At 41.4% G+C, this 265,768-nt stretch overlaps 10 protein-coding genes across 20 annotated transcripts; 6 read left to right on the forward strand and 4 right to left on the reverse strand.

Moving 5' to 3' along the window:
• Positions 1–1,254: 1,254 nt before the first annotated feature.
• WDR47 (WD repeat domain 47) lies at positions 1,255–21,716 on the forward strand. Of its 4 annotated transcripts, none has more exons than XM_009957124.2 (14): positions 1,255–1,412; positions 2,992–3,075; positions 3,608–3,692; positions 5,323–6,125; positions 8,491–8,617; positions 11,156–11,334; positions 11,438–11,695; positions 12,413–12,488; positions 13,727–13,884; positions 17,161–17,330; positions 18,243–18,413; positions 18,820–18,951; positions 19,637–19,855; positions 20,566–21,716. In XM_009957124.2, the coding sequence occupies exons 1-14, from the start codon at positions 1,255–1,257 to the stop codon at positions 20,706–20,708; spliced, it is 2,763 nt and encodes a 920-aa protein (XP_009955426.1). In that variant the 3' UTR covers positions 20,709–21,716. The 4 variants fall into 4 exon arrangements, with proteins under 4 accessions (XP_009955426.1, XP_086318716.1, XP_086318718.1 ...); XM_086462590.1 differs by having other exon boundaries at positions 11,438–11,686; XM_086462592.1 differs by having other exon boundaries at positions 8,494–8,620.
• A 1,883-nt stretch (positions 21,717–23,599) lies between these two features.
• On the forward strand, positions 23,600–38,285 carry CLCC1 (chloride channel CLIC like 1). Its single transcript, XM_086463484.1, has 12 exons — positions 23,600–23,724; positions 24,413–24,553; positions 26,369–26,452; positions 27,360–27,467; positions 28,411–28,632; positions 29,731–29,871; positions 31,088–31,181; positions 32,291–32,388; positions 32,471–32,617; positions 33,152–33,442; positions 33,971–34,220; positions 38,248–38,285. The coding sequence occupies exons 2-11, from the start codon at positions 24,422–24,424 to the stop codon at positions 34,187–34,189; spliced, it is 1,536 nt and encodes a 511-aa protein (XP_086319610.1). The 5' UTR covers positions 23,600–23,724; positions 24,413–24,421; the 3' UTR covers positions 34,190–34,220; positions 38,248–38,285.
• On the reverse strand, positions 35,642–54,250 carry GPSM2 (G protein signaling modulator 2). 2 transcript variants are annotated; one of them, XM_009951824.2, is made up of 14 exons: positions 54,078–54,250; positions 47,566–47,787; positions 46,349–46,484; positions 45,728–45,870; positions 45,067–45,190; positions 44,685–44,800; positions 43,502–43,657; positions 42,623–42,731; positions 42,086–42,215; positions 41,428–41,498; positions 39,170–39,346; positions 38,230–38,392; positions 37,886–38,103; positions 35,642–36,245 (listed from the first exon to the last, which is right to left on the reverse strand). In XM_009951824.2, exons 1-14 carry the CDS (start codon positions 54,137–54,139, stop codon positions 36,081–36,083), a joined length of 1,992 nt encoding a protein of 663 aa, XP_009950126.1. In that variant the 5' UTR covers positions 54,140–54,250; the 3' UTR covers positions 35,642–36,080. The 2 variants fall into 2 exon arrangements, with proteins under 2 accessions (XP_009950126.1, XP_086319609.1); XM_086463483.1 differs by lacking the exon at positions 39,170–39,346.
• Positions 54,251–68,331: 14,081 nt separating this feature from the next.
• Positions 68,332–80,451, forward strand: AKNAD1 (AKNA domain containing 1). 2 transcript variants are annotated; one of them, XM_086462889.1, is made up of 16 exons: positions 68,332–69,384; positions 70,057–70,116; positions 70,452–70,575; positions 70,668–70,810; positions 70,917–70,976; positions 71,469–71,602; positions 71,954–72,089; positions 72,827–72,912; positions 73,448–73,541; positions 74,090–74,193; positions 75,535–75,620; positions 77,141–77,263; positions 78,375–78,456; positions 79,259–79,406; positions 79,504–79,506; positions 80,034–80,451. In XM_086462889.1, exons 1-16 carry the CDS (start codon positions 68,335–68,337, stop codon positions 80,151–80,153), a joined length of 2,553 nt encoding a protein of 850 aa, XP_086319015.1. In that variant the 5' UTR covers positions 68,332–68,334; the 3' UTR covers positions 80,154–80,451. The 2 variants fall into 2 exon arrangements, with proteins under 2 accessions (XP_086319015.1, XP_086319014.1); XM_086462888.1 differs by lacking the exon at positions 79,504–79,506 and adding an exon at positions 77,370–77,480 and having other exon boundaries at positions 68,347–69,384; positions 72,749–72,912; positions 73,448–73,543; positions 74,080–74,193.
• A 4,139-nt stretch (positions 80,452–84,590) lies between these two features.
• On the reverse strand, positions 84,591–109,907 carry STXBP3 (syntaxin binding protein 3). The gene is made up of 19 exons (XM_086462597.1): positions 109,865–109,907; positions 105,139–105,188; positions 104,307–104,388; positions 101,963–102,039; positions 101,251–101,329; positions 99,751–99,851; positions 97,630–97,784; positions 96,689–96,779; positions 95,596–95,720; positions 94,071–94,175; positions 93,493–93,550; positions 93,206–93,271; positions 92,692–92,772; positions 90,964–91,102; positions 90,258–90,364; positions 89,698–89,796; positions 88,801–88,886; positions 87,044–87,192; positions 84,591–84,682 (listed from the first exon to the last, which is right to left on the reverse strand). Exons 1-19 carry the CDS (start codon positions 109,905–109,907, stop codon positions 84,591–84,593), a joined length of 1,785 nt encoding a protein of 594 aa, XP_086318723.1.
• A 1,158-nt stretch (positions 109,908–111,065) lies between these two features.
• On the forward strand, positions 111,066–121,683 carry FNDC7 (fibronectin type III domain containing 7). The gene is given in 15 exon segments (XM_086463053.1): positions 111,066–111,070; positions 112,213–112,334; positions 114,080–114,146; positions 114,148–114,356; positions 115,088–115,102; positions 115,105–115,271; positions 115,274–115,349; positions 115,861–115,914; positions 115,917–116,121; positions 117,536–117,594; positions 117,597–117,782; positions 118,692–118,970; positions 119,906–120,160; positions 120,747–120,998; positions 121,580–121,683. Coding segments are annotated over 15 exon segments (2,055 nt in total).
• Positions 121,684–128,350: 6,667 nt separating this feature from the next.
• Positions 128,351–136,872, reverse strand: PRPF38B (pre-mRNA processing factor 38B). Of its 2 annotated transcripts, none has more exons than XM_009955049.2 (6): positions 136,588–136,872; positions 133,205–133,273; positions 132,765–132,916; positions 132,621–132,681; positions 129,837–130,060; positions 128,351–129,572 (listed from the first exon to the last, which is right to left on the reverse strand). In XM_009955049.2, the coding sequence occupies exons 1-6, from the start codon at positions 136,870–136,872 to the stop codon at positions 128,720–128,722; spliced, it is 1,644 nt and encodes a 547-aa protein (XP_009953351.2). In that variant the 3' UTR covers positions 128,351–128,719. The 2 variants fall into 2 exon arrangements, with proteins under 2 accessions (XP_009953351.2, XP_086319615.1); XM_086463489.1 differs by lacking the exon at positions 136,588–136,872 and adding an exon at positions 135,021–135,039.
• Positions 136,873–143,462: 6,590 nt separating this feature from the next.
• HENMT1 (HEN methyltransferase 1) lies at positions 143,463–151,194 on the forward strand. The gene is made up of 6 exons (XM_009957735.1): positions 143,463–143,579; positions 145,155–145,267; positions 146,319–146,453; positions 146,860–147,042; positions 148,661–148,838; positions 150,748–151,194. The coding sequence occupies exons 1-6, from the start codon at positions 143,463–143,465 to the stop codon at positions 151,192–151,194; spliced, it is 1,173 nt and encodes a 390-aa protein (XP_009956037.1).
• A 5,096-nt stretch (positions 151,195–156,290) lies between these two features.
• EEIG2 (EEIG family member 2) lies at positions 156,291–185,007 on the reverse strand. 3 transcript variants are annotated; one of them, XM_086463490.1, is made up of 11 exons: positions 184,769–185,007; positions 169,446–169,566; positions 168,795–168,824; positions 168,177–168,293; positions 166,917–166,963; positions 162,820–162,926; positions 161,760–161,855; positions 161,008–161,194; positions 160,790–160,917; positions 160,321–160,390; positions 156,291–158,825 (listed from the first exon to the last, which is right to left on the reverse strand). In XM_086463490.1, exons 1-11 carry the CDS (start codon positions 185,005–185,007, stop codon positions 158,783–158,785), a joined length of 1,185 nt encoding a protein of 394 aa, XP_086319616.1. In that variant the 3' UTR covers positions 156,291–158,782. The 3 variants fall into 3 exon arrangements, with proteins under 3 accessions (XP_086319616.1, XP_086319617.1, XP_086319618.1); XM_086463491.1 differs by having other exon boundaries at positions 161,757–161,855; XM_086463492.1 differs by having other exon boundaries at positions 158,760–158,820.
• Positions 185,008–192,477: 7,470 nt separating this feature from the next.
• SLC25A24 (solute carrier family 25 member 24) lies at positions 192,478–215,424 on the forward strand. 3 transcript variants are annotated; one of them, XR_015183436.1, is made up of 11 exons: positions 192,478–192,700; positions 203,524–203,650; positions 204,161–204,248; positions 204,760–204,871; positions 207,094–207,252; positions 207,598–207,750; positions 208,923–209,030; positions 210,736–210,903; positions 212,056–212,206; positions 212,868–213,511; positions 214,745–215,424. XR_015183436.1 is itself a non-coding variant. In XM_086463494.1 (11 exons), the coding sequence occupies exons 1-10, from the start codon at positions 192,515–192,517 to the stop codon at positions 213,044–213,046; spliced, it is 1,431 nt and encodes a 476-aa protein (XP_086319620.1). In that variant the 5' UTR covers positions 192,478–192,514; the 3' UTR covers positions 213,047–213,060; positions 214,745–215,424. The 3 variants fall into 3 exon arrangements, 2 of the variants coding, with proteins under 2 accessions (XP_086319620.1, XP_086319619.1); XM_086463494.1 differs by having other exon boundaries at positions 212,868–213,060; XM_086463493.1 differs by lacking the exon at positions 214,745–215,424 and having other exon boundaries at positions 212,868–213,060; positions 213,403–214,397.
• The last annotated feature ends 50,344 nt before the right edge of the window (positions 215,425–265,768 follow it).

Raw genomic sequence — 265,768 nt, forward strand, 5'->3', positions numbered from 1 at the left:
CCCTTGTGGGTGCCTTGAAGTGGCAGGGAACGCGTGGCTGGGTGCAGAGGTGAGAAGAGGGACAGCCCCTTTCTGCAGTAACACTGGCTTAAATTGAATTTTTCCTCATGTGAAATGGCGCTCTTGTAGCCGCTAGCTTTTTTTGAAGACCTCCTGATGAAGCAAGGCTACGTGGCTTGGCTGTGCTGTAGGGTTTCTCCCCACATCCCCAGACAGTTTTCAACAGATCAACTTGGGAGCTGCGGCTGTAAAGTCTTTTTAAGGTTCTAAAAAAAAAGTTGAACAGCCTCTACTTTAAGGCAGACTTAAGGAACCATGCAAGACTTAGCCAGAAGCAGAATTTATTTTAGGTTTCTGAAGAGAAGTACATGCTACAACTCTCTTATCTGTGGAGGAGTTGTGTTGCAAAGGAGCTTGGACGTTATATGCGTGGGAGCTTTAAACAAGCTGACTGCTGGCAGCTGGGGCCTTGGCCTGTCACTGCCCCAGCTGCATCTTCCCCCTTTTCCTTTCTGCTGGCTGGAGAGCTCCTTAGACCTTTGAGCCACTTCGACACAGGAGTTGGTGGAAAAGCTACCCCAGTGACAAAAGTGCAGAGGAAGGGCCGGGAACACGCAGCTGGAGGCGGGTAAGTGAATGGGCCTCTGGCAGTCAGCGATCAGACTGGCTCAGGTCACCCTGGGTTGCAGCTTTAGATTCTTCATAAAGCATATAGACAGAAATAGGTGTCCTGACGAAGGAAGAATGAAAACCCCTGGCCTAACTGTCATACACTACTTCAAAGGTGGGGTAGGGGGAGGCTGCGTTTTTAGTGCGCTGTGCGTTTTGCACGTGTTGGGGACATTTAAGCTTGTATGTAAGATCTCTAGCCATAGTAACTGGCTCATTTTTATGCTCTTTGAACTTTACTGTTTGCATTTCAGAAAGGAAAACTTTCCATGTTGCAGACTTGGTAAGCACGATATTTTCACATGCAGGAGGACTGATTTCTTGGTAGATTTGTTTATCTGGGCCCCTATATACACATAGGACAGAAAAAAGATGCAGATGCATTGTTAAGTCTTAATTGTGACTTCATAATCAACCTCTTCAAATCAATTTCCTAATCTTGTTTATTTAACTGCTGTAATGTTATAACATTCTGTCCTATAAAACTGTATTTTTACTTTTTTTAGTAGTAAATATTTGGTAACCAAGCATAAAATAAGATACTGATCATAGCTAAAATTCTCTTTTCCCTTTTAGGCTGCCATCATGACGGCTGAAGAAACAGTGAATGTTAAAGAAGCTGAGATAATTAAACTAATACTAGATTTTCTGAACTCAAGGAAACTTCATATCAGTATGCTGGCACTTGAGAAAGAAAGTGGGGTCATTAATGGCTTGTTTTCAGATGACATGCTTTTTCTAAGGTAGGACCTCTTTCTCTGGTGCTTAAATACCACGTGTATGAAAACATACAGTTGGACTGTGATTCAGCGGGCAGGCCCGTGCCACTAAACAGGAGGTGTTATGCCCCCACCTTCTGCTTCTTCCTGGTCCCAATTCTGTGGCCCAGCCCTGCATCACATTCCAGCTCTGAAGTTAATGGCATCCTTCTATGAGCTGACTAGGCATCATCAACATAGGTTGAGTTAGATTTTTTTTTTTTGGCTTGTTCTTTCATTTTAACTTGGTTATTTTTCTGGCACACTAATGAATTGAAGTGGGAAGGAGTCTTAACAAGTGGCAGTGTCAGGGCAGGGTAAGTCAGGGAAAGCTCGTGAGCAGGAATAGGGTGGGAGAGCCAGATCTGTTGACATCAGTGATCTGTTATCTGCTTACTGTGTCACGTGGAACTGAATGTGTAGTTGATTGACTTCTAAAGTAAATAAAGTATTCTTACAATATTTTAGTGCCAAGATCTAGGATGAATGGAGTGGTTACCAAAGCTTTTTCCCAAAAATATCTGCATTTCAAAATAATACCTAGAATTTCTTTTAAATTTAACGATATGAAAGGGGTCTCTGCTATCATCAAGGCATGTGATTTACCATTTGGGATACTGCCCTCGCAGTTATTAAAAGGAGTCACTGTATAGATGCACGCTAGTTTTTTAGCATTGCTGTTCTCTATTTCATGCCAAAGGTACTTAAGAATTTTGTAGAAGGCAGAAGCATGAGAAAATCATTTATCCTGCTGTTCTCAAAATATTAACAAATATATTTTAACAATGAACAATATTTCTCACCTGGTTTCCCTTTTGATTAGAATTATGGATATTGGAATAAAATGAAATGAAAGAAGAACTAGAGAAAGGTTAAAGTTATTAATCCTATTTGTTTGTTTCATTCTAAGCTTAGTGGAGTATGCATCTAATGAGAGACTCACCCCTTCCTTGTAGATCTGGGCCTTTTATGGAGAGCTCTGTGTGTGATATGAGAGTATGAAAAAATTGAACTAACCCACCTGTGTGGTCTGGCCGCTGGTCTTGGAGTTGGGACTCTTGTGCTGGCATAGTTCCTGCCAAACTGTTCCTCTACTTTTCTTAATGTGGGAGCTGTGTGTTTTCCCACCCCCCTTATAAAAGAGGCCCAGTAGTATTTATACAACTAAAATTAACTAATTTTTAAGTTCTCTTTCATTCTTCAAGACGTATTCATTGACTCAATGTATTTATTGATACTCTTCAAGTAAGACTTTTTTTTTTTTAATAATTTCAGGTAAGGCAGGTGATGGAGGACCATTTTGTCCTTTTGGATGTGCCTTTAAAAGTAATTAAAATTTGTCCTTCCAGTATGCAGTTATTTTTCCAAAATATTGAGAAAGGACATGGATTTTGCTCTTATTACTACTTGTATCAGTCAGTTGTCTTGGCATCTATGTAAAGCATTAACTTTTCAAAGCAGGTTGTGTATTTAAATGAATGTTGTGTGTTTAAATGAGCTGCTTACTTAGAAAGAAGGATGATTTTGTCCAATGAAAGTAAAAAGTTACTCTTTCTTTTGCTAGGCAATTGATTCTTGATGGTCAGTGGGATGAGGTTCTTCAGTTTATTCAGCCTCTTGAATGCATGGAAAAATTCGACAAGAAAAGGTAAAATAGAATGTATGTCAGAGTTCAATTTTTTGAGTTGTGGAAAATACATTAATTTCTGAGTATTGTGTATGAAAGCAGTAGTTCTAAGTTTTTCACCTTTTTGGTTTTTTCTGTATACAGTTCCTAAAGCGTGTGCGTGTGTTTAACTTAAACTGAAAAATACGTGAGCACGATCTGTAATGAGTTTTCATTGGCCATACACTTCAGGAATATGGTGCATGCTGTACTATCTTTTTATGGTTGGCTGCTCTGTCATGTTTCTTCTATTCAAGAAATGAGTATGGTTGCTGTATTTTTTTTTCTATTTGCTTTTTAGTATTTTTAATGTAATATTTATGAAAGCAATAATTGAGAAAGACATTTCCTATTAAAAATAATTTTGTGGTTACCAGTTTATTAAAATTCGAGATTTCCTCGTGATGGCAATTTCTATGCCTAACTCAAAGAATTGCTGTAAAATACCCTGTTGTCTCTAAAAGAATGGAAAATACTGGATCAAGATGTATAGTATTTCACTTCTTGTCTGCAGATTTCGTTACATTATAATGAAGCAGAAGTTCTTGGAGGCCTTGTGTGTAAACAATGCGATGTCAGCAGAAGACGAGCCTCAGCATGTAAGGATTGTCTCTGGTTTGTGAATTTTTTTGTTGTCAGGAAGCCTCTTGAGATATTCAGATTAAAGGCAAAGCGGAAGCTCCCAGCACTGAATACACAAATTGTAGCTATTGCCAAATGGTTTCATAAACAATGGGAAAAATAATTGGTGTCCTTTGGAAATGAATGTGGCTCCCAGGTCTCAAATACAATTGTATATACAAGGGTTGCTTGAAACTTAGCAGTGTAGCTCAGTGACCGTATGCTGTGTTTGTGGTCCTGATCCTGAGATTTACTTCAGGCCATTGTGCTAAAGTACAAGGCGCTTTTTCAACAGTATTCTGAACAAGCCTCAGAATCACAGAAGTATATTGTCCTAATTGGGACCAGGTGAAAGATTCTGATTTGAATTAATCTTAAACTTAATTTCTGTTGCTTTTGGAGAGAAGAGACATAATTGTTTCTTTGGAGGGAACACATGTTCACAAAGGACTGATTCAGTTAAATGTGTAAACAGCAGGAGCTGTGAACTTAGGCTTTCGATATGGAAAGAAACATCAACTCAAACTGGCAAAGAAGGTGTGCAGGTTGTGAAATTGATTATAGTTTTTCATTTATGTTGATAATACAGAAATACCAAGTTTCTAACACAAAAAATGTTATGAAATTAAATAAAAATAATAAATAAAATAAAAGAATGCCAGTAGTTTTAAGACAATTGATTTTGTTTTCCAAACTGAATTGATTTTAATTCTCTGTTCCATTACACATACATTGTACTGCAGGGTTTTCTACTGGTAATGTAGAGAAAGCTAAAAGTAAGTCTGTATTTATAATTGTAAAGGGAAGATGTACTATTTCTCTAGTCAATCTGTATGCTGTTATGAGATAGCAGTAGAAGAAAAAAAAATGCAGATTTTTCCTTTATTTTTTGTTTTGAATGTTTAGAAATGTGTTGGCATGTTGTGGATCAGATCATCTGCTGTATTGAGCAGATGCTAGGTAACATGAGTAAATGGACGGTTTAGTATTTTATAAATCTTTGTAACTAAAGATGCCAAGTTACGTGTATTTAATGTGGTTCTTGGCTTTTAGCTATCAACAAGCTTTGTACTAAAGCCTTCTATTAATTTGGAGGTCTTACCTTCCGAGAACTTTTTGAACATTTTGAAAAACAGAAAATCTAATATAAAAGCCAACTCAAAGTTGCTAATCACTGGAAGCTAGAGAAATCTAGAAGCCTTCTATAACTTATGCCAATAGCTTTTTCTAGAAATAAAAAATAAGTCAGTTTGCTTTGAGAATGGACATAACGTGTGCTATAATAGAATTGAAGCTGTTTAGTTACAGACTTCAAATGTTAAGCCTGTCAAACCTGCAGTGGCATGAAAAAGTTCCATAGATCTGTAAAAAATGAGACTGGGCAGGGGATTTTAGGAAGTCAAAGCATCCAGGAATTTGGCTGTGTTGTAACTACACTTGCATCAGCAATTTTAGACTCTATATTGTATGCTGGTTTAACTGAATTGTGAACAGTAATAGTAATAAAAGAATGATAGCAGAGAAATTCTGCTACTGCCTCTTCTTTGTCAACCAACTTTTATTGTAGAAACATATATACTGCAAACTACTCTGTTCATATTTCTGTAGCTGGAATTTACAATGCGAGAAGCTGTACAGTGCCTACATGCGTTGGAAGAATATTGTCCCTCTAAGGAAGACTACAGTAAACTCTGCTTGCTGCTGACGCTGCCTCGCTTGACCAACCACGCAGAATTCAAGGACTGGAATCCCAGCACTGCACGGGTTCACTGTTTTGAAGAAGCCTGCGTCATGGTGGCAGAGTTTATTCCTGCCGATAGGAAACTGAGTGAGGCTGGCTTCAAAGCAAGCAACAATCGCTTATTTCAGCTCGTAATGAAGGGATTGCTTTACGAATGTTGTGTGGAATTCTGTCAGAGTAAAGCAACAGGAGAAGAAATCACAGAAAGTGAAGTATTGCTGGGCATTGATCTCTTGTGTGGCAATGGGTGTGATGACTTGGACCTTAGCTTATTATCATGGCTGCAGAATCTGCCAGCTACTGTTTTTTCTTGTGCTTTTGAACAAAAGATGCTTAATATCCACGTTGATAAACTCCTCAAGCCTACAAAAGCTGCGTATGCTGATCTTTTGACACCTCTTATCAGCAAACTTTCTCCTTATCCATCATCCCCTATGAGACGGCCTCAGTCAGCAGATGCTTACATGACCCGCTCCTTAAACCCTGCCTTAGACGGGCTGTCGTGTGGATTAACCAACCATGATAAGCGAGTCACAGACCTCGGGACCAAAACTTCTCCAATGTCTCACTCCTTTGCCAATTTCCATTACCCAGGGGTACAGAACCTCAGCCGAAGTCTCATGCTTGAGAATACCGAGTGTCACAGCATTTTTGAAGAGTCACCTGAGCGGTAAGTGCAACTGTATTTTTACCTTTGTTTATGTTGCACTTCATCTTACAGGGTTCTTACCTGCATTGTAACTTTGAACATACATCTTACAGGGTTCTTACCTGCATTGTAACTTTGAACATAATTGTAACACTGAAACATAATTTCATTGTTTACATTCTGTTGTAATTAAAACTCTTGTATACATGGTGTTTTCTTCCTTATGCTTTTATGATCAAAGTAGATATTCATATTTGGTCTTGAGCCTTATGGATTCAATCTGGACTTTCTTAAAGTTATCTTAATCCTAGTGCAGAGCACAAATGTGCTCTGATTATGTAATAGAGTCTAGCTAAGACTTGTACTGAATTCTTTCATTCCAGATAAATAAATGGAGACAGTGGAATAGCTGTAACTCTGTCTTCTCTTCCCATGCCATTCTGTCCTCAGGTGTCTCTAAATGTTGGTCCTTTCACTGTAAATGAATAAGTATGCTTCAAAAATTTACATCTAGAAATAGTCTGAATTAAGGCAGTGGAAACGACTATATGCCGTCATTGTAGCATTCCTCTATCACTTAAGTGTTACATTAGTAGTTCAGCTTAAATATTTACTTAACCGTTTTCCAAACCAAATCTGAATAAGCTGGCTGAATTTATAATGTTTTCTCCGTTGGACTTGAAGGCAGTTGGGTTATGACAGTGGTGAATGCTATTAACAAGTTCTTTTAATGCAATGCAGACTGCTAAACTGCCTTCTCTCCTCCCTTAAGATCTAAAGCCTCTATCAAAACTTGCTGCTTTTTACCTTCTGAGAGAAATGTCCTGGTAACCAGGAGAAATGGTCCTTGTCAGTCAAAAGCTTATCATCATGTTTTTGCTTGACCTTTATTTTGAGCAGCAGTTCTGCCCCTTTCTAAATATTAGATCCATGCTCCTCTAGAAAGCAGCTGCCAGCTTTTTTGGCTCTTGGAGAACCACTTGGGTGCACTGGCTAGCAGAGGACACTTATAGAGCTGTGGTGTTCAATCCTGGCCGCAGTCAGTGACCTTGTCTATTAGTTTTGCCTTCCAGCAACATTCTGTGTCTTGTGTTAAGATAAAGAGCAGCTGTGTAACGAAGTAAAAAGGAAACAAACACCATCATACCGATGTCAGATCAACAATGATAATGGAATTTTTTAGTCATGTATGTTTTACTACATCATCTTAATGCTTATCTTGAAAGGAGCTATTTTGTTTGATTCTAGATGATCCCCTTTAAGTCTTTGGTTCTAGCAGCCTCTTCACAACCAGAGGTTTTGTGGAGAGCTTAAATCTTGTGGAAGTATCCCTTGTGTTACATTTTTTTAAATTGTACCTCCTGAAAATACCAATGAGTTGTGAATCCTTTAATTTTACTGATCTGTATGCACAAACGTTAACAGTTGTGTGTGTAGCCCAGGGTCCAATGTTAAAACTGATTCTCAAATGCTTTTTGTTTCCCTTTTCAGTATTAGTCTACTAGAATAAATCTGCACAGAGTTATCTTGAGGGCTAAATAAAGTGGTAAATTGCTGCAGTTCTTTGTGTAGGTATTTTCGTGTGAAATTAAGTGAAGTTTATAGATCTTAACGTGTTTTTTTCATTAATTAGTACATCTCTTAAAGATCAGAATTAGGTTAAGGGGCCAGAGCCATAGTTTTCAAGAAGGCACTACATTTTTCAGAAGAAAATCTGACTTCAGATGAGATGTCCAACCTAAATGGCAATATTTGCAAGGGTGGAATCTGGAAGTGGGAATCCAAGGCTTTTAATGTGTTCTGCACACTTTGCAGTTCACTTCGGAAAGAGTTGCCTGCAGAAATACTTGCATAATACAAGAACAGCAAAACAGATACAAATGTTTCCCTATGTAGCGCTTTCGAGAATGTTCAAGCTGCTGGATGTTAAACATAGTTTAAATTTAGATTGGTAGGTAATTAAACTTATACACTATGTGACTAATGTCTTCTATAAGATATCTGATACATTCCATGCACATAATTGCTTTGAAAATAGGAGATCTTGAATAATTTGTTAGTTAAAGGATATATAATTCAAGTGTAGGGATAGAAAACAGGGAACTTGGATATCCTGTGGTGGTAAGGCTTTTTGGAAAATGTGGGAACAAAGCACACTGACTGGCTGTGCTTTTTGTTTGTTAGGGCGCTTATTTTGTTCAGTATAACCCATTGCAAGTGGCATTTTTTCCCTAAGCAGTATCTCCAGTTTTATGTGACTTAGGAGGCTTACATACTTCTGTTATCAGATTTTACTCTAGAATGTTATCTTTCTTGTCTTACCAGAGGATTTTCTACTCTTAGTTTTTCTCAATTAAGCTTCTCTTCTTTTCCATGTTGCTGCAAGAAGTGATACTCCCGTGGAGCCACAGCATCCCATCAGCAGTGAGACTTTGTGCCAGAGTTCAGTTCCAGAAAATGAACAGCTTAATGCAGCCCAGAGTCAGGGATCAGCCAAACAAGAGAAAAATGAGGTAGTGGTTGTTTGTTTAAAAATAATGAGGCTTTTGAGCTGTATTCTGATCACTTCATAATGATTTGCCTTTGTGCTGAGAGCGTCATGCATGACAATGGGTTGCTTTGAATCTTGTTTTTACTATAGTGAAAATACCATATTGCATCTTGTATAAGAAACTACTGTGGATTTTTTCCATCAGCACTGTCTAGACTGTTATGTATATCTTTAAAAACTTTTAAAAAATGCTTTGCAGTACTCAAAGCCAGCAATGTTAGATTAAACAATGTTTAAGAATCCTTTTAGCGTTTTAGAAAGTAATCTGGCATGTAGCCTGCAATTTTTGGTGTTAACACCAAGTTTCATAAGTAATCTTACATCCTTCTCTGTCTAGAACACAGAGAAATTAAAATGGGATAATTCCCTAGTTAATAGATCTTTGCTATTCAGAAACCAGTAGCATAACCTTTTTTTTTGATTCATCTTTGAAGGCTTGTGCCTTGACTGTCCTTTTTTACCTTTCTCATTAACAGCAATATGAGGAAAGTGAAATAATAGTTCAGTAGGAAACAATGAAAAGTTACTATTCTATTCTTTTACCTGGTCTGTTCTTTTCCCACAGTTTTAAATATCTGTCTTTCAATTCAGTAATCATGAACAACATTGAGTATGTGGTCTGTTTTGTTCGCAGACTCCAGTTTGATTTTCTTAAGTAAACTTTGTCTTGGCTTATGACATCTATACGGTACTGAAAACCAGTCTAGTCTTGACAGGGCTGTATTCTTGTAGACTCTGGATACTTGAGTGAGGCAATGGGGCCTACTGGAGGATTAGCAAAGCCCTCCAAACTTGAGGACTTCACCCCCCTTCAAGGACTCTGAGTAACTTCTCTGCTGCAACAGTGTTGTGTATGCACATTGGGAATAAGGGGAGGGAGGAAAGAGCTTAGCTAGGTGTGTAACACAGCAGGCTTCAAAAGGCAAAAACCAGATGCAGAATTCATGGGAAAGAATGAAGACAGGAGATGCTGTGCTGTAGGTGAAGAAGTTGGCCAGACTGTTACCCGCTAGTAGAACAGAATGCAGTCCCCGGTGCAATTTCACCTTGTTTTGTTTTCCACATTGTAATGGTATATGTGTTTACTTGTTGACTAAGAAATTCATTTAAGTTTCTTTTCATAGCTTTATTTTTGCATTGTTCTGGGAGGGACTGAGGTAGAAGCCAGAGTTTATAGAATAGAGCATCTGGGAACATATTTTAGGTTTGGGTAGTAATGACACAGAATCCAAAGGATCAAAGGATTAAATTCCAACAAATAAGTATCAGTCATGGAAAGAAATGTAGACAAGAATATGCCTGTTGCTTAGAAGGATTACAACCCAGTGACTGGGGAACAGCTCATGTACTTGAAATACGGAGAATGTTTGGAGTTTCTAAATTGCAAGTGTTCATCTCAGGAAACCTATGGCGGTAGACTTTTTGCAAATGCAACAGTGCTAGGAAAATCCATTATAAACCAAAAAAATTGTTGTGTCAGAGAACATGAAATCCTGATGCAAATATTTCTATTTGGAAGAAATGCAAAGGCTCATCGTTATGAAGAAAGATACTCTGCATGTGTTGTCTGATCTAATGCAAAGTTATCAGAACGTCCTTATACAGATTAGAATCACTAGATGACAATCACTTTCAAAAACAAACAGAAAAACCCACCAGGGTTTGTTTTTTTCTTTTACTACTTTTTTTCCCTACTAATTGGTAAATATGTGGTTAAGATTATTTTTTTTTTTCTTTAGAAAATGCATGGCACTTCGGTGTTGATATTTTGGCCTTGGACTGAAGTGCTTTTGGTTTTCTGTAGGATTTGTTTCCTCATTTTTAACTTGTTCTCAACTGTTTTATGGTGGTAACATTTCGAACTAGGGGCACAGAGAAAGCAAGTATCGGGGAATGCCGAAGGCAGTGAGTCCTGGGGAGCTGGCAGTGTGAGAAGCTAAAGAGAGTATGTAAAGGGGAAGAGGCTACAAGGAAGGAAGCTCGAGTATTTTGTGTTTGGTCCAGAAAGTAAGGAATTTTAAAGTTGGAACAGGGCCCCAGTTTCAAAAGTAGGATGTAACATTTGGATAGACTGCTTCAAGGTTGGCTGCTGGGAAAGATAAACCACCTCTGCAGGCTGATGGCAGGGAGGTGTCAATGTGGAGGAAAATACTAAATTTGTAGTAGCTTCCATTGGTTTCTGATTTCTATTTTCAGTTTCCAATCACCTATTTGTTTTGTTCTTCAGTAATACTTTGGAAGTTTTGTAGGAAAGTCGCCTTCTGAATTATGGCAGAACTACTTCAACAGTGAATAGGACAGGCTGACAGTGATTTCCTTTTTTTAGTATGTAAATTGTATCTGGTATCTATTTGAGGAAGAATGAAAGTATTGCTCCTCAGAGGAGAATCTGCTGGCCTTTTGATGCCTATATTGAAGTAACGAACCAGAAAGTGAATATGTAGGTTAAATACTGCAATTAACTATTTAGTTTTCATCAGTAATTCTCATTCCTTTTTAGCTTCGTGATTCCACAGAGCAGTTTCAGGAATATTACAGACAAAGACTACGTTACCAGCAGCACTTGGAACAGAAAGAGCAACAACGACAGTTGTACCAGCAAATGCTGTTGGAAGGAGGTGTAAATCAAGAAGATGGAGCTGATCAGCAGCAGAATCTCACTGAACAGTTTCTTAACAGGTTGGGGGTGTTTGCTGATTCTCCCTACACCCACTCCTATACCTCCTCAAGTTCTCATAATAACCTGGTTTGGTCTCCCCCCCCCCTTTTCATTTGTTGTTAGATCGATCCAGAAACTAGGAGAATTAAATATAGGTATGGACAGTCTTGGAAATGATGTACAAACACTTAGCCAGCAATGTAACGGGAGCAAAGGGAGCGCATCTACCAATCCAGCAAGTAACTTTACATCACTGCCTTCAGACGCTAGTCAGAGGATAGTGCCTGACAGCCAAAATGTTAACACAAGCACTCCTCGAAAGCGTGGATCAGCTAATCAGATACCCTTTCCTGAAGAGTCACCTGTACAGGGGCATCAAACGTAAGTTATTTGAGACTGTTCAGGACTGGAACTATCCTTGTGTTAGCACTGTGGGAGTAGCTGTGTGTATGTATTTTTAGTTATCGAATGCACTTGACTAGGGGTATTTAGCTCCTGATCAGTGCTTTCTACATATCTTTATAGGGATTAGGAAATCTTTTTTTTTTTTTTTTTTTTTTTGGTGACAGCACACATGAGAAATAGTGGCTATTTTGTGCTTATTTTTAATTTCATTTTTAATTTCAGACTTTTTATTCCATCTTATATGTATAATTCGTGTTTATTTTTGTATTCTACTAAGTTTCTGAAAGCTTTTTTTATGAAATACAAACTAGATGGAGAGAGAGGGCAGAGTGGGAAGTGGGTTTCTTCTGTTAACTAAAGGTAGTGCTGACCTGAAAGCAACAGCCATTTTTCCACATATTTGTGTATATATGTGTATATGTATGTATGTTATGGAATGAAAACAAGTGTGTTTAACTTGCATTCGCTTGTTCAGTGCCTGGAGTTGCTGCAAAAATGGAAACCCCTTTTAAAAGTAATAGTTTAATGGTGAAGAATCAGACACACATAACATTAGACATACAAATTAGTTCTGAGAATGACTGAAACTGTAACTTTAGTCCAAAAAATACTTATAAACAAATCTGTCCCTGCTCTCTTTTTTTTTTTTTTTCGTCTTGTTGTGAATTTAAACTCTTCACTGATTCAAAACAGTGTGTCAGAACATGCTGTCACTCAGTCACAGTTGGAAGACTCTTCGGGGAATTTAAGTAGGACAAGAGGCGATGAGGTGAGTTTTCTTGTTGTCCTTCACAATTTGTGTTTTCACAAGTTTCAATTTTTAATCCTGAGTATGTGACGTCCTCTCATTGTTAATACGTATTTAAAATGAACTTTAGTTGATGCAGTACCTACAGAAACACAGAACCATTGAGATGGGAAGGGACATCTGGAAACTGAGTCCAAACCCCACTGCTCAAAGAAGGGTCAGCCATGAGCAGGTTGCTTGGGGCTGGGTCCAGTTTGGTTTTGAGTATCCCCTAGGATGGAAACTCCACAGCCTCTGCGGACAACCTGTTCCCGTGTCTGACCACCCTCATAGTGTTTTTAAAACAACAAAAAAGTTTAAATGAAATTTCCAATATGCCAATTTGTGTCCATTGGCTCCTGTCCTTTCACTGGGTACCACTGAGAAGAGTCTCCTTCCATCCCATTTGCTCCTCCTGTCAGGTATTTATATAAACTGTTGAGATTTACACACACACCCTGAAAAGCCCTTCGGATCTTTTAGGTCAAAGGCCGAACAGTCCCAGCTCTCTGTTTCTCCTTGTACACCAGAGGTTCCAATGAGATGTTTCTTGCAGCCATTGTTTTATGTTTTCCAGGTTGAAACGTTGATTGTTGGACTCCAGTCAGTATGGTCTGACTTTAGGGAATGCAATACATACATCCCAAAGTTTCTGCATCAGATAAATAAAAGTAAAAACTTTAGAAAGGTGATGATGAAGTCATCAGGAGGGTGACATAATAAAGCTTAGCCTAATTTAGTGATAACTTTGTGTTATCTAGAGGGTAAAAAGCTGATTCTTATGTTTAGTGTTATATTTTGTTTATAAACTGTGTTTATACTTGAACAGTTTTCAGTAAAAATGCAGCGTTGCTGCCCTTGCAAGTTTCACACAGATCAAATGTGTTTACATGAAAATAAACTATAACATCATGTGTATGAGATGGGCTGCTTAGAAGAACAAAAGTTGTTGGAACCCTGGAGGGAGAGTGAGAAATGTTAATCTAATGTTAGCTGCAAAAGTAAGTTAAAGAAAAGAACTTTTTGAAGTATGCTGTTCCTTGGCCTGGAGTAGACATTGTTTTACGAGTCTGTAATTTCAATAGTTTAGCCTGGTGCTGCTACTTATCAATACTTTGGTACAATAGTTCTACATTATTCTGCAAAACGGCCACGTCCCCTTTTTTAAATGTCCAGTTTTATGCTGAAGAACCTAATTTGACTGTTATCCTTCTACACAGGATGACAAATCAAAAAAGCAGTTCATTTGCATTAATACTCTAGAAGACACACAAGCTGTCAGAGCTGTAGCCTTTCATCCCAGTGGGAGTTTGTATGCTGTTGGCTCCAACTCTAAAACTTTGAGAGTTTGTGCCTATCCAGAAGTAATTGACCCAAGGTAAGAAAGCTTGTATAATAATTTCTTTTTCTGTATCATAGCACTTGTTTCTCATGTAGCTGCTGATGCTGTACATTTCATACCTTTATTTCATTGTCGTAAGTCATGCAGTGCTCTCCTTAGAAACCTGAACTGCCAAACAAAAATAAGATCTGATATTTGTGGGCGACTTTTTTGCTCTGTTCCATTACTGGGAAGATGCATTGCCACAATACCACACCTGTCCTTATAAAAGTGTTATTTTTGTCTCAGAAGGTGGGTTTTTCTGTTTGTACTGGGATGGCTTCTGGTTTTGGTATTCCAGCTGTAAAAGTGGGAGAAAGCATGTGTCAGTTCCCAAGCCAGCACCAGTTGGGCTTCTTGAGATGTCGTTTCTGGCAGGAGGACACTTAACAGTAGAGAAAGCAGTATCTTCAACTTCTACAGCAAAATTTGCTAGAGCGTGTCTGTTGGCCCATTGTTACTATAAACATTGTCTTCCTGATACTTTGGTTCCTTGACAGGAAAAGAGCGATTTGTGGTTATTGTGCACCTACTCTTTTCTGTTTTCTTTTCACCCACTTTTTTAATAGGAGAGGTAATAATATTTTTTCAGCTGGAAATCAATATTGCTGTCTCAGTAACCGTCTCCTTCTCTCTGCTCCAGTTACATTGTTTTTTTGGAGTAGGGGGAAGTGCAGGCATCTAAAGCTTCACAATTTCAGGAGTTACGAGTATACACAGTGACTTTCTCTGGGACCTTGTTGCAGTTTAGGATGGCTGTTTGGGTTTCCAGAGTGTTCAAAAAATAGTCTGGGTTTTGTGGGTTTTTTTTCCTTTTCCTCCTTAAATATCATCAGTAAGGTAGCCTTTGAAGTTTAATTCCAGAATTTGTATTGGCAATATATGAAACAAAACAAAAAAAAAAATTGATTTCTCTGATACGCAATGCAAGCTGACTTGCTGGGCTTGAAGCCCAGCCAACCTCCTCTTGATTGGTGAACAGTACAAAACTTTTTCAGTGGAATGGACGCTTCTTTGTTGCCTGGCTGTGGTCTGCTCTCACACAGCTTGTTATTGTAACCAGTGGGAGAGGCTTGGGTTGACTCTGCAGCCTCAGTCTCTAATTACGATGCAGGATCTGATGTGACAAGTGACATAGTGCATCTGGGTATGAAAGTTAATTCTGAACTTGTACTTCTTACTGGTTTTCTCACTATGCTTACAGTCTGCCAAAAACATTTCATCGTGGAATTTACAAGTCAGCACAGAGATTACATTATCTTAAAGATACTCTAATCTTTGTAACAACCTGAGTCTAGACGTTTTTCGTGTTTTTCAAACAGCTATAAATGTGTAGAATATCTGGTAAGTAGCAGTTGTTTAATCATACCTCAAAGCTTTGTTGGACTTCTCTTACGTTTTTAAAATTGTCCTTTGAACTGATGTATGATGCAGGACAGGTTGGTTTTAGCGTGGGTTTTTTTTTCTTTCTCTGAAGGTATAACAGTAGTGTGCTTTTTTCACATGTTTGAGATTCAACACTGATAGATACCCGTTACAATTCTGTAGATGGTGCTCGAATAATCACAGTACTTCCACGCAGCTGATGGGCAGCATGTGGTCTCTGTGCTGGGCAGGTGCTCCCACCTCCTGACAAAGTCAGTGGTTCTCAGCTGCTGCCTCCACTTCTTAACAAAACGTTGTGAACCTGAACTCTCAGTGGGATGTAAGGCATTAGGCCATGTAGGAAGCTCTGTAGTGTGTGTTGAATGGTGATCCTGATTTAGGCTAATCTCTCATGGATTTCCTTTCTGGCCACAAAATACAATTAGCTTCTGTGTAGATTTATTTTAGTATTCTTTACTAAAGCCATGTTTGTGTCAAAAGTTTTTAAACAGACTTAGATGATTGTCTTCTGGTTTTTCTCTCTGTCTCTTTTGTTTAAGTATTTACAGTATGGTTTCTGAATTTTTCAATAGCATTTTAATTTGTTGAATTTCTGTTGTTGATGTTACTGGAGTGAATGTTGATGGAGTTGGATACAGCAGTTCTTTATCTTAAGTGCTTGACTACTTCCTGCTATAACATTGTAGGGAATCAATCAATTGAAATAGAGGAAATGTGCATCAGTGGGACTGTTCCTTTTATTTGCTGATCTGGTTTCAGAAAAAAGAACATATGGTATATTTAGGTGCTGTGAAGATTCCTGCATTAACGTATAATGGTGAATGTGTCTGTCTTGCACAGACTGCTGTATTGGTTTTTCTAGTAGATCAGTGAAGCTTTGAGAGTCACTTTATTCAGCAAGTAATATCCAATGCACAGCTCAAGTATGAACATGTAGGAGTTTTTTTCTTTTATTGCATGTTTTTGTTGTTTATTTTTATTTAATGGCCAAAGAGGAGACAGTGCTTGACTTAAGGCAGCATTTTGATGTTTCTTCCCAGGTAGGGTTAACACAGAAGCATTTTTCTTGATCCTTTAACCACTTTAAGTGCGTGATAAGTCCCACTCATTCTGACAGCAAGGATGGCGTAGACCACAGCTTTTTGGATAGAACAGCAGGTCTCAATTTTTGTTGTTACAGTACTGCTAGGCACAACAGCAGCCCCAAACCCAAGCATAATCAGCCCAGTCATATAGTTATGCTGTCACACCAAACACAATTGCCAGTTAGGGATTATGTCTGGTGGGTGGGAAACTGGAAGAGGAACACCTTCCTGCACTCATCCACAGAGGTTACGCAGGCTTCTGCTTTCTTCTTCCAGGAACCTGCGTTTTCCTGGCAGTTTAGTCCCAGACCCAGCCTTTAGCCATGCCAGCTGCGCTGGGTGCTGCCATAGATAGTGTGTGCCTCACGAGCTTTCTTGGCCTACTGTTGCTTAATTCAACTCAAGCATGTTCGAAAGTGGCCACAGGATCAAGATGCTGAAGTATGGAGGACATAGAGGAAAAATCCCACCAATTTAGGACTCGAGGGATAAAGTTTCATTATATGTAGCTAGTAATTACTGTATTCTATCTGTATCAACCCTTTGTAGATGAAGGGACTGTGTAAGTTCTTTTTGCATGTGCAGTTACAAATACAGCAGGAAGATGAGGAAAAACTGAGAAAATGGGATGGAGAAGATCCTTTTGTTTTGTCTTGGATCACATGTATATGTTTCAATGCAAAGCCATATGTATTTCCTATTACCCAAAATAATAGAAAACCAGTATTTTTGTTTTAGAATACGTTGTTTTCCTTACAAATAAAAGGAAATTGGATATTTTTCTTATTTTTTTTTCCTGCAGTGCTTATAATGCTCCTAAACAACCGGTAGTTCGCTTCAAAAGGAACAAGCATCATAAAGGATCAATCTACTGTGTAGCCTGGAGTCCCTGTGGACAGCTGTTAGCTACTGGTTCTAATGATAAATATGTGAAAGTGCTGCCCTTCAATGCAGAAACTTGTAATGCAACAGGTAGTGTGTGTGTTTAGTTTAAAGAATTTCTTTTCAATTATTTGTCCAATATTTGGCAAAACGATTCAAATTACTGATTATATAGTTAATAGGTTTTGTTATTTTTATTCTAATATTTTATTATCTTAGTCTCTTTTCCCTTTCACCATCACTGTAGTCTCTGTCCAGCAAAGAGCCACTGAGGGGCTGGAGATTATCTCTGGGGTTTTGTTTCATCTGTGTTTTTTGTTTGCATTTACGTTTTGTTTTGCAAGACTCCTTGGTACTGTGCTGTCTTTTAGTAATTGCCCCCCAGATATGGTAAAACAACCAGATGTCCTTACCCAACTCCAGTTCTTGATTGTCAGTAGGAATTTATTTCCGGTTCCCCTTTTTTTTCTTGCCTAGTTCTGTCATCTTCTCCATCTTAGAAGACTAAGGCTTCTCTCCCAGCAAATACTATTTTCCATGCTCAGCCCTCCTAATCAATACACTGAATACAGCTCTTGGCTTTTCTCTTTTGAACTTGGGCTGCCTTGTCCTGTGTGGTTTAGTGTTCTCAGTGATCCTTCCCTCCTGGCAGAGAAAGCCTCTTGAGTTTACTATAGTTTACAAAAAGAAATAAATGTAGTCGATAAACCTTGGCTGGAATTGTCTGTGGAGATGGTCTATGTACACTTTGCAAAGCATTAGGAACAGTAGGAAGCTCAAGCAACAGTCAAAACTAAGATTCGTAGAGACTTTATTTGAACTCTAGTAGCTGAAATAGCATGTTCTATGGAAAATGCACAACAGTGTGTGTACTCGGCAGTATACCCACCCTTGCGTAAAATACTCTGCATTATCACCGTAGCTGCTTTATGGATTGCAGCACCAACAGGGATAGACAAAGTACACCTCACTTTGTTCCTCGACTTTTTGAATTATTTTTAGGACCAGATTTGGAGTTCAGCATGCACGATGGGACAATCAGAGACCTTGCTTTTATGGAAGGCCCAGAAAGTGGTGGTGCTATTTTAATAAGTGCTGGAGCAGGGGACTGTAATATTTACACAACAGATTGTCAGCGAGGACAAGGCCTGCATGCTCTAAGTGGTCACACTGGTATGTACATTGGTGCTTCTCTCTCACCCTTTTCCAGTCTGTGTTCCATTCTAATAAAGTTGTTCAGTTGTTAGTTGGTTTTTTTCCAATGTCTTTGTGTTTTTTCTTTCTAGCAAGACTTACTTTTTTTTTCTCTCCAGATTGCTCTTGAAGTATTTTGGGGGGAGGTGGGGAGTGTTTGTTTTTAAATATGTTGGCTGTTAATTTAATGAAGAGAGTGCGTGCTGCATTCCCGAGAATATGCAGAGATGGGTACTGCCTTACGCCGTTGGCATTTTAGATCGTGCAATGTGCAGGTTTTCCGTAGGACTGTTAAATCTCTGAATGCGAGAATATGATCTGAACTGTAGTATTTCATTATTTGATTGGTGATGTTTAGTCAAATAAAGAACCTTCTTGTTCGAAGGTCATATTTTAGCACTTTATACATGGAGCGGCTGGATGATTGCGTCTGGATCCCAGGACAAGACTGTAAGATTCTGGGATCTGAGAGTGCCAAGCTGTGTTCGTGTTGTGGGAACAACGTTTCACGGAACAGGTAGGACTTGCTCTCGTGATTCTGATCACTCTTGCATAAAAAAATACATGTCAAAGATGTTTAAGCAGCATAGACTGAATGTGAGGGGGTTTTGTGTTAAGAGTGGAGGCTTGGCTTTAAAAGAAAAAAGTTTTGGAAATACCCACCTGTGGGGGGGGGGGGTTGGGAGGTTTTAAAGTAACATTTCCTTTCAGAAGTGGGCTAGTTTTTTGCCTCCTTGACTTTCAAACAGACCCTTCCAAGTACATTAAAATAAGCCAAGAATCAAAGCAAAGGGTGGGCGGGAGCAGCCATTTTTGCAGGTCATCAATATGCTCTATAGAAGTCTGCATAGAAATTCTTGAGAACCACTTGGGTTGGGATTTGTTTCTTGAAACCTATGGGGGAAGGTGGAATCCTGTTTGTTATTCTGCATTGTTTCATGAAGAGTGACTTGCTTGCCTGTGAAGAAACAGATACTTCTTCTCATGCAGCTTTAGTAGCGGCTTTGCTACCCTTTCAGTGTGACCTATGCCTTCAGAGTTTTAAGGGCCAGAACATAAAAATTTTCTTGAGACAGCAGTGGCTAGGAATGCTTACCTTACATTTAAGGCCAGCATTCCATATTCTTACACAATGTATATTCTTGGCTATTTGCACAAAGGTGCAGAGGTGTAACGTGTGTTGGGGTGTCTTTCTCCTGCAGGAAGTGCTGTAGCCTCAGTAGCGGTTGATCCTAGCGGTCGTCTCCTGGCTACAGGACAAGAGGACTCCAGCTGTATGTTGTACGACATCCGAGGAGGCCGAATGGTGCAGAGCTATCATCCTCATGCCAGTGACGTTCGTTCTGTTCGCTTCTCGCCGGGGGCACACTACTTGCTCACGGGATCGTACGATATGAAAATAAAGGTGACAGACTTGCAAGGTAACGTAGTACAAAGGACGCTAGGTTAACTTCCAGTGTAGTGCTTTTAATGTTGACGTTGTAAGAGAACTTCATTCAAAGACCAGGTTTTAGTTTAAAAGGGGAAAATATAGTAGAGCTTTGAAGGGTCTGAATTGTGTATGAATTTGACTGTGTCTCTTCACAGTTGGCTAGTTAAGAATGTAGGCTATGAACTAAATCTTGGTTTCGGGAGGAGGGTCTGATGATAAAAGAACTAATTAACATTGTTGCCTGATGAGATGGCCATTGCTTTCAGGCAGCATTCATAAAATTGACCCTTTAAAAAAAAAAAAAAAAAAGATGATGATAATAATAATAATGCCTATTTTTATTGGGAAGAGTTAAGAGGAGAAAAGATATATGGGTATATCTAATTGACTTGGTATTTTGGACTGTTAAATTTTAATCCCATTTTGCAAAAACTGAATACCTGTATTTTAAAGTTGTGTCCAGTAATGCCTAAAAACCAAAACACTGGGGGCTTGTGTGTGTGTCAGAGAGAGAGAGGTCAAGTATGCTTCATAAGGTGAAATATGTATGTAAACGTCACTAAACAAATAGAAAAAAACAAAACCAAAACAAAAAAACAAAAAACCAAACCAGAAAACCAACAACCCCCACCCCAAGAAACCAAAGAGCTGGGATATAAATTCATGAAGTGACTGATGATTTCTGTTCCTCTGCCACAGGGGACCTCACAAAGCAGCTTCCACTCATGGTGGTGGGAGAGCACAAGGACAAAGTTATTCAGTGCAGATGGCACACGCAGGATCTCTCCTTCTTGTCGTCGTCTGCAGACAGAACTGTAACCCTTTGGACTTACAACGGCTAAAGCGCAAACAACGGCAACCTATGCAGCTGAAGCACAGAGACCTGAGACTACGGACCTGTACAGACCAAGTAGTAATAATTAGGCATTGAGAGAGCAGCAGTTGAGCAGGAGAGTGGCTTACCAGGAGGAAGGGCACTTGTCACAGATTTTTCTGGTTTCTAGGAGGTCTTGGTGTTCTTAGTATATTCTTTTGCAGTGCTTTCAGTCTTCCATGTGAACTCATGCTGCTGTGACCTATTGTAGTCTTGTTGCCAAAGTCTAGGAGGAGAACTCTTCTGTTGTTGATGTGCACTCAGAGTAACATGAATGACGTGTTTACAGTTTGGTATTAATTGCATTCCTTGGTCTTTGCCTCAATGAGAATTTTATATAGAAACTGAACAACACTTTAAGTCTATGTAACTAGTTACACACACACACACAGAGAAGATAAATTATTTCCACTGTTTTTTCAGACTTACTATATTCATCACTTTTCAATAAGAGGTCAAACTTTGTAACATCTCCACAGTTTCAGCTCTTTTAGTAATACATTCTGAACTTTACAGGTGAATAGGCAGTAACCACATCTTGATTATAGTCCATTATATAGTGTGGGTATTTTTTCTTTCTTTTCATCTAAACTGGGGAAATGTTGCTGTTTTTACTACATGACATTGTTTTGAACAAGCTAATAGGTTGGAGGGGGGAAAAAGTAAAATATTGATTTTTGTTTGGTTTTGGTTTTTTTCTGTAGAAACATACAATATTTTACTTTTTGAATGCAACAGAATACCTCTGTGTATAATGTACTGTAGGAAAGAGTGGATTGGCAGCAGTTGTCACAGTGAGTTTAATGGCTATCAGTTTTTTCAAGTAAAAGGGATACCATTAATGCTATAATAGAAACCAGCATGGCTTAAAATGCTGTGTCTGCATGGTAATTTAAGACTTGTTTAAATTCCCAGTTCAGAAGCTTGTCTGAATTTTATTTCTTGCACTGTTTATGTATGGGAAATTGCGGTTTTATTTCTACAAAACTTTAGATTCTAATGTTTATGTATTGTTATATTTTCATATTGTACAGTTCCTTTTACTTTATAATTATAAACCTTAACCATTAGGTTATTTATTTATTTGAACTGCAGTTAAGTTTTGGATTCTCTTGGTTACTAAATTATATGTGCACTGTAGCAAGCATTTTTAACTATCGTATAAAAGTGGAAAGGTAACTATAGAAGTGTGTCTGTGCTATAATCTCAATAAAGACCTCCAACACCTGCAGCTGTCTCATCTGTGATTTGGGATTCTTAGTTTGTAATTCCTCTGTGCAAGTCTGATATTTAAACCGTATGTCAAATTCTGTTTATAGTTCTAGGCATAAAGGACTCTAGATCTTTGCTACTCCTTGCAAGTGTCTGACTTTCATGGCGGTAAGTAATAGTACAGCAGTACAGAGCTGAAAATGTGTTTGTTTTTCTATATTGGACACAGAGGTTATGGTGCTAATGCAGTCAGTCTTGTAACGCTTCCGTTCCTCCCGTTGTCCAGCTGTGGTCAAAGCTGGCAGCCTGTTTTTAATTTGCACTACAGCTGTTTGAATACTCCTTTCCTTATGCGAATTTTATTGCAACTTGTGCCTTTACAGCGAGGATCTAGTTCTAGATCTGCCTCTTGAGGTCCCAGGCTCCTCTTGAGCTTCTGCCGCTGTTAGCTGGACCTCCCAGCGCTCGCTTGGATTTACTGAAGGGCAGTCGTCTTTCCGCGGACAAAAATAAAACAAGTCGATGTGCAGGACGAGACAGGGGAGGGGAGTACGCTGGGAGGGGGGGGGGGGGGGGGGCGGTGCTGCTGCGCCTGCTCCACGGCCGCGTTCCCCGGCCCGGTGCCGCCGCTGCTCGGCCCTCCCGCCCCCTTGCCGACCGACCGCCCGGCCGTGCCGCCTCACCCCGCCCGCCCTGGCCGCGCTGCTTTGCGGCTTGCGGAGCCGCTGCCCGCCCAGCCCGCCAGCGCCTCCCGCCGCCTGAGGGCCGCAGCGGAGACTCCGCTGCTCCGCGGGCCCTGCGCGGCCGGCGCGGCTTCCCCCGGGGCGGGGCGGGGCCGAGCCCGGGCAGCGAGCGGCGGCCGCGGGAACGCAGGCGTGAGGGGCAGGAGTAGTGCGGGACCCGCCCCGGCTGCGAGGGGCCCGGCCGTGCGGGGCGGCTCCGGGCCGCGCAAGGCGCCGAGGCTGCCCGCGGCGCTTCAGGTACCGGCGGCACCGCGGGCTGGGAGCTGGAGGGTGAGCGGCGGCTGCGGGGCCTGCCGGTGGGCGGTGGCGGGGGTGCCGCTGGCTGGAGCCGCCTCCTCCGGGCCCAGCCTGCGCGTTGTCCAGGCCCCGGCGCGCCTGTGGCGGTGGGCGGGCGGGGAGGAGCGTTGGGAGCGAGGAAGGGGCTGGGAGGCCGCCGGTCTCTGCCAGCCGCGGGGTTCGTGCCCGAGGTAAACAAAGCGGGAGCGGAGCCGGCGGGCGCCTGCGAGGTTTGCCGTTTTACGGCCGTTCCGGCGCTTACAGCGGGGTGCGGCCTCCCGCGTCGCCGGGCGGGCGGGCGCGGGGCTGCGGGCGGACGGACGGACAGAGCGGGGCTGCGGCCTTGGGGCCGGCGGAGCGGCGCTGGGCGACAGCACCGAAGTGACGGGGCCGCGGCTGCCGCCCGGGCAGGGCCGGAACGGCCGCCCCGTCCTCTACAGGACGTGCCCGGGGATCTCTGGAGCGGGGACGGGGCTGGACCCTCGTCTCAGGCCGGGGGAGTTCCGCGCTGCTTCACCGGTTCCAGCAGGGCTGAATTCCGCGCTGCACCTGCCGATGGCTGCAGCCGGTTGTACTGACCCAGTCACGTCATACGGTTTGTTGCTGTGTGTTCTTCACAGTGTTTTCTTCGGGAAAAAAATTATGTAAGTTTAACCTGCTGGATGGAGAACTGAGTTTTTAAACAACACCAGAGGATACTTTTTTCATGCCGTTGATCTGTGAAAGAACTCCGCAAAGTTGGTTGTGAGGCAGGTATGTTTATTACAGCTCTGCAGCGCTGGGTGCAGCGAGGGTCAGGTGCCCTAAGGATGCTTTGCACCCCGAGCCGCGGTAATTGCGTCCTATTTAAAGCAGCAAAACTTACATATTCACAAGATTGCTTCATTGCCTGGTACATTTTCATCGCTCTGTCCCGCTTCGGATGTAAATTAGATCTCCTCCCCTTGCACAGGCGCAGTCTTCCCCTTCGGGGGTCTCTTGGTGATCTTGGGGAGGAAGTAAGAGTTCTTCGATAGTCTTCATCATGATTGTCCTTTTGAACCCATCCTCCAGAGCATGCACAGTTCAGGGACAGCTGGGCAGTGTCTCCCCCATGACCACAGCTCAAGGCCAGTTGGGCAACATCCCCCTCCGTAGTCACGGTTTGTGGGCAAAGACAATTCCTCCTTCATCCTTATCTTACCTCAAACAATGAAGCAGGCCTTCAAGTGATAAAGACCCTACTTAAGCCCTGTCAAGGGCAGGGGGTTACACTCTTGTTCCTCCTGATTAGGCAATACCAAAGACAAGGCTAGCTAGCTAATATTGAAGAGACTAAAGCATATCACACATTTAAAAAAGAATATTTTCAGATATTTTCTACTTTCCCATCTCACCATAAGATTGTTTCCATTTTTTTGTACATCCTGAACTAAATACCTGAATTTCTTGTTGCATTTAGCGATACAGGATGCTGTTTCCTGTGGTGTTATGTGCAGTTGTGCTAACGGGGAGTGGTAAAGTTCAAGACGATGAATGGATTGACCCCACGGACATGCTCAATTACGATGCAGCGTCAGGAACAATGCGAAGGCCTTACAAGGTAGAAAAGGAAAGGGTGCACGAGTACGTGTCTCTCCCAAACAGTCCTTCAGCCATGCACTGTTGAAAGATTGCTCTTAAATTGTGACATTAGAGAACAACAGAGTTAGCATCTTCTTAAGGTCTTAGAAGGTTACATCTGAACCTATACACAGAAGTGTGTGCTGAAATTGCAGGGGAAACATTGGTGATCTGTGTTACTGTAGATAATCAGCTTGGGGCCTTTTGCTGGCGAGTTCCTGTTATGCACTGGCCGAGTCACAAGAACCGTGCTTTTCGTCTGGTCACGGGTGGTGGTTGATTCCTGCAGGTTGTGGCTCCACAGGTTACTTACCTGAGAAGTACTGCATTAAGCAGCTCTTGCTAGTTTCTCTAGTGTTAAATATCTTGAAAATTAAGTTCCTTGCTGATAAAAGTTGGGGGAATTCGGGTTGCTGATTATAAGTGAATTACCCAGTTCCCCAGCAATATGGGAATAAACCCCCTTTATTCTGAGAGCATTATGAAACTCAGTGGTGTTTTGTAACGCTGGGCAGCAGTTTTCAGGAGGAGGATCAGGACAGGGATTGAGCGCTTTGCTGTTGGTATTTCATGAACATTGAGGAGAAGGTGAAGTACAAAAAGCTAGTTTTAATGGGGTGGATCATCTCGGTTGCCCTGGATGAGGGGCGGGCTCTGCGTACGTGATGAGATGTGTATTGTCTATGCAGGGCGCACGTGCACGCTTGGCACTGTAAACTGTCGTTGGTTGTAGGGCACCCTTGGGTTTTGCCATCCTTCAGCTTTCAGCTTTGGTTTTGCAGTCTTGAATAATGCCATTCTGATGCTTCAGAACGTAATTTTCTGAAACTTAAAAAACGCACACTGCGTTATTTCTCTCCGCAGGGTTCCTCCTCAGCCTCCACCTGCCCCAAGCCCACCTGGTAGTCATTAGCAACCCTCAGGTTCAGCTGCAAGCTGTGGAGTCTTTCAACTTGGTGCCAAATTGCTTTGGCTTTCATAAAAAAAAAAAACATTAGGAGTTTTACCACTGCTCCCCTGAAAATAGAACTGCATCTTAAAGGAGAAAATTGACTGCTTTGTGTCAATCCATCTTTTCAGGATTTCTTTTGTGCTCTGCAGTGAGAGATTTTAGGCAGGCAGGCCAGCCATGTGAGCCACTCTAGTCCTCAAAACCAAACGTCGTATCAGCAGGAGTTCACTGATTCCTGTGATGTTGCACTTCCTTGTGGAGGCTTTTGCCCACCTGGTTGTGTAGGAGGAGCACTGTGAAGTCTGAGCAATGAACAGAAAAAATAGAAAAGAGGTTCCCGAGTGAAGAGGGGAGATGACAGGAGAGGCGGGTAACCTGGAATGGGGTTCAGTGCTTACATTCAGGCCGGCTGGCTGCGTGGCCAGCTGCAGGGAATTGTTCTAGCTGAAAACTGCCCCTTTCCTTGCTGAGTCGGGTTTTAGCCAGTCCGATTACCTCATCTGACACACTGGGTGGCTCAGCAGCACTCAGGGGGCGAAAGGGCAGGTGGGGGAGGAGCAGCACCCAGGAGGGGAAAGGGCAGGTGGGGGAGGACAGGGCAAGACCTCGCCTTTTGAAGGCAGTGTGCATTTACACGGACCTAAAGCAGTTGTCCGTTTGGAGCCTAAAATAACAGCAGGGAGGCAGCTGGAGTTATTGTTGGGAGAGTACTGACAGCAAAGACCAACACTCAGGTTTTAGCTCCTTTGCTCGTTTTAAAGTGATCTGACTATAAAGTGTAACATGGCACATCGATCAAATTCTTTGATTCTAAAAATACGTGGTTTTCTTCTGTAATTTTAGGCAAACTATCATGACTCTGCGGATGCAGTCAGTACTGAAGTCTTATCGAGTTGTTCCAGAGAAGTAGATTCCTTGCAACAGAAGGTTTGTTACGGAACTTTGGGATGTTTTCCAGCCTTTCATAGTTTGTGCTTTCTGGTGATGCTTTTGGATAGTGTAGGACAGGGGAATTGCTGGCATCATTTGCGAGAAACCGTGTGGTACGCAGGGAGGGCCTCGTTGCTCAGAGGAGAGACTGGAAGTAGTTGGAACTCGACTCCAGATTGCTGCTTTGCCAACCAAGGTCTGTTTCCTAAAATGTTCGGTAGCGTGACAGAAGTTGACAGGAGCCAGTGTCAGCAGTTGAAACACGTGGTGTTGGCGTTACACCCGCTGCCGAAAGCTAAACCGGACCTTTCACGCCCGAGTTGTTCGGTTCTGTTGCATTCTGAGGGGTGGGGTGTGGGCGCAGGGAGCACGGCGGTGGCTGGCTGTAACGTGCAGCGCTGCAGCCCACGGAAGCCGCGGCGAGACCCCCGCGCTGCTGCTTCCCCCGAGGTGGGGAGGATGCAGCGATCCCTGCGTAGCTGCCGGGGCTCTCGCTTCCCGCAGCCCTTTGGAGACCCGGTGGGGTTTGTCATTCTAACGTTGCTTTAGTTAGCCAGGGTTTTTTACAGTTCTGTCATTTTATTTTTTTTTTTCCCCTGGTGTAAACTTTAAATTTAAGGAGATCTAGATCTCTAGGTTTTTCTAGTCTTACCGAGGTTAGTACTGAAACTGTATTACCGGCAGATCGGAATCCTCCAGCACTGGCCAGTCCCGTGGGAAGTGTCGCCAGCAGCCACACACACCTCTTACCTGCTGTGCTAGTCAGGGGCTTATTGCTGGACTAAAGAAATGTGCCTCTGTTGATCCTGAGTTTAATGGAAGCGGGGGGGGGGGGGGGGATGTGTTTTCCCCTGTGAACAGACTGGTTTGAGCAAGAAGTGAACGAGGTGTCTTTACCTTGCAGATTGCAGATTGTGAGAAGAGGAATGCCAAATCTCGTGAAAGCCGTAGCTTTTATATTTTTAAGCGATACTTGAAAAAGATTTTAAATGAGGCTGGAAAACTTGGCCTTGTAAGTATCTGAACAGTCATTAAAAATAATTAGAATTCATGTTACTACTGTGTGTTTTTCGCAGTTAGCAAATATTGGTGACTTATTCTGGCATACTTTAAATTAGAATGAAGGGAACTGAATGGCAGAGGAAAAAACGGTAGAAGAGTGTGGATGCAGTACTGCTGTTAGTGGTGTTTGCTCAGGAGAGGCAGTTGCTCCTGGTCTGTAAAGCCTCCAGAGGAAGACTGTGTGCGTTCAGAGTGTGTATCCACATACCTGTTGCTGGGACACAGCCGTAGTAATACCCTGTGCAGTTCCTGTTAACAGCTGTAAAACTTGAAGAGCCGGATTTTGTTCGTTTGCTGTAGACCTTTTAGACCTTTGTTTTACTCTGCCATGCACAGTAGCTTATCAGGGTTTGCATATGAGCATCACCTTATTACTTTTCTTTATTGACTTTGGAGACTGTTTTTCTATTCAGAGGTAGAGGGATAAATTTTTAGCAGTAGGCGAAATTAATATTTAACAAAGAACATTATACTTAGCAATGTAAAATTTCTCATTTTGGTATTTAATAGCTTCTATCTGTATTACCCAGCCAGGATAGGGGCACACATAGCGCATTTGTAATTATTACTTGTTAATGAGAAGTGGTTCTAAAATTGTAATAGCGGGTGAGATAACTCACTTCATTGTTTAGGGTTTTGCTGTAGAACTGAAAGAGGACAAACCAGCTGAACTCGTGTTTTATATCACAGAATCACCCTCTGTAGTTTAGAAGAATGAACAAAAAGTTTGTAGCATCACAGTGTGCTCCCTGTCCCATCCTGCAGTCTGGAAGGTGCTGGTATAGAAGGAGGGTACATGGTCAGGTTTTTGCCTAGGGATACAGGTTTTCGTATGTACTGCCATTTCCAAATAAGCAGCTTTTAACCACTGTTCTGCTTTGCTTTTCCTTCAGCCTGAGGAGGACGTGGGCCGCGTCCATTACGATGCTGAGATCATCCTTACAAAGCAGACGTACTTGGAGATCCTCCGGTTTCTCAATGAGGAAACTTGGCAGTCAGGTGCCGTGGATGATGCACTTAGTGATATTTTGGTCAATTTTAAGCACCATGATTACGAAGCTTGGCACTGGAGATTTGAAGACACTTTTGGAATAGATCTGTATAATGTGTTTCTGGTAAGAGAAGGAGAAGGGGTTTTGTTAGTTTTTAATTGCTGTTTTCTCCCGTTTCTTTGTGCAAGTCTGGTCAATGAGCGTTGCCATCTTAACTCCACACCTAAAGCAGCTCCTTCCGTCGTGCTCACAGCCAGTCACTCTTTTTGTTTCGTGGTTGCTGAAGGTAGAGGCGATGCATTCGCTTGGAGTAAGAATTCAAGTTTGTTATTCCTGTAGTCATCTTTTCCTATTGTAGCTCTGTGGTTTTTTTCTGGTACGCTTGCTTTTTTCTCTTCCTGTCTTTCATACCTGTGTTGGTGACTCATCAGACTGTAGTTCTTGCTTATCGCTGACACTGACAACTCGTGCGTTGTAAGTTTTCCAGTTTTGTCTCTTGTTCAAATAGCTGCTGAAGCTGTTGGCTTCTGCAGGAGTTGGGATGTATTTATATTGAGACGAGGATATATTTGAGGTCTCATAGGTCAGAGGTTTTTGTGAGTTTTGCTGAAAAAAATTGTATAGTGTTGGAGAGGAGGAGAGCACGACTGGGTGAAAATGTCATATTCCCTAAAATGGAATTGCACAGCGCTAAGCTGGAGCTCTCTGAATAAATCTTCACAATTCAGAACGTGGTAACAGTTTATGCTGACCTGATCTCCAGAGTCGCCTCTAGTTATGAGGGAGTCTGTGGAAGCCAGATGGAGAAAGGAAGCTGTCAGTAGCCTGGCCTCGCTGGTCGGGGTCCTCGGATGGCAAGAGACTGTGAAGTGCTTCCCTGAAGCGTTGCTGCTGTCGGCCAGGCAGTAGCCGTGCCTCCTCACCAAACTGCAGGAGCTGGCAGCAGCGGTTCTGTGGTTCACGGCAGCCGCGTACCGCTCAGGCACTGCATTACACCGGGTTTGTAATGCTGAAGTACGGCAGGTAGCGTGATACGTGTCGTAGGAAGAAATAACTGAATATCACGAGAGAGAAAGGGGCAGCTGCAGCGTGAGGCTGTGATGGGAATGCCCGCTAGTGACGCCAGGAAAAACAACAGTTGGAAGCTCCTTCACGTGTGCTGGCAGTAAGCTTGGAAAATTCCAAATCTGCATCATAATTTTTTCCCGTTTTCTTTTTCAGATACTCCTCTGCTTAGTGTGCGTTGTCATTGTAATAGCCACAGAGCTCTGGACACGTATTCATTGGTTTGTTCAGCTAAAACGTGTTTTGTTGATAAGTTTTCTCATCAGTTTTGCATGGAATTGGCTTTACTTGTATAAGGTAAGTTGTTCTGAAATCTTCATGGCTTTTAGGCTTAAAAGTTCTACAGTTACAGACTCGTAGAATCACGGAATAATTCAGGCTGGAAAAGACCTTTGAGATCAATGAGTCCCCCCGCAAACCTAGCGCTGCGTGAGGGAGGTGAGTTTAGTTCCCTTCGCTACTTTAGATAAAGCAGTAACTGACCACAAGAGAAATAAAGGGAGGAACGTTTTATTTCGCCCGTGGGCAGGTGCGTTAGTCTGAAAGATCAACAGCAGCTCTGTTAGCCTGCCGCAGAGGCGCACGCGCCTCGCTCTGGGGGCAAGGCAGACGTGAGCTCTGCCTAAAGCAGCTCGGCAGGAAAGTCTCGTGAAAATGAATCGGGGGGAGTTTTTTCTTTTCTGACGTTTCCCTCGTTGCAACTGTGCTTCCTGTGCGAGGGACCAGCGACAAATGCTTCGTTAACGGTGACGAAGTAGCTGACTGGGCAGTGGTGCTGGTTTTAACGAGGAGGAGTTTATGCTACTAGGTCATAGCTGAGCCACAAAGTCTGGCTCCTCGCATCTCGTCACCAGCACTGAACCGCAGCCTGTCGGAGCCAGGAGCAGCGGGGCGCCAGAGGGCAGGGCGGCTCCTGAGCGCGAGCGGGCTGCCGGGCGGAGGGCTTGGATTGGGGCAGTGAAGGATGTCAGGTTTTCACCAGATCCTTTGACTTAATTTGTTCTGTCTGATGGTCAGGTGCAAACTGTAGGGCAAAATTACAGGGAGTACGGGTATTTGTTAATGCGGGTATTTGTTAATGCGGGTATTTGTTAATGGCAATTACTTAAAACGTAAAAGAGAACGTCCTGATGTTTTGATTGACAGTTGCATGGCAGCCATCTCTGGTTTGAATCCAGAAACATTTTAAGGAAACACGATGTCACCAGATTACTTTTGCCCTTGTATCTTTGAATATGGAGTTTGCTCTTTTGGTAGTTCAGGCTCCATTTGGAGAACAACTCAGAGGTGGCCACCGTGGTAGTTTTTATCCATTCCCAGGAAGTACTTAGGATTTAACTCTGTTAAAATGTTTAGGCAGCAGGCTTCTGGTAACCCAGGTGTACCCGGCTCACTGTCCCAAACCGGCTAAGAGCAAACACCGCTGCCTCGGTGCGGTGCTGCGTGCGCGCAGGTGCTCTGCGCCCCGCGCCACCCCGTTCTGTGTTTCACAAGCGCTCCCCGTTCTCTGCAGCTGGCCTTCGCGCAGCATCAGGCAGAAATTGCGAAAATGGGGCAGTTTGATAACGTCTGTGCTGAGAAGTTGGACTGGGGGGGAAGTCTTATCGGTAAGTACTGGCTTCATTATTTGTTAATAGCGTCGAAGACCACAAAATACTCAGTATCCGAGAACACTCTATAATTTCTTCATGAGCAGTACGTGGCATTTTCTTCAGCAATACATGATTATGTGGTTTTTACCATTTTCCCATTCCACCAGACTTTCTTTTCTAGGCCTTTGGTCACAAAACTGTGCCTAGAGCATGTCGTGCTGTTACTTCTTTTCCTTGTAACCCACCCGGCCTGTGTTTCCCCAGCTCCCCTCCCCCAGTACCATTCAGTGCCATTTCTTGAAGGTAGGAGGGCAGAATTCAAGCAAAAGATTTATGTTTTTTCACCTGCCAGGCCTGCAGGTACAGGGGACTTCAGAAATGAGATCTGTAACTACTTGCTCTAGTGCTGCTATTCCACAGAGGAAGCTGAATTTTTTTATTAGCCGTTGTTTGTTACCCAGCGCTATAGCCGGTAGATCAGATTAATGATGGCAACTCCGAGCGAGTGCTTGGACTTCCCTTTAGAATTTATTGACTGTCATTGCTGTGTTTATGTCAAATTTCAGTGGTTTATGTTCTGACTCCAATAAAATCAAACTACAGAAGCACCGAGGTCATAAATTCCGTGTTTATAACTTAGAAGGTCCCTTAAGGAGTAACTTTCTGCTTAGAACTGAAATAGTCCCTTGAAATCTAGCAAGCAAAACACTCGTTTTGAATCTACTTGCAGCCTGGCAGATGAGTAACGACACTCAGCGTTACCTCTGTTTCAGTAGCTGTGGACAAAATGTGGTGGGTAATAGTTCTCACAGACCAGACTTGTTTTTCTTCTGAGGCTTCTAGGGACCAAGTCCATCTAACAAAGAACTTTCATGACTAAACATGGGAAAACCTCCGTTTTTTCTCTTTCTTTCTGGCCTTCCCTCTCCTCCCTGCATCCCCTTGACTGGATAGACTACACTGCCAAGCTAATCTCAGATTTCTAAAAATGAATCTGAACTTTGAACCGTACCTAGAAGGGTTCTCTCCCACCTGTAACGGAGGTGCTGCTTTCTGTATTGCTGCTGTGTCGTAAAACGCCTTGTCAAAAAGCAGCGAACAGCAGGTCTCTGCTTTGCCTGCAGAGTGGCTCAGAAGTAAATGGACGTTTCAGGACGACCCCTGTCAGAAGTACTATGAAACTCTGCTCGTAAACCCCGTCCTGCTGGTTCCACCGACCAAGGTACGTGCCGGGCCTAAAGAGACTGTTCGTGTTTATGTCTGTCATCAGTGACGTCACTGGTTTTCTGTTGGTGTTTTTCTAGGCATTGGCAATTACTTTCACCAACTTTGTGACTGAGCCTTTGAAGCACGTAGGACAAGGGATTGGCGAATTCATCAAAGCACTTATGAAGGAGATCCCGTTCATTCTGCAGGTTCCAGTGCTAGTTACGATGGCTCTGGCTGTCCTGGTTTGTATACGTTTGTCTTATATTTCAAAGCTCCGTTTTATTTCTTATCTATTAAACTTACTGATATTTAGGTATTATTATCTGTTACAGTATTTATTTCTTACTTGTACTGCTAACAGCTTTCTTAGCATGGATTAAATAATTTCTACAAGGGGATTTTTTTCTTGACAAAATCTTTCTAGCAGTTGGTTTAGCAATTAAACAACAGGTACGTTTATATTTAAACCACATCCCTCCCCAAGTGGGATAAAATAGCATTAAACCACTTAAAATCTTGGACTCTATGACGATTTATTGCAGCTTCGTTCCCATTTCTTTTTTGTGCCACTACACAGTGACACATATAATTGGCATTTTGTGCACGCAGGCATTGAGTTGGAGCCTTCAGCACCTTTACTGTAGCTCTTCTGATCACCTGAGCTTCTCTTTCCGCATTTTTCAGATATGTGACTTTGAATTCTGTGTGAAAACTGCAAGGTGAAAATATTTGGTGTTTTGTTCTTCTGCCCGCCCCCCCCCCCCCCCCGCCCCCAGGCTTTCTGCTACGGTGCAGGATCATCAGTGTCTATGTTGAGATACTTCTCTTTTCCGAAGAAAAGTCTTCCTCCACCTGACAGTCAACAGGAGAAAATAGACTTTGGGCAGTACGGTGGGAGTAAATCAGACGGCTGTGATCTGCAGAAGCTGCCGTACGTTTACAGAGGACATTACGACGGCGGAGATGCCCCTGTGAGACCAGGCGATGGCCGCAGAAGTGCTGACGTCGTGCGCACGAGCAGTGAGCCGGACACGCAAGTAGGAGAGTCTGACAGACCAGAGCCTGGTGTATGTTAGTCCTGGCGCTCTTTGAGCTGCGATTAAATTTAACAGATTTTAATGTCACCTGCCAGAACGTGTTTAAACAACAAGCTTAAAAGCCAGGTGCTGGGCAGAGAGGAGTTAAGGAAGTACCTGTTCCCCTCCAGAACAGTTCGGGAGAGGTGTCTTGGGCATGTTTTGTTCTGGAGAAATACCGTGCGATGGCTGACTGGCAGGAAACTCTTTATAGTAAAGACTTAAACAACTTGTGTTTTGAGAGATCAGCACTCAGGTCAGGCTGGGCAGTAATGCCTGCCCGCAGAAGAAAGGCTGGGGGGGGGAAGCAGTGCTGACTTTTCTGTAAGCTACAGAAAATTAAAACCAAACTTACACTCTAGATGTGTGTAATAAGATGTGTGTAAATAAGAATTATTTACATGTACTGTTTCCCCAGGAGAAGAGATACCTGTCATGCTCTGGGGGAGCTCTGCCCCTTGAGCAACGATGTCATCCCTTTGGATTGCTTGATTAATAGCTTATTATTAATTTTTACAGCATAGCTTACACACTGAGTGTGAAGTTTGTAGACTAGAAACTATCACAGCTGAAAACCTCACTGAAGAACGTGCACTTGAGCAGCAGAAACAGGAGACAGGCAAAGCAGAGCGAGAGAGTGGAGAAAATTGTGATCCTGATAAAAACCCAGAAGGGAAAAGTTCTGCAGTGGAACCGTGTGATGAGGAGCAGAAGAAGAGCAGTTCACGTGACTCGTAGGAATGAGACTAAGGAAACCCCAGGCTCTGCTGTAAGTCCTGTCTAATCTTCCACGTACTTGCTAGTTCTGCTCGAGTTGTCAAGTGTAGAAGAGAGAACATCGGTCCGGTGGTGGGAGCTGGGCTCTGGTCAGAGCACTAGGATGCAGAGCTATGAGGGGCGGTTTTAAACACCGGGACCCTGAGGATATCCTGAGGATATTCTGCAACTTGGAATAAACCCATTAAGTAAGGTAATACAACTTTAACTGGCCACGAAAACAGGCTTGTGGGTGTTGCAGCTTGTTTGGAGTCAAGTTTGTGTAATAAGCTTCAAGTAAAACTGCAACCATGAGCCTGATGGGGTAACTGTCACAGAGCCTGAAGAAAGTCGCTGATATTCATGTGATTAATTCACATAAACCTGTAACTGCAGCTCAGCTAGAAGTCTCAGGACTATCTTCTGGTTTATATTCTTTAAAATCAGTGTTAAGTAAGTAGAATTGCTGCTTGTCAGCTCGGTTCTACGACAGTTTAGAGGAGTGAGAAGCTGATGACCTTGTATCAGGTGTTGGTTTGGTTTTTTTTAGGGTGAGTCAAAGCTGAAGAGGGAACAGGAAGCACTAAGTGAAAGTGCTGCAGATCAGCCGATAAGCTGATGGTAACACAGCTTTGGAAGAATATTTTGTCATTTCTCCTTAAAAGCAGAAAGAAACAGTTTCCGTTTCAGTAGAAATCAGTTTTTCAGCGCTGAAAAAGCTGCAAGAGGCTGTTTGTGGACCTTTCATGAACTGTAAAATAGTTTGAATTATGTGGAGCCTGTTTAAGTAACCTTACGCTGCCGTTTGAAGCTACATTAACTGTAGGGTCTTCTCTAGGGGTATAACACTTCAGTTAAAAACGGGCATGCCCTCCCTTCCAAGTGCCTGAGGTGAGCCGTCTGCCACCTTTGCTGTGAAGATCAGTGGCGTCTGACTCGGGTGCCTCCACCTAGCGCACCGCGCAGCCCTCGGGGCTCCCCAGAGCCCCTCCGGACAGGTCTCTGCCGCGGGGGCGGCAGCAGTGACAGCTGGTGGTCCCCAGGACGACCCCGCGCAGCACGTCCTGGAGCAGCAGACGCACATTCACCGTTTGTAATGTTTTACGTTCACGTAGGGTGGGAGTTACCCCCCGACGGCCGGGGCCGTCTGTGCAGCGGGCCCCGGGCCGCCCCGTGCAGGGGCATGTGCCCCACAGGCTGCCCCACAGCGGCGGCAGCTGTTACCTAAAAACAAGCGTCACTTAAAAATTCTTTTGAGTGTAAAACTGCGCTGAGTAACGCAGGAAAAACACTTAACTACGTTATTACCAAAACCCCAGCATGTTTTGAAAAGACTGGGTTTGTGCTAAACAGAATTAAAACTGGGGTTTGATTTTTTTTTTTTTTTGGTAATAAAAATTACTGAAGAAACAAAGACAGACTAAGTACTGCAACTATTTCTCAGTTTTCTTTTATTTTTAAAAAAAGTACAAAAGAAAAGAGGACCTTTTTCCAGGGAGGTACAAATCAGAAAAAAAAAATTAAGTTTTCTTTAAAAAGAACGTACAAATGTAGGCCTTGCACTAGCTGGAGACAGTGGTAGAATCCTCACATCAGCAATGAGAATGCCTTGACAGGGAAAAAAATCTGTATTAATGTTCATAGGCTGGAGGGAGTTAAGAATCCGATTCAGTATCTCAGACACCGCTAAAGGCAGCAGCAACTCTCTAACTACTGGTCACGAGTGTGATGCTGCTGCTATTTATACAAAAAAATTATTAGAAAGGGGACAAAACTACTAATTGCAGTCTTCTGTAAAAAGGCATGTATGTTTTTCCAGCAAACAGAAATGATACCTAAGATGTTACTGCACAGTACGTGCCTCTTTCTTTCTTCAGCCAGAATTTGGTCCCTTTATAGTTGAGGGTAAATGGACTCTTTGCTCGTCCATTCTCTTCGCTTGCGATCGTAAAATCAGGCTGAAAAAATCCTCATCTGGTACAGTTGGGCCTTTTGCAGACGAGGGAGGAGCACACCTTTGATCGTCCAGTCTGGAACCCTGCAGACAGACCGAGCGATAAAGCTGCATATGTACAGGAACATAGATAATCAAATAAATGAACAATATAAGCGAAAAATTACTAAAAGCTTTTGTTTCCAGATTTAGAGCTATTACAAGGATTTAATTTGTAAGTTTTGTTTCAAGTTAAACTTCTCAAATAAAATTAGTTAAGAGTGGAAGTGTAGCCAGTGTGGTTCCTCCGAACCACTTGTCCACGTGTGTCTGAAAATACCCCCCACCCCCCCCCCCATTTAGTTCCTGTTTGTATTGCAAAGTGTCATTTGTCCCAAAGAAGAGTTTAGTGTCAGCACATGGTACTTCCAGTCTGACACAACAGAAAACACGGCTGTCTCCCTTTCCTTATACAAGGAGTCAAAACCAGCCGCACTCTGGCCAGGTTTGGAAGGGCAGTGCCGAGAGTTCTCCTCCAAACGGGAAGGACGGGTACGTTGGAATCACAGCTGGCCAGCGCCTCTGCGGGGGCATCCGTGCTCCTTTCCCACAGCCACCCCCCCGGCTGGATATCACAACCCTCGGCCTCTCGCCCTGGGCCTGCAGAAGCGCCCTCCTGGCTTCCCTGGGCCCGGCCGCTCCCCGCAGCAGGAGCTGTGGCCGAGCTCGCCGGAGGGGAACGCGGCCCCTTCAGGGAAGGGCAGCCCCAGCGCTGGCTGGGCCTGTGAGGGAGCCGCCTGGGAGAGGGTCCCCGAGCCAGCAGAACCCTCCGTGCTCTGCGTGAAGGGGCAGCACCGCTGCCGCCGGCGGGGACTGCGCTGCTCCGGCCCAGGCTCAGTACGCGCAGCCGGACATGGCGGTGCCTTTGCTACCTACAGGGCACGGGAGGAGACACCTCCACCGTGCTCATCTCCGGGTTGTTTGCTTGACTCGGAGAAGGAAACAGACGAGCTGCTACAGCAGGACACGGTGTTCCATCAGGCTGATGAACACTGGCAGTGTAGACTCAGCTCCAGGTGCTGCTTCCCACCAGCCAACCTACGTACTGACCTTCGGAGACCTCGGTATCTGAAGTTTTCACTTTGAGATCCTTAGTAACCCATCACGTAAAACACCAAGTCTTTTTAATTAAACTATTTTTGGTCTAATTGGCATGTACACCACGCTCTAACTGACAGGCGTTGCTGTGAACTGTGATTTAAACTTAACGTAGTCGGAATGATGCTCACTGTCACCACTGCCCTTTCACGGGGTACGTTAGGATTCCTGGAACATCAGGCGCCCTCCTAACAAGCCAGATCTAAACACTTTTTCTTAAAATCATTTTACATGCTCCTTTTAATAGCCTCCCTTGTTTTCTTTCACTTTCTCAGCACTCGTTACTTTAAACAGTTAACAGGGTATAAATACCAAAATCACACTTTCTAAGCACTGGATAATTTTGGGGAAAAAAAAAAAAAAAATTCAAAACAAGAAAGAGAAATTGTAAACACAAAAAACAAAGACACTGGAAAAAAAAAAATCCTGATTTTTTGTTCCGTATGTTCTTCCTTATCTGCCAAATCATTCTGTACCTTAAAGCACCCGATAAACAAGGTGGCTTAACTTGAAGCAACTAAATAGCAGGATGCACAAAGCAAATCCCCAAAGACTCAGAATCTGAAGAACTGTGGTAAAACTCCTACCTGGCATTTTATCAATATATCAAAGAAGTCGTCATCCAGTTCTCTGTTGTTGGTCGCCATGAGGTGCCCCAGGACTGACTGACTGTTGTGCTGGTTCAGGCGGAGCCCGGGCAGGTTACTGACGCTGGCGCGTTGGTCGTCCAGGCGGCGGCTCTGCGAGCTGGCGAGGAGGTCCAGAAATTCATCCGTGTGGGGTGAGACTACAGAAGTAGAGAAGGCTGGGGGGCAGGAGGAAAACAAGTTAGCCTCGAAATAAGTTCCTTGCCCTAGTAAGCAAATGCGTTTTTAAAATAGTATTTGGCAGGAACTAAGGTCAGATACGGATTTTACTTTTAAAAAATTACATTTTCTCATCGTTTTAGGTGGAGTAGAGGATGTTCCCACTGAAGCAGCTGAGAATCTGTTCTTCTCCTGGAAGTGGCACCTCTGATCATCCATCCTGTTGCTCTGGAATCGGCTCAGCAGATCAAAGAACCCTTCGTCTGCCACTGTCTCTCGACTGTTTTTCTGAAAAGGAGAGAAGAGTTAGGGGCATTTTGAACTCAAGAGTACCTACAGCTAGGAGAACTGCACCGCAGTTTCATTCCAGTGTTATGTTTGGTATTTGCATCTCTGAAATCCATTAAAAAAAAAATCATTTAGTCATCAATTTCTATAGACACAGATTTGTCATAAGAGAAAATGCTAATAATATGGCAAGTGGTTTTGGAAGGTAAAATATATTAGAAGAGTTTCATTCTCTGAAGCAGGAAGAAACAGGACTCTCGAGCAGTACAGCTGGAGTTACACTCCTCAGCCATGAATCCACCAAAAACTCAAAACGCCCACAGCGATGAACAGTTTCCATCGTCTCCTCAGGTCTGGTCAAAAGCACTCGTCTCTCATCCAGATCGAATACTCCGTTCTATTTATTTTTACCCAACTTCTGTCAAGAGTGCAATAACCTAAAAAATATGTCAAAAATATCTCCCACTGTCTGAAAAACTAGATTTTTATTTTAAGTTTGGAGCAGCAGAGTCTAGAAGAGACTAGAAATAAAATAACACGTGCAAGCTGAGCTGTAACTTTAGAAAATCCCCCAGGAAAAACATGCTGCAGTAGTAGGAAAAGCTTAAAGCTGGCACCACCCGTGAGACAGCTGTAGAACGGCCAGTGGTGCCTCGATGTACAGAGCCACGGAGCGTCAATCGAGTCCGACTGAAACGGGCAGCTGCAGGCGTGTGTTCTCTGTCCCCTGCTCACAGGTGAGCAGCGGCTGCGGCCTCCGCAGCTCGCCAGACCTACCCTCTGCGAGTTTGGAAGTCGGTGATCAATAGAATTACTGGCATCCTGCAAAACTTTGGAGGCGGTGCCGGTTTTGTACTTTTTGCCTTTTAGTCGGTTTACAAAATGCAGTTTTGCTGAAGGTTTGGCAACCAGAGGTTTCTGTTTAGCAAGAATCTCACTGTTCCAGTTCTGAACCTAAGAAAACAAAGAGTCGTCAAATTAAGCCTTCTGTACTGTTACCTCTTATTTGCTGCTGCTTTTCCTCCCCAAATGGAAGCTGCTTTTACATTAGTTAGTTGAGGACACGTGAGGATGTGAAAACTTTGGGTTTGGTTCTGTTACTTGACCGGTGAGTGCTGAGCTCGTGTTACCTGAAGCAGGTTAGTACTGTTACTGCTCAGCCTCGGAACTGAACTGTGATGTGACACCTGAGGGGTTAAAACGTGGTCAAATCGTGTATTTAATGAAACGTGCTGAGGTGTCCCTTGCTGGCTGCAGTGCAGGAGATGGAGTTAATGGGAGGGCTGAAATGCAGACACAGCTGGCTTTTTCCACCTGACATTCTTATAACTGGGAAAAAGAAAAATAAAAACATTAAAACCCCATACTTTTACAAAGCGTAAGAGCAAAACCAGACCCTTGTACTGGTCCAGATACTCAGCCAGCCTTCTGTGAAGTGCTTGATAGACACAAAATTCCCAGTAAAGACTGAAAATGAAGAGGGAGAAGAATGCCAGCACAAGGGCAAACAGGAATAACCATCTCATTTCACCGAAGAACAGAATGGACAGCTTTATCAACCTGACAGATTTTTCCCTAAGTTCTCTTCTAAAATAAACAGAATTATCCACAGAATGGACAGCTTTATCTACAACTGACAAACTGTTACAATACCTGAATAAAACCCAATTTTTTTTCTTGATTTGACATCAGAAACCGTGAACAGAGTCACAACTCTTTCAGCGACACTGCCTGCCCAAATGCATTGCCTTTTACAGGCTTGTTTAAGATCAGCAGATTCCAGCTCCGAGGAGACGGCAGCCTGTACCATCAAACCGTACTGCTAGCGTCAGATGTTGTTCTATGTACCAAAGACATTTATGGAATGAATTTTCAGAACCTACTAAATAGCTTGAAAAAAAAAGGCCTTTGTAAGAGCTAAGCTGCAATAGTAGGTTAATACTTTATTATAATAAAGAGCCACATGAAATATTTTGCTACATTTAGGGCACAGATACCAGAGGCCGTGCGTGTTAAAAGCTGTCACAGCTAAATAGATTCAGAGAGTTAAGAAAATACAGCTGGTGCTGGCCAAACGCTTAGAGGTTCCCTGCAGAGGATCTGCCCTGGACTAAACACACAATCTTTTTAACTCAGTCCTCAAAGAGGCTCTTGAGCATCGGTGCTGACTTGAGCTGCACCCACTGTCCCAACATGAGCCTTGAGATTTAACCTGCTCTTTCTTTGACAAACACGAGGGCAGGCTTTGCACCGCCTGAAGAGATGGGAATTGGACACCCCAGTATGGAGGGAAAACCAGCAATTTCAGTCTGCCACAGGAGTCGCTTACGTGGGACTGCCAGCCCGCTGTGTAAAGGCAGGCAGAATGTGCAGGGACCCTCTCAAAGACCAACACAAGGATTTTAATGGGGAACGCCCAGCTCCAAGAGACTTCTCTGAGCTCGGTGGGCAGTTACTTTACTGATCGGTTACTTCGCTGACTGTGACTCAGTTTCAGCGTTTCTGGAGCAGCATTCTTACTCAAGACGGATAGTGAAACGCATCATGGCTTGCAAGGCGGCTGAAATCCCAAAGTGGCAAACACAACGTGCATTTAAGTGCCAGTAACGTGACTGTAACCAAGGAAAATAATGTCCAGAACAGCCAAGCTAAAGCTTAGGAATTTTGCTCGGAATCACCTCCATGCTGCACCCTCCAGCCACTTTACAGGAGCCCTGTGATGCACACTACAGGAGCCCACTCGCTGACTGGCGAGGGCAGTAAAGCAAGCTTTCCACAAGCCGTTACAACCATTATGTGTGTGAGGTGCTGACTTCACCGACATGACAGCAGTACTGTTAGAATTGTTAGACCTGCTTTTCCCTAACTTTTAAGATCAACTGAACTAAAAAGGGGATGCAGATGACACACAACGTTCTGCTGAGCTCTTTCGAAGCTGTTAACTGTGAAACTTCTATTTGTAACTGTTGAAGTTCAACCCTTAGAGCATTTCACTGCGGTCTCACCAGCAGAGCAGAACGAAGGAAAGCACCAACCTTTTCTGGTGTTAATTTCATAAGTTCCATGTTCTCCATACTGTGGCGGCGTCCTACTCTCGGTCTGGTACCTTCAAGAAAGAATCAAGTTGATCTTTTCATCATTAGGAATTATGGTGTCACCCTCAGAGCTGTGGCTGTCCTCCCCTAAGGCCCAAGGTACAGCAATCCTGAGTTCCAGCATAGCGCCGTTCGATACCTCAGCAGAGGGTGAATAACCCCCTAGTAAGAGCAGCCTTCAGAACCACACCGGTCTGAGCTACCGAAGTTGCTTCCATGGGACACAGAGAAGGACCGTGGATCTTTGACCAAAGGAACATCAAATGAACCACGTTCTACTGTAACCCCCAGTGTCACTAAGATGGTAGGAAGAATAAAAGGAGACATAATTTGTCAGCAAATAGGTAAATCTCCCACATTAAAAAAAAGAGGAAGGAACAATTAGAAACATAGCGTGAAGAAAGTAAGCCATAACCTGTGATTCACCATGTAGATACTCCAGAAAAGAAGGGTCCAATACCGCAAAACCAACCATTGGGGGGGGGACGACACACCAACAACCCCCACATACTCAACCACCAGTAGTCAGAAAACAACACAAACAGCAGATGCTTTTTGAAGTTCCCTGATAGAAAGTGCTGCAGAAACAGGCACGTACCATTCAGACTGTTATCCACCACGTGGCTCTCTGACATCATGGAGTTGTTTGTGCTGTAACTTAATCCGAGAACCATTTGAAGATCTGAGAGATTAAGTCTGGCAGTGAGTTCCCCACTTCTATCTCCCACCTGCAACCAAACAAAACAAGCAGTTCTGCTACTGTAACAAAGAACACACGTGTAAATACAAAGCAAACCTTGTCCCCTAGATTTCTGGGAGATGAAGGCTGAAAAAGTTTTCCTGGTGGAAAACAGAGAATCCTCTTTTTAATGAGGTATGTAACAACTAAAAGGTACATAACCATTTGGTCTAAAATAACCTCTGCAAGGCTATTAACTTTCAGTTCAGTGTTGACGTTGCCGGAGGCGGCACAGGAACTAAGGAGCTAGCTGCAGGGAGACATGGCTGAAATAATTTGGCCTCAACTACCTCAGAAATCATGCAAAATCACAGGCATGGACACATCTCCACAATATCACTGCGTAAGCACGAGCAAAACCCAACAGCCAACATACGCAGAGTGTGAAAATCGTACCTCTCGTGAAATCTCCAGGTGTCTTTCTGCGAAATGCATAGCTTGGTCATGGTTCCCCAGAGCAGTATATGCGTTCCCTAAACTCCAGCATGCTCTTCCTTCACCAATTCTGCAAAAAATAAACGTTTTCAATTATACCTTTACTTGCTGAACACTAGGTGTCATAATACTGCCACGGTAAGATTGCTGTGCCAAGAAAAAGGCCATCCTCAGAGACCACTCCAACGCCAACACGCTAAGTATTGTATTTAAACGAGCATGATCTGGGTAGAACCATATATATGAGCAAATCTCATAAAAACTTTAATTTTTAAGCTCACAGCAAACTTGTCACTCAGTTTTGCAAGCACGGAACATTTTTGTAACCTACTTTGCTTTTCCTCATTCCTATTCTTCCTATATTCTGCTCACTGAGTTAGAAGGAAGGGCATTTAAAAGCTGTAAAAGTTGTAGTGGTACCCCACGTTATAAAAAAGGCCTCAGAAATCACAGCTATAAAATAAGCATTATTTGCTCCTGTATTATTCTCCTTTTCCACAAATTAAGAAGATGGAAAGGGATGGGGAAAGTAGATGTATTCTTGTGAAGGTATGCAAAATTATTATAATGAAGTCATGAAAAAGAGATCTGCTTTTCTTTTCCTTAATTTACAAAGATGATGTACAGACAATCATTCCTCAATTCCTCTTTCCTCTCAGGCTCATGAGCTGCAATACTCCCATGAGTAATTTTTCCCTCCCATACGGAAACTGGAGCCCAGCATTGCAGGGACTGCACATTTAATTCAGCGGTCACACACAGAGCGATGACAGCGGAGTCAGAGGCCACAGGATTTGGTTTAAGTGTCACACATACATCAAACCACCTCTGAGGCCTTACTTATCATGTAATTCCTGAGCGATCACGAGGTGTTTCAGGTGATAATCAATTGCTTTCTCGTAGTCTTGAAGCAAAGTGTACGTGTTCCCAAGGCTGTAGCAGGCCTGTGCTTCCACAGCTCTGTCTTTAAGCTGTCGAGCCAGCTGTAACGTCCTCCTGAAAGAAAGCGTTAGTCACCCCAAAAATCACCATAAGGAAACAATTTTAGAAGTGTACTTGGGCAACTAAAAATCAATTATACAAATTAAACAAATTAGGACACCAGGCTGGCAAATGAGCTGCTAATAAATTACTATCTTGTAAAGCTTCACAAGATTTTAAGTGCCTGTCTTCCACTCCCCTCCACTGCAACCTATTGCCCTTTATTGGAGAGCAGACTGATCCCTCAAACAGCATCTTCTAATTTTAATTTATTCCCTCATCAGCAATTTATAGCGGTTTTCCTCACAGTGTGCACTTGAAACGGTTCAGTACCAGCATTACGATAAATGCTGTACATTCTCCAGCACCACGAGCAAGACAGACGTACACCCACCAAGCCAGCCTGCCCCTGCTGGGTCAGAAGAGTCTGCGTGCCAAGAGGAATCTGCTCAGTACTGAGGCTCTTCTCCCTCTTTTCAGAAAGAACGGGTAAGCTCTGAAATCCACGTCAGATGCTAAGAACGCCTAGAGTGTATCTGTGCCGGGCTTGTGTTCTCCCAGGTTACAGCAGCAACTGCTTAGTGGTGCAGAGACCAAGAAAAAAAGTCTGGATTGGAAACAGAGACTTAAGTCCGTAAAACCACGCTGACGCGCAGCCCCTGCCTCGGCTGGTGAGTGTACCCGAGAGCTGCCCGTCGGTGTGTAAAGTGACCCGGGTCACGCCAGCGCTGCTAACACAGTAACGCCTGGCTCTGGAATAACGGGCAATAAATGCCTATCAACAGAAGGGTGGCTACAGCGCTGAGAAGAATCCGTTTAAAGTAACAAGTTAAAAAAATAAAGATTAATGCTGCCCCTGCCCTGAAAGAACTGGAATAGTTAAAACAACTAGGGGAAAATGTTATTTTTGCTAAAAAATGCAGCTCCTTTCTAAGTACATGTTGAAGAGCTGGCTGTTCTACAGTGAGCTAAAGAACCAGGCACAACAGAAGAAAACTGTGCAAGAAGAGGTGTAAGATATATTTATAAGCAGTCCACTAACTTGTAGTACTCGGAAGCGGTTTCAAATTCACCCAGGAATATGTAGGCATTTCCAAGATTGCTGTACGCTCTTCTTTCCGCTGATCTATCACCAAATTCTTTTGCAATGAGGAGACGCTTAAAATGAGAAATACTTGTGTTATTTACTCAGTCTTGTACTTTGTAACGTACATTTGCGTACAGAAACGCGTGCTCGTGGATCTGTGCTTTAGGCCAACAATGCTTGAAAAGAGCAGCCAGACTCGCAGCTGCGCCACCAAGATTTAACACTTGCACTAGGAACCTTGCAACAAGATCCACCACAATGCACGTACTTCAGAGCAGGAGCACCCGGCGACAGGCTGCTTCCTGGAACAGAATTCCTTACCAGCGCGTTGTGGTACCTGTTCGTGGGCTAAGACCGCGCTCCTGAAGTTGCCCAGAAGGTAGTGTGTGTTTCCCAGATTGCCGTAGGCACGTCCTTGTGCTGCTCTGTCACCCAGCTCTGTTACTATTGTCAGGTTTTCCCTGTTTGGGGGAAAGTGAGGAGGGGAAGAATAGTGACTTTTTCCTCACAGTCTTTTAAATAATAATTTTTTTAAAAAATATTCCATTTGTATAAAGGAAAAGGTAGAGGTATTCTACTTTGGCCTATTTTAATGGTTTTATGCAACCACAAATCTTCCACTAAGTAGGAAACATTTCCTGTGAGATGCTGAACTTCACTGCGTTCTCACTCAAGCCGGCGTGCTCGCTCCTCGTTACAGAGCGACCTTACGTACAAGTACACTGAGGTCCTGTGGTTGTCTCAGCCTGGTCTGAAGAGTAGTACGGGATTCTAAGATAAGGGAAGGACTCACCAGATAATAAGAGGTACACTACAAATGAGGGTGTAACAAAAAAAGTAGCGCACTCCCCAGTTTAAAAGGGACAAAATTCAGAGGTACCACAGTTCTGAACAGAAGTGTGCCACAGGTTGGCTCACGACACCACAAATCTCCCAATATCCTCATGAACTAGACGGTCATATCCCCTCAATCCCCAACATTCAAAGCTACTACTTACTCATAATAATTTGCAGCTTTTTGTAAAGCATTTTTCACGTCATCTGGAAGTTCCCCTGGATCATGAGTCCCACCGCTAGCTACGTTTTTCCCTTTAGAGTGATACACATTTCCCAGATTATACAGTGCTCTTGCTTCCCCAACCTAAACCAGAAGTAAAATAAGGCATTAAATTTTTATGCTTCAAAGTCTTGTGTCACAATAACTACTAGTACAATCCACAGATGGGAAAACAAGTTTGTTAACTATCTGTCAACATGTGCCCTGCCCATTCTGAACGTGTTCTTATCACCCACCTTACTCCCTCCCACCCAGTCACATCCCTTAAATCGTTTCACATACTACTTCCTTTTGAGGTGCAAGATACATAACAGTTCTTGAGGCCCATTATCACTAAAAATTAAATCCAAAACCCCAACAAAAACCAGGATACAATTTATTAATCTGGATCTATAGCCTTCCAGGTGCAAACAAATATCTTAACAACTAACAGATTCTGACTGTCTAGAAGAAATAATTCCATTATTTACTTCCCTCTGAAAGGTGGCACACTCATTACAATACAACAGGGTTCAGTAATATGCACGAGCAGTTTACTCCCAGATTCCCAAGCAATTCTTACCTTATCATTAAGCTCTCTGGAAATATCCAGATGCCTTTGACAACAAACAATCGCTTCTTCAAAATTCCCAAGTACCTTTAAGGTGTTGCCCAGATTCCCACTAGCTTTAGCTTCTCCCAGGAGATCTCCAATTGTCCTAAAATTGCAGAAATAAAGCACCCAGTAAATCGTGTCTAATTTGAAACCAAGCAGATGATCAATGTATGGCAGGCAATTAGAAGAATTTATGAAAAGAGATTACACCCATGTTAATGCACTTGTATTCAGCTCATTTTATATCTAAAATGCCCTCACATAAGCATTGTTCAATCTGTGGTTACAGACTAATTCTGTTGGTGCTGTCTGTACAACTGCTAGTATTCATGGTATTGATCATCTACTTAACATTGAAAATAAACCCCAAACCCTCACTTCTTTTAGGAAAAGAATAAAGAGAAAATTCTTAATGATTATAGAGAAAGACAGTCCCAGCATTAGCAAGAGAGGTTTAACCGTTTCTGCATTTTACTTGACTACCACAGTCCTGTATTATTTACGAGACATACTGGTCTCCCAGAAAGCTCAGAGGTAACTCTACATGTCCAGATTCCAAATGAGACTAAGGCCAAAGACTGCCACTGAACCACTCGGACTGGGGTACCTGGGGAATAACACAACAAACCAAGGTCCCACGAGGTTACAGCACTTGAGCGGGTTAAGGCAGGGGCAAGAACAGATTTGTGCCGAAAGTGAGGTTAAGTACATTAGGTGTCCGTGTCTTTTATTGGGTCTGTACCAAATAACTGAGAGTCAGATGCATAAATGGTGTATGAAATGCACAGGGGGTTTAGATTTCACAATATCTTGAGTTTTACACAGAGAAACATGAGTGAGTTCTGTCCAGGTGACAAGAGAGCCAGCTTAACATTCTGGAGAACCAGAAAGCCTGAGGTTTAGAAACAGGAAAGGATCAAGAAAGGGTGGATTTAAAGCAGTCCGTTAATCATCCACAAACCTGGTGGGGCCTCAGTCAGTACTAGGATTATGGTGCTAGACCGAATATTAGCTCCCAGGCTAAAGGGCAATCGAGCTACCTGCAGACCCCCTGGCCCTCTGCCATCACCTCATTCACTCATGATCCATACTAATAGCAGGGTGTGGTAGGAAAACGAAGGGTCAGCTGCTCATCTCTACAAGAACGGGATGGAGAACATGGTTAAAGGAAGACACAACATTACCTTGCAAGGGTTAAATCATGGTGATGGTATTCCAAGGCCTTTGCATATTCGTGCAGGTAGAAATAGGCATTGCCTAACTGGCTGTAAATAGCACTGAGTGTTTTTAAATCTTCCGTTCCAACCTGAACAGCTGCTTCAAAGAAAGACACGCCAGCTCGGCAATCCCCTGCTTTACACAGGCGCTCACCTTCCAAAGCCAGCTCTAGGCAGGAAGCCTCCATCCTGCACAATTGAAGTAAAAAGAACAAACGGTCACTCTAACGTGCGCTCTGCCCATCACCTGAGTTCTGAAGAGGTTCTTTTACTCAGAGGGTCTCTGTTTCGGACAGGGAGCTGGCACCCCAGTACAAGCAATGACCTTGGTACTATAAGGTTACAGAAATTAATGCTGAAATGGAAATTGCAACTTCAACAGTGATGAGCAAACACAACGTTGGAACAAATAGCTTCAACTTTTTTTTCTTTCTTTCTTTTTAAGTCTCAGGGAGGAACTCCAAACACTGCTTTGTCCATATATAGCACCTGCAGGATTCAAAAATCGCAGTTTTCACCATCCAGCTATTCTTAGCAAATCTGGTTTGGAAAAACGTAAGCACTTTAATTTTTAGGTTGATGCCATAGTTACCTGCAAATTGTCACATGGGAAAAAAAAATATTAAAATTCAGATATTCCTGTGTATCAAAGACCATGATTATTTCTCCCAAAGCTGTTTCTTACGTAATTCAATACCCCTTGGCACTTCATCGTTTCCTGTAGCGACACTGCTGTGAGAATTCTCAGAGTGTAAAAAAAAAAGATCTAGATTGAATTAACGACAAAATGTATGTTAATTCACGTTCCTTAACTGAGATGCCATCATTCCAGAAGCCACGGGAATATTTTTGGTTACTATGAGCAAATAATTGTGTAATTATACAGGTACAAAATTCTGCAAGCGGTAAAGAAGATACTCATGAATGAATTTATAGCAGAATTTGCAGAAGATTACGGTGTGAACAAGGAACGAAGCAGCTGTTGGAGAACTGCAGCTGCCAAAACCCATTCATATTGCTGCTGTGACTCAGGTGTACGAAAGGAACCATTTCAGTGTGCGTTACCCATTATACACAAACATGTTCTGCTTCCCAGTTCCGAGGCGTGAGGGAGGTAGGGGAGAGGGGGATGAGAAGGAAGACAACCTCAGGGTCTTGAACTTGAAGCAATATGGTTCTCTTATCTTTTTCAAGATAATGCATTTTAAAAAGCTCACAAAACAACCGTAATGCTACTTTCAAAAGATTTTTCAAAAAGAAAACTCACTAAGAGGCATTCTGTGTTTAAAAAGTGTCTGCTACTATTGCTAAAAAGTGGACATCAACTTCATAAACTTCTATATTGTTTTGAATTTTTCTTCAAGCTGGATTACACAGTAAGATAAGGGCTTGCATGCCAAACCACAATATTTTATGTAATTAAAGATATCCTCATTACATCATCATTTGATATTTACCTGCTTGTAAGAAAAAGTCATTTAGAAATTTACTCCTAAAACTGTTTCCCTTCATCTGTACAGATCAGTAACAGCAACAATCAAGCATCTGCCGTTCCAAAAGTTGTTTTAATGGCAACACCAGAAGACAGCTGTTTTGGCAGCGATGCAGTATCTAACGTACCTGCAACGTTTACATTTCTTCATTTTTCCTAAACCGGAAAAAAATAGGTTCTACAACATTCTACGTAAAGCTGAGCAAGAAGGAAGTATTTTTGAAAAATCCACTGACTTTCAAAAGAACTAGAAGAATTTGGACCATAAGAAAATACAGTGCCAACACAAAATAGTACCATACCTGCTGGTCTTCGACATTCCACAACTTAAGCACAACGAGATGACAGACATATTTAACTTTTGCAGTTAAAAACACCGTACGCTCGGTAGCCGGTAAAGATGCAGACAGCAAATGACAACTCGGGCAAGAAGTTCTTCCCAGGCCCAACTGCTCAGGTTGGCTATCCATAACACAAGCAGTACTCTTAGCTTTGGAAACTCTTCACCGGGAAGTTAGAGCATTCCTATTTGCTAGAACACACAACCTGGGTTTATGGCATGGTGCATGTGTGGAGTGCAAGACAGAAAAAGGCAGAAATGTTTAAGTACAGTTAAGTACAGGCAGAAATGATTACACCATCAGCAACTGAAGGTTTAAGACTTAAAACACTTCATTGGGTAATCTTAATCCTATCCAAAGAGGTTCTCTCCGGGCACCTCATGTTAACTGACATGCCCAATTAAAGTGACGGCTAGAAAATATGGTGCTCCTTAGCGCAAAGATTTAGACCATTACACAACCGCATTCATTTCTTGACATTTTTAGCTTGAACCGCTACGAAGGGTAGAGCTTTCAGCAAATCGCGTATGCGACACAGTAACGGACAAAATGCTACACTGGACTCCAGCTTTGTAAGTGAATTTATCCTGTTGAAAAAAAATCATGTTTTGATTTGCAAACATGACGTATCAGCTACCTAATGTATGAAGAAAAAGCACAGGTTAGAAAGGTACAAAGGCAGTATCGGAGAAGGCGATGGACCAGCAATTTTCCTGATACACACTGCATTCAATTAATTTCACACCATGCCAAAGACTGTCAAATGCCAAGGCAGCATTACCAGTTCATTAAGGAACCTGAAACATAATCTTTTGACTTTGCAACCCCAGACTTAATGTAACTTATAAAAATGAAAGATTTGGGGGTTTTCATACAGAATATAAATAACTATGAAGCTAAGGTTTATACCCAGCTATTACTACAGAGTGTTTCAATTCAACCAGAATAACAGCAAGTAAATGAGAACAGGAATTAGTAATTGTTTGAGTAAGAAAGAACCCCAAAATTAACACTACGCTCGAGTGCAACTCCAGAAAGGCTGTGTTAACAGGTTGCTAGAATCTGTACAGCAAATTAAAGCTATAATTCCACTTGGATCCATTCTTGCTGGCCTTCTACAATTTCAAACTCTAAATAAGCTATAAAAAGAAAAGAATAGAGAAGATGAAATATTTATTTCCACAGCTGCCTGTACCCAATATTAATATTTTATTCCAATTACATAAGAGCTATGAAATAATTTAGTTATTTTAAAAGTTTGCTAGGCTTATCCACAATGTTCCAAAACTGGACTCAGAGGAACTCTGGGTTTGATTTGGGTTTTGGTTTTTTCCCCCCTCCATTACTTAAGGACTTTTAGGAAAATTAACTTTTTTATATTTTTTAAAAAAAAAAGATTTACATAGGTGTTCTCCAGTCAAAAACCCATCACCTCTCAGGAATGTTCTCAAAGACTGTTTTAGCTGTCACTACTAATGGTTAAACAGCATGTCAGCAGAGTAGACGGGGCTAGGTTATCAATGTTTCAGGAAGTCATTAAATAGTTACAAGGAGAATATGAAATTACTTTCTCTGTTCCCAGGGCTGAATTGAATTACTTATTTATTCAACACCCAGTGGCTAAACAAAAGACACATTGAACCCGCAGAGGCAAGAAGAGAACAAGGCCCATTCATCTGTGCAGTTCTAATGAAACTCTGTTCCTGCTAAACAGGGTAACGTTCTTCCAGACACGACTGTGGAAATACTCGTACAGGGCTGCGTTCTGTTACTCTGTTCATAGCTGCCTGGGCCCGTTCGCCGAAAGGCTGGCTTCTCCTGAATAATTTCTCATCTGTAAAACTACCTCACCCTCATCTGTCCCTCTAAGCTTTTCATCTTGCCTGGCTCCCCTCCCCTGCCCCTTTTCTTCTTTTCCCTTGTTCTTCTCTGACCTTCTTCACATTCTCTTTCGAACCTTTACACTTACAAGAATATAAATCCTAGGCATATGCCTCCACCGTAGCCTCCCTGGGTTTTTCTCCCATTTTGGAGTCTCCTTTCCTTCAGCTGTTCTCATCTTACAATAAAGAACAGAAAACTGGTAAGAAGTAAGGCAACAGAGGAAGGCAAGAAGACTCATTGATTACTGTAATCTTTAAACACAATTAATTTAGTTTTACTTCATTCAGTTCTCACTAAGAGGATTTTTTTTGCTGTTGAGGGGGAACAGAGCTGCCGTGCAGTGTGCCGTGAACATGTTGACACACATAACATACCCAGACACAAAACAAAGAAAACCCTGTTCTGTCTCTTCAATTCAGACGCGCAGAATTACTAATGCCGCGGCGTCCTGTAACAAAGATCCCACCCTGCTGCTGCCTCCTGCCCTCACTCCTGGTTTCTGTACACACTGCAGAAGCGTACCACGCTGAGCGCTCCAAACTTAACTACACCTCCTCTGGAACGCTGTGCTTACTCAAACTAAATTTGATGGCAAACTTAACAGAACAACACACACACGTACACAAAGAAACCACGCATCTGAATTTTGGGTTCTTTTGTCCCAGACAAGATAAAAGCAGTTACAAGTTTTCGGTGTATGAATTTAGCAGGCAAGACAAGCTAGTTCTACTGGTATTTATAGATCATGTATTAGTCCCATTTATTAACCTTAGCATTTTATTTTCAGTCACTAAACAATACAAGACTAAAAAATAGTTTCCTTCCACCAGCATAAGCACTTTTATAGCTGCTGAAGTGATACTGGTCAGCTGCAGGGGGGAGAAAACAGCTTGCACAGTTAAGAAACAGACTCATAGTAAAGCCTTTCCTTCATAGTGCGACAACAGCTGCTTTTTAAAGTCAGTTCTACTGGAATAGCAGTGGGAAGCAAAAAGCACTCTGAGAGCCAAACCAGCCTGGAATAATACCTGCAAGTAAAAAATTTTAAAACCTGATAAATAACACACACACCCCTCCAGTAACTTATGGCCTATTTTTTCCTGCATTAAATTTGAAATTACAACCAGATAAAATGTTTCCAAATTCTAAGTATTAAATTAAAGCATCATATAATTCCAGTTCAATATAGCGAATTAATTTGCAGTTTCTCTAAGTTTTAGAAATGTTTAATATTTAAAAAAGAATAAAAGGATTATGCCTCGAGGTTTTTTAAATGTTCATTGGATTACAGTTCTTACAGAAGGGTTTAATAAGGCCCTTAATATTTTTATTGTTAATCAGTATCACTCAAGCCTGTACTGAAATACAGCATAAAGCAGAAAGACACTTTGCCCCGACTGAGCTCGCCAATATTTCGGAAGTTATTTTTGGCTTGTCGATTTAAACCAGACAATTGGCCGTGTTGCTTCCTTTGCCCATTCCCTGCTGTCACAGTACCCTGAACAGCTCCTGCCTTGTTACAGAGCGCGCAGGGATCTGCTCTCGGTGTCTGCGGAGGGCCAAGAGCATCGGCGACAACACGGGTAAACGTTACAGGAATGCTGGGAGTTGGACACACGCAGGAAACACTTGGCACAGAAGTAACGATGCTCACAAGCTTAGGGATTCCAGCTGTCAAAGCCACCATATAAAGATTTTAGCAAAATAAAGAGAGCAGGGAGTAAATTACAGTGTATTTGCTAATTTTCTCCTTACCGTCTACAAAAAAGCTCCTCCTGCTGACCGCACTGCCACCCAGAACTAACATTGTACTGCTATGGAACGGAAGAGGAGACCAATTTAACAGCACCCGAACACTGTCAGAATGTTTTCAGAATTAATGTTAGGCTGTAGCACATGCTGTCTTACAAATAAGGGTAGTGCTTTGTTCCTGCTAGCTAGCAAGGAAAAGGCCTCCAAAGCAAAGATGGCCAGGGCCGAGGGAGCACACAACAAGAATCACACTTTTTATTTGTTTATATAGCAAACATCCCTGTGTTCCAGTGTCCCTTCCTACTGAAGGAGCTGCAAGATTTGCCCTTCCAAACACCAGCCATCCAAACACCATGCACCACACGGTGCTTCTGTTCAGGTTCAGTAGAGTGAGTCTGCCGTGCTAACGTCTTGCCCCACCTCTGTAAAGGGGATTCCAGAAGAAAACGGATAAAAGTTCTCAGAAGGGAAACCACATAGCCTCGTGACTTGCAGTAACAGTACTTCTATAGTCCAAGGTATTAAAGCAGTTTCTATCAATCAAATCTCTTTATTTTAAGCAAGGAAAACACTGTCCTAGGTGACAATGCACCTAAAAATTCATCATTCTCGGAAGCAATAATGGGACAAGCACAGAGAACTTTAGCAGACAAAACCCAACAATTTGTACATGCAGCCCAAAAGGTAAAAGAAGAGAGAGCAGGTATTACCATGCAGGGATCATACTGCACATCATCCTATCAGGCACAGAAAGAAATACAGTCATGTACTGTTCTGCAGCTGCACACAGTTCCAATACTACACAATCACATAATTATACTAACACAATCTGCTTTATAACAGAAGTGAATTTTCATAGTTCAAAAAATCGAGAAAAGAAAAAAAAGCTGTTGTAGCTTTCAGTTTCAGTAACAGTAGTAACAGAGATTCCAAACTATTTGTTGCAACTTGTTTAGTTTTCTGTTATCAACAGCACTTACTCACCCACACTAAAACGAATACGGTCTTACCTGTATCGCACGTGAAAGGAACGATCTTCACGCATGCTTATCAAAACATTACTTTCCTCCATTGAGCTGCATTATCAGTAGCGAAAATAATACTGTTCTGTAGTAGGGTAAGTACTGTACTACGGAGAATTGTTGTCAGAACACCATTCCAGTTAGTATATTAATAAGTTGGAGTAAAGGTATCCTAAGCTGCTGTTGAAAAACTCTTCTTTTTTTACTAAGGTAAGGAGGTCACTGTCAGACACGTCTTAAACCTTCCGACACGTGTTCAAGTTCTTTCATCTGTGGCCCTTTAAGCTCCATTCAGCTGCGTTTCTGCAAAGGGAACACAAGATGCTTGGCTTGAAGTCTCACAGTCAGTTAATAACTCATAACCATTTGCAGCTGATGTCAGAGCATAACACTGCTCCCACCGAGCAGGAAGCGTCAATCAAGAACTTAAAGCCAGAGCCAAAGCCTTCTACATACACATGGCAATTCCTGCAGGCAAGCGAGAAAGCAAAGAAGGTTTAACAAAACCCAACGTTTTCTTTTCTGTTGGAAACTTTGCGTAATTTACCCTTGTTAGTATTCTTTGGCCTCATGAAGTTCCAAGCAAAAAGCTTAAAGGATGAAAGCTACAGAATGAAAGACCTAATATAAACCAGATCATCAACTGCTTTACACGTAAACAGTACTGCTGAAACCCTGACAAGTCCCACAGTAGTCAGGACTGGCTGGCCCAATCCCATCTGGAGATCATCCATTCTGGAGACCATCCCACCCACAACGTTCTGAGCACAGAAGACAGCAGAGGTTTAAGCTCTATTCCCCTTTCCACTCCGCGCTCCCAAAAGAAATGGGGGAGGTATGGGGGTTTGGGGTTTTGGTTGCGGGGTTTTTTGGTTTGGGTGGGGTTTTTTTAACACTGGCTTCACATTCCAAAATGCTGCAGCTTTGTCATATGAGCTCCAAACTCTGCTTCAAAGAGACTGCAGCAGCCAGCACTTCAACATCAGATGTGTTTAGGCTGGCAGGGAAAATATTAACAGAAAAGAAACTCTGTACTCAGAAGTCTACCCACTTTAAGCATATTTTTAGTAGAGGTGTTGACATATTTGTTGCTCAGTACTAATATTACCTTCCTTTCCAAGTAAACATATAGTTGTGTAATTCACAAATGCGTATTTCATCAAGAGACTACAGAGATGTCAAAGGACAAGAACAAAGCTCAGATTCAAAGCTGTCACCAGAAGACAACACAACCCTCTCTATTTTTAACTGCCAATGTAGGCCATGCCTTTTCCTCTCATAGTTTTATCAAGTACTAGCTGTGGAGCTTCAGGCTTTCTATCGTACTTTACCTTGACAGCACCCTCAAACAGACCATCCACGTTCTTCCACTTAAACAACTATTTTGCCCTTCCATGCTCATCATTAGAATTATTTGGCATCAACAAGTGGGTGTGGGTATATTTTGGCAATTACGAAGTGTGACACATACCGTTTACAATACCATTGCAACCCACGCACTGGGAAGACCGAGTTACAGGTGTTTACTCTCCGGAAGTTTGTCCGAACCTCGAATCGGGTAACTCACACAAGGAGATAGCTGTAAGCTGCCCAGTCTACAGCAACCACCCACGAGCGTTCCTGCTGCCCAGCAAATGCAAGGGAACTGAAAGTGCCCCTCCACAGACGGATACGCTCGTGCAAATTACTACATGCCACAAACTGAAAAGCGTGTACTTTGGCAACTGCCACGGATCATGAAATGACAACTCTGGTAATTTGTTTGTACGTTTATATTGTAATTGTAATTAACTGAATAATTTCTTTGAAGAAGGCTTTTTAAAAATAAAAAGCCAAATTTGATAAAAAACCAGAGCCATATTTAAAAGCACATCAAAATGACTTCATTTATTTAAATATCAATTATTTTTAGCAGTACATTTCACATCAGCTGTTTATAACTTCATTTTATCTGAGCTATGCTTCTGTCCTCATACTGAAGCTCATCCTCTGACTAATGCCACCATCTCCCACCAGCTGGAACCACTACTGCTCCTTTCTTCCCTCCTTACTGGCCATGCAGCACATTCCTGGTCTTGGGAGGGTGATCTGGACACACCCGAGTTGGCCAACACATCATGATCACAGCCCCAACAAAAATTACTGCGTCTGGTCCCCATTCCTCGCTTCCTTCCCCTGTAACTCATTAGGGTGTCAAGCTCTGCCTTCAGCCACGCCAACAGGCAATCAGTAAGCAAACGTAAAGCATGTTAATTAGAGTGGTGAATTCAAAATGCAGGAGGTGGCAATCGATGAACACTTCCACCAACGGTATCTCTCAGGCGATAACTGACCCCGGAGGATCACACTACAGCCAGCTAAACCTGCCTCTTTCAACTATTCAGATTATCTCTGTGTAACCCAGCCTTTCCTGAGCTGTGATCAACACAGAATTCGCCCAGAGGACACGGTACTTCAGCAGAGAAGCCTAGTGAACCAACAGAATGCAGAAGTCCTGCCCTATTGGCGTATCTAACAGTGAAACAGGCTTTCTCCTGAACTTGCATTTTTAATTAAAACTCGATGCAGCATGAAAAAAAAACACTTGGTGCTTACTAGGAAAAAAAATCTGTATTAATGCAAAGCAGATGCTTTCATTTTATTCTCTCCACACCTCTAACCAATGCAGAATCCATCTCCATGTTAAAAAGCTGCCTTTCAGGGAAGCATAAATAGAAAAGTGAAGTTGTATACACGACTTTAAAATGCACAATTTTATTACTGCAGCTATCACATGCAGAAAGTCCTAGCCTTTCTGTAATTTCAAAATAGTGCAAGAAAGCACACAGAAAAAAGATTTGGCCTCCTTCAGAAGCGGAAAATTAAACTGGTGTTACTAACTACACAGCGGTATGATACCAAAACTAACACCAACACACCCCAAAATCAAACAGAGCAAGGCAGAGGTTAGGCAATGAAACGTGTCAGCCAGTTTATACCCCTCAACAGACAAAACACGCACTTTATCAACACTTCATTAGGAGAAAATGGTGAGCCATAGTTGGGGCTTATCCACCCTGTCTATTAACAGCTAAAGGATCTTCAACTAAACCACCAGTAAAAAGCTAACATTGCCTCAATTCAATGCTTTATCTAAAAAACCACTTATCATTGTCAAAAAGTCACTTTCCATTCTTTTCTATTAAATCACAGATTTATATAGAAGCTGTATAGATACAGAAGCTTGGGGTTTGCATGGCACGAGGTTTTATGACTAAATTCCTTACTAAATTCTATGAAACTACTTTTAACTTGATTCTCTGAAATTGCATAAAATCTATTAAATTAATTTCTACAAATTTTACAATGAAATAAAAATGGTAAAATACTAATGTTACATACTGAAGAGAATCCCACACAAAATGCCCTGAGAAGTGAGAAATGCCATCATGCTTGCACTTATTCAGAATTTTTCATAAAATTATTATCAGTGTTCTCAAAAAAGGGAACAAAGGCCTAATGGCTGGCACTCAACGAAAGGACATCTCAACCTTCCATTAACACCACTGTGAGACACATACATAGATACGTACATATGCGCTAAGACTTGAATGAGGCTCGCTCACTCTCAAGAAAAATTACAGAAGAAACTGAGACTCCCCCATCTCCAATTCTGCTCAGTAGATTTCAAGTCCCTGATACAACAAAACAACAGCAATAATTTCTTTCTCAAAAGCCTGTTACACCGTCCAGACAAGCATTTCATGTTTTAAGGCCTTTTCCATGTCAGAAAAGCTTTGATTATGCACTATGAATTTTATCACACTGGCAGGCAATCGCTTTAATCAGTCTGCAATTCTCAGTTACACTGAATGTCTATGACGGATCCCATCATTTTAACTTCTGATGAAATACTGTATTTCCGCAAAGTGAAAACGAATTGGCAAGCAACAGAAAGCCGATGCTGCTATTTATTAGCAGCCTATAGAACCAATAAGCACAACATAGTCAGAAAGGGAGATGTTTTTTCCCCCTGCATTCCCTTAAAACAGTACATTTCTGCAGCTTCAATGGCTCCTTCCCTCAACCCATACCCTTCTGCAGTTGGTTGATGATCAAAATTATTGCTTTGCTTATCTATACTTGCACGGCTGACATATGCTGACTGGTCACTCGGGGGCTGACAAACAGAGCACCAACAATTAATTCTTTCTGCCTTTCCCTAAAGGAGGCAATCAAGTAATGCCTTCTCTACCCATCTGCTCCTTTTCAAAAAGCTATAGGAAAGAAGCATCTGCCAAATGAAGCCGTCACTGAATGAAGATTCAAAAGCTACCAGAGGAAAGTACAGATAGAGGTAGACCAATCGCACAAATTGTATTTCCTTAGAAAAAACAGCTACGGAGATTTGTTGTTTCAAGATGAAGGCAAATTTCCCAATGGTGAGCTAAGCTTGAATTTCCTTTCAGGAAGAGGCTATACCATGGGTAGGAAAAAAAAAAAGGAAAAGCAGCTTGAACTGGATTATCTAAAAAACAAAACAGAGCTTTGCATACCCTATGGAGAAAGAGACAGACTAAACAACAACAAAAATATACTGAAAATTCTATTACTGAAATACAGAGGTTAGCTTGGCTCCGGACTGTCAAACAGTAACACAGAATATATAAACACAAACAGTACAACAAGGAACACTCAGAACTAAACAAATCATAATTTAAGCCTTCAATGCTATCCAAGGACATTTTAAAAACTCATGTGAATTAACAAATAAGCCTAAAATAATAATAAAAAAAAATGTATCAAGTTTAATATTGTATTTACATAGTAAACAGAACCATCATTAGCATTTCAGTAGTAACGCATATTCCCCTGTGACATTAAAAAAAGTGTGTGCCATGTTGGGAAAAAGCTGTTCTTTCCAAACTTGAGCACAGTACAGTACAAGTGGCGAGTCACGAGAGTGGACCACGCAGATACAGGGAACACGGTGTTAAGACCAGTGTGGCTACTCTTGGAGGCTTAATTTTAAATTCCTCCCTGCACCACTTTTGACAGAAGTTCGGCAGCTGACCGCACACAGAAACCACCTTCACTGATGAAGTGAACTTGAGGTTTTATTCAGGGTCAGTGACGACATGGAACAAGACCTGCTCTGAAATACTGCCTTTTTCTCCCCACGGATTTGTATATGGAGCAGATACCCCCAGAATAAAGCACGGGGCTTCTTCCAAAGGACTGGGTTAGCAGCATACACCACAAGCAGCGCACAAGCATACTATCCAGTACACATCCAAGCACAGCTCACATCCAACATTAACGGGTTGCATCTGAAGGACAATGGGAAAGCTGAGCTTCACGAACAGCTACCTCAGACACTCCTCCTAGTGTCTGATCAAGAAGGTTCTGCAGAGCTCACTACGGAGCATGAGACAGTCCCAGCCTAACACATGCGGTTGGCCACCTGGGCTGCAAGCTCGCATTGTTGGCTCATATCCAGCTTTTCATCCATCAGCACCCCAAAGTCTTTCTCGGCAGGACTGCTCTCTATCACATCACCCCTCAGCTTGTATTGTTTACCCCATCCCAGGTGCAGGACCTTGCACTCAGCCTTGTTGAACCTCATGAGATTCACACAGGCCCACCTCTCCAGCTTGTCCAGGTCCCTCTGGATGGCATTCCATCCCTCAGGTGTGTCAACTGCACCACTCAGCTTGCTGTCATCTGTAAACTTGCTGAGAGTGCCCTCAATTACACTGTCTATGTCATTGATGAAGATATTAAATGGCACTGGTGCCAGCACAGACCCCTGAGGGACACCACTGGTCACCCGTCTCCATCTGGACATCGAGCCATTGACCACTACCCTCTGGATGCAACCATCCAGCCAATTCCTTACCCACCAAACAGTCCACCCATCAAATCCATCTCTCCAACTTAGAGAGAAGGATGAACTGTGTCAAAGGCCTTGCAGAAGTCCAGGTAGATAATATCCATAGCTCTTCCCTTGTGCACTGATGTAGTCACTCCATCATAGAAGGCCACTAGGTTGGTCAGGCAGGACTTGCCCTTGGTGAAGCCATGCTGGCTGCCCCGAATCACCTCCCTGCCCACCATGTGAAGTACGGAAAGTTGACTCCATTATCTATGAAACTGTTTCATCTCCCTTCTTAGCCAGTTAATGCCCAAGACTTATTTACTTCACTATAACCAGCAGTCAACAGAAGCGCAAAGGTTATAGAAGAGTAGAAAAAAATACCAGTAGGGGCTATGACCCTCATGACACCCCCCTTAAAAAATTAAAACAGCTGCTAAATGAAAAGTTACACAAATACTATCATTATCTGAGTGATCCAGCTGCTTCTATTCTTCACTTCTCTCCCCAATCTTTTTCTAGCACTGTATTTACCCAAATGGAAGAAAAGGCTTTTTTTCCAACTATTTTAATTTACTCATCAATTTACTTTAACTTAATAATCAATACGACTGCAGGAGGAGAAACCCCCTCGTGACAAAGGAGCACAAGTATGCCCACAACAGCCCAAAGTAGTCCAATGTAGGGCTCTAAAAGAATTTCACTGTAAATATTAGTAACTACAAGAAATGAAGTAATGAAAATACTGCATAAAACCCCATAACTACTTTACAAGATTAAATACATAATTATAAATCATACTAGTTTAATAAATTCTATTTATATTTTTTAAATAAGCTTTAAAAAGGCCCTAGCAGTAAGATCCTTCTAAATGTTGAGACTTTTTTTAAAAAAAACCAAACAACTAATTTCTGAGAGAGCTTTTGCTCACAACGAAGTGGGGATCTCACCGCATCCACAGCTGAAAATGGAAGCATGGACTTGCATCCGACACTAGAGGAAGACAGCTCCAGAGCAGAGTCCAACATTCACTACCTATTTGCTAACAAGGCCCTGCATCACGACAGACATGGTAACGGTGGAGATATTTATCACCCTATTTCAACGTTGTTTGTTTGCAGTTTCCTTTATTTCTTTGGTTACCTAAACCCAACGGACTCTGCTGCATGGTGGGTTCTACACAGAGGTAAGAGAAGGTTCGGTCCCTCTGTGCCCTTTCACGTTGGCCTACTCCCCTTGATCCTCCCTCACACCTCTCCCAGGCACAGCACAGATGCCCTGGCTCATACAACGTTCTGTCAAAGGCAAACAGAAGTCTCGGAGCATTTCTACGTGCCCTCTAGTATTGACCTGTATATACTTTCCACTTACTCGGTGGATTAGGAGGAGGTTTTTTTCCTTTCCTTTCTGTTTGCTGAGTAACTAGTTTAATAGAGTTTGGGCTTTCAAGTAATGTTAAAGGTCTGCAACATGGCAAGCCTTTGAAACTCCATGTATCCTTTTTGTTCATTTTTTCCCTCCATTGTTAAAGGGTTGTGCAAGCACCTCCTTTAACAAGTTAAGCCTCGCCTATCATTATTTTCAGTATTGCTCACAATTATCAACTTTAAAACACAAGCAGGCTTAATGACACAAGTTATTTCTGCCAGATCATAGAAACCCTATTCCAAATAATGATAACTGAATCCAGAATCATCTTCCTCCTCTGAGTCAGAAAGAAGCTCGCCTGCATTCTTAAGGGTTATTTTCTTTTCCTGTCACACAAAACACCCAAGCAGCAGATAAAAACGGCATATACACTGCGCAACAACAGAAACATATCACACCAAAAACTAAAGAAAAAGCTAAAACTTTCAGTTAAGGAACATTCAAATTTCTGGCCAGAATCTGGTCACCCTAAACACCCTATTTTCACCCAGCAATCAGACCGAAATGTAAATACATTCCTCAAAACAGAATAATTAAGGACCACGTAAGTGACAAATCCATACATCCTCATTGCTAGTACAGTCAGAGAACCGTCACAGTTCCAGGACAACTCTATTAACTCCAGTAAATGCGAAGGTGCCCTGTTGAGCATGGTGAAGGTATAGCATAGGTCTGTAAACAGAAGTATTTAAGGCAGCTGGCAATGATGCAGGTCACGTATAGCAACTTGCAGTCTCAGAATGACCGCAGACAACACCACACAGTGGCACACATACTTCCACGGAGTAAAGGAAAGAAGAAATGAATGCACCTATAGGACTGATCTCTGAGAGTATTAAATACCAGCGTCCAGTGATGCAAAGGCGGACCTCTCAGTGCCTCTGGCACACAGTAGCTTTCCAGAATAGAACACCCTTTTTCTGGGAAATCAGTATTTAGCTGAAAAGCAGCTTGCTACTTAATGGCCATAACTACTGTCTAGTGTGCAAGTTAAAGAACCGGGTGTAGCTAACACAAGTAACCACAAGCATTTTTATTATAAGGATATTCCTGCAGAACGTTTATGTAAGCCAGCTATTTAAATCCTGAAGTGAGGCAATCCCACACTATGACAAAATAAGAAAGGAAGAGAACATGAAGTGCCAGCAGAACATAACCAATATCCCCACAATAAAACTAATCAGGCAACTGAAAATCAGTTTTAAATGCAGCAAGATTATGATTTCAGACACAAGATAGTAGAATAACATCTTCTCTTTGCCTTAAAAAAGAGCAAAGTCAGACTAGCTGACAATTTTTCACATATTTGATACATCAAGGTATTAGAATTCCTTCTTTTATTCTTTTTTATCAGAACGAGATCCAAGTTTTTACATACCGTCACTCACAGACTGAAAACAAACACTGTGCTGCCTTCTTTCCAAGCATCCCGCAACCGGAGACGAGATTTGCAATTTTAAAGTGCTTAAATGCCACAATAGACTCAATGACAGTTCACAACAAAGTAGTAACTTGTGATCCTTTTATTCTTAGCCTAAGTTTAAACCATATTACCACAAAACCTGTAAGGTTTTTGTTACCAAGTTCTGAATGCAGATCTGAACATTGCTCCTTCTGCTTATTAGGGACAATCTCATGATGCAAATTAACATATACTAGATCTCTCTCCCAGCTAACAAGACATCTACTCGAGTACCTTCAGTTTGGGAAATGGAGCATGTTATACGACATGAAAGAACACCAGATGGGAAAGTTCAGCCCAAAATGTCAACTATGTGTACTTAAAGCTGATAGAGCAAGTTGATGACAAATCTCTCCAATAAAATGTTCCAATAAAATAGCTCGGCTCCTCCTTGGCCTGTAATGTCTCTTAAAAGAGATCCTAGTAAGTAAAAGAAAGAAGACAGATTGCGTAAGCATTTTGCAGCGAGACAGAAAAATGAATCTTCAGATTTCATAAATTAAAAAAAAAAAACAAACAACACTTTAAATCCTTAGAATCACAGGCAGTAAAATGCGACAGCAATTAAAGTGAAGCAATACAGCTGCTATATCAAATTTCCCGTTTCACACCGGGCTGCTCATTCGGAGAGTAGCAGGCATTCAGCACAAAGAACTCATGACCACTCCAGCAAGTTTTTATCCTGCAAGGAGTGGGTGTAGCTCTCAGGAAACCTGTATTACACAGCCAAAATGATCCATGACGGTTTCCTGCCAGCAGCATTGCTTGGTCCATCACCTGTGCCCCGCAATTCCCAAGTACTAACAGAAAGTATTAACTATCTTCTCTGCGACAGCTGACCAACACACAGCTGCCACCTGTAACAACTGCCAAAGCGCCAGGCGAACACATACTGTAGTGAGAAGGACATGGGCGGTCTTTTCTTACTGTTTGCTTCCTACAGACACGGGGACAGTTTATTTACGGTACACCACTTACACGGATTCAGGGGAAAAAAAAAAAAAAGAGTATTTCTTGAGGTGCCAAGTCGTAAACTGCTTTGCATGTTTATTCGAACATTCGGGATGCAGGTGCAAATCTATTCAGAAGCCAGTCAATGCTTTTTTTTTTTTTTTTAATCTGTGTGATAAATACTGAACTGGACCTCATCTTGCCCCTATCGCCCACACGTTTATCCACTATAGATACACGATGTCACAGAAACACGACAGGTCACAACAGCGTATCCTCTCCTCTAACCAACCAAGGATCGCTAGGTGAGGTACAGGCACCGAAGTGGTGCATGAAGGAACAAAATTCCTAACGGGATCCTAGCATGATGATGATAGGAAAAAATGCAGTAAACAGAAATAGTGAAGAAATAAAAAAGATTTAGAAAAGCTTCTCAGTAGACTATGTATGGCTTGTTTTCCCCGTAACTCAGCTGCATGGAAGTTTTTCCTTCATATTAGTAAAAAGTTTAAAACACACAAAAGTTTCTTTATATGAACAAGAACCATATTCTTCAAACATTGCCAAATTTGAGTCCCAAGAGGCAGCTTGACATTAATCATCTGTTTAATACTGCGTAAGTTTCAGACCATCTCTTACCAGCTTTTCCACTTCTGTTTTTCCTGTACTTTACATTCCTAATGTTGTGGTATTCCACAAAATAGTACTCTTTTGATATGATCATTTGTATAGCTGACTTGCTACTAAATGCCTAAATGAAAGTTAAAGGTTTTGTTTTGTTTTTTTTCCTTCACCTGATATCTCTCTACTTTTTCATTCCCAGGAATAGTAAGAGCAATAAAATAAATTTCAGAAAGTCATGAGATCAATACTTGTTTCTCAAATACAAACAATTTCATTAGATGTTAACCTTAAAGACTACTAGAACCAAGACCATAGTTACCACATCTGGGCAGGAATGACTAAGTTGTGGGAAGTAAAACCGACCGCACGACTGCTACAAAAAACTGAATGACAAAGAAAGTACAAATACCTTTGCTATTAAATTTTTAAAAAGTGGAAAACTAGGAGAAACTAAAAATCAGCCTGTTTTAAGCAAAACAAAAGAATCCAGATAAACTGCATAAACCAAGAAAAACTCCCCACACGTTCAAAAGTTAAAACTACAGACGTTTATCTTGAGAAAAACACACCCACTTTTTAATAAAACTTTTTCCTTCCTAACTAACGGGAAGGTAAGCTGCTCTCCAAATCATACTGCACATGGGCACCTGAAGAACATTGGTTTAGAAAACCGGTCTGCTGCCATTTGTTGACAAGAAAAGGCTGAGGACTGACATTAGAAACAGTTCTAGCAAAATAAGAATAAATTCCCACCCTCGCAAGGTGTAAGAGCTAAGACCCATTTTCAAAATCGTGCTGTTCAACATGCCAAAAGCAGGAGGTTTTCTATCTTTTTTGCAATGCTTTTACTCAACATTAATACCGGAAGAGACTGGCTTGCTGACTACCAAAAGAAAGACTAAGAGGAGAAAGAATTGGTTTACCTAACACCCCAAAAAAAAAAAAAAAAAAAAAAAATCAACAATTTCAGCCAGGTGACAATGAGAGCACATGAACAAAATGGTAAAATGCCTACCAACACCTCTTCAAAAATTACTTTAACCTAATCATCAAGTTCTGGGGAGACCTTCTAGCGGCCTTCCAGCACTAAAAGAGGGCCTAGAGGAAAGGAGGGGAGGGACTCTCTGTCAGGGAGTGCAGTGATAGGGCGAGGGGTAAGGGTTTCAAAGTGAAAGAGGGGAGATCTACATTAGATATTATGAGGAAATTCTTTCCTGTGAGGGCGGTGAGACACGAACATGTTGTCCAGAGAAGCTGTGGCTGCCCCCGCCCTGGCAGTGTCCAAGGCCAGGTTGGATGGGGCTTGGAGCAACCCGGTCTGGTGGAAGGTGTCACTGCCCATGGCAGGGGGTTGGAGCTAGATGGTCTTTAGGGTCCCTTCCAACCCGAACCATTCAGTGATTCTGAAGTAATTCTCCAGCAAGAATAGTAGCAATGTACAATCCGCAGTAGTTTTAAGCTGTTTGAAAGAGTTATAAGAGCATTTAAACAACAGCATTTTAAATAAATCAACAGACAAGACCCACATAGGCTTCTTCCAGTCCAATAAAGCTGTCTTAAGCTTCAGGTAAGTTTTGTCTCAGCTTTAGACGGAAGTAACTGAAAGTATAAAGTCCTTCCTGCCGAAAAGCAACCACAGTTCAGAAGTCTAGGTAAACATTAATGGAACCAGTAAGAAGGAACACTGGTACAGGCCTACAAATGAGTTGAAACATGCAATAAAAATACATAAGCAAAGAATTTAGAAGGACTGCATTATGAGGATGACTTTTTGCTGACATTTTCAGCTCCTGTAACATTATGACTTAAACAAAAGGCATAAAGTTTTCAGACAAAATTTAAGGAGGGACTGGAATCTCTTAGCTGATCTTTTTGAGATGCAAGACTCAGCGTGTTCTTCTAAATTCAGAGATGGTCGTGCAGCTCTCCATGGCAACCCAGGAAGCACACGCCCGGCAGCCTGCTGGCAAGAAGCTGACAGGAGCAGCACGTTAGGCTGAAAAGGCTTTTAAAGCAGAAGAAAGGCCACAGCTTCAAGGTGGGGTCAAATCCGCGTCTTTGCAATCAGGTCAATAAAAGGATAAAGAAGAATTCCTGATTAACTACGCTCCTCTGTTCAAAACCTGAGTAAGCAAGAGAAACGGAGGCACTAGACCAGCGAAGGCTACAGTCTAGTGGACAACTAGGTTTAGGTGTGTTATAATTTCAGTTTGGGTATGCCACAACATACTGCCTAACCCAAATTCTGAGAGAGTTTAAAACTTGTTCCCTGTATACTTCACCTCACACAGTATGTTTGCGGGTCCTTTGGGTCCTGTGCCGTTAACAGCCTGTCTAATTCCCTCTCCACTTTAAATTTTATTTGCTATTTATCAGCCCCATCTCTCTCTCGAAGCACAACGCAACTGGTTAAGGACACCTGGCGTGATGCCTTTCTGCCACCGACTCACTTCAGGGGCACAGGGGCGATCTCGGCGGCACACAGGGCTGGCTGCGCAGGGATGCCTTGCTCTGCTCCCAAAGCGCTCCGGGCGGCGACCGCCGGGATCACAACGCCGGGATCGCAGACGCAGACAGCGGCTTCTCAAAGCCGACCGCCCGGTCAGCCTGCTCGCCGCCGCCGCGTCAGGCCGCTCGGAGGCGGCTCTGCCATCAAGGCCGCTGCAGCCTTACGAAGCCGGGACCGGCAGGTGAATGGCGGGAGCCGGCGGGCCCTTTTGGGCCAAGCGGCCCCGCCGCGAAGCCTCTGCCTGCGCCCGCCCGTGCCTCCCGCCGCCCCTTCCCGCCCGAGGCCGCGCCTCACCTGGGTGCCGGGGGCCGCGGGCTGAGGGGGCGGGCTCGCGCCGCCGGTACCGGAGCAGCTCCCCGGCGCGATCGCCAGCGCGGGGAGGGCGGGGCGGAGCCCGCCCACGCGCAGCCGCTCTTCGAACCCACCAATCGCCGCGCGCCCGCCCCGCCCCGCCTTTTGCCCTCACAGGCGGGGCGGCTCAACGGCTCTCCGCCGCCGGCGGCGGCAGCAGCAGCAGCAGCGCTCTGCGCACGCTCCGCCCCGCCGCCGGAAGGCCGCATCATTCGTACGGACCAATGGGGAAGAAGGGAGGGGTGGGGCCAGCGCAGCCGCCTCAGCACCTGCGGCCCGGTCGTGCCGCCCCTCACCGCCCCGCCCGGGGCGGGGCGGTGAGGGGCGGCACGACCGGGCCGCAGGTGCTGAGGCCGGCCCCGTCCCGCCGCCCCCGGGGCCGCAGGGTAGAGGAGCTTCGTGCAGGGTGTTCTGCTAACGGCCCCTGCAGCCGCCCCGCTGTCCGATCGCCTGCGGGCAAGGGGGGGGGGGGGGGCTGGGAGTTCGTCGCTCTCTGCTCGTAACGAAGAAGGTGGAGCAACGGGACGACTGCACGTCACTGCAATAGCACAGTAATTAGTGCCATCTGATTAAACTGGGGGAGAAATAATTTTTTTTTTAAAGTTGGGTGATTTTTCTCTGGTGCAGAAGCTGAAGAAACGCTGTACAGGGGTGAGGTAAAGTGTGAGAAAGTGTGTTGTATTACTTTTTTTTTTTTTTTTTTTTTTTTTAAACAGCTTTTTGGTTGTAGTGCTAGAGCAGGATTAACAGGCAAGGGCAGTGAGCTCACTTTCCCCACTGGTTTGGTCATTTGTGTCTTATTTCCTCGAGTAGTTAACCCAGAGTGTCTCTAGTGTAAATACAAAAACGTCCCTCTGAGGGTGAGGGTTGTAAAAAAAAAAAAAAACCTATGTAAGTAGATCTTCCTCTCCCCTGTATTTAAATATAACATAACGATTACTCCTACATTACAGGTTTTGCTCCATGCAATAATAAAAGCTGTATCTAAACCTGGAGAAACAAGGGCATTCATACTTTACATAAACCAGATATAGAGACTACGAAAAAGTGCAAACCCTCAGCCTGGATGAAAACCCAAATGAATAGATCATTTTCAGATGAATTAGGCTGTATCACAGATGCAACTGCTGTGGAACAAGATGACTTACCTTATGATGGAGATGCAGGGATAACCTGTAAATACAATAATAATTCAGATAACTTAAATAACTGTACTTTTACAAAAGTTATTTCTGGTATTTTAAATTTAGCCTGTTCTGCAGAGCATACACCCATAAAAGCAACAGCAAATTATGAAAGTCATCCCCAGCCTGAAGAATTCTGCAGTCACCACAGATGCACCATAGGAACAAGGGGAATTTCAGCTGAAATGCCTGGAGGTGAAGCTTCCTTTAAGAAGGAATTACCTGTTGGCAGCTTTAGTAAACCAGATAGCAACGAACATCTAACCAACTCCAAAATGTCCAATGTCCTTTTGCGTCATTTTTCTAAGGGAGAGTTAATAAGCACATGCCAGTTAATTGAATGGGAGACAATACCCGAGACATCCTGTACTGAAAGTATCGATGACACTGCTAAGAAACCTGAGCCTTCGGAACGTGTCAAAGACCCTTTAGCACATGAACAATGGGCAACTAACTGTGAGGAACACCACTTAGAAAAGCACAAGGAAGTGAACACCGGTGACAAAACCCACAATGTGCTGCATGAAAACAGATGTGTTTCCAAGAAATCTGTTTCTTCCACCGGTAAGTGTGGGTGCAGACAAGAAAACTCACAATGGATTGATGAGAATGAAGATACACACATCTTTCAAAACATGGAAGAACACGCCCTATTTAAGAAAACAGTTTCACCTCATGAGCTCAAATATGGCCAAGGTCAAGCTCGCTATTGCCTTCCTGACTTCTCTAAAGTTGCCTCACAAGTCCAAGTACCAATAACAAGTGACAATGTTAACTCAGTTCCTACAACTGAAAGAACAAAATCCTCCCCCGTTGTGCTAAGTAAATCGCTAATTGTGAACAACATTCTAGAAAATAAGAACGACCTCAATTCTGCTGAAGTAGAGAATCAAGAAGTGGTGAGTGTTCCAGAACTGCTGCAACAGCTAGAGGTAATTTCAGATGCTTTAAGAAATTCTTAATACTCGATAGAGTGATGTTTACCATGAGAAGATACTCTGTGTCGAATCAAATCTAACATGACTGGTTCGCGCAGGCAGTCTATAGGTGTCAGCCAGTATATCACTTTGGTCAACAATTGCCTTCAAGAAAAGAAAATTTGGTGGGACTGAATTTATAGGGAACTTTCATTACCAACAATTTAATGATGCTCTGGAGTATTATTTGTGATTATATAGCATCCTATCAAATCATTAGGAAATTCACTATAAATTGTTTTTTCTAGTATTATATGTTCAAATTCACCAGAAGTACTAAATAGGAAGTTTTTCTTAAAAATATAGTTTCATCCTGTGCCTGTGTTTCTGTTAAAGACATCTTTGCCTTTTTCTGCATCTTAACACTCTTCAGCTATTTACGCTGGTGTTTATTGACAAGTCAATTCTTTTTAAAGGATTTGTTTGACAACAGTATTTCTCTTGCTGTGGTAAATTTCTTCTGAAGTTTTTTAGTAATTAGATAAACACTTTTCAGTTTCATTCCCTGCCATGGAGTTCACTCAGACAGCTGTACAGATGCTTAAATCCATTCCTAAGTTTCTATCTTTAGTAAATCGTTTGAGATATAACATTAGTTTTTCCTATTATTTCATGGCTGCAAACAAGATGCTGACACAGCAAGCTGAAACCCGGACTCCCATTGACCATCTGAGGTTGAATCCCAAGGTAAATCTCTCCAAAAATTTTTTTTTTTTTTTTAATTAATTCTCCTTTATTTCTAGGACTATGAATATTCCCCAAAACTATTTTGGTCACCTTCATATTGTACTTCCCATTTATACAAATCCTCTTTAGATTTTCACAACAACAAGTTGAAGTACTTAAGTATTTATGTAATGAGACACTATACATATACCAAACTATAAACACAGATAATTATATAGCACTCTTATAAACAATTTCATTAACAACTTGTCCAATGTATTGAGTTATTTCTAAAATTTTTATGTCCACAAGGGTTCTGTACGTTGTTTCTATAACCAAAGTTCTCATTTTAACAGATAGTTCCTCAGTCAGATTTTCCAAATGCCAGCGCTGCCATTTACCCAGGAGGCACTGGGACATCCTCTGAAGTCCTACACGCTCCTATCCCTATGCAACCTACACATGGTTTGTCTAAAGCAAGTAAATAAAATTACAGTAACTATGCAAATGACTTCTGTAATTTGATAGCACTTTTTGGCAGAAATTCCAATTGATTATCTTGTATTATGTAGGATTACAGCATGGAACACCACCACCAGCAGCTGGTATGGCAGAAGCATACTGTCTAAATCCTGCTGATTTACTGCCAGAACTAACACTAGGAGAAAAGATGTCTCAAATACTAAAGCATCAGACAGATCAACTGATAAAGAAAGTAAAGAGCTCTGGTTTAATATATATTTTGCACTGATGCGTGAATTCTATATTCTGCATATTTGTTTTTAAAATCCCAAATAAAAGTCTAATATTTTGTCTTGAAGGTGGAAGACTTCTCTAAGCATATGACCCAAGAGACATTCCTTTTACAAGACAACTACTTGGTAAATTAGTTTATGTATTTTCAGTTATCTGAAGTGCGCTTTCAATGGCTGTAGACTCACAATTTTCTGGCAAGATACTCCACGTTTTCCTCAAACAGATGTTTAAAAATACTCTTTTCTCAACCTCAGACTGAAATTCTGAGTTTAAGAGGCAAAAATGAAGGTGCTCAGTAGGTGGCTGAGTTCTTAAATCAATTTTAAAGATTACAACTCCAAATTATTAGTGAAAGGCCTTAAGTTGCCATACAAGTTATGAATTTTGACATGTAGAGTATCAGTTCAGAAGTTTTAGTATTATACTTGTGCATGACAGAGCAGCACAGAGTACTAGGTGGACATACAAGGTGCAGTCCTGTTACAATTCAGAGCAGTAGCAAAATTCTTCGCAACATCACTGCAAACAGCATCTGGCTTACACAGCGTAAGTAGCTATCACTGTGGCGTGCTGAATCATAACAACATTTGCTATTGGATTATTTCTTATTGGTGAAGGCATTAAATCAATTGAAGAGATACCTTGATGCCTTGGAAAGGAATTACTTAACAGCTAGAGAAGAGCACCGTAATTTACAGCTGCAGAACTACAAGGACGAGCCTATCAACGTTGGAGAGTTTGATCCTGAAAGGTTAGAAGATAACTGCTTAGTAGTACATCAGTACGTTTTCAATATCTTGAGTGTCTTACAACCATTACTTCATTTACCCATTACAATTTTTCTTTAGTGAAAACATTAAGATAATGTTGTATGTGGTAAGCTAGAACTGATTTGGCCAAAATTCATGTTGGGCTTTACATATCCCAGTTATAATTAGGATATCAAATTGATTAATTCATGTACTTAACAGGGACTCCGTGAACTTCATTAATTTTTTTTCCTATGGGAAGTGTACTGCAATGGCCAACGTGGTTATCATAGTAAGAAATAAACTACCAGTTTATACAGGTTTCATTAACTGTGTATGGCAATTGGGTTTAGACAGGTGGAAGGAGAAATATTTAGACTTGGAATGCTGCTTGAAGACCTCCAGGAACAAACTGATGACAGCAAATGCAACTTGCCTTCTTTGCTTACTTCCTATGAATCTGCCCATTCATCATATTCTCCTTGTGAGGTAACTGTTTTGTTATTTAAAGACTACAATTATTCTGTTTTACTGATGCAAATCTCAAGAACCTCAGTGTGGTTGTACTATTGTACATTCTCCTCCCATAAAAGCATGACGCTTTTAGATAGAATGTTACTTTAAAGAAAATGTTTGTGAAATATTAACTTCATAATATTTCATTAATTATAACAGAAACCTAGGTATAAAAACTGAGCTCCACTGAATATTCTTAATCCCAGCTTCAAAAGCATTTATTTCAGAGTAAGAAAATACAAGCAGCTACTTTAACTTTTACAAAGCTGTCTTTGTTTTAGGGAATTAATCACTATCATTGACTTGGAAGAAATAATTACTTCATTTGGCCAAGATTCTTAAACTGCAGAATTACTAGAAGACCAAACATTATTGTGCTACAGAAAATTGAGTTTACTGCTGAGAATGGTATATATACAAAATATTATTTTGTCCTGGATCTTAAATAAATAAAAAAAATAAAATCTTAGAGCCTTCTACAAATCTACAGATAAGTATCACCAAGTGCTTTCATAGTCAATATTTTAGAAAACATTTTTCTTGAATCCCAGAAAATGCTGGCTGGTAAGTCATGTACTTGCCACGCGGTGACTACATTTTACATCTACCTATGCTGTGGTTACTTTGTACAGAGCTCGATAGTTTCAAGCATCGCTGATCCTCCAGAAAGAAGAGGTATCGACACTGCATTTCTTCACAAGAACAGTGAGGGAAAAGAGAGTCAGACAACTGATGTAATCCCACAGACAAATCGATTTTCTTTAGACGGTGACAAGTGCAATGTTTGTCTTCACATGTAAGTGAAACCGTTGAAACAGCTATTGAAGTTTTAATAAAAATTTACCTTAAATTATTTGCTGCATATAGAACATTGGGATGTCTGGAATCTTTGAAAGCAACAGGAATATTTCCAGAATAAAACTTTTACAGAATTCTGTAACTACAAACCCCAGAATTCCTTTCAGCCTGGCATTCCTACCTTTCTGGGTTTTATGGACCTCAAAGTCTTTCCTGAAGTCAAAACACTACCATCGGTTTCACTAGGAGTTAAATCATACCTCTGTATAAAATTCATTGCCACCACACAAATTCAGGGTGTGAATGACTAGTCAAAGTACAGTGCCAGTAAGTAATTGTTTGCCAGTATTTGTGTGGTATTTTTAATTAAACAAAAAAAGGAAGGGATGCAGATGTTGACATAATTAGGCATCAAAACTTTGTGAAATAACTCTAGATACCATCTCTGCCCTCCTGGGGAGTATTTCATAGGTGTTAATCATCGCAATGAGAGTAGAAAAATAAAATAAATGGTTTCGCCTTAATCAATTAAGGTTACAAAAGACAGCTGAATCAACTTCCAGAAGAGAAACAGAGCCTCTGGGAAAAGGAGGTCTGCTAGCAAACAACCATTCTTCCAACATAACGGTATGAGATCTGCTTCCATACTCACTTTTTGGTTTTAGCTTAGATTATCTTATTCACCTTTGAGATCACAGAACAATTTCCAGTTTTTGCACAGCATGACAGTTCAGCTTTTGAGATACTGCAGCATATCGTAACATCGCTGAGCTGACTTCCAAAGGAGAAATTTAAGGACTCCCAAACATTTTTTGAAATCTGTAAAAGGTTTACTTCCCCTAGGAAGACTTAACTGTGTTTACTAGCCTGTTTGTTCAGAGAGGAAAAACCTACAAGCAATTTCTTGCCTACAAAAATATTTAATTTTAAGGCAGTGAGAGAAATATCTGTCTTGAATTCCAACTCCACAGATGAAAAGTGCTCATATTTTGTCCACGCTGCTCTACAGTTACAACAGATAAACTGTAGAGCTGATGGCAACTAAAAGCAATATAGAAGTGATACACAAATTATGTCCCTGTTTACACTATCCTGTCTGATATGTAATACAGTTACAGCTACCCAGTAATATCAACAATTTTATATAAATTTGTTTTGCCTTCTGGGTGCAACAGAGATTCCTTTCACCGGAGGGAAGATATGCTGCTGAAGATCTTGCATCCCACAGTCAGGGTACATCATGTCAGAAATGTAATGCTGATGAAGAAAGTATGAAAGGGTAAGCGTATTATGTATTCTGGCTAGTCAGAGGCGTGATTTTCTACAGCTAAGTGAGCAGATACATGCATGAACACTGATATATCTCTATACTGGACTCTGCATGAAACACTGAATAATGCCTTTAATGCCTTTAATATTTATAAATGAGAGGATGATCTGTTTTCAAGTTTATCACCAGTTAGTCACATCAGGTATGTGATATACCAGATGACTAGAGAAACAGCAAAACTCCCATCAATTTTATTGAAGAGAGGATTATATTCATATTACAAAGTAGCCCATCTCAGTGGACCAGTATAAGGTTTATGGTGCTTAAATGGCACAGAGTTATTTTAAGAGTGTATTAAGAGAAGAGGCTTTGTCTTTGTTCTCTATTCAGTGATGCATGTCAGCATCCTGAATTGGGATGACTGCAAAGTGGTCAGCAATGAAAAATATCTGAAATTTTCATTGTCACAAACTAATCTCCAGGCCTAGAAGGAGAACATATTGATACATCTGCATATATGTAAAGTTTCACTTACAGAAATGTCAGCATAATCAAATAATTCTACATGGGTTAGATTTTGAAATGTTGGCAAATTGAATCTCTATCCAAAGCAAGATCTTATAATAAATGCAGTGTAGAGCACAATAATATTATCTAAATATGCTCTCAATTATTTTACAGAGTAGATTTTAATATTTAGTAAAACTCACCTGCCTTCCACTTTTTGCTCTGTCATTTAAAGAAAGTTAGCCCAATCTTCTGATCTTTATTTTCATGAATGGGTGGAAAATTTTCCAAATAAATGTGATGATACTATACGTCCTAAGTTGAAAATACATGTCAAATAACACAAACAAGGAACTTTGTTCTTGTTCTGCCTGAAGGTACATCACATATATTCCTCTAATCATCTAAAGCCAGTAAAATTAAAGCCTTAATAGCTCAAAGTTACTAAGAAACCACATCATCCTTACCACTGATAATATTTTGATCCAACGTATTTTAACACATATATAAATACACAGCATGTCACAGTACTTTGCTATTCAAAGATGTGTTTATCAAGACCTCTACTTTTAAGCATTTTTAACAGCTCTGCTAAGTCAGGGTCCTTTTGTCACAATGTGTCCATTAATTAACGGGGTCATTATTTTGCAATTGGTTAATTTTTAATTTAAGTTGCTACTTACCACCTTTTCGGATAATTGATACAGGTAGAGTTCTTTCTGTGAGTAAATCTGATTTCTCCTCAAATAAGAAATGGTCAAACATTAATATAATATGCTCATAAGGCTCATCATAAAGGTATTAAGATACAATTAAAATATCATTCTGTTTTCATGCTCAAAGAAATACAAATATCCGGGAAAGGAAAACTGGAACATGTTCACTCTTCATTCACAGAACACCAACTGATTTATCAGATACCAACCTGAGTAAGTAGTGATGGCATACAAAGGTCAGAACTGTGCTTATACCTATTGAAGCTGCTAATACCTCCTGTTAAGAAATATATTCTGTCACATCTCAGCAGCACGGAAATTGTTTTGTAGTTTTAACAGATGTTACTGCTTAGCACAGCACAAGACACTAAGAATAAAAAGAGAGACTGAAGTGGACACCAAGTCAAATTCACTGTGGAAGTCTCAGTGACAAACCAAGAGGCAACAGACAAGCTGCAACAGAATTTCCAGTTAGATATGAGCAAACCAGTTTTAACTCAGGATCTAGTCAAACATTGAAACGGTTTGCCCTAGAGAGGCTGAGGCACCTCCATCCTCAGAGATACTCAGAACTGAGCTGGACAGGGTCCTAGGCAACTTCATCCAAGTTGGTCCTGCTTTGAGAGGGAAGGGGCCGGCCAATCTCCAGAAGTCCTATCCAACCTGAATTACTGTTTAATTCTAGTTCACCTTTTTAGATAAGTTTCCAAATATTACTAACACTTTCAAAAGCGTAACAGTGGTGTGCACACAATGCTTTGATTTTGCTTTTTCTCCTTATCATGTGCATTTATTTCATGTCCAGAAGGAGATTCCAAACTCGGCAACTAAAACATCATTTCACATCAGTTCTTACACTTTTAGTTTTTGAATTCAACTTTCTTGTTCCACATGAAAACAAAGGAAAAAAGTTTTCCTAAATCTCTGAATATTTCCAGTCTGTGTCAACCCTGAATGGATCACTTTCCTTAGTCCAGCTCCTAATATAATTTCACCAGATCCAAACTAGAGCCCACACAGGCTGCTATGAGCTAGTTAAGTCAGCTGTCAAGTCATCCAAGGCTCCACCTCTTGGAGGTTCACTAAGGATCTGTCAGCATTTGTTTCTCTTGGGGCGCCCCAACTTTATCTTTCCGCTGCAGAATACTCTGAAGCTGTTAGTACCCAACAACTAAAGAGAGAATAGCATGAACTGTCCTAGATTCAGTTTTAAGTCTGAATATGTAGGTTACTCTTACCTTTGGTCTATCTTTTGTCCTTAGCTTCTCTGTGATATCCTTGCACTTTAATACAATACACTGGGGCCATTATTGTTGGTAGTGGTTTGTGCAATAGCTAGAGCAGGGTCATACTAGAGCCTCCCAAATTCTCTTGTCCCACTCCTCTTAGGCTGCATTGTTTTTGCAACACTTCAGCTCGTAGGAATTTTAACCTTCAAAACAAGAAGCTGAGGACAGGGAGAGCTTAATTGTTTTAGTTCTGCAACTGGAAGCAGCCACCTCCAAAAAACCCCAGACAATACATCTGAGGATACAATCAGGGCTGAAAGCCAGTATTTAAAATTCAATCCCCACCTATAAAATGGAGGAAAAAGTACTTCTTCAAATTGCAGTAGTGTTAAAGGCAGCAAAAGACTCAGAAATTATGGTGCTATAAGCCAAATAATTACCTAGGTCCACAGGCCAACATGTCTAATATTTCAGACCTTTTTTTATGTATTTTTGGGATTTTAGGCAGTGATTCAGAAGACATCTCAGCCTGTGATTCTTGTAGTGATTCAGAAAGCAAGGATCTTGTAAGCTGTGAGACTGAAAGTTACAAAACATTCAGTACAAGATTATGTGGAGAGAGAAAAGGTATTATGATTGTAAAAATATTAAAATCTACACAAAAATATTGTTTATAGTGAGAGTTGTTTAGTTAGGTTTCTTTTTCCCCTAAGTAACATGTCTTTGTTTTCAGGACTTAGATGCAGATGCCCTAGAGGAAGCAGAGATCAGTTTAAACTCAGGAAATACAAGGAGTCTGTTCCGTCTTGTGCCCTATGTAGAAATAAGAGTTCTGGTTCATCCTGTAAGTATGGTGTGTTAGTGAAATAATTACCAATCGCAGGCTAGATTTTAAGGGGCAGAAAGCCACGCTGCACATATCAGGCCAAATTTAATTTTGTATAAGCGATGTGTAGCACTGTAGCTAAACAGTGGATGTTATAGATCTTGTAAAGCAAGATCAGCAAGTCCAACTTTTACACACCCAGCCAAGTTTAATCCCCATGCACGACAGCTTTAGCCTTCTCTGGTTCTTTATGAGAGAAGTCCCTTCCATATTTCATTTACAACAGGAATATCACATTTTACAGTGCCACACAGAAGAATATTAAAAAGCTGGCACAGTAATGCCCAATTTTAAGTGCTATCTGGTACATAATGTAGTGTAAACAAGTACTAAAGAAAATTCCAGCTCTACCCTCAAATTGTGTGACACGCAAAGTCAAGGAAAGCCTAATTTAAAAAATAAAAAGTGTAGATCATCTAGCTTTTAAAGTCACTTATCTCAGACTCCTCTCTATACTGTAGGAAGAAATTGCATGCAGAAAACCGACAAATTTTCATCAGTGGAAAGAAAGTAAAAATTAGCTACTTCTCTACAGAAATACTGTAAAACTATAAATCAAAGTAGTATTCATGTAATTATTAGTATTATAAGAATCTGATTATTCTACACTTTCCCCCTGCAGTCTTTCACTGTATGAAATGGAATATAAATCTGCATACCATTTGCCACAGAGCTAAATTCAAACCCAAAAAGGTTAATCTGTCCTCATTTGCAAAAAAAAAAAATCTTAAACATATCCAAGTTTTATTCAACAGTGGTAGTTACTAGATTTTTTTTATTTATGCTAAATAGAGAAAAATGTTAAATAGAGAAAATTACTTTTTGTTTATAACATGGCCTCAACAACTCCAGCTCATTCAGAGAAGAGAATCTCCACTCAAAAGCATCAAAAAAATAAACAGCCACATGAACTTGTAAAGAGGCTTTCCGAAAGGTAAGCTCTAGCAACAACTATACTTAATACAACAGAAAATGCCATTGTTGAAGATTCAGCATAGAAAAAACTCAGTGGTGTCATAAGCAGGAGGAACGTTTTATCTTTTGCGGTGCATGTGGTTACTCATTAGAGAAATATACCCTAAGACCAAGTGGAAATAATTCTTAGAGTCATTCTTCAATTTTTCTAATTTAATGAAGAGTAGACATTCGACTTCTTTAGCTGACACATTCAGTAGTTAAAAATTTAAAGTCTCACTTTAAGAGGGTGTTCCCATTCACAGATTCAAAAGTAAGTCTGTTAAATATTTAAGATGCAATTCTGTTTGCTACCAACTATTTCTTTATAAGCAACAGTCCTACTTTTAACTGGGAGTCCAAGAAGTAAAATGGATTCTTAACTGTAGCACAGACTGGACTGAAACTCAGACAAGTTTTGTTGTCATAGTTTCTGACAGCATTACTCAATAGTGGTGATTGCCTGGAAGTACAGCAGCTGCACTTGAGAATCAATAGCATAGAGCGCTCCATGAGAGAAAGTTACAGCACCAAGAGTGTGATGCTATTATGGGAGATTTCCTGACTCTGCATCCTGCAATGTTTTCTGTCTTACTGCAATACAGATGTAACACAAGTTACGAAGGACTGTGTTTTACAGTTAAATGAAAAATTCCACTCATTGTAAAGTTAACTTGCAACTGAGTATGCTATCAAGGTGTATGTATTTTATTCACAGCTTAGAGATTCTTTTGCTTACTAAAATTGTTTGTATTTTATTTTATGTATCTTCTTATCTTTAGGCAAAACCTTGAGGCTGCCAAAACCTGCTATTCAAGCACGTATGATAAAATTATCCTTTCACATCAACACCTACCCAGTAAGAAGTCTACCCAAAGCAAGTCTGCAATCAATGTCAGAAACAGAAATGCCAGTTATTCTAATGCAAATGTAAGACTTTAGAGTGAAAATTAAAAGCCACACAACTATCATGGGAGGAGTACATTCCCGTACATAGCGTCATGGCACTCAAACATCCCATTCTTAGCAAGTGGATTATTACAATCTAAGCATGTCTAGTCCATTTGAGGATAAGTTAGGAGGGAGTTAAAAACCCAAGTATTTTAGCTAATGTATTACTTCATATGAGTATGTTGCAGACTCTTATGCAAGTTAGTCCCTGTATAGAGGGTGAAAGGAACAGAAAAGGAGCACTGGATCTTACCTCTGGAATTATGTTTCATATACTGAAACAAAGAATGTCACCCTAGCCATACAACCCACTATCAAAGGCAAAAGAAAACTTTCTCAGTACCACAAGCGTGCACCACACTGGGGCTGCTACTTTAGAAAGGTGTAAGTATCTCTCAGTTCAAAGGATTACACAATCAAAGAGGGAAATAAATAACAGATACTTCCAACTTGAATCATGGAGCAGTCCATCACATGACCTGGAATTTTTACTTCTCAGCTTGTATTCAGAGTGAAAATGCTACACAGAACCTTAAACATCACTTTCTGTCCTATACTTATAGTTCCCTTCGGTATTAACAACGCTGTATTTTATTATTCCAACAGATTTTAAGTTCTGCTCTGGATCATGCCATACAAACAGCAAACAGTTTGAAGAAAGCTACAGAACGAATGGTACGAGCAGTTTCAGAAGATCTAGCTAACATTAAAAGAAACCAGCTTTAATTACCCAGTTTCAATACATTGTTTTGCTGGTTGATACTGAAGTGTCAGTATCTCTGCAAATATGAGATAGTAAATACGAAGATCTGAAAGTCAGCTAGCCGACTTCCCAGCTGTTCTGAAACTGTCAGTTCAAACTAAACCTGAGCACAGTGGCATCCCACATGTTTACACTCAGAAATCAAAAACAAATCACTAATTCTACTGAAAGTCTTCAGTATGTTGGCTCACCCCTTTTACTGTGTACAGCTACCTTCTCTAAGCATTCACTTAAGATAGCTTAATAAAAATTGCCTTAAACAAGCAAGGTTAACTTTTTGACTTTTGATTTCTCCCCACCTCCAAACAGGAGAATAAATCTCAGTCATTACCACATACATTTTCTTCCCACACTTTAACAGCAGCTGCTTAAGCACACCAACAAGGGGAAACAGCCTCTGCACCAGAGACACCTATAAGCATCACGGTAACAGACCAAGTCATAGTTAACATATGTAATTATTTTGTTTTTAGAGTGCCCTACATTGAGAGTTGTTTGTTTTTAAGATACCTCCTCGCCTGCCTCAGTAACTGAGCAATACCATTTGTTGTCCATGTACTCCTAACAGCTAAATTGTTTGTGTCTTTACCTTGTCAGATGTATCTGGCTTTGAGATTTTTAGCTGGTGGTAAGTAGGTTGGAAAATTTTTAAATACTGTAGAAATACAGTGGGCCAAGAAAAGTCATCTATTACTTTCCTTCTGAAATCCATTTAACTGCAGTGGTGAAAAACAAGCAGCAGCAACAGCCTTGTGTTACCAGAGATGCTACTCACCAAAGGAATTCCAAAGTATACAGGGACTGATGGAAATCATCACTTCAAGTCAGAAGGGACACTGCATTGCTTAAAAAGGACAGTCATGTTCAGGCAAACCTAAGTGGTTTCACCAGTTGATGGCTACGGAGATAATCCAGTCTCTGTGCAAGCAAGCAGCGATAGCTAGGCTTGCTGCTGGTACACTGATTTACTAGCCTGAGTTGGTGCCTTTTTTCAGGGCTTCTTCCACACTTGATAGCCAACAATACCATTAACCTTTCTTTTCTCCCTTAGACCTTACTGTACATCCTTATAACTCAATTTGCTTCTGCTTATTATCCATGTTTTTGCTTTATTTAGTTTAAGACGACAGCACAGGATAGCGAAAGGCTCACTCCTCTGTGCTAGATTAATGTTTGGACTGTCCCTGTTATTACTTTGCAAATGAACTTAATAGTTGAAGTAATTGCTGTAGGCTTCTAGATCAAATAAGATAGATTAATCTCTCTTCCACAGAAATCTTTCTACGCCACAAGAACAGCTAGACCTTTTGTTTATTCCTGGGTCTCCATCTGAACCTGCTGTCCCAGGCCCGACAGCAAATGCCCAAGAGAGAACGTTTTTAAGACGACAAGCACCTGCTGACATTTCCTCAGAACATCTCTGCCAAACTGAAAGCTGAGTCTTTCAAATGAGCAGTAATATTTTTATATTTAACAGCCAGATAAAGGCTTCTCTCTCATGTATGTCAAGGTTTTTCCCCCCTCATGTAACAACGTAGAGCATGTCATTACTGCATCATGTCTCAGGTGCTAAAGGCTTTTGTTTTGAATTTGACAACTGCAACTTTCATGTGTTACTTCCCACACTGACTAAGAAGGTAACCTGTCAGTCTCTTCAGTTTGCACACTAACACGATTTTTGCAAGGCTTCCATCACATACTCTATCACCATTCTTCCCCGTGATCAAGGATCCTATTCCAGTCCAGTCACTCTTGACATGGAAATTGTTCCATACCTTTCCTTTTCCTCTTGGCCACCTCTGAGTATTGTCCACTTTGAACCTCAGAAATAAACTGCACTTGGAAATACATATCTTTATTATCTAGGGTAATCAGACCAACATCTGTCCTTATGTGAACTGGAGCCCACGGGTACCAGCTAGGTATCTATTTTAAGATATATAATATGAAAACATTGTAAAACGATTTAGAATCATTATATAATGTGTCAAAATTATAAAACACTTTGTACATGTACTCTAAAATATTAGGGTGGGGGCAGGGGGAGGGGCAGAGACGTTTATCCTGGACCAACTCTTTCCCATTCTTGATCTTGGTAAAGCAATTCTTGCTCTAGCAAAAAGTAACCAAGCAAGTACTTGGAAAAAAAACCCCAAACCAAACATCTTTACAAGAATTTCCTGCCCGCCCACCCCTCCCCTTCACAAGCTCCTGTAAGAAACCAGGAGGTATTTGGGGCTACATATTGCTGTCAAGATTTCTTATCTTGAAGCACCTCTTTTAATCTACCTTTACAGTAGTCTTTGGCTTTGCCTTCTGGAAAGAGTGGGTGATGGATCCCAAAACTCTAAAGTCTTTGTCTTGCATTTATCAGCCATCAAATTTTGAGCTGGTGGTAGCACTTCAGCCTAAAGCAGACACTTGGAGAAAGTCTAACTGCTGAATATGCAAAAGTAATCCAACATTTCAGACTGGTATTTCTTCAACTTTATGCAACAAATAAACATCAATTCAATGTATTTTACATACTACTTAAATTATTTCAGTCCTTAAGTAGGACACTGATATCACTAATTTTATTCTGTATTTATTGCTTTGGGAATTGGAAGAAAATCTGCAACTACATATAGCTTTAACTTGGGTGCTTCTTGCCAAAGTGCAAGGACTACATACAATTTAAGTGTAATTGTTTAATACTGATTTCAAAGTGTGCATTTTCAGGAAGATAATGTTGAACACTGCATTGCTTAAATACATACTTTTACTCTGTGTTTTTATTGTGATATTTATAGTTAGAAACTAGAATTCAGAAAAACATCACACATTTCTACTAAAATATTTAAGACTTTTGATGCACGTGTTTGATGAACCCATTAAATTAAAAAGGTGTTGTGCCTGTCTTCCCATGGAAATAAAGTCAGCATACGTTAGATGCTTAGCTCACGTAGGTGCATTTGAAAGCTACAGCCACTTATATCCTCATCACACCCCACGTCCTGCAACATTTTAGAATCATTATATAATGTTCTCTCATTTCATTCCTCTCTGATGTAGGGGGGGAATTTGACCTTTTTCCACCTTCTAGTTAACTTTGACTGAACTTACCTAGCAAGATGTTCTCTTAAGCTACTAGTTAACCTGAGGGGAAAGTTACGGGAAAAGAAACAAAACCACCTTCCTGCAAAACAAAAAATACCCTTACAATTGGGAAAAATGTAAATAAAGAGTCATGAGTAATCTATTCTTTTTTCATTACGACATTTCTCTCAGATTCTACATACAACAAACTAATATTTCAAGGCACCTCAATACAACATCCCTTTAAAAGGTTAGTAATTTTAATTACTTAAGTAATTTTCTAAGACAAATCTAAACATTACCAGTATTACAGAATTAATACCATTTAGAATTTATTTGGTCCCCTTCAACACAAATTTATGTATTTTTTCCTTAGTACGTAACAAAGTAGCAGAAAACAGTAAATTCTCTTGAATGCACCAGGTTTTGCTGTGTGGTTTGCTTTTCGCTTTTCTTTTTTAAACTACCAAGCCATTTGAAAGATTCAACTACTTCCCTTCTTTTCCTCTCCTCTTCCCCTGCCCCGACTCCCTCAAAAAGAGAATTCATGCTTAAAATTTTGGAACTTCTGTATCACAGGTAATTCAACTTCTTAAACAGACTGACTATGTAGACACAATCACAAGGGAGTCTGTAAGGAATCAAGGGTTTTTTGAAAAGCTTTAGTAATAATCCCTATACATACTTAAATACAAAGTGTACTTCAGTGCACAGTTGACAGCATTTCTCCAAAGTGTTTATTGAAATTAGAACTGCTTAGTACTTCCATGATTAACTTTCTACTTTACCCACCACCATCTGAAAACAACCTTTTGATTTTTCACAATTACACATATTTAAAGATTTTTCAGTGAGTTATTTTACAGAAAATATTAGTTTAAAACCCTGCACTTGTGTGAAATATTTTTACCATAAACCCATATTTACAGATTTTCTTCCGAAGCTTCTAAGAACCTAGGCTCTTTCTAATGCAGTCATTTTTAGAAATAAACTATATCATAGAAAGGTTTCACAGTTCTCAAAGACAATTCCAGTGTATATATATATATATATAATTATGATCACTTTTAGTGTTAACATGCCCTTTTGAAAAGCACTTACAGTGTAACACTGTCTATACTAAATACAACCTAAGAAACACACATGTTGATTTTTTCCTCTGCCTTCTACTCTCCCAACAAAGCAGCAAATTTAAGTTATAAAGTGACATTCCATTAGTCAGAACCGTGTAGTGTCCTGGTACAGTACTTAGAAAAGTCAGTTCCATAAGGATATATACATACTATTTGTCTTTTCCTAACGCATCATAAACGTCAGCATTTCTATTCATCCTTAATGCAGACCATATCCTTTGGTTTACTAAGGCTCTTCACTTCATCCAGTAGTCTCTTAGGTGTCAAAATATGAGTAGAGCCTGAAAAAGAACATAAGTATTAACTGTATCAGTCTGAAATTCTGACTCTCAGACATTCCCTCTTAAGAAAAAAAAAAAAAAAAAAATCAGTCACATGCCAGTGTCTTTTACTGTACCTGGGAAACTGAAAAAGTACAGTTCAGAGTGTTTTTATGTGTTACCATATCAAGTGTCATCATATTCACCATTAGGTAGGCAATGTCCCTCTTCCACACACCGAGACATCCAGATCAGGACTTTTACTTCGGATACAAGTTTCAAGTCCCTGCCCTGGTTTGAAACATAGGCTTGAGCCTGGGCTACTTTGGCTGTATGCAATTGTCCCAGCCTGCAAGAAGTCTGCCCGTTCTGTGAAAGGCTGAGTTAATGACAGGCTTTATCCCAGAATCACGGAATGGCAGGAATTGGAAGGGACCTCTGGAGATCATCTGGTCCAACTCCTCCTGCCAAAGCAGGTTAGCCTAGAGCAGGTCACACAGGAACACGGTTGGATGGATTTTTAATATCTCCAGAGAAGGAGACTCCACAGCTTCCCCTGGGCAGAAACCATCTGGATTAGATATTACCACAAACTGCAGTCTTCCACAGAAATATCAGTTACAGAAAACTGGTTTTTACTGACTAACATTTCCTTGAAAAATTTGCAATAAATTCCAAGTCTGGAGCAGCAAAGAAAATTCTTATTATTCTTCAGGAGTGCACAACTACCTGTCGTTCTCATAGAGCATGATTACAATTTCTGCCGTGAAGGGCTGCCGTACAGTTATAATGTGAACTCTTAACTGTTTAAAAGATTAGGGCTGTCTTGAACCTTTAGTTTTACTACTGTAAATCTGAATGGGCTAATATTGCTTGAGTTCTGAATCAGGAATACAGGAGGATTTTCATCTTGCAGTAAGCTGCATGGAAATTTGGCAGTTACCACCTTCCCTCAGAAACCAGGATTACAAACAAAACTACAAGAATTACCTCTAAACAAAAGGGAAGACAGTGCTGTGGTTAGTGCCAGACATTACAGTGGAAGAGTGACCTACACTAAACATGGTGTTGTAACTCAGATGAAGAAACAGTCTGGTTAAACTACATTCCTGTTGTCCTGGCCTTTCCACTGCAACACTACACTAGGACCAGCACTAAGCCTACCTCAACCACCACCAATGAAATCAGCAAACAAAAAATAAACCAAAAAACAAACAAAAAAATCAACCACACATCCAAACACACCTACAACAACTCCCGCTATTTTGAGGTAACAGACTCCAGATCACAGAATCAAGGTTGTTATTGCTTTAGGGAAGAGTATTTATTTATTTAAAATTATGGTAGATAGATTTAATCCTTTTTGAAACTCAAGACTAAATTTAATTGCCAGTCAGAGGCATGTCAAGCAATTTATAATGTTTTACATGACCCTGCACCCAGACACCAGCTGCCGGGTGGATACAGGTCTCTGGCAAGGTTCTGTACCTAGGAGCTCTGTTTTGATATATTGTATATGCTGATGTTTTAGCACCTAAATTTAAACAGCATTACAGGAAATGATTATTTGAAACACCAGCTGATGGAACAAGCATTTTCTGCCTCTGAAGTATTAACTGAGAGATTACTACCCCAGCTGGTAATTCATGCATTTACTGCTGAATCTTAAGAGGATTAGGGAGATTACTTCAGTTTTCAGGGCAAAAGCTACAAACCATGGCATGGTTTGTCTGAAGTCTCTGAAGAATCCATGACAAGAACTAGCAAAGTCAACCAAGCTACCCTGGAAAAGCTTTTTGGAGTTGGCTGGTTTTGTTTGGGGTTTTGGTTTGGTTCCCCCCAACCCCCAAGGGGTTTGTTTTGTTAGTTTGTTGGCTTTTTTTTTTAATATTTATCTTCCCTTCCTCCCAAAGTGAGCAGTTTTGCACTAGTCTGCCAGCCTTCCTACTACTTCCAAAACCAATGAGAACAGTAAGTGTAGCTGAAGGTAAAGCACTGGCAGATACAAAAGTTTGTATGGAAACTGTAATGCAAGGAAATATAGGTCTGTTTAAATCCTTTTTGCTATACATCAGGCTACTTTAATATATTTCTCTGACATAATTCGTGGTGATTCTTCTGTAGAGCGTAACTTTTTAATAACCTTATTGCAAAAAAAACCAAAAAAACAACACAAACCCCAAACATCAAGCAATCTAGATAAACCGAAAAAAGATACTTTTAAGTGCACAGTTTTAAGATATACATTGACTATAGTATTAGTTTACTGAACCAACTTAGTGAACATTAAAAAAAAAAAAAAAAAAAAAAGAGATCCTCACATTTTCCAGCAACACATGTAGTAAACCCCTAGATACCGCCCTTTTCCCAAGACAAGCTTACCAATAACAACTTCACAGGACTTGTAGGCTTGAGAAACTTCATAAGCACTGCGCATCTCAGAATATGTAATTCCTCCAATCACAAATATAATCAGTCTTGCACTACTCTTTCGCTCCTCTTGATAACTAGCTTTAGGTTTCTGGCGCGCACTGTAAAAGATTTCATAAGATGACATTTACATAGATTTAGTGATTAATTTTGGTAAAAATCATACACTTAAGCAGTAACGATTTCAGTCATGTGGTTCATGGTTTGATTGTAATTTCAGCAAAAGAATTTAGACAAATTGATAATTAAAAGTATTTCAATGAAAACAAGTTAGCACATTACTCAAACTATTCTGTTATCACAAGGGGAAAATAAAAACAAAGCAAAAACCTTGTTGTACACACAGCTCACACAGAAAGGACTTATACCAAGCAGCTTAATTCTGCATGCTAGCAATTCCAGTGGCATTTTTCATGAGAGGTTCATTTGAAAAACTTAAGTCTTAGGTTTTTCAGTCTCCAAATGTGAACAGAATCTCTAAAAAAAAAAATGTGGCTGTTTTCAAATAAGATTCAGTCAGCTAGAAACAAGACAAATAAAGCTCTTAAAATATACTTTCTAACACACTTATAGTAATTGCAGATTCAGATTAAATCATCTGCAGTCCTGATCTCTCTTTGCTAGGGTGCCTAAAAGATTCCCAGATTTCACCAGCCTGTAAGAGATCCAGTTACAACGTACAGGGACTTGCCCTAGTGTTTCCTTGCATTGATCATCACAGTGCATATCCAGGAACAAAGCAACAGGCTGGTTAGCAGTGGAAGTAACAAAACTGTTTTCCTAAGGCTGTGTATCTGTACCTTTGTCTTTTATTTAGTAAGGTTCAAATTCCAGTTCAAGTGTCCCCTCCACATTTAGCGTATGTGTAATGTATCCCTCCCTATGAATTCCAGCATCTAATTACTACAATGAGCATTCCTGCAATAGAAACCCTCATCTCTATTCAGCTGTCTCACCATTTAAATAACACTACCAAAAGTGATACAGCTGTCAAATTGGCAGGTATTAGTCACAAGGTTCAATAGCTAATGGGATTAAAAAGGGAAAGAAGGGACAGTACAAGTTAGTGAGCTAAAAAAAATAATTCCAAAGTCACCTCTCAGTACTACTCAGTAAATATGCAAGTACACAGAACACCTCATTCCACATTCCCTAGCAGAGAACTCATTTCAAGACCTCACACTTTTCTGGGCTTCTCTAAACCATCCCCTGACAACACAGGTCAAATGTCTAACAGGCCCACATTCCCCAACGAGAGCGCCAATGAAGCTGCACTTAACTTACTCAAGTCATCAACTTGAAGAATGACACCACCACTACCACAGCAGAATTAACTTTCAGAAGAAATGAAAACATTCTTTTTGCCTAAGTCACAGTATACTGAGAATCCATTCCCGAAACTACTTTACAGTGAAAAGCTCAATGGTTTTAAACTTCTCAGTCTAGGAATATGGAAATGTTATTCCTAACTTTGAAGCAAAAGGAGATACTCCAAATAAAAAGCTATAAATGGCTAAGCAGAGTTATTAAACTAACCACCAAGTTCAGTATATTTTAGATTAAATAAAAATACAGGTTTTACACATTAACATTACGTTACATACATTATTTCACCACTTAGTAAGCGTACCTTTATAACGTTTTAGAATGGACATGACAAAAATACTGAGAAATGAGTAAATTATGTTTCAGGAAATTAAATAATTTACCTTACTGCTCCTGAACCATTCCAGGTAGGAGGACACTGGGAACAATAAGGCCAGTCTTTTGAATCTAGTTTGTTTTCTATAGCATCCTGAAGGGCAGAACAAAGACCCACTTTAAACAGCCATGTAGACCTAAAACCCACCAAGTTTCAACTTCCAGTAAGGATGCCTAACTGGAATTTAATGCCAGCACATGCAATTTCTTAGAACAATGAACTGCAAGCAGCATCTCACGAACAACCCTCCTATGCAGCAAAACACTAGACTGTGTAATGTTAACAATTACTACAAGGCTTCTGTGTATCACAAGGAATTGGGAGTACATATGCTTTCTTTATAAAGATAATATTCACTTAACTGTTCAGATTTCACTAGCAGCTTTTCATTTGTAACAACCCTAACATATGTAACTTCTCTATAGCAGTATATGAGAGAAGATAGGGTCCCCTGCAGACACAAATGAACATGTGGAAGTCACTAAGAATTTATGAATGACAGCACTGGGTCAGACTACAGGTCCAGTGAACTCTCTATTCTGTCTGACATCAGTCACTAACTGATGCTTAGGAAGAGATTTAAGAACAAAGCAACTCCACTTCTGGTGGGGCGCGGAAATCCAGATCTTTAAGTTACACCAAACACTGCCAATCAAGGACAAGCTGTTCATAAAGACTTTCTTTCATTTGCTTCACCTTTGAAACGACCTCCAATAAAGGGCATTGCTACCACACAGCAGTCTGATGTTCTGTATTACAGACAGACTAGAAGGGATCACTTTGCTCAACCCATGTACTTAAAGGTAACTCAAGATACTATGGAATTTCAAAAGATTGGCTGTAACAGCTCACTTGAGTAAATTTCTGCAATGCACCTACTAATTAACTAGTTAGTCAAATTTACCTCCATAACATCTTTGATAACAGGCGTCCACCTAGAAAGTTGAAAAGTTTCTTCTGTAGAACGGTCCCTTCTTGGGTGTTTATGCTGCTGAGCAGCAGACTGAAAAGATTTTCAAAACATGGTTGTTATCATACAGTGTATTTGGATTTTTGAAACTTATTCCCAGTTAGTAGCAGGGCGACAGGGAAAATCAGTAGGAAATTTTAAAGAAATAATAACAAAGAACAACAATTAATACGTGTAGAATTCAGGATACACTAGAAATACTGATTTCAGAGACAAGGAACTAAATAAGTTGGTGCTTTCCAAAACCAGCTAGCTCAAGTCACCATCTGATGATCGTAGAGGGAACGCTATAGGTATCTTTCTTCGAAAATTATTCATGTTAATTGTTTAAAGGATTTACCACTTAGACATATATAAAACCAAGAAATCCTAGCAATTGCCTGCTTCCAAAAAGAGATCAGGATAATACTGCTAAGAGTTGCTGAAAGAGCTGTAGACAAGTGCTTGGGTGGTAGGAAATTACAAAATAAATAAATAAATAAATAGATTCTTACTGAAGAGATAACAGGAACATCAAGGTATTTCCAATTTTTTATCATATCACTATCACTTTCAATTTGTACATTCTGGATCAGCTTGTCCAAGTTCTCCTGGGTAGTTCCTTCAACACAAGAAAAACATAAAACTTAATTACCACATGACTGAGTAAAACCAAATTTGTATCACACATTTTGGGCTGTTATTTAGTCCAAGATTTTTTTTTGGCCAGTCTAAGTTTAATGTAATACTACATTTTAGATAAGTTTTGTTTAACGGTCCATTTTTGAGACCAAAAGTCAATATTGTTATCAATTGCTCAGACCAACATTCTGCCAGTTTCCACCTCCTCTACTACAAATTCCTACAAATTCTTCCCCACTGACTTAATTTCAGGTTGCAATGGACACGGAGCTCCCCCTTTAACAGCTTCAATACTACAAGAAAAGGAAAAAGTGTAAGCTGTTGGACATATACAAGCACAAGAATGATGCTAAAACACTGTACAGATCTCCACTTGTATTGAATCCCTTAACTCCTTATCAATAGTATCTTTGCTACTAATTCGAGAGAAGAGAAGCTACAGAGGATGGACAGTATTTCTTTCAAACTTGGCCATCAACTCCAATACAGATGCTCAAGTTAACTAAAAATACTGGTTCATCCCAAAACTTGAAGTCCATAGCGCTGAAGAAAAAAAAACAATAGGGCAGCTTATCATACCATTTGTGCTAAAGATATACAGGAGAATAGCTCTAATTTTGTCATAGCTCTCATGACTTTTGTTGAGCAGAACTGGAAGGAGGACTCTCATTGAGTCTTTCACTTTTTGACCTTCTGCATCAGTTCCTAGAGCCAAATCCTAAATTTAAAAACAAACAAAGAAACATTGTTTTAGTGAGTAGTCACTAAAAAAGCATTGGTTTGTGTTTTGAAATGCATTTTTATGAAACCGTAGGTTTCAGGAAACAATCAAGCTGCATCAATTTAAACTCACTATGAAAAGTCTTTGACAATTTCAATAGTTACAGCACTATAACAACACTACATAACACTCTCAAACATTTAAAACTGTGATACCTAGAATCCATAGAATCATAGCATAGTTTGGGTTGGAAGAGACCTTAAAGATCACCTGGTTCCAACCCCCTGCCTTCCACTAGCGCAGGGACACCTTCCACTAGTCCATGTTGCTCAAAGCCCCATCTAGCCTGGCCTGGAACACTGCCAGGGAGGGGGCAGCCACAGCTTCTCTGGGCAACCAGTTCTGGTGTCCCACCACCCTCAAAGGAAAGAATTTCTTCCTTAACATCTAATGTAAATCTCCCCTCTTTCAGTTTTAAACTATTACCCTTCGTCCTGTCACTACCCGCCCTGACAAAGGGTCCCTTCCCACCTTTCCTACAGGCCCCCTTTAAGTACTGAAAGGCCACTGTAAGGTCTCCTCAGAGCCTTCTCTTCTCCAGGCTGAACAACCCCAACTCTCCCAGCCTGTCCTCACAGGGGAGGTGCTCCAGCCCCCTCATCATCTTCGTGACCCTCCTCTGGACCCACTCAAGCAGGTCCATGCCGTTCTTGTGCTGGGGCCCCCAGAGCTGGACACAGCACTGCAGGTGGGATCTCACCAGAGCAGAATAGAGGGAGAGAATCCCCTCCCTCGACCTGCTGGCCACACTTCTCTTGATGCAGCCCAGGATGCAGCTGGCTTTCTGGGCTGTGAGCGCACATTGCTGGGTCATGTTCAGTTTTTCATCTACCAGCACCCCAAGCCCTTCTCCCCAGGGCTGCTCTGGATCCATTCATCCCCCAGCCTGTGTCTGTGCTTGGGATCGCCCCGACCCAGGGGCAGGACCTTGCACTTGGCCTTGCTGCACTTCATGAGGTTTGCACAGGCCCACCTCTCCAGCCTGTCAGGGTCCCTCTGGATGGCTTCTCTTCCCTCCAGCGTGTTGACTGCACCACAGCTTGGAGTCATTGGCATATATATACATTTATATATTCATATAAATATAATGATGATGACACATTTATATAGTCATGTAAGTAAAAATTATAGTTTTTAACTTGAGATTAGTACTACAACATAGTGCCTCACTAACAAGTGCTGTTCCCAGACATTTTAAAAGGGCTTTCTTCTCCAGAACATAGTACGTCAACTTCAGAGGAGTTTTGAACAAAGAAAACAAAAGATGATCTTTATACAAGTCAGCCAGATTCAAAGACAGGAACCCAAAACTCTAGAAGCACTTCCTTTATTAGCAGAGTAAGAGCCTTGTATATCTCACTTGGCTTTAATACTACTACCTCAAAAAGTGATCACAAAAAGAAGGCAAGAGACAATACTTTTGTCAGCTAAAAAAAAAAAAGCATCTATTCCTGCAAACAAGAAAAGTCGCATTTGCAGTAAGTTGTTTGACTTGTGGTTTGTTTTTTTTTCTTTTTCCAACATACCTGTTCAGTTTTACAGAGCCTTTCTATGTTAGATTTGAACTTGCTCATGCAATCTTCTGCTAAGTTAAGATGAAGAACTTGCTAGAAGACAAAAAAAAAAGCCACCAGCTGCCATAACTTGCCTTTTTTTTTTTTTGACACACATCAAGCAATCATTTTTACTGGTTATAAGAGTCAATCCTTCAACTATCCTTCCATACCATCATGCTTTTTCTGTGTTTTACCCTTCACTTAGAGATTGACACCCATAATGCCTTTTAAAACATTAAACATACACTAGCTTCAGTCCTCAAAGCACACAAATCATTTAAGTGCTTTTTTACATATTAAAATGAAACACCTGGAAACAAGTTTTCTTCTCAAAATTTTACAGTAGGTGAACATAATAATTTGGAGAAAAGTAACATAGCACACAACAGGAAAATGACAGAATGAAACTTGACTTCAACAACGTAGAAAATTATAATGTACAAAATGATTTATTGTGAAGTTGTAGTTACAAAAGACCCCTTACCCTGCTAAGCTCTTTACGGTAGTGCGGCATCTTTTTCATTAACTGGGCCAGAGCAGATATTGATAACTGTGAAGAAATTATACAAGTTGAAAATTTTTTTTCCCCCCCAATATTTGACATTCTTGTTTCCCTTCCTGTTGCAACCTTGGTTTTGTTTTCCTCCCCTAAAATTGCCATTGAGATAAGCCTCTACTTCTGTAATAGATACATGAATTACATAGATCTGATCAGCTGAAAATAAATTACCAAGAAAAAAAAAAACAAACCCAATAATTTAAACAACTTACTTTTCCTTCTGTTGCTTTTCTTTTTGATGAAACTTCTTTCAAAAGTTTTGGTATTTCCCTGAAAAAAAAAAAAAAAGAGACAACGGAAGTAATAAAATGCAATAGTACCAGAGTTCTTAAATCTTTTCTTAAGATCTTTAAGAATAAAGAACTGTGCAAGATAAACTTCTGAATGGAAGTAAAAGCTTCAAACACAGGTCTTCTTCAGAGAAGAGAGTTTTTTGACAGGAAACTGAAGTTAAACATTCTGTTTACGGTATCTGCATAGTGGAAGTTACCACATCAACTGACTAGTACTTTATGCAAAATAATCCCTTCAGATTTAAAAGACTTCCCAGGAAACAATTTTATTTCCATTTTCCTCAAGAACTGTTACTAGTAAAATTGCATACCTCTGTACATACTATATTTTTTGAAAGTTTTTCTTCCTGACATCAGTTCTTTAACAGGATGCAGTCTATATGGCAAACGATCTTCACTACTGCCTGTATTCCTACTTAACAGCTCAAATATATTCCCTCCCAAAGAAACTTTTATAACTTGCATTTTAAACTAGTTTTTACTATTTATTCACATACTCTATCACATCTGCAATATGCTTGTGCCGAATCTTCACCCAGAGCTCATCATCCTCCTCCAGAATTGCCTCCCGTTCCTTCCCAGCAGGTCCTTCTGTTTTGTATCTTCCAAGACAAAATTCAGACAGTTGTTTGGTTTCGGTGTCCCCTCCCCCCGCATTTTCATAACTCATTATTAATTATTACGGTTTAATCAACATAGATGTAATAGCAGTAACATACACAGGTTTTAACTTATAAGCCAAGCTATTGCCTGACACAAAATAATTTACATAAGGGTTTTTCAGATTACATCTTTGAACATAGAAGCAGCAGATAAATTTTAGAATGATTCTTTGGGGCAATAGCTTCTGGACATTCTTTTAAACCAACAGTAACTAGAGTTTCAATCATACATTTACATGCATCTCAATTTCTCCTCAGCTTCCAATGCCAGCTCCCCTTTGGCTTCAAATGCAAATTGTGTGCAAAGCAATACACAGTGAGATTACAAAGCGCAGCTTTCTATATCTACTATAAGACACTTTGTAACTGAAGGAAAATGAAGTCCCATTCACCAACAAAATAGACTAAAGAGGACAAATTACTTCACATATACAAGACACATGCTTCACAGCATTACAGACCAGCTATTACTTTCCTACAAACACAAATAAACCCATAAAGCAAGGCAGCAATCACACTACATAACATTTTCATGTTTACAGAAACTCACACAGTGTATATGGCCAGAAAGCAGAGAAATATAAAAGAATTACAGGATTAATTGTGAAAGTCAGATCATGACTACCTAGAAAAAACTGAAAAAATTTCAGATTCATAGACTTCTACATTTTCTACGAAAACATTCACTCAAGTGTTTCTGACAAAAGATACACAATCCTGTTTGCTTAACTAAACAATGAGACCATCAGACCCACTACAGCAAATGAGACCATCAGAGAGCAAAGTCTTACCAAAATCCTTGGTATCAGAACAATCCAACAGCAAAGGACATATCTCATGCAAAACAATGTCCTGCTATCCCAAATAGTGATAAAATAATGCTTAGAAACTGAACACGGCTTACCTAAATGTGCAGTTAGGATGGAAATGTACATTTCAACAACTACACAAATTAAATGACTACAGCAATAAAAGTGAGCGTTATCGAGAAATAACAAAGCTTTTTCTCAGTATTCAATTACTGGTCTTGTTTGCTGCCTTAGGCCAAGAAGGTTGACAGTATGAAAGAAAACGCACTAAACATGCACTACCAAGATTTTGCTTCAAGTCTAGTACAAAGTTCTTTGTTTTTAAAACTGCAATTTGTTAAGACTCAAAACTTAGCAAAAATGCCAATTAGATGCTACCTAATCTCAACTAAATGAGGAAGCTGCAAATCCAAGAGGAAAGACTAATAAGTGAAGCAACCCTTACGTAACATAAGCAGCTAATATTGCTATGATGCAACTCAGCTAAACAATTCCATAGATATTATAAAGAATAAAGTGTTTAGATTTCTATTTTTTTTTAAAGTACTTGCTTGTAAGTATCATTTTCAATTGGTAGCAGATCATATGCCATTGCCTGGAAGGTGAGTTCATGAAGTACAGTTGATACTGGGTCAAAGCCACGATCGATTATTATTAGTTGGGAGTGGGTTTTAGCCTAGAAAGCCATCAAATAAATGTAAAGTTAAGACATACAGTACAGAGTTAATATAGGTTAAATCTATTTACAGTAAGTTACAGCACTGCAGACATTTTTTGAAAAATAACTGAAAAACCTAAGAAATGTGGTCCGAGTGTTTACCAACATAAACAAACATTTAAAAGACAACCAGAACGCAGCGGTTTTAAATACAAATTTTAAGGCAATGCTCTTAGCCCACTGCAATGCATTCAGTAACCTCACAGCATGAGAAAAAATTTTGTTAAAAAGCCCACAAAAAAAAAAAAAAAGGCCTCTTACTGGCTTTTCACAACTAAGCATATCGTTTGTGCTTCAGAGCAGATTATCTATACTGTGCTGCAATACAGAAAAAATGAACTCCAAACATGCAACTGAAAGTTTCATTTTGGGATTTAGTAACGTGGCAGCCGCTTCAGGTACGTGTATTTCTGTAGCACAGTGGAATGTTACCAAGTCAGAATGGTTCACTCTGTACTTCTGCATTTAGGCAGCTGCCCTAATCTGCCCCAGTCTGTGCCCACAGATCAAAAACATTACTTATGTAAAAAGCTGTATCTTTGTGGTCAACAAATCTCTTAATGGGAAACACTTCAATTCTGCGGTGAAGTCCTTTCTACACGTAGCCCTACGGAAGGTGATGTTAAAACAAAAGTTATCCACTTGTCTTCAGGGTTGTATCATCCCCTACATTATCATAGGGCAAGTTTTTCAACTACGATTAGTTTGATCACACAAATTATATTTGCTCACATACAGATTTATGTTATCAATTACTACCTCTAAGTTGCTTTCATGCACAAAAACAACTAAAAGGCAACTAGTTGCCTTCATTAATAAATAAAACTGGTTTTGTAGAACCTATCGTCAAAACATATTCCAAAGGTTATTTTTTTTCCCCCCCTAGACTTACAAAAGAGAAGCAAATATTTTAGTTCACTTTCTACCTTTATTTGGCTTTTCTCATCAGTTTTGTAGTAGTTTTCAAGATTTTTTTCAACAAGCTGTGCAAGTTTGCTGGCTTTATCAGATGGTCCGCTGGTAAAAAAGGAAGCATGCAAAAATAAGTTAAATGTCTTCATCAAAACACTAAAATGCTACCTTTAAAACAGAAAGAACTCCCTAGATTGATCCTCTGGTTTCACGAGCAGTTTCTGAACTCCATTCCAAGCACCTCAAATATATTTTCACTCTTACATTACGATTCCACTCTTTGAATGCTTCAGGTATTTCACACAGTACAAACAGCTTCAGCCAAAAGACTGACATTAGCTGGCACATGGTCCAGCACCTAGAAGTCTCACTCAGAAGTGGGAAACAAGAAAAAAAGAAAAGAACAAGAAAGAAAGAGGGAAAAAAAACAGTCAAGCAATTGTTTCTTTGTTACCTTTGCAGAGAATAAGGCACCACTTCTCATTACACCACAGAAAACAACTGTTGAGCATAATTTCAGATGCCTACTTCGACTTCCAAAGATACTACTCTGTACCTTGTATCAAAGCTCAGAAGAGGTATTCTCTTCAATAGCTCTGCTACAAAGAAATTCTGATCCCATCTGCCTCAACAATTTAATTCCTTGATGCCAAGCAGAGCTGCAAAACTACCAACAGCAGCAGTTCTGTTACAGGACTATGCATGTGGTGTACTAGAATGCAGCGTATTAGACTGTCATCGTACTGACCAAACATGAAATAAACAGTTCATAACAAAACAGAGTAAGTACTGTTACATGAATACACAGAGAAATAATTCACTGCTCTGCCTACACTTCACAAATTCCTATCATTCCGTATTTCAGAGCTGCAGATTAAAAACTATTAATCCACAATAAAAGAAACTATGCTGCAGCCTCACACAACTACACTAAACAGCACTATTTTTGACCCACCTTTTATATCGCACTCCTGGATTCTCATCTAGCGTGGCACATAAGGTAACAATTTGTTCAGCCATTACTTGCATTACAGCATCTCTATCTTTTGTCTTTTCCAGAGTTGGACTATAACAGCGGTAGAACGCATCTGGGACGTTGAGAGTAAATACCTGTGTAAGGCACAACAAAGAAAAAAAGGCTTAAATTGTGTATTTCTAAAACAGCTGGTAAAAGTATTGCTAATACTTTAAAATTATGTGCTGTAATTATAAAAAGTCATACATAATATACCTTAAAAAAAAACAAACCCACACTTCAGTCCTCACTCTGTCCTGTTCAGCTCATCTGCTTCTTGTTCTCACACTCTTTTCCTCTGTTACTCTCCTGTTACTCTCCTCCTGTATTTTTCAAATTGCTTACCATCTGTACAGATGGAGGGACCAGAGACAGGCAGAACTAAATACCATCCAGTGTCTCGTATAGAGCCATACGATGCAACATCAAAATGATCATGGAAGGTATCAAGTTAAATTTGTTTAAAATACAATTTTACATATTGTATCTGTTTATTATATGAAGACTTTAATTCCAAGAATTGAAATTGTTTAAATGCATTAAACCTTGACAGAACATGTTTAGTACTACACAGAAGAAAAACATTTTCAACAGTTTAGTAAATGGAATGCAAACATGAAAACAGCCCCATTGTTAGCAAATTGATTTTCTCCAGCTTCAGACGGACTCTAACTACAGAGCCAAAGAATATCCATCCAGATAATGATGTTTGTTTCATCCAAGTAGATAATCACTGGGACTTTGCCCAGAGCCAGTCTGATCATTCACTCTTATCACCCCAGAAAGCAGGCCCAGGGATTTTAAATTAGGAAAACCAGTTAACATTCTCTGTTCCTTTGCTAAGGATTCAAAGTGTTCTCACAACCCAAAATACTGAGAACACAAAACTAAACTAAAAACAAAAAGAGACTAAGTGCTGCTTATTTTCAACTTTAGTAAAGTAGTCCCAATTTCTGCTTTCATGGTAAGTCCTCCAGAGAACCAGGACAAAATTTTCATATGCCTTATATGGTAGGGGAAACTTTTTCTGAAGAGAACTCCCAAAACCAGTTTGAAACAAAGCTTGGGAACATCAACACCACTGGAAAACAAACCAAGCAACCACCACACTAATTATTCTCTGATAGCTTTTCAATATAAAGTATAAAACCCCTTTATTGTAAAGAAGAGTGTGTCTTCAAACTAGGAAACTGCACCACAATAAGATATGGATAGCAGCAACCTCTTCCTATATGCACCTGCCACTTGGTACACATAAGAGTTCTGACCCTTAGTATATTCATAAGGTTTGAGGAACACAGGAAGACTTGTGGGAAACATTCACGGTTAGTTCTACAACTCCCAAGAGTGCACAGGGTTTGTGGGCTTCACTGTACTGGTGGGTATCAGAACGCACTTCAGCTTTCTGTATCTGATGAATTGCACGAGCAACAAATTATTTCTCAACACAATACCCACTGTGTGGTTTCACAGGGAAACCACTGATTGGTTTCCATTCATGGTTTCAAATTTTTAATTGGGAAAATATGGATTTCGGTGTTTTCCTCTGAAAAAGTTTGCCAAGTTGTCATGGGTTTTGTTCCTCTCTTTTGTAAGGCTTTGGTTTTGTTCCCTTCCCCTTCACTGTCTTCATCCATTTGCTCTCCTTATTCTCACCAAGTAATTAGTTCTACTTATTCCTACTCCTACACACCAACCTACCTAGGTTGTCAAAATAACATCCCAGTAAATAACTAACTTTACTGCTTACTAAAACCAAGCCAGAATAGTTTCCTTGTGTTAAGGAAGACTTCTTCTCTAACCTCCTTACTGCAACTGACTCCAACTCTTGTAAAGAGATCAAATGCAAACAGTGAATGTTCAAGCACAAGAGCATTTGTTTGCATCTGAAAAATACAGGCAAGTGCTGGAAATATGTCAAAACAGCAGTATGTCTCCCATACAGTTTGTCAGTAAAAAAAAAAAGCTACATTCTATTTAATTGTTTTCTAGCAGGTCAACAACACTTGAAAATAGCCCTCCAGGCTATCTTCTGCTGTTGAGATAAAGAATGAAACTTACCTGAGACTCATATGGGAAGAAGGAAATGTTTATCTCCTTGCATCTCCTTATCGATTTTGCACAGGAAGACTTAATTTTATTGAAGAGGTTGTCAGGACAAACTAGGAAAAAAAAAAAAAAAAAGATTCTAAGTATAAATGATTTGTCCGCATTCCAGCTGTCAACTCACTCACAAGCTTACAGTACTCAGAACAGACAACTCTAAATTGAGAGCCAATTAACAATAAAACAAAAAAAAGTTGTCAAATCTTCCAAAAGTGAAAAAGAATCTATAATCAATATTTTGTGTTTGAGATCTTTTTCCAGAAACATCAGTAGTCATTTTTACTAGCTTTTGGCAAGTAAAGTTGTAGAATGCTCATTAGCAGTCTGCAGCAGTGAAGGATATTCATTTTATCAAAGTAAAAGTTTCTGTTCTTTCTTCTCATACAGGAGAGAGAAAACATTTCCCAAGCTACAAAAAGGTTAAAGGGGGAAATGATGTGTACATATCAAACAGCAAAACACAGAAATATGGAATTTAATTACAGATCTCAAATGTGTTCCACTACACTCACATTGGATCCCAGTCTAGAAATTGAATTTAAGGAGTATTTGGATGACAGGACTAATACACAGACTTGGAAGTGACAGAGCTATTTCTCCAACTCCTCTTAACATCAAAAGTTCTGGCAAGTATTCAAACTGAAAGCTAGCACACTTGCAACAAAGGAACACAGAGCAAGAAAGCAGTATCTTTCCAGAACAAGAATTGCTGCATCAGCATGAAATTAAACAAGAAACCAAAATGTTTTGATAGTAATTTGATAACTGCTTTGAGAAAATACAGTAGCAGATACACACCATCCACAGACATCCACAGAGACAGCCACAACCTCTGCCTTCAGCAGCACGTTTGGGTTTTTTTGTTTTCCCTTCTTTACACGCCATTTTAGTCACGCTGATTGACTGCAGAGGAACACGCAGTCACATTAACCTCATTTGCACTAATTGTCTCTGCTTTGCAATTTGTATCATGCATGCAAGGGCTAAGCGGGCACCGTCTTTCAGGCAATGGGAAAAAGCCAGCTTACAAGCCTGACTGAACTACCTAAAATAACCAATTACAAAACATTGTTCTTGCAGCAAATTCTCATGCATTTATATTTGAATACTATTTTGCTTATATGAGATACATACTTCTACTTGGAATTGTCTTCCTCCACACTCTCCTATGAGAGGACTGGAATACTTTAAAAATAAAAGTAGGTGACCTAAATTAAAAGCTGAGGTGGAGAACGATCCAACATTGTTTGGTACTTGTGGAAGAAATTACTTTTGCCACATGGCATAGTGACCACATCCTGGCAACTCAAATATGGTTAATGACTTGAGTCTCGAACGTTCCCTCAAGAAACAGGACCCAAAATTTTCACGTACTAAACTACAGGAAAGAAAGTTGAGAAGATCACTTATTTAAATACATAAAGGTATCAAACTACAACACAAAAGCTTACTTACAGTCAGTGAAATACACATATGCTGCTTTGTATCTGCTGGATGATTTAGTGATGAAGTCATCAATAAGTCCATCTACAGACTTATGGGGGTAGGAAAAAAAAAAAGTCATTACAATGTTCTGCCTTTCCTCACATACCAGACAAAGCTCCTCCCTCCTCTCCTCCTGCCCTGTTAATTACCCAGTCCCACTTAGGAATACTGCAAATGAACACAGAAGAAAAGAAAACACTTAAGTAAAAGATTTTTAATTCCAGATCAAGAATAATGAACAATTACAGAAGGTCAGCCATGCACCAAGATCACTGTAGGAAGCACACAAAGCAGGATACTTGCATCATTTTCTACCTGTAATAGTGCTGAGGTTTGTTCTCTCAAGAATTTTTAGGAAGTAACAGAAATCTCTTATTGGAGCCATTACTTTGAATTCTATTGTTCAATGTATTGCATCATTACTTGCTACAACATCTCTTTCAGTGAGGTTACTAACATCTAAGCAATGAAACAGTGCCTCCATTGATCAAAGGGTACATGTTTGCAACATACTCTGTGGGGACACTACATTGTCTTTTCATCATGGAAAACTAAGCACCACACAGGAGTATCACAGAAAATGCAAAAGTTAAGAACTGCACAGTTGTACACAGTACATCAATATTTTAAAATAAGACTGCTTTTTCAGTCTGAAAGATCTTGCTTTCTTTAAAATACTAACCTTTTTGGTGGGAGTTATGAGATATATTGCTTTCATGTGCGGGACAGGCTCACGGTTTTTATATACGTTCTCCACCACTATAAAGTAAGAAATATTACACTTTTATAATTAAGAGCTTTATGCATCCATAGGGAAAGCACCATACATATTTTAGTATAGAGGTGATAAAATAACACCAATCAAGTTATCCACAAAATGACACCAATCAAGTTATCCACAAAATTAGTGGCAAGGACCTATCTTCTGCTAAGAGTGCCTTGATTTTTTTATTATTTTAAATACAGCAAGTTACCACAAGACTTCTTCAATCCTCAGTCTAGTGTCAATTGAATTTGTACAACTAAATCTTTACTGGCTATTCTACACAAGCAGAGTTTTTGCCCTCAGACAGAAAAGTATGGCAATACAAACATGCTTAAACTATGGGGCCAAGTATGAACCATCTTGCAAGAGAACTGCCTCAGTAAGATTGTTCTGTTTCCAGTACACTGAAGGAGAGGGAGAATGAAACTACGCAGGGCGTCATTTTGGACTAGAGCCTCTTCTGTCCTTTGCCTATTTCCTGTGCACTTACTCTGTTTCAATATAATTGCAGGCACAAATTAGACATTTTCAGCAAATCAGCTTTACTCAACTGTTGGGTTTCTCTCTTTAATAAATTCATTACTATATACTGTTGCAGCACACTGGCTTGAGAATGCAGAGATTCATGTTGCTCAGTAATTTTGAGGGGTAGGAACAAGGAAGATAAATAATGTCAGACATCTGGACATGGAAAGACAGGTTCTTTTCAGTAGTGTACTCACTAAAAATAAAAGGTTTCTTATTGATGAAGAGGATACACACTCACTGAAAGTTTCTCACAAAGGATAAGTGGTACTTGCTATGATTAAAAATACACTCCAAAAAGTTAAATGTATACAGCTTTGCTATTATACTTCCAGAAGCACCATGTTATACTGAATAGTTGGAGTAAGAAGAGTCTTGCAATTAAATAATAGTCTATTACAAAGTGTTTCCGAAAATCTCAACCTACAGCTAATTAAAAACGACATAATTTACATTTTGCGTTCATTTCAATTTCAAAAACAGACAGGAAAAAAGTTTGGCAGGATGATACACTAACAAACATTACAGAAAAGTCAAGCATAAAAAAGCAGCTTTTAAAAGTTTTTTATGACAGGAAAAACATCGGGTTTTTAAGTTGTAGGGAAGAAAAGCCCATAAAATTTACTAGAGAAAATATACTTTTATAAAATACATGTAGAAAAACAAAGTTTTATCTAGATAAGCATATTGCATAACCGAGATCTAACACAATCCATCCATTATTCACTTTTGACAGTGGACATCATCAATGAACAGGAGAGACATTCCAGCAGATGAGAAACACCACTCCGCTGGAACCTACTCCCAAGTTGTTCAGAACAATTACAATCTAGTTACTGTTAATATTGCTTATGGGTTTATTCCAGTTAAAGTAATCATTGATATAATTTAGTTTCAAGATTTTGTTGTGTTGTTTTTTTTTTTAATTATGACAAGATCTCTTGTTTTGAGAAGAGGCCAAAATATATCTGCACAACATGGAATTCAAATTTAAATTCTTGCCTCTATCACATCCACTTGCTTGCAAACACCTCTCATCAGTTTGTCTACTACTGCCTCCTTATTTTGTCTAGAGTACTTAAGTTCCTCTGCTCTTATAGCCTAACTCTACTGTTCATGAGCATAAATGAATTCCAAGCAGCAGATATCACTGATTTACAGAACACATTACGAAAAAATGCAGAGTGCATTTGCCTATTCTTGTATGTTTTACTAACAGTCACTAAACTCCTTACCGAGCTGTTGTTTTCCCTTAACTTCAACTGACAGATAATACCCTTAAAATCACACTGTGACAGATAACTTTCTCATTTACCCCATCCTGGACGTTAGCAAACACACACTCACACCACACCTCCAAAAAATCCCCATAAAACTAACAAACAAAAAAAAAAACCCAAACCAATCAACCAGAAATAAATATAAGAGCAAAAAAAACAACAAAAAACCCACACCAAACAAAGTGTACAGCGATCTTCAGCAAAAAGATTTTAAAAAGGTGGTTTAGCTTCTAAGCAGAGAAATATTTGATTTTTTGTTAAAAAACATACCAAAAAAAAAAATCACAATTGGGTAGTTACTGTACAAGATAAAGTCTACTAGTCTAATATCCCACAGCTATTTGTCTTCATCAACCAAACTGAGACAATTTTTTGCAAGGGTACCATCAATTTTATTATTTCCCTTTTTCTTACCAGGATATAGCCATCTGTATATTAAAAAGAATTATGCTTACCTGTGATACCCTCTGCCAGTAGATCAGTCATTCTGCAGCACAGTGACAGTAATTTAGTAGTGTAGTCATCTAAAAGAATTACCTAAACATATTTAAAAAAACCAAACAAACAAGTATTTAGATAAATTAATCAGCTATAGTAAATCCATGTTCTTTCCTTAACAACTTGTCATGGAAATTTGAAACAGAAATCTATTTTATTACTTTGTATCTTTTCATGACCTGCATATAGCAACTTTGCAGTAGGAAATTTATCTCAAATAGCATCAGAAGGCAGATCTCTACGTACAAGATTTCAAAAGATGGCTCAATCTTAAATAAGTAGCTTGTCCCCACTATTCCTACTAGAAAGTATTTTAAAACTTCCTCTTTGACACAAGTCACGTGAATTCCCACTCATTTACCCCATGGCCTGCTTAACTATACCTGTGCTTATTCTAAAACTGTTTTACAGCTTAAGCAGCTCTAATAGGTATCATACTGCTGAATCCTGTTCCACGTGTAATGTGCAGCAGCATAATTTTTTAAATTAAAAAAGTGCAAGTCGTTCAAAAGAAAGGTGAAGATAAACAAACATTTTCTAATTTCTTTTCAAACCTTAAAAGAGAATCGAGATAACTAACCATTTGTTCTTCCTATACTAGCCCTTAGGTTTTTCATTATGTATTACAGATATCTGAGTTAATAGAATTAAAATCCACTACTTGGATAGAAAATAATTTTAAATGACAGTGCCAGCTGTTAAATGACACTTATTTGCGTATACTCAGTGACACAGATTACTTGAACAAGTGATTCTAACATTCTTACAAAAATTATTACAAAACTATACCTTCCATTCTTCTTCTTTCCTGCAGTCATCAAATACTGATGATTTTAGCTCTGTAAGAAGAAACAGAGACAAACAGTTCACCAGTCAGAGGAATCAAATTGTTATCAAAACAAAAATTCACCCATTTAGACTCCTATGTTTAGAGACCTAAAAAAGAATTCAAAAAACCCTGATATATACCTCTACAGAATTCTTGACCACAAACTGTCCCTGCCCATTTCAGAAAGATGCAGGTATATTTTTCATTTTTGCTAATAAATAGCTCCATAAAAATCAGTTTGAGTGATCACAGACCTGTAAATATTTCACTTGGTTTCTGTTTTTTCTTTAGCAAACTCTTCCACTAAATGGATTGTGCACATGCAAAAAAGCCCCTCGACCAACACATTCACAAACAGACCTATTTTAATACACATGCTAACTTCAGATGTCCTTGTTCTTTCTCTAGAATTCCAAGATAAGCCTAAGAAAATACCAGTTCTTTCAGGAATTGAAAGTTATTTTAAATAAGGTAGCCATTACCTTTTCCTGCTACGACAACGTTGGGACAAATGCCAATTAAAAAGCCCGTACAGGATTCAGCAATAGCAGTAGCATTGAGTTATGACTCACAGCTTTTAAAGATCACTAGGACTGAACTGCAACTTTCAGGAGTGGCGTCATCAGGCTGATGCACATTTGATCTCAAAGCAATGGTACGTATTAATTAAAGTCAGAAGATTTTGAGAACTGTTTAAAACCTGGTGTTTACAAACATAGGAAAAAAAAGAGGCCTGATTACTCTGTTCTCTCTTCCCAGGGAACAGAATTTCAGATTAAGCTGATGACTCCTGCTGTCCATTAAAAAAGCTAGACCTTTTTTTCCCCCCAAATGAAAACCTTAAATAGAAACAGAACCTTAAAATACAAATGAGCAAATGCAGCACGCATTTTGTGATTACTGCCAAGTGAAAGAACTGTAAGAAGTTTCAGAATAGTAGGTGTGCATACAACAAGAAGTACACCTATTTCTTCAGTGTTTATAAGTATTAATAAATTTGCTTATGTCCAAGCCCCTTTGGCGTGACACTATCACAAGATACTCCACCTCTACCCCCAATGCCCAGTGCCTCAAAACTCAGCAGTTTCTTCCAGCTGAGCACCCTACCTGCTCACCCAGCCTCCATTTCATTTCATTTCACCAACTCTAACACTGCATAGCACACAGCGCTCCCAAGATGTCTCACTTCATGCTTCTCATGGTTTTATTTTACAAAGATGTCCCACACAGGCTCCTTCATGCCAACACAAGTATATTTTGAAAGATGAGTATTTTATGCTTTAGCTTTTCAATGTGCTCAAGTTCCTTCTTGCAGCATTGACATTCTGCATAGCAACTTAAAAACCTTACATTCTGCTTCATCTAATAACTGACAAAAACACTGGTCTAAAAGGTATTTAAGCAAAAAGCACATTTCAAGAGCGATGCAATGGGCATATTTTGTTCATGCTGCTAAACAAGAGAACTCAAGCTCAGTTCTCCTGAACCTTTCTCTGCTTATACAACTCCAGAAATCCATTATCATTCCTCAAACTTGTCCTCTGGGTTGCTTCCAATTCAATATCCTTCCTGTTACACACAATCCACCATTTTCAACAAGTTCTAGGTCTGCTTAGCCCGGTATAGAGACTCCTATCACTTCTTTGGATATACTCTATAAATAAATTGCACAAGGCTCATCACTCCGTAGCTACTACCAAGATGAATTTGTCCGTAATAGCTGAATCCAGGATGCAATACAGGCATGTTTTTCCTGTCACTTTTATACTGTGTATTTGTTACTCACGTTTTTCTAGGTCTGTACACAAGGTGTAAAAACAAATCTTCAGCCTCATGAAAATGCCATTAACTTTCACATTTTATGAGAACACTCTTACCAAGGAATTAGTCCTTAGCATTACACAGAGTTCTTTTTAACAAAATGACTGCCCAAGAGCCTTGTCCAAAATCTCAAATATATTCTTCTACAATAATTTAACTTACTTGCCTATAATATAAACCAGAACATACAAATGCATAATCCAGTTGTGTCTTGAACTTCATTTCTGTAATTAAAAATAGCAGGCAGCTTTTTGCCATTATGAAAAGAAATTTTATTCGAAGCTATCAGTGTACCAGACACAGCGTACTTGTCCCTGCAACATTCCAACTGTTACCTGTTTTGACCTCAACCTGCAGCTGCTTTACCCAAATAACTGACCTACACTGCTTTACAGGCTCTCCAAACCATCTCATTTGTCTCCAGTATGCATTCTGAATGCACCAAAATCAATCACAAACCCAGGTATGAACAGTGCTGCATTTTTGTCTAAGCCTTCATTTCCTTCTCACAAATTTCATACCAACCATGCATCCTAACTACCTTCTCTAATTTTGTCTGCTTTGAATACATTCAATTAGTTAAGGCATTTTTCTTCTATTTTTACTTCCCGATTCAGATAAGAACTATACACAACCCTGACGGAACAGCAGACTGCCAAATCCCTGTCTGATAAAGAAACAAACAAAAAAAAAAAAAAAAAAAGCAAACCACACCTTGGCAAAGTTAATGGCCCATTTATAACATACTTCCTGAAGAAAGGACTAAAACAGCTTTCACTGTAAGCAAGCGTTCTGGAAAATAAAGTTGCAGAAACAACAAAATAATTAAAAAAACTAATATAGATACCTACGGCTAGGCTAGAATCTTATTATACAAGTCCAAATCACATCTTAAATTTGTATTAAAAAAGAAAAAAGACAGAATTTCTTGTGGAAATACCCTTATTTACAGATACACACTCAGAGATGCAATATACAGTTACTTTTATAATTTTATCAGTAGGAACTACTGCCTCCTAGAAACACGTAGCCTCCCCCACCCCCCTAACTGTGAGCTTGACTGACAACTAGCTTTGGTGAAGTATATTTTTCACACACTTCTGCTTAGATTCAGTCTAAAACTGCACCTTGCAGGAAGGGCCATCATGATGGAAAGAAGGGTTTCTAACAGCACCATACCGGAGCACAGGTAGAACACTCTCCACACACAACACAGCTACAAGTTCTTTGCCTATTCACAGAACAGGAGTAAGATAGAGACTGACAACAAGCTGCTACATGAAACATCAGCATCACTGAGGTATTTTCAGACAAACCAGGCTTAAAAAAAAAAAAAGTGTTTACTGAAACATTAGAAAGAAGCAATTTATGGCCTTGAATCATCTATAAACAAGGTGCCAGACATCGTCTGAAAGTTAGTTCATCAATTTTCATTACTGTTACAGTCTTGGAAAGACCAGAATAACTAGTTATCTAACAAAGCATTCTTTTCAGAACATCCCTTTTTTACGAAGTTTGCCATATAAACGTTTTATTATTCACAGTGCTTCACCATCACTCTAATCTTTCTTCCCGGTGTTGTCCGCACTGGCAGCACCATTTTCAAAAGTCCTTATACAGCCTGATGACACACTAGTGCTTTGATCAGGTTCCTTCCTTTTAAAATACAAGTCTTCTATAAAACATCTCAGGACAAATTAATCACTTTACAATTAAAGGCACAAATGACTTAACAGAGCAAGCAGCGAAAGCAGGGATTTCTGAAGGTGAAGTTTTAAACTGAGCCATCTAACTCATCCGAGCAGGGTACAGATGTCAGCAACTGACGACTGAACACCACAGGAACAGTCTGCTTTTCTCTTTCTCCCCTTTTTCTATTTTCTCATCCAGCAACACAAGCAAGCAGATTGAAGCTTGCAGGTGGAAGCAGAGGAGGCAACCGCAGACGAGAAGGCAGCAGGACCTTCCCGCTCTGGTGACAGTCAGTCACTAGGCTGGCTGAGCTGCTCACAGAGTCATAACCTCAGTACAATTAAGTCCAGCATGAGGTGGCTGCTCATGCCTTTCCCCAAAGGTCTCATGCTACCCAAAATACTATAAGCCCTTCTACTCTAGTGAAGCATGGCACAAGTAAAACTTCATTTTCTGTGACAGCAGAACCTGTTCCTAAACGTGCAGATAAAAACCTACAGTTCATTGACGAGAGTACTGGGGGACACCTCCACCTTTTTCTTCTGAAAAAAATGAAACCCAACGGGAAGAGGGCAGTGTCACTTCGGAACAGAAAGCCCCTGCTAAGGCCGGGAGTACTCTCCAAAACCGACATTTCGGAAGCAACAGGGAAGACCTTGAAAAGCTGACTTCAGTTTCCCCTCTTCCAGAGCAGGCACGGCTGGCTACCTCCCGTACAGTTCCCCCTTATCCCGGGATACGGCGATATCGTTTCTATCCAGGTGCTGTTACTGCAGCCTCCCGCGACACCGCCGCAAGCCGGGGCGGCCGCCTCCCCGACCAGAAACAGCCGAAGAGAAGTCACCACCTCCAGCCTCTGCCGCACACCGGGCCCCCCGCAGAGCCGACCGGGCCCGGCCCGGCCCAGCTCTCCCAGCGCCCGCGGCGGGCCCGGCCGCCCGCCTCAGCTCCGACACGCAGCGCGGCTCCTAACGCCCCTCCGGCCGCGCCAGGAGGGGCCCGTCCCCACCCTCGGCGGCCAGAAGACCCCCGACCCTAACACTCCGGGCTACCGGGGAGGCGGCGGCGCCGCAGCGGCGAGAGGTGGCGAGCACTCCCGGCCGGCGCGCCCGCGCCGCCGCCCACCGAGCGGCCGCGGGGGGAAGGGGGCGCGGAGCGGAACCCCGCACTCACTCTGCCACACCAGGCTCTTCAGCCCCCGCACCGCCGGCGCCATCTTGCTCACAGGCTCCACCTCGCGCCGCACCGTGCCGCTCCCTTCCGTTCCCCCGCCCAGCCCCGCCGCGCCCTCTGAAGAGGCGGTGGCGGGGGGCGTCGGCGGCTTGTGGGGAGGGACGGGGTTGGGCTGGGCTCCCGCCGTAGCCCTGGCGGCCCTTCAGGCGCCCCCTTTCTCTGCGATGATGGGGTCCGAGATTCCCGCTGGGTAAGCGCTCGGTGACCAGGGCTCGTCCCCGGAGGAAGGAGCCGCCTGTTGCTCGTCAGGTGAGCCCGGGACGCCGGGAGCCGCCTCCCGAGCCCGGAGGCCGGCTCCTTGTGCGGTGTGAGGAGCAGCCGAGGGGCCCGGAGACCGCCTGGCCGAGGGGGTCCTCCGCGAAACCTGCCGTGGTCCTGGGTCCCCTCGGGGTGTAACGCTCCCCTCGCCACCGTGGCTCCCTCGTAAAAACAGTTCCCAGGTTCCCTGTTATGTTGGTACAAGCCACCGAAGAAAACGCCGTCAGTTCATAGACAGATACCGTTCTTGCCGCCTAAAGTCGGCTGTCAGAAGTTACAGTTTGAAGACATAAAGGCGTGTTGTCGAAGGGGAACCAGCAGCTGGTGTGAATACAAAGAAATCAGAGAAAAAATTCTCTTTCCATAACGCGAAGCATGAAGAAGCTCAGTTCCCGCTCAGTGCGGCGGTGTGCTGTTGAAGGGGGAGCACGATGAGGGAACCATTCCTGACAGAAAAAAAAAAAAGTCCTTGTAAGTGGACAAAAATGGCAATGGATGAGCTGAACAGCAAATTTCGAATTTACATTGGGGTTATTTGCTTTATGAATCTTGTATAAGCAATACAGCAACTGCATCCTGTAACAGAAAGGAAAAAACCCACCACCAGCTGCCTAGAAGTTGAGTGCTGTGTCGGGCTCACTCCATCACGGTGTTGGTAACCGCTGGCAGGCTGCAGTCTGGCAGGGAGGAGGGCCTAACCCAACACGACCTCCTCTCGTCCCGGGGAGCAAACCTACAGTGACACAGCGCTGCTGCAAAATATTACAGGTCAGGGATCGGCCTGAGCTCGTCCCCATGTGAAGGCTGGAACAAAGTTCTGAAAAGATGAGCGGTGCAAAAAGTAAATCATTAATATTTATTGGACTGCTCTTCAACTGCCTAGATGTGGTGAGTGCAACTCGTTTACTTTGAAACTGTTTTCAAGAATGATACTGTACTCTTTGTAAAAGTAAACTAAAAGTTAGGGTAGAGACCGACACCCACTTCTGCATTCATAATTTGTTACTATTACACTTCTGCAGTGTCTACAAGTGACCGGGAAATAAAATAATGTGTTGGGACACAAGGTCTTTCAAAGTCTCTCGACAACTAAAAACTGGATCAATGGGCAGATTCAGAGAGGAAAATGAAGAAGTTACATGATCTGCATACCTGTACCAAATTGGTTGCATAAACTTTCCATGTTTAAAGAATCTGAGCAAATACACCATATCAGTAAAATGTGTTTAAAAATGTCGTATTATAAGTTGTTGTTGTTGTTACTAACATTATTACTTTTTTTTAAATTTTCCAAATACAGTATTTCACTTAGTATTTCTAATATTTTTACATCTTCCTTTTCAGATCTTTTCAACTAACACAGGTAAACCTTCAAAATGGTGTTTTGGTTTTGCCTGCTTATTTTTGAATGGGTCTGCAGAGAAAACACACGTGTGATTTGTAATAAAACATTCTGTAAGTTCTAGCAGCTTTATAAACAAAAATTGTTTTTAAGTTTGATTCAGCTTTAAAAAATCTGCGTTGATACCTTTATAAATTTCAAAGCTCGTTTTTAGGAGTCCCAATTCTGTCGGACACTTGCACAAAGATTCTGACAGACCACTTATGCCTTGAAACTAGTGTGAACCAGGCAGAACACTCAGCCTGACAAATTGTGCTGTTCATTGCCTACATAACTGTGCTACAAATAGGATTCAAACTGTCCCATGTTTGCACCCAATTAATTGTTGTATCTCTTAATTAAAAAAAAAAAAATACCCACACACCCAAAAAACCCCAAAACAAACCAGAAGAAGCATGATCTGCTAGGTGCAAATATTTCCAATGTTTTACAACATTTTATACTTTCTTCAATTTTGTATTTTGTGCCTACAGCTCCTATTGCCTTAAATGTGAATACAGACTAGTTTAAAATAGGAGGAATGCAAGATTACAAGAAATGCTCTCAGAATTCATTCATTCTGTGGTGATAGTAAATGTTCTGGCATATACTGCACTGTCAAGAGCTATTCATTACTGGCTCTTTTTAGCGATGTCACACTTAAAGGAATTCTAACTTTGTTAATTCCCAATACTATTTATGCTATACAAGCAGAAGCCATTGACAAGAATGGAATTATTCTTGCAGAAACACAGATTATTCAGTCAACAGGTTAGTAAGAGAAACTGTGTGAAGTATGATTTCGATTGACCTCGGTAGGACTGGGATTTTATCCTTGATGTTTTGATGTAGTGGCAGGGAATAGCTGCCATTCCTGTTGAAGGCTGTTGCTGGTTCTGTTGCCAAATTGAGTATTACCTCCTTTTCCCCTCTGCTTTTCTTTTAATGTATAAGTTTCCCTGACCTACCACGCACAGCTTGCTCAGACTCCAGCTTTCCAAGCCACCAACCCTTTCATTACAAATGCAGACGTGAAGCCATATACGTTTTTCAGTACTGGTGTTGATAAATGGTATTTTTGTTTCATTCACAAGAGGACTTGTAGCAGATAAGTCACTGATGGATTTTGAAGAAGAGTCTACATAAATAGAAGTGCTTTTTTATTTCATTGCTGAAATGGAATTGCAAAAATATTCTGTTGGAATTCTATTTTTCAAATAATTTAGCTGATAATTTTTAGAAATAGCCATTATTCTTCCCATAGAATTTGTTTCTTATAAAAGTAATTGTTACAATAATAATGACCCAAAAAACCAAAACAAACCAGTGTTTATGCTGTTAAGTATAGGAAAACCTCTATTGCTGGCTTAGTTATGGCGGAACAGATATTAATTATTAATGATCTGTAATTTATTTCTGATATAAATCATGTGCTATATATTCTCCACTTGACTGTTAGGCAAGCAACTCCCTTAGACTTGCATGAGGATTTCCTGCACAGAAATTTTTATGAATGGTTACTAAAGACAATATTTTAAAAGGAAACAAAAATCACGGAGCAGTAGCTTGCTCAAAGATCATGAAAGACGCACCTGCGAATTTTCTGCAGGCATGATCATATAGAATATATTTTTACAAATGGGGCAAAAAACGGTGTCTGACTATAGCTGAATAAGAAAATGCTTGGGACTAACAGAGCAGACCTAATGCTCAGGAGTTGTATAACCGTGTATAGTACTTGCTAGGCTCTCTGAAATCCCAAATTAGCTGTCTTGCTATAAAATAGTTTGCCTCAAGGCACATACTTTTGTCCCAAATACTTTTTCATTCCTTTTCTTAATCTTAGGTGAGATACATCTTCATTTTATTTTTTTTTCTCTTCTACTGAGTTTTTGCAGCCTTGCAATGTAGGGACTTGTTGATAATAGTCTGAAAATCCTGATTACTGAACATAAATTACTTGTGGTTAAGAAATACTTTTTGTGTGCTACAAGAGCTCTTTCTGAATGGCCTGCAGCATAGTGTAATAGAAAAGCATTTAATTCAATATTTGATGTGTCATGTTATTGTATATCTGCTCTGAGATAAGTTACCTTATCTGGATAAGATGACTTCCCATGGTCCCTTCTAAACTAAATTATTGTATGTTGTTCTGATACAAAATGCCTGCGATTCAGCATCCTATTTGAGACTGCTTTGTATAAACCTCCACTTCTTTGTATATTGCTTTCTGTAAACATCCAGCATAGTTAATTTGCTATAGAGCAGGACAAAAAAAAGACCTTGTGTTGCAACCTGGGTTAAATGATGGTCAAGAGTATTAGAATATTTTCATTGAAAGACGAAAGTTGCCCTAGAGTATCTCAAGACTGTTTGTTTTGTTAATGTTCATTTAAACTTAATTTAACTTAAATTTTAAACATTCATAGAAAGTGTAGGGCATTTGTCCTATGCTTTGTCTGTGTGAGATGTTCAGAGCACTTAGCGTTCCACAGGGCCCAGTTCCCCAACTTCAGTATGTCTCGTTATTTCTGGTTCAGCTCCAGCCATACCTGTCATTGACCGAACCTATTCAAAACTTAGCAAGTGTCACAGTGGAACGGAGAGCAGTACCTGGGGCTACTGGTTACCTGCTGGCTGCACAAGATGGAGATTCCTCCATGGAAACTGTAGTTACAAACTCTCCAGGCACAGTGACGGGGCTGAAACCTGCCACCTTGTACAGAATCGCTATCAGATCTATGGATTCATGAGGAAAAAGCCAGCCTTCACCTTTCAGAAAAGCAAAACCAGGTAGACTTTCAAATTCTTATTCTTATTTCAAATTATGGAGTGTTATGATAATATAAAGCATTCATGCAAGCATTCTTTTTTTAATTTTTTATTTGAACAGAAAACAAAACAGTGTAGCTCAGGCATGTACCAGTACTGATTTATTATAATCTTGTATTTTAAATTGTATTGATCGCATTCTCCTTTCAGTTTTTGAGGACTAGAATTTGGCCATCTAGCTTAATGATCAGGACAAGAGTCTGAATGAATGCTTTACTTTGTGACAGTACTGTCAGTCAAATGTTTAATAGGAAATTTTACTAGAATTTGTATGAATATATGTGTTTTATTTTTTAAAACATAAAGTTTTATTTTCTCAAAAGACATAACTGGAGGGAATGGAAGAAATGAAGAAACAACTAAAAGTATAAAATACTAAGACAATGTAAAACTTAGAGGACAGGAAATACAGTACCTTCCTGGTGATTTTCATTCTTACACACATGCAACCTTTTATACTTCGGGTATGAGTTATATTCACTTTACAAAACCTGTAATATCATAATGGATACACCAAATCAATTTCTATATTTATTCTGTCAGTCTTGCATTAGTTTGTTTTTCTGGTTTTGTTGTCATTGAATTTGTCTTTCAGTTTGGTGGTTGTTGTTTCTGTGTATTCGTTTCAAATTTGGTGCTTTCAGACAGTATTACCGAAAAACAAAAGCTTAATTTGTGTTCTTTCTCAACAGTCCTGGCTGCTCCAATTTTTCCGTTACTTCTCTGAGTTGTGACTCCATTGCGGTGAGCTAGAAAGCTGTGAATATGGCAGCTGGATTCTCTGTGTCCCTCATGAGATCAGATGGTTTGGGCAGAATGCTGAAGGAGAACACCACCAATACCTCCTTGACATTTACAAATCTAGATCCAGGAACCCTCTCTCTACTATCAAGACACATGCCTGGAATGTCAATGGGATACCTGGAAATGATTTGACATATAACCAAAGGACAACTAAGAAATTTGCTTTTCTGAAACCTTGTAAGCATTAAAAAACCCCAAAAACATATACCAGAAAGTATTTATGTGTATGTGTGATCATGTTATATTTGTCAAACATACATTGGGTGGATTTTCAGATCATGTAGTTTTTACCCCATCTCAAAGTCCGTGGAAGCTCAGATGACATGGCTATGTTTAATGAATATTACTGAGGCAAAGACACCATTAACTACCACTAAAGGTGCACCTAGGGCGGGCCCGGGTAAGGATTACACAAGCTTAGGCTGAGTTGAGGATTTTTCTAACTGAGAAATGAGTATTCAAATAAGGCGAGGTGTTTCAACAGAAAGCTTTGTGAGGGTATGCAGCTAGAACTATTTCTTTAAAAAATTGTCACTTTAATGTGAATGAGGGTAAGGTCTGCACCACAGAAATTGTGTTTAGTTTGCAAGTTCTGGAAAAGATCATGTCTGTGAGCCATATGCCAAGTTGTATTCATGTGTTCCAACCTGATATACCATAGGTCCTAATCCACCAGTGGATGTTCAAGTAGCTTCTCATAGTGGTGCTTTCAGAGCTGTTGTTCTTGGACACCAACAGAAGGAGCTCTAACTTAGAGTGTGACAGCCTCCAGTGGGCTCTTGAAACTGAAGCGTAACACATCTTTTGCCTCCTGCATGGTGCCATCGCTCCAGTGTGGCTCTGAATACTATGTTTCTGTCACAGCATATGATGATGCTGGATCCAGTAAACCTACTGATCCAGTAAGCTTAAAAACTAGGATGTGTCATTGATCCTTGTATAGCTTATGGCATTTTAATATGTATTTCTTTAATTTCAAATGTAAATTAGTCCACTACAATTCACAAGTGGTTCTCAGACGGTTACTTCTGCTTCTGAATTTCATGCGTGAACTGTGCCGTATACCTTTCTGGTTTTGGGGATAATAGCATAAACTTTCTTCATATTTCTGTGAGAAAAACCTGCAATATTTTTGACTGAACCAGTAAGCCTGCATTTTTCTCTTACCCAGAAGCACTTGTTCTAAAGTCAATTTTCTGAGTGTAAGACAAATGCAAAGAGTAAGGGATCTGTCCTGCTGTGTCAGGTCTGTCACAAACAGATTGGAAGAAGTAACATTAAGGACGGGCCCTAGGCTGAGAACTGTTCTAGGCTAGATCTAGTTGTAAATTAGAAAAGAGGTCAACAAAACCACATTCAGCTAAAGTAGCACCGCTAGACTAAATTAAGATACCGTCACAGACTATTCTCAGGTAGCACCTCAAGACAAAAGGTTGCTCATTTCAGCTCCTTAGTACCACGGCCATGTTGGGGGTTATTGCTTCCTGACCTGCTAGATGAACTGCCCATGTAAGCAAAACCTAAACCATTTTTGTTATTATGTGCTACCTTAAAGACACAACATTATTTACTTAATTATTTGATGTAACCTGCCTCATTTTGACTTCACATTGATATGAGTTAGAGATCATCCATGTGAGCAACTGAGAGGGGAATCTAAAGGGATGAGAGAGCCTTAAGCAAGAGATGTCTTCTAAGCTGTGGGCTGTTACCTTCTCGGGCAACTTTGCTTCAGCTAGATAATGTATATTCATTCTAACAGCAGCAAGCTAAACTTTTGAACTAGAAAGGAAGTGAATGTTATTTAAGCAAAAGCCATGGAGTTTGCAGTTTGATGTGACATTTTGGGATGCCACCAGAAAGGAAACCTGAGCAAAAGGCAGCTCTGTTCAGACACAGCCGGTGAGTTTCATACCAGTATATAAAGGGTTTTCACATAAAGGCTTCTGGATGCCAGCTGCTATTCAAGCTAGTATTCCCATTGTCATCCAAAACTATTTGGGAGCACAGACTGTCCTCTTCCTTTGGAGGTACTGCCTGGTGCCACTGTTTTTGTTCACAGGGGCTCCTTAAGCAGACTCTTTTCTGTAAAACATGAAGGTAGCATCTTTTTGTTCTGTAAAAATCATACTCACTTGTCTAAACGTGAGGAGCATCCTCTGTAGAGGCAGATAAGCTGCTGTTTCCTCAAACAAGACAGAGCAACCGTTCAAAGCTGAGTAGAATAGTTCTATATATTCCTGGTTTTCCTTTACTCCCCCAAAGTATAACTTCAATAAAAATATTCTGATTACAATTTTTTTTCTTTCTTTTATTTTTGATTTTTTTTTAATCAGGTCTTGTGCACCAGGAAATACATCAATTGAAGAAGATGAACCCAGCCACTTGTTGGTATCATGACCAATTTTGGTCATTATTATGTGGTTTTTGTGAAGAGTGATGATGGCTTGGAAGTGCACTGCAACACGACACTTACTCAATGCCATTTCCAGTCGGGCTGTGGCTTCGCTTATTTCATTAGCACCTGTGCATATGTCAAGGCCGGGCAGAGTCCTTTAGGTGACGTATTCAATTACACTGCTGGTAAGCAGAAATGTATTCTTGCAAATTCATGTTGGGTCCTTTAACTGTGTGTATGGTAGAGCTGATTGGACATTTTTATGGGAAGACAATGACTTAAACTTCTATTTTTATTCAGTTTTCAGGCAAAACACACAAAGGTTGGCAGAGAAAAAGAATTACGTCACATTGCAGTTGAATGTGACTTGTGTAGTCAAGTGCAGCAACAGGCTTATAAACTTGAAAACAGTTTAGCGATTCACGGTCATCAGGCAAGGGTGCATGAATAACACACAGTCCTGGCATGACGTTTGAATTCAAGTCCTGGGGATTCTTCTGTTGCCTTAGGAGGGCGGATCAAAGTCTTCAGCTTCCTCATAGAGAGTTTTCATGTTTAGAAAATGAAAAAACAACGAGCTCAATGGGAATTTGTGAAGCACATCGTTAGAGTTATTTAACCTCTAGATGCCTGGAAATTTGAAGTCAAATATACACGTGATTCCTGCGCCTCGCCTGTACCTCGAGGTGCCCCCTGTTGGTTTGGAAGGAGGGGTGCTGAACCAGGACGAGCAGTCAGCTGGGGTTAACGGGGCCGTGGCGCGGCCCTGCAGATCCGCGGGGCGAAGCGCCCGGCCCGGCGGCGCTCCCCGCCCGCCCCGAGCGGCTCCCCGGCCGCTGTCCGCGGTGCTGACGGGCACCGGCACCGCCCCGGCCCTTCGGCGAGGCCTCGTGTGCGCCTGCGTACGTGGTGGCCACGGGTCTGGAAAGTCAGATCTGCGATTCATCTGGGGTTTTGTGTGCCAAATCCTCGGCGTGCTCACCAGGAGTGAACATTTAGGGATCGTAGACTTTTCCAAAGCAGTTTGTCAGTTCTAATTGGGGTTTATTTTTCATTGTGTAACTTCTGTGGTATGCATAAACAATGTGTTTAAGTACCGTTAATACAAAATATTTCCGTTCCCTGCAGTCCTGAAATTAAAAATAACTCAAAGGAGGCTCTTTCTGTAATCAGTGTGCACTGGCAATCTAGTGATGAAGCAGCTACGTATATTTTCACTGGCGGAGGAGAGGCTGGACTTCAGCATTGCACAAGGTCTGGAAATTCCTGTACCCTATTTAATCTTCGCTGTGGATCTGCTTTCTCTGTTAGTGCTATAGCAAGATCACCAGCAGGACAGAGCTTACCAAGCTACAGTGCCCCTTTAGAGACAGGTATGTGGGAATTGTATACAGTGGAAAATGTTTAGCAGCATAATTTTAAAATAGTTCAATGTGTCTCTCTATATGTTTTGGGCTTCTTTTTTTTTTTTTTTTTAATTACAATGCATGCATATTTTAGTCTCTGTTGCTGGCCTCTGGATGTCCTTGGCTTAAACACGTGTGTACCTCTGTGTGTGTGAAAAGGCAGGATCGCTTGGCACTTGCCTCGTACTGAGAAGCCTTAGTGCAATCAATTATCATTGGGCACAGCTAACTATAATAACACGATCCACTAACGTCATGCATAGCTTCCTCGTCAGCATTTTGACTTCTGCTGTTACAGGGAGAGGTAAGGAGGTGATGTCCATTTCAACAAATAAACAGTGTGAAGAACAGATTAAAGCACATCCTACCCGCCATTGCTGCTGTTAATTTGCCAGCAGGGTTTTGTCCTGTACCTCGTACCCAGACAATCCCCAGGCACAGTTCAGAGATCGATGTACAGCAGCATCTATTTTTAACATGCAGTTTGGCTGCAATCTTGTTATGTTGTAGAGGAAGAGACTTTAATCAGAGATAGAGCTGAACTGAGCTATATGACTTGAAGAGTAGAGGTGGACCCTGCTTAATTAAACTACAGATGTACCCTGATATTCTGATGACAAATTTTAGTAATTTTTAGTATCTTGCTGAACAATCATAATAATTCCAGGGTTATAACTCAATGTTAGAGACAAATTTATCTTATATTGACATTCTGTTTATCAGGAGCTTGCCGGAATAGTCAAGTATTTTTCAGCATGCTAATATTTTCCTGAAAAGGATGCACGTCTTTATCCTTTGCTCTTGATCATGTGCTATTGTGCTTCCACTCCCGCCCCCCCCAATACCTTCCATTTTCTAAGTACTAAACAGAATCGACTTCTCTATTTTTTGTTCTTTTTGAGCTCCCTGTTGCCCTAATGGCCTGATACTAACTCAAGTGACACAGTCTGTAACAAATACCAGCTGGTCTGTCGGGATGGGTGCACAGACATATGTAATGACACTGGAGTCTCCAAAAGGACAAGCAAAGTGTCACACTCTTCAAAACTACTGTCTCCTGTGATGCATTGCATGCGGCACCAACTGTACAGTATCTCTGAAAGCGATCAGTGAAACGGGTTTGACATCCACTTGCACATATCAAGGATCTTCTTCCAGTATGTAAATTGTAGATGCAGTTGGGAACAAATAGATTCAGTATACAACTTTGTACAGTGTTCCCCTCATACAAATAGTGCAGCTGAAATTCAACACATACAATTACTTAATGCACTTGCAATTTTCTCATTTTTAAATCAAAGCACTTTGGATTGTTTTCACATATCATTTAAACCCTGTTCTTGTAACGGCCATCCGGTGGCCGTATAAAGAAATTTTGGTTACATTGCTCCAGAACCAATTTTTTAATTTAAATTATGCTATGGTGAAATTAGATTTTAGAGACCATAAAAGGGTTCCGGGCACTTTAGGGTAGCCCTGGTGCCTCCACAGTCAGGAGAGCACAACAGTATTCCAACGTGTGAAACAATGGCTGAATTCCAGCTCCATAATAGGAGTCTGATAGAACATTTTCTTCCCTAGTTCAGTTCAAGAATTATTTTGGCTTTCTGTTAAATAATTTCTCATTGAAATGCTGGTATCTGGTGTGATAGTAATCATGTCATCTGGTTTAAAATGCACTCTAGGAAGTTATAATGTATTGTGGGTGCACAAAATCTGCTTATTAACGTTTCTCTTTATTAGGTGCTTGCTGCCCTTCTGGGGTGAAGCTATATAGACTTGGCAATAACAGTATCAGGGTGTACTGGCGAGCTTCTGATGAAACGATAAACTACAATACTGATTTACATGGCTCAAAAGGCAATTTCACCCATACCCCTAACTTGGGTCTAAGTCACTGTGACATCATGGAGATACCTCGTGGGGATGCCTACACTGTGGTAGTATCTCCAGTTACTGCTAAGGGGCCGAAGCTTACATTTTGTCCTGAAAAGAATAAATTCAGATAAAACAAATTGATTTGAATGATGTATTTTTGTCCATACGTGCTAGATGGTTAAAATGTAATCTGAAGTGATGTGAGTAAAGGTGGCTGGGAACAGGACTTTTCTATTCTAGTGTTGACTCCAGAGTGAACTTTATGGGTGCTGTCTTGCAGTATCTGTGGCAGAAACTTCACAGGAGCATTTTGGGGCCTCCTAACTGGATCATCCATAACCTGCTGAATACAGAGGAGTTGATTTTCTGTTGGGAGGTTAGTAGTGGTTAGAATACAGAAGCAAACAAATGAGGATTTTTAATTGTTTTGTTTTCTAATTTGTTTTGTAGAATTATTGTTTTTGAATAAAGAAACAAATCAAGAACTTAAGAACCTCTCCTAAGCACATTTTTTAAGTAAAATTTGTTTAAAGGGGTAGTAACTTCCTTGGGATTCCTTTCCCAGGGCATAAATTTAATCCATTATAAAATTACTGCTGAAGGGATTCCACAGTGATATAGAATGGAGTACATTCTGCAGACTACTACTGTTTTCCAGCTTACAACCTGACACCTAATAGTTATACTACCGTGTCAGGTCATTGCAGTAACCTGTTTTGGAAGCTCTGTTGGAATGGGTAAGAGCACACAGGACATTCATTCCAAATCCATGCTGTCTGTAAAACGTGTTAGCATTACATAACTCCAAATAAGATGCAAACAATATATGTATTTGATAGTCAAGGCTTGTATTAGTGTAATGCAGGGTTGTCTCACCGCTCTGTCTTATAATGTATAATTGAAAAAAAAGAGCTTACCTATATTTTGGCCTGTATACCATAATGCATTCTACACTGTCACAACATGTACTATTTACTACTGATAGCACATAATGAAAGGCAGGCTTATATTTTATAGCATCACCATGTCTCATTACAAATTAACTAGGTTGCACTTCTGATTTTTTTTTTTTTTTTTTTTTTTTTTAAAAAAAAGCGTGGCTTACCTCAACCTATTCTGCCTTATTTCTTCCACGGTTTCAACAAGATAATCTTGTGCTTTATTTGCTTATGTAAACTGCCAGAAACAACTTCAAAAGCAGCCACTGAAACAAACATTTCTCAAGACAGTTGCTTTTTCCATAACTGAAATTGTCTTAATTTCTGAATTCTGTTACAGCGATTTATAGAGGGAAGAGCGACGCCGAACAACATACCTAGATGGAAATTCTGGTTCAGGTAAGGAGGTAAGTTATAAGAGTTGTAATTCAGATTTGTTTGTATTAATCAAACTTTCTTGCTGCTTAAATCTTGCAATTGGAGGGATAAGCTTCACCAGTCCTGTATATCCTAAATATAACTGGTTTGTTAAAATCCGTCATATTTACCTCAGAAACCTCAGGTTGCCTGCTCCTGCTATCAATACTGATTTGTCCTCTCCTTGATTTACAGTAAAACCCTCTTTCACTTCATTAAGCCTTTTCTAATACTATCCTATAGTTCCCCAGAAAAGCCCTCAAAATCCAAACAGATCAAGATACTCTTCAGCACTCGTTTACTCTCTCTCTGCTAGCTACAATTGCTCGTTCTCCAACAAAAATACTGGTGTTCTGGACTATTTACCGCCCTCATCTCAAAAGGATGGCAAGAAGTTACTGCTGACTTCCCCCCGCCCCGGGGTTGATCATCTCTTTGCTGCTGTTCTCCCACAGCAATCCTGGATGTTAAGGTTGTTGAGAACACCATTCTCCCTAAATGCTCTTCTCAGCCTTCCTTTCCTTGAAGCTGGAAAGATGACATCTGTGCTTGACTGCAAGAGGCACAGCTGCTTGAGGACTGGGAGGAGGGAAGCTGAACTCTAGCCATGTCTGAGCTCTAACCCAGGAGAGCAAATTTGAGCCCCAATGATGAGATAATTTTTAAAATGCAGATGAACACTACTAGTGATCTCCTTAATCTTGAAATGTAATTTTCCCTGTAAAGCAATCAGTTTTAAAAGCTCTTCCAAGACAATTATTAATCAGTACGTGTGTTCTAGACCTAACATATCAATGAAATAGTAAAGGCTGAAATAAAGACTGAGAGAGTGAAATTTAACTCCTTAAAAAAAAAAAAAAAGCAGCAGTTTAAGTGCACTCAATTAGAAGTAGCTTGGGGTTTAATCAAGTGTTCTAAAGCTATTTAATTTCAGTTTCAATGAAAGTTTCTTCCTTTACCATTTTGGGAGGTGACTCATGAGGCTAAACAATGCCCTCTTCACATCAACGGCCTTGTTTTGCTTTGTGGCTAATGAAGAACTAAAACTTTAATTTCCCATTTTTCAGAAAAGACAAAACCTTTTCTCATACTCCACAGTGGTTACTTTTTCAGCCAACACAGAAAGCAAAGTTCAAGGGTTCTACATACACACAAAACAATTACTCGAAGATATCTTACAAGACCACTCTTAGAAGCTTCTGTGTAAAGGTTACCCAAGGGTTTTTAACACTATTTTCAGATAATAAAAATAGCCACCGTGCCCATGCATTCAGAAAGTTTCCTTTCTTCACGGCACATAGCTGTACTAGGTATCCCAGCCACTGCTTCTGATCACTTGCACAAAATAACCTCATGGGAATCTCACTCTCCAATGAATTGATTGTAGATGGCCCAGGAATTACATGTTGCTTCTTAGAACACAATTCCATGTATTCACTATCAAACAAGTCTGTCTTTAGGAAATACTATTTAAAACTGCCCTGCATTACTTAACAAAAACTTGGGTTTAATTCTCATTTATTTGAAAAAAAAAATTAAGAATGTAAAAATAAGTATTGTTCACAACTTTCTTCCTCAGGGATTTTATTTAAGTATTTTTACTTTGCAATCATCATTGTCAAACACTGTCACCGAAGCCTAAGTGTTTAACCAGGTGGCTATTAACTGGATTTTCAGAGGTCTAAAGCAATCTGTTTCTTCTGGAATCAAATTCAAGCCACAGCTTTCTTCTTTTCATATCAACAATTCCGACATTTCTGTGCTCTTAACAGTAGAATTGCTTAAAATACATTAAACTCTTGGTGCATTTCTTTCATCTCAAAATTACACACTACACCCTTGACAATGCTGTAGCACTATTTTCATCAGCACCTCCCATTTTCATGACTGAAAACAAAAATCATAATCGTAACAGAACATATTATTTGCATGTCTGTTAAAAAAAAAAAAAAAGGAAAAAAGCTGAAGGCAAGTCAAGATTCCAAGAAAAAACACATTGATTCAGCTCAAAAAAAGCAGTTAAAGTAGTTCGAAGATGTAGACAATTAACCAAAACAGGGAGGAAAAGCAACACAACTGAACTGAGCCAGTTCCACACCTGCTACTGTGGCTGTGGATACGCTGCAGGTGGTGTTATTCGGGCATTAGACATTGTCTAATTATAGTTAACATTCTGATACACCAAACATTGTTGGCACTCACCGAGAGGATTAACAAGCTACTCAGGGTTAGTTTCAGATTCTCTCCAGATCGAGGTAAATTCTTTTTTATGGGTTGTGCTGACTTGTTTTAAGATCACAGGAGAGGACAATTGGATGTAGTGTTTTCATAGATGTCATTTCTATCCTATTTACTAGTATGAAGCTTTGGTCTTCATGAAGAAAAAAAAAAAAAGCAACCAACAAAAATACCCCAAATAAACCCCAAAATAACAACAACAACAAAAACCCAACCCCACAAAGCTCTTTAAAAGAAAAACTTGAGAATCAAGAAAATTCCTGTTGAAGACCCAGAGGTAGGCGGCATATTGGTATGCTAAGTAAAATGAATGCTTTCAGAACAGTACCTGTGAAATGCGTGCTGACAAATTAGGTGATTCAAAGCACCTAGGTTGTTTCATGATAGGCACCTTCATTTATGCTTACGTAACAGATTTCAATTAAATGAGTAATTTTAAAGATGTAATAGTTGCAGTTACACAAAGATGGAACACTTGCAAAAAAATGGATGTGTATTGTTCCAAGTAATAATTCTTGTATTTGACACAGACTAGCTCAAAACTTAGGCTGTTTTCAGTCCAGTAAAGAAACTGGCAAAAAGCTTATCCTTCAGTTGGTTTGAGGTTTGACCCAGAACTGCTGAGATTTAAGAAGTGTTCTCCTACATCCAACTGTTGTTGGAGAAGGAGGGGGGGGAAGAGAAGAAAAACAGAGATACAACTACACTGTGAAATCTCAAGAGTGGCATTTAAATGCATCTTACCCGGCTTAGCAGCTGGTGGACACCCCTGTACGTAGTTACAAGCCCTTCACAGCAGTGCAGAAAGGCTCAACCACCTACCAAAGCCAGTAGAAGTCATTGAATTCCCTCAGGTTCCCCTGAAGAGATCCTGGCTATTGGTTTAAGTCTTTAAGTCAGCAGAGTAATACTGAGCTGTAAATACTGGAAGTATGAGCTCAGTCATGTTTCTTCATCCACATATAAATGGAAGTATAAAAGCCATGGCTCTGCCCGGCGTACCAAGCGCCCCCACCGTGATCAGATAAACTGCCCTGCCATTCACGCTACCTTTTCCAATACAGACAATCGAACTACCACTCCTGTTAGGTTTGAAAGTCAGATACACAGAAGTCCTTTGGTAACGACACCAATTACCTGCACAGTGATGTGGCAGTAGGTAGACGGGACTCTGCCTTAAAAGAACGGCAGTTCGCTCCTTCTGAAGATCTGAAATACTGTTCAACTAATTGAGTAGATTCTTCGAAACAACAGGTAGCAAAAACGAAGTAGAGGTGTATTTCCTAAATTAGTCTCCTTACCGCAAGTAAGCCCTCACCGTTGGAGCCACAGGGAATGTCAAAGACAGGTTAGGCTCCAAGAGACCACCCCAGCTGGGTACCTACGGACACGCAGTTCTGCGGCACCTTCAGGCTCATAGCACTTGGTTTGTTGCGCTTTTACCCCAAGAGCTGTAGAGTAACTGCGCAGGCTCGGTCAGACAGAAGCCCTGCAACCACACCTCCTGGGAAAACTCTTCCAACACCTCCAATTAACATTGGTGGAAATTTTCTTCTAACAACCCCGAGCCAAGTACCCACCGCAGCTGTACCGCTAGCACCTGCCTAAGACCAGTCAGCACAGGAGGCTCCACTGATCTTGCCATTCCCAATCAGAGCTGCTTCGTGGAAGTTCTGTAGATCCTGTTCCTTCTGGTTTCAGGGAAGGTCACATGAAATAAAATGGCATCAGAAAGACAAAAAGGAATTAAGAGTCCCTGGATCCACACCCAAGAGCTGCAATATATTAAGTCCCAACGGTAACTTCAGACAGGTATCTTGGTGTGAATCATTTCCACAGGCCCTGGTCAGTCATGAATGTTGCGCTATCCACTACACTGCTAGCTCAAGTACATAGTATGGGTCAAATTAAACCCCAAAGTCACAAAGGACTATTTATTGAAAAATGACAGCAAAGTCCTCAAATTACTGCACTTGGTAAGAGATATATGCACGAGCTGTATAAAAACGTTCACTATCTTCATCGCAATTGGGCATCTCTCCCCACTTTCAGGTCAGATTGTTTCTCAAATATCTGGATTTTGCCTGCAAATAAACCAGTTTTTCACTGTATTTCCTAACAATGGCAGAGGATGAGGAGCCCTGAAGGAACAGTTGGGAATGTCATACTTTTTCCCTGACAGAACACTGCCCTTGCAGCCACTCTGCCCAAGAACATACTTGTTTGGTACTCATAGGCTGGAAGTCAAAAAACTAACGAGGCCAGAAGAAGCCTTCTTATGGCAAATCAGGTAAACTAGAGTTGTCCTTATTGTTTTGACAGAATCCATGCAATCTCCTGGGAGGCTGCAAAGACAGTTCTAATAACCTACTAGCCAGGGTACTTCTTAAATGGCCAATAGTTTTTCTCCTGCCATATTAAATGTGAACTCAGTATTTCAGTTTTACACTGCAATGGAATGAACTTGAAGCTTAAGCTTTGTTTCGAGCTCAGATTTAAAATCAGGTAACAAAAATATAGGCAGACGATACCCGAACAACCTCTGTATTAAAAGATTCCAAATACTAAGGATCACAGTGACAAAGGAAAGCCTAGCAATTCAGAAAACAGTAAGAGCAGAGAGGAAGAAAAAAAATTCAGTTTGTTATTTTTGCTTCTTTGAATACTGTGGAATGAAGTGTATTGTCAGAAATTCAAGCAGCATTTGTTTCCTCCTGGAGGTTTAAAAAAAATCCTAATATTGAAATATCATGCCAAGATGACCTCCATCACACAGAAGCAAAAAAGGCATAAATACCAATTTATTTCTACCTTTAGGTCACTTCATGATAATGAGTCACACTTAACATTCTTCCTACTTCTGGGCTGCTTCAGTCCTTTGTTCGGTACAGCTTCCTTACAAGGTACTTACTACATAAAATCCCTTATTCGTGCAAAGCATCACTTAGTCTGAAAATGAAATGTGGAGGAACCCAAACACTCTTCAACTTGCAATGAACATGCAGGGAAAAGCTGACACCCAATACAAAGGAATTAATTGAGAGTTTATTCCAGATGGTTCTCCTCACTTAGTATACAAGTCATGAGAATTATCTTATCAAATAGACTTGGACTTCAATGATATGATTTTTTTTCTATAATGCATTTTGGTTTTTGCTTCTAACCACCTGTTTAAAAAAAAAATCTGCCAGATGTAATGTTCAGCACAAACTGCAATCCTTGCTATTTGTAGAAAATATGACTTAAAAAAGGACACTATCAGGTAATTCTTATTTTAAATGTTTACACTTATAAAAATGCTTTGGAAGCTTGAAACTTAAATCCTTTGTAGTAATTTTCTTCTTCCTACCTCCCTCTTCCCATCTTAAATGCCTTTATTAGCCCAGGATTATCATAAATGACAGAGTGCAGCTGCTGGTTAAAAACATTAAAATACCACAAATGGATAAATTCTTTTTCAAAAAAATGGAAGCTTACATGGATTTTTTTTCAAACAAATAGAACGCATAGATGGCTACGGCACTCATCCGTCAACCTTTACAGTGTCCACTTGAGGTAGCCTGGCTAAAGGATTACTAAACAAGCCCCAACATAATCTAAATCTTCGCACCAAAACCACTATCTCCTTGAAAGTCCACTCTCAGCTGAACACCAGTGGTGACCAACAACATTGTACGTTTTAAAAGCTTTCGAAAAACAGCCGCCACGGTGGACATAAACGTTCGTTCTGACTCTGCAGCCCTCGATGCACGCTGTCTGCACATAAATGTCTCGGCTGTAACACACATTCCAGATGCATCCCTAAAAGCCATACCGTTATGTAAAGCACAGCCACGCTAACTTCAGGATACAAACCATAATTCCACGTCTACAAAATGAAAGTAGAATTAGTGGCAGTTTATTGCCTCATACAAATTTAACCAACATGGCAACCATGCCAAAGGAATTAAAACATTTTCAGGACATATGTACAGACTGTACATTTCAGAAACATCTGAACAATAAAAATGCAAGTACAATCTCTGCATTACGAATTAAACTAAACAAATGGTTCGAAACCGTCAATGCATTGAATGGGTTTACAAAGGCACTTCCCTACCCAAAATAGGAAATGACGATCTGCAGCCTAGAGGGAGGTTGGAGAAGAGTGCTCATCAACTACTGCACAATCTCAACTTTAAGAAAAAATAAGCAGGATTTAATCAAACATTTATAGGATTCAATGTGATCCACTTCTGAAAGAGTTCACACAGTCTCATCTTTGTTTTTATGCTGCTTTTCTTGGCTCTCTCGTTCCGTACTTTGGCTCCTTCGGCGATCGTGTTTGTCCGAATGGTCCTTGCTGTCGCTGTGATCGTGTCTGTGGGAACGTTCTTTGCTTCTGCTACGCTTTCTGGATTTTTCTTTGCTGGGACTCTGGTCTCGTTTTCTGGACTTCTCAACACTATCTGTTCTGCCTCTGCTTCTGCTTCTACTTCGTTTATTTGACTTCTCTTTACTTTCATTTTTATGCTTACTCGATTTCTCTTTGCTCCTGCTTCTGCTGCGCTTACCTGTGTTCTTACTTCGGCTCCTACTCCTATGCTTCCTTTCCCGGCTTCGACTTCGGCTATGTTTTCTTTCCTTTTTGGAATCCCTCTTGTCATCCCGGTGTTTCTTGTCATCTTTGTCATCCTTGTGTCTTCTCTCTTCTGTATCGCCCTTACTTTTCCTCTCTTTTGATCTTTCTCTAGATCGATCTTTTTCCCTCTCACTACCTCTTTCCTTATCATAATCTCTCTCTTTTTTCCGGCTCCGCTCATTTTCCTTCTCTCGCTCCCTGTCCCTGTCTCTTCTATCTCCTTTCCTGTCACGACTTCGACTACGGCTTCTGTATCTATCCCTGCTTCTGCTTCGCCTCCGTTCTAGCGTGCGATCGGTACTTCGAGATCTCCGCCTTTCTTTTTCTCGCTCCTTAGCTTCACGCTCTAACCTCTGCCGTTCTCTTTCTCTTTCTAGTTCTCTATCAAAACTAGATGATCCATGGCCTTCCCGATGATGACTTCTGCTTCTGGATCTTCTGGGAGATCTCCTGGGACTGATGGATCGTCTTGGAGACCTTTTGAAATAAAAGATACTCAATATGAAACACAACCTTTTAAAGTTAGGGGACCCTCTTTACCTTCCAATTTACACTTTACATACAGTCTAGATTTAACCTTAAATACCAAATATCACCTGATTATTTTAATCCATTAGCACCCATAAACTGTTTTGCCTGTAGCCTTAAAAGCTATCTCAGCAAAAAGATGACACGTTTCTGGTAATAAGTGGTTCAAGAATGAACTTTTAACATTCATTTTCAAAACAACGTGTATATGACCTTGAACGTCTACGTTCCACATGCCGATCTATTTCCTCCATTCCCTCCTTGCCATCTTTCTTGATTTTTCTAGGTCTGCTTTTGATTTGCTGGTCAATGGTTTTCTGGACTGGCACGGGAATTCTTGGAAACAACGTGGAAAACCATTCAAGCTTAGTGAGGAAGGAACGAAGCATCTCCCCGATGGTCATAACGCAACCCCCGCCTGCCTTCACATCCAGGTCCTACAAAATACAAGCAAAAAATATCCTGATGGTCAAAAATACTCTTTACCATTTAAAAAAAAAAAATGCTGCTACATTACTGCCCTCTTGAAGTCTCATGATTATGAAAGTTTACTTGTCTCATATTCTAATACATTTCCTTAGAAAAATTCAAATTCTGCACCCTTTGGATTTGGCAGTATGTTACAGACGGGGAATGGGACTTAATATCTATGCATGCAGGCACAAACTAATCCTGCAGCCATCTGGATGGTAAGGGACTGTCGATGAAGAGATTAATGCGAAATCCCCTTACACAGTCTGGTTATACGGTATGAACTTGTATTTTATTTAAAAGCCACAAAGTTGAGAAGTCCTCTCAAACTACATTTAACACTCCATTTTGTGGATGTACAACTGCGTACCATCATACCCAACCCTGTGGCCTAAATCATTTAAGAACTACATCATCGCCTATCTAAGAATGATCATAGAAAAACCTCTAGTACAAAATGGCATCCTAACAGAATTGGAAGCAATAGCAAACCAACTGCCATGAAGCAGTGAGGTTTCTAATTTAGAAATATGTAAAAAAATAAATAAATGAACAAATAATTGGAAACGCATAATCCATGATGACCATTGTCTCTGAAAAGGGTCATTACCGCATGAAGGCCTTCTTGCTATGCCCTCTCACAGCTCAGGACATGTTAGTCAGCTATTGTCAGTCCCAAACCTATAGTGCAAGCACACAAGGAAAGTGAGATTTGTTATCTAAACAGGAAGAGAAAATCTAAATGTAAAACTGCTTGCACTCACACACATTTAAGTGTTCAGATATACAGTTTTTCCAAATATAATCGCTGCAGAGATCTAAAGAAGAAAAAAAGGAGTTAAACGTAGCACCCGGAGAGTACGTACAGTTAAACAAAATAAACACAAGAAGCATTTTGAAAAGTAACTGTGTATCCTGGGAAGTTTTTCACAGCAGCATGATAAAAGACGAACTGCTTCTATACATTTAAGAACTGGAGGGAAAAAAAAATCCTGTAGGTTTAAATAATTCCATATATACATAAACTTGCTTCATCCTATTAAGCTTGACCAGGACTGGTAAGAAACTTAAGACAAGCAGCCCCAAGCACTTTTTCCTACATAACAGAATACTGCTGAAAGCAGCTGGGAAAGAAACACTAATTCCAAAAATATACTGGGAGAGGTTAAACAATACACAAATATACGCTGATAACCAGCATCTGCAAGAACTGAAATGTATAAACTAAAAGAGGTGCTTTGAATAATGAACCTGCACAATGAATTGCACTTGTGATCACTTTATTGTCCTGGGAATCAAGTTGTTTGTGAGACCCTGAAAATGAAGCCACCCCAGGCCTCCTCATACATTACAACGCAACGCTGCAGAGAAGGGTTCACATTAACTAGCACCACCTGGGGGAGAAGGAGGAGATCACAGCAATGCAATCAAGATTCAAATTTGGGTTTTGTTACAAACACACAGTAACACAGGTTTACCTGAAATAACAGCTGTCTCCTTTGCACAGTGTTTTTGATACTTAGCATGAAAGAGGCTGTTTAAAATAAATACACTGCATTGCAGTCAAATACAGGTATAATTAACGCTATTTTTAATACAAGTACTTGGACATCATTTGTAACTACAACATTTGAAATTTCTCAAAGTAGATGCCTACTGTCACACTAAAGAGGCCAAGTGATCCTTGCCTTTCCATTCTTAAATCTAGGGTGTAATTTAAAACCTGCTTAATACATACAAGTTGTAACAGTATGCAGCAGACTGTACGTTCAACTTCATAGACCAAGAAACCTCACCCACCAGCTCCTACTGTTTCTCCAGACAGTAAATCAGGACTGTGGTACCAAAGGTATTCTCCCATCTGACAGCACAATAATGCAGCCTCTTTATGGAACTTCTTCAGTTGGTAACTCAGGCTTCTTCCTTCGCCCCGTTAGCAAAGACACTGAAGTGACTACAAACAATGCCGCCTTAGGCAGTTGTGAGGCTGTTTGTTTCTCCTCTGAAGAAATCCCGGGTTTAGTTATTCCAGGACATGAATAATGACCACAGAGATTTTTGGTAGATTTTTTCCAAGGTGAATGTTGGTTTCTACTGCATACTTCCCACTCTTCTATGCAAGCACCAACTCCCCCTGTCCCAGTAATAAACGCAAAATGCAGGTTGAGCACTCTCAGGACTCAGTACACCTTGCTTTAAAAGAATTCTTTTTCTAAAAACTGCACAGAAGATGCACTCACACAGCCTGCTGTCTGCATTCTGATTTAATAAACCTGCTTCACATGGCTCAGCAATATTTGACACAGTAACATCCTAACCAATGGAAAACTCTGTTAAATCTTTGAAATCTAAGAAAAATGACCCGGGTCCCAGCTCAGACCTGCTTCCTGCGCTAATTAATTAAATGACAGGAACATAACATTGCAACATTCAAGCTACAGCAAACCTTATCGAACAATGTTTAAGCCTAAAGTAGTAACATGAAAAGAAACAAAAGAAAACAAATTATTACCCTCGCCGACATACCTCTTCATCATCAAGAAAGGATTCAAACCAGTCCCATAGATCTGTAGGTGGTTGTGTGTACCTTTAAGTACAAGAAGAATGTAAAATTTTAATACAGCTTTCTGTATATTAAGTTAGCCATTAGTTGATCATATTGATACTTACCTAATATACATAAATCCAAGAGCCCTAATATATGGAGAGTCTGTATGAGTTATAAGGCCCATCACTTGCTTACGCGTGAGTTTCAGTGTAAATAATTTGTAGAGCAGACAAAAGGCAGTAGACACAATTCCTCCAGTTCCAACACCACGCACCTTTAGAAAGAAAGTTAAGTGACAATGCAGGAAGTCACAAAGACGTTATCCCAAATCTTCAAAAGGAGAAGAGAACTAGTACAGGATAAAATCTGAATCTACAAACAGCTACGTGGCAAAAGTAACACTACTTGCATCCACAGCTCTGGAAGCAAGGGGAATATATCAACTCTGTAATAAATACTTTTACATACAGGGACTGAGCCAACATACAAGCAAGTTTTAGGTATGCTTGGGAAATTTATTTACCAGACAGAAAAATTTAAGGCAGCACGTACTTCTACTTACCCCTCCACACATCCCTGTCTGGCCTGCTGTTTTTCTGCTCCCCTTTTCCCACGGTTCAACATGTGTAACCTGAAAGGGTAGGGTAGGGGGAGGAAAGAAAGAAGGAAAGAAAATTATCATCTCCATAATGATTAGCTGCCTATACAAATCTAATTTAAACAATGGCTATCCTAAATCAATCTTGAATAACTTGTCTTCTCCTACCAAACTCAAAATTGAGTCTGCTTTGTCATTACAGCAATGCATTTGGCAAAATTATAACCAAAATCACGGATGAAGTAAAAAACACCAACCCCAAAACAAGCAGCCATACTTATTCTATACCCCACATACTTTCAGACACTTTATGACTAAACGCCACCATCACTATTTTCTGTGGTGACTAAACAATTACCTTTATTTAAACTGTCTCTTAACAAGGTTAGTGATACCTGCTCACACAGCTACAGAAGTCAAAATCTCGTCTCATATTCATAAATCTCATTTACGCAGTGAGCTTAGCTAGAGAATTCTTTTGAATATCACCTACAATCAGGTCAAAAGAAAGATGTCTATGAAGTGTAGGATTTCAATCTAAAAAGCCAGTGCTTTTTCTTGCAGATTGCAGTGATGCTCTTAGATAAAATGTTTCCTAAGTACTCGTGAATAAAGCTCGCCTAATTCAAATCTTCTGAGATGCATTTAGAGATGAGCACGTAAGCACAGCTAACGTACGCCTTTCCTTACATTTGACAATAGGAGCCATAAACAAATTAAGAACCACAAAACCGCCTAACCTACATTTGAAATTGTGAAGTTAGGAGAAGCAACATCTGGCTCAATAAACAAGTGTATTTCCTAAACACATCAACTTTAAAAAAATAAGCAAAAGGGATACAACAGTGTTACGCCGGATCGGGGATAAGAGTTTGTGGCCAAGTTGTAGAGTAGTTCACAAATTAAAATTCTTTAACAATGCATGAAACAAAACTGATTATGCACACAATCACATGGTGTCAGAGAGATACTAACAGCTGAGGTTGCTTTTGATACAGTTGCTGCTTTATCCAAACAGGAAAGGTGAGAGATGCCAATACCGTAGAATTCAAAATCCACTATGACCTCCTGTATCATCAGCATCATGTAAGAAGTTCACAAACACTATGTAAATAACATTGCACGGCCTTCTGATTATCCACGGCTTTGCCTCTCACAGGAAGTGAGAAGTATTTTTCAGTCAAAGGATCAAGTATGACACTATCACAATAGTAGTCTTTAATTATAATTAGGCTTATTGGCCATAAGCAATATAAACGTGCTGGTTTTGACAGCCATCAATTTAAAAAAAATCCCGAAGCCCTGAAAACAATACTCATTTCAGAAAAGAGTACTTAAAAGTTTTGATCCTACAAAGCCTGCTGCATCCGCTTAACTTGTTGGAAGTCTACATACTAAATGAAGTGGAAGACATGCCCATGGTGCTAAGATCAGGGATCAGGGATAAAGAAAGAGGAAGTAATCTACTTTGCAGATACAGAACTGAAACCCGAGACCAGAACTACAAGTGAATTAATTCAGATATCTAGGCAGAATCCGTATCTTCAAAGATGGTTCCTATCACTAGCTGCTTCTGTGACTTAAGATTATCTTTCCCCAGAATCCAGCATTCTTAAATTTTTTTAAACTTACTTCGGTTCCCCCTCCAAAAAAGACAAATACACTCAAAAATACACCTGGTGGATATTGAACTCATTCAAAAAAAAAAAAAAAGATAGCAAATTTTCAGGAATCTTAAAATACCAACAGAATTCAGATCTTCTGAGTATCAGTGAAGTACCTTAACCATCAGGTTATCTTCTCCCCCACATCTATTACTCATGAGTAAGTAAGGGCTGAGGTTTCTCTTTTTGAATGCAGTTTTGAGTCAGAGTAACTGTGAAATTCAGTAAACAAAATTTATTTATTGGATTAATAAGCGGGTACTTAATGGTATGTCAAAATTCTTCCCCAATTTAAGCTATGTATGGAACGAAACACTGAGACAAACAAATTGTTTGACCTACTGCAGTTGATCTCTACCAATGCGAAGATGAATCACATTAAGTATTTTTTCTACATCTGAAAAGGTCCATGTAAAATACTGTAAGCTCTCAAATTTTCTGAAAATACTTTTTGTATCTTATTATCACTTGCAAGAATAAACTTTGCTGCTTTACATTCTGATAGTCAGAATGAATTATTTCTCTCTCATATTCAGCAAGTGGTAAATTAACCAAAGAGAAGCTTTGTCAACAATCTACGTTCCTCTAAGTATTATGAGAACTAAGTAGTCTGCTCCAAATGACAGAGCACAAGCAGAGAAGTACTGTCATTAAGAGAAAAAACAGTTGCACTATCTTCATAAATAAGCACAAACAATGCCAAAAATCACAAAATACTTCCGTGGAGTTGTTTTTCAAATTATAGTGCTCTAAGTAACTTGACTTGCTCTGGTTAAATGAGACAAAAAGGCTACCCTTTTTTTTTTCCTAATTTCAAAGTATATTGAAACCTGCTAACTGACACAGTAACGTTATGAAGCAGAATCAATCCACCTGAGAAAAATATCTCGATAACCACCGAAGTACAGCTAACTGAAGACAGCAGCCTGAATTACCTAAGTTTTGCTCTCATTATCAGAACAAAGAACGTGGCTGTGTTGATGAGCATTAATTATGCATACCTCTACCTGGGAGACTGGCTTGATGGAAGCCTCGCTGCAAAACTGATTCAATCCTGCTAACAAAACAAGAACTGAGACATGGGTGCACTGATACAGTTCAGTTATCTCCCCAGCACATCCTACCTAACGCCAAGAGAAGCACTAAAATGAACTTATTTTTGAGTGGGAGGGGGGGATCTTAACCTCTGACTGAGGGAGGCGGCCACATGCAGACTCCTGTTGAAACCACCTACAGCCAGCACCACACCTCTGGTGCAGTTATACGGCGTGTCGGCAACCCCCAGGCTGCGGGGAGTGCTTGTCTCTACAAGTGGCATGCAGACGGGGTCCCCTCCCCACTCTCTCCGACTGAGAACGCGGTCCTTCGGCGGCCATTTCACCCCCACTGCCCTCGCTCACGCGGCCCGCTCCAAAACTAACTTACAACTCCGTAATTCCAAATCCGACGCGAAACACGCTTCTGTTGTGAGAGGGAAGGCAGCACCACGGATTCCCCCAATTAAGCAATAAAAAGCCAGACTTGCTCCCATCCCTTCGCGCAAAATGCGGGGCAGGAAGGGAGGCGGGAGAACCCGCAGGCCGCGATCAAAGCCTTCCCCCTCCAGAAGCCCCGCCACAGGGGAGGCTGGGGACGGGCGCCAGCACAGCCCCGCGGCGGCCGCGGCGCGGCCCGTAGCCTCACCTTGAAGTAGATCTCGTCCACCACCTCATGGTAAGTCTTGAGCTCATAGAGCTGCACCTTGAAGTAGGGCGACGAGAGGATGTTCGTGAGGATCATGGGGTTCAGGTTCATGGTCTTCTCGTTCCCCCACAGCGGCAGCACGTTGCCCTGCTTGCCTGAGGCGGCCGGCTTGGGGGCTCCGCTCTGCAGCTGCTGCTGGGCCGGCGGGACGGCGCCAGGCTGGTGCTGGGCCGCCTGCTGCCCCTGGCAGTTCCCGGCGCCGATGGCGGGGCTGTTGTTGGCCATGGCGACTCGGGGCCCGGAGCGGGGCGGCGGCGCGCGGCCTGCAAAGCGGACGAGCGGCCGCGCCACACCAGAGCGCGGGCTGCCGGGCCGGGCGCTGCCTCCGCCAACTGCCGACAAGATGGCGGCCTCTGCGGAAGTGACGGCTTCGCCTTCCGGGGCCGAGCCGGCCAATCCCCGCGGGGGAGCGTGGCGGCGCACGGCGGGGGGAGGGCGGGCCGCGGCGGGAGGGGGCGCCCCGGCCCCTTCCCGCGGTCAGGCAGCGCGGTTCCTCCTCCTCCCCCTCCCCTGGGCGGCCGCCGCGCGGAGACGGGGAGGCGGGAGCCGCCCCGCCGCCAGCTCGCACCCGCCCCGAGCCGCCGGGAGTCGCGTTGTCCGTGGCCCGAGGTTTGCCTCAGCCGCGGGGCTACCCCCGAGCCTGACGGCCAGGCCGCGGGCCCTCCAGGCGGGGCGATGCCGGCCGGGGACCCGAGGGGGCCCCGCGGGACAGCTGCTGCCTCCCTAACACGAGGTGCTGAGCCAGCGGCGTAGCAGACTTGGAGAGGGGTCCCGCCGGTGGCCGGTAATGAGGTCAGGGCGCAGCCGGAGCAGAGGAGCGGGCACCGGCAGCCTGCTGCTGCGCGTTACCGGCGGCGCTAAGAAGGAACGGCAGAGTTGCTCGGCGTGCAGGGATCCGAGGGGAAGCAGCGCGTCTTGATGGCTGCGCGGCCGGGACACAGCACAGCCGGCTCCCTGGAAACTAGCGCTGGTTACGAGGCCCGCTCCTGGCCGGAACCTGGCAATGGCTGACCAGCTGCTGGGAGCCTTGTCGCGCACCAAGTGCTAAATGCCAGCAGAACAGCTCTCTGAAACTGGGTGTGCTACATACGGACGCAGAACAATCAGAATTAGGGTAACGCATTTGAAAACAAACAGCTGGACTCAAGAAAGTCACTGTCTACATTTAACTGCTAACAGGAAACAGAAAAGATAAAATCCTCCAGTTTTGCTTCAAATGTATGAAACAGATGAATTGAACTTGAATTTTCCGGTTAATTTATTATATACATTTAACTCATTCAAAGGTCTCCAACAGGTTTTGAATTACATGGGTTTTCTGCTTTTGCCAAAAGTTACGTACTTCGGTGTCAAACTTTAACCTGAAGTACAAAAGGGAGACTGAATGCACGGTTTAGAAAAATTGCCAATACTGCAAAAAAGTAACTGAAAGCCCACCAAAATGACTGCAAACTGGGCATAGTGGGACAAAATGCATTCAGTTGTGCACACAGAGAAGGGCTCCACATTGCTCAGCGTGTCAGGAAACGGTGCAGGGAGAAGTTGGTATGGAAGCATCCACGGAAATAGCGTCTCTACATGTGTGCTACTTTAATTTAGATTTTGAATTTTAAAATGAGGAGATAAACACTGCTGGAAGCAACATTAGAACATCTTCACTCTTTATCACACATTGAGAACCTGAGAAACAGTAATTCATCTTTGTTACTCTGTCCCTTCGACATCCCTTAGAGCTCGTACTTTAGCAGAAAAGCGTTCTTATCGGGGCCCTGACAGTTAACGGTCTCTCTAAACTGCCCATCCTGCTATCTAGGCTCTTCACTCCCCTTTTGTAGGAAGAACTTCACCAGCCTCCTCTTCCCATCTTGGCTGTCTTCCAAGGACGTTCACAAAACCTTCACTACTTATCACAGGACGCTACCGTCTTGATGCAGTAAATATTCGTTTAACTACCTCATATGAAATGAAAGAACTAATCACAAAATTAATTGCAAGAAAGTGTCCGTATAGCAGTGAAGCAGCTTTTCTTTGAAGCTGAGTGGGATTTTTGTTGCTGTTTAGGGCACCCTTGAGTCTTTGAGCACTTCCATAATCTGTCTTGTATAATCGCTTCAAGACAGCCTGTATTTCTGTTATAATTTGTACTGCCCAAATTGTGTTACCATGCCTTTATCTTTTCCTGTTGGAATACTGAGTTAATGTGTTCCCAACCTCAGGTTTTTTCCTCTGTGTTAGATGACATTTTGTACTTCTTACGCAGTCCCTCTTTGGTGGCGATGCTGAAACCTTCGATATAGCTGCAACCTATAAATCCAATTGCTTCAAATTAGATTTTCTTCCCTCAGGCATCCCAGCTGGTCTTTATACACAATAAAGCCAAAGGAAAAAAAAAATGAACAAGGAGGTGATTTTCCACTTGCAGACTGCAAGGAACTGTATATAGTTATAAAAAAGTAAGAGTATGGTGATGTGTATATAAGAGCCTCACCTCACTCGTCATTCACACAGATTAATTCTGAATTTTGTCAAACAGGCCTAATCTGTTAGTTGAAGCTGAGGAGAAAGGTACTAGAACTTAGTCACTAAACACCCTCCGAATCTGGCCTGGGAGGAACGGCTGTAGCTCTGGAATTACAGATCAAGCAGTACTGCTGCGGGTATTTTCCTGTCAAGTATCAGTGGGGACTAGGGTCTTCTGGCAGTAGCGCTGCATTACGTTCCTTTTGCTGCCATCCCATTTGATTACATCCACTGCGACTTGAAGGGGAAGCGCAGGAATTGCATGCAGGTGTCTTTCTCATCCCAGTAACCGAAGGGTAAAGTAAGTTTCAGCAGTTTAGGATTTCTTGATTCATGGCTTTCTACTGTGAGATGCTTTTATTCCAGTATAGTCATATAATTTGTTGCTCTCTGTATGGTACAAACCAGGCTTCTCTCAAAATAACCAGCTTAACTTGTGGGCATATTGAACTGAAAACAACTTGAATATTCAGTTTGAAATTACAGATTGTAATGTGAAAAATACCTTTGAACTGAAGCTTTTGAGGAACCTCATCAATCTGGACCTCCTTTGAGCAGGGAATGCACTAAATAACCTCTAAACATCCCTTCCAACATAAATTATTCTATGATTCCTTGTGGCCATTAAGTAGATGTACCACAGCAAAAACTTTAGACAGACTAAATAAAAGATTTTTTTTTTTTTTTTTGCAGTGAGAGAAGAATACAAAAAATTTATTTGATGTAATGGGGAATAATCAGAAGAATTTTTCAAAATGTTTTTCTTGCAAGAAGATCAGACACCCTGGAGTCAAAGCAGATTGTCCAGCTTAAAACTGCTATGAGTGCTTTCCATCTCTTCCACGTTGCCAATCTTCAAAACATTGGATCTCCAATCCAATTTCACCACCCAATATGGAACAGTCAAAAAAGACAGTTCTGCGATATTATTGTTTGATAATGGAGAATGAAATACCTGATCATTCCGAAGGTTTCACTTACAGTGGTACATTTTGGGGTGAAGTCTCCCAAACTATTAGGAAATGGTGTGAATTCACAATGTTATGCATTTAATTTTACCGTATACTGTAACTTTACTACTGTTCTTCCCTATACTTTTTTTTTTTGGTCTTAAAATGTCATAATGAATTACAAGTAGAAACTTACAGGATACTAGAATCTGTAGCATTTTTAAGCCAGGAAGTGAAAGACTTCAATTAATATTACAGTATCTCTCTGAGATAAAAAATACTATGCACAGTTTATAGACTGGCCAATTGAGACATAGGTTCTACATGAGAGTTCAAGGTTAAACAAGGACTCAACAGCCAAAAAGAACAACTGGGTTATAAAACAAAGAGCCTCCAACCTATCTTTTTTTCTTGCACAAGGTATTCATACCCTTATTTCAATTACAGTGTATTTTCTTTTTTAAAAGCAAAAACTTAATTAAAAAGTAAAAATGAATTTACGAGACTAGTCAAATGGGTTTAACGGGAATTATTCCCTGTACAAACATCGTTTCTGTGGATCACCAAATCAGGTTACACAGGGCTATAAATCTTGTTGAGGAAAAAAATCCTACAAAAATAGCTGACCAAGTGTTAGATATACTTTTAAATAAATTTCCTATGAAAGTAATGATCGGTAATATTAGAACACTTATTTAAAGCCTGTTTGCAATCCAAACTCTGAAATAGCAACTCTCAAGCTGCTTTACTTGCACACATTGTTATTAGTGCTTCGCTGTTACAACAGAAGAAAAACAATCGTAAAATTGTGTAGACAGCTCCCTATTTCTACTACTCATAAACCAAAATGAATACAAAGAAAAGCTACTCGCTATTGATTTTCAAAACCTGAAAACAAAGGACGCTCAAACAGGGCAGAATAAAACCACATTAATAACCCGAAATACCGCGGGGGGCGGGGGGGAAGCCTGGATTGCCAGTTTGTGAGCACACTTACATACATTTCCTAGCTGTTGAGTAAACAACATCGCTGACCCGCTGTTAGCTACCTGTACTCTGTCTAGGCCACATCCTGCAAAATTTAAAGCATTAGCCAAGACTCAAGTTTAAGGCAGATATTGGTGTATGAATTTCTAGTATTTTCTGAAAACTCCCTCCCTCCCTCAGGCCGGCGGCACACCCCATGCACTGCGCAGGACAAGTCACAGGGAAGCGGGAGGTTTCCTTCCTACTTTCGCCATGCACCCGAACAGCTGCCTGCCCTTTCAGAGACCCATCTTGCCCCAGTGCGGGAAGTACTTAATGAAATCCTGCAAAAGGCATCGATTTTCTCTTTCTGTATTCTCCACCTCGCTCACCCCAGCAGGGCTCTTTCACAGGGCACAAGCCTGAGTTTCCCCCACGGAGAGGGACGAACACGTCTGCAGGCACAGGAGCTGCACCGAGACACGCAGAACCTCGAAGAAGCAGCAGGATTTTTGTTTCTCTTTAAAGATTAGGGATACACGCACAGACACCCCCCCCCCCGCCGCCAATCACCTCGTAATTACGCCGAGGGAGGCTGGCACAGGCAGGGATAAATATCGCAGGTGGACGTTCGGGTGCTCATGGGATGCTGGCCTATTGAAGGGGATGAGAGCACATCCCCCCCACGATAAAAGATGTAAATAGATGTTTTGCTGGGCGCTCCAGCCCCGGGGCGGACCTCCCCGGGAGGCCGCCAGCTGCTGCAGGGTGGCGGTTTCCCGCCGCAGCGTCGAGGCTTTCCGCTCGGAGGGGCGGCTTTGGCCGAGAAATCCGCCTCCCCGCGTACAGGCCTGGCGGAGCGGAGGGCGACGAGCGGCCCCTGTCTCTTCGGGCCGCTGCCCGTGGAGAGGCGCGGGGCGAGGCCCGGCCGCCCGCCCGCTCGCAGTTCCCGCCTGAGGCGGCGCCGCGCGCCCCTCCCGCCGCGGCGGGGGCGGCGGTTGCTCGCGCGAGGCGAGAAGATGGAGGGCGAGGCGCGGGCCCGCCCGGGCGAAGGGGCAGGGGGTGGCTGCGGCGGGCGGCCGGCGGGGCCGTGAGGAGGTGGCTGTTGAGGGGTCGCGGGCTGCCGTACCCCTCGCGGGTCCTGCGGAGAGCGCGAAGCGGTCCCTGGGAGAGACGTGGTGCCGGTGGAGGGCCGGGGCTGGGCTGGCGCTGTGGGACTGAGGCGGCTCTGGCCGCCGGCTGCCTGGTGCGGAGCCTGGGGAGGGCCGAGGTACGGGCTGCGGGCCAGGAGCGTGTGGGGAGCTGGCGATGGGTGTCTGGGGCTGGCTCCTTGGCCGGCTGCTGGTGAGGGGTATCCAACAGGTTTGCTTTGCCCCTGAGGGGGCAGACGACTGGCCTCAACACTGAGCCTCTTCCCTGGTTTTGTGCATATATGTAAAAATATATATTTATACTTGCATGTAAAAGACCTTGCGGGGTGGTCTAGTTGCCGGTAGGCTCGGCCCAGCTGCTTTGGTTGTGCTGGACCTGGTGGAGCTACTGGTGAGGCCCGGTCTGCAGCTACCACCTGGGAGGATGGCTCTGGAAAGCCGTGTGCCTGCAGGATGCGTTCCTTCACTTACGTGGTTCCCGTGGAGTTCATCCATCATTCATTAGGGCCCTATTTTTAGGTTTAGCGGGGAAATTTCTTGTTAAATATTTATGTGTGCTAAAACATAGTTTTTAATAAAAGGTGGGAGAGTTGGAAATGCACAAATGGTTATGACTGATGCCATGTTGAATTATGTTATTTTGCTTAGAAAATGCAGGCACTAAGAAGGTTTAGCTCAGTAAATCTAAAGCTAAGGCCTAGCAGAACGCTTGCTCTTGCACAACACAGTAATTATTAAGATATTTCCTGCTCATTGTTACGCTGCAGAAATTATATTAAGCCATACATACACAAATCTAGTTATAAAGTAATCTGAATTGTAAGCTAAAACAAGTGATAGATGAGAGACAAGAAAGCAGGCATCTGAGTGAGAAACTGTTTTTCTGCTCTTGCTGGAAAATCTAATGAAGATTAAATGTGTTGCAGTTGTGTAAACTCTGTAGGTGTGCTGGATGGAGAGGGACAAATTATAAAACTTGCTTTTTTATGATTGTATATAACTTATAGTTGTTTATAAAAAGCTTTATGTCATTATGTGTGGACGGAGCAGCCAGTGCCCAATTTTTCTAATTCCTGTGTTTTTGTCGTTCTCCAAATAGAACTATCAGGTCTACCCCTGCTTAATTGTGCGTTGAATGCCACTGAAAACAGAAAACTGTAATTTGATGTATTACAAAGTACTTCAGAAAATAAGAGTGAACTTTTTTATTTTAGCTTTAGCAAATATCATGGATGAGAACTTTCAAGAAGAACAGTTTACAGGAATTATTAATTTTACGCCTCCTTTGTACAAACAACGCTACCAGTTTGTTAAAGATTTAGTGGGGAAATACAAGCCGAAGAAGGTTAGTATGTTCTGTCTTAACGTTATAAATTTGAAAAAAAGAAAAAAGTTTAAGTTGGGCGTCTCAGGAAGACAGGAAATGCGTAGATAACTTGCTGACTTAATAACCAAGCAACAGTAGTGGAGGAGCTATTGTTGAAACTGAATTGCCTTAGTAGACACTTGATGATCATGTTTTTGTCTTTCATAGAATTAGTGTTAATTGATGGGAAGAGGGGAAAATCTAAACAAGAAAAATGCCTTAGCCTGTTTTGGAGAGGAGGTGGCATTCTGGTTTTAATTTAATCTGAGGATTTTGGTTCAAGATGCTTTCATCATAGTTTGATTTTGCTTTATAGAGCTGTTAGTTCCACATATGGTATTGGGTTTACCTCATCATTCACATGGATGTTCTCAGATGAGAAGTGACATTAAGAGTGTGGGATTATGTGGGGCTGACTCTCCTCAACTTCCCTCAGATCTTGTCGCTCTTGCCTGTCCTGTCTCTTCCACCACCCCCGATATACCAGGGCTCTTGTTTTGATACTCATTTTGAAAAGTGAAATTTAAGTAATGTTTTTTAGTGTTTGCTCTTTTTAAATATGTCCTCCCCCCCAGCACCTCCTCCCAAAGCACAACAAGTTGAGAAATAACTTGCCTTTGGTGTTTAACTGTGAAACTGATGTTAATGTTCTAGGGAGCGTGCAAGAAGTTGATGAGAGATGCACCTGCAGGGCACTCACGTAATCATACTTATAGTAGCTAATAAAAATCTAATCCAGTCTGTGAGGTCATGGCACTGTAATCTGCTTTTGAACAGAGCATGTTCAGGAGAGTTGCATCTGTATTGAAACATTTGAATTTTCTGATTTGGGATGTAAAATGGGGGGGGGTGGGGTGGGGTAAACGTTCTGTTTACCCACAGGGTAGAGGTAAGCTGAACAGAAAGAGCTCAGGATTTCACAGTGAGAACTGAGGAGTGTGCTTTAGCTTTGACTTAGCCTGAGGAAGAACAGTGTGGTTTGTTTGTATACACAACTACCTCTTAAGCTTACAGGAAATACTATCTATTCTATATTTGACTTTGTGGTCTAAGTATCCCTACCCTTGCCCACTTAAACATTAGACTGAGCTTGTAAACTTGTTTTGTGTAGATCCTTTGCTGCTAACCTGGCTGCTGGTGAGCCTATTCTCAGTGTTCTGGATGGAGAGTAGTCCAGTGAAAAACAGTGGTGAATGTGAAAATGGCTCCAGCTTTAATACTTAAAATCATACCTTACCGTTAGTTGAGGGAATGTGCCTTCACGTGGAAGACATTCTCCAGAGTCAGTGAGGTGTTCTACATGTACTTGTTTATAGCTGTAATAACAAAAGGTTAATCCATTTAAAACGTTTTGTAGGATCTACATTTTTAAAAGACTTTTCAAATCCACGTCTATCCTGCTTGTGACTGTAAATTTTAGTTATAATTGTGAAATGCTTTATTTTACCATTAAAAAGTTATTTTGACATAAATACAAATTTTCATTTTATGAAAGTCTCTGAAATTACTTGGAGATATGCAGCACTTACGTGTTGTTTAATATCTAATTTACAGGTGGCAGATTTAGGATGTGCTGACTGCACACTTCTCTGGATGCTGAAATTCTGCAGTTGCATTGAAGTGTTAGCTGGGCTAGATATCTGTGGAAGTGTAATAAAAAAGAAAATGTAAGCTCTTGTGTTGGGCTAATTTAAGCTTTGTATTTGGGTTGACCTAGTGGCACGTTACGTCATTTCTTGTGAAGAATTTCAAAGTGAGGCTAAATGCAGAAATCCCAGCTTGGCCAATGAAGAGCTATCCATTGTTATTAGTTGTGTTGCACCTATGTCTGGGGACTACTGGGCTGCAGATGCCCCTAATGTAGCAAAGGTCTAAGTCATGGGATGACCCCGAAGGTGTGTACACCTGAGAAGTAGGCTGTTTGTGAAGGTACCAATCCACTGTATTCGTAGTGTCTGTTTATGCTCCTACACGACATTACTGTGGTATGCAAATCTGATCTGTTTGAGAGGTGCATTTCTAGTCTCTTAGTCACCCTGGTGGGGACTGCATTCTTGTTAACCTTTTCGAAATGGGAAGGTTAGCTCAGTGTTCTGTGCCTGGCTTAGAAGGCTCTAAAATGTGAAGTCTGTGATCTTTGAAGCATGGGTCAGACTGGTGAGGAACAGCAAAGTTTCTCTCTTGGAGGTTGGTTACTATGGTTTCAGTGAATATGTAGGATCTAGATGCTGACACTGTCACTTGCTCTCAAGAATGAAGAAAAGTGGCCTTTTATTATATTTAACGTTTATTGTGTTTTGTCTGATGCAGTATTTCAGAATGAAATTTGCACATGTATTTTAGTTCTCAGTCTGTTTTATTTGGAAAAAATAGGTTAATATTCTTGCCTGATAACTTCCCCCAAACCCTGTAAAGCCTGTCTAAGCCATACTTACTGTATGTCTAGAGCTGAGCTACTATCAGAATTTCCAAGTGGCTTGAGAGTATAGTGGAAATCTTTGTAAACATGAAGAAGGACAGCTGCTGGATTAACTCCTCTGCACTTTCTGTCCTATGGTAGACAGTCATAAAAGCTGTTTGTATTAGAAATTTTTTTTAACCCCTATAGAATAGTTAAACTTTTCGAGATGTACGAGGTGTTAGCTAGTTCAGTTACATGCACAGTTTGTCTTGTCCCAAGGTCCTTTCTATGACGTCATGTTTTCAATACCTTTGTAGGCGTAGGTTGTCTCCTCTTCCTGCTGATTATTTGCAGCCAACTGAAAGATCCCTAACTATTACCTTGCATCATGGTTCTGTGGCCCAGAAAGACCCTTGCATGCTTGGTTTTGACTTGGTAACGTGTATTGAACTGTGAGTATTAGGCCAACACACTACACTTTTCTGAGTTTGTTCGGGTTCGATTCAGTTTGGAATTTTGTCCGTACTTCAAACAGAGTCAATCAAACCTTTCAAGCAGAAGAGCAGCAAAATGTGGCGTCTTCTAACTTGTGCTTAAATTAACCGTGCTGAGCAGTTCAAGTGGTGGCAGCTTACGGTGGGAAAGGGGTGTTGATGAAAAAGTAAGAAATGCAAGAGGAAATTTTCTCAGACAAAAACCTCTACACTGACACTCGGGACACAGTGCCAGTGCTAATATTGCAGAGCTGGGCTTAAAATTGCCAGGTACAGGTGTGGGTCTGGGTGGGGTTTGGCTGGTTAAGAGGATAAAAATATAGTAGAGTGCTCTTAAAGGCATACATAAGCTTATCCTTTACAGAATAGAGCACCTGGAGGAATCGGAACTGGAGAAGTTTCCTGAAGTGGTGTTTGGTTTCATGGCTCCAAGCATAGTTGTGATCAGTACTCCAAACTCTGAATTTAACCCTTTGCTTCCAGGAGTGACGTTATTCAGGCATCCAGATCACAAATTTGAATGGAACCGAGTGCAGTTTCAAAGCTGGTAAGTTAACTGACTGTATGCAGACAGCTTTGAGTGTTTGGTCACGTGAGGAGGAAATAGCTACACGTTTTCAGAACAGTTCGTGTATGTGGTTTGTCAGTGGAGCTTCACACTCACTGATTTGGTGAAACATTTCTTTGCTGTTATGAATAGTTAAGCATGCTCTGGGTTTTGTGTTTGGTGGTGGTTGTTAGGTTGGCTTGCTTTTACTGTAACTGCTCTGCAAAAAAATATTTAAAACTTTTCTTTGCTTTTTTATATCTTTATTATAATTAATGCATTTGAAGTGTAAGGTATTCATTAACCTTTTCACATAATAATACCCTGCTGTAGGAATGCTTCATAAAAAACTGAGAAGTGTGCTTGTTACGTATGTTGTGTGACCAAAGCACTTGATTAGTCCAGACCTCTGTAAGAGTATGCAAGCAGATTTATCAGATAGTCACAGTAGCGGAGCACGTTGAGTAGAGTGAAGGGTAGTTTAGCAGATCATGACACAATGGAAGATTTTCTGCAAACATATGTGTGCGCAGTGTTGTGTGAGATGTGTCCTACTCTGATACAAGTAGATGTAATAAAAACAAAAGAGGGAGTGGGATGTATATCTTGTGATAACAATTAACTGTCAGGCAGTTGTGGAAGAAGTTACATGGTACAGTAAAGGATGCCGTACCTCAATAGCCAGCTCTGGGTCAGAAATTGTATCTTGGAAAGTTTTCCCCTTAAATTGGGTTGTTTCTGTCATTGAATTTAAAGTGTGCAGTGATTTTTGAGTATATAGTTTTGCAAAGCTTGAAGCATATATTTTTCCCTAAATAATGATACTAAAACCTGCCTGTGTTATTAGCTGGAGGATTAACACCTTCGAGACCATTTATACGACTTAAAGTAAATTTAGATTCTGCTTTTGCCTATATGTGAATTGCAAATGTTGATATCACTGAAGGGGTGATATGTTTTGAGCTGCAAACATGAGAAAATCTTTGTTTGTGTTACGAAATAGAAGTATTGCAATATTCTCTGAAATATAAGAGAAATTAATTTAGTGTCCTACTTCTTCATGGAGAATGATGCAGGTAGGTAGTGCATCATTTTAGTTCCCTGCCCCATCACTTTTTTTCGCACTGGCTGCTGTACAGTACTACAAGATTGGTTTTCATTTAGAGGTAATGTACATTGTTGTGACCTTCATTAGGCAGACTTTATACATTTTCAACAAACCTCACTTTTTTTTTTCTATTAACTGGTCTCTTGTGATTTTGGGATGTGTATGTTTTTTATGGGTTCTTCTCAAACAATTGTGTTGTCTAAATTTGGTAGTTTTTAGGTCACTTTCAATGTGTTTAAGACAGTGAGTAAGCAACTGTGAACATGCATATTCTATCCAGGTATTTTAGAAATAACAGTGATGTTTCTTTGTGTCAATTGCCAAATGATTCAGACTGTGGTAGGCAGATGATTGCAGCTCTGATTCAGCGAGTTTTGACAGTGCTTATCTTCAGGCACATGAGTATTAATAGAGAAATTATGCTCAGGCATTCATAGGCTCAGGGTCTTGCTTCTTTATCACATTAAAAGGCGAATATTTATTATGATCAGAACCATTTTTCTTTCTTAGGGCTCTAGAGACTGCTAGACGCTATGATTACTCAGTGGAATTTACTGGTGTAGGGTGCCCACCAAGAGGAATGGAGAACGTTGGGTTTTGTACCCAAATAGGTGTGTTTGTTAGAAAATACCCTCAAAACAGTGAATCTGCTCAGTCTGAGAAACCCACTGAAGCAGTTTACAAAACGGTAAGTGCTATTTTCTTCCTTCAGGAGGATGAATAAAGAGTACAATTGTCTGTGACCTACCTGCCTGTGAAGGGTGTTCCTTCTGCTGCTATCTAGTCCTAGCTCTCATTAACACACACCGTCAGATCAAGAGTCTTAAGTCCATATTTGTGTTTCTAATTGTATAAAGGCCTTTAACTTTTAGGTTATTTGCTAAATAGCAATATAGATGAACATTCTTATTTTAATATACTGTTATGGTTAGAATGAAAATTCTCCTTTCTGCTGGGTGTCTTGTGACACTTTTTATAATTTTTCCTTTAGTCATTCATTTTTTCATCATGTGGTTGTTGGCATTGACAGGTTTTTTTCAGCTACATAAAAAATAAAAAGCGTAAGAAAGCATTTCTAAGAGAGTGTATGTTTTGAAGAACTACATAGTCTTGTCAAATATATTATCAGAAGGAAAGCATTTCCCGGAAACTGGATTGACAGGACCTGTTTTGTGTGGTTTGCCTTACTCAGTAGCATTTGATGTTACACCGTAACCTCAGAGTTTTCAGGTAGCCAGTCCTGGTTTTTGCAGAGGCGTGGGATCTTGCCAAGTACCCCGTTCTCCGGTGGTGCACGTCAGACCTTTTTGTTTTTTAGCACTGAATGGCTTTCACTTCAGATAACGTCAGATAATATTTTTGTACAGTACTCTATTGTGTGCTGCAGTGTGTCACCCCGACAGAGCCTAATGCATCTAAGTGCCATGTGGTATAAATCAAAGGACTCTTTTTCAGAGATAACATGAAGTAACAATGCAAAAAGAGATATATAGTGGGTGCTCTTTTTTCAATCTTAATTATTTGTTTTAGTGAACATATTATAACACTTGACTACTTTGTTTAAAGATATAAATATATCTTTAAGTGATAGATGTGATAGTGACCTGAAGTGAAATGTAAAGTGACCTTGGGGGAATGTCTTTTGTAGTTTCCAGGTTACGAAGACATTCTATACACTTCAAATTTAATGTATCATCTGCTGCCCTTAATAGGATCATGAAGTGCTCTTTAATGCTCAGCAAAGTTGGCAATAACGTCCAGGTGACTGACATGTACTAGGCAGTGCTTTCGTTATCTTCTGTTACAGGGTCACTGCGGAGGGAGCTTTGACATCAGCATCCTCTGAGCTTAAACAAGAGTTTTGTTTCATGTGTTTCTTCTCAAACCCAGGCTATCAAATTAATTTTTATTTTATGTAACTAATTTACTAATTTCAAGATGTAATCAGAAAGAAGAAATAATTACAGAGTGTGGAACTTCGGTGGTAGTCTGTTGGTATAAAGCACTTCCTAGTAAACTAGTGGGAATGGGATTGCCTGCCTAGTTTCCTTAGTTGCCTTGGAGCGTATAGCTCAGTGTAGAACGCAGTACAAGTTCACAGATTTTCATGTCATAATTTACTTTTTAGCATTCTCTGCATCTGTGAGAGTGTATTTAATGTTTTACTCTGGAAACTGAATGAAGGACATAGCTGCGGTCCCAGTTTCCAGATGACAGTTCAGAAGCAGTTTAGAATATACATAGCTGTGGAACTGTCACCAGAGCCTCATGATGAGTTATGTGGAAAGTAAGAGAATGATTAAAAAGAATTGAAGAATTGCAGGGCTTCGCCTTGCCTGATCTACAAGTACAGCTCGCAGATGAAAGCCTGGTCTTTTGGAAGTTCCATTAACTTATCTAATTGCTATTGCAGTTAGACGTAAAATCAAGTCCTATTGTCTCGTTTTTTTGTTACCTGAAAATGTTTAAAGTAATAAGCAGAACAGGATTGAATAAAAATTATGTTCACATTTTAGAAGCTCTTTTTGACAAGCAAATGTTAAAATATGAGCCTGTGATAATGGTAAATGTTTTATGTTTTCTTGTATGTTGTAAAGGTCTTCAAAGCAGTGTATCCAAGCCTTAAAGATGAGAAGTACCTGCAGAATGCAGTGGTCAGTGAAGTTATTTTCACAGCACAAATCATTAAGCGAAGTCTTCTGGACCATTTAATGTCAGAACCTGAGGAGTATAATGATGATCCTGCTGAGAGAAAATCCAAATTCCAACCATCAGTGAACAGTTTTTCAGAAAATCTTGGAAAACTGGTTGTTGAAAAAAGTGTGGAACCGTTTGTCAATGGAAATGTGGTTTATATACCTCTTAGAACAATCTTTTCTTTTCCCAAAGTGAACCAGCTTTGTGGTACCTTTGAGAAGTTATGCAAGTTTGTTGCTGGCAGGGTCACACTGAGCAGCGATGGTTCTGCTGTGATGTTCAGTGCTGAACATGAAAATGAAGAAAATTGGCTCACAGATTTCTCGTACAAAGTTCAGTTAAAGTAATGAAAGTATTTTTTTAGTAGCTGTCAAATGATGTGTTCTTTATGCCAACTAGAACCACAACATCTTTTCTAAACCTTCCAGTGTTTATCCATGAGCACCTCTTGCATTTAGTGAAGATGAGTGTGTCTGACAGATGGCAGTAACTCATAGGGGTTCAAGGTAGAGTATCAGGGGCTAAAAGGAAAAAATTAATTCCTGTGAAGAAAAATTTTTAAGTATTGCTGTCTGGTTTCTGTTACCATATTGCAGCTATCATGACTAGAGTCATTTTTGGTAGCCTTTTGTTAGCTCCAAGGATAGTTGATGACACAGAACTATGTTGTGCTGAATAATACGAGTCAGACATAGGTTTAGGGCAAGTTTTTTCTTAATAGAATATAAGGTATAGATGCCTTTTTCAAGATGAACATGTACTTGGGCTTCATGAAAACCAAATATTGTTCCAGATAAATTGGAATATGCTGCAAACACCTGTAGCTCAGTAAATTCAATACTGGGGAAGAGTGCCATGATGTTGGATGTAAGGTGGGGAAAAAAAGGTAGATTAACTCTGTTGTTTTATACTGTTTCTTGATGACTGCTGCTTGGGAAATAACTTGTATCCTGTAACTTTCCAGAAGTGGAATTTAATTAATTTGAAACTGGTATCTTTGACTATTCTGGTTTTGAAAAAATAAAAAAAATCTGTCGTTGTGAATGCTAGCCTGGCCCTGGCGTACCTGAAATAAATTTGTGTTTTCACGTGCAGCTGTTGGCCAAAAAATCTTGACAACAGATTCAGAGAAGTGAAAAGCAGAGGTGTTAGATAGTAGAGCTTACAGGCTTGGCCAAGGTGACTTTTTCTTAGAGAGCTGAATGGTACGTGTAAATGCACAGTAAGCAACTGTCAGACGATGCACAAGATTGGCTTGGCCATACAGGACTAGTGAAGCAACACACTGCAGTTCTCTTTAAGTTTCTTTGCACACCCAAATCTTTTTAACCAATGATTTTGACATTTCAACTGGGTGTTTCTTACTAGTAAAGAAATGGTTAATTAAATGGCCTCATTCTGTGTATGTCTCACAATGTCTTTGTCAGCTTTGAATGAGCTACTATTATCAGAACTGACTTGATGTTTGTGAAACAAAGTTTCACAACTTTGAAAATAAAAAATTCTGTGTAAGGGCTGACTTAAAGAAGGTGACTGCATTCTACCTTCTAAGTTTTTGGAATTCACTTGAAATAATTAAGGCGAAAGATTAGACAAGGGGAAAAGCAGCTGTAATTGTCTGAACTGAGAAACGGTACAGAGTCGATAACAGGTTAAGTTTTGGGGAAAGAAGAATGATCTGCAGTGCTCTGCTCTGTCGTACTGAATGATTAAAAAATGCTTACTTAATAAGCTTTCTTTTGTGGGGGACTTTTTCTCCTGCAACAAACAGGCATGGATTATTAAAAACTAATTTAACAGGATATTTAGAATTAATTTAAAGAATGAATTACAATTAATCTTTAATAAAATACTTAGAGTGGTTTAACTTTTTGACATTGTGATATGAACTTGCCATAGTTGGTATGTTAAAATATACGTAAAATTCAAAATTGGTGAATATTCTTTGGACACCAATAAGCGTAGCTGTTTGAGAGTAGCCTTGATTTGTTATGAGAAAATATCTCTGCAGTTCACTATATGATTTACTGCAGTTCAAAGATATTTAGACCACAGAACTTCTTCCTGTGTTGTTTCTTCTTGAAAGACTTTATTGTACTTCATAGCATGATCACTTCAAAATGAGGAAAAGGGAAGAGGAAGAGGACCTGTCAGATTTGGAATGATATTTGCCTTGAACTTCATGTTTGGCTACTGTCTGATTACAGAAATGTCCTGTGAACAGACAAGACTGTGTATGATCACACGCTTGGTTTTGCTCAAAACATGATGCCTGTAAGGCTTTGTGGTTATGTTTGGAATATGGGTTGTGTGAATATTTCATCAACTGATGTGAAGGGGTCCTAAACAGTAATCCAGTGAAGGGGTTCATGGATCCTCTCTTCTTTGTAACAGGGTTTAGGTTTCAGCGATAGCTAGGGCAAGTGTCAGTTCTTGCATTCTTGCTTATGGCTTTCCTGGGAAAACCTGAAGTTAAGCTACCGATGTCTGTCTCTGTGTGTTTGTGGGGTTCTCTGGTATTTGTGTGTGTACTGAGACGGAAGTAGCTATTACGTATCCTATACAGCAGCGCTATTTAGGATATCTACATTTGAATGGAGACTGGTAGCTTTTAGTAAAACAAGCTGTGCTATCGTGTGTGTCAGCTTTCCGTGTTTCCACTGGCTTAAATCAACTTTAAATAAGATTTTCCTTAAGGTACTGAAGTAACTATCCTTTCAGGAGCCGTTAAACCCTTTCACAGGATTCATAGCATAGCTCTTCATTATAAGTTTGGTCCTTTATTAAACTGTTACGCATATTTGTGTCCCACTGAAACTTGCAGTTTGAAACTAAGGTCAATTCTGATGTCTCCAATCAGAGTGCTGAGAGGAAGTTTTATGATGAAAGGTTTTAGACTGCATGTGGCAGTATCACTGACCAGCAGATGGCACACACATCTCAAAACAGGTCCACCTTAGGCTGTTCAAAACTAAAATTCAAATCAAGTAGTTTAAAAAACCCAAACCAACCAACAAACAAAACAACAACAACAACAACAAAAACACAACCAAGGAAACCAAACAGCACCACCAGCTCCACCACAAAACCAAGAAAGGTGTTGCAGTATCCTGAATATAAGGGAAATAACTTGATAGCTATTGAGCAAGTTAGTAGGGATTGATTATGGTCAGAATAGCTGAACAAAATGTTTCTGATCAGTTTTTTTAAATTAATAACAACAAAGTGAGGAAGTGGTATAAATAAATTCTAAAAATATTCCCTCACTTATTTTAACAAATAAAAACCAGCTGCTTAATTGTGAGAGCCAGAGGAGTCAATTCTCTGTCTCCCCAGAGATTTCTCAAGCAAATAGATGTCACAGCTACTAAACTTCTGATGTGTTTTGGTCCTGTCTCCCATGGGTTTCCATGGAATTAGGCTCTATTCCATGCTTGTTATCATTATGTTGACAAGGTTTGGATCACTCAGTTACAGCTGGATTATATGTAACAATGGTTTGTTGTTGGGACTTTTTTTTTCCTGTTTAAACTGAGCAGTAGTAGTACAGGAAGGGGTTTCTGAAATGACAGAAAAGTTCTTATTCGAAAGCCCTTTGCGCTTTCTTTCTCCTTCACAAAACAAACATCTTAATGCAGTCCTGTATGCAAGTAGTTCACTGGGAATATCCCCAAAATAAAATGCCCTGACACTAGCATATACTCACATGAGGACACTGGGAAACATTAGTAGATCATAAGGCAATTTAAAAAAAACCTGAAAAATTAGTGCTGCCTTCACAAGTTTATGATCAATTTTAGTTGTGATTGGAAGAGCAGTGCACACAACTCTGAACTTGGGCAAAGCCTTGCTAGTGTGTGCTGAGAGAGTCCCTTCACATAAAAAAAAAAAAAAAAGAAAAAACCCAGTTACTTAATGATTTCTAGTTCTTGACAAGGAAGCAAAATGAAAAGAAGCTGTCCCACAGAAATATTAACAACTGTATTAAGATGAGTTTGCCTTTCCCCTTCTTGTTGGCAGGTCCCACTGTGAGCCCATACAGGGAACTGAATCAACTTGTTTGTCACAGAAACTTGTAGTGGTGCAACAGGTGGGAAGAGGAGAGCAGGCAAGAATGAGCAGTTGGGTGGGGAGAAAGCAGAAGTACTTTTTTTTTCTCAAGAATTAAAGAAAGTAATTTTTTCCCATGCTAATCTTTGTCTCCAGGTCGTTTTCCCATGTCAGAAGGCCCACAACATGCACCTAAGTGTTCAGTGACAGCGTTGGAAGTTCTGGTCCTTCATATCTCTGCTTGCTTTTCCTGTAGTAGTAAAGGAAACCCTTCTCCCATAGCACAACCACGGTTTTGTCTGTTACATATGTGTATGCAGCGGTGGTGCACAGCCATGTTTTCATTTATGAGATGTTTTCCCTCCAGATTAAACAAAAATCATGTCTAAATGACATGCTTTTCTTACAACATACAAATCACTAGAAAACCACAGAAATAGAAAAAGCAAAGCATATAAAAAAATCCCCTAGTGATTGTATTTGCAGCTGCTGGTATTCAGTAAGGGGACCAGCATGTACTAATGTTTTAGGTATATACATTTATACTTCAAATTTCTGAGAGAACTCTACAGGGTGAGGTCCTTAACTGGAGGATTTGTTTGGTGATGAGATTTGCCTTTTATTCTATAATGAAACTGCTAATTCATAAAACCAGAGGAGACATAACAAACAAAGAAATTCTAGGATATTCTGCTGAAAACTTGGGAAAAAATGTGTTCCTTTTTGAATTGAAAGACAGCGGAGACTGGAGTTGGTTATACACAGTACAGTTACTTCTCTTAATCCTTACTATACAATTAATTGATTACTGAACTGATCTGAGTGCCAAATAGTTTGTGTTATAATCAGCTGCAATTTTCACCAATGTAGGTTGTTTTTTTAATGTAAGAACAGAGGCTTGCTGCAGTACCATAAAGCTGGGTTTTATTTAATGCATTGATGAGGAAAAAAAATACATACTGCAAGTAGAAGGTAATTTACAAAGTTATACAAACTGGATGAGAAGTTTAAGTAGCAATAAGTCTCACACTCAACTGAGGAGGATGAATTTTGTCATTTGCAAGGTGAGGAGGGACTATACACAGTGCCCTCACTTTCCCCAAACACTGCTAGTTGTGGAGTCTGCTTAATAATTAACCTACCAATATGCCTCACACTTTAAAATTGATTTTTCATTTGCATGAGACTGACATATAGCTTCTCCTCTTCAGGAGACAGATGAATAACTACACACTAGAGACGGTGCCATTAAATACTTTGTGGACTGGTGATGAAGTTTAGTAAGCTGCAGAGGTAAAGTTTGAAAAGCAGTAGAGAAACTGAAATGGACACAAACTTCCAGTTAAGTTTGTCATATTTGCATTAAAAAAGGACATAATTATTTAGAAACAGATTCCAAGCTGAAGACATGAGTTTATTGAATGTCTGAGAGATTTACATTTAAATACAGTTAAAAAAACCCCAAAGAACTAAACCCAAACCACGAACACATCCCGAACAAGTTTACTATATGAGTCTCCAGTATGTTTATAACGCTTTACAAAAAAGAAAATACTACATCTAAATATGAAGGTTATGTTCCACTTAAAATATGCACAATTAGAGAATAACTTCATAAAGAGTTGTAACTCAGAACAATAAATTAGTAGGATACAGTTTTATTAAAAGCTCCATTTCCATGTAAACTTCCCTCGTATTTAAAAGATCTGCTCAGGCAAGAAAATAATTGGTTTCTAGTAAACAAAATACCTAATCTCCAGCAGTTAGTTGTCTCTTAACATAGAGTACAAATCTGGGCCAGGGAAATTCCCTTAAGAATTATGTAAGTAGCTGTACAAGGTCTTCTAAAGTCTGTTTTCCTCAAACTATGCCTAGTAAACTTAAGTAAGCTACCATCTAACTACTACTGGCTTTAATAGATTTATCAACAAGTTTAGCAAGAGAGTACTGAAAGCAGCTAATTTACTCAAATTTCATGCATCTTTTGGCTTGCAGAAGGATGTTTTTGGTACAAACTAGTTATGTAACAGGAAAGGGAACTATTGCGTTCTGAGAGATAGTTGTATACTAGCCGTTATGTAGTTTCTGTTTAAAATTCCTGTGGAGGACAGAAATGGATAATACCACACTTCTATTACCAGCAGCTAAAACACAATCTTTGTATTAATTCTTTTACCTATTAAAACACTTTAAAGATATTATAATTAACAGTAGGAAATAAAAGTATTTAAGTACCGTAACTGAGAGAGAGCTCATATTCAAGAACAGCACTCAAGCTTTGCAATCTGAAGTTTCCTTAAAAACCAAGTACAAAATAGTTAAGTAATTCTACTATGAATTTATGGAAAACAAAGCCCGCTTTTCCCAATTTAACCTATTAAACATGGCCTACTTATACTTGAATAAAAGGGTGTCAAACATGACTCTGAGCAGAATTTGAAGCATTCAGAGCTTTCAAAAATGGTCATGCTATTTGTATTTTTATGTAGTCCAAGCCTTACTGATAAACAATGCAACTAATCATAACAAAATTAAGGTCATTTGCAGTTTACAATTAAATACAGTAGAGCAAAGCCTGAATTAGAACTGTGTCACCTAACACATCTCTTTAAAAATGGATTCTTTCATAAATTTCAGTCAGAATTTTAAGAGATCTTTCATCTTCCTTGCCTGCCAGGCAAATTACTATTTGTGCAAAGTTAAATACAGTACATTGACCTTAATATAACAGTGGACAGAGAGTGAAGGAAGAGGTGTTCAACAGGTGTGTTGCACAGTAAGACTGTTTCAGAGTGCAGAGTACATCTACAATAAAGTGCTTCTCTTAATAAGTTATATTGATAATAGTATAGATGTTTACCTAGTTTTAAAGCTTAAGTTGCTTAGTGAATAGTTTATTCTCCCTGTACCTCCCCAGTCCTACAAGGCACATTCAAAACACAAGCAAAGCACTAACTAACTGAAGGAATAAGCTAAAATGGAAAGTTCTAAGTGGTAGTAAACTACTGACTAGGTCTGTAAACAGTACCATCCCATTGAATCCCACGGTTCATGCATTATTGAAGTGAGTTTCTGTGGAAGCAGCTTTTGAACTCCAGATTTAACAAGCAAGCCAGCTTTCTTGATAATACACTACTGTACCTTAGTGTTTGGATGTGGAATCCCACTTCTTTTGTCACTTGCACAAAAACAGATGCCACGCTGATGCATTGAAGCCTCTAGACTTCATTTACAGTTAACACAATTGATTACTGGCTGGCTTAGATCTATTTAGTTTGTGGGGTTTTTTAAATGCATGCAAAGTTCACATCTACTGTTCAACCCTGGAACGAAGTTATGCTTAGTACTCTTAAGAGAAGGTTTTGGTTATGTTAAAACATAGCTGGGCTGCTTTGTGGAAGCCTTAATTTTGACTTGATAATAATTGTGACTTGATAGAAGTAATTAGCTTCTGTAAGACTAAAGTGACAGGTAGGATCAAATTGAGTAATTAATTTCTTCAGGTTTGTTTAAGACCAACTTTCAGAAGCTTCTTTCAGAAAAGAAGTTAAAAACAAAGTGGCGATCTCTTGTATAAAATACTGAGATGGGACTCACTTCATCATGCTTGCAAAAACATTTCATACAACTTAAAAAGCAAGTAATTCCACTAACATCATGTAGAGCTTGCAAAAACAGTCCAAGTGCTCACACAAGGTATACATAGCTGAACTTTGCCTTCATACCACAGAAGAGGAAGCTCTTCGAGCAAAAGGCATTCCATTACTTTTTTTTTTAAAAAAAAAAAAAAAATCCCATTATTTTGGCTTTCACAACTTTTGCAACAGAGCAAACAAAACCAGAAGCATCAACACCAGAGCTCCAAGTTTTCCTCGTCATTCTAGTCTAACGCTTTATCACCACCTGCTCATATGCTCCAGATGCTGCTCTGAAAGAATGTTTGGAAAGAAGTTAGTTCAATTCCAATTCAAATGGAAGCTAAACAGCAAGTATCACAGATCAGCAAGTTTATCGTTTAAACAAAACCCAACCAACCAACCCCCGCCCAAAAAACCCCCAGCAAAAGTCCCCCAGCTGAACAGCTGGTACCAGAACAGCTAAACGTGAAGGGTGGAAAACAGGCGTACTGACCGCGCCACTGAGTAACCTACAGTTTAATGCATTAAAGCGTTTTGTGTTATGCTACAGTCAAAATGAAGAATGAAAAATAATGTCACTGAAAGTTACTGTTGGACTTCTCTATAGTTCCTTAAACATTACCTTTTGGGTACCTCTCCCACCCCAGCTAGATCGTATGCAGCTAATACTTTTTGTATACATTTATACATAAACAGTAAGTGATAGTCTTCCTACATTAAGGTACAAGAAAAACATCTTCCAGTCTTTTGTTCCCACTGAATTGTAAACAAAACTGTCTCACCTCCCACATGACAGAGCATACTGGTTTGTTTTACATGGCAAATTGCACTACTGGGTACAAAATGAATCAGGCAAGCTGTGCCTTAGTATAATATTCTGCCTGGACCGTTGTGGCAAGTGAACGGGACAGGTATCTATGTACTACTGTAGTGTGCTCTGTAAGCGTACATGTTTTCCTAGGTAGAAATAGGATTATTTTTTTATTTTTCCTAGATAGAAATAGCGTGCCCAGTTTGCAAATAAGCCAGTGAATTATCTTTTAACCGTCAGTATTGCTTGCTTGTGTAAAATGCGTTTATTTTATAACTTTTAACAGATTATCAGCTGCCTTTATACCTAATTCCAGAAGTACTTGCTGAAATTCTGATGCCACGCTAATTTCTTGAGATAAAGCAAAATCTAAAGAGTTACACTGGACTGCAGAATCATGGCATTAGAGAAACACAAAAAATCTTTCTGGTTCTAAAATAACTACAAGAAGATCATCAAAGGAGAGAGTTTAGGGCTACAAATAGTTGAAAGATGAACAAGCCATTGAAACAGGAATAGTGTAGCGTATGGGAACAGAAGGAACTGTGAGCAAAACTAAAGTGAAGAAAATTAGCTTTGTTATCATGCAGACATAAAAGTTTGATACTGTAAAGTTAAACGTGTAAAACACTTAAGACTTTCTTCCAGCTCCAGAGAGTAATGTAGTGAGTCTGTAGAGCTATGATTTCAAACTGGTGCCTGTTTCCTGTGTCCATACTGAAATGTTGCTCATATCTGAAAACTTTGGAACTGAGACCCTCTGAAAGTTACAATTCTTATGGCTGACACATCGGTTCCATTTTGGAACTAACCTATGTGTTTTGTTTTAAAACCCCACAACCTGGTTCTTTTGGTGCTTTTAAATAATACGAACTAGAAAGATACAAAGATCAAGAATGTATGTACAGAATAATTGCTGTATAAATGCGTTTTTGTTTAGTATTACCTATGGATTAGTTCTTCAGATTACGTACCTGTTGGGTAGATGATGGCTTCCAAAAGAAGTGCTTCCACCAGGGCCCACAAATAATCTTAAACCTTCTTCTAAAAAGCAAGGGAATTAACATATGTTAGCTTTCTTTAATGTTGCCCTAGCTAAAATTAAGTCATTTTAAATCTACCAGTTTTGTAACTGATACTTCCAGATGCAAATGTTTTAAGTAATGAAGAACCAACTTCACATGGTGTAGGCTGGAGGAACTACTCTCATTGTAGATTTGCCCCTCCTCTTTTCTTCTCAGGCTTAAAGTATTTCTCTGGGAAAGTCACCCGAGTCATGCAAGGGTCTTTTCAACTTCTGGGAGACAGGATGAAGCAGAAAACGTAATGATCCATATGCACAGTCCTTACGATTACAAGCAACAGGGACTATGAAGAAAGTGGATTTTCCTAAGGCCTGTAATATGCATCAATTTTCCTTAAGCTTCCTTATTATCTCCATACCTTCTGCACTTGAGTCTAAACTGAAGTCTTGACTCTGGAGTATTTTGTCAACTATATCATCAGCATCAACTCTGGTAGCATCGACCCTCTTCAGCTGTGACTCCACAGAGTCTTGCTTTACAGGATGTCTGCAAAAATAAATATATTTAGAGCACTTAGAAATGATGCGGTAAATTACGTGTTACTTCTGCTAGGTAAAGCTTTCAAGTTAAGTGTACCTGCAGGGTTTTTCTGATGGTGCATCTTTAACAGGTGTATCAATATTAGCTTCAGTTACTTTTGGCTCAGTCTCTTCACATGGCTCTAGAACACTTCCAATTCCTGTTGAGGCGCTACCCACCGAGGCGTTTCTTCTGTGGCAGAGTTCGGACAGACTGGAGGATCTGGAGTGGCATGTGCTGTATCCTGTTGGGGAAGTGCAGGAGAGCTCCGATAGGTATGCTCTGGACAGCCAAGGTCATTACTTACATTTTACCATCCTGAAGGCAAAATTTGTGTTTTGGCTGCTTACAAAGAGCCTTCAAACGCCTTATGAATGTATGTGCACACCCCAGCTAGGCAATTCCCTTTGGGGTTTATATTCTAGCACATGCTGGTTTCGTTTTGTTCTAAATTACTCTTGCTTCCTAACAAATACAATGACTTGATGTCATTATTTCCCCTTCAGCTCTCAGAGCTAAGTCTCCATCTGCAAGTTATTTGTTTTCACACATGGAAGAGGTGAAAATCTCATTCAGGTATGTTAATAGGAGGGAGCTAAGGGAAAAAGCTGTCTCATGTCTGAACAGATAATTCATTGTGCTTTTAAGAGGAAAGAAATGTTACCCTCCCCACACCTGAAACTCCTAGGAAAAAAGCTTTCAGCTTCACACCATTTTTTCAAACATATACAGTATACTTATTTTCTACAGTCTAAAACTGTGTAAGTAAATAAACCCCAACAACTCGTCACAAAATTGTTAACAGCTACCTGACAGTTTTGACTGCTGACTTGCATAGCTTGATGTCCTGGAATGTCCACATGCACCAAGTTCATCTGGGACTGAGGCACTCTTTGAGGAGACATCTGCAACACACGCAAGTCAGACACTGTGGCTAAAGCCAGCCTTGTTATTACTTTGACTGTAATCTTGATTAGACTCAAATGTCAGATTTCCCAGAGGGATTAGGGACTTGACACTGGTTTTCTTCAAACCCTTTGAAGATTCAAATGCTGCAAAAATACAGCGTACGTTAACAAGTATGCATTCCTTGGAAAAAAAAAATCATAATACGTTTCTGAGTAAAACAGAGAGTACCATTGGGTTAGAAAGATTTGTATCAAGTGTAGTTCTGGATTTGTCTACACTGTAGACATTAAAGAGATTACCATGCTTTCCGTAGTACCACAGTAGAATGGTGTGCTAGGTGTTTTCTGGCTGAAAAAGTAACTGGTTAACAGAATTTAAGCTGTGTTTAGGGTGGAAACTAATAAGCTATGTAAGAGCCTGAAGCTTGTAAAAAAAAAAAAAAACAAAAAAAAACCCACGAAAAACACCCACCACCCCCCCCAAGTTTCAACCTGTATTAAAGTGTTTTAATAGTTTCTAATAGTCTAAATTTCAGAGTAACTACTTCAATTTAAAACAATACTTACAACTTTTACCACTCAAAATTTACTCAGTTGTGCATATCCATACGATTCATAAGTTGAAAATCAAGGCCCAAATTAAATGCTCAGTCAAAATACAAATCCAAAGGAAATCAAGCAATGTGTCACACAGAAAATGGAAGATTTTAAATCTTAAAAAGGCAACCGGCTACCAGTCCAATTTCTGTTCTTTGTTTCCATTAAATAAACTGTTACAAAAGTGAAAAAGAGAGATTCCACTGATGTTATCTAGGAGACTTTGTCTCAACACATAACCAAAGTAGTCCCTTTGTGGGCCAACTGTCAGCATCCCTTCAAGATTTGAAGTATTTCGTACATCTCCTTGAAGCTATGAAGCCAGTTATAATAGAACTAAGAAATTAAGAGCGTTATTTTATACCTGCTATGCCCAGATGTGCTACTTTTAAATTTTCTCCACCTTTCCTGTCTTCGTGCAAAGATTCCGATTCTCCAGCAATTGCTATAGACATTGCTGTGGAAGGAGGCCTGCAAGAAAAAGGTGGTTAAGGTTTGCTGGAATCCCTCCAAGTTGATCAGCACAGATTTTCCTTTTCAAGTAAGTTGGCATAATTCATAGTGTACTTCAAGTTAATAGGCTTGTAACTTCTTCCTGAAAACATGCTGCCTAGCCCCCTGTTAAAAAGGGAAAAAAACAACAAAAGCTTTTGCTATTGAGCTTAGGGACATTGTACAGAATCCATCTGCTCAGCCCTCAGTCCTTCAGACTTCTGGGGATCCTTGGAAAGGCTTTTCCTTATTGATGATTTGGTAGAGCGATACGTGTCTGTTTTGAACTTCTTTGGTTTTTAAGTGTATGAATCAGAGGATAACGTATGTGCTAAGAATGTATCTAATTCAGTACTTCATAGAACACATGGCAAGATGGTAAGTTACAAAAACCCAAACCCGCACACTGACAGTTGGCCTACTTGGCTTGTGCACGGTGATGTACTCCTGGCTCGCTTTCATCTCCGCTACAGCGCATGAGGAGATTCTGGGCTGATAACCCTCCCACTCCTAACAAAGGGGCCTGTGTTACCGTCTCCATGTATTCCCCTCTAAATTCTACCTCCTGCAAAATAAAAAAAAGCATCATGTATGACATAATTTAAATCTGGTTCAGTATTAAAAAAGCTTTTATTAAAGCTTAAATGCTTGTTTCAGACTATACCAAGATCCAAAGGGATATTCTATTAAAATGAATAAACCTCTAAGTTTGTGTTTTTCTAGTGCAAAAGAAGCTAATTAGAAAATGACAAAGTGAAAGTAATCTTCTCTTGCAAGCAAATACAACTAAAATACATTTCAAGATGTTACCTAGAGTTTTTTTAATGCTTTGTTATTTTTCACTTTGGGAACAGACTGTAGGTCTGCATACGAATGGATATTTGTTGACATTTTTAGATTTGGCATATTCAATAGATTAGTCACTATGTTCAGTAACATATCCCCTCTTATGTTAACATTTGAAAGTAGAGAGAAAGAGAGAAAGCACTTCTAGAAATACAATGCTTGTGTGACTTAACTGCTTAACGTACTTTTGAAAGCAAGAACTGAATGCTTTCAGGGATGTCACCCCAGATCAAACATCAAGCCTTTAGGCTTCTTCATAACATACGTAGCAGATTCCAGATTGTGAAATGGTTTTAAGGTTTATTTTTCCTTCTACAGAGGACATCTGGATTAGATAAATTTTTTGTTCTGTTTGTGTTGAAAGTTTACGTTCCAGAAAACAGTTATATCATCAGTTTGGAAGAAAATGCCAAGTCTGAATAATTTCAGTTACAAATTTTTTCCTAGGGAGCCAGAAAACTATTTAGGTACTAATTTCAGCTCCTTTGGTACAGCCAGTAAAGAACAAAAATACATTGTTTTATTAGTATGCAACACTTTGAGAAACTGTTAATCAGTACCAGTGATGTATTTTTTTAATACATCTGAGTCAAAAGTAAACCAAGACGTGCTAAATAACTAGGGATACAGAAAAGCTTTGCCCAACCAAACAAATTCAGATAATACCCTCCTACTATTTATTCAGTAAGCACAAGATGAGATTTTGCAGTGTTCTATTCTTCTTATTGAAGGTTAGAAGAAGAGAGGAGAAAGGGCCTTTGGTGGTGCCAGGGGACACGGAGGAGTTCCTGTGGTGAATCATCTGAGCTAGACTGGTGTAGGCAACATTCTCGGATCTCCGCAGAACCAATGGTAAGGATACAGCCACAGCAGTAATGCATAAAGTCTCTAGCTGCCACAGAAAACAGTTCTTGATTGTCCTAATTATACTAGAACCTACCTCAAACCAGCTAGAACCTACAAATCACGAGTTACTTCATACTTGTACCTCAGACCGAGTTAGGAGATCAGTGCTGCTTTTCTTGGAGCTGCAGCCTCATTTCACTTCAAACGCAATCTTTTTTACTTAAGGAAGACTTCAGTATATGTTTACTGCTACAGATTAAGTCTGTTTGAGGTTATTATCCCTCTTCATTGGATTATTCAGAGGGACACTGATTGCCTACATTAATCTGATACAAGATGAGTTTCAATTCAGTTTCTGAGAGTATTTTGAATAAAAAACCTAATCCATACTGACGTAAAAAGTGTTGTGGCGTAACAGTTTGTAAGTAAGCATTGTGTCTTTACAATGGAAGGTATCTTTGATCCAACGTAAGGTCTGAAGGTATAAATGGAAGTTGAGAGTTCTGTACAAAGAATTATGATTGACGTAACAAGGGTGAAGCTAGCAATATTTTACAGATTGTTTTTCCTTGAGCTCATTTTTTTCTTTTCAAGTTATACCTAATACTTGGAAAACTGTCTTAGATGGTTTTTGAAAGGGCCAACATGAGAGCAAGCATGTTGTCTCAGACCAAAGGTCTGTCTAGCCTTGCATGCTGTTTCTGTCAGTGGCAAACAGCAGATGCTGACAGAACATGGCGCACGTAGTAATGTATATCTTGAATATTCTTCCAGCATGTCCTCATCTGCAAGTTAGGTATTTCTTAAGCCTCATATGATGTTTTATATGTCATAGTTCTCAATAATTTTTCATTCAGGAATTTGTCTTAATTCTTTCTTGAACTTTTAGTATTCACAACATGTAGTTGCAAGGAGTTCCACAGCTTAACCACATGTTGTGGGAAGAAAATACATCCTCTCACTTTAACTCCATCTCCTACTAGTTTCAGTGTAATAACGTGGTCAGTGAAGTGAACTGAAAAAGAATTTGAGTTAAACTAAAACTTAAGGGATCAAATTTATTTTGAAGGAATTATTTCATCAACCCATCCCCCAAACGTCTCGTGACAAGTAAAATACAACTAAGTTGGTTTAAACCTGATCTAGACAAAATTGCCATCTACTGTTATATAGAATTAGAAAAGATTGACATTAAACTGAAAAGCCCATTCACTTCGAACAACCCAGTCTACCAACCCTCTGAATTGCAGAAAAGCAAGTGGCGTTAAGAATCATGGCAAGTATTGAGGAATCTTCCCCACTGTGTTCATGGAAGCAGATTCTATACATGTGCCTAAGCCTGTCCTTACAATGAATGGCTTTCAGGTTATTATAAATTATCTCTTACAATACAAATGACACGTAAGAGTTCTTCACTTCCTACTGATCAGGATAATTAAGTCATGGTTAGCGAGACAGCGGTGTTCTCTGGAAATAGGAAGCTTGCCAAATGCACTGTTTCAGTTTAGTTATCCACGAAGCTTGGGTGCCTCATAACAAAATGGCTTATTAGTCCAGAAAGAAGGCACCAGTTTCATCTTACTCATGACTAGTTTGTCCCTAGCATGCATGACTTTTCTGTTGCATGGTTAGTGATGGAAGCTAACATGCTCTAGCAAAACTACTACATTTCCTTAACTACAGATTAAGGACAATGAGGCTGAAGGACCCTTAATATATAGCAGTGTGTTTTGCTAGCTACCTCCTCCTCTTGCATCTTCTACTAAGTTGCATAATGTCTTTGCTAACTAAATATCAGTAAGTGCTTTCTCTTGTACTAAATCATATCGCACTTCTGGGTTGTTCTTTTTAAATAAATTTTTTAAATCATTTGAGACTTGTGAATAAAAGGTGTAGCAGCACATTTTCCAAACACAAGCATTAGTCAGATCACTCCATACCAAGTACATTTATATAAGCTTGCTGCAGGAACAGTTTCCCTTAAGAGTTTCTTTGGGTTTTTAATTTTTTTTTTTAATTACAGATATACAGGCTATTATTCATTGCTTGAAAATAAACTAAGTATTTAACAGCAAGGAGAACTATGATATTTCTACTGGTATTTTTACCACGTTAGCCATTATTCAGCTACCACTCCATCTGTTTGTGCCTTTTTGGGTTTTTTTTTAAATATTGTTGCCAGATTGGAAAGATTTATAAATGCAGATTAGGAGTGTAATTCTGAACATGGAATGTATGACCAAAACACTATCCCACACAGATTTTTTATAAACTCACGTTTTAAAGCATGGGTCACCAGACATTAGCTGCATGTTGATCAAAACCTACACATTAAGAAAACAAAACCCACTGTAAGAAAAAAAAATGGAATTGGTCTGTGATACATGGTCATATCACTAAGTTATACTTGAGACAAATCGTACATTTAGGTAAAATAGCATAATCACATATACAGATAAACTACATCTTTTTTCTTAATACACATGCAAACAACACAAAATAGCATTTAAAGTAATGTAGTTGCATGTACAAGATTCTGCAAAAGATACCTAAATCAAGAAGAATCTCAGAATCATTAATAGTTACAATGGCGTCAAGGGACAAGTAAAGAGACAGGGAATCTAAAAGATCAGTGAGCAAACAGAATAGTGTTTAAAACAGTGGGCGCTGAAGTATGTTCTTTGCTGAGGGTGTTTAGCAAACTGCTAAACATACAAGAACTGGTTGTGCTAACACAGAGATAAAGTAAAACCACAAAAGGTAAATAATGCCATAGGACAACAATGTGTTGAGACAGCTTGTTCGCTGGGTCAAAGCCATCAAGTAAAAGTTTTCTGGAAAAAGCCTGTGATTGTCTTAGAGAAATCAGAAAGCACATGCTTAAACGCTGTACTCAGGAGTAGGAGAAATTAGTCCTAGGGTCTTGGTAGGAAAAGAAATTTTTCAAAAAAATTACTTGCAACATTCTGTATGTAATTGTTTTCAGGTTAATGCAGCTTATGCTATTTTTTAAATTCCCTGGACTAACGTGAGGGAACGGCAGGGTGGGTTTCTTCCAACAATGCTCGCCAGTTGTTACAATTGATTACTATCAAATAGAAGAGGGAAAGTTCCAGGACTCATGGAGGTGTTGATACTGGCTTATACATAAATAAGCCAATTAAGAGATTCACTCTTAGAAAAGCTGCACAGGAAGCTGCTCAGTCTTAAGGATCCAATTGCTACGTTCGTATTGAGTGTATTAACTTTTTCATCATGCTTCCATATTGCATTTTTCAGTTCCTCTTAGAATAGGAATACCTTTTGAAAGGTTTTCTTTTATGGCTGTGCAGCTCCTTTTCAATGAAGAGTGGGACAAGTCTGGTTTTGACTGCATGGTTTTTAATGATTCTCCCTAAACAACGCTGATGTTTTTACTTTAAATAGTTTTCCTTCTAGAAAGCAGTCAGCAAACATCTTTTAAATTTCATTAAGTGCTTAATAATACCACTTGTTCTCAGCTGTATTAGTTTAAGTATGATAAAAGAAACAAATTACTTTGAGAATGGAATTATCCTGTCTTGTATTTTTGGTATCATAACCTTCCAGTAAACAGCGACGAGTGGTATTTCCCGATCCAGCAAACTCTGCTAGATTTAGATCTGCAAATCCCAGCTGTTAAGAGAAAATAACAAAGTTAGTAGTAAGCATATCACCAAGTGAAGGTACTTGCTACTTGCACAGTATTGGGCACCACTCAACGGCAGTTTCTCTCAGATATGAGTAAGAGGATGCCCACTAAAAGGAGTGGTCCGAGGCAAAAAGCAGAAAAACTTTGAGTGTCAATTTCTGCATAGATCTGTCTTCAGTTAAAAATTAAAGTCTCAAGAGAAAAAAGAACAAGGAGAGTTTTCTTTATTTTTAAAAGCAAACACATGCAGAAGGCTTTACTTTTATTGACCCTTTCAAGATACTAAATTGAAAGAAAGAAACATTCTGGTGGTATAATATTACTGTACACTTAGTAAACACACTCATCGAGAGTTCCAACACCACTGTGTGCACATAATGAAATCACGGGTGTTAGAGTACTATTCTGGAATTACTATAAAAGGGCATAAAATAACAAGAAAGAAAAACTAATTCATAGACAAAATTAGATACAGCTCCATTTACCTTTGCATATGCCTTTCCTCCTTTTAACTCCTAGAAAAAAAATTTAAAAAAAGACATGCCATTAAGCCATTAAAGATACTGACTGAGGGGTTTTGGTTTGGTTTGGTTTTTTAGAAAAGCAAATACTAATCTTCATTTTAAAATAGCTCAACACACATTTGCTAGGCTGTACTGTTGTCATTTAGAGCTTAGTATTAATAATGTCCTTGGTGCGGGCCAGCAGGAGACTGTCACCTTGCGGGGGGTGGGGGGTGGTGAGTGGCTGGTGCTGACCGGCATTTGGCTCTCACAGAGCGTAGCCCCAAAGGCAGGAAGTGCTGCTGACAAAATTCTGGTGCTTAGCAGAGTTCAAGGCTTCCAAGTGTACTGCTGCTTGCTAGAAGTATCTATCAAGGGCTAACTTTTTATAAAGGCTGAGGAGCGATTCCTTTGTTGTCTTGCTGAGGTAAGTGTTCTTTTCAGTAAGAACATCAAAACCCATGAATTATTCAAACTAAGGTAATTAATAAGATTACTATGAAATTATGACTAGAATGCCTGACACGGTTGCAGCTAAAATTTGCTTTATGGAGTTTATCAGACATGTAAAAATTAAACCAAAACAAGTGAAGAAAGTGCAGGGAAAGAGAGGAGGGAAAAAGAGCTACTTACCTTCCGTACAGATACCCTGCAAATGCAAGTATCCAGAATCCCTGTCGTGGCGCTGGCACTGATTTTACACATAAATAAGAACTTTTTCTTCCAGCGGACGCAGTTTGCCTGTACCACCTCGCTGCAAACAGAGAACATCCGCTCAGTGTCAGGTGCGTACACATGCAGGACCATGAAATGCAGTAGGGCAGCTCAAGAACACACACAGGTTTCACTGTTTGTGGAGCGGTCACTTCACGCAGAATCTGATCCCAGGCCTGTACAATCATCCTTCATTCTTCTCTATGTGTAGCAAGACTAATAACTGTTTCAGACCTTGAACACCATGTTAGACCTACAGAAAAAATCAGCAGCCACGTATTTTTGCAAAGGAACGAGACTGTGATTTCTCCAGTTTGCCTCAGGAGAGTGAAGTCTTCCTGAACACTAGCTCCCAGGCACTGTCTTCCAAGCTGCTGAGCTTTGGGATGTGCTCAAGAGATTGTCTTTGACAAGTAATTTTTCAATACAGAGAAAGGGAGCACCATACCAGCAGAACTAGATAAATCTGAGCCTGGAAAAGTACAAAGGAGATGATGTACAATGACCAGGTACAAAGTAATGCACTCGGGGCAAACAAGAATTTCAGCTACGCTGGGAGCTTGCCATTTGAGAGCAAAATAAGACAACTAATATCTGAACGGATTTGTTCATCGCAAGAGGATTACAACCTGACAACGTGAAGCGGCTGAAAAAAAGGCAAAATGTAGGGTGCTTTCAGCTGTATGAATGTTATTATATAAGGCTCAAATGGAACACATTATTCTGTTTGGGTAACTCTGGCTGGGCAAGAACAGACTCCAAAATGAACAAGTACAGGGAAGACAGCTAGAAAACACCTGTATCTTGTAAGAAAAAAATGACATATAATAAAAACAGAGTAATTCAAATGCTTTAGAGACCAAATATATTTAAGTCAAATGAAAAGTGGTTAGGATCACAATAAGGCATAATCAAACACCCATTTAAAACTGAAAATTACAAGGTCTCAGACCACAGAGCAAGTTTCTAGAACAGCCTTCAAAGAAGTGGGAGCAAAAAAAATCTTACTGTATTTAAAGACAAGGTTGGCCAGTTTGTCACTAACAGGGGACATAAGGACTGGTGATTTTGAGGGACCTGCCTCAATGATCAAGAGCTCTTTTCTAGTCCCATGTTTCTAAACTTAGAACTTGGAACTGTGGAGAAACTGTGCTAATTTCTTCTACTGCTCTAATTGTTCAAGTACAGTGTTCACACATTAAAGCAGTATTTGTCCTTTTCTTTCTCTTCCATTTTTCTAATACGTACATTCGCATCTTTCACATTAACTTCTTACAGCAGCTTATTACTGAAGGCCCAGCTTGACATCTTTAACAGAGGTAGAATTCTGTCCTTCCGCATGAGCTGGAGTCAGAGTTAATCACCTGTGGAGAAACGATGACTCGCAAGGCTCACGCAGAAGCTCTGGTGGGCTGTGCTGGTGAAACTGCCTGTACCGTGCTTACTGGCACCATGACTTCCAAAGGTAGGAATAAACTAGCCTGCCTAAAATGAGTCAGTTCAATGACCACAGCAGGCTAACGGATTCTGATGACACAACAGTGAGTCAGATTGAAGCATGTGATCTAAAAGGAACAGGCTCTGTACACCATGAGCTACCTACCTTTTATCCGTTATGTTCTATGTTGTAAACTTTCCTGTGCTTGCGGAAAAAAAAAAAAAAATCCCAAACTGGCAGTATATGAGCTATTTAAATCCAAAACAGAACCTGAATTCAAAAAAGGCGAACTACTAATAGTTACATCCTCTACTGGAAACAGGCTCAAGCAAGAAGACATCAAGTAAAATACAATCTTAAAGGGATATTTGATAAGTGCTGACATTTGGTACACTCAGAAGGCGTAGGAATAACTTGTAGCACTTATGTGAGAGTTACTTAACTCTCAGGTAAAGAAAATAGTCAACTAGACATCCACTGTCAAGCAGAACACAGGTATTTAAGTGTGTGGGTATCTGGGGTCTGCATATTTGCAGTTTTCGTACACTGTGCTTAAAGACAACCCATCTTCTGAGAATCATAGAATGGTTTGGGTTGGAAGGGACCTTGAAGATCATCTAGTCCAACCCCCTTTTTCTGCAGATCACAGTGGTCCAGTAACATAGAAATTAAATCTCCATATTTTTTTTTTTAAGTTCTTTTTTTTCCCTAAGTAACAATTTGAGCTTATCCTAAAGACGAAAAAATAAGAGACCCCCTTCTCTCAAAAACTCTGTCATCAAAATCAGTTTTACCTTTTCCATGAGCTGTGTAACTACAAATTTTTGCTTCAAATACAGAAGGGATATTTATGTCACTATCTTAAGTCATTAAATTCATTGTAGTACTCTGATCCTTCTGTCAACAGTTCTATCAGGATACACGGAGCATGCTAGAAGCTCTTATGAAACAATACTAATGTCCTCTTGTGAGCACCAGAAGCAACAGGCCTGCACTGACACTGAAAGACAGTAGACTTGCTTGGAGCCTCAACCCTGCTGGCAGTTACCCTAACTTTCAGGAGCTTGTCAGACTAAAAAGACTGAGCAGGAAGGTGAACTGAATGCCGATTAACTGAGTGATATAGTTGGTCAAGATTTTCTTTCACTAAAAACATCACATTTTGGCACGCTGGCAGTATTCCTCCCAGAGAAATCCAAGCACATCGACACACACACACACAAAAATAATCACAGAATCAGATTTTATATGTTGTTTCAGAACAGCGTAAAGATCTCCGTTTTAACATACCGCTATAATTAAAAAACCTCTACATTAAGAGGATAATTAAAAGTGCTGTCACCTAAACAAAGTGATTGTTGCAGCTGGCTGTCTTTTACTGGACTTCAAAGAGTTACTGGAATTAAGTCTTATCAGAAATATCTAATCAATACTAAAATGCATGCAATTATACAAACCTTTATTAAGTTTCAAGTGGCAAGAATTATTAACAATCCTTTGATTTAAGCCCTACCTCTAGTCTCAGATCGAGGCACATCAACTGTGGCCGTGAATCCACAGGGAACCTGCATTTGCCCATTACTGTACATCAAATAATACCTGCAAAACGGTCCAGCCTCGAGTGTCCTTTTGGAAATTAGAAGCAATGTAGATTTTTTTGTTATTCATTATAAGGCTAAAAAACAATGCTACAAGACTGCAAGTGTTCAACTTGTCGTCCCTAAACGTCAGAAAATCCTTTCTCGTAGCATCTGCTCATCATACAAGTAGGACAGTTGTCATCACCCTTCCCTTATCACCCAGGATACATTGGGACTACCAGTAACAGAATCACTTCTTCTGTTCACCATCCTTGTAGTAACATCTGTAGTTACATCTGTAACATTTCCAGTTATTAAGTAATAATACCTTTAAAAACCCATTTTTTTCTTTAAATTCATAAGGTCAAGTATGTGCCAAAATCTTTGCACAACTCAGCGTTATGGTTCAGGTTATGTGTCTACCTCCCAGCACAGCTTTCTGTCTCTACAGCAAACTACAGTCAAAGCAGCTTTACATTGTACAGTTATATAGTATTCCAGTATAGTAAAAGATAATTTAGTGAACACATTCAATGTATTTTTGCTTGTAAATACAAGCTACATGTAAGTAACATCTGCTTGAGAAATGCAAGTGTCCTTAAAACCTTTAAGGATTTTGAATTTATTTGAACATACCAATATTCCTATGTACAATGCTATCACTGTTCAAGAAGGAAGATAGCACAAAACCACTGCGCTTTTGGAAGACTCAAATCTACTCATATCACAGGTCAGGATTTATTCAGGCAAATAATTTAATAAACATTAAATAGAACGATCAGGTTTGTAAGTTCTCTTATGAACAAGAAAGTAAAAGTTACAGTAAAAAGGCCTCAGTTATAGATACTGATGTTCTAATTGTAAAAATAAAAATCAAGTAAAATCAAGAATACCCCTTCCTCCTCACAAGGACCTAAAAAATTAGTTTCTTTCACTGGCACATTGTTTTAAAAAACAAGATATTTGAAACATTGGTATGCAATCAGCAAAAAAATACCAACCAACTGCCCCCTGCCCCCAAACTGTTCTTCCAATTCCATTACATAAAGAACAATTTGACATATTTTAATGACTGTAATCCTTGTGTAAAGAAAAGCACCAGCAAGTTATTCCCCTTGTGCTGAAAAAACCCCATCAAATAATCAGAACATTTAACTTTAAAGAGTAATATCAAAGTTTACAAGATTCTTAGTTCAAGTGTGAGGCCTTTAGAAAATAAACAGTTATACTGATTGGTTACTATGGAAATGAACCCAGATAACTTCTTGGCAACTGCGCCTGTGCTACAGGGCAGGCTGGAGAAAGCCTTCCGTTATGAGTCAGCTTCCTATGAGCCTCACAGGCACTTTACCACATGCAAAGCAAAACCAGTTGTTTTATGAATCAAAATATGTCTTAGTTACTAAGACACATTCAAACACATACGAGGTTGTAGGGCTTTGGTGTGACTTAACGAATGCTGTCAGTAAGACCTAACCAAGAATAAAATGAATAGACAGATACTTTAAGACAAACTGATTCCAAAGTATAGTTTAAGTTACTATCAGTTTAACAAATTGGTTTTTCTTTAGAGGGACAATTGCACATTGAATAAATTTCAAAGATTTCAGCTGTAGACAAGACTTTTTCTGTATGTATTTCATGTACTGCACACAATTGCCGTTTAGGATGATGAATAAGTCTTGGTTTTTCTCGTCTGATCCACAAGAGAAAAATCAACAAGAAAACTAACACGAAAGAAACAACAAATCCTAATCCAGTCAACTCCTCATCCTAATTTGTTAATAAGTGATGGGCTCTCTTTTTATTTTTGAAGATGTTTATGTCCAGCAGTTTGTTCATTTCCAATGGATAAAGGATATGAATAATGGCTTGTTTCAGCAAATAGCTACAAATGCAAAAATAAATCACTTCTAAGGACCTTAAATGTCACGGGAAAAATCCCTTCTTGCCAAATGGAAAAGCTTTAGCAAGAGAGGCTTAGAAATAAAGAAATCAAAACTCCTTGTGAGCATTTACCAAAATACTGCTGTTCCATTAATTACAAAATTGTTAGTCAAGTTTTTATCTGAATTATTCTACAATTGTAGACCAGTTATAGCCAATTATAACATTTAGCCATATGGGGATGATTATGTTAAATGGATTGTTTTTCTAGTGCAATGATTTTAGAATCAATGGTCACTAAAGAAACAGAAATTGGAGGCCGTTCAGTCTTTGTATCAGGCTGCTTTCACATGAAACTACTTCTAGAAATACTTTCAGAATCGATTGGGTCAGTACACTTCTTTATGTTAAGGAAAGGGGTGTTTGCTTAGACATCTTGCGGCTTTTAGACAGAACATGAGTTACCTACTCGCTAAATACTGTGGAAAAAATAGCTTTTTCATTCCATGAGGTGGATGGGAATATTATTGTTATAATTGTTATTTTTAAAAGCTGGTAGTTTGATGGGAGGGTTGCTTTGGACTTCTAAGACTTGTTATGGCCAGGTTCTTAGGGTCCAAAGTACCGTGAATACAATGCCTTTAGAAGAGTTATCACTGAGCAAGTGCAAATTTTCCAATATTGCCTAAGTTTTGCTTGCTTCTTTTAGGGGAAAATATATCATGCAATGAGACAGCCCAAGAGAAGTGAGGCTGCTACAGCTCCGCTCCCCAGCTCCACCCAGCAGCGAGGCTGAAGAGGTATTCCCGGCGAGCACCCCCCGACACCACGCACACACAGCTGGCCACAGAGCGCTTGCAGAGACAGCCAGCACCGACAGCCTCGTCCCACTCCCCTCTCTGGCTGAGCAGGACGGAGGGCTGCTAGCCAGACCCATTCACGTCCGTGGCTCCCAGGCTATGCCACCTACTCGGCAGCTGGCCCGGCTTGATCCCTGACAGCGTTCACACACTCGCACACCTGCGCTCGGTCCAGGTGCTGGCAGCACAGGCACACGGGTCTCTTGACTCTTGGTGCCACCCCAGTGGCTGGCACTTGGTTTCGCTCTGGTCTTTCCAGCTGCTGGCACCTGGGCACACGGGTGCTCTTGCCCAGGATCCCAGGCCAGTTGCTGGCACCAAGACTCTCACTCACTCAGTTGCTGGTGCAACGGACACACAGGCCCCTGCGACCCACAGTGCCGCTTCCGTGGCTGGCCCTGACGTTCGCTCACTCAGGTCTCTCCTGTCGCTGGCACCACAGACACCCGGGCCCTCTGATGCAGTGTCTTGACTCCGGTTGCTGGCACCCAGAACCCACCCACGCACACAGAACGGAGAGCCCTTCACCCAGGAAAGAGTTAGAACGCAGTTTAATATGAAGATACAATAGACTGCACTGATTAGAGACAGGGCATGGCTGGACAAATGTACCAACGAGCAAACTACTTAGACCTAAGTGGCCCTTTTATCCCCTTACCTCTCTATTTTCCCCACACTCGTTCCTCCCCAAATCACCTGAATTCATCCCTTCCTCCACCTTTAGTTCCTCCCCTAAACATCCCATAACAAGCCTCTTCCCCTGCATCCCGTAATGTGTCTCGCAGAGCTTTGGAGCAACTCCCCTCAGTCCAAAAGGTGCTTTAGTGTTAGCTCAATGTGATGGGTTTCCTGCCTGGACAATGGGGCTGAGGCTTTCCTGGGACAGCCCAGGGAGGGGCATGGACAGGGTGTCCCCTTGTCCAAGTCCAGAATTGCAGTTCCCCACCTGCCCCTGGGCTGGTGTAGATGGGCCTTTGATGGGCTGATGGATCCCGTGACAGGCCTGGGAATAGCTGGGGCAGGGTATTATTTCAGCTCCTCCTCCGCCTTTGTTTCCTGTGCTCGTTTGCGGGTGTGCATATGAACTTTTATGACTAACCCAACAGCTTCCTCTCAACAACCTGTGGCTGAATAAAATTAATACAGTTAGCTCTGTCCTTCTGATACACATACAGTGTTTAGATTGGAGTGACACAGAGTCATTTTTAGTGTAGGTAATAGTCTTTTAAAATGTGAGCAATATTCCATTCATTTATATATATTATATACATACATACTTTACATATATGTGTATAAACCAAAACATCTTTCTTCTGCAGAATACCAGAGCAGCTAAGAAAGAATGGCAATGTCATGATCCCACCTGACAGAGACAGGAATTCAGGCATTAGCCTATAATCTAACAGTTTATCAGCAACACCTTCAGCGCCCTCAGTGGTTCAGGTACTTTGCAGTAAGACTGGAGCTTTCCTAGGTTATCTTTAGCATTAGGAAGGTACTGTCGGATATACAGTTCTCATGTATACTAGGGAACACACAGTGGTTCTGCATTCAAGAGAAGAATACCCTCTTGCACCCCTCTTACCCATTTAAAATTTGTGCAGTCTCACAGCTGAGGGAAAGAGACAGGTACCCATGCAACAGGCTCCCAGAGTGACAGAGGGGCTGTCTTATCGATCCGCTTTCAAGCAAAACACCGTGCACTACTATTCGGTCTCCCAGGATCTGCCAAGTAGCTTGGCATTTGTAAAGCATTAAGAACCCCAGAAGAAAATTACTCTTACTACACAGAACCGTAGTCGTCTTTGGTTTAGATCCACACTGATGAAGTTTTGGACAATATGGTTTAATCGTGTCTTTTCTTTTAATCTCTCTACTGGACACACAAACAGAAATATAAACAAGATCACCCAACAGAGAGATCCTTCACTTTCAAATTAAACTAAAATCTTTACTGCTAAGTTGATAACAGAAGTAAAACCAAACACAAATAGAGAAATATGAAGTTAACACCGGTATTTTAAAACAAATAAAGAGATAGAGCACCAACACCAGTACCAATTTTATGCGTCTAATATTCATAACTTAATACTTGTAACATACAGGCTGCCCATGCATGTACTAATTCCAACCTCATCATCTTCAAAGAACATTGAGCTACAAAGGAGCAAAAAAAATTCAATATAACTTCAAATACGAAGCTGTACTTTAAATTGTTATTTGATAACCAGAATGCTAAATTTAGCCTTCACATAGAAAGATGCATCTCAGAATTAGAGCTCAGAGCAAGATCTCCAAAGTATACACTGTAGTAAAACTTCTGCAAAGCTTCCATTTATTTCTTATATTCCAGAAGAAATGCAGTTTACTTTTCCTTTAACATTCTGTGTTTCCTCCATGCCTGAGGCATATAAGAAGATACATTCTCTCCAACAAAAACATTTTTTCCTAAGCATTGCAAAAAACCCAAACAAAACCAGTCATTTTCAAACAGAGCTTCAATGTTTCATAAATTTCAGCACTAAGCAAACCAGCAAACAGCTGGCTCTGCAGGAAGAGCTCCACTTGTTTACAGTGCACAACTCCCCAGTTAATTTGCTCTTAGTACATGCAAGAACTTAACAGAGAAATCATTTTCTGTTCCACATGTTTTTACTCATAATAAACAGGTTAAATCTTTAGCAAAATTTTATGTCAAGTATTTCTTATAAAACATGTATAAACTGATCATCACATGGAAATAGAGCTGCTTTGGAATACTTTTACTTATGAAAAACTGCTGGTTACAGGCAAATGCAGAGACATAAAAGGGAATTACCACTGTGAAGGGCAAACTGCATTAGCAAGACTGTAGCAAGCAGTTCAAAGGAAGTGATTGTTCCCCTCTGTTGAACATTTCTGAGGCTGTATCTGCAACACTGCGTCGGTTTTTGGGGCCCTCTCAGTAGAAGTAAGACACTGACAAACTGAAGCAAGTCCAGCGGGTGTGAGATGAGGGTCTGGAGTCGGGGATGAAGCACCTGATGCAGGGGAATTTGGGAACATGGGATTTTTACAATCTGAAGAAGAAGTGAAGGAAAATCTAATAGCTATCTTCAGTCATCTCTATTGAGTTAGAGAGAAGACGGAGCCAGACGTTTCTTAGTGGGGAGCGGAGAAAGGAAAAGAGGCAATAACAAGAGCAATTCCAATTAATAAAAGGGAAAAATCATTCACAATAAAAGTGGTGAAGTAGAGGGGCAGGTTGTCTACAAAGACTGGAATCCCCATTCTTATAGATTTTCTCAGGTTGACAGGACAGAGCTCTGAGCTTCCTGATCCAACTGAAGTTAGTCTTGCTTTGAGTAGGAAGTTGGACTAGATCTCTACCATTCCCCTCCACCCTAAATTATTCCATTAATAGAAATAGTCCTTAAAATATGAAGGCAGTCAGGTGCTATGGTGCTTGCAAATGGCAAGTTTATGACAGCAAAATACTGTGCTCCATGTGCTGTGCTGGGGTCAGAGGCAGGGGGGAACCCAACAATACCACCGGCTCTCTTAAACCAAAGTGCCTATTCTCCTGCACAAGCCAGACACACCAAACATATAAGCTTTTCCCCCACCCCCTCCTCTTTAACAGATGCCTGTCATGCATCTCTTTTCAGGAACATACAGGCTGCCCATGCATGTACTAATTCCAACCTCATCATCTTCAAAGAACATTGAGCTACAAAGGAGCAAAAAAAATTCAATATAACTTCAAATACGAAGCTGTACTTTAAATTGTTATTTGATAACCAGAATGCTAAATTTAGCCTTCACATAGAAAGATGCATCTCAGAATTAGAGCTCAGAGCAAGATCTCCAAAGTATACACTGTAGTAAAACTTCTGCAAAGCTCTTCCCCCAAAAGCTAGCTGTTGCGCTTTCTCTTATCAGTTCTTACCGTTAGAGTTAGAGTTACAAAAGTCCCACAACAATGAGCCCCTTTCATGTCTGAAGTAACCAGTTACATCCTATGCAAAATGCAGCCTCTGCAAACAGCTTATCTCCTAGTGTAACCCAAAGATGACCCTCTTCAGATATCATTTTATTTTCTTTACTCTTGATTAATTCTTTGATTTTCCTCCAATCTATTTCAGAGATTGATTTCTTCATCCCTCTTATTTCCGCGCTGTTACTCTTCCACCTTCATACATGAACTCCCCCATTCATATTTTAGCCTTAGTTTCTTCCCCTTCAGCCCTATCCAGAACGTCCACACCAATCCTTGTAACATCACATTACCTTCCGCAAGCATATTCTCTAAATCTGTTGACTAAACACATTTTATTGTAACTATTAACGAAAGGCTGAAGAGGTACAAAGAAACCACTTTTTTTTTAAAAAAAAAGAAAGTTATAATTTCTGTAGAGAACTTCCCCTTCTTACCTCTTCCTCTCTACAGAGAAGGACAGGGCCTGGAGGCTGCTCAACCAGCAGTCTCTTCACAACTGAGAAAACACTAAGTGGATATTCGAGAATCTGAAAAGAGCAGCTACAAAATTGCAAGCCAGGATTTGTATCCCACCGCCAATTTGCCTCGAAGCACTTGAAGACTTGGTTTCAGTTTATTCAACTGCAAATTCGGTTACAGCTGAAAAAAGCTATTAGAAGTAGCATTATCCATTACCAACTCCGAAGACTGTCAACACGATACACACATCATGCAAGAGGATGAGAGTGATAGGGACAGTAATTCCATGGGATGGGTATGTTTTTCTAACAAGTACTTTTGTTTAAAAACAGAAAGCTGGTTAAGCTGTGTTACTATCGGGAGAAATTTTCCCTTTGAAATGCAATAGCAGTGACAGGGAAAACAATGGTTAAAAAGCAATTTGAAGAGTCCAGTGAGGCAGAAAATGTACTTGCTGGAGTAACAAAACAACAGATGTAGTTTTAGGCAGTTGAGAAGGAGGTAGCCAAGCATCACTAGAAGTAAAAAGTACTTATTATCTGGAAGATAAGAAATCAATTTCTACAGAAGACGATCACATACTCTATCCTGTATCTATTAGGAATAAGAATATATTAATGCAAGTAACACAAAACCTCAGAGACTGCCTCTCAGGAGTGTGTTGTACTTAAAAAAAACACTTCCCTGGGATCTGTTGGAGAATAAAATGTTTTGATGAAGAAGTTACAGTTCTCAGCCGCCCCTAATCTCTATCTGTCACACAGATACTGATCATAATCAGCTGCTTAGTTCTGAAAGTTGTTTTGTAAAAGAATAAAGAGGGAACATCAGCAGTCTGAAGTGTCAGAAATCAGATCTCAAAGGCAGGGGAATACGACCAAACTGAAGACTGCAGTCATGAGAACACACCAACAAAGTCCTTCCCTTGAGTGGGGTGCTGGTGGAAATCAAGCTAAAAATGTAACTACCAGGCTTGCAGCTACTGTATCCTAAATCTATAGAGCACAGCATTCAAAGTACACCCTCAAGAAATAAGATCCTTTACTTTCCAAAACTTCTTTGATTTCCTCATATCCCATCTGTTCTTTTGCTGCTGGTTGAGCAACAACTCAGCCGATGAGCAGTTATCTACTCTGGGGGCCCATCAATTATTTCTTCAGCCTCTTAAAATGAGGGCAGTTTCAATATATTTATGTCTGCAGTAGGCTAGCCTTGAATAAATAGGTCTATACCTTAAAACAGTATTTTTCTGTTCAAAATATTCATAGGTGTAATTTCATCCCTGGAATAATCTTCGGTCCTTTCATGGTGCCACAGGCATTGTGCGCACAGTATTTTATGACCAGGCAGTGTACAGGCACACGGTACCCTGGAATCTGCTCAAGTATCCTTATGAATGTATCCAATGCCCAAGAGAGAGATCTATTATCGTTGGCGCAGGGAAAGATAGAAATGCGGAAAGGTGCCTTTCCACATAGGAAGCCAGGCTTAAGCTAGAATTTTTCTAAATGAGAACGTGGTTTGTTAACATAATCAGAGAATCTTTGCAAACATCCACAGTCTATTTGCTGAAAACCCAACCTTTGTAAAACGAAATCTAAAAATAGTGTTGTAAAGATCCAGAAGTCACATTAGAAAGCAATTTCAAAAAGGGGAGTGCAGGAATTACACTCTATGGCTGACTGGCAGTTTACTAAAACAACCAGACAAAACCTCCCCCACCAGTCCTTCAAGGTTTTCCATGTTGTAGAGTCAAAGCTTATAACCCAGTCATTCCCCCTAGGATTCCAGGGCCCTGTTCTTGCACACACACTCCAACCCTCCCCCCCAGTTTAAACACTGCTACTACTTGGCTGTTCAATGTCCTTTGATCAAAATATTGACATTATAAGATAGAATTTTCTTTTCCTACAGTAAATATTCACAAATATGCATGGGGAAGTTTCACACAAGTTTTCAAATTGGAGTTCTAGAAAACTACATACAAACGCACAAACCCACAGTGATGTGTAAACAATTAATATAGTTGCTATTTACACACAAACCAGATCACTATGTGCTGCACTGGACAGGCTGGTTTTATCTGGTCACAGAACTTCTATACACTTCAGGCAGACATCTGTGTCAGCCAGAAAAGCAGCTGGACTCTTGACAAGTCTCCAATAACATGGACCATGTCTTCATGACATATTTCCTGTGCATGTCTCTCTCAGTAAAGATGCAAGAAGCGAAAAGAATATTTTTCAGTAGCTTGAACTTTTATCTGTCTTCTTTTCATCCCACTTCAACATTCAGAGGGATGATGTAGGTATCACATTGCTTGCAGGATCAGGGCTTTAATCATTCATGCAGCACGATCCACGCAGAGCTGGAAAAATGACCGCTTGAATCTGTTTTCAGTACAACTGACTGTACACAGGCCTTTATTCCAATGCTGCCAGCCTGTTTTTATGACATTTCTTTCTCAATGAATAAGCTTCAGAAATAAAATGCTAGTAGTGTTAGCCTGGTTTATAGCCTGTTGATATGACTACCTTTTTTTTCTGGTTTAGTTTTTTTTTTTTGGTTTGCTTTGGGTTTTTTCCCCTCTTTTTCCCAAAGACAAGAAGCAGGAGGGTATTGGTTTGCACCAGCCTGAGAACTTAATTCTCAATATCTTCTTCCCCCACAATTACAGTTTACTAGACCTCAGTCACTAACAAAAATAAGAGCTTTTAAGAAGACATGCTCAGTTTCCCCCTGTATTGTACAATATTTGACATGAGTTTGAATATTACTTTCTGAAACACAATGGAGTTCTTCAAACTTCTTTTATAACTCTACAAAGATCACTGCTTCCTTAAAGTATAACTGCCAGCTCGCAGTGAAATTAATAAATGCATGCAACTCGAAGATGATGGCCATTAAAAAAGGTTTGCAACTGACAAGTTCTGAAATGCTGCCACTCTGATGTTAACGGAATTTCTTCCTTATTTATTCAGACCTTTGCTGAATCACCACTGTGAAAACCCATCTGTTAATTCTTAAGCCAAGAGCAAAGGCACTCCCTAAATTGGCACTGAAGGATCACTGCAGAATTCTTTACCTTCCTACCAGCATATCTCAAGAATTCTCAGTCCAGCAGGAATGGACCAGTTATGCTCACAGGGTCTTTGATATACCAGCATATGTTTCACTGCTGTTCTTATTTTTAAGCCATACCCCCAGAAAAAGAAAATGGAAGAATTTCAAAGCTTCTTTGACTCCAACACAATACTTCAACACAATTTTTTTCATCGTCACGCTCCCACTGACACTTCCTACGTACACATACTACCTCCTATCACGCATCTTTCACTCTAATACACTGTTCACATTCACAACGATATGCACGTACGCTTTCAATCTTTTCCAGTTTAGCATCATAAACAGGCAAGGCAGAAAAGGCTAAGATCACAATAATGAATCAAAACATCAGCTCAGTTGAAATCAACTCCTTTAAAACTGAGATACTATCCAGAAGATGTATGTCAGCCTGTGAAAATGAATTCAAGGCAGCAAGGGCTGCATTGGCCCAGTAATGGCACATTAGTGCCTAAAATCGTGATTATCATCGTAATCATCCTCTATTACTCATTAAGAAGTCGCTCACAAGAAAAATGTTGAAGATTAAAAAAGAGACCTGAAATGAGAACAGAACACTGATGAGTTGAAGACCCTCCAACCGTAGAGAAGAAAAATTAATCTTTAATTATACATGCTAGTATAACGGAATGGTTAAATACAGAGGTTTTAGGCCAAAGTTCCATTTTTATGCTCTTTATTCTTCTTGATTAATTCTATTTACAGAATCAAAAGCAGATCATTTAGCAAGCTCTGTAACAGCAGTATTTTAATAAGAAAATAACTGACTATTCCTAGATTTATTACTCATTTCTGTCTGCTCCCAGAATTCTATGAGACATTTTTCGGTAAATCCTTTTCGTAATAACATTAAAGTAATATAATAACCCCTGCAACATGGACAAGTGTAATGGGAGGGTAGCCTCCTCCTCCCCAGACCTGAAGCCACAGCACACCCTTCCTATTGACAAGGTTCTGCCTCTGACTGGTACCTGGAAAAAAATTAACCCACTTGCACTCTCTTTACCCATTGCTACCAGCGGATCGGGAAGCCACCCTCACAGCAGAGGACGGCTCTGTTGCTGAGGCACGAAAGAAGAAAAGAAAAGAAAAGAAAAAAAAAAAGAGACACCTGTCTACTGCTGCCCTTGCACTGCAGAGTTAAGCACAATAAAGTCAATAACGCATATGACCTGAATATACACAGGAAACAAGAGAGGACTTTCCCATCTAACTGCTTAGGTTAACTCTCCAGGTAAATACCCACAGAATGAAACACAGCGAGCCAGTGTCCGACGGAGTAAAACGACTCACACTCGCAGGGGACAGCTCTGGCTCCAGACTCAGTGGCAAGCCATTTCTTCCCCGCCGGTGGCCCGTACGATCAGCGGGCTTCAGAGCTCGAGGCGTTATGGCCCAAGCGACCGGCTTCTGCAGGACAACCCTCACCCGCCCATGGAACCTTTTCCCCTGTTACTCGGTGTTTAAGAGCCTCGATACTTAAATTACGTTACGGCTCCAAGCAGCGAGCAGCGAGCACCGCGCAGACGGCAAGTGCTCCCACGTCTGTTCCACCGCCGGCGGGACGAGGGGAGCCAGCCGCCCGGCGACAAGCCGCACCGCGGGGGCTCTGAACGCCCGGCCCCCTCCCCTTCCCGAGCGGAACGACGAGCAGCGCGCCCGCCGCCGCCGGCGCTGGCCCCGGCTGGGGACCGGAGCGCCAAGAGCCCCGGGGCGGCCGCTCCCTCCCTCCTCGATCCCAGACCCCCGGCCGACGGCGGCTGCACGGCGGGGGCCGGCCGAGCTCCAGCTCCCCGCAGGAGCGGGCGGAGGGGGCTGCAGGGGCGGCCGCCCGTCCAGTCTCTCGGAGGGGACGCGGCTCGGCGGAGGTGCGGACTCGAGGGGAGCCCGTCGGAGCGCGCCCCGGAGGCACCTACCGGGAGGACTCCCCGCTGAAGCTGCCGCCGTCCAGCAGCCGCACCTTGCAGAAGAGGATGCCGTTGACGAAGGGCACGAAGGAGAGCTCGTCCAGCTCCAGCTCCACGCGGAACTTGAACTTCTTCTTCTTCATCATGATGAAGGCCATGGGCCGGGGGCCCCCCGGGGGCCGCCCCCACGCCCGGTCAGCGCCCCGCGGCAGCTCCCCTCCGCGCCGGCCGCCCCGCTCCGCTCCCATGCCGGGCCGGAGGGCCGGCCGCTCTCAGCTCAGCCCCTGCGGGCCGCGGCGCCGCCCGGCCAGCGCTTACATGGCAGCCGGCGCCTCCCTTTCAAACCCGCCCGCCTCCGCTCCGCCCGCGGCCGGCAACGGCTGGCGGCGGGGCGCGGCCGCGGGGGCCCTCCGGCGGCACTGCCGAGCGGCCGGGGCGGCGTTCCGCGGAGGAGTCGGCCGGTGCCGTTGCAAGGCCGTTCAGTTACGGGAGCTCGGCGTGCCCCTGTCCTGCGCTGCCGCCGGGGGTGTCCGGCAGAGAGACGTGGCCGCGGCCCCGGCGGAGCGGAGCTTGTGCAACCCGCCCCGCGGCAGCTCTCCCGCCTCCCGGGGACACTGCCGGGGGGGGGGGGTGGGGGGGGTGGAGGTGTGTGCCCCGCCAGGGGAAACGACTGTCCTGCTAACATTACGTCTGTTGCATGTGTTATTTCAAAGAAAGTTAGCAAAACAAAACGTCGTTCGGACGTCGAAATTTCGACTCTGAATTTGGGTTCCTCCTACTGTAATTCAAGGGCCGTCCCAGCAGTTCAGCCTGTAATTTACAGCGAGCTCCGCTTCTGACACGAGCAACAGATGCTCGTAGTCTGGTAGAGGAGGAATGCACACGTCTGTGTTTACATTAAAGAACAGTCCTGTGGCAGCACACATGCAACGCTCTTTTGTGTAACGGCTGGTTCAACACCAGCGTGTGCTCTGCTGGGAACAGCTTTGTCTCAAAAACCCGTTCCAGAAGACTCAAAGACGTAAAGCAAGCTTCGAGCAACCTCCATCGGCAGATCAGTTTCCTCCGCACAGAATGTTGCTGAGAAAACCCTAACACACAGCGTGGCTTCTAACAACCGAGTATGTATTTGCATGATAAGAAAAAGAGTTTGTAAGATTATGCATGCAGCGTGATGCCAAGACCCTGAAATCTTGTTCCAGCTTGTGAAAGTTAACAGCTGCCCCGCATTCAGGATGAAGACGTAAAAAAATATTTTTCGTGGAATACATACCTGATGAATACAGACATCACAAACGACCCCTGCGGTTAAGTATACCAAAATGTCAACTGCTGTCCTGTAGCGTGATCCTAGAGAAAGAGATTAAAGGGTAAAAAGCATTCAAATGGAGTCCGTGAAAGAGAAATGCTCTTGCTTTTTGTCTCCTACGACATGCAGGGCGTAAAAAGTATTTACATACAGAGTTTTCCAGTAAAAAAACCCCTACAAGTGTAGCTCTGTCTCCATTACCAGTTTCATGTTCCTAACAAAAACTTCCTTCCAAAACTTTCGAATGTCAAGTAATGCTTTGCTTTGAAATAAGCTGTTTAACGAAAGTAAAATTAACATGAAGACATCTTTGAGAGGAGATCTAGGCATTTAGCCTTGCCCTAGGAATTCCCCCCTTGAGAACACTTCTTCAGTCTGCTCTAAAATAATTCTGAAAGTCTTCTCTCTTTAACAGACTGCACCAGCCCACAACATATCATACAGGGCAACGCTTTGGGTACTGGATTCATCAGCTCTCTCTCAAAAGAAATGGAGAGTAAAGCTTTTCAGCACCTAATGGAGTGAGTATTCAGCTGGTATCAAGTTGTACCAAGATGCTCCTTTCTTCCAAGGCTAAAGAACCAACTCCAGAGCTTTGCTAAAAGCAGATGTTTCTGGAAGAGATCACTCCATTTAGCTGGAAGGTCCAGTGTATTAAGATCTAGGAAGAAAAACAGAGTTGAAGAACCCGGGGAGGGGGGAAGGAATAGCATTGCACACCAAATAAATTACCTGTTGAAAGTTTGATAAACACAAGGGGGCCAGCTATTATACAGTACCGTAAAGAAAAGAGGAGCCACTGAGAGGAGCAGTAGATCAACAACCTTCGTAAGTTACTAAAGCCTGTAGGTTAGCACGTGCCCTTTGAGGGGTCTCCTGGGCAAGCAGGCCCTCTGCGTACCTGAACTCCTCAGGAAGTCCTACAGGAGTTGACAGCTGAGTGCACCGACAGGCTGTGGCAGCCCTGGCCAGCCTCACCTGGGTCCTCACCCACACCCTGCCCAGGGGACCCATTTAAGCTCAGCTCTGAGGTGTCTGTCCCCGTTTGAGCCCGGCGGTAGCTCTGCCTGTCTGTTACGTTGTAGGCCTGGCCGCACCTTGCTGTGGGCCCTGGCTTGGCCTCGGCCCTGTCTGACGTGCAGATGTGCCCGGCTGGTGCTGCCGGGCTGGAGCCCGAGCTGGGCCCCTGGCACCACCTCGGACCTGCCTCGCTGCTGCTCCTTGTGCAGGTTCTGGAGGGCGAGACCCCTGCTCTGTGTCCTTGTGCTCCTGCTCTTGGGGGGGGAGCTGGCCCTTGCTGTGCCCTAGGTGGCAACGGCTGAAACAAAGACAGGGCTGGTTGCCCAGGTACGCCGTGAGGTTTGATTCAAATGCGGTCCTTACCTGAAAAAGCCTGACTGTATTTAGGGGCTATAGTTACCTTCGGAAACCGGTGACTTGAAAAAGTCTTTTATGTTGAGTATAACCTTCTCGATCAGAAAGAGTCAAAGTCAAAAGTGTCAGGAGTATAGATTTCTAAATATATTTAGAGTCTTTAATCAAAAGAGTCTCAAAATAGCAGAGGAGTTTTTTCAAAAAAAGGGTAAACACTGTGGGTAACGTAACAATCCAGTGTTGTCATTGACGTGAAGCTTCTGCAAGTTTAAAGTTCTGGAGGTTAATTTTAGGAGAAATTCATAAATCTTTAAAGAAGTTGGATGCTACTCAAGCAGGTACAAAAACTCAAAGGTTCAAGAAAAAACGGTGTTTTTCAAAGTACCATAGTTACACCAGGATGAAACAAATAGTTCAAAAGCTGGCTGTTCTTCTGAAGCGTATAAGATTTCAGTCACAAAATGGCAGGAGTTAACTTTAAGGGGGGGACACGGGACTTCCTTTATGGACAGATGATTCCACGGACAGGTGAAGCCCAGGTCTCTGTAATTTTTAAATCCTCCAGAGCACCAGCGTATCTGGCATTGTTGGAGGTGGTACTAACGTGACCCACGTTCATCCACCCGGCCTGTTGTTTCCTGCAGCACCATTTTCCTGCTGGGCACTTGTATTTCTGACCCGTTGCTCTTTTTCCTGAGAGTAGTGGCATCAGAAAAACACTGGAACATTTCCCAGGTTTGGCTTTGGGTGGATCACTGCTCCCGATCTGACATAAAGTCTGAGCTACAACCTGTACCCAGATCAGTGCTCACAGCAGCACACTATCTCGGTCATGGAAGAGGTTAATTTGGATGTCTGAAACTGAACTACCAAGTGAGCTCAGTGGGAGCTGAGGGCAATGTGGGTAAGCAAACTCTGTAATCATGACACCTCTCATGCTGCTTTAAGGAGCAGTGGTGAAGCCTCCGTCCTCCAAATACGTTTGTACATGTCTAGTACAACCCACATGAGCAGTCTCTCTGCTCACGCTCTGAACGGTCGCCGCCTTCTTGTGGCACGGCTATTTAAAGCTGTGCGGTAAATAAAGCTCAGGTAACAGCCCCGCTCCCGTGAGGTGATCTGTGCCCTCCAAAGTGGTGATGTGTCACAGGAGAAGTCAGACCACAGCTGAAGCATACCCAGCTTAACCTCTGCTGACAGTATTAAATCATGATTTCTTAATTTGTAAACTATATTTACCTGTATTACAGCACCCATCTTTCTGAATTAAGACACAATATCTTTTTCATGCTAAACCAGTCCAATGCCATGTGCTAGGAAAGACAAGTGCCAGTAAAGAAAAACATGTGAAAAATTATAAAAGAATTTGAATTTACCATAGCTTGATACTATGTGATAGTTAGTTTCCAAAATAGGTTTGGTTTTAGGAATTATTTTACAATGATAGTTTAAAACTGAGCTAATCACATCTATATAATGGAGCAAGTACTCATTTTACCCTAAAACAAGAAAAAACACTGCATTTTGTCTGTTGCCTTTTAAATATTTATTGCCTTTGTGTTGTTTAATTATATCCTCCTGTGTGTGCCCTGAAGATGGCTCCTTCAGGTGACAAAATTTCTGGATGTATTTAACACAGAATTTTTTAACCGTGTAGCAGAACTGGATTTGATCTCATCGTTTGAAAATTACCCAACTTCACTGCAGTCACTGGAGTTAAGCCAGAAATTACTTTTGGCTCATGCAGTACCCTATTTTCATAATTTTAAGATTATTATGAAGTGTTCCCTTGCTCACAGAAAAAGAGCTGTGGTATCTAGAGCAGACACTGAATCATGCAATTCAGCTGAGTTATCTTTTAGTCTATTAATAAAATATATCAAGTCTGCTTCTAGCCTCTGAGGTTTTGTGGTATTTATAGCACTTCCTCTAAGTGGATACTATTGATGTAATTTAAACATTTACTGTATTTGTATTGATATATATAATAATTAAAAGACCTTCTTTTAGTAAGTTAAACGCATGTATTTTTCTGATAGGTTTTTGATGCTCTGATACTAATCGGTGTTGATACTAGAAAGCCTTATAATAATACAAATGATATAAATGTTACAGAATTTTTAAAAAGATCTTATTTTAGATGCATATCTTGGGCAAAGATATTTCTTGACTCAGATATCCTTTGCAGCTATGCAGTTCCTTCAAGCAAGGTAAAAATTGGAGTGCGAGGTGACGGACTATTCTGAACTCCATTTTAACGAGCAAAGACTCTGTAAATGATATAGCCCCAAAACCTGTCATAGAAGACCATTTGTAGAAGAAATGTTCGTTTTGGTAGCGCTAGCTTCCAAATAATAGGGAAGACTGGTTTTCTTGTTAGAGATGCAAATGAGGCAGAGCTCTGGAATTGTTTGCAGTCTCGGATGTCACTGCGAGAGATTAGTTAGGCCCAACTGGTGTCTGTACCTTTCAACAAGGGCAATGGCTTCCTCAGATGTGTATCTAATAGTTTATCTGTCAACGTATGCAAAATATCCGAGACACTTACTTGCTCTTCTTATTGCTATCAGCCAGTCATGCTGAAGCCAAAGCATTTGAACCTTCTGCACAGCTCTATGCTACTTACTCCATTTTTGGGGAGACTAGTGCAGATCTGGAATCACTTGATGAAAAATGAGTTTCCCTGTTGTGTCACGTGGTGGATAAACAATTGGACCAATGAAACTTCCAACCGTCCGCCATGCACACGAGTCAAAGCAGAATCTGTATTTCCAAATGGGAATTGTCTAACCATCAAGCTCTGTTTTCTGCCTGTTTTCTGTGGCCCACTTTTCCTACAGGATACCTAACAGTATGACACACTGTGTAAATTGTAACTATGCAGGATGCTCTTAGCAAAGCCAAACCCGCCAAAACAGGCTTTTCCTTGTTGCTTCAGGAGGAACAAATGCATCTCTTCCCGATTTGCCTTGAATTTCAGAGTATTGATGCTAACTTTTCACATGTGTTAATGATAACTAGAGAGATTTTAGAAAAAAATGTCGGTATTCCATTGAGGTTCTGTTCTTGTCTTGATCTTTTATTTATGCCACTTCTTACTTTAGTGAATCATCCCACATCAGACACCGCTTTCAACCCACACTGCAGGTAAATTGTAGCAGATAATCAATCCACAAACTTGTAGGTATTGCCACTAAAGTAATAGTTATATTGATTAAAAAAAATTAACTGTGTGTGTATATATAATATATACATATTCACTCTGAAGTGGTTACCAAAATATGGTGTCTATCATTACGCTGCTAGGAAAAACATTAACACTCAATGCCTGCAGGTTCCTGTGCGTGCTTGCATATAGCTTTATTGATCGCGTGGAAATGATTAGCTGCTATTGAACATCTAAAGGACGTTAGCACACAATATAGGGTAAAACTGCCTGAGATCAATGCAAGCATATGCTTCAGGTATTTGGTGTAAATTTTTGCGTGGTTCTGGTTCACACATATTGTTAATATGCAAATATGGTATTTAGTATGATATTCATCACGTAAGAAAATAACCACACTTCATCAAGACCTCAGGTAATGACAATGCTGGATATTAGAAACCTAATGATATGGGAGCTTAAGGTAGTGCTGTTTCATTCCCACTTATGTCATACTTCTATGTGTTGTATTCAATAACCAGTACAGATAGTTATTACTTGCATGTTCTGATTAGTGATAAAAGAGAAAGTTGCACTCGCTGTACTTCATTAGGTAAAGCTGTGAGGATGATGGTATGAGTAGAAGAACAGAATCCAAGGAGGAGAGGCTGAGGAAACTGGGCTTGCTCCACTGGGAGAAAAGAAGGATTTGTGGGGACCTAAAAGGCGGCCGCCAAGTTCCTGGTACCTACAGGTAGTTTATAAAGAAAATATGGTCAGGCTCCTTGTTGTGGGGCATGGTGGGAGCGTAAGAGACACCAGGCACAAACAGAAATGAGAACAGCTCAGAGTGTATCAAAAGGAAGAAGCTTCCTCCCTGCGAGGGCAGTCAGGCTGCAGAGCCTGCTGCCTGGGCAGGTTGTCCAGTCTCCATCCGTGGAGGTCTTCAAGGCTGAATAGACCTGAGTAATGTGCTCTGAGTTCACGGCTGAGCTTGCTTTGAGCGGACTACAGGCTCCCTGAGGTTCCTTCCCACCCCGCTTACTCTGTGATTCAATGCACCTATAGCACAATCAGGTAGTCTTTTACATATGCAAGTCATGGTAGCGTCTAGCCCTTTTTCAAACATCGATTAGTCTATGGTCAGATGATGTAGCACATTAGTGTTATTAATTACCCTTTGAGCAAGGCAATTAAATGCCTGCTGTAAGTCTGAAATGCACTTTCCACGGTTGTGTGTTGACTTCAGTATGCACCAGGAGAGCAAGACTCAGTTCAGTGGCTCTTGTTTTCACTGCAGCTCTCTCATGGAGAGCCGACTTGCTGGCATTTTCTATCCATTTGTTCGTATACCAGCTGAGTCCTTTTGCATTTACTCCACTGATTTATTTATGAAGCAATTATGAAGCAAAAAAACCCAACCCTAGAAGTTTCCTCTTGTAGCCTTTGTTCTGTCAAGCCAAGCCTTTCCGAAGACTGCCCCTAGACTAGCGGCTCTATCGTACGGCTTCAACCCGAACCTCAACCGTTGGTGACTAGAATGAGCCAAAGCGTCCAAAATAGGTCTTTGGCAGCGTTGTTGGTGTTTCTCTACTCGTACGGAAATCGTTTAGCTGGGCACAACCGTGCAGGCGCGGGAGGGAGAGCTGAGGCGGGCCTGAGGGGCTGCCGCCCGCCCGCCCGCTTCCCTCAGCGGCTCGTTTCCCGCTTCCCGCCTCAGCGGCGAGGGGGAGGAGGGAGGGCGGGGAGCGCCCCCGGGCGCTCCCCGCCCTCCCTCCTCCCCCTCGCCGCTGAGGCGGGCCCGGGCCGGCTCCTCCCCTGGCAGCTGCGGGCGTTGGCAGCTGCACGGGCGGTGCCTCCTGTCCGCGCCCAGCCCGCGGGAGACGAGGGGCGAGCGTCCCCGTTGCCCGTACCGAACGGCTTCGCCATGTTCCAGCTCCTGCGAGGTTTCGCGTTGCCGGCGGCCGCCTGCGACGGGAGCAGGGATGGCGACTCCCGGTACGCTAACCTCTTCAAGAAGCTGGATCTCAACGAAGATGGGAGGGTGGATATCGCCGAGCTCCAGACGGGCCTTCGGGCCATGGGCATCCCCCTGGGAAAAGAGGCGGAGGAGGTAAGAGCGGGCCGGGGGCGCGGCGGCGGCTCTTCCCCTGTCTTCAGCCGCTTCGCCTCGGCGCTGCTTCCCGGAGGAGCAGCCGCTAGCGAGCGGCCTCTCTCCGGCCCCCCGCGGCCGCGGGGAGGACGAGGCGCGGCCTGCCCCACCCCCCCCCCCCCCCCCCCGCCGCCCGCTCCGTGAGGGATGGGGCGCTGCCCGGCTGGGGCTCGCCGTGATGGCCCCGGCACCGAGGCGGTGCGGCGGGGGCTGCTCCGGACCCAGGAGCCGCATCCGGCGGCTTTGGGCCGCCCCTGGATGGGGCCGCCTCGGGCCTGCCTTTTTCCTAGCCGGGCACGCCGTTCCTGCTCCGGGGGCTGGTTTGTGCAGGCACGCCTCGGGGCTGTAAATGAAGGATCCCGAGTGCGAACGCTGTTACGGCTGTCGGCGGTTCTGTTGGCAAGTGGGCACGGTGGGCTTGTTCGTCATGTGTCGGCTTTTGACTTCCTTTGACTCTTCGTCGTGTGATATGGGATAGCATATTCCTCTTCCAGCATGATAAAGGATGGTAGTCACTCTGCCTTTGCATAATCTGGGCCAGGATAAATTAAGCTTTGCTTTGGGCAGCAGGTAAGTAAATCTGTGTAACAGTAGGTTGCAATATCAGAGCTACTTACTGAAGCTAGGTCTTCACGAACATACATGGAAATGATACTTCTTGGCATGGGCTGCACCCAGTACCGGGGCCCTGCTGTTTAAAAATGTACACTTGTAACAGTGGCCGTCAAGCCACGAAACAGCACGCTCCCTGTGTGCTGTGGATTCTGCAGCGATCGAGTTGGACTACTACGTTCCTTTGTCCCCGGTTACTGATGTTGTGACCTCCCAAGTCAGTAAACTTGAGTCATCCAGTGTTCCAGTACAATGCTGAGTTACATTAGTAAATCTGACCTGTACCTGGAAGAGAAACTTCTCTTTCCTAGTTGTTTTCAGTAATCCCCAGGGATCAGAATATAAAATCATTTAATGTGCAACAGGCATAAGTATTTTTGTGGTAAGGCAAGGCTGTGCTGAAAATGCACGGATAGGTTCAGTTAGGCTGAACAGGGGTACAGCCAAGATCTGTGCTGGAGCTAGTACCGTAACAGTCCTGTTCTTTGTTTCAGTATAAAGAATGATTAGGTGGCATTCCACTGCTGTGCCTGTACCAGCTGTTGCGTACTTTCTGAAGGAGGTTCAAGAAAGTGAACTTAAATTTTCCTTGCGGTGTTAAGCGATACATTGGGTCAATAATTCAGTTTCAGTGACCTTATGCTAATTGTGGGACGCTGCCAGTTCTTTACCGTGGTCTCATTATTTGGTCTCTATTTTACCTTTTTCTGGTATATTTAATTCTCTGTGTCATATACTTAAGGGAAAAGTATCCAGCAGGCCTCTTGAATGATGCTTGTGTGAGTGTATAAATCAAAGCATGCTTTCGCTTCAATATTGCTTCTGGTCAAAATCATCTTTACCGTAAGTACGCTTTGTGTTGTTGGTGTATAAAGGAGGGACAGTTTGGCCTGTTTTCTTATCCATGAGAGTTGTCAGTATTAAGAACATGCTAGTTACGAACTTCAGTCACACATTATGTACGCATTGTTGAAAACCTGTTGTACCAGTTCGGCTGTAACAATTTGGGGTTTTTACTTACATTGAACAAAAGGGGAACAGGTGACCAATTAGTTTTCTGGCATTTAATGAGGGTGGGCTTCCCACATAACTCACTGAAAGCCCCGAGACACAAGTGGCGTGCTGCTTAAGTTTTGAGCAACTTAGAATTAAAGTTCCAAGTTCTTTCTCACAATCGTTGTGTTGCCTTTCATTAATAGTGCACATCTGAGTATCTGTCAAATTCTTCTCGGTTGCCACAGGATAAACTGGAAGTGAAACCCATGAAATCAGCAGAGATAAGCTAGACTTACCTGGATGTAGTGAAGAGCAGGAACTGGCTGCCGTAGTTGCTTGAGAAACGCAGAGTAAACAAAGCAAGCCATGAGTCATGTTGCACGTTTGAGAGGGGTGGAAGAATTGTTGGAGTGCTTTGAAACTTCTGCGTGCTCACTATTTCAAGCTTAATGGTGGGCATGGTTTGAACTAGAAACTAGGCAAGTTATGTGTAACTGTTAATAACTAGACTTGGTGTAATAAGAAAGCCTCAGTAAGACTTGCCTCCAGCTTCTTTCCTGTCTTTATGTAGCTAATCTGCTTCCTGTACTTTCTTGCAGCTCGAAGCTGCCTTCTCCCACTTACTTCGCTTCAAGCTCTAAAGTGATGTTGAATTCAGTAAAATGTCTTTTTACTACTTGGTAAAAAGGTATTGTATTAATGAAGTCAGATATTGAATCATCATATTTGTCTTTGGAGAGGCAGAAGTAGTCTTGTAATTACTAGTAACTACTGCATGAGGAAATCGGGTGTGGAAAGACTACACAGTGTGGCAAAGTGTTAGCTAGTGAACTGCCCAGGGGTGGGCAGGCCTTGGGATACGCTAAAACAGAGCAGGCCTCGGTGCCTCACGGCTGGGTTGGGGTCTTGGGCCTTGCACTATTGTTATGTTTTAGATGCAGCTCTGGTTTCCAAAACTAATCTTGCAGGGATAGCTTCCGTTGCGTGGGATGAAATCCATGTACACGGGAGCGTGGTCACTGTACCTCTGGGGAGCGTGGCTGCTTCCTGGCTGACTCCTGGTAAGGGAAAGTGCGAGTGTTATGTGTTTCACTGCAAAGTCACTTGGTTCATCCTAAATTGGCGTCTTCACGCTATAAATTAGTATTTGTGCTACTAGTATTGCTTTTGTCTTTTCTCTTGAAATGTAGTTCCTCTCTAGAAGGAATATGCATGTCTTTAAAAGATGCAAAGCTGCTGTCCACTTGAGTTATTCCTGCTATGCTCCTTTTATTTCACCTATCATCAGTTGTCTTGGCAGTTTTATTAATGTTTAATGTATGATGAGAGGCTCTTTTAGGTGGAGTAACATTGTAGATGTGAGAATTGATGTGAAACCATGTGGTAAGCTTTGGAGGTAGCTTGCATGTCCCTCTAAGGAAGAATCATTTCTTCCCCATAGCAAGGCATCATAGCACGACGTGACGGAAGCTCTGACTTCGTGTTCTATTTGACTTGCCTCCTGTCGGTCTCTGACAGACAAAAGTAAACCACTGGAAAATCCGAGATGTGTGCTGCTTAGAGGCTGCCAGGATGACTCCTGTTTTATATTGTAGTATATCACCTGCCAGGAATGGGTAACTTCGCAAAGCTTTACAAGAGATTCCTGACGTAGGATGTCAACACCTATGAAGGAGGAGTACAGTGTGGTGACAGTACCGAATGGTGCTCTACAAGCAGCATTAACAGCTATTGCATGGTCACGTTGATTAGCAGAGTGGTCCAGTAGAGAGACAAAATAGATGCTGGGATCGGATCTCAAATGATCTCATCCAATGTCTTCAGAATGCTGTGAGTCTCTTTATGGCAGGAGCGCCATAAATGGTGTGAGTGGTTATATGAAGTTATATGAAGTACTATTTTTGTTCACCCTTTCCTTCTGTTGCAGTCAGTCCTTACAGTAAACCTGTAGGCGGCAAACCCCCTATTTCAAGGTTCGGTTTGCAGTTGGAACAGCCGAGCATTCAACTTCAGGTGCTATTTGTACATTGAGTCCTGGAACTAGGAGTAGAAGTATGTTATTTAAATGAATAGCTACATTCTGGGAACAATCTAATGATCTTTTTTGGATGGACTCTCTGTCAGGTTTTGACATAAGCTTTTGGCTATATTAAGGCTCCTTAGATGAAGAAACAGTGTGATGAGACACCTCTGTGTAGTGGAAACAGGGCCCAACGAGACTAAATTCTCAGCATTCAGAATACGATGTGTTTAGAGTAATTGACTGTGTTTATGAAAATTTTAGTCCAACAAAGTCTAAAAATACTCAAAACACTTGAAGTGTGTTGCTGCATTTAAACCAAAGAAAATTTGGAGTTCTGTTGAGCAAGTTAGGCCCCTGTGCTGCGTTACAGTGCTGCGTCTTGGTGCGAGAGGATGGGTGAGAACAGGGCCAGGTGCGTATTGTTTCCTTCGTGCTTTTGTCTAAAAACTACGGCTAGGTAGTGCTTCAGAGCTTGAACTTACCGTAGCTGTCCTTAGTCTAGAAAGCACATGCTTGTTTAGTGACGGAGCTAAATAGGTCCTTGAATATTTCTTCACTGTTTTATTAAGTTTTTTGCATTTTTCTTAATTTTGGTAACTTCCCTTACATGGCCAAAACAGAAGGTTGGTAGACCAAGTTAACTGAAGCCTTCTCATTATGTGGTAGCTTGGCTAGAAACATACAAAACCCACTAGTTACTTTATAGAATCATAGAATCATTAGGTTGGAATAGATGTCTGAGATGATCAAGTCCAGCCATCAACACACCATGCCCACTAAACCATGTCCTGAAGTGCCACATCTACATGGTTTTTGAACATCTCCAGGGATGGTGACTCCACCACTTCCCTGGGCAGCCTGTTCCATTGTTTTGGTAAAGAAATTTTTCCTAATGTCTGATCTAAACATCTCCTGGTGCAACTTGAGGCCATTTCCTCTTGCCTTATCTCTTGTTATTTGGGAGAAGAGACCGACCCCCACCTCACTACAACCTCCTTTCAGGTAGTTGTAGAGAGCAATAAGGTCTCCCCCTCAGCCTCCTCTTCTCCAGGCTAAACAACCCCAGATCCCTCAGCTGCTCCTCATCAGACCTGTTCTCCAGGCCCTTCACCAGCTTCGTTGACCTTCTCTGGACACGCTCCAGCACCTCAATGTCCTTCTTGTAGTGAGGGGCCCAAAACTGCTCACAGCATTCGAGGTGCAGCCTCATCAGTGCTGAACACAGGGGCACGATCACCTCCCTCCTCCTGCTGGCCGCACCATTTCTGATACAGGCCAGGATGCTGTTGGCCTTCTTGGCCCTGGCTCATGTTTGGCCACTTCCTAGAAGAAACATTGGCATTTTCGATCATACATTATCTGCTCTTAGAAATTATTATCATATGTGATATGCAGATTCACAGTCTTATAAGCTTCAGCACTTTCATGTCTGTGTGTCATTCTTTATGTGAAATGAAGCTTTCTCTCACCTTGAGAGTATGCCAACACCAGGTACTGTAGATTTAGGGTAGATGGGCATTTTCAACTTTTTACCAAACCAGATGTCACATGTGATTGTAGAAAACTGGGACCACTTAGTTCCTTTAAACTTTGCTTTTCAGGTGGTTGTTACGATTATGTCTGAGGACTGAATTGTGAAATACCATGAACATCTTGAGTAATATACCTGACTTCAGTTGTAAGCAAACATGTAAGTCATCATTTCATTTCAATGTGTGCAACTTCAGAAGCTTTTAACTGATACGTGCTGTAGTCTCCAAGTCTCCATGTGAGAGAGCAAGATGAATCTAAGTTTGTTTTCATAACACTGCAAACATCCAAGGAGATAAAATGAATTTTTTTAATACTAACTTGATAGGTTTTTTCCTGAACAGTGACAGGGTACAGTGAATGTTTAATTCTTTCTCTTGTTGCTGCAAAGTGCAAGAATGCCGGGCACCAAATATGGGAACCCTCACTTCTGGAAGATCTCTTAACTGCATGTTGAAATGCTTTGCTAAATCCCTGTCTTGAGACAACAGCGTGTCCCAGGTAAACAAACAAGGTAAACTGGTAAATCTTTTCAGATGACTGTGAGGTAGGGATGCTTCTGTAGCAGAGTAGCCTTATTTAGTGGAAAAAGTCGGTCTACCAAGTATATTCAAAGTAAAAAGTACCAGTGTAACTTGCGAGGAATGATGAATGAAGGTACAAGGGATAGTTTGCATCTCCCATTTATGCTGTTTCAGATTCTTGGAATCTAATTCATAACTATGAGTTGAGAGAGTTTATCCAGGTCCTGAGGGAGCAGCTTCTGCCAGGCATGCTGGAGAGCATACCCAAGACTTGCATCTCTTCCTTTTTAGGCTCATTTTGCAGAGATGCTGTTACCTGAAACGGACCAGTGAGAAGACCACTGCTAGTGCTGTCCTGCTGCAGGGAAGAGCTATGCTCAGGACAGAGAACAGGACGGGCAAGCTCAGCAACTGATAGCAACGTCTCTGCTACAGCCAGGGGTCCAAGTCTGCTGTTCTGGGGTGGGGGAGAGTCTGTTAAAGTCTGTCTGTGGCAGGTTTGAAGAGCCTGCTTGGGCACTGTTTACATGTTGGTAGTATCCTTTGGGAGGGAAGCGAGTAAATATGAATGCAGCATTTGAACAAGTTGTGAGGCCTTTGGAGGCAGTGCAAGTTACTGTTTTGCTCAAAATGCAGTGTTATGTTGGATTTCTGGAGGTTAAGTGACAGTCTAGTCTGTTAGGGTGTTATGTGGGCTCACTGGTTGGGGTATAATGCTGTGTGGACAGTTACATCCAGTAACTTCTTGATGGACCACTTCCTTTTAAATACTTTTTACATTATATTAATTAGCTGAAATAACAAGCTGATGACTAGATGATTGGTAATAATTTGTCCTGAGCAGCCCTGCCTTTCACACACAATTCAGTTTTGTAATCGGAGTGTGAAGGCTTAAGCACAAAACACAAGTAATGATGCTACGTAATATAAAAATTAAACTGTGAATTTAAAATAAAAGTCTACATAAAAGCGTGAAGTTTTCTAGAGTCTTGCATTCTCTGTCTTTATGTTGTAGCTATGAATGTGTTAAAGTTCATAACTCTGGCATGGAGTAATCTAATAATTCATCAGGCCACTTAGAGAGTGTCAGGATTTTTAGGTGTATATAAAGCCTGTCTGTAACTTTTCTGATTTTTTTTCAACAAACCTGCTGGCTTAGGTTTCCACACCAAATACAGAGGTCTTCTGGAGGAGTAGGAATTTAACACCGCAACATGCTTTATATAATAGAGAAATGTAAAATTAAAGTTCTTCAGTGTTTCAGTCTACTTCTGGCCTTTCACACTGGTGTTGCCTCCCTGTGCAGGACTTTGAAAGCAGCTCTAGTAACAAAATATACGTCAGAAAAAGAACAAAAGTTAGCAGAATTAAAAAAGAGAGGAGAAAAGAAAAGGCAGTTTCGTGACCAAGTGGGTCCACACGGGAGCATTGTAGTCAGTATGTGTGAAGGCATGTAGCATTAAAAAGAAAGATCATCTAAACCATCGTCTTATACCTATCAGTAATTAGCAATTCTTTACGTGATCACCACTTCATTCTATCTAGTGAGTTATCTTTATTGCTTGGGGTTAAAGTTTTTAGACAATGAGAAAAGAAATGTCACGCCTTGAAAAAGAAACATTTTCCTCTTGGGGCTGGGCCTGCCTGAAGGTGTGGTGATCCCACAGTAAGTCTCTTAACAAGAAATGGCAGGTTTTACGTGGCAGGCACACTGAACATTGTTTCCCAGGACTTCCAAGCGAGGACTGGCATCTAGTTTGGTTCCTGCTCTATTGTTGTAAGTGTGCCCGTTTTAAAATGCATCCAGTTCTCCTCCGTCAGAGAAGTTGGTGAACCAGGAAGTGGCACAGTGACAAGTGGTTGTAACTGTGCAAAACCTGGTGGTATATTAAATGCACGACAGCAGGGTTGGGTGCCTTGTTGAACTGAAGTGAGGGTGCCTGAATGTTGGAACTGGTTGCTTGGGGAGGCTGTGGAATCTCCATCCTTGGAGATGCCCAAGACTCAACTGGGTGTGGTCCTGTCGACCTGGTCTAATTACATCTAGACATGCTTTGAGCTGGGCTGTGCTTGATGGCCTCCAGAGGTCCCTTCCAACCTGAATTATTGTGTGATGCCGTGAACGGGCAGTTTGTACCCGGGAGTCAGTGTGCCTCAGAATCAAGTAATTGTCTTCCTGCTGGCTGTGCCCATGGAGTGTATAACCTGCCACAAGGCAGTTTCTGCCCTCCAAGTGGAAGGCAAGCTCCTTTCAGTGTTCCTGTTTGTTCACAAACTTGCAAATTACTGCATTTTAATCTGAAACTGTGACACTCGCATGATTAGTACATTTCATAGACAGCAAGAGGCTTTTGTTTGTGTGAACTTTTAGATTTGAAATGTGAGGAAAATATGTGTGCCTGCTGAGGAAAAGCGTACAGTTTTGTTCCCTGTCTCTTCTGTTCTGCTGCACTGAGAGTGTCTGAGACTGGCTTGAAGTCTGGAAAATAACTGTAAAAACAGAAGTAGGGAATGGAGAGTATGTTTGTGCTTATCCTTTTGTAGTTGTTGCAATATAAAATCTGCTCATTTGGCACATGAAATGAAAGGTGCCCCCCTTCACACACGCTAATTGCCAGCTCTCTAAACCTCCTAGGAATTTCCGTTTTCTTTGGCTCACGTCATCCTCAGCAGTGGAGATTTTGTAATTGGAATTTAGTTGAAGTTTTGTGGGTTGGAACAACACTTTCCTTGTTCTGCATTTTTGTTTGTGTAATTCAGATAGCAGTAGGGAATAGTAACAATTTGTGTTGATTAGAATTCGCTCAAAGTGTGTGTATCACCGCCACAGAAATCGCCTCTTCGCAGTAGCTTGTGGGAGTCCAACAGGGCACTCGAGTCCTGTGGTATGAGGTGCTGTGTGTAGAGTACAAGACGGATTAAGATTGCAGTGTCTTTGAGGGGGTACTCTTTTTCTGGCTAGAGTAATTTTTAAGGGTGCTTTTTTGGTTTGGGTTTTTTTGAATGATTGATCCGTTAGTCTTTCTTAATTAGGCTTAATTCTTAATCCTTCCTTTATTGAGGAATGCATCCATGAACTGCAATAAAAGTAACTTATTTTTTTTGTAATGGGAATTTCTGAACAACCCTAACTGTATTGGTGAGGGCATGAAGCTGGATATTGATGAGTATATTTTTGTTGACAGGCTGTTAATAAAAATGACAATCAATCTGGATTGAGTAATATACTGAAAACACTGTTTTTCTATGCTGATAACAAAATCCATATCTGAGCATGCGGTAACCTGAGTTGATTTTATTGTGTATAACTTGCTGTATTATGAGAGGTAAATAATTTGCTTCTTATTTCACTGTGCCACATAGTCTTCCTCGTTCCATTGAGAAATCTATGACAATCTTAGGAATTTTGGGGTTTTTTTTTGAGATTAAACATTGAAGATTGTCTTTTAGTAGAGAACTAGGAAAGACAAAAGAGGCAATGTAAGTGTATTCAGATGTCTTCAATTTTTTTCAGACACCTGCAACAAATACACCAGTTTTCACCTTCTTTTATGTTTAGTTTCTCTAGGCTAGAACTTGTTGTACTTTGGTCTTTTGAGGACCACTGTTAATTATAGTGGAGTAAATATGATTAAAACCAGATTTTGCAGATTACAACAGCGGTGCAAATCTTGCTGAGGGATACTTTATTCAGAAGCTGCAGTTGCGCAAGGCAGTCTGCAAAATAGAAGATATTGGGAAGAATTTTTTGGCATATATTTTATGTGTACCGTGAAGCACTCTGAAACTTACTGCAACTTACTGAAGAGGTCGTGCTGTCACGTTGGTCTCCTGACCCTCTTGTACGCAGTGCTGCCCCTGTAGGATTTCACACATTGAGGGAAGCCACAGGGACTGATGCCCAGACGAAGAGATGAGGCGTAATTTCCCTGTAACTCTTGTGCTCTGGAGCAGGGGTTTGGGGTGGATTTCCCTGCCCGCAACCTGCCTGTGGAGATGGCAGCGCCGTGGAAGTGCGAGCGCAGATGGAAAGCGCCCGTGGCGTGTGCTTGCCTCCCCTGGGCCCCCTGCCCTCGCTCAGCCCTCCGTGTGGGGAGCAGCCTTGCTGTGGCATAAAGCCCAAGCTAGTAAATCCGGCAGCGCTCGTTAGCCGGGGCATTGCTCTTCTCGGGGCTTTGCCTTTGGAGACAAGTCTCAGCAGTTATGGGCTGTTGCTTGGGGGGGCTGCTGTAATTTCCCTTTTTAAAAAGTATGTTTTTACACACAAAGGGGGTAAAGTGTTCTGGCCCTTCGTTGATGGAGAAGTGTACGCCTAGGCTGTATTTCAGGCTCGTTTCCTGCAGTGCTGGCAGTGTATACTTTGTAGTTCATTTTACATGTAGATGTTTCTTATCTGCAGGACAGTTACTAGGAAACACATACAAAAATGTGCTTCTATTTGTTGCAAGTCTGTTGTTGTTTATTTGTTTGTTTTAAATTTTTGTCAGGGCTTCAGTGTGAAGCAGAAAGCCCTGCCTCCTCTGACCCTCGGGGGTAGAAGTGCTAGTCGGGCAAGATCTTTGTATTTTTTTGGTCAGCAGTTAAATAGTTCATTGCTATTTGTATTTTTATCTTTACAATTCGTAATTAATAGACTACTGGATTAAAGAGGATAGTTAAGACTGTATTTGTTTAATTTTACTGACATACTGACAAATTTAATGTGTGATCATGAAAATCACAGGCTTAAAGTCATTCTCTTTCATGATTTTGTCCTGTCCCCCACCTCCTCCTCCACAAAGTATTTGACACCTGCGGGTGTAACTTGCCAGCGCTGGTAAGAAACCTTAAGATCTTTGAATAGGAAAGTTTTATGTAAATATTAATGCTTTCTTAAATCTGTCTTTGCTGCTGAGAGTTTTTGTCTTTATGAAAATACTGAGAGTATTTTAAATTCTGAAACCAAAATAGAGTTCTGAAGCGTATGTGTAGGTGTCTTCCTGATTTTACTCCCAAAGTGACCAATATGTTTTTCTTAAAGCCAGGGCTGTGCTATGCTGCTGTGTCTTTGGGACCTGCTGTAATTTCAAAAAATCAAATGTTGAATTTTCTCTCAACAGAAAATTTTTAAAGCTGGAGATACTAACCAGGATGGACAGCTAGATTTTGAAGAATTTATGCAGTATCTTAAAGATCATGAGAAAAAGATGAAACTGGCGTTTAAGAGCCTGGACAAAAACAATGATGGTATGCCTTGATTTATTTTATTTGTTTAAACATTGTTTGAAGAAACTGCGTTAAAGTTATCTTCATTTATATTAGTTTCTAAACTGGAGACAAAATGTTGTGAAATGGAACCCCTACTTCTTTTCCTTAATAGGATCGTAATTATAGTTTACTATAAATTGAAATAATAAATTATTACAGTCTTTTTTCTTTTTATTATCTTCCAGGACTATTGATCTGGGGCTCTTTGTTCCTCAGAAGGAGGAACTATAAGGAAGTTTCTAAGTATCTATTAAAAGAGTTTTTAACTCACTGAATGTTTGCATCCCATCTGGGTGCATGATTTTAATGTACTTGCCTTTGCTTGGTCCTTGTAGTAGACAATCAAAAGACATGATCTTTGTTTAAATTGATTTTAAATTATCTTTGCTACTATGTAGGTGTTACGATGGAACTTACTGAGCTCCAAGGTGCTAAGTGTGTTAAGCTCCATGTTTTAAATATGTTTAATCTTTCTTTTAACGTTTCAAGGAAAAATTGAAGCATCAGAAGTTGTCCAGTCCCTCAAGATATTGGGTATAAGCATTTCAGAAAAACAGGCAGAAAAGATCCTGCAGAGGTCAGGAATTACTATTTCTTAAAGTATTTTAAGCTTCTTTGTATTGTTAATTATTGTATTTTTGTAATTCAGAAACAGGATAGATGGGATTATAACTTTGAAAGGTGTTGGTACCTTCAGTGGTGCCTTTATAGGAATTCTCATATTTCATCTGTTCTTGGGTGATAGTAAGTCTAGTCACTATTTGAGCGTCTGGTTCTTGGAGGAGAATGTTTTCTCATTTCCCTGTAAATGTTGTTGATAGACTGAAGTGTTATATTGTGTTTTTAAATGGAATATGACAGATGTACTTGGATAAGAAAAGTGTAGTATTGAAAAACCATAGCAGAATCAGCCTTGAAGTCTCCATATGAATTCGCAGTCAGTTGTCACTGATCTGATGGCCAATGTTTACAAAAAAAAAAAGGGGGGGGGGGGGGGGGTAGGTGGGCAAAAAAAAAAGTCATCAATCCAGGAAAAACCCCATGCCTGCTACTATTTCGTTATGTAGCTTTGTTCAATTTCTTTTCAGTATTGATGCTGATGGGACCATGACAGTAGACTGGAATGAGTGGAGAGATCATTTTATGTTTAACCCAGCTACAGACATTGAGGAAATAATTCGATATTGGAAACATTCCACTGTAAGTTCAACTTTTCTTTTAACTTAGTGCAGCTCTTAAATTCATCCCTGCTGGGTTAATTTGCAATAAGAGTATAACAGCTTCACAGTTGTTACATTTCAAGCATACCTGTATTTAAGATTGTTTGATTATGCTTTTCACTTTGTGCTCTCCTATTTACAAGCAGAATAGTGTCATGTGAGTTTCTTCTGAACAAAGAACTACATCTAAACTTTGCCAATAATTATCAGTAATTCTTAGGAAGGAATCATTTTCTTCCTTTGGAGATATTCTACAGGAAGATAATAACCACAATATTAGATCCTTTTCTTTTCACATTACAGTACATTCTTATGCTCAGTGCTTTTGCTGTGTTGAAACAAAGTAAGAAACAGTTAAAATGTTTCTATATGTCAAAGTTAATTCAGTATTTGAGTTTATGTATCATTATCATAGAATCACTAGTGTCAGTAGTGATGATTTTCTGTGCGCATGTTCTCACATTCTTTTGTGCTACAGAATTTCATTTAAGAATGACAGAATATACAGCAATAGGTTATCCATTGTGCAGGTAAATTTTTTAAGTTACTACTGAATGGAGCTCCTGCCATCTCAGTGTCTGACTTTTCAGAACAAATAATAAGGTAAGTAAACCAACAGTAATCCTATTTGCTAAATATCCTTCCTGCAGCTAGGTAAAGTTAGGTAAAGACAGATTTCTTTGAATATAGTGAGAGCATTTATATCTTCAGGGCTTAGCCAGCATTTCCATAATGAAAAAGAGTTTGAGATCTGAAAGCTTTGAGTGTTTCACACTGTACGACCTCAATTCAGAAATGCTTGCCAAAAGGGAGTTAGCTGCCTGTTTGCTGAAGAAGACGCTTGAAATGCTGCTATGAGATCAAACAGTCTGGTCCCAGCTTAGTGTCAAAGAAACCCTTTAATAAAATGCTTCGTATTACTATTATTAAACATAAGATCAATATTTTTTTTAATTGTGGAATGTCATTAGTTACCCCCAAGAAACAATTTCAGAGGTTTCTTGTGATCTTCCAGTGTCGCAGTCAGCTGATGACCCAGTTATCACAGCAAGCAAAAGCCAGCTATACAGCAACACAGCTGGTGTTTCAGATAAGAGCAGATGTGAGACCTCACATGCCTGGCTGGCATTGACAGCTCTTCCAATTCTGTTTTTACTGTAAAATTTTCATTGCTGTCAGACTCTTTCAAGCAGATAGCTGCATTGGCATAGAATTACTGAGTTGGTAGCTGTGGCTCTTCTGTTACAAACACTTTCAAATTTAGCTTTTTTTTTTCCGTAGTTGTGTTTAGGACTTGGTAGACACAAGGTTTAAACCCTGGTAGACATGCATGATATATCTACAAACACTGAACTTATATTTTGAGGGTTCCGATTGATGTTTTGATGTTTCCACGTAGTTGAGCAACTGATGACACCTTACTTTGAAACCACGAATGTCAGAAAGGATTTTCCAATTAATCTGTTCTGTGTTCAATATCCAGACTGGATGGTGCTTATCGTTTTTGTCTAATGGCTGTATCTATAATCTGCATCCTGCAATTCTTGTGTTCCAAATGGCCAAGACAGTATTCTGTCCGCGTGACAGATAGGGATCGCAGCATGAATTAGGGATGTAGTGTCTACAATTAAAATCGACAATAGTTAAAAAAAGTTTATTGGTTAATATGCTTTTTGGTCAGTACTTATCAGTACTTTTTGGTCAGTACTTATTAATACATCCTTATGTGTGAATAAAGTACCGTGAGAGAGAGAAATCTTTTGTTAGCATCCTTAGGAGATTACCAAACTAATCTTAGAAGGCTGTCCGGTGAAAGGTTAGCCGCAACATATAAGCATTTGAGCTGTAGTGCTGACTGTAAAGGTCTGCCGATCATGACAGAATGTCCTTGTTTGGGCCATACTCAAGGCAGAAATTTGTCATCATTTTTAATGATGATGGTGCAGTCTTTGAAATGGTGGGTCTGTGATGTTATTGCTCAATATCTATGTAGAAGTCACTAAAAGTTGCTGTTCATTGAAAGCGATAGCAATCTGTAGCAAGTTAATTATAGAATGTAAATTAGAGATCTTTTTTATTTTTAACTAGCATTTCATTTTCATATTTTCAGGTGGCAGGTTAATTCAGAATTAGAACTGTTGATAAAATTGAGATGGTGCAATGAGATAGTTATTTGCCTGTCTTCACTTCGGATTCTAATAGGTGTTGGATATAGGAGATAGTTTGACTGTTCCAGATGAGTTCACGGAGGAAGAGAAAAAGACTGGGCAGTGGTGGAAACAGCTGTTGGCAGGAGGAGTGGCTGGTGCTGTCTCTCGAACAGGTACAGCACCGTTAGATCGCCTTAAAGTGATGATGCAGGTAGGTGCAATGTTCAAGAACTTTTTCGTTTCCAGTGTATCACTTCAGTTTTGAGAGAACTGTTATGGAAAACTGATGGCCAAATACAGTATCTAAATTCTGGAGGTGTAGTTATGTTTTGACAATTTCTATATTTTGTGTTCACAAAAATTGTCTTTTCCATAGTCGTATTGGCAGAAATGCAAACAAAATATTATAGTACTTGTGCCGCTAAAATAAGGTTTTTTTCAATGGTGGATGTGGTTTTTGCTAGTTGACGTATTTAAGCAATTTAATACTTAGGTGATGAGTTTTACAATCTAATCAAAGCAGTGTTCTTTACTGTGACTTTTGTTTCCTTTTTAGGTTCATGGTTCAAAATCAAACAAAATGAATATAGCCAGTGGTTTTAAGCAAATGTTGAAAGAAGGTGGTATTCGATCCCTCTGGAGGGGAAATGGTGTAAATGTTGTGAAGATAGCTCCTGAAACAGCTATTAAGTTCTGGGCTTATGAACAGGTAGGATGATAAATCAGGAATGAAAATAATGGTGAATAAAACGTTGTATCACTCTCACTGTTCATTATTTGCACTGTTGTATTATATGGAAGCTCTTATCATGGTTGAGGATTTTGTCACAGTAATTTAGAGTGACTTTCAGATTTAAAATAATCTTTATTCTGTTAATGGAACACTTGGTATTAGGCAGATTTTGCTATTGTATTATAAGCAGTGTAAATAAACTAAATCCGTCATACATTTTAAACTGTCCTTCAGCCTGCGTAGCTTTATATGGAGTACTGCATTAATATCTAGTTTGTTGCTTTCAAGTGAAAACAACCAAAAACTTGGCATGTTATGCTAGCTGAACTTACACAGGATTCTTTTGAAGTCAAATATCATGGTGCTATGTAAGATGCCCTCATCCTGGATTGTAGAGTTATATTTACCTCTGAATCAGCTTTAAGCACCATGTTAAGGCCTAATCCTCCTTTGGAAAATGAACTCCTGTTCTGGTGAAGTTAAATGATCTTTATTTTTCCTCTGTGGGGGTTGCTAGTGCCTCAAGTAAGACTAAACGAACATGTTGCACGTCTCTGTACAAGTGTGAAACAAAAGCAACAAAAAGTCAGGTAAACTTTGGGATATTGCAAGACTGAACGGCAGGTTTTGATGCCATGGAGTAACCTTGAGCATGTTATTCCTTACTCTTGCTCTGCCTTTTGGGAGCTGATGATGTGTTCTTTCATGATGGTGTCTCTGTCTTGAAGGAAACCGTATGTACAGCGCTCTAAGTGTCTCTGTGAATGTGCTAGTTGATCTTTCATTCTTTGATTGGAGAACTGGATCTGCAAGGGAATCTGGTTCCTCTTTGTTATCTGGGGGCCATAGCGTGGGTACCCTTATGTTGGCTGTTTGAGGAATATCAGACAGTACTGGGGGTGGCTGAGGTGTTTAATGTAAAGGATTCTTGCAGGCTGGAATATTTATTTTATCCTTGAGATCCTTGGTCCACAGAGTTGCAGTGAGTAGAGTGCTAAATTTGTTGGGTTAGTAAATGTAACTGTAAATACATGAAAAAGTAAGTACAGCTTGAAAAGACATTTTGTAGTGTACTCCTGCCTCTTGTAGTAACTCTTGCCTCTCCTAAAAACCATGTGGTGTTTATTTTATGTGTTTTAACTATACAGTATAAGAAGATACTCACTAAGGATGACGGAAAGTTAGGCACTGTTGAAAGATTTGTATCTGGTTCTTTGGCTGGAGCAACAGCACAAACTTCTATTTATCCCATGGAGGTAAGTAACAGAGAATCTGCTTGCATTGGAGACTCTGCCAAATGTCTGGTTCATTTCCAAAGTAAAACCCATTTTGCTCTTGAAAGTATTGTAGGAATTCCTCTGTGTTCTGATATCCTGATTTATTTTTACTTTGAACTTCCTTTCAGAATTTCAGTACTATGCATTTTAGAAGCTACTGTGTTCTAATTGATACTTTCTGTATGTTTGGCTGTATAATGCTGTCTAAACCAATGTTTAAATAAAACCTAGTTCAGGGGGGAAAAGTAATCCAAAACCACATTTAAAATTAGGTACATATTAAAGTATTTTCTAAATTGGGCATAGATCTTTTTCCCACTGTATGTAAGCAAGGAACGGTCTTGTCTGTAATAGAACAGATGAAGTTCTGTTGCATCAGGATTGGGAGCTGGGTCTGATTAGGAGATCAGTGTGGAGGGAGAATATAACTGCTACAGTTGAGGCTGGGTGGGTTAACAGCACTTTCCTCTGTAGGACATATTTGTACGTGGTACTACACATGTTGCAATTTGACTCGTGTTAATATATTAACTGCTCTAGGGTAGCTATTTCACATCCCGCTTTTTTAAATAGAAGTAGGATGTACTTCCTTTACTGCTGGTTCCCCAGAAATCTTACCTTGTTGTGCAAATAACTGGACTGTATGTTGGATCTGGGATTAAACCAATACCAACATCAAGATTTGGAAGTAATGGAAAATGTAATGTAAATGCCTTTTTCACAGGAAGGAGTGTCAGTAGGAACAGAACTTACCTCTTCTCATTGCTGACAGTGATAATGATCTTTCTTTAAATAGCATCCTTGCTGTTAAGAGCTGCTGAATCACAGCTAGTCTGAGTGCAGAGACAGGTTAAATTATAGAATATCTGAAATGTTATGTAGATCATCTGGATTACACTGATCAATGGAGACAGGTAAACTATTCTGCGATTAATATTCTACTCTGATCTTCCTAACAAAGATAGAATAATGTCCTAGAAGTGATTTTTTATTTTTTTATTTTTTTTTTTTTTTTATGGTGTTACTAAGTAAAAGAGAAAAGCAAAATGCCGGGAAACTCCTGAGGAAGCTGTAGTATTATGAGGCGAAATTGTTGCTCAGGAAATTCCCTCTGTGATTTCTTTTGGATACTGTTATTAATTTCTTTGTTCTAAGATTCAGTATAGACTTAATTGCATTATTAATCAGATGCTGGGTTTCAGTAGTGAGACACAATCTTTATATCCCTTAACTACCTCTTAGTGTCGTGCTTTTTGAAAGGTTATTTTCTTAATATGCTTTCCTGTTCCCAGGGCAGAAGTGTGATCTGCTGGTATGTTAATGCTCGTACTTGTTCTTTAGCTAATGCTTCTATTAAATGTTGCCCACACTGTTGCCTTCAAGTTCATCAAAGATCTGCCTGTTTTAATCAATAAAGGAAAGCTAAAATGCAGTTTAAAAAGGCTAATACTTTGTAAGCTTCTGCGTGGTAGTATGTGTGCTGCTCTGCACTACGGATAAAACCTGAAGAAGCCTACTGCTGACAGAGCCTTAACGGTAGTCGTCATAAAGGAGATCTGAAGTACCGAAGTGCAAAGCAGTTCCAGACAATTGAATAAGCAGAGAGATACTGTATTTTCCTGTGTTTATAAAATACATTAATAAATAGGTATGTAATTAAGGCTACTATTTTTTTCTCCTTTAGGTTTTAAAGACCAGATTGGCAGTGGGTAAAACAGGGCAATATTCTGGGATGTTTGACTGTGCTAAGAAGATCTTGAAAAGAGAAGGTGTAAAGGCCTTCTACAAAGGCTATATTCCTAATATTCTGGGTATAATTCCTTACGCTGGCATTGACCTTGCGGTTTATGAGGTGAGTTTAGATCACTGGATGCATGTAGCTTTCGTTAGTTGATTTACGAAAAGGGTAAATATTCTCTAGAATACCTGTATCATGAGTTAGATCTGTGATATGCTTGTAGTATTACAGTCGTCTTCAATTTAAAATAGCCAAATGAGAATTTCCAGTAATCATGCCAGACTTTGTTTTTCTTTGTTTGCCCACCCAGAGGAGTGCCTGTGCCAATGGGCCCTAGCATGCAACACTAACAAACAACAAATCTACTCACAAAGCAGGATTATATAGACCTTGGCAGTACAACGTGCTTGCATACTTAACTAGCCCTGCTGGACTGGAACATACCTGTTCTATAGTAAATATGGGCCTTAAAAACCAGATGTTATGTTCATATTATGTTACCTATCCTGCATTTATGATAGTTAATACCTTTTTTTTTTTCCATTTTCTTTGATTTGTAATTGGATTATAGTAACCTGAATTCCTTGTGTGTCTGTGCATGTCACCAGAATTCTCTGTGACTGACACATAGTTGGTGTGAGGAGTTTGAAACGCCGCTCTCCTTCCTTTCAGGAGGAGCCAGCACTTCTTACACCCATCAGCAACAAATAAAATGTGTTACCCACCTTGGAAGCTAGGTGTTGCTTCAAAGTGTGTTAAGTAACTCAGATGCACAGACAAATTTTTTTTTTTTTTTTCTGGTTTAGATAAATCTTTTTGTGACAGTGCAGTAGTAATCAGCAGAATTGCTTGAGCAAACGTTTTCAAAGTAGTACGGAAGCTCTTTTCTACAGTTTGCATCCTTCTTCTGCATGGGGTGACGTGCACAGCTGTGCAAGCTTTTGTTGCACCCTGTGAGTTGCTGAGTTGTCTTTCCCTCCTCCTCTCCCAAAATATTAACAGGTCTAGAACGTGGGCACTGTTCCTGCTGCTGGATCTTTTAAGGATTTGTCTTCTAGGCACTAACTACTGTAGTCTGCTTAAAGCCCTTACCCTTGTGCTAAGGTGTTTACCTGTGCGCTTTAAAAGTAAGCATGTAGGACTGGTGTCGTGAGATTGGTGCTTTTCAGGGTTGAGCCCATAAGATTTCTTTTGAATAAAGTTGTGGTCATATACTTTCTTGAATGCAGATCTCTTATCTTACTATTTAATTTTCTATCTTGGCAGCTCTTAAAGAGTACATGGCTAGAACACTACGCATCAAGCTCTGCGAACCCAGGTGTTTTTGTGTTGCTGGGGTGTGGTACTGTTTCCAGCACGTGTGGGCAGTTAGCCAGTTACCCTCTTGCTCTTATCAGGACACGCATGCAGGCTCAAGGTGAGTCCTGTTGTACTGAAGGTGTTTCTGTGTCATCACATCAAAATTGTATCATTTGGGATAGCTGTAGCAGAGACATGGGAATAAAAAACCCCAACACTTACCTGGAAAATCCTTCTTAATGTTGGTACCTTCTCCCTGTTACTCCCAACGTTGTTCTTCATCGTACTTGATTCAAATGTGCCGTTTCAGATACTAGTGCTCCGAGAGCCACATTCCATACAAGACTAGCAGGCATAGAGCTGCTGTCATAGTCTGGGAGCACTTTTCTAAAATTTAGACTGTTTTCTAAATTTTAGAGGTAAAATGAAAAGGAGTTGCATCATCCTGTGAAGGCAGACAGTGGTGTTTGCTCTGGAGGACGTTTCATAAAGACAGTTTCATAGCTGAGATTTTTGCTTGATAGGTTTGTGCACAGACTTAAGGACAGGAGCCTAGATTTCCAAAGGAATGTAGGTGGATAATGCTTTTCAGGGGGATTTAGACACAATGGATGTCTCTCAAATGTCTGGGATTAAAGAGATCTCCTCTCTGTGAGGACTCTGGTTTTAATCAGTGGCCCTAGAGGTGATAGTAGGCTTACCACCCAGATGTTTAATACATGCTTAAGAATTTTAATATTACTAGAACTGTTGTATAACACATTATCTTTTTGTTCTAGCCTCAGTGGAAGGAGCTCCACAGCTAAACATGGTCGGTCTCTTTCAAAGAATTATTGCAACAGAGGGAATCAGAGGACTTTATAGGGGCATAGCCCCTAATTTTATGAAGGTGCTTCCAGCTGTCAGCATCAGCTATGTTGTATATGAAAAAATGAAGCAGAATTTGGGAATAGCCTGAAATGAAGGAAAAAGGTGAGATGCTTCTAATGTTGTTGGAAACACCAGAACAAACATGGTTTCTCAAGTAATCTGCTCTCACAATTAGAGACGTGTCTTTGTGGAGAGATGCTGCAACTGCTACTTTTGCCCTGAAGTGCGAAGAAACTTTCTTAAATTCTAGTTCACCATTTCTAAACAGATACCTATATTGCACTTTAAAATATCACTGAGTTTAAAGAAAAATCAAGAAACTATCTTTAAGTCAGCAATGTGTTTATATTTTCAGGAAATCGTGCATATTTTACTCATTGGCTTTCTTTTTTTTTTTTTTTTTTTTGTATTTGTCTTCTCTAAATGGCTTGGATCAAACCAAAGGTAGGAAAAGTTTGTACTGCCTTGATACTGAATGTATGGAAGTGACTCTGTTTTTTGTCACGCTGCCTATACTCAAGCAATTCACAGGCAACGTTTTGCACACCTAGAAGTAAGCACTTAACTGTTCTTATTTTTGAAGACTTAACATTAAGTTCATAAGAAGTAGGATCTTGGATACAGGCAAGGGTGGAGTAACGCGTTAAAAGGTAGCCCATCACCTTTATTTTCAGGCTAACTTTTTTTTTTTTTTAATTTAAAGAATAAAAGCCTGAGAAACTGCTGTTCCATGGTATCAGAATACCTCAAGTGGATTTACATGGTATTTTTATAATACAGCCAGTGATTTTCACAGCTTGCTTCTCTGGACCCGCTTTTCATTGCGCTTGCAAATGTTAGCACCATTAACCGTGGCCAGCTTTGGGTTATAGCTGCACTTTTTATAGGGTCATAATATACAAGACCAGAAGAAGCTTGGTTACTAGAACCATTCCATACAAGTGCAAGGTGCCGTTTAAAAATGGAGTGGAGGATCCAGCATTAAGCTGATAGTGATTGTAATACAGCCAATAGCAGAGCTCATCACAGCTGCCTTGGGGGGAGAAATGCTTCTTGGTGTGGACCCTCCTCTCTTTCCCTTCCTTAGAGGGCCGTGGTCCACTATGTGCTTTCAGCCAAGAGGGGATTGCATTATCATGTGAAGTTTTTACAGGTTTGTCACGCGAGGTAAATCCTCTTCCCCTCACAGTCGTCTGTGCCAGCTGGCTGTGTGCCCGCTGGCTGTGTGTGTGAAATTCGGATAGTAGAATAATGAAGCATTGTGTCCAAATGGGACTGCTGGTCTCAGGTGCCCAGCAGGTTGGTGCTAGTGAAGCAAGCAGAGCACGCACGCAGAACTTGTTAGTGCTTGAGAAACAGCTCCTCCTCAGAAAAGAAAGCAGCACTTCCTCCATGCAGAAAGTGAGGTGTTTCCATGTACAGGTACTTCCAAAGTGACTTCCTTTTGGGGGGGGGTGGGTGGGTGTGGTGTGTGCCCTATTTCAGTTGCCTTCAGGAATGAACACTGAAATAGAGTAACAGTTGTTGCCGAACTCATTTGTTACACTTTTTCTGCTGTCTGCAATGTGTGGTTTTAATCTTTGTAAATTTAAGATTATCTTTATACTTATCTTGACCTTCTAAAAGCAACTGCTCTTAGACCACTTCCTGAAATTGGATTACTGGAGGAAGAACTTTGTTCCTGTGAGGTCATTAAGGGTCTCTTTTTCTTCTTTCTTGTTTGTTTGGGTTGTGGTTTTTTGGTGTTGTTTGTTGTTTTGTTTTTTTTTTTTCCCCGAACAAATAGGCAAGCAAACATGAAAAACTGCCTGAACCTCCCTTGTTCCACGTACTACTTGGGTCATATTTTTCAAACAGCAATCAGATGTAAGTCTGTGTTCAGTGCTTCCATGGCTGGTGTTTATTCTCCATAAACTGATACATAATTACTCCGTAAAATTTGTATCATAAAATATTGTTTTATCAGATTTCAGAAGATGGCAGCTTTAGCTGTGTCTTTTGGCCTTCCCTTTAGGGAAACCTCGGACTTTGCACTTTTTTTAAAAAAGAAAAAGTCATTATATCCAAGTCATCCATATGTACAATGCCTTTCTGATCTGAATGTTTCTCGGTTTTGCCAATATTCTTGTATCTTTGTGCGATTTGTGAGATCGGTTCTCAATCATTTTGTTTGACTGTGACCAATGAGCAAATGTAATGGGAGTGTGTGATGCGAAGATGACTTTAGCAGTGTCTGTCTTCTAGACTTGCTCAATTTTGTTTATAGTATGCAAGTGCCATTATGAATATTGAAATTATGGTAATGATGTTTTCTGATGTTGAAAAGATGGAGTCTTTCAAATTTGATTTTTCATTATGTGCCTTTATGATGACTGTGTTCAATTGTGTATTCTTTGTCTCTTAAACATATGTTTACCTTTTTAGCTCTATAAAACTACCAGTTTCTAATAAATATTTGTTTTCTTATCTGGCTGGAGTGTGCTGATATTTTTTTCATGGCTTGATAGACAGATGACACTTCTTTATTGCACTGTATGCATAATACTCAGTGTCAAAAATGAAGGTAATTTGTCTAAAAATAAGTTTGAGACTAGCCTATGCTTTGCTATTATACTGATATTGGTCGATTGTCATCCTGTTTAAAACTCTCGCTGTCTTATTGCTTAATGGAAGATCACATAATGCTTAATATTTTTGCTTGTTCATTGAAAGTATTGCACCATGATTTGCTTCTGCATATGCTGCGTGACAGAACTCTTAATAGTCAGGACAAACATACTTGCTTGTGTTCTTAATGTTTATCTTTGATGTTAATCTTACTTAATAGTCAAAGGATCAATGTAAAATCTTTTCAAGGTGATTGACTTTATTTACTCTGCATGTGTAGAATGGCTATCCTACTAAAAGCAAGCTCAGTAGATAGCTTTGACAACTCTTTATGAGTTTTTCACACCAATCCTTCAAATGTTGAAGATAATCGTAAACGGATTAGGGAGGCTTTCCCTGTCTCCGATTCCTGCAAATACAGTTCTTGTAACATAAGATTTAGAAGTTTCCTTTTAAATAACGGAAGAGGTAGATGCTTGGTGTGTGATGCCTGAGTAAATGAACAATCTGACCTTCAATTCTACTCAAGGCAAGGATGCTTTTAACTGGAAATTCTTTGCAATCAGAAAGGCTGGGCCGTGAATGATCTCTCTCATGGGGATCAAGTGGTAAGGTGTGCTCCTGAAGATGTCAGAGTTAGATGGTGCCCCCCATCCCCTCTGAAAAGAAAATCTAAGCTGTTACAAAGTGTAGCACAGGTATTTAAAATATTACTTTCAAGTTAGCCTGTTGGGAAACTGAATTCTGCAGTCTTTTTCTCAAAGACTGGTCGTAAGATTTTTTTTTTTTTGGATGTATGGGAGGTATTACACAGGCAGCATGTATGATGTTTGGCTTTTCGAAACGCTCAGACCTGCGAGGAATGTAGTACTAGTATTTCTAACTGCTTGCAACTAAGTGCAGCTTGTGTTAAAGTAGCACTGAGGCAGCAAAAACACATGGATGGGCAGTCTGTTTAGGAGAGCATACTTCTCTCCCTTATAAAACATTTTTACTATAATTTTGAAGTTTGGTGTGTGTTGGCCCAAGGGAAATAGAATGCTAAGCAAGTATCTCAACCGTTTCTTAGAGCTTGTTCCTTTAGTTTTTAGTGCGTTCCACCAATGTATTTTTGTAATCTGTTGAAATAGTGTGTTTCCATAATGCATTCTGAGTTCTTAAGTTAGTGGTGACGGATTTGTAGGTTGCTGTTGACTTTTGTCCCTTGTCTTAAAAAGTTTAGTCTGAAACTTGCTAAATTCTACAGTCCAGAAAAATCTTTCATGTTTCCTCTGTGTCTTATCTTTTGCTAGATGCTTAATATTTTTTTAAATGTATGCAAAGGTGGTGCCTGTAGATCATATGAAAAATATTGCCATAGAAGTTGCTACTGGCTCTTTAGTTAAAGAAACTGAGGCATGAAGAGGATGTAAATCATATAGAGTCGTCGGTAAGTTAATGAGAGGTTCAGCGATTGTGCATCCACATCCAAACTGATCCCTAACAACCGTTAGCTTTTCTGGGGTGTTCCTTGAGCAAATGATTCTTCCTGTGCATAGGCTTATATGTAAGAGGCCCAGAGGGGAAAGAAAAGCTTTACTGGTTTTCCCTTCAAGATCTAAGTGGGGTGTGACTGCTGTTCAGTAGCGCTGATGCTAGAAAACACTGCGGAAATGGCTTGGAATTTAAAATAGGGCTGCCAGTGTGTGTCTTCCCCTCCTGACTGGTGGGCTTCCTGGCAGGATATGCCTGCAGCAGCAGTGGCGTTCCTCGCAATGGCACCAGCCCAGGCTCAAGCTGTCTTGCACACTTGCTCGTGGAAATGCAAGTGAACACCATGTACTGAAACCCACTTGGCAGCTTTTCCTTTCTGCAAAAGAACACCAAGTGCTGCTGCACTACCCAGGTAAGGCTGGGTGTGGGCCTGCCTGAGGCCCAAATTAGCCGCCTGAGGCCCAGGTTGAGATGGCTTCTGTTCTTTACTGTCTCGTTGCACACCTCTGAGTTAGCCTCAGTTCTGCTCATACCTCAGTTGTTGGTGTGAGCGGAATGTATTGGTATCTTTTCGTTCCCTTCTAGTAATTTGAAGGTTAGAGAAGGTACGGCAAGAAGTACATTGCAGTATGTGATGTTGCTACGTGTAGACTACTAAAATATGAAAGATGTCTTAACCTGCAGGCTGTTTGCCATGTAGGGAAGTGTGGTTTTTAAATGCTTTCCCTTCTAATGTCTGAGTGGTCTTGGGGGTGGCTTTTAAGGCTTACATTAAAACAAGATACTGATCTAAAACTGTATGTTGTGGAGAACATAATTGGTGAGAACTGGATATTCAACACAAAGAGTGATTATGGAATATTGGCAGTCTTGCATGTGAATTATGTCTAGCCCTCCTGGTGTCTGAAAATGTGTAGAAAAATTACTTTTGGTCAATATTTGTGCAATTCAGGAGAAAAATAATTTGTGTTCTGGCAACTAACTAAATGCGTGAGTATTATGCACCTAGGCTCTTAGTCTGTTTTGCTGAAGGTTTAACAAAGGAGTCTAGTATGTACTATATAGGTGTATAGAAATACAGTGTGTATACACACACACACATATCTATCCATCTGTCTGTCTATCTATCTATCTATGCATAAAACCTGTTCTTCTCTGCAGGAAGTTTATGCATCTCCTTTGTGCAGCAGCTGGAGCAGCTTCCAGAATGGCCTTGTAACTGAACGCTCTTGAAGCAGTGAAACTGCTGTCCCTGCTGAGCTTTCCTCTGTAAGCCGAAGGTATGAGATGGAGGAGAAGTAGCCAATAGGTTTTCTTAAATAATGTGTCAGTAGTACTTAAATAATGTGTCAGTAGTACTCAGAACCCGGAATGTTTTCATCTCCTCTAGGCTCATGTAAAGCAGAATATCTAGTATCCGTCCCACTGAAGTAGGTGTAGGCAAAAACATTGAGTTGAAAGGTGCAAGTCTGGTAGATGAACTATGGGTACTCCTGCCATCTTAAACTGAGCCTTTTGCTAGCATATTTGACCTGTAGTTTAGCTCTTGGCCAAAGCACTGATACGGAAACTCAAGCTTTCTCTCTTTTTCAATCAAATGCCCTATGTGTTTGTGTGGGTGTGGTTTTTTTGTGTTTTTTTTTTTTTTTTTTTTTTTTTTTTTAACTGCATGAACCAGTCTGGTGAGCCTTAGAGTCCCTGTGTTTGGAGGAAATGTGCAGTCAGACTGAATTCGAGCAGTGCCATCTACTGTCGTGTTGTAATACTGATTTGTCGGGGGGGTGGCTTTTCTAGGCAGAACATTTGAGTTCATTCCTTGGAGTTATCTCTACAGCAAAGGAAAAACAGTTTATAACAGTGCAGGATAAATGCATTTGAGCCATTTTTTTAGTGGTGATTGTGGCAGTGTAACCTAACTCAGTGTGTGGGAGCAATGCACTCAGGTGTGAATTACAGAAAGCAAGAATCATCATCTCTGCTTTGGGTGAGGTATTGAAAGAACCTATACTGTCTATCAATTGACATGGCTGTTTTCACTTTTAATGAAAACTGTTTGAAATAGAAGATAGAGTCTCTATAATGTTATTTTCTTTTTGCATTCATAAAATTATTTTTGTGTGTCGACATCCTTTTAGTTTCTCAGTAAGCTATGCTAGCATGGAGGGTAGAGGTACTTTAACCATTCTTACCAGCATATTACTAAAAAAATGGTCGGTCTGAAATTTACCTGATTCTTTTTGAGGAGTGAAATGCTATTCTGCATTTCAATGTTTCCTAATTACGTTGGTATCAAGGTCTGCACTGAGAGTGCCATGTTTGCATTTCACGATGTTAAAACACCGTCTAACTGAGTGCAGGTAGAAGGTTTCTGATGGTTGCTCACTAGATGTTGCAGATTTCCCCTCTACATCATGGTGCAGCCATGCACTTCCAAGCTAAGCCTGTCTGGGCAGAGTCCAGCGGGCTCCCCGTTTATTTCCACCTTTGGACTTCTTAACAAGTGCCCTTCTGTTTACCCCACAACCTAACTCTGTGTGTGACGCACCTCCAGGCTCCTTATCCTCCACTCCCAACCCAATCTAGTATTCTAAATCTACTTTTATTGTAGGAATTAAGTTTGTACCTTTCCTGCTGTGCTGGAATTAGGTTTGTGCTGTCCTGCTTCATCAGTATATTGGAGGATATTGGACAAGTTAGCGATCATCACGAGTCTCACCTCCCCCTGGAACAGGCTGTGTCCTGGAGGCCAAATTCCAGCTCAGTGAGCCTTGTCGGGTCCCTTGGGAGATCTGGAAGTTCAGTAGGTTGTTCATGTATGTTCGTGGTACTCTGTGGAAGAAGTGTTTTGCGTGTACCATCAATGGCTGCTGGCCAGTTTGCACAGGCCCATCTTTCTCTGAACACCTGAAATTTTGTATACATTTGTGTTTAGCACTTTGATTGGCGTGTTCAATCCTTGGATTATTTATTTCTTCTTTTCAGTGTCTTACTTCCATTATTTTGGGAAAGTAGAGATATGCTTGAACAGGATTGAAATAACACTTTGCTATGGGAACTGTTGAATTGCTGTTACCGCTAGCAAAGGGTCTCGGTGATGGCATGTTCCAATACTGTGTGTGATCCGGGCTGGTAATGGCACCATTTTGCTTCCCCTACTTAAACACACTCCTTAACTTGAACTGGCTTGCTGCGTAGATACAACAGCCACTGCCAGCCGTTCCATTCGCTGCCTTGGTTCTTTACTGTGGATTTGTGTGTGTTTGCATGGCTCTAGCTGGGCACCTGCGAGGTTGACATAGCATATAGCTTCATGGATTTTTAAAGTCAGCACTCTTAGCTCATCTTTTATGACCGCTGATAATTGCAGGCCAAATATCTTCCTCAGGTTGCCGTGGTGTGCAGACACACACACACGTCTCGGTCACGCTTCTTTCAGTGCAAAAATGCTAAGCAAACCTTTTGGGCCTGGCAATAATTGACTAAAGGAGAAGTTCAGAGGCCAGGTTTGGTTTAATAGGACTTGGCTTGCAAACAGGATTCCTTAGTAATCTTGGTGGTACAGATTACTGTCTCAGTCCTGAGAGTATCTCTGAAGCCATCTTTCTGAAAACAGCTGCATATAGAAAGTGTCACCTTTGTCCCATAAATAATACTAAAGCTAGCAATTCACATTTTGAATGCATTTCAGATGTAAAGGTTTCTACCGTCAGCTCAAAGGTTGTCTGCCATATATAGGGAAGAGCTACATTTTAAAATTCCTTTCCCAAATTTGTAGCTTCTTATTTGTCACCATCTGGAGAGATTTTGCAAAGGTTTCACTAGGGAAGAAAGAATGAGATGTAATTGCAAATTTTGACGGTGATGAGGAAAGACGTTACACTTCATGGGAAAGGAAGAGGTTGTGCTATGTGGGTGGAAAACTCCTGGGTTCCCCCAAACTCCTTGACTTGCTCACACAAAGCCTTCTGCCTCTGGGATGGGCAATAATGGGCCTTCTGATTGTAACCCATCCTTGTTAAAGTGTCTGTACTAATGAATGAGTGACAGTGCACACATCTGATGCATAAATGTTTAATTTTGCTTTTACCAGTCAGCCAGAGTTTGGCAGAAGACTGGTTTCTCTGCAGCAGAGAAAAAGATGCTCGTGCAGTGTTGCATTTCTCCTCAGGGAATTGGAGCTGGAGCCGGAGCACTTCAGAATCAGTCACGACTGCCATCCCCTTGAAGTCATTTTGGCTTAGACATCAAGTACTGCTCACTAGTCCCTTAAGGAGTATCTGGTTTTAGTTCGCTTCTCCAGTCTTCTGTGCTTCCTCTGCCCTAGAGAAAAAAGGGATAAAGGAGAAGATTTATTCAGTTTTCTCACTTGTTCCTGCGGACTTGTACTGAGTCCGTACCTTGCTGCAAGGCATTTGCTGGGCTGTAATCTCATGGCACTCCTCATTTCCACAGTGTGACATTTTGATAGGAAACAGTGTGATCCTGTGGACAGGAGAGGCTGGCAGGTGGAGGTTTTCATCTCGGTTCTGCTACTGATCTTATGTGCATTCTTTCTCAGCATCTCTGGTCCTTGTACTTTCTTGTCTGGTACGTGTCAAGCTTTCTGGGACCGTCATTGTGTTGTGACGGTTCAGTGTGTAGCCTGGGGTTGTGCTGTGCTACAAATAATAGCCTGGTTAACAGGTGCTGTTGCAGGCCAAGGTCTTAGTTTTCAAAGTAACACAAACTTTATCAGCAGAGATATTCTGTTATTTCCACGCTTCAGGTCGTACTACAATGTGAAAAGTAGCCTGGTGGAAGCAGGAAAGCAATCATACTCTGAAAAAAAGTTGATTGCCGAAGTTGCCTGCTGCGATAAATTCATATTAATCTTAAAGATAGTCTTTCATTTCAAAAAAGAAATTTGGCTTACTGCATGATTACAGTTTTTAGCCATTTCTCCCAGTTTATTTTTGGTGGAGCGGTAGTGTTTCTCGCCCTTCTGTAGCAATCTCAAACACTGCGAGTTAAGAGTATGTACATCTCTCGGAGAACACTGAGAACCTGCTGAGCTGCAGTAGTAAATTTTGCTTTTAAAGGAAAAAAGCACAAAACTACAGAGCCTAATTATTTAAAATATTTTGGTCACTTGAACTTCTACCTTCTCTCACTGCCCTTGGAGAATAGGTGTGGATGGAGAGGGCTTGTTGCGCTCTCTCAATTACAGAGAACGACGTTCCGGCTTTACACTGGGCTTTCCCTGCAGGAGCCTCCCGGCGCCGAGGCGGGCGGCAGCGCCGTCAGCAGCCGCTCCTTGGCTTCTTTGGGCTTCGTTTTTTGGGTGATTTCTGTTCTCCCCAGGGCTGGGCAGGGCAGAGGCGCGCGCGGCCCAGCAGAGGGCGTCCCTGCCTCCGTCATCCCTGCCTCCGTCATCCCTGCCTCCGTCATCCCTGCCTCCGTCATCCCTGCCTCCGTCATCCCTGCCTCCGTCATCCCTGCCTCCGTCATCCCTGCCTCCGTCATCCCTGCCTCCGTCATCCCTGCCTCCGTCATCCCTGCCTCCGTCATCCCTGCCTCCGTCATCCCTGCCTCCGTCATCCCTGCCTCCGTCATCCCTGCCTCCGTCATCCCTGCCTCCGTCATCCCTGCCTCCGTCATCCCTGCCTCCGTCATCCCTGCCTCCGTCATCCCTGCCTCCGTCATCCCTGCCTCCGTCATCCCTGCCTCCGTCATCCCTGCCTCCGTCATCCCTGCCTCCGTCATCCCTGCCTCCGTCATCCCTGCCTCCGTCATCCCTGCCTCCGTCATCCCTGCCTCCGTCATCCCTGCCTCCGTCATCCCTGCCTCCGTCATCCCTGCCTCCGTCATCCCTGCCTCCGTCATCCCTGCCTCCGTCATCCCTGCCTCCGTCATCCCTGCCTCCGTCATCCCTGCCTCCCTCATCCCTGCCTCCGTCATCCCTGCCTCCCTCATCCCTGCCTCCCTCATCCCTGCCTCCCTCATCCCTGCCTCCCTCATCCCTGCCTCCCTCATCCCTGCCTCCCTCATCCCTGCCTCCCTCATCCCTGCCTCCCTCATCCCTGCCTCCCTCATCCCTGCCTCCCTCATCCCTGCCTCCCTCATCCCTGCCTCCCTCATCCCTGCCTCCCTCATCCCTGCCTCCCTCATCCCTGCCTCCCTCATCCCGAGCTGTCCTTGTGGCGATGCTCCTGCGTCCTTCTGGCCGCTCTGCTTGGGCTGTGCGGCTCTGGGAAGAGCCTGTCATTGGCCTATGGTCTGAACCAGATTCCCACGGATGAAGGGAGTGAGGAAATCGAAAAGACCTCAAGGAAAGGATAAAAAACCACAATAGTGAGGATGCAGATTGTAATTGATTTGGGGAAAAGCTTTGAGTCGCGAAACGTCTGGCTTTACAACAGCCGGTGCGCGTCGGTCTGTAGTCGTTAAGCTCCGAGTGTACCAAGGGTTGTGCTGCCAGGATGGGACGTGGACAAGAGGTGGAGGTGGGGAGGTGAGTGAGGGGGAGATGGGATCAAAGCGAGCAAATGAAATCTGAGGCTGAAGGTCAGATTTTTTTTTCCCTGACAGTGCAGAAATCTCCCCAAGGGATTCCAATTGCTTGAGACACTATTTAAAAATAGAATAAATCAAATCTATTGCAACATGTATCACGGACAGCCCTTTACTGCTGGAGGTCACTTGGGACTGAAATAACCACAAAGACAAAAGGTTTTTAATTGTCCTTTAGCAGTCGGCAAGACAGCATATTTCATCACCAGAATCTTGATTCTATTTCAATTTTCTGTTGCAGTTTGAGCACCTGGGATGCCTGAGCAACACAGGCTGGAGCCTAAATGAAGTATATAGGCAATTAAATAAGCATTCCAGGCTGAAATCTGATGTTCATGGCCGATTACGGTAACTTCTCATGAGAAAGTTTCAGTGAATAATTTGGTATTTCATTCTTGTTAGTTAAGTGTTAATATTAAAAAACAACAACAACACAAACCCAAAACTATGTAAATTATTTTTAGTAATTCTGTATGTTCATCTCCTTTAATTTCCCATTGTGCTATAAGAAATAAGTCAAATAGCATCTAAGATCCCCAAAGTTCTGGAAGTTTCCCAGAGACTCGAAGCTGACTTTCGTGTGGTTTGCTCCGCATAAAGATACTAAGGCTGGAGTTCAGCATGAAAGCTGTGTGGTAAGAAGCCAATGCTTTAGGCATCTCTATCCCCAAAAGTCATTGCTCTGTGGAACTATTTGAAACTTGTAATTACAGGCTTTTTGTTTAACTTTCAAGTATATCTTATTAATACTTGAAATATAAACACTCGAGGGATTTATAATGCAAGTATTGAGTATGGGCCTTAAAAAATGACTAAAACTCAACAAAAGCCTTTCAGTGGCGCTCATGGTGAGGGCTTTACCGCAGTTCTGTCTGGAAGTTGCTTTACAGAAGGGAGAAAGTTACCTCTCGTGTCCTCTCTAAGTAGGCTCCAGTTTTGAAATTCTTAGTGTCTTGGTGGCTTGTATGAAATCCATTCAAGTGCTTCCTTAGGGAGAAGCTGTTGCGTTAAAAACATTCCTCCCCGCTCCAAACTATCCGCAGGAGAGCTGTCCAGAGCCTCGGCAGGACGCCGGGGTGGGAACAGGGCTAGAGCGTGAGCTGCTTCCTCACAGCTATCGCTGTTTTCTCTAGGCTGAAGTTCAAGAACCTGCTTAGAGGGTTTGGGAAGACTTACAGCAGGAGAGCCGGCATGGGAATAGGGCTTATGAGCCTGTATTCTCGAAGCAGTTTGTCCCCTGTTGCAGGCTGCTCCGCTAGGCAACTCCCCACTCCCCCACTCTCTTGAGCCGTATGTAAAGTTGCCTCGACAGGACTGAGGTGTTCGGCTTGTGTTTGGTACTTAACAGCAGGGGTCGGTGCGCGTTGTACGCATACAGTGATCAACCCAGTACAAAAGCAGAGGAACGGTTTGTACGGGGGTTTTACTTTGTGGCGGTTACACTTTTAAAGCTATTGATCTGGCAGAGAGTGGGGATTGTTTTCCATTTTTAGGGACTGCATATTTTGATGCGTCACCATCTGATTATAGAATTAAGACGTAAGCGTAGTTCAGCTTCAAAGAGATTTCAAGAGTTTAAATCAGTAATAAATATTTCATTAAATTGTCTTAAACTGACAAAGCAAGGAAATTTACAGTGTTCAAGATTAAACTCGTAGCTCGTGTTGATGAACCTCAGTTCACAGTTGTGTATCAGCACCTAAATATAAAGTTTAAGGTCTAAAACTAGTGGGAAAACTTAAAACCTGCAATGGAGACACAAAGAAAAAATGTAAAAATTTGGGGCCTTTGGAACATGATCTTATGCTTATCTTCAGTACGGTTCTATAGGCAATCTCCTTCTAAAAAGTGCTCATTTTAAGAGATAGAAAATTAACCTCTGCCAGCAGATATCAAAGTTGAGAGACTGAAGCAGCCTTTCTTTTGTATCTATGTGCATACAGGCATTTCAATATTTGTCTTTACACTGCTTATCTCCTGTTAATTTCTAATAGCTTATTTCCTAAGAACATGTCAGATGTTTTTCTTTTCTAGTGAAAAAGGCAATTTCCATGGGCTGAGCAGTCCTTGGCCTTTCTTTACAGACTAGCTCTACTCTGATTGAGTCACTTTGGGAGAGTCTGGATGGCTTCTGCATGCAGAATGGTTTTGTGTATGAAAAATGCATGAATATTCCCTCAGGTGTTAATTAATGCAATTCTTGGTTATTGAGAACTTCAAGCAAAAATTCAGAAGGTTCTTAGACAGTACTCACATGTACTCCTTACAGCTAATTATTCAGTCACACTCCTTATAAGTGTCTGGCCGAAAACCCGGTCTCCTTCCCTGCTGTATGCTGTACCTCTGTAATAGCGGGAACTTTTTGCTTTCAGTTTTGCTTAGCTGGATGTAAAGTAGGGGAAATTCTTTGTCCATTTCTGTTCACAATGACTGAGTTTCTGGTTTCTAATTTGTAGGGGTTTACTAGCTGTTGTGGTGAGGTAAAGAGCTTGAACAACCCCCATTCGATCACACTTCAAATACTTTGATAATTCATTTCATCACTAAACAGCAGGAGTCTATGACATTTACTGGGAAATTTCTCAGATGATGAAAAAGGAGAACGAAGAGTTAGAACAAAGTGTTTCCCTCAGGACAGTACTAATGAGCCTACAGATTGGGTGGTACAAAGATACACACAGTGGCTTTGTGTGTTCATGCTCTACATAGAATATGTGATGTTCTGGAATGAGGATCGGAGGCAAACAAGTGTCAGTGAAGAGGGATTTAACGCATGTGAGGGAAAAAGTAGATTAATTGCTTCTGGTTCTGATTTTCAGGTTGACCTCCACAAAAGGAAGGCCACCGTAACATCTCGAATCTTGTTGTGAAAACAACTCTTCTCCTTCGTTAGTAAAAATAGCTCATATTGTCGGATTGAAATAATTTCTGAAAGCTGATTTTCTCTGCTAGTCTCCATGTTTGATCTTGGAGCTTCTGGGAACTCAGACAGTGGAAGTCCACAGACTGATCGCTTTTAACAGCTTCCATAATTTTTTCTGCACAGAGCTGACTCGTCTGACACAGATGCTGCAGGAAAAGGGTCAAATGTTGAACAAAACAGTTTTCACTGGAGGGAGTGACTAGCCTGAAGGCAATGCTGTTAGTACCCCTTTGGGTGAGAAAGAACTTAATTTTTGCATAGTCCCTGTTTTCAGTCAGAACAACTCAACAGTTCGACTTGCCTTTCCTGTCTTAGTATGAAAGGAAAATGCAAGACTGTGTGCACACCTGCTGTTACTTGGGAAGTACTAAATAACAAAATAATGTGTAACTGCGTTACAGCTTCAGAGAGGCAGAGCCGACTGGCTTGTTGGCATTTGGAGATTTACCCTAATTGCATCAATATTTAGTGGCAGTGGGATGGATCACAAAACCTCTTGACCTGGTGCACAACCAGTGTACTTGTGCTAGCAGTGCACTTGGGACTTGCAGAGAATTCTGGGCACGCTGGGCTTGCAGGAGCAAAAGCTTTGCACGGCAGCTCCATAAACAAAACCAGAACTACTGTTTCTGCGATGGATCTGGAATTGTTTCGGTAGAAAGCTGCGAATAATGCAAGGCAGCAGAATGTTCTACGTGGCAATTCCACCTTGCTTTTACCTGAGAAATTAAAATGTGAAAAAACTCTGTAATCCAGTGCTCAGTAGCTTAATTTAATACAAACTATTTTTGAAGCTGGGTGGCAAGTCATAGATAATGGTGATCAATACAGTACTTTTGATGAAAAAAAAATCCCTGCAATTCACTGGGATGACATAACTTCTTGCACTGTTCTAGCAGCCCTTAAGCTAGGCAGCAACAGGGTTGAAGAGAAAAAGACATGGTGTAAAGAAAAGGAATTCTATCTCTAACTTTTTTTTTAAACCTCTGTTTCAGTCGGAGTTTACTTCCATCTCTAGGTTCAGGTGAGCTGCCTGAAGTTTGTTCTGTTGAGTCAGGATGTGACCAGGAGCTCTGAATTAACTGCAAGTTAGAATTCCACATTGCCTGTTTATCTACTTAAAGTAACATTTTTTTTCTTTAATGTTAAGGTTGAACAAATTGGTTCACTCCTGGTTCACACAGCAGCTGCCTTCAGCTTTATATGAGATACCTGGGGTTTGAAGAGTATCAGTGGAAGCTTCCCTGGTGCCTCTGTCAACCTGTGGATTCAAACTTTTTCTAAAAACAATTGTTTCTAACCTGCAGGAAGTATTTTACAATGTGACCGGTGTGCTACCTCCTTGTGCATCATCTTTCCAGCCAGCTTTCCAGCTGAGCTCCGTCACTGAGGTCCTGCACATGGGTTGGCTTTTGGTCAAAGTCAGTATTATCGCTGGGAACTAGGAGTAAAGGTATGCGTACCAACATAGCTGCGCCTTCATTGGAGCCGTGTAGCTCGTGTCGCTTAGCCTGACACCTACTACACTGTGCAGTGGTGGTGGCATCTTGAGATAGGCCTACCGGAACTAAATGAGGCAGACATTGAAAACTTAACAGTAGTTGTTTGATGTGGACTATTTATCTGACAGCACTTGCCTGGAGAGGGATTTACAGGAGAGCAACGTCATTCATACGTATGTCTGTCTGCTTGAAAATTACCTTAACTGTGAAGGTGAGGTGGGGGTGAGTTCAAGGTTGCTGCCTTTGGCTGTGTTTGCCACATCCCTCCCTCAGGCGTTGCAAAATAGATGAATTTAAATAGTTTCCTCTCTGTGTCTTGACACTGTAGATGATATTCAGAGATTATACATCTGATGACAGTTTTGCTCAGCAAGGAGCACTGAAATGCCACTAAATAATAACACTGTGAAAATTGTAACATTTTGAGCTCTTACACTGCTTCCCATCTATCCCAAGCCATTAAGTTTTCTAACGGTATTTACACTAAAGGGCAAAATTGAGTTATGTTGTACAGCAGGCGGACATTCTGGTGGATGGAGAAGTTAGGTAACTCTCCCAAAGTCACAAGAGAAGTCGGTGACCACCGGGAATAGAAGCCACACATGCTGACAGCGAAGTCTATGTGAGCCACAAGACCATCCTTCTTCCTGCGCACGGAGAAGCATTGGCACAAACGGGAAGTACTTTCTGTGGTTTCGGAGAGGCTGCTCCGGGGATTCTGACACTATCAGCAGAAGGACACAAGATTTTTACGTGAAGGGCTGGCTGCATTTCAGCTGCTCTCGAACTGGACTCCTTTTCTGAGGCTTGGCCAAATATTCCCCGTGCAGGAGGAAGGAAGAAGGCTAAATATGAATCTACTGTTTTTGGAGAGAGGGTAATTGTTTAAGGGGCTGGTAAGTGGAAAAAAAAATAAAAATCAAAAATCCATATAATGCCTATCCATCCTGAGGTGTGGAGCCCTTTGGTGTATTGTACCAGGCACTCGAGCAGAGTACATGGGCAAAGAAAGAGCTTATAAGACTGGTAAGAAGAATGTTCTTTAGTGCTAGATTTAAATCTAGCTCTGGCATAAGTCATGGAAAGTATCACTATGTTCTATCTATTTTATTAACAATTCTCAAATACACTCGTTTTTTCCATGGTTAACCCCACTTCCCAATTTTCAGTAGTCATCTGTCAAGCCGTCTTGGCTCCCCTCAGTCTCCGTTCAGGCTCCACCGATGGCAATCCCAGCAGCATCCCACAGCACAAGTAATACCACCACGGAAGTGCAACGGGAGAACTCGCGACTAATGCTTAACAGCAGCAGTTCGAGAGAACCAGCAGTCCGCTGGCCTGGGCAGTACTGGGCGGACGCAGCTGAACTATTTGGGACAGGGAGGGAAAAGGCAGGGAATGCAGCCCCTCCTGCCCCACCACACGGAATGCGTGCTGCCCTGGGCGGGGGTGGTTGTGGAGAAACAGCTTTTCCTTCGTCTGATAATTGCTCCAGAACTAGGGGTTAGATTGTAGAGCACCAGGGTGGCTTCCGCAGCTCACAGCCATATGCCAGGTTTTAGCAATATTAAAGGTTGCCTAGTCCATGCTGCTGAAAGTATGGGAAGATAATAGTAAAACAGCTTCCTCTAGAAGTCATTGTTAATTCACAGAGATGTTTTGGGGCGTGAAGGATGTTATTTGCCATCTTAGAATATATTAAATAAACTGTGTGATTCTGCAGTTATTCTATGTCGTCATCTGGGAATAAGATGGCAATGACAAAAAGAAGTGGTGTTTAGTCATCTGCCAGTTAACACGAACACACTTTTCTTGCAGATGCAACAGAAGGCAAAAACATTACAAATTTAAAATCACTATGTGACATTAATACTGCGATAGTGACCACAGGTTGGAGGTCCCATAGCTTTAGGTGTTGTGCAAACAGTAAATAACTGTTTCTGCCTTAAAAAGCTTACAGATGTGAGGAGTCTTTTTTTTTTTTTTTTTTTTGGGCAATGCTTTCTGTGAGTGCAGAGGGTTCTTGCTCAGCGGTGACTTGGGGTAGTCATCTTGAAATTGTGAAGGAAGCACAAGGTAGGGTAAGTGCAAATGAAAATGAAAGTTGAAGAAACTGGAAGAGAAAATGCAGTTGTGGAATAAAAAGCTGATGAGTATGAAAAAGTGCTGAGCACAGGTTCTTTCAGTGGAAATTCAGCTTATGTAGCAGCCGGTAAGAGCCGGAGACGTTTGGGTTCCCAAATGTACGTCGTGCTCTGGTTGGCACTGCAGCTTCTGGTGTGGGAGTCCAAGGAGCCTGCTCTGAAACAACCTGAGCACTTAGATACACAACTGCCCCCGAGTTCTGCTCTGGCTTTGTTGCAATGAGAGAAAGGAAACTCTCCTGAGTATTTAGGGCAGATCTTTTGAGCATTAGATCCCTGAGTCTTACTGAACTGAATTCTTGGGCTGAATCAATTTTTCAATTCTCTCAATTCTTCAGCCTTTTAATACTGAGTTTTCAGTGTCTTACTAAATAAAAAATCTACGCGTTGCTGCAGCATCAAATTGGATACATATTCACAGACATTCCCTGCTGGCAGCTTTTCTTCTGTTAACGTTGCTCTGATTAGCCATAAAAGATTGAGGAGGTATTCTGGAAATAGGTTGCTCCTAAGGGCCACTCCGATGTTTATCCTCTTAGGGTATGGCACAGCTGGGAATGGCAGTTTACTCTTGTAACAGGTTGACCAAGGATCAGCTGCAGTATTAAAAGATTAGTACTCAGTTAATTTCCAGTGAGCTGTTCTGTAATAAACTCAGCATGTTGATGTGGATTTTCAACGTTTGAATGTCTTTCACATTTACATAACATTTTATTTGAAGTCTAGCTAAAAAAATCCTTGTATTCTATTAATTTATACTATTGTCGTTAAGAAACACTTCGGTTTTAAACTTATAATTTATATACTGATATATATATGCGGACATCTGGACAATAGCTCTAAGAAAGCAAACAACAACCTAAGTAACAGGTTGCGGTGCTGCCAACCAGAACAAATGAGAAAAATGTGGACTCAGTAATAAAAGAAATCAACCAGTTAATTTGTTTTTCAAGGATTATTAACATGGTTCCATCTTACTGATTAATGACCTCTGTACCTACAAAATTGAATACAGCTGTTGTAACAGTGTTTGTATTTATCTGGTGACCCTGCTGTAAACTGCTATTGCTGTAGCATTGCAGATCCACTTCTATCTCATTTTCCAAGTGCTTAGCTGCTACCTGATTAAACTGATTTCTGACGAACCCAAGACTGTATTCTGTGCCAGGGGAGAGTTAGCAAAACTCAGAAAATGTTAAGAAAGCTGCATATAGTCTAAGTGCAATGTCTCAAGGAATCTGAGAGAACATGAACTTGGGTGAGGATTTCCTGACTAAACTTTCAATACTGTCCCTGTAGCAGTTTTTAATCCTGCATTCTTTGCAATATCACATGTACTGCATGCAGCACAGTAATTCGGGTCAAGGTAGGCCGCTGTTTATGGGACGACAACAGTAGCACTACAATTCCCAGCCTTTAATTCGTTAGGTGTGTCAGCGTCCTCATTCCTTGCTGCCCTCTTCCTGCTTCAGTTGTGGAGATGAGGACTTGCATGGGGCTTGTGCACAATGCAGCAAACTTTCTCTGTAGGAATTGGTAGGCAGGAGATTCGTCAGTCTGTGGTTGAAATTCTTTGCCTGGTGTCTTGAATTCTCCTGGACCTTTTTCCGCTCCCCTGGATACAGCAGCACTTTGACGTTACTTTGGATTGTAGCCATGGTGGATGCCTCAATGCTGCTTTTTTCCTGAGAAAAGATGGTGTTTTCTGATCGGTTCTAGTCAGTTCTTGGATGTTAACTTTTATATATAAAATCAATTATGCAAGAAAATTGAAAAATGCCTTTGCCCTCAGCGTGAGACTATCTTTCTTTAGACTATGAGCAAGATGAATAGGAATCACGGTGTTTGTCTTTTGGCCTTGGGAGCTGTTATAACGTCAGCAAGAGTTATGAGATGCTGGTGTCGACTTTGTACTGTGTCCGCGGCCTCTCTGTGCCCAGTACACTGTGAATGATTACAGACCTTGTACGGATGCTGCGACAGCTTCTCTTGAGCTGCAAACGGTTGTGCCAGTTCTCCTCAAAACCATTTAAAGTGTGCTGGGTTTGCTCAGTGCTGTGTGTGATTGAGCAGATTGAGATGAGCGTCTGTCTTTCCTGCAAAATCTAGGAGATGTGCTGGTAATTCAGCAGGTTTTGAAGCACTGGATATTGCACTCACAAAAGTGTATGCTTTTTCACCCCTTAAGGAACAGCATCTCTGGTTCGTGTGTGATAAGAAGCGATACTGTTTGTAACCATGTGCATTTGCTTGCTTTTCTATGGATTGTTTAAAAACCCCCTGTTCCTGAAGGGTTGTTTTCCTTGTTTGCAAGGCTGGCTTTAGTGAGGGCTTTAGTCACTTGGTTCAGGTTTGCTGATGCCCCACTTTGCATCTAAACGAGCGTGAAGTGGTTTTCCTCCTCTTCCCTGGAGGCTCCGCGGAAGCTTCTGCACTGGCTAAGCCTGCCCTTCACCATATGTTTGAAAAATAAAAAGCAATCGCCCCTGTTGTCAGGCAGCCGACGGGTAAGGTAATGTGCCTTCTTTCCTCTGAGAAGGTTCCCAGCCCCTGCGATGCTCCTTGTGTGTGGAAGCTGGGCTCATAATATTGCAAAATAAAATCCAGGGTGGTGCCATCAGCCTGTGATTGGCTTTGGAGGATGAAAAAGCAGGAAATTTAATGGACTAAGCTCTAAAGTCAATAAAAGACTGTGTTTTGCCCTTGCTAGCCTTGGCTTGAGATAAAAGTAACTGTGGATGATGTATTTGATTGGTAGGAATCGCCCACAGTGGAAAGAACATTAGCATTTCAGATTTATAGTATTTCTAGTCCAACACTGTGTGTCAAATGATAGCCGGTAATTGCAGCAGCAAAAGTAAAACCCATGTGAAAAATGATTAAACAACAATCTGTCCAGGGGGCAAGATATTTTGAGTAAGTAGTTGGCCTTTGTCCTTGTCTAAATGTTTTTAACCTTTCCAGTGTTATAAGTGGTTTGTAGATATATTTATAATGTGCATTGGTATTTGCAGTCAAAGAGAAATCTTGAGCTAATGTTTGAGCTGATTAAGTAAGGTGCAAGAAGGTATGTATCACAATGGATGTATTTTTAACATGAAACCCAGGGTTTTTTCATCATGTTTTAGGAGGAAAAATATACACATTGTTGAGATAAATAGATCGGTCTAAAGTCAGTGTTCAGTTACATAAAACTTAACTTCAGATCACTGTTGTTTAGTCATGTTACAAGTATCTGAAAACAAAGCTTGATAATCAGAAGGGTGTTAAAACGTCAAGCGTCCTTAACGGTAGCCACTACTCTGAGCCTTACACTGAAGTGTGAAATTCAGCCTCTTATTTTTCCTATGTTGAGATGTGGTTGTTGAAGGTATTTACTGTATTTAAATTTTACAATGATAAATTCATGTACCTAATCGTTAATTACGCTTTGCCACCCTGCTGCAACAGTGTACAAGGCCTCGTAACCGAACATCAGGCTTAAGGAGCTCTCGCTGGGCTCAGCAGGAACTCTTCTCCCCACCTATTTCAACTGCAGCAGCTGCCCCTCTCCTGACAAAAGGGTTGTGGAGGAGATGGCTTCACAAAGGAGTTTCTGCCACCCTCCTCAGGAGGAGAGCACCTGGGAGACTCTGAGCACAGGGTAGGCATCCCCAAAGGGCTTAGCACATTGTAATGCAGAGAAAAATGAGACTCCTTGTGCTGGTGACAAACCTGTACCTCTGAGAAATGTGCTGCGCCTCTGAGCTTTGTGATCTGGAAGTGAGAGTAGAGGAATTGCCTCCTTCCTTGCAACTGGGTCAAACACGTGCAGCAGAGGCTGTCTGCGTCGCTTCCTTAATCATCCATCTGCCTGAGAGCCTGCATCTCCAGTCTAAAGGAGTCTGCGGGGTATCTCAGGTCATCTTTGCCTCACAGCAAGTCCTGTGTCTGCCAACAGGCATCCACAGCATCAGGGCCTTGATGCTGTATTTATATATCGCTCAAATAAAAGGGTTTTGCAAATTTGTGGAGGTAACTGAAATCCCTCTTTCCTCAGCTTTTTCCGCTTCTGTGTTTCACTGTCCCATAAGGCTTATTTTAATCTTTATTTTGCACAATGAAGATGTGAGATGATAGAAGTTACGAATTTTGGCCAAGACCAGAACAGTTGTATGAAGAGTTACTATAACAGAGGCCTATAGAGCATTATCTTCTTTCCCTCCTAAAATCATTGTGTGTTTACCCACCTCTGCTACCGCTAAAGTGGTTAAAAAAGAAAGAACCAAAACCAAGTTTGCCAGCTCAGATGGAGAAGCAAAAAAAGAGTTGAGAAAAAGTTGCCTTGTGCACCTGGAGCTACAGCACCGGGAATCATATGGATACTGGGATAGAGATACGCATTGTTATACACATGGATTGCAAATTATTTGCAAGTATCCACAGAAGACTTGATTGCAATTGAAATTGGGGAATTCTTGATCATTTTGCACAAGCAACAAGTGATTTAGGTCCACAGGTGTGATTGCTGATGGCTCTTAGGGGCTGCACCTGGCTTCCTCAGCAGAGCTATGTGGACAGCTGCTCTGAGGAAGCATCTTCCGAAGTTATTTTAGTTGCTGTCTCAACTTTCCAGGCTATGTCTTTGCCATCTATCTTTGCTAGAATTATAATTGTAGCGTAAAGCAGAGGTGTGTGCTGTTCCTGTGCTGCTGCCCCTCACCAACCTCAGGCTGGTGACCTGTATCGGACCTTCCTTTGTGTCAGGAGAGCTCCTGAATGCAAACCCAGACTTCTCGTAAAGGTGTACCGTAGCTGCCCGGATTTCTCACAGAAGTTTCACGGAAGTTAAATAATGCTGAAACAAGCGCGCTGCAGACCTGCAATGCGTAACGTGTGCGTGCTGCCTTGGTTCGTGCTTGCCTTAGGCTGCGTGCCACCCTTCTCACAGGTGCAGAGCGAGTTGTAGGAATGGAAATTGCCACCAGCTCAAAACTGTAACACTTTGCACGTTGGTGGAAATAACTAATCAAGGTGCAAAGCAACGGCTTTAAGAATGTGGTCTTGAGTTATTAATAGAGCTGTGGCTTTGCTAGTCAGGACTGGCACAGCTGCTTATTTTTTTTCTTGGGGACCAGTGGAGATAAATTTACTTTATTATTTTAATTTTTCTTATAACCTCGTTAATTTTTCACTAGCTAGCATGCGTCTTGGGGCTGAATCCTGGGCTCTGCTTTGATATGGCTAATGAAAAGTGCCACTCCAATCTGCATCATTAGCCTAATGTTAGTTAATAATACTTAGTACTTTGCACAGTCACTTGTATCTTCAAAGCACTTAACAGTTATTAACTAATTAATCCTCACAACATGCCTGTGAATTGGAAGGTAAATAGATATTAACATTCCCCTTTTAGCAAAGGGGGAACCAAATAGGAAGATTAAGTGATTTGCATGGTCTTAGTAGCAGAGCTGGCAAGAGAACTCCTGTGCTTTAGTGCTTGTGCTTATCCTTCCAGCCCCACTGGCTCAGTGTGAATTAAAGCCTTCGCAGTTATCCTGTGTAGCCTTTCCGAATACTTTAGTACCTTTTCAGATATAAAGTTTATGTCGCATCAGTGGTGATAACTACACACTGAAGGATGGCTGCTGCCCAGTGGTGCAGACCTTCCCATGTCCCATCGCACAAAACACGCGGGCAATACCAGGAAGGAGGCTACAACTCCCTTGTACTTCCCCCAGTAAATCCGTGACAGGCCTATATTTAGAAAGGACTGTTCAGAAGAAAAATCTTGAGCCTTCTCACCAGACCTGATTAAAATACATTTAATACCTGGCCATTGCTTTTACACATTATTTACACTACTGTTTCACTCAATGTTGAATCAAAGCTGGAGTACTTGAAAATGGTAAGTCTTGCTGTGGAGACAATTCTGTCACTCACGCTCACAGTCTTCAGGGGCCACTTGTGAAATTATGGGAATTCTGTCTGATATCCTTAAATATAGTTAGTAGTTTAAAAAGCTGTAAATTATTTTAGGCCAAGTAAATAATTTTTCCCTTAATGAAGGCCTTATACTTTCCTCAAAGCTTCTGCGTTCTGCGAGGAGGTCACATCTTAAATGACTCCAGAAGGCTCTGGGTAAGTTTTTACATTGACAAAGCCCACAAACAAAAATGTGGTCTAAATACTAAAAAGTCCTTATGTTAGTGAACATAAAGGGTATCATTTTTGATGTACATGTAGTTCAAAGCTCAGCTTCCGCCTTGTCAGCCTCATCTGCTGGAAGAACCATTTCCATCTTTTTCCCTGAAGAGGGATCACAGTAAGGGTGAAATGGAGTCCCACCAGTGCCTCGTCAATGGCTTTGGCCACACAGTGTCAGGTGGAGCATGAGGATACGCTCTGGGATCCTCTCCAGCAGCTGCAAAGAGCTCGCATGGCTCAGTCGTAGCCCTTCCTGCCCTGAGGTGTCCTTCTCTGTGTTCCCCACACTGCATGCTTTGGAGATGGTGAAGGCTCGGCGGTGGCAGGTCTCTGACAGGAGCAATGGCGCGGGGTGATCCCCCTTGCTGGCAGGCAATATGAAAGGGGTACAACGAGCGAGGAAACGTGGCCCTGACGACCTTCGTACCTGTCACTGTGACAGCATTTGGTCTCTTTCTGTCTACCCTGAGACACCTTGGGGGCTCCTTCACAGCTGAGAGAATTAATATCTGAATTCTGCTGAGGTTTTTAAACCTGAAGGCAGAGATATTTGTGTCTTTTATTCCCCACGGCCTCACTGTTCATACTGGTCTGTAGTGTACGTGCTGAAACGTTAATAGCTGCCATGATGTAGGAGGACACCAAGGTGTGGGATGAGGAAGTGCCAGGTAGAGGGTTCTCCTCTCCTCCTGTCAGCTTATCCTGGTCACCACAGCCTGCCTGTACCTGAGTTGCTCCTGCTTGTCGTTTTGACATCTGAGAGAGGAATGGGCCAGAACTGAGTTCAATGTTTTCTTGAGCTATTGTACCTATTTTGCACTTGTTCATTGCCCTTTGGAGCTGGGTGATCTGCCAGAAAACAGTTTACAGAGACTGGAAGCGTAAGTGATTTTATCTTGAATTTAGCAAAAGCTTTCAGCCAGAGACAGAAGACAGAGTTAGGGCACTTGGAAAATGTTTTAGTGGTTTCTAAACAAAACATTCGATTTCAAAAACACTGAAAATTCAACCACCCCAAATATTATTGAGCAAAATCCCGTTTTTGTTTTGAAACTGACTACTTTCCTGTTAAAAAGAAAAAGGAACCCATATGAAAAATAAAACCCATATAAGGTGGTTTTTACAAAATGCAAAACTTCAAACTCATTGAATGATATATTTGCTTTAACTCAAAATGCTCTTTTGGATATTTCTTCCTGTTCTTCTGACAGTAAGAATACTTTGCATTGAATGAGAATGCTTTGGATCTTTGCAGTTGGTTCAACTTTTTGGTAATTCAGCCACTAGCCGAAAAACTATGGTTTGTACATCTTGGCTCTTAGTCCAGTTCTAAACTCATTTATCATATGTGTCTAGGTGGGATTATTCCCATCTTTTTCCTCTAGTGATTGCCTTGCTGATGAGCTTTTTTGCTCAGAGCGGTTAAATACTCGTCTATTGCTTGTGACAAAGTGTTTCTCTATGGTGGCTGGCAAGTGAGCTTTAGGCTCCTTCCCCTGCTGGTGTCATAGGGGCTTGGAGGTACCTGCCAAGAGCCGGGTGAGCGGGAGAAGGGCTGTGTGGTTCCCTCCTGCTGGCAACATAAAGGGTACCATTTATGGGAAGATGGGGACATACAGCACTTTTAGCTTCCTCTGTAGGATGATGTACCCACTGTCTTCTCCACAGGGACTTGCTCACACTCGGAGCTGGCTATAGTCCGGTAGTGCTCATAGAGACGCTCGGAAAGCTAACAAAGCCTCGAAAAGTCTTGTGGGGTGGTACCTGTGTTCTGCCACGCGACCCAGAGGTGTTTAAGAGGATAGTCACCTCTCGCTGCTTAGGCCGTGGTGTGCATTTTAAAACTGTGCTTTAGATCACCGTTCCCAGGAGTCCCACTGGCACCCTGAGAGCAAGCGAAATGGCCCGTGCTGCCAGAGGCAGGGCAGGGTGTAGCGAGAACACAGCAGCTTTTCGCTAACGCTGTCCTGATTTCTCACTCACCTAACATCAGAAAATGCTTTTCTGGATCAAATACATATCTAATATTCTACACTTTAAAATTCTCCTTGCTCTAATCCAGCGTTAGAGCGCAATGCAAGCAGGCTTTATGCTGCTTTTTAAGAGTCCACACAGCTGCACTTATGAATGACATCATTTTTCATGAGAGTAGGTGCTGTCAGCAGGACATTCTGGTCTGAACAGATTGCTTTATTTTCAGCTTAATAAAACACTTGCTATAACTAATAAATTGTTTTTTGTGGATATTCAGAGGAGCGAAGTGATCCCAGTTATCTTTCTTGGCAAGCTGTTCCTTTGCCTTAGCGAAGTAGGACAAATATTTGGCAGGGGCAGCTACAGAGCTGTTACAGAGCTGCCTGGGGGTTCCAGATCTGAGACTGAGCTGAAGAGCTGTGGACTGTTGCAGAAGCGTTTGAGGCAAGACAAAGAACCTGATTAAAAGGAGTTTTCAAACACAGGCTTTTGTCCTGCAGATTTCTATGTACGAGAAGGAGGGTGGGAGGGAAGTGATACAGTGGATACGATAGACGGCATGGCTGTGGTGCTCAGGTACCCCCTCGCTTTCTGGGACAAAGACTGTCTTTTGTGTTTTTCAATCTCGTGTGAAGGTAAAGTCCTCATCTGGTTGCCTTGGCACCGATCGTGTGTAATACCTACTAACAGCAATTTTAGCAAGTGTGCAATCTGCAGTCAGCATGACACAGCGAGTCTTGCATCCTATTTGGCACAAGTGTTGCAAAACTGCATTTAAAATGGCAATTGGAAAGGACAGAGCTTCCAAAATGTTTTTGTTTTGTTTTTTTTTTTCCACTTTTTCTGCTTTCATCCCTGACTACCTCTGAAAAGGGGAATGTGTAAAGATGCCCTCGACATCTTTTGTCTTTCCTTCCCAGCTGTGGCACATGGAAGTCTGAGCGTGGCGAGTGCTGCCTTATTGTTTCCCTCTCACGAGCACTGGCCGGGGCCATGGTAATCTTTCTTTCACTCTGTCCAAAACCAACAGCTCTCCTTTCGCAGGCACATGCGGTCCGGCCGATTATCCTCAGCCAGTCATCCAGCTTTCCCCGGTTACTGGTATGTTTTGAACAAACACAGATGAGGGGAAGTATGAGACACCACAGTAAAACGCTTCCTGCCCAGTCGCTCAAAGAAAGGTCCTTGTACAAATGCTTGACATACAGATCATATTCGACCTTTGATCATCTGTCATTTTGTTGTAAGAAAGCATGCCATCATTTGCCACCGTTTAAAATAGACCCAAAGGAAGTCAGGGCTTAATCTTAACCTCAAACACATTGAGCCCTGTATTTCCTATCCAGCCATACACCGTGCTATCTGGTTTCCTACACCTCAGGCCTGCTAAGTTTAGTTCCTCCCAGCCAGCTGCTAAGAAGGAAGGGAAACAGTGTCCACTGTGGATAAAGCATTCGCTGTCCGCAGCCCTCCCAGCCTTTACATACTAAGTGGTAGACAACAACACAGTTTTGAGGTTCCTCAGTTTTAAAAAAAATTCTATCTTTTGCATTCTTTTCCCTCTTATTCTTCATTTGTCCTGTGGGTTCATACATTTAAATCTTTGATGCCATGCTTTCTTGGGCTTCTCTAGGAAGAAGGTTATTACTCGCATGCTTAGGCATAATCATTTAGCACTTATGAATATCATGTGGTTAGACCATTGCTAAATTCAACATTAGAGTGTTATGCATTAATTAATATTATATCAAATCCAGTGCAGTCACTCAGGTCTTTCATCTTAGAAAGTAAATGAATGAGTAGGAATATGTAATGTACCATACAGGGATTGAGATTGCCTCACCAGAAATCTTTATTTATCGCAGGAAATAGCTGCAATAAAACTGACCTATTTTCCCTTTGGATCAGTATGGTTCCTTGTCCATTTACTTCAGGCAAACAGATTTTTATCATGGAGGAACTGGCTGATATCTTTTTTGGAGGTAGTCTTGGGCGCTGCTATGAAAGCCACAGTAGTGTGTCTTCTGGGGACCTTAAATATTTATTAACTCAATTTCTTTTTCCCCCTGATCTTTAGTAGAATTATGATAATTTTGACATAACTGTACTCACCGGGTTATTGGGCCGTGTCTGGCAGCCACATGCCACAATGCGCAGGTGGCTCGGCATCCACGAGCTGGAGCTGGCTGTTTGGGGAGGATTTGGTGAGTCTGTACCCCTGCCGTAGAGCGACCTATTTTCCCAGTGATAGCAAGGCACTTCCTGGCAGAATTTTAGTTTTGGATAATTTACAAAGCAAAAATCTTAGCAGCAATATCTCTGTGAAACCTACGGGACTGGGAAAACTCAGTCTTTATCTCACCTGATTCTGCTAAACATTGATTAAACTCCTCCTTTCTGTGGCGTTCACACATCTCCAGCACTTCGAATCATGGAAGGAAAAAAATCCTTCTGATGGAATGGGTTTACACCAGCATTACAAGAGACAGAAGGGGCTGAAGACCTTTCGGTGTTTGTATAGAGGTGCTGTATTCCTTTCTTAGAGCAGCATACGGTTTTGTCTGAGCTGTTCTGATGTTTCCATAACATTATATCCTTCCACCCCTGCTTGGTCCTTGCTTTTGAATGGCAGCGCTTGTAAATTCAGTTTTGAATTTGGTATCAGGACCTACTTCTCCTCTCTTAGCAGCAGGGTGAATGAAAACATCCAGTTGAACATAAAATACAATAGACTTCTGTAGAATATTGATGGATGACAAAAAAGGAAAGGTTAACTTCATCAAACTTAAAGCAGGGTAGGAAACATTATCCTGTATTTTAATTTTAATACATAGATGTATTTAATTTCTTTTCACTGTCCCCCCATGTAATTACCTAATTCTCCTCTTATTTTACTCATTTTAAAGTGGAATAATTCATAAGCATCAACATTCCCATTTTCAATCAGATGTCTGCGTACATTTTTAAAATGAAGCAATTAAATGTGTGAAGCAAAAAGCAAACCATGAAGTTAGTACAGAATATTGTCCTACAGATAAGGACAGAAAACACACAGGATGGGGATGTAAAGGAAATGCTTAAGGAAAAATTCTCTGGAGCATGTAATTGAATTCATGTAATCCAGTCACGGAGACAGAAGAGCCTGACAGTACTGCTGTGTTAGTCTGCTCAGAGATGGCTGAAAATATGAGATGAAAATACCTGGATGCTAATGGCTCCAGAAAACTACTACAACACATCTTCGGCCAGTCAGGACTGGTTAATACAAAATTCAAAGCTGAAGGTCCTTCTGAGCCAAAGGAGACTTCTGGGATGAGGAAGCTCCTAATACACTGAATAACCCTGGCAAGTAGTTGCCAAATCCACTGTGATAGCAAATGAGAGTGGGGATATATTTGTCTGATTATTCCTGCAAGTGTTGGGATTCATAATCTGCCGTCTTTCCTTCAGCTGGGGTGTGCATAGCTCATCTCACTGGGTTTTGCGCAAAGTACAGTAATAGTCAGCCTAGCTAAGGATGGGTAAGTAGCCCAGATTAAGGAGCTTTAATGTTTGCTCCAGGCCCAGCCACGTTGGTAGAAGCATCTCAGTGATGCTTCCCAATTACTGTAGGCTTGGAGAACCATTTATTGTCCTCGTGTGATTCCGAAGGTAACGTAGTGTAGGTTTGCAATAACACCTTTGGTTTTTATCAGTAATCAACACTTTATCCGTATTTCATGTAACAGATTCAGGAAAAGACACCTCCATTCTCCGGAAAAAAAGATCAGCAGGAAAGCCCAAATCCGTCCGTTTCTCTATCATGTGTTGAGCAAATGGTGCTGACACCAGGAAAAGTGCAGCACTCGACGTGTGCGTTTTGTAAGTGTGGATGCAGCTAGCAGGCATCGTGTGCAGTCAGCGCTTTGGAGTGCTGACAGCATCCTGACAGATAGTCGTAGTGGACTGAAAAGAGGATAAACGGCTATGAAGAGCATATAATTACATTTTTGTGTGCATAAATATGTACATTAGTGAAGACTTCAAAAAATTACCATCTATCAGAGACTAATGTATTATTTACACAACTTTTTGAGGTGTAAATAAATTTTAAACTATTTTAAGAGTACAGTGTTTTTTAGGATGATTGTTCAGACTTTGAAGGTACCCGCGGTGGGGCAGAGGAGCTGTGCAGGCTGACTGGGAAGCTATTGCTCTTGCAACTGCCCTTCCCTTTGTAACAGGAGACCAGCATGGGAGAGTTTGGCAAACTGGAGCAGAAAGAGACCCCTGGATGTGGCCAGGAGTTATGTGACTCCTTGGAGAGATGGGGTAAGATGAGAGAGCCGAGGAGGGAAGGGGCTGGTGGTTCTCTAAGGAGACAGACTGATGGCAGACAAAGTCTGGGAGGGAGATGCTAGGAACAGTCACGTAACATGACAAGCTGAGCCTTATCCAGCTCCAGTGTGGGTGCGTAGACAGGGTGTGCAGCCCTACGCTGTCATCACGGGGCTGCGGCTGCACAAATGCCGTGCTGCTGGGCACTTCTGTAGGGAAAATACAGGTGGAGGCTGTAGGTCCCCAGCACAGCGTGTCCTGCAGCCGCCCGTGAGGCAGAGCAGCCTGGCCAGCCGCTGGGCTGGGCAGGGGCAAAGCACCCGGCCTGGTTCCAAGGGGAGACGAGCATGTAGCAAGCCGGTATAAATACGGCTCTGGCCGACAGGCTCTGGCCGGGAGGACAGATTTTCCAGAACAGAGTTTGAGAAAAATCTCTGTGTATAAATCAGTTCCTTCAGGAGCTTTAAAAGAACGTTGAACGTTGTATTTATAGAGACATCAGCTCCCGCCTCTGCTCTTCTGCTCATGGCTCAGCTCTCACTCTTCTTCCCAGGTCCTTCAGCCATTCTCCACATTGCTCCGCTATACGAGAAGAAAATCCGATGTCAAGGTGCCTTAACCGTCATCCCACCATCTACACCCTCCTCGGAAACTTGCCCTGCTTGTCTAACGCAGCCACAGGGAGCCAGGGCCTCTGCCCCGCTGAGCTCTCTTCGTTTTGTCTCTTCCAGTTTTACCTCTTCCTGCGACATTGCTGTTTGGTTGGTGTTTGCACCTGCCTGCGGGTGGGAGCGAGCCGGGGCTGCAGCCAGCTCGCTGCCATGGGTGGCACGAGGATTCAGCTGCGGGACTCTGGTGCTCAAGGGGGTCCTCACAGAGACTGCAGAGTGACCCTCAGAGCTGAAACGAGCACGGGTTTTGGGACCTCCGTAGGGCGTGATGCGGAACATTGGTGTGCTTGCAGCATCTAGCTATCCATTAGGAAAAAACCATGAGTGAACTTTGATGGCAGGGCAATATTCCCGACATTACACTGATGAGTTACCGTGCACATTGCATGATATCCCTGCAGAGCCTTGAGCAATAGATGACTAAGTATCATCTGATTCTCTGTTATTAAAAACTAGGTGAATGTATGAGTTTCGCTAAGGAAGGAAATGATGAAATCGGGGCGACATACTTGGAAAGAACTCCATTTCAAAACCCCTTTTTCCTTTTCAAGGCAAAGGAGTCACTGCTAACAACTTCAGGCAGCATTGCAAAAAGCCAAAACGATAAGAAAGCAGTCTTTTGCTTTTAAGTCTTTTGGAGTTATGACAGTGAGATAGTCATAGAAATTTTAGTGTGCGTGTTTCCAGTGGAAAGCTGTGGAGTGGGCACAAGATTTCCTGCTGCCTTTAGTAAGAATTGGATAACTCTTTAAACTCTGAATTTAGAAATCAAGCATTGCTGGCAGCGATGACTTTCTAAAAAATTGATTTTTTTAATGTAAATTATCTTCTAAGGTGACCTCGGGTGAGGCAAATCAATACAGGACTGCTGAAAGCAGCGCTCGCCCTCAGCAGAAATACCGACGCCGGAGTCGGGCAGCCGCAGCCAACCCCAGCCCCACGGCAGCCCTGCCTGCACCTGACCCTGGCCGCTCGTCCTGGCCAGGGAGCTGCCAGCCCATGGCACCCTCACATGCGAGTAGGTAATGTGGAGAGGGGTTTGAACCCATGGAGGTCCTTCAGCTGTACCAAAGCAACAGGCTCTCAGGGAGATGCTGCAGATCTTCAGCTCGCCGAGCTGTTTCGTGAGACGGGCTCTACTAGGATCCCCTGGGCAGGAATAATGGTCTTCGATTAGTCTGTAGCATCGCCGGGATCCAGCGGATTGCAGGCTGAGCAGTCTGGCTTGGGCAGTGCATCGAGCCCGATGCAGGGCCGTCGCTCGCTAAAGGTTGTTGCTCTCTGTTATTTCAAATAGGTGCAGAAAGAAGAGAAGCTTTTACTACTTTAATGCTATTGTGACCATACATGCAGGCCTAACTTCTTTATGACTTTAGATATTCCTGTGAAAAGCGCAGGAAATAACAGAAATGCAAGATAGGCTCAAGAAACTCGATAGCCCGTGCATCACTGTAATTTCCATTATTTCCTGGGTTTGACTAGCTCAGAAATACTGCAGGAAGTGCTTTTTCTCGTGGTATTTTTGCTTCCTCCCCCAGCAGAGTGGAAGCATTACACAACGGCATGTGAAAATGAGAGAGGGAGCTGCGACGCTGGTGGGACGGATCATGGGAGCGCTGGATTTCTGCTTTCCATGGCTGTTCCCGGCTCGGCAGCGGAGGGGCGAGGGACGAGGGCTAGTATGGCAGCGCGCACCAGCTCTTGGCAGCCAGGAATGCCTGTTCCCCTTTGGGGACGGTGCCAGGGGAGCGGGAGGGTGGGCTTGGGCAGGCATGAGGCTGGCAGGAGGACACTGGCATCACTTCTCTCTCCTCATTACTCCATGCCTGCAGAGAAGCTAATCAGCCCGAGGTGTCGTTTTGCAGCTTTAGGCCAATTTTTACTGTATCTGAATGAATCTGCCCAACACCCACGTACAGCTTAATAAACACTCAGGAGGTTTAGCCAATTCCTTGTGCATACTTTATTGAGGCACTTTGAGGTCTTATTTAGAGATGTGAAATGCCTGCGACCTTCCTCCGTCTAGGCTGCACACTGACCAGTCAACATTCAGTCTGGTGAGCCAGAGCGTATGCATTAAATCCTGCTTTAAAGCTCTGCTGATAACATTATGCTTATTAAATAATACAAACATTTTTCCTGTTTGCCAAACAGTGGGGAGCCCTAGTGCACACTGGGGAGGCATGAACTATAAAAGCCTCTATTCTTTTTTAATTAGGCCGTATCTAATTAAAATGATTGCCTGCCATTACTAGCATTTATAAAGTATTTTCCAACTCAGCATGACTCATGGGGCTGTATGGAGATAGATTGCACTGCAGCCTTTTTGGGATGTGTTTGCCTGTGCTATGCAATTGTCCTTTGTCATCATAGACAGGCAGTGTTTGTCTGAACTATTATTTCGCGTGTACTGCCAGTCACCCAGGCCTCTACGGTTCCTCATATAAATTAACTGATTAGCCTATTTTGCATACATATGAAATCCATGTTTGAGATCCAGTTTGAGGCTCTGAACAGACAAATTAATTTAAAGGTAGGAGGTGGACTGTCCCTAGAAGTCCCTGATGGGGAGTTTAATCGCTGGAGATGCCAGGCTAGTTCGATAGTCAGCTATTGCAAGCAGTGGGGAAATACCCACAGTCTTTCTATCAGTCTGGTGGGAATGGGAACCACTACATGTGCTTCAAGCAGCCCACTCAAACTCAGCCCATAAGGAGTGTCTCTTCTGGAGGGAAGCAAAGACCCTGGACATTAAATGGCGTAGGATGCCATAGGCAACCCCATTAAAGCCAAGGTTAGCCAGCCAAACCCACTGGAGAGGAGCCAGGCATTCCCTCTGAGGAGAGAGCAACCAAAAGCCAGCCTGGAGTGACGGGAAGAGCTAACAGGCTGTGGTGGGCAGAGGTTTTGCCTGCATTTGCCTGAAGAGAGCATGGGGTGCACCAGAGCGTGCCCCGGGAAAGGAACCAGCCCGGGAGGGAACTGGCCGGGCTGGTTTGCGCTGGGCAGGGGTGGTTTGCAGGCAGTGGCTCACTGCCGGCTCGGAGGGCGAGGGACGGGGGCTGTGCTGGAGCAGGGGAGACGCTCAGCGCTCGGGTGAGTGTACGGAGCTGCCGGTGGAGCTGTGGTGGCTGCTGTGAGCTGGGCAGTAGGTCCTGCAGAGATCATGCTGGTTTGGAGGGACCTTGGCTTGATATGCGCCAAATAACACACGAGTGCGCGGAGACCCCAGGGTTTCAGGCTGAAGGACTGTAGGCTACAGGGTTTAGAGCCGCAGTTCAAACGGGCCAGACATCCTCCGTTTGGGAGGTCTGTCCACACTGGAAGCTCCCGTGAGAGCCTGCGCTCCTGAGGGGAGGCAGGCAGCAACGCAAAGCTTCTGCTGGGGGATGTGCAGGGCTGCTCCCCTTCCCTCCCAGACCCCTGTTTCATTCCCCCACCATGGAACCCTCCAGGTTTTGGGTCCCTCGGTGGTGTTACAGCACGTTGGGTACAAAAGGTGGTAGAGATGTGAGGGGTGAGAAGCAGGTGAGGACACGACAGGGGGATGCTGAGTGAGAAGACACAGTGACAGTGGCAGTCACTGATGGAGCAACTTAAAAATCAAAGGCTCAGCTCTGCAAATTACAGCTTGTACAGGTGAGCTGAAGCTGTTGCTGTTAGTGCAAGGTTTACAGTCATATTTCAGCTCTTGTTCTCTTTCACTTTCACAGCTAGTATTTTTGGTAAGTTTTTCTTCCAGGGGTTATTACAGTGTGTGTGAAACATAGGTATGATGTTATTATTGTCTTTCCTTTAAGTCAGTACATCCCAAGGAAGACATGACAAAACATGAAATTAGGTTAGAATTAAAATCTTACCATATAAATTTAATTTTTTAGTGTAGGCTTGCCCATCTGACTCTATAGCATCTTTATTCTGAATGCTGTACTTAATACAAAGTAAGATGTAATACTTGCTCTGTGAGCTGATAATCTGAAGTGCAGTGCCTTTGAAAAAGAAAGGTAATGTTTTCAGCTTTACTTTATGGGTGAGGAACTGGGACGGAGAATCAAATTACTCCCATGTCATGCAGACTAGGAATTAACATGTGTCTCGAATTTCCAGTTTCGTCTTAACCACAAAAACCAATTTTCCCTCTGAGGAGGGATGGTTTGTTTTGGATTTTAAAACACTTTTTAAATGGAGTGCTAAAGTAATTTAAAACTGTCGCTGTGTTATGGTAGCTCTCTGGATGCTCACCCAAGTAGCTTTAGGGCTGCAGCTTTTTTTTCTGCCACTCTGGATCAAAATATAAACCTCCTTACCTCATGCAAGACAGTCTTTGTTAAGAGTACTTCTTTTTCTTCATTGTACCCTGAAGAACAGTTGTGTGCATCATCCAAATATGAGCTCTGCACTATTTCTGGTGGTAAAACAATAATATAACTGCCTGGCTCTTTCTCCTGCAGACAAACACCATGGTAATTAATGTGAATGCAATTATTTGTCAACTGCCATTCCACCGGCTTTTAGGGGTCATTCTTATGCTCTTTTTATTTCTCTTTAATTAAATGGTGGGGAAAGAAGAAGCTGAGGTTGTGCATGGGACCGGACTGGCGGTTGCCAGCTAACAGGGATGAGCTTTGGAGTCATCTTTTCCTGTGGCAGAACACAAAATGAGTGGAAGATCTAATGTCCAGGTTAGGTCCTGCTGCTGTGCCTGGCAGGTTGGTTTTCTCCTCTAAGCTGCTGCTGGAGCTGAGGTGTTTCTGAGATGCAGCTGTGCTGAAGCTGCTGCTGAGCCATCTGCATTGCCATGCTCATGTCCTGCTGGAAGCTTGATTTGCCTTCAAATTTAGGAATGCACTGATTGCACCTCGAGGGCTGAAGGCAGCATCTTGGGCAGATTTTTGGTAGGGGCAGCTATTTTTACTGGTGGGAGGTCAGATTGCCTGGGTCCCAGTGCCTTTTCAGCAATTTGATTCTCATTGTTAGTACAACAGTGTTATTCTGGATACCTGAACCTCTCACAGGGAAAGCACTGGGAGGAGCGTGTTAAAGTGAAATTAGGGGATAACAAGTTTATACTCGTTTCTTCTGCTCTTGTGGCTGTAAGAGACGGGAAACTGAGTGAGACAGGCCTTTGGTCTGGGCTAAAAAGATCACTCGCCTCTTCGCATCTCACAAAACCAAGTTCCCTTGCACCCGAAGCGGGGTAGCACCACTTACCCTCCATCGCTTGCCTGCGCGGCGTCTGGGTTTGCTTTCCTTCCTGAGCTGAACACGTGAGTTCAGCAAGAGCTCACACACCAAAGCACAACTGAGAATGGTAAACCCGCCTGTTTGGTTTCGTCTGGTTTCACCGGTTTGCAGCTGGACTGAAAAGAGTTTTCAGCCTCAAACAGCACTTGATAGCAGAGGAGCTGCTTTTCAGTGCCCTTGTACACAAAATGGTTGCAGCTTTTCCAAAGAAAGAATCCCAGCTCACCTCTCCCCCAGCTCTGGTCCTCCCTGGCAGGACTGGAAAGATGGCCCTGCCTTAGATTGCCTGGGCTTTGGCCAAAATGATCTGCATCTGAAAGGGAATACTGCCAGAGCAGTTAAATTTAGCCTTATTAATTATTCCTGGCAGCTCACGCAGCGTCAATTAAATGAGGATTTAAATTCCCCAACAATTTTAGCATAATTTTCACTTTCAATCTGTTTTAAGTCCTAAATATGCAATCTGTCTATTAGAAGATGGTCGCTTCCCCAAATAATTTAAATTCATGTTATTTCATGAATGATAAGAAGGGGTTTCTTTACTATAAGAAATCATTGCTGTATGTGCTTTTAGCTTGCCTTTTTTTATTAGCTTTACACACGGTACCTTTTGTTTGGTTGCTTTTGTTTACTTACTGTCAAGCTCTAGAGACCCTTTAACCCTAGCTCTCTATTTTTCAGGGTTAACATAGGAAAAAATGTGGGGGGGTTGTGTTTATTTTTGCTTCCCAAAGTGAGGAGCACAGCTAGACCTCAGGCAGGTATTGCCGTGTCACCACTCATCGGAAGTGCACCAGGAGCAGGACAGCAACTCGGATGCCTGTAAGGCAGCAGGAGCTGACGCAGAGGTGCGGTGCTGCCCTTGCTTGCTGTTACCCGAGCTGGGAGATGGGTGCTGTGTGCGTGAGAAACGCTGTAGCCACGCAAAACTGTTCGGCAGCAGAGCTGTGCCGTCACCTTGTCCTACCGTGTGCCAGCCTCGTGCCCTGGGTGAGGGCAGGAGCTGCACCAGCCTTGTGCTCAAGCAGTGGCTTTTTCCATGTGTGACAGATGCGGGAGTGGTGCTTCTATGGTGGACATTTCTACTCTAATACCAGGAGCGAAGGAATTTCTGTTCTGTCATCCATCCTGGAACTAAGCGTTAGGAATCAAAGAACGTATTGAAAGCAGAAGTGTTGCTGTGTTATAGCATCATGACATTGTATCATTGCTGTGGAAAGTAATGTGATGATCAATTAAAATAATTCAGGTAGCTAATTCTCCTTCCTTCCATGCACTGTCTTGTATTGAGCTGATATTAATAATATCAAGCTTCCATTCTTGTCAGTGCTAAAAGCAGATCTCTGTAAGCCATGAAAAGGTTGGACAGCTATGTGCAGTAACTGAGCAGATGGGTAAAAGGAACCCTCAGACCTCAAAGTCTAATAATAACGTTTAAGAGAGTTTTACTAAAGCCACCATACAGAGCAGGATTGCTGCTGCCCTTGAAGTTATGCGCTCGCATATGCTCTTTGTGTTTGCCAGCACGTCAGTACAGGGACAGTATGAGCTTGTGAAAAGCACCACATCCTTCATAGCACTTTATAAATAATCAGAACTTCCAGACATAGAAGGGCTAACATTTTTTTTAATAACAACAGAATTTCTTTGAGGTAGAAAGAAAATTACTGTCCAGGGATCTGCTGGCCGAGACGGCGAGGCATGCAAACGTGCTCTGGAGACATCAAACGTATGAGATTTTACAGGCACAGAATACCTTTGTGGTTGAGGAAACTGTTTCATCCCTGCACTACAGTCTATATCGTAATTGCAACAATAGTTGTAATAGCTTGGTGGGTGTAACTGTGAAGTAAACATAGATTTGCGTCTCCTGTGAATCGGTAAAGCCTGTGTTGAAAGACAGAAGCAGATGTTTCGCATTGCTTAATAAACACGTTCCCAAGTTGTCACTTCTTCATCCTTTACATCCATCTCAAGAGATTCGAAGTATAATGTCTGTTTGTGAACATGATCAGTATAAGTCAGTAAAACAGTGCAGTATGAAATGGTAAATTGCACATTTATATGTTCATCTACCATAATATACTGGGTCTGGGAAGAATTTTAGCTAGAAAAATCATCACAATATGACTCGCTCCTCTGTTCACTTCGGGCTCCTAGGTTATTTCTTTGTGGAAAATATACAAATGTAACACTCATTTCCTTTGTAGTCATAACTGCCACCCCTTATTCTTACAGTTTCTGATGATAACTAACATAAAGTAAGAGCTGGTATCTCCTGAGAAACACTTCCATTATCTTCATCAATAGATTCATTTAAATATCCAAAAATGCTCGTGATGACAGTAAAAATAATTGCCTGCCTAAATGCAAAACAAGAACCCTTTATTCCTGATGTTTCAAGCACTCCTTTATCAAAGAAGCTGATCTCTGCCGATGTGAGCTTTATGTAGCTGCCTATGCTCTGCTTCAGCAGCCTGTGGGGTGTCCAGTTGTACCCAGAGGGATGAGCTTTTAGGGTCAGAAGGGGCAGAAATTAAATCACCTTGGAAATTTGTAGCTCTTGCTTCAAAACATTAACTAACTTTGGCAAATAAAACAAAAAAAAACCCACTTGTATTTTTGAACAGCACTTTAAAATTCTGCGTGACCAACATGGAGAAAGGGCAGCTTTTAGCCACGATGCCCTTGAGCAAACCCTAGCACTGCAGCCGAAAATTTCACGTGAAGTTTGTTGTCGTGTGCAACATTTGGTTGCAGGTTATTACCTGAGTTTGTTATTGTTGTTCCTACCGAATCAATGGGCTTTTAGAGCTGAAGATAGCACCAAGAAAAGGGAAAGTAACCCCTGTTTCATACCCAAGGTTATCCTTGGCAGGACTGAACAATGCGGGGAACGTACTGAAAACACAGGATGAGCAAGGGTTGGAAACAGGTTGTCACTCATGCTTCGGGCAGATCAAAGATGCAGTCAGCTGGCGCGCAAAAGGACAAAAGCATCCCTGGCTCCCCTGAAAATTCACCTGAGGAAGGATGCTGTCACGCAGCAGTAAAAACTGCCTGTGCCTCAACAGGTGACGGACAAACCCTTATCTCTGAGCTCATTGCCTGGCATTGCATTTAAATATTTTCAATTTTCATTTATTTACTTTTTGTTATAATAATTATTTTAGTTTGTGACTATCCAAATGGCATTGTACTTGAATGGAGGACACTTGCGTGGCACTTTGAAGGCTTGCTCCTCCACAGCCATTTCCAGAGGTTTCTGTGCCTTTTGATTTTTGGGAAGTCCTGGGTTGGTCTTTGCTCTTGCATTTTTAAATAAGTACCTGGTTGTTGTCACCCATTGTGTCTAGGACTCAAGGTCAATACTGCCCAAGTGAGACCATCGATCACCGAACATTGATTGACTTCACAACAGCACACGCTTCACTAATGTGAGTTAGGCAGCACCTCATACCACTAGTGTTCTTAGGCACAAAATGTGATCGCTGCAAGGATTCAAATAATCCTTTCTTTAGTTTCATCATGAACTTTGTTTCATACGCGAAGCTCTTCCCTGGGCAATCCCGTAAAGCCCAAGAAGCCTTTCTGCGAGCCCACGTGATGAAAGCCGGGATTATTGCAGACTCACACTCAAAGGGCAGTGCATAGGGACCGGGTTAGTTCCTGGTATAATTTCTGCCCCTGCAGCTTGGTCCTGAGCAGCACTTGTCTTGACCTCATATCCAGCAAGTTTGTTTATCCCTGGGATGCAGGCCTGGCTGGAATGATGTGGGAGCCTCCAGGCGAGGTGCAGCAGAAATCCTGCCAAGCAAAACCTGGCGCTTAGAAACACTGTCTTTCAATAAGGTGTCTTACTTCTGTAAACTTGCAGCAACATTACAGCAGATGCTTTCCTTCTTAGAAAGTTGAAGGGAGTTCACCTCTAAGAAATACCTTGGTATTTCCCTGAGACTGCTAGAGCTACGTGTTTTGCGTGTCATTGTTCAGAGTCACCTGTATCAGACGGCTGTTTGCCTGCCTGTGCCTTGCAAGGGAATGCAGGTTGTCAGCTTCAGGATTTCTCTGGAAAGAACTTGCCGTGATTGCAGGGCAGCAGGAAACCTCTTTTTTTTTTTTTTTTTTCTGTAGAAAGATGAGGAAATTCGGCAAACACTGAATAGGATGATCAAATCATCTACAAGTGTGACTTTGAGTTTGTTTCCTTTCCCTGAGCTATTTATGCAGCACACGTTTGAAGGCAAGCTGTGAGTATTATGCAAAGAAATCTGCTAGCATGCAATCTCCAAGAGAAGATTTAAGATTTAATTTCAGACAGGACCTGGCTCGCAGCATCTAATAGGAAGAACTGTTACACTATGACAGCCATACTAAAAATTTAGTGTGTTTAGTGCTTGTATTTCCACGTCCATTTCTGCCGTGGCGAAATGAAGGCATTTGCATGCATGGACTGAATGAAATGCCCACTGATGTGAAAACATTTCTTGGAGTTAGTTGCAGAAGAAAAGATGAATGTAAGAGGAATCATCGAAGCTTCATCTCACCCACCAGTGTTTATTGCCCCAAACCAGTGATCTAATGGTTCTGCTGGTGAGCTCCAGTGGCCGCTCTCCTGTGGCTGCAGTGCCCCAGGGCTTTGGGGTCTCACCCTGGAGCTGAGAGGCAGCAGAGAAAGGTCTGGTTTCCATCTGCCCACCTTGCACGAAGACAAGTGAATTTAACTTTTATTTCTCTGGTTACAAACCTTTAATGTAGCAAGAACATGAGTTTAATGCAGTATCCTGGGCTAGACTGCTAAGTTCACATAGTCTAGCAAAGTCACAAGAAGTGAATGGTAATGGCTGTCACTTTCTTTTCCATTTTTGCATTGATCTGACACTGTAAATGATGCATTCCCTCCAGCTAAACAGCCATCCCTCACTGCTGATGAAAAGCAAGAGTACCCTGTTTAAAAAAAACCCAGTAACTTTGCATTAAAAACCACCTAGCTGTCACCTCAGCTGTTGTAATGAAATGCAAGCAGTCCTCACCACTCAGTCCTCATCCATCATCAGTATTCTCTTTTCCCAGAAAACAGCTGGATTCCCGAAATCCCAAGGGCTGTAGCTGTCGGGGGTGCCAGCACTGGTGAAGAAGGAGACCGAGAGGCAGAGGCTGAAGGTATCAGAGAGGCTCTGCCGAGCTGCCATCTCCCAGCTTTGCCTGCAGAGTGTGGCTCTATGGGTTTGCCATCCCTGCCTGCAGAGACAGAGACGACTTTTGGGTCTTAGATCTCCAAGTAGAGAATTGGACAACTGCTCTGAGTCTCTGTTAGCACTGGGGTTGGACAAAACTCAATTCTTTGTGACAAATACCATAGCTAAGTGCATTCATTAAGAGAAAGTATGAAGTAGCAGCTTCCCCCCCCCCGAGGTAACGCAGCAATCCTTTCCGATTGCCCTCCGGTACTCTGCTCATGCTCTGCGGCCGCCTGCGCTGCAGCCAGGAATTGTCCTGCTGGCTTCAAACGTCCTTTTGTGGCCTGCCCCATCACTTTGTCCACATCAATGTCTTTCAGCTTGTGCTAAGTTAGGGCACAGTCTCTTGTGCCTGTATCTGACTACCTCCTTTTCCTCCTTATTTTTTGGAAAGCCCTTTTTTATTTCACTTTCTTCTTTTTTTTCTGGCTTCTTAGGCTCCCTGATCCTCCTTCTGTTACGAAATGCACGCAAGAATGTAATGGCAGTATTTCATGGCAGTCGGTGTAAGAAAATCTAAACGTTAGAATAATATCCCTGATATTAGAGCTGGTTGCATGATTTATTTTTTTTAGTTCAGGTGTATTTGAACATTTCCAATTAATGTATTCCAATACCTAAAAATAAAAATATTTGTGAGAAAACTGCAATTTGTCTTAGGGTAAACCAGCATAAGGGTACGATCCAATTAAAATGGAGAACGCAGGATACGACATGTCTGCATGGCTGAAGTCAATGTCAAGGCTCCAACCGACTTCAGAGGGGTCAGGATTTCTCTAACAAAGGCTGTGCTGCTAAATCAAACTGCCTTGATTGCTTTCACTGGAAGCTCTGCTTGATTAGGCACAACAGAATTTGTCCTGTGGAAAGGGATCAGGAGAGGGAGAGTGCACAACAGAAATCAGCCCTGGAAAAAAAGTCTGATTGTAAGAGGTGACTTGAGCTCATATGCACGAGGCCTTATCAAATGCAGACCGTTCAAACAGTGGCACAGTTGCAATGGCTATAACGAGGAAGGAGTTTTTCATTAATTATTCAACAGCAGGGAGATCTATATTTTGCCTCAGACTAACACTTTTTACCATCTGCTTAAAACCTTACTGTCTCGTAACAACTATTATCAACATGTTTGGGGTTTTTTCCCCTTTAAATTAATCATTATGCTGAGCTTCCAGATTGTTTAAGGTATCTGAGGTCCAAGTATGAGCATGCTGTTATAGCTAATACTTATAATTGCTATTCAGTTTCATATGTTTGATTGGCAGCTGGTTAGTACATTTGTTCTTCTCAGTTGTAATCGTGATCCAGCAGTGGCCTTGATCTTGCTAACTGTTATATCTGAGCTTAACCGCATTCCTGTAACTAATCCCAATAGGCTCATTTTAAAAGGACATAGTGACTCAAATCTATGCCTAGTATAACTGTCGAAATTAGCACTTTTCACCAGGGATGAATTTATCTCAGTATCTAGAAGTGCTCTTGACACATACGGGGGGATCGTCAGCAGTGGGTCCTGAACACAACGCAATGGCATGGCTGAGCAGCCAGCCACCTGACTGCTGGGCTTTGAAGGCATCACTTAAATGAGTTTTTCTGGGTGTTCCTCCCCAGGCTTCCCACCCTCCTCCTAGGAAAAAAAAACCAAACCAAACCACTGCAAAAAACACATGTGCTGGGTGAGGTTGTTGAGGGGGGACTGAGATTTATGCTGTATGAGCAGCTTATCCTGAAAATGGGAAGAAAATTCAAACACTTGCTTTTGTGGGCACTAAAACTTCCAACACAAATTTAAACAGACACCTCTCATATGCCAAGAAATACTTTAAAAGTCTACTTAATTGTAAATTAAACATAAATTTGGGCCTCTTGTGTGGTGACTGTTGAGCAGAGGACTACCAGCCTCTCCAGTCCTGCATTTTTTGAGTGTTTGCTGTTGAGAAATGTGACATTCAAAAGGCCAATGTGGCTCTGTCGTTGGCTAATCCTTCATCACTCCAAATACCATCCCACAGTGTGCAGCCAAGATGAGGAGAGACCATCTTCACAACATAATCCTGCACAACTGGAGGCTGATGTCTGCCTAACTCTCCCTAAAGGCTTGTGCAGGCTGGTTGGTGAGCCGGAGCTGGCAGAGAGCGGGTGGCCAGGAGTTGTGCCTCTGTGCTGCTGCAGCTCCAGCCGGCTGTGGGCACACAGGCAGGCGGCTGCGGGCCATGCCACAGAGCTTCAGCCCGGGAGTGGCAAAGGAGATGTTTTAAAGAAGGGGCAAAAGGCCGTGTCAAACATATCCAACTTTGTTCCTATTCAGAAAAGGAGCTTGTCCACTTAGATCTATACAACAGTATTTTCCACGCTCTAATTTTGGAGAAAATGGTGGTAGACTGGTCATACTATTGAAAATATTTATATGATTTTTAATCGCAGAGGAAAATGACACATTAAGTGTATCATTGTGCATGTCCATTTATTTTGCATCCTTTCCTCTCAGATTAGTGAATTTGTAAATTCTCTTGCTCGCCCTTGCACACCCGGCTGGGTTTCTGAGCTACAGGTTGGGATCTCCTAATCAGATTGCCATGCAAGGCAGAGTTTAGCCAGCTTAACAGCGGCTGAATGGCACCTTATCGGCTGTGCGAAAACACAGATCATTTCAGCACCTGGATGGCTGAAACGTGCTTCTGTCTTTTCAGATTCATGGCAGACTCTTTGCATATGCACCACCTACAAACAACAGCTCCTGGGTGATTGCTGTCCTTATTTCTGCTGTCTCCTGCTGCAGGGAATGCCGCAGCTGGTAAAGTTAAAGGCATCGGTTATCAGTGTCGTACCCATCATTCCGAATAATTCTGGATCAGTACAAATCCTTGTGTAATTAAAGCACAAAAAGCATTTGAAGAAAAAAACCAACAACACCCCTTTATTTCCATATGAAGATGATGTTGACAAACTAGCAGGGCAGACAGATTTGTAGACTCGGCAATCATCTTGATTAGTGCAACTGGTGACTTTGTGCGAGATCAGTGAAGTCTCCCTCTCTCTATATACATACGCACATAGCTCTTGCTTTTGTTTACAGTATGTTAATGTTTTATACAGTCCAAAACACTCCAGAGCAGCCTTCAGTCAAGTTTAACCTAACTTGTATTCACTCAGACACCCAACAGAGACCTCCTTAAGCCCCCCTGAATCCTGTTTGAGGAGGCTTCGTTTAGCATAACCAGCTGTTAGGGCTTCCTGAGCAGTTAAGCTCTGGCTGGGCCACTTGGCCACTATTAGTCTCCCAGGAGACTAAAGACTGGCTTTTGGGGCTGACCGATGGTTGTTTGTCACCTCGGGCTGTGTGCTGCATGCCCCTGGGGGCTTCTTGGTGGTCAGCCTGGTGCTTGGTACTCCTGCCTGCTAACACTTGGCTCCTGCTCCAGGTCCTGGATCCCAGCTCTGCTCCCAGGCCTCTGCCTGGCCCCTGCCCACGCTTTGTCCGCCCTTCGTACCTCCCTGGGAAAAAGGGAAGTAAAAGCCAACAAATTAAACCCTGCAATTCAGCCTGTGTTCATTTGTACGTCCTACCTGTAAATCCAACGAAGGAGGCAACGTAACTGCGGCTATTTGAGAAAGGCATTAGTAGGAACAACTCTCCCTTGGAGTGAGGGAAAACATCTTGTTTGTGATAGCAGCGTCAGATTCTGCTGCAGCTCATGCTGACAGACTGGCTTTGCTGGGGACCAATTTGTGCTGGTCATACTTGTGTCTTTCTGTTACTTGCTGGTATGTTTTTACTCCTTTTAAAAAATACTTTGCATCAGTTTATCTAATTTGGATATGAAACCTTTTGATATCATATAAGCATTTATTGCCATTAAAATTGTGCCTAGGGTATTTGCTTTTTCAGGCTGTTTTGTAAAGTGGTCTACAGAGCGTAAGGGAAGGGCTGTAGTATGGTACGTGGAGGTTTTAAGTTCAGCTTTGTTTTCTTTTGTTGAACCTTACAAGTTGCAGTGATATAAGAAGGTCTGATTACAGCAGACATAGAAGAACAAAAATGGGAGGAAAGTTAAACGATACTTGGACAGTGCATTTTTTCTCAGTTTTGTCTACTAAATCAGCTCTTTAGTAGACAAATCTGTTACACTTCTGTCTTTGGGTGGTCATATCTTTGGCTTACAGTAATGTTACTGAAGTGAAGTTCTTATTATCTTGGCAAGCTCTTCAAGGCAAGTTGTGTTTATGTTATCCCTGTGCCTTCAACATAACCTGCATCCTATCGGAGAGTATTGCTTCTTTACTGTTGTATGCTAGAAGTCAGTTGTGATTTCTTCAGTGAGCTGTTCCCTGGCAATCCCTCACTCTCTGTTAGGTGAGGTGATGGCCCACAGAGCACAATACGGATTTACGGCTAAGCCAGAGGTAGCTGTTTATGCAGCCAATAATGGACCTTCACTCCTATTTTAGTCCTAGTGTAGTGTTGTAGGAAAAAAGGTGTGAGGGTGAAATAGTTTTACAAGTTGGGTTTGCCACATGGACCACTCTGACCTCAGCTGAACATAAACCTGAGCTGTAAATGCAGCTACTAAAGCAACTTCTGTCTTCTCCATAAATGTTATCTTAGTAGTTTTATCGTCTTTTAGGGTGTAACATGCCTTTAAATGAACCACTGAGAAACTTCTTTGGTGGCTCTTTGCCTTTATTCAGATATGATAAAGTCAGCTTTCCACTGCTGCAAGCAGAGGCACAGCTAACGAAGGTCATACTGCTCGTGTGTGGCACTCGCTACTTTCATGGGATGCATAAATCTCAAATGCCTTAAACTGGCAGATGCTTACCACTATTTCTAATACCGTGAGAGCAGCATATCTCTTTTCTGGCAGCTCTGAATCTAAATCTTTTAGTTTCTAATCATCGTTTCACTCTGATAGTTTTATCTCGAGAGTAATATTTCTCAATCAGGGTTGGGGAAGCCTTGATATCAGCATAGTGGGTGGGGAAGATGTCTTGAGATAGAAGATAATTTCTGTCTGTCATTGTCTCGCCTGTCAATGATCTGTGCTATGACTTAAGACACTTACTAATCATTATTTTAACAGGGTCTCTAATTTGGATACACACCTTTATAACCCAGGTTACTGTCATCCACAGGCAGCACTGACTTACTTCAACTTAAGTGGGTAACTGAGGCATTAAAATTAAAGGTTTGGGGTGAGATTTGGTTTCTTGCAGAATAAAAGAAAAGTTCTTGGCACCCAGGGGAGCGGGATCTCACACTGAGTCTAAAACTGAGCCTGCAGAAATGGAAGTGCACTACATTCAGAGGACAGTTCTGAAAATTCGTGTCCTGTGCTTGTGATGGCTTATTTTTCTGAACTGAAGAGGAAGGTTCGTGGCCCGTATTACTTTCAGGCCCTAACCTAGCGTTGCCGGCCCTGCCGCTGCAAATTCAGTCCCAAATGGACTGAATGAAGAGTCCCCTAACTCTTTAGCCTCTGCTGATCTGCAGTCTAGCATTGGCTCAGCCTCATCAGGCAAGCAGTAGAGAAGTACACTCACTCATGAAAGGTTGAAAAAAAAGTAGGTAGCAGAATGTTCTGAAATATTTATATTCTTTATTCTTGTGGAGAGACAAGTATGGGTAACATTAGAGATGAAGCTCCACTGCCTGCTGAAGTGTTTAGAAATATTTTGCCTGCTGAGTTCTCTAAAAATAAATTTGAATGTTTTGTTGTTAAAAATCATTAATATTTTTGACTTGTAAGCATAAAAGGAAACTTTTATTTACCAAACTTAGATTAGTATGTAAATACAGATCTAACATTGTAAGTGGAAAACTGGAACAGTGTCTCAGAGGTTATATGTGACTGCCCTATTTATTGTAACAGTTAACACAGCATGAGACTAGAGACTGATAGTAAATTTTGCCTTTAGGATATGAAAAATTCAATTGCCTAATACCATTAATTTTGTAATAAATATTCTATGGAGTAATAGAATTATAACCATTACTCCAGATATTCTTTTACTGTTCTAGTAGATATTTCATGCACGGCAATTTTCAGTTTTTCCAAACTCTAAGTAGAGTGGAGATTTTCTATTTTAATGTGAAGGTTTTTTTCCTGGATATCTATATATTCAGACCTCACCCAGCTCACAATGTTTACTGCAATTGATCCCTTCTTCCAGCAATGCAGGAAAATCTTTCTAGATTCTCGGTTCTGGATCCTGAATAGACTATGAAAACATAATCCCAGCTTTTCCTTGCTTTAGGGCTTACTTGTGCTTGTTCATATCTCAGTTATATGCACTTGGACACCTTGACTTTTCATAAAAATATCTCTTTCTTGTCATCTGGGACCACAGAAATGATTTTTCTCAGCATCTCTTTCTGTCTTGAGTGAAGAGGGGAGTTTTTGCTATCCTGTAACCCTGTCATGTGATCTGGTTTTGCATTAAAAAACATCACCAGACTGTTGAGAACAACTCATGGAAGATAAGAAATAGAGATGAACTGGAGGAAAGGGGTAAGAAACAGGTATGTTGCTCAGAGGCATCAAAAAGTAAAAGAAAATTGAACAGCACCTACTAAGGCTTGAGGAAGGTTATGATTTTATTTACTGTTTCAAGTTGCTTGGATTCTTAAGAAACCAGCCTTTTTGATATTTTGGTTAAAGCACATAATATAGAATGTGACAATTTCCTTTCCTTTTTCTGACCTTAAATGTTTTCCTTATCATAAATGCCACAGCTGCCTGCTGGCTGACTGAGTCTTGCTTCCCTTTTTGTTCAGCACAAGCAGGTGGCACATCATCAGCTTAGTCCTTTTGTATGAATGATTTTTGGAAAGTTGAAACTTGGACTTCTATACAGCAAACAACCTATTTTAGGAATTCAACGTAAGGTTCCCAGTAAAATGGGACAAGTTTCTTTTGACTTCAAGGAAAAAGAAGTTTCTAGCAGGGGAGGTAAGAGTTGAAAACATTGGCTTAAGATGATTATTTGGCAGGTGGTTTTTAGAGCTAGGCAGTCCCTTTGACACCTTGAATGTCTTATTTTAACATTGACTGGTCTGGACAGATTTTCCCTTGCAGCATCACTGAACAGGCTTCTCAAACATTCAAACGCATTTTATATATTCAGGCAATTTTATACTAAAACCAGTATCTTGGTGTTCTTTTGGTGTGTTAGCATTTAGAATACCTCTCAGTTTATAATTGTCTATACATTTATATGTCATGTTGTCTGTCTGCATCTTTCAGGTCTCTATTGAAAAGTAAATTCAGTACAAAGTCCTGTTCCACTCCTTTCCATACATCCTCCTGGCTTATTATTTTACTTGTTAGCATTTTTCTGTTGTTTTCAGTGCTTCATCTAGATTTCAGGTCACTTGTCTACGATTCTTTCCATGAAAACTTGAAACTGTTTTTAAAAGTAAAGTATAGTGCTTTGCTGAAATTCAGCTAGAACCATTATTTTAGAATATTTATTTTTTTAAACTCTATCTGATTCGTAGTATAAGACTTTTCACAATAACACTAACAAATAATTAATAAGCAATCGATTAAAAGTAGCACTGCTTTTTCACTTTGTGCCGCAGAGTTCCCAAAGTAATTCTGAAACTGGAGCTCCAGCTATAGGAAGCAGCCAGATGCATCTGGGAGATCTCGATCCAGTTGCTATTCATTTTCAGAGGCAGACAGAAATTACTGAAGAATTCTGGTCAGCGATCTTACCCTCATTTACTTTCACTGTGAGATAAGCAGGCCACTTAAGAAATGCTGGACTCCGGCCACCTCCCTATTATCCAGCTGAAAAGAGAGTGGCTCGAGGGACACTTCTGGCCAGGAGCCACAGTAGCCCAGTGTGTTTCCAAATGGGTGGAGGATACAAAAGCTGAGGCACAAGACTGCATGTTCCCGCTCGCTTGCGGACTGTGTGTAACTGAATTTTCTTACTGGTATAATTAAGTGGATCTAATTGAGACACGCTGAGCACGAGATCAGGGCTGGCTCAGCCAAGACGTGGGCCTTTACTAGCCACGAACGAGGGCAGCTCATCACTTGGGCTTGCACCACCTTCCCCCTGTAGCGTTCGAAAATGCACTCAAGTGCAGTCATCAGAAGGCAGGGAAACTTTAAACACCAGAACTGAGGAACCCCTCAGTGAACGAGGGAATAGGTAGGAAAAGGCAGTGAGGAGCGATGCTCTTTGGGAAGAGAGCTGCCATTTTGTTATCCTTGCTTGGCACCTCACACAAAGGGGGTCTGTGCCTAGGGCTCATGGGCACTATTATATCTGCAAGAGTAATCGAAAAAGGGGGCATGCGTGTATTTGTGGGCTTAATATTTTTTAAAGTTTTATTTATTTTCCCCAATCTGAGCAATGTAAGTAATTTAAACACAGCAAGCATGGTGGGAAATAATTATTTCAGAGTGCTTGCAAATGTGCCCTTATAACACAAATTGAGTTTCTTTTTTGAAATAAAGCAACAAGAAAAGAGCTGGGAAGTTGCCACCTCCATAGAGTACAGCACAGGGTAAGAGTAAAGAAAACAAATGTACGATGATGTCTCTAGTAAGGAGACAGCTGTCTCCTGGAAGGAGAGAAAAACCATGCAAAATCTATTTTTCGGTGCCTTTTGGTGAACAAGTCTCCTTCAGACTTGCTATTCTTTTCATAGAGATTTCATTTTTTTATTGTATTTATGTTGCTGCTTTGCAGTATTTTGAAAGTGGAAATATATGCCTGAAAACTTACATGTTTCTTTACAAAAAATCTGAAGATAAGACTGCTTCAGTGAATGGTTTAAGGATGTGTTAAGAAAAAACTGTGTGACATACATAGAATTTTTTGAGCAATCTAAACTGAGATCTAGCTGCCAGGCTCATGAATGTCAGTCTGTGCTAGTGAAACTGGAGGAGATTGACTGAGGTGACTTTTGAACTGGCTCCTCTTTCAATCCAGAGGATCCTCCAACTGGGCAGATCTATAAGCAATTTTTTGAGTATGAGGAGAACAACAGGATGGCTCAAACTTCCATATGTCTTCAGCGGCTGGTTCATTTAAAGTACTTGATATTTGAGCCATAGACTTTTCTGGGGTTTTTTTTGTATCTATTAACAGCAAAAAAATAAGTCAATGTAAAAGTAGCTCTTGAACAAATTTAGGATAAAGGGAAAAATTGAACCCCTTCCAATAAATGACTGTGGACAACATAGGAAGCTGAAGAAGGTTGTGAAGAGCACTGCAAGAGAGGAGGAAAGAGAAGGAGCAGATGTTCCTGAACCTCAGTAGCAGTGAGCCCTCTGCTCTAGCAAGGCTGTGCTGACGGTGAATTTTGGCTACGAATCCATTTGCCCCTTCCCTCCTCTCAAACCATGTAATTCATTGTAGGGAGCTAATTTTCTGGAATTCATGTGGATATATGAATTTTTCTCCATTTGGAGGAATGTCACTCCAAATTATCGCATGTAATTGGTTGACTACATGAGATACAGTAGAGAAACAAACCCATGTACTTTGAATGAAATTTAGTTCTTATATTGCAGTATAACAGCCTATGACTTAGAAACAATTTAAAACTGCAGTGTAGGTTTTCCAGATATTTAGAATTCTAACCACGACCTTTAAAGCATACATATCCTTTGGATGTAAATTTTGGATTAAGGAGTGTTGCTCCTATTAAACTAAACGTAAAAAGATCAGATCCATTTGAACAACTAGCCTGAAGTGCTTTTTTTGCTGTTTATGAATCAGAGCACTGTTCGTTTTTCTATATCTCTGCGAAGGCATCCCAACAGCTTATGTTGCTTCCAGGGTGCTGTACCACCGATCCTGGCTGGAGGCAGCTGAAGTGGGGATGTGGATAACGTAGCGCAGATGTTTTTCTTTTATCTATTTTTTTTTCTGCCTTCTGCATTTGCTTCAGTGTTATGGTTGCTGTCAGTCTGAGAGTGAATAGCTTGTGGGCACAACCAAATTCTTATTCGCTTATCACTTCACGTTTAACTTGTCACAGATAAAAAATATGTTTCCATGAGACAGTGTTTTATTGTATGCTGGATCAAACCGCTCTGATGTTCATTTTGATGGGTGATGATATCCAAACGATCATGGCGCAGGCTGTTAATTTCAGTCCCTTTTGATTTAAATAAGGAATTAAATTCTCTCTAATTCTGCCTGGGTGTAGGCAGTCCAATACTTTGACAGCATGTTTGTGTCGTGAACTTCTCTCTCCTCCAGCTGCTCGGGCATAAAACAATCAAAGTGCCGCCCTGAGCAGACAGAGGTACCTGTTTGGTGTCTGGGGTGGTCAAACAGAGCATTCACATCTCTCCTGGGAAATGGGAGCTGCACAGGCTGCAGCTGCCTGGGTAGGCATGGAGCAGGAGGGACCTGCTGTGAGCAGGGAAGGAAGCATTCCTGAGGCAACTCCACCTGAAGTCATGTTCTCCCGTGTAAGTGATGCTCTGAAGAGTTTAAGCTCAGCTGCACTGCCTCCAACCCTCTGAAGTGAGGATCCCTCTTTTTGTTCACACAAAACCACCTACAGATGATTGGAGTTTGTACATTGCTAAAGTGTGCCGGGCCTGTACGAAGCAGCTTTGCGAGCCCTCTCTGTCCTCGGTCGAAGCTGGAAGCCTCTTCGGAGTGCGAGCCCGGCTAACACAGGCGGAGGTGTGGAGAGCAAGGCGGGTGCTCGCCACTTCCTGCATCTTCAGGAGTGGAACCAAACGCTCTTCCCGAACGACCTTGAGCAAGACTTGTGCCTTCTGATGAGGTAGTAAGTCACACCTATCTCATCCCATCGTGTGCCAGGCGGTGGCACAGGTGTTACGGATGATGGAGCTGGACCCTATGTATTTTCTGAGGGTCACATTTTTCTTTTTGGGTGAATGCAATGTGAAGTGGTGAGCTGTCCCGTGGCCTGTTCTGCAGCCCCGCAATCGTGATCCAAAGTTAACACCACTGTCTGCTCAGGAAAATGCCTGGAATAGCAGACATATCACCTGTTTAAAAAAATAAAAAAGGGAAGCAGCATTTTAAGCTTACAGAAACGTGCAAATCACTTTGCTAGGCCTCAGTTGCTGAAATACATTCCCAGACCCAGAAATTATTAAAAGCGTTTGTGGGATTATTCTCAGCTCAGAAAGCCGTAAGTGTCAGGCTTTTAACAGAGGTGATATGAAAACCAGGGATAGTTGCGGACTATCTTGAATAATCATCTTAATCTTTTGCTGTTAGAAGGCTTTCTCACCCTGGACTGTGGGTTTTTCCCCCATAAATTACACATTAATTGTACTTTGGAAGAGTTCTCTGTTTGTTTGTTTGGTTTTTTTTAAGTTTTAATGGAGGAGAAAACCATTTTTTTGTATCCCCTTAAGTGACTTCTTTTTTTTTTTTTTAGAAAGTAAATTTCCAGCGCTGCTTCAGAAATTCAGATGAAATAATAGCTTTTGGGATGCTGATGATATTGTGAACTCTGGTGTTCGAATTGTCTATTTTTGGGTTTTGTCATCTTTAGTAAGATAAAATCACTTGTATATCTTTTTTATTGGAAGTTGCCTGAATGCCCATTGGAAGCTCTTACATTATTATTTTTTCCAACATTATTTGAAGTCCAAATAAAATTCAGCTGGCGCAAAATACTTTAAGGGAGAACGGAGGGGAAGAGTGCCATGCCATGATGCGCTCTCTATCATGTCTAGAAACAGCTGAGAGGCATCTTTCACAAAGCCTGACAGCCCTTCGCTTTGATCTCTTCCGCGCACCTAGCTGTTTGCCTAGGGAATGGGCAGACCACGGACAACACACCATACCGCGACATTATGCCGTTTTACCCACCCGCCGGTCACAGCCGCGCCTCGGACACCGCGGGTGCCCTGTTTATGCCACCTCGGGCGCGCAGCCGGCGCAGCCGAGAGGAGCAGCTCCACGGACCGGCCTTCCACCGCCGCCCGAGGGGGGCCGGAGCCTGCGGGGCCGCACCCCGCGC

This window comes from Leptosomus discolor, chromosome 3, assembly GCF_034619465.1.
Source record: "Leptosomus discolor isolate bLepDis1 chromosome 3, bLepDis1.hap2, whole genome shotgun sequence".
Classification (NCBI taxonomy): Eukaryota; Metazoa; Chordata; class Aves; order Leptosomiformes; family Leptosomidae; genus Leptosomus; species Leptosomus discolor.

Excerpts from the sequence above, each read along its gene's own strand:
- WDR47 (XM_009957124.2), top strand. The coding sequence starts at position 1,255 with ATGACGGCTGAAGAAACAGTGAATGTTAAAGAAGCTGAGATAATTAAA. Across the intron at positions 12,489-13,726 it reads GTAGGACAAGAGGCGATGAG|GATGACAAATCAAAAAAGCA; the intron begins GTGAGTTTTCTT and ends CCTTCTACACAG. Across the intron at positions 17,331-18,242 it reads AGAAACTTGTAATGCAACAG|GACCAGATTTGGAGTTCAGC; the intron begins GTAGTGTGTGTG and ends AATTATTTTTAG.
- CLCC1 (XM_086463484.1), top strand. The coding sequence starts at position 24,422 with ATGCTGTTTCCTGTGGTGTTATGTGCAGTTGTGCTAACGGGGAGTGGT. Across the intron at positions 27,468-28,410 it reads AGGCTGGAAAACTTGGCCTT|CCTGAGGAGGACGTGGGCCG; the intron begins GTAAGTATCTGA and ends CTTTTCCTTCAG. Across the intron at positions 28,633-29,730 it reads ATCTGTATAATGTGTTTCTG|ATACTCCTCTGCTTAGTGTG; the intron begins GTAAGAGAAGGA and ends TTTCTTTTTCAG.
- GPSM2 (XM_009951824.2), bottom strand. The coding sequence starts at position 54,139 with ATGGAGGAAAGTAATGTTTTGATAAGCATGCGTGAAGATCGTTCCTTT. Across the intron at positions 47,788-54,077 it reads TCCTTTCACGTGCGATACAG|GATGGAGGCTTCCTGCCTAG; the intron begins GTAAGACCGTAT and ends TCAATTGTGCAG. Across the intron at positions 43,658-44,684 it reads ACCGCTTCCGAGTACTACAA|GAGGACGTTACAGCTGGCTC; the intron begins GTTAGTGGACTG and ends GCTTTCTTTCAG.
- AKNAD1 (XM_086462888.1), top strand. The coding sequence starts at position 68,347 with ATGAATAGATCATTTTCAGATGAATTAGGCTGTATCACAGATGCAACT. Across the intron at positions 69,385-70,056 it reads AACTGCTGCAACAGCTAGAG|ATGCTGACACAGCAAGCTGA; the intron begins GTAATTTCAGAT and ends GCTGCAAACAAG. Across the intron at positions 70,576-70,667 it reads ACATGGTTTGTCTAAAGCAA|GATTACAGCATGGAACACCA; the intron begins GTAAATAAAATT and ends TGTATTATGTAG.
- STXBP3 (XM_086462597.1), bottom strand. The coding sequence starts at position 109,907 with ATGGCGCCGGCGGTGCGGGGGCTGAAGAGCCTGGTGTGGCAGA. Across the intron at positions 101,330-101,962 it reads TCATAACTCCCACCAAAAAG|TCTGTAGATGGACTTATTGA; the intron begins GTTAGTATTTTA and ends TACCCCCATAAG. Across the intron at positions 87,193-88,800 it reads AATGGTTCAGGAGCAGTAAG|TGCGCGCCAGAAACCTAAAG; the intron begins GTAAATTATTTA and ends AATCTTTTACAG.
- PRPF38B (XM_009955049.2), bottom strand. The coding sequence starts at position 136,872 with ATGGCCAACAACAGCCCCGCCATCGGCGCCGGGAACTGCCAGGGGCAG. Across the intron at positions 133,274-136,587 it reads TGGACGAGATCTACTTCAAG|GTTACACATGTTGAACCGTG; the intron begins GTGAGGCTACGG and ends CTACCCTTTCAG. Across the intron at positions 132,682-132,764 it reads CTTGGATTTATGTATATTAG|GTACACACAACCACCTACAG; the intron begins GTAAGTATCAAT and ends TTGTACTTAAAG.
- HENMT1 (XM_009957735.1), top strand. The coding sequence starts at position 143,463 with ATGGATGAGAACTTTCAAGAAGAACAGTTTACAGGAATTATTAATTTT. Across the intron at positions 145,268-146,318 it reads AGTGTAATAAAAAAGAAAAT|GCGTAGGTTGTCTCCTCTTC; the intron begins GTAAGCTCTTGT and ends ATACCTTTGTAG. Across the intron at positions 148,839-150,747 it reads CTGAAGCAGTTTACAAAACG|GTCTTCAAAGCAGTGTATCC; the intron begins GTAAGTGCTATT and ends TATGTTGTAAAG.
- EEIG2 (XM_086463491.1), bottom strand. The coding sequence starts at position 185,007 with ATGGGAGCGGAGCGGGGCGGCCGGCGCGGAGGGGAGCTGCCGCGGGGC. Across the intron at positions 161,856-162,819 it reads AGCACATCTGGGCATAGCAG|ATGTCTCCTCAAAGAGTGCC; the intron begins GTATAAAATAAC and ends CGTGTGTTGCAG. Across the intron at positions 160,391-160,789 it reads TTTAGACTCAAGTGCAGAAG|AAGAAGGTTTAAGATTATTT; the intron begins GTATGGAGATAA and ends CTTGCTTTTTAG.
- SLC25A24 (XM_086463494.1), top strand. The coding sequence starts at position 192,515 with ATGTTCCAGCTCCTGCGAGGTTTCGCGTTGCCGGCGGCCGCCTGCGAC. Across the intron at positions 204,249-204,759 it reads GCAGAAAAGATCCTGCAGAG|TATTGATGCTGATGGGACCA; the intron begins GTCAGGAATTAC and ends ATTTCTTTTCAG. Across the intron at positions 210,904-212,055 it reads TTGACCTTGCGGTTTATGAG|CTCTTAAAGAGTACATGGCT; the intron begins GTGAGTTTAGAT and ends CTATCTTGGCAG.